The 288,358-nt window shown below is 34.6% G+C and overlaps 1 protein-coding gene and 1 pseudogene across 4 annotated transcripts; one reads left to right on the top strand and one right to left on the bottom strand.

Annotated features, from left to right (window-relative positions):
• The first annotated feature begins 50,565 nt into the window (after positions 1 to 50,565).
• On the top strand, positions 50,566 to 191,628 carry hec (calcitonin receptor hector). 4 transcript variants are annotated; one of them, XM_073972269.1, is made up of 11 exons: positions 50,566 to 51,179; positions 155,703 to 155,857; positions 165,356 to 165,767; positions 179,549 to 179,639; positions 179,742 to 179,833; positions 180,036 to 180,162; positions 180,369 to 180,470; positions 190,375 to 190,493; positions 190,573 to 190,646; positions 190,793 to 190,899; positions 190,985 to 191,628. In XM_073972269.1, exons 2-11 carry the CDS (start codon positions 155,719 to 155,721, stop codon positions 191,255 to 191,257), a joined length of 1,536 nt encoding a protein of 511 aa, XP_073828370.1. In that variant the 5' UTR covers positions 50,566 to 51,179; positions 155,703 to 155,718; the 3' UTR covers positions 191,258 to 191,628. The 4 variants fall into 4 exon arrangements, with proteins under 4 accessions (XP_073828370.1, XP_073828369.1, XP_073828371.1 ...); XM_073972268.1 differs by having other exon boundaries at positions 50,608 to 51,179; positions 190,351 to 190,493; XM_073972270.1 differs by lacking the exon at positions 50,566 to 51,179 and adding an exon at positions 86,650 to 86,966.
• A 51,231-nt stretch (positions 191,629 to 242,859) lies between these two features.
• On the bottom strand, positions 242,860 to 244,182 carry LOC141398182 (uncharacterized; annotated as a pseudogene).
• Between the last annotated feature and the right edge of the window lie 44,176 nt (positions 244,183 to 288,358).

The raw sequence follows: 288,358 nt of genomic DNA, 5'->3' as shown, positions 1-288,358 counted from the left end.
AAATAAATAAATAAATAAATAAATAAATAAATAAATAAATAAATAAATAAATAAATAAATAAATAAATAAATAAATAAATAAATAAATAAATAAATAAATAAATAAATAAATAAATAAATAAATAATAAATAAATATAAATAATAAATAAATAATAAATAATAAATAATAATAATAAATAAATAAATAAATAAATAAATAAATAAATAAATAAATAAATAAATAAATAAATAAATAAATAAATAAATAAATAAATAAATAAATAAATAAATAAATAAATAAATAAATAAATAAATAAATAAATAAATAAATAAATAAATAAATAAATAAATAAATAAATAAATAAATAAATAAATAAATAAATAAATAAATAAATAAATAAATAAATAAATAAATAATAAATAAATATAAATAATAAATAAATAATAAATAATAAATAATAATAATAAATAAATAAATAAATAAATAAATAAATAAATAAATAAATAAATAAATAAATAAATAAATAAATAAATAAATAAATAAATAAATAAATAAATAAATAAATAAATAAATAAATAAATAAATAAATAAATAAATAAATAAATAAATAAATAAATAAATAAATAAATAAATAAATAAATAAATAAATAAATAAATAAATAATAAATAAATATAAATAATAAATAAATAATAAATAATAAATAAATAAATAAATAAATAAATAAATAAATAAATAAATAAATAAATAAATAAATAAATAAATAAATAAATAAATAAATAAATAAATAAATAAATAAATAAATAAATAAATAAATAAATAAATAAATAAATAAATAAATAAATAAATAAATAAATAAATAAATAAATAAATAAATAAATAAATAAATAAATAAATAAATAAATAATAAATAAATAAATATAAATAATAAATAAATAATAAATAATAATAATAAATAAATAAATAAATAAATAAATAAATAAATAAATAAATAAATAAATAAATAATAAATAAATATAAATAATAAATAAATAATAAATAATAATAATAAATAAATAAATAAATAAATAAATAAATAAATAAATAAATAAATAAATAAATAAATAAATAAATAAATAAATAAATAAATAAATAAATAAATAAATAAATAAATAAATAAATAAATAAATAAATAAATAAATAAATAAATAAATAAATAAATAAATAAATAAATAAATAAATAAGTAAATAAATAAATAAATAAATAAATAAATAAATAAATAAATTTTTTTTTTTAATCTTTATCTTTATTAGGTATATATTATCATGTACAATTTATATATCCCGCGAAGCGATTAGCTTGTCTGCAGGAAAATTTTACAAGTAATTTTTATACATACTGTTTAATATAGTTCAGCTGTTGTAGTATGTTTTTTACTTAAGAATAATTAAATTAATTTTAAAATTAATATAATTTTTTATAAAGAAGGAATTAGGAATTTATTAAATATGCTTTTAATAGTTTCTTTCTTTTGATTTTATTTGTTGTGTTGAATATTTCCAAGGGCAGTTCATTTATTGTTGATGGAAGGCTTACATTTAAGGCTCTTTTACCATACTCATTTTTAAAGGCAGGAACCCTGTATCTTCCTTCGGCTCGTCTTCTTGTCATTTGGTTGTGGTCGATGGGCCTTAGTAGAGAGTTTTCACCATAAAATTCATTAATAATTGTTGCTTTGTAGAGGTTTTTGATGTTTAATACATGTAGATTCTCGTGTATATTTTTGTTTTGTCGCATTTCATTACGTTGGTTTGCATTTGTATTGTTTTGTTGTTGGTTGGTTGGTTTGTTTAAGCTGTTGTGTAGAGTTTTCAGTATATTGTCTTGAGATGATTGCAGAATAGAGCAATGTGTTGAGTTTCCCCAGGCTGTAATTCCATGCCTTAAGTAGGATTCAACTAGTGAAAAGTATGTTTGTCGTATGACATGGTATGGGGAACAATTGCTCAGGTGATAAATGGCGTATGATGATTTTCTGAGTTTCTTCCTTACGTTGTCGATGTGGGGTTTAAATTTGAAATGGCTGTCTAGAACTATTCCCAGGTATTTGTATGTGTCCACCACTTCTATTTTTGTTGTGCATGTTTCAATTTGAGGTTCGTTATATGTAGTAATTTTGTGTAAGCAATCGTAATTATGGAATGTTATGGATAAATTTGTGCTTGGCATGTGCTTTGTTCTGAAGTGCATTAATTTGGTTTTGCTAGCGTTAATGACAAGTCCATTGTCATGACACCATTTGGTTAATTTATCCATTTCATTTTGCATTCTCAACTCTGCTGATCTTATTGAACTATCTGATACTAGGACAGCTGTATCATCGGCGTATGAGTAAGTGTTGCTATCGTTTAGAATTTTGACCATTTCATTCGTATATATAATAAAGAGAATGGGTCCAAGTTTTGAACCTTGAGGGACTCCATACTCTATGTTATGTTCACTACTTGTACTGTTGTCTACTTTTACTTTAAAAGTACGTTGATGAAGGTAACTTTCGAACCACAGCAGACTACGACCCCTTATTCCGTTTTTTTCTAATATGCCAAGCATTTTATGATGAGACAGTGTGTCGAATGCTTTGCTGAAATCAATAAACATGACTAAGCAATGCTTCCGTTGTGATAAATTATTATTTATTTCATTAGAAAAGTGTCCCAGTAACTTATTGATGCTTTTACCTTTTTGAAAGCCATATTGGTTTTTGTTGATTATGTTGTATTTGTTTAAAAAGCTATTCAGTCTCCTTGTAACTATCTCTTCTAATACTTTTTCCACAACTGGGAGAATAGATATTGGCCTATAATTTTCGTACAACGACTTGGTTCCACTTTTGTATATTGGTCGAATTATGGATGTCTTTAGTTTGTCCGGTACCGTTGATTCAAGCAAACTCCTGTTTATTAACTCAGTTATCACTGGCGCTAATGTTTCTGCATTGGTTTTCAAATCTATGGGTCGAATGCCATCAAGTCCCGCACTTTTTCTTATATTGAGATTCTTCATGATATTTGTCACTTCCGTAACATTTGTGTTTTCCAAAAACATTGAATTTGGTATGCTGGTTTGAGTATGTGGTAATGTTTTTATTTCACATTTGTGTACAATGTTTTCAACGTTGCTTTTAAACTGTTTGGCGAAGTTCTCAGCGATTATGGCAGAGTCTTGATTCACAAAATTTAGTTTAAGCGTTTCGTCTACACTATTACTCTTTTTTCCAAGTACTTCATTTATGGTTTTCCAGGTCTCGCGAATATCATTTCTGTTTTGTGCAAATTTTTGGTAATAATATCCGTTTTTTGCGAATAGTATTTTTTTATTGAGCTGATTATTAAAGCTTTTATATACTCTTTCATTAACTGCAGTTTTAGATTTTCGGTATTTTTTGTATAGATCGTCTCTTATATTACAGCAATTTATTAGTTCTACCGTAAGCCAGGGATGTCCACTTCTGTTTTTTGTTTTGGTTTTCCTCGATTCTGTTGATTTTGCATATATGTCAGAGAATTTTTCAAATATTTTGTTAAAGAGATCGTTTGATCCATCAGAATCTCTTACGATACTGTTCCAATCAATTTCTTTTAGCAGATTATTAACTTTTTTATTATTGTGCTTAGAATATGATGTTTGATTGCAAGTATCACTTTTTGGGTTCTCAGTTTCGATGCTTCCAAATATTGTGTAGTGGTCAGATATTGTAGTGGTGATTATGGCAGAATTTACATTATGTGTTTCGTTGTGCCTGATAAACAGGTGATCAATGCAACTTTTACTTCCACTTCGATTATCTTCTCTAGTTACCCCGTTTATGAGACATTCGAGGCCATTTGTTGCGCACATATCAAGATACCTTTTTGCCGACATATTATTTGTGCTAATATCGAGGTTCATATCGCCGATTAATATCAATTCTTGTTTTTTGTTGATTTTACTTATGCTTTCGTTTAGCTCTTCAGTGAAATTTTTAATGTTGAGGCTCGGAGGTCGATAGCATGCAATTACGGTAATTATTTTATTGGAGTATGTTAGTTGTATTTGTAGGGATTCAGTATATCTAGTATTTGTTTCTATGGATTCAAACTGAATATTATCTTTTATATAGATTGCGATTCCACCACCTCTTTTTTCTCTATTCAGAAAGACAGAATTGTAGCCGTTTATATTATAAAATTGAGTTTCTTCATTGCTTATGTTGGTTTCAGTGAGAATTATTATTTCTATTTTGTTTATTATGTTTTTAATTCTAACTAAAAGTTCAGTAAAATTTTTCCGAAGCGACCGAATATTCATGCATATTAACGATATTGATTTGTTATTTATATACTTATCAAGTTCCCCGAAAGCATGTAGAATTGTATTATTAAAATTCATTTTTTATTAATTCTTTTTTGTAGAGTTTGTATGTTAATATCCAATGAAATTGTGTATTATTTAAAACTTTGTAAATTTTTTGATTTTGCAACAATTAAGTTGACTAACTGTATATCTTTTTTCATAAAAAAAGTTTAAAAAATAGGCAGTTCTTGATAATTTTATTTATTTAATTTATTAATATTTTCACATTAAATTTGGATTGGATTAAAATATCTGATTATTTATTGCTCCCCTATGATCATTTCAATATCTGACGATCTGACGGGTTGTTTATGGGTATTTGTGTGGTGCTATCATTTTTTCTCGCATATATGCGACCATCTTTCACCCAAACATATCGCCAACCATTCTCCTTTGCTTTTTGTTTTGCCATCCATAGGAGGCGCCTGTTGTCAGCAGTAAGCTCATCGTTTACGTAGATGAATCTGTTAGTTGGGGTGTTGTTGTTTTCATCCAGTACATTCTCGTCAACACGATGTCCCTTCATATTTTGCATAATTTCTTTTTTCTTATTTATGGACGAGAACTCAACTATTATTTTGTTTTTTGATTTTATGCTGTATGCATTATTAATGTGGGCGTCGTTAACTTCAACGCCAACAGCGGCTGCAATTTTTTTGACCACAGCACCTGCTTCCAATGTTGTTGCATTAGCATTATTTATTTCAATGTTTTTTTCTAATGCCTTTTGCTCAAGTTTTCTTATTTTTGAGTCCATGTCATTCATTTGTACACTCATTTCCTTGATTTGTTTACTCTTTTCAAGGTCTTTATTTTGTAGATCATTGACCTGATAAGAGATATTGCAGAGAGTCTCATTTATTTTGTTGAGACTTACATTAAGTTTCTCTGCCAAGTTGTTGTTTGATGCTGTCAATGCATTCATATTGTTTATCATTCCTTGTATGGCTGTTTTAATATCTCCCATATCTGTTTGGAGCTCTGCAAATTCTCTGTGGTACGGGTTATTGTTGTTATTGTAGCTGGTTGATGTACTTGCAGAGTTGTCTCTGAAACGTTTTCTATTTTCATTAAAAGCATCATCAACATCGTCGTTCACTTGGTCTCTTTGTTGCTGTTGTGCATTGACTTGTGATTGTTGTGATATTTCTTCACCACTCAATTGAGCAGGTTGATATATGATTGTGTGGTAGCTGTTGTTGGATTTATGCCTCGGTTTGCAAACTTCACATTTCCACTCTTGTTTTTTTGCATTACCCATTGCTTTGTAGCTTGCCTCTGAGAGCACAGAACACGGTTGGAAATGAAATTTCCTATCGCAGCTGCGACACCATACAAAAGATGAACTTGTTACTTGTAAATAAATAAATAAATAAATAAAAGTTGTTTTTATTCGTAATATCGAAATAAAAAAAACACTCCGTCAACAGACGGAAAATTAATTACACCGTTTTTGAGTTTCACAAGTTTATTTAAAATTACAAAAAAGATTTTTAATTTCGCAATCAGTATATGAATCACAATTATTTCACAATCAGTATATTAAGTATAAAATTAGAACTAAACACGCACGACTCCCGAACAACACTGCCGTTTCCAAATTCTCCTTCTTAGCTTTAAGTCTCCATATCTTGGCAGCGACGCCGTTATTACTCTACCAAATATGTTTCCCACAGGTGAATTATGTTGACAATGCAACTCGTGTTACAGTTGAGTGCCTGTGGGAACATATCATGTTGCATTTTCGCAATACTCCGTAATTGCTTACTCGGCAACACGTGTAGCAGAAAAGTATCGCAAGACAGTGGCTCGTGAAGACTGCAGTGTGTTAAATAAATAAATAAATAAATAAATAAATAAATAAATAAATAAATAAATAAATAAATAAATAAATAAATAAATAAATAAATAAATAAATAAATAAATAAATAAATAAATAAATAAATAAATAAATAAATAAATAAATAAATAAATAAATAAATAAATAAATAAATAAATAAATAAATAAATAAATAAATAAATAAATAAATAAATAAATAAATAAATAAATAAATAAATAAATAAATAAATAAATAAATAAATAAATAAATAAATAAATAAATAAATAAATAAATAAATAAATAAATAAATAAATAAATAAATAAATAAATAAATAAATAAATAAATAAATAAATAAATAAATAAATAAATAAATAAATAAATAAATAAATAAATAAATAAATAAATAAATAAATAAATAAATAAATAAATAAATAAATAAAATGGTAATGGCCAGAGCTGTTGTGATTGCAGCTTAGCGATGTCCAACTTCCGTTGTGTATCTGTTCTTACTTTTTTGCTAAGTTTAAGTTTCTAAACCGGGCTAAATCGACACTTTTTTGCATTTATCAGGCCTTTATCTCAGAAACGAATAGGAATTTGGCCTTGCTTTATTAAGCTATATTGTAGCCCTAAACTAGTAGAACTTATCTTTTGAAAAAACACATCAGAAAAACTCCATCTATGGCAACAAAATCTATAAAATATAGAAAATTTTACATAATTTCTGAAATTCTGGCCAGTATCGGCTAAACTATTGGGAGTTGAACCAAGAAACCTCTTGAAAAAATCTTCCAAATAAAGTACTCAACAATTCTTTGGAACATTCTGAAACGCTAAAATGATTACTTCATGTTGTTTCAGCGGTATTTTGCATCATATCATTTACAACACGTATTTCAAACACAGTTCACACCAACAGTTTATTCTCTAATTTCGGATTTCACTACATTATTGACATTTTTATTAAATCGTCGTTGAAAAATGTACTGAAAACAACGGGATAGAATCACTTTGCAACAATGTCATGTTCTGAAGAGTTGTGTATTACATTCCAGGGAACAAAAGAAAATATTCATAAAAAGTTAACGATTTTGTAGATACGGTGCGAAATGTATAAAAATTGTGGCATTTTTGAACATATTTTGAAATTTGAGGCAATAAATGTAGTTTTTCGAGTTAATTATTTTTCCAAATATTTTATTCCTGTCCTTACCTTCAAATTTGCTTCAGAGGTCAGAAGAAAATTCGCATTGGTTCCAGGATATAGCCCAGAATTTCTTTAAAAACTCAATATTTAACCATGTTTAGATGGGGCCATAAAATCCGAGCTGGATCTGACACAACAAAACCCAAATAGGGTTTCTTGTCGTTTCAAAAAATTCTCATTTCGAATTGTTTGCACAAGATCACCTTAAAAATGTTGCACAGTGTAATCGTACGTACCTTTGCTGCAATAAAGTGGCGGTCCGAGTTGTTTTGTTTTTATTGACTAACAAACCACCACACACCACCAACCAAACCAGAGATAAATTTTGCTGCTTTTTGAAGATGCGAACTATATCGTACAGTCAATCACTTTGTTTTATCGACACCAAACGCACTGTAGTTGTTAGGTTTGTCAGTTAACTACCCAGTTGGAAGTTGTCTGCTATGGTCTTTAAAATTGTCTCCAATCCATTGAAGACGGCTCGACGACAGCCCTTTGCGATCATCGACGACATTTTCACACAAATGTCGCAAAACTCGTGCACGATAAGTTGAGCGACAAGGTAAGTGAAGCTGTCTTCATGGACGATAGAATGAACTTTAAATTGTACCAAGGCACATTGCAAGACATTTTCGTTCAAAATGTCGCACATCGCACATGAAATGGTCATCGCAAATTCAATTTCCTACTGGGTAACAACTATTGTTGCGACTGTGGTAGTTTAGCGTAAAGCGTGTGTTTGTTGTGGTTTGTTGATACAGTTTCAATGTGATGGTGAGACGATGGTGGGGGTTGTGTTGCGGTTTGGTGGCCCACTGTCAATGTGATAGTGAGACGATGAGGACATTCAAAAGAAAACTTTGTTGAGAGCATTTACCAAACAAGAGAGGAAAAATGAGAGCAAATAATGGGAATGTAGAGAAAAAAGGAAAGTGATTTTGCATCTCATGAAAATCTTTCGGATGGATATAAGAAACCGCACATGTATCTTACGTGAGGTACCTGTACAGTATGAAAAAATTACATCACAAACGAAAATATGTAAAAATTCTAGAAATATTTTTTTCTGTATATCACAAAGTGATCAATTTGTTTTCTGGTCGTGGTTAAATCTGGTACTTCTAACTACCATGTTGTTTTGCCGCTGCGAAGTCTATCAGCCTCATTCCATTGTCAGTGGCGGCATGGACGCCACCGAATTGTAGCAAGACTTTCATCCACCGGGGTGAAACTGAAGACCAGATCTTTTAACCTCCCACAAACTACAAATCCGTAACCAAAATCATGCTTTTTGTCATGGCAGCTTTAATGCAGCAACATAAGATTTCAACGCACAAAAGCAAAATTGATCATGCTGTGGTAGATGAAGGAACTTATCAAGGCAAGCGTAAAATCGGACTAATACCTTACCGCGAATAAAGTGACTCAACACGTAAGCTGGATATCGAAAAGCTGAAATTGCAGCAGACAGAACAAACCAAGCTTTTGATAATTAAAAATGACTTATGATACTATTAAATTGCATTGGATTTAGTAAATCCAGTGGATTAATTTATCAATTCGATTGCATATCCATCAAATAATTCTATGACATATAGCAGAAGTAACTGCAGCAATAAAACAATATTTATTTACATCATATACATATGTACATCAACCATCACATAGCTAAAATCAATTGTCCTTGCAAATGAAGTTATTCACGGCAAAAGAATTAAATGCTCCTAACTCAATAGTGAACATCGCATACAGTGCCGATATAGGAGTTCAATATTCATATATTTAAACTTTTCACATCCACATGTTGCTTGCTTTTTAAACAAGCAGTAGAGCGTTTATAACGACACATTTTTAAACGATTTCTCGTCATAAAGATATTTACGTTTGAAAGTGCTTTTCGAATAACTTATGTTTATGACAAGGCCACAAATAAATGTTAGAAAACTCGTAAACCACTGAGGCATAAATTCAGTGAATGAATTTTCTAAAACTTATAACAGTTTTCTCCTTTATTACGCGTTACGTTATGTTGAAGAATTACAAAAAAAATCAAGAAAAAATCAAATCAACGGATGGTTGCACAGTGTCGTTTTTTATTTCAAAGAAACACACAAACGTACACACTTGTAGTGCTGTAGTAGATTTTTGAATTCAACTTGAAAATGAATGAGCATGGAATATTGATACGAAAAATTATAGAATTTAATTTTGTTCCCAACTTTATAATGATAAACATGGAGCGTATGATTTACATCACTTTACTTTTCAAGAATATGTTATGTTTTTTTCTGTTGTAGGTCATATTTTTTTTAATCTCGTTAATGTAGGTGGATATTTTATCTGATCTCATTGCTTGTAATTCACATTTGCGATTTGCTGTAATTTAAATTTTGATGTCTTCTAATGATAATCTGGGTCCGATCGTGAGTGGTAACTCGTATCTTAAAAGACTTTTTCTTCATTTGATAATTGCCCATTTAAATTGTAGACCAGCTACAAAACTGGATGAAATAAAATTCATTTTAGAAGACAATACATTTGATATTTTTGCTATTTAGGAGACTTGGTGATATACTTGATTCTACGGTTTCCATTCCTGGCTTCTGTCTTTGTCGCAATGATCGTCAGATACCTGGTAGAGGTTGTGGTGTCGTGAGTTACGTTTCTAGGGGAATCCGACACAAATGCATTTATAAAAGATCGATTGCTCATTGTGAATCCATGTTATTAGAACTACAGCTTGGTGGAATTTAACTGCTTTTTGGATCCGTATATCTGCCTTCGGAAAATATTGTTCTGTTTGAATGTCTTTTTCACGAACTTTTTGCCATAATGGTTACTGGTGATTTTAATTGTAATTTGTTCAATTATTCCAAAGAGAAATTGTTTCGATCACTATGTACTAGGTTGAACCTTAATATTGTGCATAATTGTATGCCTACATATTTTGATATAACTAATCATTCTACGTCTCTGATAGATTTCATGTTGATCAGTGACAACTCTTTATTCAGTCATTCTGATCATTTCAGATCATGCACTTATTCGTGCATCTCTATCTCTTAGCCATAGTATCTCTGTTCATTTTGTTGAATATCGGGATTACAATCAAATTGATTGGAATCCATTATTATCATTGGAATTCTTAAAGGATAAATGGAATGGATTCTGCTAGGCTTTGGAAGTTCCTAAAAAATTCTGGATGCTCGGGTAATGATCAGAATGTGATTGACATTGATATAAACTGCATTAATGATTACTTTGTCAATACTTCCTATAGAAATAATGCTTCTCGGATTAACATTAATAACTTCACTAATGTGGATTCAACTTTCTCTTTTTGCTGTGTTGATGTAGTCGAGTTTTTTGAAGCAATGTGTAAAGTGCATTCTAAATCTGCAGGTGTTGATGGTATCCCAATAACCTTTATCAAACTCGTTTTTCCATATATTTCTTCGGTTATAATGGACTTTGTAAATTGCATTTTAACTATGTCGACGTTCACCACTATTTGAAAGACTGCTCGCGTGATGCCTATTCCCAAGTTTCGCTCTGTCCGTGATTCAGATGATCTCAGGTCAATATCTATATTACAGGCTATATCTAAGATTTTAGAATACATAATTAAAGCTCAAATGCTTCATACTTGTGAGCGCATAATCAATGAGTCGCAATATGTTTTTCGGAAAGGGTTTAATACTACCCATTTGCTTTTAAAACTGACAGACTCCATTCGTGAAAACATCAATGAAAAGGCTTTTAACAGTATTGACCATTCGTTACCGATTTTCAAGCTGAGGAATGATTTTCATTTCTTAAAATCTGCGTGTAATTTGATTTTTTCTTATTTATGTGACAGAAATTAATTTGCCGAGTTAAATGGTCCTATGTCAAATTGTCTGAAATTATTGTCTGGGGTACCACAAGGATCAAGGACAGATCCTCTCTTATTCATTCTATATTTGAATGATCTTCCGCGTCTCTTAAATTCTACGACTTGCTCCACTTATTTATTCGCAGATGACATATTTTTGCTTTTTAATGGCAATCGTCATATTCCGAATTTACTTGAAAATGAAATTAACTCTCATTTAAATACGTTTGTTCAATTTGCAACAGAAAACTCATTAAAAGTCAATCCATCGAAAACTAAAGCGTTGACCTTTGGCATGACTAACCGTGTGTTTAGGGTGACGTAGGGGATGGAAGATACCAAGGAACGGTCCTGACCGGTTTTAACATGGCAAATCCCAGGATTTATCTTGGTCCCTCTTTCATCTCAAGTGGACACTGACCTCCCCGTGGTGTCACCTGGGGAACTGCCTTTAACACCCGTTAAAGGTAGTGAGCTAACATGTGCCGCGCGTTCACCCATAAGAACGTTAAAAACTTGGGTTTGGGCGTCGGGTTAGTAACCCTCCCCTAGATAAAAACAGCCTACTATGAAAAAACGAAAGAAAAGAAAAACAAACCCCTCTAAAGTTGACGAACCCCGCAAACGTTTTAAGGACCATGATCTGCGAATCTGCACCTGGAATGTTCGCACTCTTTATAGAGAAGGTGCAGTCTTCGCATTGGCAGACGTACTTGGAAAGTACAAAGCCGATATTACTGCCATACAGGAAATACGATGGACTGGGAAAGATGTCACAACAACACCTAAAGGTGACGCACTGTATTATAGCTGCCATGACACAAAGCATGAGTTTGGTTGCGGTTTTGTAGTTGGTCGAAGGTTAAAACATCTGGTCTCCAGCTTCACCCCAGTGAATGAAAGACTTGCTACTATTCGATTTAAAGCAAAATTCTTCAACATCAGCTTTATCTGCGCTCATGCCCCAACCGAAGACAAGGACGAACAGACCAAAGATATATTCTACGAGAGCTTAGAAGAAACATATGACCGTTGTCCTGCCCATGACATTAAAATTGTTCTAGGTGATTTTAATGCCAAAATTGGAAAGGAGAATATCTTTGGACAAACAGTTGGGAAATTCAGTCTACATAGTGAAACATCAGACAATGGAATGAGGCTGATAGACTTCGCAGCGGCAAAAAACATGGTAGTTAGCAGTACCAGATTTAAGCATCTCGATATTCATAAGGGCACTTGGCTGTCTCCAGACTAAAGAACAATAAATCAAATTGATCACGTTGTGATAGATGGAAGGCATTCATCGAGCGTGTTGGATGTACGATCGTTCCGAGGAGCAAACATAGATTCGGACCATTACCTCGTTGCAGCAAAGGTACGTACCCGTCTAAACGTTGCAAATAAAGCACGGACAGACACAACACGAAAGTTGGACATCGCCAAGCTGCAAACACAACAGATAGCCACAGCATATTCCACTCAACTGACCCAATTGCTTAATGATAGCGCTTCTCGTCCCGATAACATATCAGCACAATGGCAAAATATTGCCCACTCCATGCAAACAGCCGCAAAATCAGTACTTGGATACCAGAGACCTCCACCAAAGAATCCATGGTATGACCAGGAGTGCCGTGCTGCTACCGAAGAAAAAAATGCGGCATATAGGGCTACTTTACAATCAGTAGCAACGCGTAGCGCACGAGAGAGGTATCGGGAGAAAAGGAGAGAGGAGAAACGTCTTTTCCGCAGGAAAAAGAGAGAAATGGAAAAGAGGGAGTGTGAACAAATGGAGATGTACAGGAGACAGAACGAAGTCCGAAAATTCTACCAAAGAGTGAAGCATCAAACTGATGGCTTTGGTACAGGAATATCCTCCTGTAGAGATCAACAAGGTAATTTGGTAACTGATACAGATAGTGTGCTCAGGATATGGAAAGAACATTTTTCCAAACTGTTGGTATCCGATAGCAGTGAAGACGGCGAAGATACCACAGATCCAATCCCAGATGATGGTATTGAATGTATACCGCCCAGCCAAGATGAGGTAAGGACAGCAATAAACCGGCTGAAGAATAATAAGGCGGCAGGAGCAGATGGCCTACCAGCCGAGCTGTTCAAAACCGGAGGCGACACGCTGATAAGGTGTATGCATCAGCTAGTTAGCACCATCTGGCAGGAAGAACGCGTACCCGACGATTGGAACGTGAGCATCCTATGTCCAGTCCACAAGAAGGGTGATAAGACTGTGTGCTCCAATTATAGGGGCATAAGTCTGCTCCCTATTGCATATAAGATAGTATCTGGCATATTGTGTGAGAGACTAAAGCCTATGGTCAATGAAATTATTGGACCCTATCAGTGCGGCTTTAGACCTGGCAAATCCACCATTGACCAGATATTTACCTTGAGACAAATCCTGGAAAAGACCCAAGAAATCCAGATCGACACCTTCCATCTTTTCGTCGATTATAAAGCAGCATTCGACAGCCCTATACGTTCAAAGGTGTTCCAAGCCATGTCTGATTTTGGTATTCCTGCAAAGCTCATTCGACTTTGTAGAATGACATTAACTGAGACGAGATCCTCAATTAAAATTGGAAAGAACCTCTCCGAAGAGTTTACTACCAAAAGAGGTTTCAGACAAGGAGACGGCCTGTCGTGTGATCTATTCAACATCCTGCTGGAAAAGGTCATACGAGACGCGAAGGTCAAAAGAAATGGAACGATATACACGAACAGCCACATGTTACTGGCTTATGCCGACGACATTGACATCATGGGTCGATCGGTAAAGGAAGTAACTGACACCTTTGCAAAAGTCGAAAGAGAATCTGCTAAAGTTGGTCTGGCAGTAAACGGCGTAAAAACCAAGTTGATGGTATCGACGCGTAATATGTCCATAAACACCGCACCATCTGTGAATGTTGGTACCTATAATTTTGAGGTAGTAAAGGACTTCGTCTACCTCGGCACCGCCATAAACACAACAAATAACATCAGTTGTGAAATACGAAGAAGAATAGTGTTGGCTAACAGATGCTACTTTGGGCTGAGTAAGCAGTTTAGGAATAAAGCCACCTCTCGTCAAACAAAAATAACACTGTACAAAACACTGATACTACCCGTGCTAATGTATGGTTCCGAAGCATGGGTACTTGCTCAAGCAGATAAGGCAGTGCTTTGTGTGTTTGAGAGAAAAATTCTTCGAAAGATCTACGGGCCAATCTGTGTTGACGGCGAATATCGGCGTCGTATGAACATCGAGCTGTATCAACTATACAATGACATCAATATAGTTGAACAAATCGAGATACAACGATTGCGATGGCTAGGCCATGTTATAAGAATGAGTGATGATGAACCCGCTAAAAAGGCGTATAAATACGGGCCGCATGGAGGTTCTCGCAGATCTGGAAGGCCAAAGCTTCGTTGGAGCGAACAAGTGAAACGAGATATCACAAAGCTACATATCCCAGATTGGGAAAATACAGCAGCAAACAGAGAGGATTGGAGATTTTTTCTTAGTTCGGCTTATGGAACAAATGTTCTGTAAAAGGCCAGCTAAGTAAGTAACCGTGTTTTATCTTCATTTGATCTCTTCATAGGTAATGATAGAATAGAAATTGTGCAACAACATAGATGCTTAGAAATTATTGCCAATTGATGGTGCCAATTTATATTTACCTCATCGAATTAAGATAACACTGACAAATTCTCATTTGTTTTCACAAACATTGTATGGTGTCGAAGTTTACTCGGGGTCTACTGCCATGAATATTATCAGATTGAAACAAATCTCCACTGACGATACAAATTTTTTTGTTGAAGAAGTTATTGAAAAATAATTTCGGTAAGGAATATCCACAAACAAGAAACCAGGGAACTGATGAGATCCTGTGGCGAGGATCGATACTAGTCTTCCCTGGCTTACCCCTTGGCGAATAATGCGAAACTTAAAATATTAAAACAACAACAATTTAGATGATATTAAAATTTAGTGAAATATATGAAGAATTATTAAAGTTGGTAGACTAATGTGACTCTATGTAATATTTAATAAATTTTTATGGATATTTTTTGAAATATGTTAATTTTTGTAATTTTATTCTGAAAATCATTCTTAGGTCTTGAAAACAGGGTCAATTTCAATATTGAATTTTGACTTCCCAACAAAAAATAAAATAACCACTTGGACAATCTTTCGCAAAGAGCTAGCAAGATATTAGTGCTAAATTTCTGTACGAAATTTGAAACGTTTTAGTGCTTAATAAACTCAAAAAACTTTTTTGTTGTTTTATGTATGCCAAACTCCTAGTAAATGTTTTAGAGATATCAACATGAAAATTTGACACGAGATAAAGTAGAAGTCGTAGAAAAAATTGCTAACACAAAAAACGCTTTTCTGATTTATGCCGATCTTTGTCGTTTCGCTCCGATGGAGGATTAGCTGGATGACCTCAATCATAGGTCCTCCAGTAAGTGGTCTACTTGGGAGTCACTGATGGTTTCGGCTCCCTGTTTTGTGTCCCTTGAAGGTTTGACCTGCTGGCTGCTTTTCTTGGCATCTCCTAGTTCTATAGGAAGCTCTGTTTCTTTTACAAGGTATAGCGTTATTTTGTTCATCAGGAGATCTTATCCTCTACGCCGCTTCCGAGAAAGTGGATCATTTCAATGTTGTTTATTTAATAGAGACTAGTTCTTTTTAAACTTTCGTCGTTGAGCACCTGGCCGCTGCGCCCTTTTCAGTTATTAATCACTCGGCAAAAATCGGAAGACGGAAGCATCTTTTTGAAATCTTTGAACTTTTTGCTGAAGAAAAATAAAATACAAGGACCTGATAGTTTCTCAGCTATGTTGTTTAAAATTGGAGGCGACACGATGTCTTGATGCATTCATCTGCAGCATGATTGAAAGGAGAGGATTCTATACCACGTCCCTAAATACGAAAAGTGTGTCAATTACACCGCCATACTTAAATAAATGCGTGTGCGTAACACAACACAAAAGTTAAAAACATGTATTTCAATGAATGTTGCCTGAATACGGTTTGTTTATAAAACAAACAAGAACGGCATGAAGTTGTGCCGGGTTGTACTTTTTATACCCTCCATCACGAACTGTATTGAAGTAAATAAGAACAATTGATTTCCCTCCTTTATGAAAGTACTAAGCTCTTCCTCTAAGTTGAAGCTTAGCAGAATATCTCAACTGATGATAATCACTTTATATTGATAATTTTCTGCGTGGAGATGTTGTATCCATTTAGATTCCAAAACGCCAAGTGACATCCACGTCAGAAAGAAAACATAGACCAATATTTGCACTTTTTCGAATTGAGCTTTTGTTTTCTCTGACAACACACAATAACGAATTAAAGAAATATTGTTTAGAAAATTTGACTAAAAACCCTCCAAATACATTAAATTGGGCAATGCCGATTCATGGGGCCAGACTAAAAGATTTTAAATCCCCCTTATATGGGGAGCTATACCAAAACTTGAACTTATACGGTCTGATTTTTTGCATGAAATGTTTTGTACCTTTTACCATATTTTGTATCCATCCCTAGCGAAGACTAAATACCAAAACTTTCAAAATACAGAACATCGGGGGTACCGTTCTATGGGGACTACCTGAAGACGTGGACCAATACCGACAAATTCTTGGTGGAAAGTTTATACCCCAACGAAGACTGAATATTAAATTTCAGCCGTTTCGGTAGGATATTGAGGCCACATCCTACAAAATACCGAAAATCGGGAGATACCCTTCTATGTGAAGGCTTAGACCTCTATACCGACAAATTTCAGGTGGAAAGTGTTTTACCCCCCACGAAGACTATATGCCAAATTTCAGACATTTCGGTTGGATATCCAAGCCGCAACCTACACAATACCAAAAATCGGTAGATACCGTTCTATGGGGGCTATACGAAAACGCAAAGTCTTACGACAGCATCCAAAAATGGTCAAAACAAAGTATCTCGAAGAACAAACATATTGATGGGAGTCGAAAACATTCCAATCAGAAGGATTTTGAATTTTGACATTGATACGTCAAGTAGTTTTGTCTATATGAGAGTTCAAATCCGATAATTGTTGGCAATATGCATTTTTCTCCATATTTTCTCAAAATTAGCAACATTTTATTTTATTATCTTTATTTGAATATTTAAAGTAACGGTCGTTAGAAAACTGATTTTTAGGTCGCTTTGGATGTAATTAGGCTTTTGGGTAGGGAAATCCCGCACCGGGAATTCCCGGGTATTCTCGTTTTTTTGGCTACGGGATTTTTCCGGGAAGCAAAATCATATTTCCCGGGAAATCGGGAAATATATTTTTACATATATCACAATTAATATTGAATGAATGAATAAACGATGCCCGTCACTTTTAACAATAGAATTAATATTCGATTAGATTTTACAGAATCAGGAAATTACAAAAGATTTGAAAATAACGTTAATCTACAAAAGTGTTTTCAAGGAAAAAGTTATAAGAGCCGCGCCAAAAACATGGTTGGTTGCATTCGAGATTTTTTTCAAACTTAGTTTAAGTTCGCAGATGGAGCATATCGATGGTCCTCTACTTCCGGTACCTCCCTCACAAAAGTTCAACAATTATCTCGTTTCCATAGATTAGGATTAAGCCTGACTATTTTGAAAAAGAAAATAGAAGTCGTCACCAAAAAACGCCAACCCTCATAATTCAACAATTATCGCTAAAATGGTGCGCATGACAACTCTCAACGGGAGTAACCGAATCGGTCATAATTTTGCATATGGTAATATTAGTTTCAGGCATAGAACTGGTTCTAATACGGGCTATATCGAGTCCACTACTGCATGTAGACCAAAATCTCAATGAAGCCTGCCGGTACCAACCACAAGGGAGAAATCTCCCACACTATCCCTTTTAAATGTTTGGCAACATGTTTTGTATGCAGCTCATACTGCCTAAGAAATTGGCTCAAAAACTCAAAAAGCCTGTAGAATCGTCAGAAGTATTGTGTTTGCTTCTTTTCTTTAGGTCCGAGGCTGAGGGTATATCTCTGTCGGCACAGCTGACTGACACTTTCTTACTTGTTTCAAGCAATCTTAAGCATAAGAATACAACACTCGGCTTTCGAGGTCCATAAAATTAATCAGTTATTGGTTATTCATTGTTTGAGCCAAATCACTTTCCATCGAGCGATTTCCTTCGCTTTGAATAATGGAAATAATCAGTGTGGGCAAAATCCGGGCAACATGGTGGTTGAGGCGCAAATTCGAAATCTAATCCAGTCTATGAATTTTTGCATATTTTTTTTTCGTTTTTAATCGATAGAGAGCGAAACCGTGTCATTCATTTTTGGGCCCGTAACTCTTTGAAAATATTGTATTTCATATAAGTTACTATGGAAAGTGAAAAAACAACGGAAATATTGATCCACTCTCGTATTTTAAAATTTCCCGGGAAATCCCGGATTCCCGGGAATGGCGATTTTGTGATTCCCGTTTCCCGGGAATAATAAAAACCGGGAAAACCCAAAACCCTAGATGTAATAAACTTGACTTTACATTTGTTTGGAATTAAATATGGTGTTTACAGTTATCCAGGCCTGTAGTTCTTAGTCCATCAATTTTGTGAAGCAAATTTTAAAATTAGTGGAGTTGGAAAAAATTGTATAAAAGTGTACAGCAATATTATTTGCTGTTTGAGAAGTGAAAAGTGTGTACTTCAAACGTAAAAAGGTGCCAGCTGCAGAGGGTTGCAAACGAAGATGTTATGTATCTTTTTCAGTGACCACCTCATTAAGGGGTTATCCCCTTTTTTACAAAGAGTTTTACGGTGCTGGCTAAAGCTTGAAAACGAATAAACCGATCATCATATATTTTTGTGGACTTATTAAGCACATAATAATTTTGTCTTTAAACGAGGGAATTTTAAAAATATCCGTTTAAAAAAATGTGAACTGTCAAAGTCAAAATTCCAATTAGACCATTAATCGGTCAAAAAACTTTTTAAGGAAAATTCTCATATTAAAAGGCAAAAGTGAGATGCAATAAGCCCAAAAATATATGAAGACTGAACACCAAATTTCAGACATTTCGGGTGGATAATGTGGCTAAAACTTCAAAATAGCGAAAATCGGGCGGTACTGCTCTATGGGGGCTATATCAATACGTGAACCAATGCCCATAATTTTTATCAGAAAAGCTTTTTGTCCACTGGTAAATCTCAATGCAAAAATTCATACAATTTGGTCGAGAAACTTGGGTAAAGTCTTCAGAATACCGAAAATCGGGAGGTACCGTTATATGGGGTCTATATCAACACTTAAGTCTACCAAGTAAATTCATATTCATATTCATTCATTCCAGAGCTCGTGGTTTTACGTCGTTTAAAGTATATCTCATGAGTGCTCCATACAAAATCCTAGTAATTGGAGTCCAAAGATAAAATTTGATGCCTAAATCTTCTTAAAAAAAACTATTTTTTGCGTGTAAGATTTACAAATGTTATTCAATTTCCTTGAAACGCGCGTGAATTTAGTTCTTTTACGCGACGGGTCTAATGAGCCCTTCCTTCGAATCCATCTACTAAAACACTGGATATGGATACATTGAAAATAGGAAAATACGCGATAGTTGGAGAACTCCAAAAATATTTTTTCTTTAATCAATCAAACCAACAAATATATTTTCAACAATGTTCCAACAATAAGTTTTCCCCTTTCATTGTTGCTGTAATATGCATATTATAAACCCAATCCTTATAATTTCGATCTCAGATTTTTTACGTATTGCCTAGATTCTGTAGATATTTTTAATTTATTTTTTTAAGGTTTGTACGGACTCTGGGTCAGGATAATCTTATTATATAAAAGAGCTTAGTGATAAGTGAATGAGTGAGGGACAGATAATCCCCCAGACGAAACGGCGGAAGCTAGAAGCTTGAAATTTTGAGTGTGGGTTGTTGTTGGTGTGTAGGGGTGAGATAAGGCTGGGTTTTTGGAAATTCGAACTGGAAGGGAACGAAAAGTACTAAAAGGTACTAATTATAGTAGCCTTTGTATTAGGCGAACGGGAATAACTAGAATTCTGAAATTTGGAATCAGGGTCACTGATGGAGAGTTAGAAGGATATACCAAAGGGTTTTTGGAAATTCAAACTATAAGTGTACGATAAGTGCTAAAAGTTACTAAATTTGGTACGAATTGTGTATTTTCTACGGATACAGCTAAAATCTTGAAATTTGGCATGATAATCAATCTTGGGAACTGGTGTTGATGTAAGGAAAGTTTGTACTTATGTGTACGAAAAGTACTAAATGGTACTAAATTTGGTACAATTTGGCTTTGGGTGAACGGATAGACCTGGAAACCTGAAATTTTGAATTAAAGTTACTGTTGGAGTGCAGGATTGAGATATGTGGTTATTTTTGAAAATTCGTACTTATGGGTACGAAAAGTACCACATGGTACTAAATTTGGTACAATTTTGGTATTGGTAAACGAATAGAGCTGGAATCAAAAACTTTGGATTACTGTCGAAGTGTGGAATTCAGGTAATTTTGGAAAATCGTATTTATGGGTACGATACGTATTAAAAGGTACTTAATTTGGTACAATTTGGATTTAGGTGATCGGATAGCGCTTGAATCCTGAAATTTGGAATTAAGGTTACTTTTGGAGAGTAGGATTGAGGCAGTTTTGAAAGTCGTACTTATGGGTACGGGAAGTTCTAATTGGTACTAAGTTTGATACAATTTGTATTTGGATGAACGAATAGAGTTGGAATCCTGAAATTTGGAATTAAGATTACTACTGGAATGTAGAATGGAAGTAGTTTTGAAAATTCGTACTTATGGGTACGAAAAGTACTAAGTGGTTCGAAATTTGGTACAATTTGGATTTGGCTGAACGAATAGAACTTGAATACTTATATTTGGAATTATTATTGCTGTTGGAGTTTAGGATTGAGGCAGTTTTGCAAATTCGTATGGGTACGAAAATTAGTAAATTTGGTACAATTTGGATTTGGGTGAACGGATATAGCTGGAAACCTGAAATTTGAAATTGAAGTTACTGTTGGAGTGCAATATTGAGGTAGTTTTGGAGATTCGTACTTATGGGTATGAAGAGTACTTAATGGTACTAAGTTTGATACTAGAATACTGAAAATTGGAATTAAGATTAAAGTGTAGGATTAAAGTATGGAGGTAGTTTTAGAAATTCGTACTTATGTGTTCGAGAAGTGTTAAGTGAAACTAAATTTTGAACCTTTTGGTATTTGCTAAAAAAATATCTGAAATTCTGTCGTTCTAAATTGGCATTTGGTGTAGGTGATAACCTCGAAATCTGAAATTAGAGTCACTGTTGATGTGTGGGGTTGATATATGGTGGGGGAACCGAAAGAGTTGGCAATGGTAAATAGGGTTGATACAAGAAGAAATTTTTGAAGTTTCTTTGGTGCCATTGGTATATGCGTACAAATTCTGAAATTTTGTATGAAGGCCGCTGTGGACTGAGCTGTGGAGGTGGTATGGGAAATACCCCTATAAGGCTACGAGAAATACTAAATTTGATCTAAGGTGTAGGATTAAAGCCGATATTATATAATTTGAAATAATACTATTAGTGTACACAAAGTTATCACAAGTATTATAGAAGTATTGAATTGGAATACACATTGAAGCACTGAGAGCTATGCAATTTGTTATGAGAGTCACAATGGTTATGAAAATTCGTACTTAAAATGTATGGCATTTTTCTACATGTAATGTCATAGGCATTGGGAGAACAAATAGGGATAAATCTGTAAAATTTGAGATAAGGTCCTGGGTTTGTAAACTTGTATTGAATATTGTATCATAAATTTTATGTGAACGCGAAGGGGGTTTTATTTTTCCACAAAATTGTGTATTTGTTCTGAACGCTTTAGTAAGTCCATTTGGAAACGTAGGCAATTTTTTACCAGATTTTTTTCACACCAAGGACAGAAAGCTGTAAATTAAAATACCTTGCTGTTGATTTCCAGGTGTGTGATACGGCCGGTTTATGGAAAATCTAACTAAAGTGTTACGAATAGTACTTAAATGAAATTACATATCAATGAAAATTGGTAGTAGTTGGTAGTACTAAATTTGGTACAATTTGGATTTGTGTGAACGGATAGCGCTTTAATCCTGAAATTTGGAATTAAGATTGCTGTCAAAGCGTACTTATGGGTAGGAAAATTACTAAATGGTACTAAATTTGGTATACTTTGGATTTGGGGGAACGGATAGCGCTGGAATCCTGAAATTTGGAATTAAGATTACTGCTGAAGTGAAGGATTGAGGTAGTTTTGAAAAATTGTACTTATGGGTACCAAGAGTGCTAAATGGTACTAGGTTTGGTACAATTTGTTATTGGACGAACGGATATAGCTATAATCCTGAGATTTGGAATTAAGATTACTGTTATTATTTGGTATTATTGTCAGAGTAGGGTTGATATAAGTGGTTGTCGAAATACGTATCATAAGTATACGAAAATTACTCAATTTGTTATTGGGTGTAGGGACAGAGCTGGTGAGTAACGTTGGTAAGTACCATAAATTTACGAAAAGTACCAAATTTGGTATTGGGTGTAGGAACAGAGTTGGAATTCTAAAATTTGTTCTTAAAGTGAATTTTACGTAAATTTTATATATCATATATTTTTTTTAAATAAAAATATTGGTGTGAATTTTGTATGAAAACAACAAATTTTGTGACCACATAAAGAAAACAAATAAGTTGAGAGTGCGCTGAGAAATGTTTTGACGTTTAATAAACATTTATTGTAAAAGAAATAACAAAAGTGCTAAAAAGAGAATTTTTTCGAAATTAAATAAAAAGCTTTTTAATAATCAATGCCTAAAAGTATGCTTTAAATTTACGATTAGTAAGTGTCAGAAGCGACCTTGACTTATACATGCGCCGGGAGCAAGCGTTTTCTCTTTTATTTGTAAACATATATAATGATTGTTTAACTGCTGATTTTAATAACATGGGTTATATTCTTTTCATCAGTCATTAAAATAATACATTCCAGTTTTAAGTACCTCCTTTATAACGTTTCAAATACCTTGATTTTGTTAAAAAGTCTCAATAAAAATAAACTAAACTAAAACAATGCATGCGCCTTAAAGTATGGTAATATCTCATTCCTAAAAAAATAAAAACATTGAAAACTAGGATCCCACTGGTATTAGTGCTTTTTTAAAAAAAAATAACTAATTTAAATTAGTGCAGTTCGTCCACATAAAGTAAAATGCCGTCTACCACAGGCCGAAGAAGTATTAATCCAAAAAAAGTGTATTGTGGACAGTGTAAATTGGAAGTTAATGCAGAAAAACACGACTTCATAGAATGTGATAAATGTTCTGAAATATACCACGTGAAATGTACTAAATTGGACAAAAAAACAATTTGATTATTTAGTAAAAAACAAAGATGAAGAATATATATGCCACTTGTGCAACACTAATAGTGAACCACTGATTCAACAACAATTAAAAAGAATGGAAGAAAAACTAGATAAAATTGACCGTCTGGCAGGTTCTGTTGAATTTATGTCGTCTAAGTTTGATGAATTATTGAGAAATATAAACGCTAATTCAAAACGTGTTGAATGTATTGAAACTGAAAATATGAAGCTGAAATCTGAAGTTAAGACACTAAAAGAGTCCGTGAAAATGTTGAATGACCAAAGAGTTAAGAACAATTGCGTTATAAAGGGGTTAAATTTGGTCGAAAACAAAAATGATGTAGAAACTGTAATTTAACTTTCTCAAACAGTTGGTGTGAAAATTGCTGAAGAAAATATAGAAGAGGCATATTTTTTGAAAAAGAACAACTCAAAAAACACAAGTCAATCCTTAATTGTAAAATTTAATTCAAAAATGGCAAAAACCAGGCTCATGGAAGCGAAAAATAAACTAAAGGAGAGTGAAAATACAAAATCAATATATATTAATGATTTCTTATCCAAAGAATCGTTAGAACTATTTAATTATACAAAATCCTTAAAATCTATCTGGTATAACCACATATATACAAGTGGAAACAAAATTTATGCTAAAAAAAGCGTAATTAACAAACCAAGAGTTATTCGTCGAAAGGAGGATATAGATGAGATTTTTCTTGAGGCGACAACCCAAACCTTTCATGGAAGGAGATCTATGCGAATAATAACTCCAGTACTGGATGATGATGAAGACCAGAGGAATGAAAATGATGATCAATCTGCCTTTTTATCACCAGCCAATTAGAATGTTTTTTATATTTTTTATGAATATTTTCGAATTTATTTTTATATAATGTTAAATAACAACAAATATTTTGAAAACTTAAATTCATTTATTGAAAATTTTTCTGATATTAATGAATATAATTTTAATATTATGTCAATTAACGTCAGAAGCATTTCATCCATTAAAAAGTTTAATTATTTCGAATCAATAATTGCACAGTTTCCATTTCTGCCGAACATAATTGCGGTTCCAGGTCTCTCGTTTCAAGAGGATATGACACAAATATATAGTATCAGTGGGTATAATGCTGTACATTGTTGCCGCAAAGACGGTTATGGAGGTACCTCTATTTATGTTCGGGAAAACCTTTCGTATACGATTGAACTATGTGAAAGCAAACACTTTATTGAAGCAATCCGAATTTCATTACATGGATTCTTAATCGCTGGGATACCTCTGAAAATAACGTCATTTTACCGATCTCCGAAATGTAATTTGAATTCTTTTGTTATGTACTTAGAAAATGAGCTCTGCGGTCCTTGCCCCTCGTCGTCTATAATTGTTGGGGACGCAAATGTTGACCAATTAATCCCATATAATTCTGAACTTTTTTCCACTCTTTCTTGTGTCGACTATCAATCATGCCATACACTTATTTCACGGCCGTGTAGCAACACATCTATTGATCACGTATACAGCAATGTTGCGAACAGACTACATATAGCATCCGTGGAATGCAGCATATCAGACCACAATATTATATGGTGTTGTTTAAAAAGCACACAAAAAATTGCCAAGAAAGTAGGAAAACCTGGAGACACTGCAATTATAGCAACATAGCCGCAAATATTCAAACTTTCCTTACTAACTACACACATTCTGGGAATCCTTCTACTGACCTTCAGCACATGACCTATAATTTAAAGGAAATAGTAAATAATAATACAATAGTTAAGGAAGCAATAGTAGAATCAAAAGCATTATTAATGCCATGGGCAAATGATCATCTCTTATCACATATAAGAACAGAATATTGAAGAGGAGAAGGAATCATCCTGGAGATGCGAAAACCGAGTATATACTAAAGAATATAAGTCGTATTATCAAGATTGCCAATAAAATATGTATGAACTCCTATATTAACTCTAACTTGGAGCAATTTAATGATAACCCACGAAAATGTTGGAGCTTTTTAAACGACTGTTTGGGGAGAAACGTTAAAAAACCAATACAACTGAAAAATGATGCAGAAGAAATAATTCATGATGAAAAAATAGCTTGCAATATGTTCAATGAATACTTCTTACAAACCCCCAAAACGTTAAAAACACAGATAATGGAGAACGAGGGAGAAAATTTCAATTCTTTGAATAGTCTAACACAATGTACTTCAACATTTCACTTTGATGCAGTTACCAAAGATGATATTGCGAATCTCATATTAAGCAATGACGTTGGAAAAAGTCCTGGCCACGATGGGATTTCTGATAAAGTATTACTTCGTTCTAAAGAATGCATAAGCAAGCACCTTGCATTAATATTTAATAATATGATAGATACTTCTATATATCCGGATATGTTAAAAGTTGCAAAGATAGTTCCAATACCCAAAAAGCCAAATTCCAGCAAAGCGTGTGATTTAGGCCCATAGCTGTCTTGACAGGGATTGACAAATTATTTGAAAAGGTAATACATAAACAATTTGCAACATTTCTTAAGGGAACTGGACAAATGTACCCAATGCAATTCGGATTCAGAAAAGGCTGCGGTACTCAGGATGCCGTTGTAAATATTATCAACCTTATCTGTGAGGGTTTTGATTCGAACTTTGGCGGTGTGTGGGCAGCCTTCTATGACTTGTCAAAAGTTTCGACCTCGTTGATCATCAAATTCTGCTTGGGAAACTGAAATACTATGGAGTGCGAGGAAATTAATTAATACTTTTTGAGAGTTATATCAGCTGAAGAAAGCAGTATGTAGAGATCAATGGAGTGAAAGGAGATATAGGGACTGTAGAGCACGGTGTCCCACAAGGAAGTGTATTGGGGCCCTTATTATTTACGTTATACCTAAATGACATGTGCAATATAAGCCTGTACGGAAAATTGGTGATGTATGCCGATGATATTGCGCTTGTTTACCCATATAATCACGAGGTGGTTTTGAAATGCCAAAAGGATCATGATGCGGAGATAATAATGGAATATTGTCGACTAAATAAACTAGAGATAAATTCTAAGAAGACGAAAATAATCCGATTCCGACCTAGAGTTCCACAAAATGATTCAAATTTTAATATTACAATCGGTGATCACGGTGCTTTTGAAACAAATTTAAATGGAAGGTGCTTACACCTGGGAAGTTTATGCGGATTCTGAAACTACAATGTTCATAGGTGAGAAAAATCAAAAAACTAAAAAAATCGCCGGAGCGCTTTTTGAAAAAATCGCGATTTAAATTGACATTTTTAGGGTTTGTTTAGGTTTTTGCGATTTTGCTTGGAAACCGCAAGTCGTATTAAAATGGGAATAAAGGAAATGTTGTAGCTATGAAAATTCTCTACAAGATTGGCCTTTAAGGTATTTTCGTAGGTTTTACCATTTTTGAGATATTGGAGTTCAAATTGGGACAATGCACTGACTGTATCGCCCCCTTATAAGAAAATGTCATGAAGGGTACGCCTTAACTAACTTTTAATGAAAACCGCTTACACAGGGGACATTTTTGTGAATTCTGCAACTGCAATGTTCACAGATGAGAAAAATCCAAAAACAAGAAAAAAACGCTGTAGGGATTTTTAAATAAATCGCGGTCAAAATTCACATTTTTAGGTGTTTTTTAGGTTTTCGCGATTTTGCTTGGAAACCGCAAGTCCAATCGAAATGGAGCTAAAGAAAATGTTGTAGCTGTGAAAATTCTCTGCAGGATTGACGTTTATGATTTGTTCTCAGGCTGTACCATTTTTTAGATAAAGAAGCTTAGTTTACAATTTTAGGTTTTTTGGTTAGGGTTTCGCGATTTTGCTTGAATAGGGCAAGTCTTATCGGCATGGGACCTGAGAAAATCTTATAGCTGTGAAAATTCTCTACAAGACTGGCTTATCTAATTTTTCCTAGGTTGTACCATTTTTTTAGATATATAAGTTTAAGTTGGGAAATTACAGTCATGACATTGTTTTATAAGGAGACGATACAGAATTGTATTGAATTTGAATTGTCCCAATTTCAACTTCTATATCTCAAAAGTTGTAAAACCTATGAAAATATCATTAAGGTCAATCTTGTAGAGAATTTTGATAGCTACAACATTTCCTTTATTCCCGTTTTGATACGACTTGCGGTTTCTAAGCAAAATCGCAAAAACCTAAACAAACCCTAAAAATGTGGACTTGAATCGCGATTTATTTAAAAAGCGCTCCGGCGATTTTTTTAGTTTTTTGATTTTTCAAATCCATGAACATTGTAGTTTCAGAATCCGCAAAAACTTCCCAGGTGTAAGCACCTTCCATTTAAATTTGATTCAAGAGCACCGTGTGATACAAGCATTGTGGAATGTCAATCGTTAACATACTTGGGAATCAATTTGCAAAATAACTTATCATGGAGGCTTCATATAGAGGATTTGAAAAGGAAGGTTGCGCCTGCAATAGGAATTTTGTACAAATTCAAAAATATATTTAATGAAAAAACGAAATTGCTGCTGTATAACGCATTAGTTCATAGCCATTTTACTTATATGGCAATGATTTACGCGTACAAAAAAGCGTTTGCTTAAAATCACTACAGAGTATTCAAAACAAGGCACTAAAGGTGGTGTATAATTTGCCAAGATCATTCCCAACAAATCAACTTTATAATATGAATACAAATAAAATCTCACCGTTACATGGTATATACAAATTACAAATTCTAACGTACATGTACATGCAAAGTCTTACATAACACCGGACCTCGAACAATACAATTTAATATAAATCAAACAACAATTAATACAAGAAGTAGCCCAAATTTAAGAGTTAAGAGATGTCGACTGGATATTTCAAAGCAACGAATTGAGCACAACGGATGCCTCGAGTTCAATCATATACCCAACAATATCAAAAACTTTACAAAAATATTATTATTTAAAAGAAAGTTAAAGTCGCATTTATTAAACAATACGGAAATGCCTCTGATGTAGAATGGAATAAATAATATTTTAATTTGTCAATGTAAATAAATACTTACACGTCTTTGAGATCATTTAAAAAAAATATCCATAAAAAGCCTTCTAGGCGCTGGGGTAACATTTAATAAAAAAAAGGCGAAGGATTTGAAGCCAAAATTTCTATACCAAAAATCGTAGAAAAATGCTTGTATTGATTTTAGTTTGGCTCAAGGAATTTCAATGGAATTGCAAAAGAAATTTAGTTTTTACCATATTGACTTAGAATTTTATCTAGAATATATGTAATCTTCGACGAATATTTGTATGTGTTACAAACAAACAATTACCAAAGCGTATACATTGCTGTATATAGGCTACTTTTCGTTAGATCTATACGACCAAAAGTCATCTATGCCAAATCTGAATTTGGAATACTGCAAAGCTCATACGTCTTTGTAAGATGAAACTTAAATGAAATAAAATCTCATTGATAGAGAATTCCTTGTTGTAAGATAAGGACTGTTCCTTTTGGATTTACTCAAAAACTTGAGGTTCAGTCATATAATCTAAAATTTTCATTTGGTTATTGCGATGGGTCTGTTAAAATACCTAAGCCGTATCCATATACCTAAAGTGGTGTACTGCCCACACCCGGCTTCCGGATCATTTCCTTATAGTATGGTATCTATTTATCCTGTTTTTTGTGACTGTGGCTTAGTATGCAAATTAAAATTCGTAATCCTTTTTGTCCATACCGCCTGAAAGTATGCTTTAAATTTATTCATTATTACATCATGTTTTTGTGCGAATTACTAAAACTCAAGCATGCCTTAAATGTGATTAACACCTCCATAAACGGACGCCTTTTATTTGTTAACACACATAACTCAACTGGAAATGCTATGTTTGCTTGTGTACGTGTGTATTTGTGTCAATGTGTACGTACGTGAGAATATTAATTTGGTCATTCACATTTTTTGCTGGCACATTTTATATTAAACCATTAAAATTTAAAGCAAGTAGGTGTTGCAAATAAAAATAAACAATTTTAATTATCCGCATTTTTATGTCGAGAGAGAAAAATCCCTGTTAAATAGGCGAACCGGGTTGAATGATTTAAGCAAAATTTATATTTGAAAGAAATAAGGTTAGTGATAATTTGTGGAAAATGTTTTTGTTATCAAAAAAAAAAAAAAAAAAGGAATAAAAAAAAAAAAAGGAATAATCAAAAAAAGGAATAAAATTTAATATTGAATTTGAAGCGTTTTCGGTACGATACAAAACAATCAAAAGGCAATAAATTAAAGTAATTCATTTTACTTAAAAAACAATCCCTTTATTTTGTGGTAAATTTAACCGACCTTTTTTTTGTTGGAGAACAAGACATACATAGAGGATAAAGGCAACATTGAGACTTTAATTAAATATTTAGAAAAAAGTTACGCCTTGAAAAGGTCAAATTCAATAAACAATAAGAAAGCAATGGATGTGGAAACAATAAATTTCGATTGTAAATTTAAATATTTAAGCACAGACCCTAAAAAGATAAAGCCAATTACCAAAGGGCATTGAAGTTCTCCCAAGTTTTATTTCTGGTGGGAATATGAAAAAGGGCAGAATTTGAGAGAAAATTAACTCCAAAGGAAAGTCCTTAAGTGTAAGGATTAAAGATTATTACATGTTTCAAAAGTTATGGGTTTCCTTGAAGAAATTCCTGACTTGTCAAACAGGGCAAGATGAAACTTGATGAAAATATCCCCATAATTAAACTTGTGTGCGTTTCTGAGCTTTTTCTGACTTCAGAATTCACAAAAAGGTCACAACACCGGAATATTGTAGCTACAGTTGTAGCATATACAGACTACCATTTCGTCTGGGTTTCACGATCCACTGTGTACGGTGGATTTGTCACTAAAAGTACCATAATAGTCTTTAAAACTAGTTAATATTGTCTCCTGAGGATCTTAAATATCACATTTATTAATATTTTGTTCAAAAATATCACGATTTTTATACATAGTTCCACAAGGGTTCTTCGGAAAATACGAACTTTTGCGTTGGAAATGTTGGGCCTGTTGCAACCGTAACGACTTTTCCTATGTTCTTATGTGTGCAAGTATTATACACGTTTAATTGTTATCTCCGATGACTACCCTCGTGTCTATCGAATAAAAATATTTGTTTGTTGTTTTCAGTAAGTTATAGTGCTTGTGGTACGTTGCCAAAGGGGCAGACGAAATTTGCCTTTTGGGCTTTGCCGACAGAGATATACCCTCAGCCTATGTGAATTGAAACTTCCAGCTACGGATATGTCGAATGTATTTAGGGCATTTTCAGAATATTATCGCCCTTTTTAAACTTTTGAACTTTCCGACAAAAATGTGAATTAGGATTTAAGTTCAAAAGTGTTGCGGAGGAGGTACTTAAAGAAATGGATCGACATAGTCCATTATGGAAGTGGATCTTATTTAGTGGGTCATATCTTTTTGACAGATATCGCGCCCACTAATCATTTCAGTGGGTTATCGTATAACGTTGGGACCTCTATGCCAGGAAGCATGGACTTGTTCACGGAAAACATAATATCGCTGTAAACAGGATCACAACGAACGTCATCGGTATACATATCCAAAGGATCTTAGAACAGACCCTAAACTTCACTTAGACACAAATGATGAACTTTGTCTTCGAACTGAAACTAAGTTTGGACAAAATATGACCAAATTTTGAACCAAATCGGTTGATAAGTGCGAGAGCTATCGTGGTCTCCAGCACCTACATATGGTGCCATGGGGGTTTTTTACACCTTAACTGAACTTTTACCGATTTAGTCCATATTGGAATCTCATCTAACTCTGGTTGAAATTTCACGACGTACAAAGTATGGACCAAATCGGTTACTCCATTCTAGAGTTGTCGTGCGCACAAATTTTTCGAACATTTTCGAACTTTTGTGGGGGAAGTACCGAAAAGAGTGGACCGATTCGAACTTAAACTATGTTTGGGCAAAATATTACGAAAGCCAAATTTTGAACCAAATCGGTTGATCCGTTCGGGAATTACCGTGCGCACCAGCAGGCAGACAGACATTGCTAAATTGGTTCAAAATTATCTAAAACGGATTTCGTACAAACATACTTGGGGTATAAAATCATTATTTCGTTAGCATAAATGCTGAGGGTATAAAAAACAAATGTCGTTCGTTGGTAATGGCAGTTGAGAACGGCTGGACCAATTTGGATAATTCCTTTTTTGAAGTGTTCGTCATAACCCAACTTATGCAAAGAAAATTTGACCACGCCCAATTTTAAGCCCACTTTTTCAATTTTCAATTCCAGGGAATGTACACGGATGGCCCCATACCCTATTTCTTTAAAAATGCTATATTTACAATAATTTGAGGGAGACAATTACCTATTTTTTATGACCCAAAGATGTTACATCTACAAAACTACTGAATCGATTTTCCTAAAAATGTCAGGGAATGCACAGGTATGACCCCCGGTGAAAATAGGATGCATCTGTTCTTGAAGGGGGCGGGGTAATTTCCTTTGCCATATTTAAAAAAACTTAGGTTTTTATGGAAAGAAAATTTTACCACGCCCACTTTTTTCGATTTTTAATTTATTTTTTTTTCTGCAAAAACTACTGAGCTGATTTTCCTGAAATTGTCAGGTAATGTACAGGGATGGCTCCGAAAACACGTTACATATATAATTGTTCCACAAACATCCCAGGCAGGACAGGAGAGACTTCTCTCATATCAATGAGTGCACCCCGATTCATATTAAGCTCAATGATTTGGGACCTACTGTTTATCGCCGAGTCCGAACGGCGTGTCTAAGACACCACTTTGCCACCGTTGAAAAGAGTTTGATGTTGACTGGCCGGGGAATCGAAGCCACGACCTTCAGCGTGCAAGGCGGGTGTGCATACCATTGCACCACGATGGCACCCATTTTGAAAACACGTTACATATTTGATTGAATTCCAGAGGGGGCGGGGTACCTAACCTGTGCGATATTTTTAAATAACGCTGTATTTGCAAAAATTACGCATGGATCGGGTTAAACATTTACGGACTAATCCACAATCTAGGTACATCTTTGGGGCCTCAAAACCTGACAACGCACAGTGGATCCACCCATTGGTCAAAAATAAAAAAATTTATGTCAAAATTTTGGTACAACATCTGGCAACTTGGACAGCTATGACATGGACGTTTTTAAAGATATATTAGTTTTTAATATATTCAAAATATCACGAAACTAATAAGTATAGCAAAATATTATAGTGGATTTGGAAGGAGGAGGTAATAGCTTAATTTTCATTAAAAAAATATTTTTTAAGTATGTTGTGGAATTCTAGTTAGCTGCATATTTTCTTAGTGTATTTTGTAATGCCAATTCTATCATATACTTAAATTGTACCTAAGGTTTTAGTCATGATGCCCACCAGTGCCCACCTCGGGAATAATTTTCCAAAGTAGGTCATGGTTTTAATATTATTCAGTATTAAAATCAGCTGCCATCTAGTGCCAGACTATAAATGGTGGGTCGCTGACTAAAACTGCCCTAGAATAGGGTTTCTATGGATATATTTGCGTATAATTCTGTTATCTGACCACGTACATTAACATAATTGGCATCAGTGGCAAGATGAAGAAATCTTCTTCCAAATTTGTCGTACGGTGGCGGTACCTGCCTTCCAGGCAGAACGCTATAATATCTATATTAACAATTTTACAAATTATCAGATAAAAATATTGTTTTTTTTAATCCGCTAAATTGGTTGGATTTTATGTCGTTTTGGAGATTGATAAGATAATCGGGACCTTTGTTCATGTCATTTTGTATTAGCAGCATAAAACAATTCTTACCGTATACCCCCTCCAGAGGGGAAAGGGGGAGAATGTCACGCTCGTGGTTTCTTAGATCACTCTTCGCAGCAGCACAAAGCTGTAACCGGCGTATTGGCTTGATTTTTACACTGTACATATTTTTGGCCACTTTCTCCATACTGTGCAACGTCTGCTTTTTATACCCTCAGCATTTATGCTAAGGAGGGTATATGGTAATATTCAAAAATGTTTTACAATCGTTGAAGTTGAGGTTCACCATTTAATAAGTCGCGAACTGTCAATATATTTTATACAATATGAATATATTTATATTAATTGAAGTGTTTTAGCCACGATCTCATAATATGGACCATAACAAATAATTTTCGTGGAAGCTGCGTTGGTGGTAATATTAAAAAATGGGTAAAAATGTGTTGAAGTTTACAAGTTTTTTTGTGTTCTTTCTTGATTTCTGGTCAAACCACGGAAAATTCAGACATAAGCTAAAAGAAAGAATTGAGGAATACCCCTCGGGCAACATGGTTCTAATGTATGACTTTTCGATATATACACTGCATCCCCCTAAAATCGATGCTGACATTTTGAAGTTTTGAAATCTGGGTTTTTTGAATTTTTCTTACAATTGGATGGCGCAACCAGATAATTACCCAAACTATTTACTGGATTGTAGAACTCGTGATTCCACGTCGTTTGATGTATATCTCATGAATGTGCTTCATACAGCTTCCTAGTAATAGAAGTCCAAAGTCGAGATTTTGGTGTGTAAATTTTCTTTAAAAACCTATTTTTTGGTTTCAAAATTTACAACTGTGACTTAGGTACCCTTGAACCCCGCGTGATTTTAGTTTTTTTACGCGCCGGATCTAATGAACCCTTCCGCTTTCAAATCCATCCACTAAAACGGCGGTTATAGATACCTTGAAAGTAGGAAATTCTGCAAAATTATATTTTGATGATTCCGCGCATTGAACCGCGATTTTCTTTGGTTATTTTTACATAAATGGAACCTTTTATTCGCGATGATATTATTTTCCAAAACCGTGGGGCATAAATTACCGAGATTCTGGAGTAATATTCGTATTTCATATAAAATAGAATTTGGTAGCACATCCGCGGTTCTTGAAGAATTTGTTTAAAATTTGTTATAATGACGTATTTTTTATAGGCGGTCACTGAAATCAGATGCGCCTTATAATCTTATGTAGATCGCGCAATTTTTACCCACATTAAGGTTTTTTGAACAGTAAGATGCAGCTGACAGCACACTTTGGCCGCTGAATGAAAAGTGGAAAAATCGCTACATATTGACAGAGATGCACTAGCTGTATCTGAAAAGCGCATGCGCCTTAACTGATTTTAACGAATTCGCGAATTATACGTTTTTTAACTTTTATATTTTTTCTTTGGATGTAATTTCAATATCACTTACTATTTCATAATCCTATTGTTTATCAAAGTAAGCAAATACACTTTCGGGTTTATCATCGCATTTTCCCTGAAGAAGTTTCAGCAAAGTCCGTCAGTCCTTGCATCGAAATTTAGCGAAGTAGTAGAATAACTCCCAAAAATGTTTTTTCTATTTTTCGTATTGAACAAAAAATATATTTTTGAAATAATATTCCAACAATAAGTTTTCGTCTTTTGTTGTTGCTGTAATATGGCAGTTATAAATCCTATCTTTAAAATTTTGGTCTCATATTTTTCTACGCGTTGTCCAGAATCTGTACGTATTTTTAATTTATTTTTTCGAGTTTTATTTGGACTCTAAATTAGAATAAATTAAATTTACTCCAAGATTTTTTCAGTATTTCTTGATTTTCCGCGAAAATAGAAATATATTTAGTAAATATTTAGGCATCTACGGATAGATATTAAATGCTGTTAACGCTTTATATATAAATTTTCTTATTACAACACAAAGGGAATTTTTAAAAATTTTTTCTTTATAAGGGAATAAAATCCCCCCTAACTTTTGGGCGCAGCATCCGATTTTGTGAACGCGAACAGATTTGAAACCACGATTTTTTTCTTAACCCATGTACCAAAAATCGTGAATGTGCTTGTACAAAATTTTTTTAATTTTTTTTTCGATGGAATTGTAAAGGAAATTTGAAATTTACCATATACACTTTCATACGGGCCAAATGTGCCACATCGAAATAACGGTTTTATACCCCAAGTATGTTTGGACGAAATCCGTTTCAGACAATTTGGGGTTGATGTAGCCATGTCCGTCCGTCTGTCTGTCTGGCTGAAGCGCACGATAACTCTCGAACGGATCAATCGATTCGGTCCAAAATTTGGCTTTCGTAATATTTTGTCCAAACTTAGTTTAAGTTCGAAGATGGGTTATATCGGTCCACACATTCCGGTACCTCCCCCACAAAAGTTCGAAAATGTTCGGAAAATTTGTGCGCACGATAACTTTTAAAGGGAGCAACCGATTTGGTCCACACTTTGCACATCGTGAAATGTCTACCAGACTTAGATGAGGTTTTAATATGGACTCAATCGGTCAACACCTTCGGGTACCTCCCACAAAGAATTTGGGAAAAGTTCAGTTTAGAGCCTGCTCTCGAATCGTTTTGATTTTTGTTGTACCAACTTGTATTCACTGTCTCCCATATGACGATACAAGTTTCATCAGGGGCAAGTACATACTTCCTGAGAAAATAGCCTGAAAGATGCAAAAAAACAACTCCTATGACACCGGGGGTAGTGTTTGGAACGCAAGATAAATATCGAACGGATTTGCTGATTCGGTCCAAAATTTGGTCTTCGTAATATTTTGTCCAAACTTGGTTTAAGTTCGAAGATGGGCAATACCTGTCCACAACTTCCGGTACTTTTCCCAATATTTAAAAAATGTCACTAAAATTGTATGCTCGATACCTCTTGAACGGATATTTCTTGGATCTCCTAATATTTTGTCCAAATTTAGTTTAACCATATCGGTCCTATCCTTAGGGCACTTCCACCACAAAAGTTCAACATTTGTGTCTATGAGCTGTTTAGGGTCTGTTCGGAGATCCATTCCAAATGTATACCGATGCTGTTCGTTGTGTTCCTGTTTACAACGATATTATGTTTTCCGTGGACAAATCTATGCTTCCTGGCATAATGGTTCAAAAGTAATACGATGACCCACTCAAATGACTAGTGGACGCGATATCGAGGCAAGGGTGGTTGCGCCCCCGATCAAGAAAAACGTTATATTGACAAATTTCCTTAAATTTTCCGTAATTAGATCGCTTTAGGATAAAGACAGGGGACATGGACGCATCAATAAGCGAACAAGACAAAATCTGTTGATAAATTTAAAATCATCCTCGGCTTGACAATGGACCGAAGAAGTGAGTTAAAAAGTTGTCATTAAAACTCATTACAACGGGCCAGCAACGCAGACCGGGGTCTGCTAGTAAATAAAATATAAAATATATTATTTTTGTATCACGAGCTTGCTTCAAAATTTGTGGAATCTGTAGCTACCGTAATGTGGGGATATATCAAATCATTGATATACGCCAACAATTTTTAGTAAACAAACTTCAGATTAATACAGAGCTCGAAATATTAAATTACGTTAAAATATGTTTGGAAACATTTTTGAGAGTTAGCCATTTTAGTATGTGCCGGCAGGGTTTTTGAAGCCTTTGAGCCATTATCTCAGGAAGTTCGGACTTACTCCGAAAAATATTGCACTGTTGTAATAGGGATTGTTTGTTCAGGGACCTTCTGCAAAAAAAAAAAAAAAAAAAAAAAAAAATCAAACAGATCCGAGACGAGTCCTCAAACTTCACTTTTCCCCATATATTCCATATCCCAACCTGATACATGACTGCATGAAATAATACGATGTGTAATCTTTGGACCAATCATAAATTCCTTCTAGAGTAATCATGCGGATTTGCCATTTTAGTTGGCGCCGTCATTGTTTTTGGAGCTTTTAAACCATTACCTCTGGAAGAACGGACTTGCTCACGAAATTGTACCGTCGTAAAGGGAACCGTAAGGACAACCTGCTGAAAAATGTTTAAAACTATCCGAGAGGAACTATTAAGCTTCACTTTTTGCTAATTTTGTGTGGGAGGTTCCTTCGGTGTGCCGATATAGTCCATATTCGAACCCGATCTATATCGGGAAGGTATAATACGATGTGTAAAGTTTGGACCAAATCGATTGCTCCCTTAGATTGCTCCCATTTTACAGACAAATTTTGAACTCTTGTAGGGGAGGTACCCTTAGTGTGGACTGGACCATCTTTGAACTTAAATTAAGTTTGGACAAAATATTACAAATGCTAAATTTTGGAATGAATCGGTTGATCCGTTCGACAGACAGATGAGATGATGTTTGCATTTAGGGATTGAAATCAACAAAAATGTTTTATAGGGGAAGTAGAGAAAAGTTTATTCTTTAGCGAATATCTGCACATCTATTAGGGGTATACCAAAACAAAAGTCATTAAATAAAAGTAGACCTCTCATCTCTTCTAGATTGGTTTAGGTAGTTAAATGTCGGAGATATCTCAAAAGGTGTTAACTAATCCCAGTTTTGGTTTGATGCAATATATTACTATTTTGAGCTGCAACTCTTTATTAAGTGTGTCAATAATTAATTTATTTTAGTAAGCCTTGGTATTACCACTTCCACGGCGAAAGTGTACATATATAGACTGATGTCGCAAGCAAATTACAAGGATATCATTTCTCGTGTTTATTATTCTATCAAATAAAAGGTAATATGATATACAATAAAAACATGGAAACCTAGGGCAATTATGATATTGCGTAAGTTTAATTATCGTGACAACGGGGTTAATTAAATCACTAATTACTACATGTACATGGAGCACAGTTTTACATAGATACAAACCGATTGACATCTTTGTTAGCAAACACATACATACACTACCGCTCACTTGAATAGAACCCCCCTGCAAAATTTTTTTCAACCTCCATTTTTTCCGAATTATACAAGATATGAAATTTTTAAGTTTTATTATATTTTGCTTCATGTGTTTGGAGTAAACATAGTCATTAATTTGCATTCAAATCCAATTTTTATAAGAATTATGCAAGGAAAACAAAATAAAGTCAAAAATTGAAATAAAAAAAATTGGCTCATTTGAATAGATCCCCCCTTTAAAACTTGGGAATACAGAAAGATTGTAGTAGAATATCGATGCATATTTACTCTATATTGAAAACGAAGTACTTTCAGTAATATTCAGTAAAAGTATATCCCTCCTGATTAAGGATACACCCGTATATCCTGCTTTGGCAAGGATTCTTTAAATAATCGGGTGTAATGCCCAACAAAGCTTGCTTTTTTCATTCAACAAGTTTCTTTTTGGAAGATTGCTGTCTCCTTTAGTCGTACATTTTATGCATAAATCATTACCATACATTTTACAGAATATTTTCCACTCTAGAATATGGCGGTCCCGCAAGGACATCTGCATTTCTTTTCAAAAGTTTAAGTTTTTATGACTCGAAGTGTACAAACGATTATAAAATCGTGATGAAATTTCCACACGGGATATCCAAAAATGTTACTCACTACTGGATATGTCTGTTTCAGAACTCCTTTGTAAATTTTCGTGCGCATTTAGGGCGAAAGAAATTGACGCCCAAGTCCTTCATAATTAGTAAGGACTATCCTTATTAAGTAAACAATTGCATAACTATAGAACTATTTTTTCACGTCTATTGAATGGAAGACCATTTTCTAAATTGTTTCTGTAGCGATGAATGTGCTTTTATGGTGCTGGAAGGCATTACTAATTATTAAGGACATGAGCGTCAATTTACTTCACCTTAATGCGTACGGCAATTTATAAAGGAGTTCTGAAACAGACAAATTCAGTAGTGAGTAACATTTTTGGATATCCCGTGTGGAAATTTCATCACGATTTTATAAACTTTTGTACACTTCGAGTCATAACAACTTAAAATTTTGAAAACAAATGCGAAAATCCTTGCGGGTCCGCCATATTCTACAGTGGTAAATATTCTCTAAAATGTATGGGAATGATTTATGCGTAAAATATACGACTAAAGGAGACAGCACGCTTCCAAAAATAAACTTGTTGAATGAAAAAAGCAAGCTTTGTTGGGCATTACACCCGATTATTTAAAGAATCCTTGCCAAAGCAGGATATACGGGTGTATCCTTAATCGGGAGGGATATACTTTTACTGAATATTACTGAAAGTACTTCGTTTTCAATATAGAGTAAATATGCATCGATATTCTACTACAATCTTTCTGTATTCCCAAGTTTTAAAGGGGGGTTCTATTCAAATGAGCCAATTTTTTTATTTCAATTTTTGACTTTATTTTGTTTTCCTTGCATAATTCTTATAAAAATTGGATTTGAATGCAAATTAATGACTATGTTTACTCCAAACACATGAAGCAAAATATAATAAAACTTAAAAATTTCATTTCTTGTATAATTCGGAAAAAATGGAGGTTGAAAAAAATTTTACAGGGGGGTTCTATTCAAGTGAGCGGTAGTGTACTTACGATAGGTTGAAAGGAAGGACGATATATGTACGTCGCTGCATTGGGCATACACTAGACCTGCTGTGAGCTTTAAACTAAATATGTGAGATCTGAACTGACGGGTATAGGCAAACTATTAGTTGTAACAATTTTAGATTGGACTGCTTCCTACAGCACTTGTTAAGTATGTATCAATTTCGGAACCAATGAGAAACTTTTCAATTTTTCAGCTATTTACCGATCCAAAAACTCTGAAAATCCATGTAAATATGGGATTGCTACGATCTGATCCTTTAATTTGTTGTATTCCTCACATATGACATTGGTTGTTATTTTGTTCACTCATACATAAGCACAAGTTTTAGTATTTCGGCATACACAAAAAAATACAACACCCATGTAGACAAGAAAGAACGGCGCATAGTAGTTCAGAAATCGATTTCCTGGCCAAAACCCCCATTTTTGTTGTAACCGATTGTTAATTTTTATATTGGATTCGATAGTAAGCCCATTGAAACTAAGGAAACCAAAAAATTAGGTAAAAATATTGGAATGTATGAGAGTGGAGTGCTCCCAAAGACGACAATTGTTTTCCAAATTTCGGAAAAAAACGTATTTTTTGAAAATTTTCTGGAGAAAGAAATGGCTATTTCTCTGAAACTATAACAGATATTGTGTTCGTTGTTTGTTTTTTGTTGGGTATGTAGGATTGTTGCCTTTAAAAATCATTTCATCAGAAACTTTGGAGAGTCCGTCTGTCTGGCTGGCGCACGATAACTCTCGAGCGGATTTACCGATTCGGTTCAAAATTTGGCTTTCGTAATATTTTCTCCAAATTTAGTTTAAGTTCGAAGATTGGTTATATCGGTCCACTCCTTCCGGTACCTCCCCCACAAATGTTCGAAAATGTCTGGAAAATTTGTGCGCATAATAAATCTAAAGGGAGTAACTGATTTGGTCCAAACTTTGCGCATCGTGAAATTTTCACCAGACTTAGATGAGGTTTCAATATGGACTCAATCGGTCCACTCCTTCGGGTACAACACACACAAACTTTCGGAAGAGTTCAGTTTGGGAGCTGTTCTCGAATCACATGAATGTTTTAACAACTTGTATTCACTGTCCCCTATAAGACGATACAAGTTTCATCTGGGACAAATCCATACTTCCTGAGAATATAGTCTGAAAGGTGCAAATATACCCTATGAAACGATGTGCAGTAGATGGAGCGCAAGATACTTCTCGAACGGATCTACCTATTCGGTCCAAAATTTGGTTTTCGTTATATTTTGTCCCAACTTAGTTAAAGTTCGAAGATGAGCCACATCGGCCCACTTCTTTAGGTACCTCCTTCACAAAAGTTCTATCATGTTCGGAAAAATTGTGCGCGGGATAACTCTTGAAGGGAGTGACCTATTTGATCCATACTTTACACATCCTAATATATACAGGAGATGTAGATCAAGTTCGAATATTGACTATGTTTGTCCACTCCTTCGGTAACCTCCCACACAAAATTTCGGCTAAGTTCACTAAAGACCTGTTCTCGAATCAGTTTTTTTTTTTGTTAAAGCAACTTGCATTGGCTGCCTCAATTTCAACGATATAAGTTTTTTCAGGGACAAATCCATACTTCTTGAGAAAATATCCCGAAAGGTGTAAAAAAACACATATGGCACCATATGTAGTGGCTGGAGAGCACGATAACCCTCGAACCGAGTCTAAAATTTGACCAAACATATTTTGTCCAAACATAGTTTCAGTTCGAAGATGGTCAATACCGATCCTGAACATCCGGTACTTCCCTCCAATATTTAAAAAATGTCACTAAAATGGTATGCACAATATTTCTTGAACCGGACAACCAATTTGGATCTCCTAATATATTCTAAAATGGCCCCGTATTGGTCTTCTCCTTAAGGTGCCTCCTCCACAAAAGTTCAATATTTGTGTCTAAAGTGCAGTTTGGGGTTTGTTCAAAGATCCTTTGGAAATGTAAACCGATGCAGTTCGTTGTGGTCCTGTTTACAGCGATATTATGTTTTCGGTGGACAAGTCCATGCTTCCTGGTATACTGGTCCAAAGATTATACGATGACCCACTGAAATGACTAGTGGGCGCGATATCTATCGAAACGATGTGACTCCCAAAATAAGATCCACTTCCATAATGGACTATGTCGGTCCATTCCTTTAAGTACCTCCTCCGCAACACTTTTGAACTGTAATCCACATTTTTGTCGGCAATTTCAAATGTCCAAAAAGAGCTACATACAAAATTCTGAAAAGACCCTAAATACATTCGATCTGTCCGTAGATGAAAGTTTCAATTCACATAGGCTGAGGGTATATCTCTGTCGGCACAGCCGACTGATACTTTTTTATTTGTTTTCTCTTCGTTTTCCCTTAGGAGTTATAGCCATTTTAAATAAATAAACATTTTTTGACAGTCTTTATGTGAGTTTTATGAAAACCCAAGGAAACAAATTTTGAAACAACATTTACAAAAATTCTATTTATACCCTACACCACTATGTGGAAAGGGTATTATAAGTTTGTTTTGGGAAAAATTCATGTTACACCGCGAAATATTCATCGGAGATCCCCAATGTGGTATACCAATCTTCATATCTCGGCGAGATAAAGCGATTTTGAGATGTGTGTCCGTCCGTCCGTCCGTCCGTCTGTCCATTATAAATTGTAATCAAACTCCAGGCCGCAATTATGGACCGATCGTTACGAAATTTGGTATGGAGGTCGGTTTCACATCAGAATAGATCGCTATTTTAATTGGTGATGATCGTGAAATATTTAGCGGGTGAAATGGACCAAAAGCATAATTATTATCCGATTTTGTAGCTGCTCTGTAGGTCGCAATAATATTCCGATTGCCTCTAAATTTTAAATAAGGTAAGAGTATATGACAAAGAAGAAGCTTGCAATTTGGGATGGCGATCAGATAATATTTAGAGGGTTAAATGGACCACAACTTTTGTGTGAAAATTGTGAAAATTTTTAATAAACAGCTTATATCTTTGTTCCTGAAAGACACATTCCCCACTAGTGAGTAATACTTGGAAGACGATCTCTTGATCATTCAATTGATGTTAATTATGTTGATGTACGTGATCAGATAACAGAGTTACAGCCTAATATATCCAGTTTTTTGTTTGTAGTGTAATCATAAACCCGCTAGAGGTCGCAATTATAGCTCAATAGTCACGAAATTTTGCACGAGGTAAGAGTTTAGGTTGAAGAAAATGCCTATAATTTTGCATGATGATCTGATATTATTTGGCGGTTGACATAGACCATTACCTTTGGATGAAAAATATACAAATTTTTTTGTTGGTCCATATTTTCATTTCTGGAGGCATATACTGGCAAAGTAGCCTACATATGGAAAAATAACTACTGGTCTATCGCCTGATGCAAATTGCAATGTGCCTGCTAGATAACGCACCTACTGCCTGATATATAATGTGTTTTGTGTAGAGAACCACAATTTCCTCCCATGCTACAAATTGTCTCTATCATATTCAAAATCAAATATTGCAACATGAGGTCGTCTCGCCACCTATTTTATACCTCAGGATTTAGGGTAAAGGAGATACAAACAAAATACGACCAAAGATGAGTCTCATCGAAATATTGGTTTTAGACCCCAAGTATATTTGGACGAAATTAGTTTCAGACAATTTGGAGTCTATTTACTCGTAGCGCTGTCCGTTCATCTGTCTCTCTTAATGTCTAGCTGGCTGGTGCGCACGATAACTCTCGAACGGATCTACCGAAAAAAAACAAATTTTATACTTCGTAATATTTTGCCCAAACTTTGCTCGAATGTAGGCTATGTCGGTCCACACCTCTCCCAAAAAAGTTAAAAATTGTTTTCGAATACTGGCGAAGTGAGCACTCGATTTGCTCCAAACTTTCCGTAAATTATTATTCCTTTCAGATATAGATCGGATAAGACTATATCGGTCCTTAGAGTACCTCCCACACAAAATTCGGAAAAGGGAAATTTAAGAGTCCTCTCGAATCTTTTTGCATTTTTTCAGCAGATTATACTTGCGCCGCAAATCCTTAACTCTCAAGGGGATTTTCTGTTTGGTCGAAACTTTACACATCGTATTATTTCATCCAGTCATTTGTCCGGTCGGAATATGGACAATATCGGTCCGTCCTTCGAGTACCTCCCACGCCAAATTTGGAAAAGTGCAGTTTGAGGACCCGTATCGGATCTATTTGATAATTATTTTTTTTTTTTTGAAGAAGGTTCTTTTTACGGTCCGTATTCCGGTGCCTTTCCCGGGGTGAGTCATACTTCCTGAGATAATAGTCCAGAAGTTCCAAAAACCCCCGCCGGCTCCAACTAAATTTACAAATCTGAATAAATAATTCTCAAATATTTCCAAAACTTAGAATTTAGCTTACTAAAATTGATTTAATATAGCCCCATATTCCGATACCTACATATTCCACGTAGTTTGAAGCAAACTCGTGTTACTAAATAAATATATTTTAAAGGCTGAAGGTATATCACCTTTAGCGCAGCTGACTTATACTATCTTCTTTGCTGTATAATTGAATATGAATAATTTTGGGATTTATAAATTTGTTTGCATGTAAAATTTTTGAATTTATACTCATTGTTAGGTATTTCTACCGGTATAAAATATATTTTTGATATCACCATATATGCCCACAATGAACTATTTTCGAAGCATATGTGAGGTACAAGTGCACAATTTTGGACGATAAATCTTCAATAAAATCCCAATTTTCCCAATTATCAAATATACCAAATTGCGTGGTATATATGTATTTTTTTTTTAGGTGTATTCCAAAGAGGAACCTGATATTCAAAGACAATTTGAAGATGTAGCAGTAGGGTCTAATCAATGTGAACTTTCTAATTTTTGAATATTATTTAGAAATGTATAATTTATATAGCTTTCCACAAACATCCCAGTAAAACAAGGGAGGCTTCTCTTATATCAATGGATTCATATTAAGTTATTGATATGTGATCTAGTTTTTATCGCCGAGTCTAAACGGCGTGTCCTAAGTTGCCACTTGTAGAGACGTTTTTCATGGCTGAAATACTCAGGAAATATCGGTGTATTTTGATGGGAATCGAACCCGGACATTCAGCGTGCAAGGCGGTTGTACATAGCTAATTCCTACAGGTTGTGGTGTAGGGTATCACATGATCGGCCCCGTCCGACTATTGCCTTTGCTTACTTGTTTTTTTTTTTTTAATTTTTATGGTTCGGTTATTGGCTCGGTGCTCTTGACCCAACATTAAATAAAAGGAGCTTACAACTGGGAAGTTTATGCGGATTCTGAAACTACAATGTACATATAGCCCAATACCAAACATCTTAGGAGTAATACAAACTTCTATACCTAATTTTAAAGCTATCTTAAAAATTGCGTGCGGTATCTTGATTTCAACAGACAGACGGATGGACGGACATGCTTACGTCAATTAGAATTTTATGCTGATCAAGTATATACATATATACTTTATAGGGTCTGCGACGAATATTTCGATGTGCTACAAACGGAATGACAAAGTTTATTATACCCTCCATATTACGGTGGAGGGTAATAATTGTACGAAAACTACAGTTTGGCTACTTTTCGGTTTTATATTCTTGTTTTAAAAGGGGAATTTTTTAACCCATTAATGTAGCTCGATCGTGACTTACTGTGCAGATCGTGCTAAATCGGATAATGCGTGATTCAATTTCAAGATTTTCTCAGCGTCAATTTGTTACGTAGGATTAGTCGCCAACATGTTGCTGTTGTATATGTGCTTGTGAGTTTTGATAGGACCAACTGGTAATAGAGTTGTATATTTCATCAACTAACTAGTTCAATTGAACGATTCATTGAAAAGAGCGTATGAACTAGATCATTCGATATAGTTCATTATAGTTCTATAGTTCACTGAACTAGAATCAGTCGTTGACCGAACGATCAACAAACGAACGATTCACAATTTAGTTCAACATTTCGTTGACAAATGCATAAAGTGATGCCGTCGTCTTTGTTTATGTTTTGGATCAAGGTACACGGATGTTCGAAAATGAAGATTTCTTTAAAAACCTAACATATTCCAATATATCAAATCTATTACTTATTTAATGTGCCTTGTTTTGGATAGAAAAATAAGAAAAAAAATAAAAGAAACACATACACGCAAAGCTTTTTCTCAATAACAATTTCTACACACAACATACGATTTTTTTGCCAGCCAGCTAAATGAAGGACGTTTTTTCTTAACCCAGATATCCCCATTGCTTTATCATGATCATTTTAAAAGTATTTTTATATTATTTTGGAAGCAAATATGAAATAATAGCAGTATGTTATAGGTTTTGTATAATTTTGTTAAATGTGATTTTTTATTCCACTTTTGGACACATGGTTTTATTATGCAACTGGGTGTTATGGGAGACAAAACATTTGACATATAGTCCACCCAGCAAACAAGTCAAGTAATAACTTTATTCAGTACATTTTGGCAGTAGTAACTACTTACAAATTGATCGTAAAAGTAATTATTTTTACATGGAGATGTTACTTCCTTAAATATATTTTTAAGTACATACGAGTATTTAACCACATACACGGAGGAAAAAAAGGCCTCTCTAACATATGCCCCAAACATACTTTGCAGCAAACATATATTTGTTTGCAACCACTCCCATACATAACATATGTCTGGGTTCTGCAAACAAATATATGTTTGGGTGCAAACAAATATTTGTTTGGATGTTTTTCTTTTATTAAAAGGCATAGAAATACAAAAATATATACACAAATTTCCACATCACACAAGAAATACATAACAAACTTTAATGAAAGAAAAACGGAATTAAATAATTTGTAAACAGTAAATAACAATGTAGTGTCACACTTTTAAAATGAAGAAAAAAAATATAGAAACATCGTTGTACACTTCTCTACAATAGATACATCCATATATCAAATACATATGGTAAAAACCAAATTTCTTTTGAAATTCCATTTGAAACAATTAAAAAAAAAATATTTTATACATATGAGAAAAAACTAATTGTTGGAATATTGTTCCAAATATATTTTTGGTTTGATTAGACAACATAGAAAAACATATTTGGAAGTTCTCTAAATATTTCGCTAAAACATCAGCAAGAAATGTGGTTTACAATCACGAAAGCTTAGTTGCTTACTTATAACGATAGGAAATTAAGAGTAATATTGGAATTACAATCATTCAAAATATATGAACATCAAAAAGCCTGTTATTCGCGAATTAGTTAAAATCAGTTGATGCACATCCGATTTTGGATACAGGCAACCAATATCTTTCAATGTCTATGCATATTTACAGGTTTCATTCAGCGGCCAAAGCATACGATTTTGATGCGATGGATTCGCGGAAGGGCTCCTTACGTCCGTCGCGTAAAAAACCTAAATTCACACTGGGTTCAAACGAAATTCAATGGCGCTTGTAAATTTTACACGCAAAAAATAAGTTTTTTAAGTAAATTCACGCATCAAATTTTGGCCTTTAGACTCCAATCATGCTGTGTATTAAACGACGCAAAATCTCGAGTTCACAAGTTCTATAATCATATTATGAGTTTTGAATGTTATCTTGTTGCGCGTTCGAATTATAAAAAAATCAACAAGTAAGAAAAGCGTTAAGTTCTGCCGAGCCGAACTTTTTATACCCTCCACCACAAACTGTATTGAAGTGAATTCCAAAAATTCCGAAAATTGGGAGATATCGTCCTATGGGGGCTTTATGAGGGCGTTGACCTATACCGACAAATTTCAGGTGGAAAATTGTATACACTTAACGAAGACTAACTACCAAATTTCAATCATTTCGGTGGGATATTGATGTCACATTCTTCAAAATACCGAAAATCAGGAGGTACCGTTCTATGGGGGCTATATGAGGGCGTGGACCTATACCTACAAATTCATGGGGGAAAGTTTTGTACCCCCAACGAAGACTAAGTACCAAATTGCAGCCATTTCGGTGTGATAATGAGGCTAAAACCTTCAAAATACCGAAAATCAGGAGGTATCGTCGTATGGGGACTATATCAAAACGTGGACCTATGTAAACATTTTATGGTAGAAATAAATGTTCCTTAGCCTCGGGAAACACAAAATACAAAGTTACAACCGATTCTGTGGTCAAATGGGACTAATACATTCAAAATATCGTAAAGCGACGCGTACTATATACGGGGTGTTGTATGAGGGCTATACAAAAAACGTGGACCTATATAAACAAACTTTGGTAGAAATATTTTTTAGCCTCTGGAAACACATAATACCAAATTACAACCGATTCGGTGGACAAATGGGACAAATGTCTTAAAAATTCCTTAAAACTACCACGCGTTACTTTGTATGGGGGCTATACGAAAACGTGGACCTCCTACATAGCCCGCTTTCAACCAATTACATACCAAAAATCCTACGTACATATAATAGATTTTACCAAAATTTCATCCACCTACTTCAATCCGTTTGGACGCTAGAGTGATTTCCACAGACGGACAGACAGACGGAAAGTCTGACGGACATGGCTATATCGATGTAGAATTGCACGCTGATCAGGAATATATACAGTTTGAGGGGTCTACAATGATTATTTCGAGTAGTTACAAACGGAATGACAAACTTAATATGCCCCCCATCTTATGGTGGAGGGTATAAAAAAAACCGAAATTCCGGCTTCAAAATGTCAGCATAATTTTTAGGTGAACTCAGTGATATATCGAAAAATCATACACCAGTATCATTTTGTCCATGAAGTATTTTTTGAGTCTTTCTATACCAAAACATGGACCTATGTTGACGATTTTTTGTGGAGAAGCTTTGTGACCAATGGAAACCTCAAATGTAAAATTACAGCTAGTTCGGTTAAAAATTATAGCTAAAATTCTCAAAATACCGAAACTCGTGAGGTAGCGTGATATGGGGGCTGTACCAAAACGTAAACCTATGTTGACAATTTTTTGAGGAGATGTTTTGTGACCACTGGGAACCTCAACTGTCAAATTACAGATAGTTCGATTAAAAATTGTATTTAAAATCCTCACACAACCGAAAAGCGGGAAATATGGTGGAGATGTTTTGTGACTATTATGAACCTTAAACATTAAATTACAGGTAGTTTGGCCAAAAAGTTTAGCTTAAATCCTCAAAATACCGAAAACCGGGAGCTATATATGGGGCTATACCAAAACCTTGACGCTAGAGTGATAGCAACAGACGGACATGGTTATATCAACTCAGAATTTTATCCTGATCTAGAATATATATACTTTATAGGGTCGGAAATGTATATTCCAGTGCGTTACAAACAGAAAAACAAACTTAATTACCCTCCATACTATGGTGGAGGGTATAAAAACTTGTTGGCTTCAACTCATTCGGTTCTGATCCGAATGATTGAACTGAATAATGAACTATAAACTAGATTACCACAACTCTAACTGGTAATAATAGACGCAGCTTGACAAAGTGTTTATCATTTATTTCATATCACTTCATTTCATAAATATTCCTTATGGTGGACGTTAAAAATGTTCGTTCCGTTCGCCTTTTTGTGAAAAGATTTTATTTCATAAAAGATACCTAGTAATTATAACAGAGCAGGGGTCATTATCATTATAAAAATGCGTGTTTTAATTACACTAAACACAACATTCATTACATCACACTCAAAGAAATATGATCTCTTCTTTGTTAAAAACTACTTCCCTCAACATTACTTTAATGAACTAATTGAAACTCAAACAATTTCATTTTAAAAAATGTATCAAGGTGTGCTATTTTAAACAGTCTAATTGACGTCCTGCTATGGCATACTTGGCTTGGCTGCTGTTTGTTGTTTAAATTTGAAAATAGATGAACTAAAAATTAGGTTTAATTAATCAGAAATAGAACAAACAAATTAGCAATGAAGAAGATATCGATAAATTGAAGAAAACATAGATTAAAATAATAAAGTATGCAATGTTTACAAAGTAATTAGGGGAAAGATGGTGTGGAGATTGGAAATTAGAACAGAAAATAAAGAGCAAGTGTTGAAAAAAGAATAATTAAAGTTGGAAGCAAAATGAAAGGGAATATAAAATATTTCCAGATGAGACAATATACATAATTGTTAGAGAAGCGTAAGACATAAATTTTAGTATGTAGTTCAATAAATGTCCACAGCTCACAATAAATGTTTACAGCATAAATTCCTTAGCAAATTTCCAATGTTGTAAGTAAACCCATTATTAGTTCATCTGGTAATAATTAAAATCCCTAACAGTTTTGTTATCATAAATATGCAATCATTTTGTGAACATCTGCTAAAATAACGCTTAGTGAAATGTTGCTATGATACGAATTTCTGACTCTACTGCTAATCAACATTTGTATCCCAAAGCCGCCAGGAAACATGACTACAAATTCTTTTGTAAATGTTTAGGTACAATAATATTGCGCTTGTGTGTATGTTTTGAATGGATGCTGATACTTGTGCCAAGCTAAATAATAAAATTCAGTTGTGTTCTGGACATCTTACAATGCGGTCGGTTTGCGGATAAACTTTTTCAAATAACAAAATTAACAGTCTCATATTGAAAAGAAGTATACGCACAAAAGAAATAACCGTTGAAAATACCTTCATTGTAAATGAAGAGTTTTCTGTGAAAAGGATTTAATAAAAAGAAAGTGTTACACCAACACTCAAACAATGGATACGGCAATATTTTATTATTCAATGTGTAACACATACAACTAAAATGTTATTTAAAATGATTCACATAAATAAAATAAATTACTATTGTGAAGAAAAAGAATTCAAATGTTATTAGGGAGTTTTTCGTTGAAAAGTAACTGTTTTATGAAACTTCAAATGCTTCGTGAATAGAAAGTGGATGTGCATAGTAATAACAAAACAAAACCAAACAATGGTAGTAATAACATTCATGGTTTGAATGAATAAATTGTTGTTTGCTGTTCAAAGTTTAGGACAAGCAGAGGAATCATAATGTTGTGTTAAAAATATATAGCTTAAAAAGCAAAAAGTGTTTCTAATCAAAGAAATTGGACCGTTAATATGGTCATATGAGGTAATTTGAATCAAAACAGTAAAGCGGTCGTAGGACAAAACTTTTTAGAAATTCTACAATGTAGAGAACAACAAAAAACGTTTAAACAAAAGAAAAAAATGTTAATAATTGGTCTCAAATTGGCTTCAACCCCCTTAGAATATAGGAAGCCAAACAATCAATATCAAGTGAAATTATGGATAAACTCTAAAACAATTATAAAACCCTGCAGAACATGTCCAGCATGATGTAAATATTAGGTGACTCTTTAACCCAGCTGATGTCTTCATTTGTTGTCAAAATAAATATTTTTTACTTTAATATATACTTGTACAATCTTAATAGGAATTTTACCAATAAAATTTCGTTGTTTTATTATTTTTGTTGTATTCATTGTTACAAAAACTTTTGACATTAAGAGAAGACTATGGTCTGAATTCGTCTCCAGTGTAACCTTACTAAATAAATCTTGATGTCAAGTTTATTACCCATTTAAAAACAAAAATTGGAGTGGAAATGGTAAAAGTTTTATATATTAGCTTCTGTACACAGCCGAACTTTTTATATCTATCCTTCACCATAAAATATTCTGAACTTATGATGAAGAGTTAGTTTCCTCTTTATTACGATAGTAAGAATGTTTAAAATTTGTTTTCTGATCACTGGCAATCCTAATTACCAAATACAGCAACTATGGGCCAAAATGGGCCCTATACCATAACGTGGACCTTTGTCAATAATCTATATATATAAAAGGAAATGATGTTAGTTACTACGCTTATAACTCAAGAACCGCTTAACTGATTTTGACAATTCGCACCAATTCGGAATGGTCTCATGGCAGAAAAGGATAAAACCTAAAAATATCGCGAAAATCTGCGAAAATTTTGCAAAAATATTTTTGACATTTTTTAACACATTTCTATGTAGCTTCGTGTTAGGAGTATACTGTGACACTTTTTTGACAGTTTTTGGCAAAAATTGTATATGTACCAACTGTCAGGGTCCATTGTACTACTCTGTTTTGTTAATTTGAAAGTTGTATACACATTTTTTTATTCACAATCAAATCGATTTTCATCTATTTTTAAGTGTCTTTTTAGAAAATTAACAGCGAAAATTTTGTTAAAAAGAGAGAGTTTAGTAAAGAGTTTGTAAAGATTAGTAGTGGTTTCGGTCAGATTCCGATTAAAAAGATGAAGATGATAACGCAGGAAATGGTTTCCACAGTTTTGAGGAAAAAGGTACAAAATCCTCAAAATTGGTGGGTTATTTGAAAAATCTAGAGCTCGGAGGTAATTTCATTGGAAATGAGGTTGTGGCATATACATACATACCCAGCAAAAATTTGTTAAGCACATGTCATTACTGCTTGCATTACCGAGTGCTCATTACACTACGCATTATCAGGCAGTATATATATAACTGTTTACACATATCTAGTTACTTCCTTACTTACTACTTACTTACTAAGTAATGAGTATGATGGCACAGAGCTAGTGTGTCCGACTACAAATTCTAGAATTGTGTGTTCAAAGCTCAGCTTCGGCATGGGTGTTTTTTGTTTACAAAATTACAAAAACATGTTGATGTACATGGATGAGTTAAAGCAACCCTTGTTGTTCGTGCGAGTGGCCTAGTGTGTAGTGTGTTTGGCTACAAATCAGAAGTTCGTGTGTTCAAAACTGGTACGTATCGATTGAAAAGGAAAAAACAAAGCATGTGTAGTGTTGAATTTGAATATAATTTCACCTTAATTTTTTCTAAAAATAGAACTATGCTTTTTAGCTTCTTTTCGACTGCCGGTATGTGGTTAAGTATGTACTTAAAAAACATATTTAAGGAAGTACTTCCTTCCTATGACATCCCCATGTAAAAATAATGACTTTTACGGTATATTTGTAAGTAGTTACTACTGCCAAATTTTACTGAATAAAGTCATTACTTAGTAATGACTTTTTTTCTGGGTATGTATACTTTTAAACCGTAAGTAAAAACATCTTCGAAAGATCAACTTACGATTTATGTCGTATAAAATTTGAGCAGTACCAGATATAAATTGATACTGTCTAGGTCCTGTCATGTTACTAAAAAATGATATCCCCACTGAATCAGTTTAGTTCCCGCAGAGCTAGAACTCAATTGCAAATGGTCAAATACAAACATATGCACATATGTACATCGAAAAAGTATGATGTTCAAAATTGGAAAGAAACAAGTAAGGGGTAGTTTACACTATATGTAAATGTCATATGACATGAAATTTTCCATCGTTATATATTCGCTAATATGTGCAATATAGGAGATTTTCCTTACGCCATTGACTCTGTGGGCCCACACCAGCAAAAATGTAAAAAAACTACGTCTCCACATTGTCTCCGTGGGTAGATATGGAATGTTTTTATTTCGCGTCATATGACATTTACATATAGTGTAAACTACCCCTAAGAAAGTATCAGTCAGCTGTACCCTCAATCTTTGGCCAAAAACAAAAAAGAAGCAAACACACGTTTAAACAGTTATCCTTCATACTAGCAGTTTAAGTATGTGCCGGCAGAGTGTCATGGACTTACTCCGGAAAAAAAAAATTGTACCGTTGTAATAGGAATCGTGAAAACAAACTTCTGCAAAAAATTCAAATATATCCGGGACGAGTCCTCAAAGTCCACTTTTCCCAAATTTTGTGTGGGAGGTACCCGAAGGACTGGACCGACTGGATGAAATATTACGGTGTGCAAAGTTTGGACCAATCAGAAACTCCCTGCGAGAGTTATCTTCAGGATTTGGCATTTTAGATGGTGCCATCAGGGTTTTAGATGGGCCAGTATATCAGGAAGTATGGACTTGCCCCCGAAAAAATTGTATCTTGGTAAAGTGGCCGCAAGGACAGTCTGCTGAAAAAATTTCAAAACCATCCGAGAGAAGCTCCTAAACTTCATTTATTCCGAATTTTGTGTGGTAGGTACACGAAGGAGTTGATTGATATGGTCCATATTCAAACCCGATCTACGATTTGCAAAGTTTGGACCAAATCGATTGCGCCCTCCGATAGTTATCGTTCACACCATTTTACAGAAAAATTTCGAACTTTTGTGGGGGAGGTACCCAAAGGAGTGGACCGATATGGGTCAACTAAGTTTGGACAAGGTATTACAAGTTCAAAATTTGGTTCGGTTGACCACCAGCCAGACAGACAGCCAGACGCGCGGACAGGGCTCTTGGGGTCTAAAACTATTATTTCGATGAGGCACATTTAGTCTAAAGGCTGAGGGTATAAAAAGCAAGAAATAGGAGGTACTGAAATGTTTTGATTTAAATATTCAGTATTGAATAAAACATCTTCTTTCGACACAAAAAAATTATAAATTTTTTCCTAAAAATGTTCTTAACCTCAACGTGGTTCTGAACATAACAGATACTTACAATAGCTACGATTACTCGAGGAAAAGATGAAGATTCTTAAATATATGAGGACAAGACAATATTAAATTGAATTTATAATGCACAATTTACAAATTACTCGAAACACCTGTCATTACTTCAAACATTCTACATTGTCATCAGATCAAAGAATTGCAATGTGCATTTGATCGCTGCAACGTGATAGTGAGATTACTATCAGAATGAATATTTGAACTCAAATAATTAATTACCGCGAGACGAAGTTCGCCGGGTCCACCAGTTTTTGATGAAGTAGTTTTTAACCTCCGGAAACAATAAATGCCCAATTGCATCCAAATACTTTAAATCGGGCATTTTATTGGACTATTCCAAAACGTGGACCTATATATCCGCAATTTTAGTAGATACACTTTTTATGACCTTATAGCTAATTCTAAAAAAAATGTAATAAAAACGCCAAAATACCTGAAATCGGGCGGTACCGTTATATTTGGAACTATACCAACGCATGGAAAGCCCGTCTTCGATTTTAATCTGCCTGCTAACAAAAAATTTCAGTGTCCAATCTCAATTTTTGTGGATACTTGATTGATTATCACAGATGGACGGACGTGTATAGATCGACTCAGATTTTACCCTGATAATGAATGTATATACTTAATGTCTTACAAATGAAAAAAGGAAATTAATATACCAATGCGCTGTACCTGAACTATCATTAAAAGAAACCACAATGTTCATAGAGGCGAAAAAACGCCTGTGCGCTTTTTAAATGAATTTTTAGGGTTTTTAGGATTTGGCTTGGAAACCGCAAGTCCTATCGAAATGGGACTAATGGGTACTTTACACGGTATGTTTTTTACATATGAGTTGTCACTTCTCCAATACAAAATGTATATGCAAAGTGACAACTCATATGTAATAAACATATCGTGTAAAGTACCCATAAAGAAAATGTGTTAACATTGAAATTTTATTCGAACAAGTAATAATAATACGCACCCGTGTTTGAACGTTGAACAAACAAGCAAAAGCAAGAACGGCATATGTTTGGCTGGGCCGAACTTTTTATACCCTCCACCACGAAATGTATTGAAGTAAAAATGAACAATTAGTTTCCTTTCGGTTATGAAAGTACTAAGCTCTTCCTTTTATTCGTTGCAGTAGCAAAATATTTTAACTGATATTACTCCCATTAAAAATCTCATATGTCTCATCATCGTTGTTCTTTCCAAAACATGGGCATGTTTCGTCACACACAATTTTAAATTACAGCAACCTCGAAATACGCAAAATTGGGCTATACTGCCCAGACTTAAACCTGTATATATACAGACAATTTTTTTGCGAGTAAGTTTTCTATCCTCTTGGAACACGAAATTCCCACTAACAACCATTTCGGTAGAAAAATGTGGCTAAAATCTCCAATAGGGCTACCCTATATATAGCAATGGATGTTTTGTACCTTTAACGAAGGCAAAATACAACATTTCAGTTATTCCGGTTGAATAATGTGAATAAAATAACGAATATTGGGGAATGGCGTTCTACGGGGGCTATATGAAGGCGTGGATCTGTACCGACAAATTTCAGGTGGAATGTTTTATACGAAGAGTAAATGTCAAACTTCAAATTTCATACCGAAATTCCGAAAATCGGAAGGTACGCTTCTATGGGGGCTATATGAAGAAGTGTACCAAGATTGATAATTCTCTTTTGCAATACTTTATACAACTATGGAAGACCAAATACCAAATGTCAGTCATTTGTTATTTTACCAAAAAATACAATATTACATGTTTTAACATTTGTTTTGTTGGTGTAATTAGGAATTTATCTAAATCATCTTAAAAAGTGTACCAGCAGTAGTGGGTGTTACAAAATGATTTTTTTGTGAGCGCGATAGGTTATGCATTGGTTAAAGCTATCGCGGGCAAAATAACATTTTTAAATATTTGTTTTGTTGTTGTAATTAGGAATTTATGTGAAACATATTAATCTTCATCATTTTGCGTTTTTAAAAATGGTTTAGCCATTTGTGTACCGGCATTAGTGGGTATTACTAAATTAAGTTTTTTTTTGTGCCCGCGATAGGTTTAACCATTGCATATTTCAAACTCAAATGCTTTTTCGTATCACTTTAATAGTAGGTAGATTATTTGGCTGGGATACCCATTCATAAAACTTCCGAGCTGTAGTTATTTGATCATCAGTTTAGTTAGTTATTTGTTCGACTGGTACAATAATTGCTATCTATTTTCAAAAAAGAAACATTACTCAGTTTTTTAAGGTGTTTAAGATAAATTCATAAATAAAACAACAAAACAAATGAAGGAACAATTGTATTGACAAATTAAAAAATAAGAAAAAATAGCAATCATTCGAATCCCACTACCAAATATGACTTAAAATATTTGTAATTAATCGTAGTTTAATACAAAAAAATTAAAGAGGATCGAACGGTACAGTCATTGTTAAAAATTGATTTTAAGTATTAAGGGGTTATGGCCACTTACAAACTTATTGGCTCTTTTTAAAGTACATGTACAATAGAATATGTTGCAAAAATTTCGAGACGATCGGACAAAAATTAGCTGAGATATGAGCGTTAGAAATAGAATTTTCATTGTGATTTGTATGCAACATCGAAGTTTGAAACGCGGTTTTCTCAAAATGCCATTTTGGAATACGGTGCCCACTGTAGCTCGAAAATGGACGATCCGATCTTCGTATGTTTCTGTGAGATTTTACGCTATCACAAAATACATAGCCTGTTTGGCGTATCAAAAACATGAAATAGGACGAATATATATATGGGAGCTATATTTAATGGAGTTGTATAGTTCATGAACGAACTAGTTGAATTGAACGATTCATTGAAAAGAGCGTATGAACTAGATCAGTCGATATAGTTCATTATAGTTCAATAGTTCACTGAACTATAATCAGTCGGTGACCGTACGTTCAACGAACGATTCACAATCTAGTTCAACATGTCGTTCATAAATACATAAAGTGACGACGTCGTCTATGTTAAGGGATGTGATCAGTTTGTTTATGTTTTGGATCAAGGTAAATGGAATAGCTGTCCGAAAATGAAGATTTCTACAAAAACATAGAGACTTAACATATTACAATATGTCGAATGGATTACCTAATGAATCTGGCTTTTTGGATAGAAAAAAAGGAAGGGAAGCTTGCAAATATTTTGTTTTGTTTTTTTTTTTGGGAAAGCCGTAAACTGAGCATCATTCTCATTAACATGAGAATACTCGATGCTTAAAGAGTTCAGGTTTTCACTAAAAAAAATCATCATTTCAAAAACTGAAAAGCCAATTGATAATTCCCTTCACTGGGAGAAATCATGATATTGGTAGCGATCAGTAAAAGCTCTGTTCCTTTACGTTCAAGAATCTTCCAGTTTTACCACTTTTTACTCGAAAAGCGTTCCTTTACTTCAGACACCACACAATTCATATGGGAGCAGTTTACAACTTTTACCACTTTTGCCGGTTTTACCATTTTCAAAAGTAAAGGAACAGACCAAAAATTTTGCAAGCTGTCAGTGCGTTTTGTAAACATTTTGCTCTGCAAAGAGGAAAGTGATGAAGTTAAGCCAATGGGGGAAACTCCAGACTTAAACAAAAAGGGAAAACATAAAAAGAAACACACACGCACGAAGCTTTTTCGCAATGACAATTTCTACACACACAACATAAGATTTTTTGCCAGCCACCTAAATGAAGGATATTTTTTTACTAAAATTAATTAATCTTTTTTTAAGAATGCAATAAAACTATGTAAATGTAATTTTTTTTGTGGAGTAGTTAAATCATGGTACAATAATTTGGAAGGTAGGTCAGGTTCGAACAAATTGTGAAAAACAAGGCCTGGGTGTATTTGCTTATTCTGTCAGAATTACCATGACTGAATATGCAACAGGTTGTACTGTTTATTTGATATTTTGGATCATTAACTAAAAACGCGAAAAATGAATGGGAGGCTAAGTTTTCTTCACAGAGTCAGCTTCTGTATATGTTCAAAAGTTTCTGTCATCACAATGTTGTCATAAATATAAGTTATAAATAAGTCTGTCTGGTTACTTTCCCAGCAAGAATTGTCCAGCAAGAACTTTCTCAGAGAGTAAGGGGTTTTTATTCTCTTTTGCTAGAAAATTGTAAAAAGTAAACAGACACCTTCCCAGCAAAAATCAGCAAGCAATCAGCCGACTTGCCAAAACAGAACAATTTGTCCGCCAACAAAGGAAGCAAACACGTTGTATTTTATTAGAAATAAAAAAGAAAATGAAACAAAAAAGTATTTTTCCACTTTACAAATTTGCTCTCCATAAAACAATACAATTAGACTATGTTATTTTCACAAAAAAATTGTTTTTAATGTTCACAAACATAAATCAACAAAAAACCAAAAACGGCTGATTGATTGTTTTCAGGAAGAAGAAGAGCTTGCAAGTGCTTGCTAGAAGAAATTTGTCCAGCAAGAATTTGCAAGCTCTCAGTGAAAGAACTGTCAAAATGTCTCTCTCGAATCGCTTTCTTTTGCTGGTTTTTTGTGTTAACAGACGACTTCCAGCAACAACTGGTACAAATTGTTACAAATTTTAGGGTAACCAGACACAGCTAATGTTGTAATAACAACTTTCATTTCGACTGAATTTTAATATGTATAAAATATTTTGTCATATTTTTCAAAACCATACACATACATACACAATTTGTGTATACTGATTTGATAGAATAAGCAAACCAATAGAAAACAAGTGAGCCAAGGCTATAGTCAGGTCGGAGCCGACTATGTGATACCCTACACCACTAACCCTGTTGATAAGCTTTTGACTAATAAAATTCAAAATATTATAATTGGGATAGCTTAGCGACTTTGCTCTGAATGTCATTATTAACACAGGTCAATTTTTTTGAAACGCATTTAAGTGCATCGACATTACAACCCAAATAAAAAATGGAAAAGTGGGATGTATGCCAACCATCAATAGGCTTCTTTCTGTGTTAGACCCCCATCAACCCCAAAATTTCGTGAGGATCCGATCAAAATTTCGTAGTGTGATTGCACAAAAATGGAAAAAGGGATGCATTACCGACTATTGCGATATCTCTGTTGTTTGACCACCTATGACAACCTACTTCTCATCGTTGTAAAGGTGATATTTTCTACTTTCCTTGCCAGGTTTTGCTTTCGATATACCTCCTACAGAAGAGAGATATTAACTTTGAAATAAAACGTTGGTCTTTTTTCCAAATATTTTTTTGTCACATTCCGACCCCTGAATAATATCCGACCATTATCAAAAATCAAAAAGTTTTTTCCTCTGTGGGACCCCCAATAACACCCAAAATTTCGTGACGATCCGATTAAAATTGCGACATGTAGCGTGATTACAAAAAAATGAAAAAATGGGATGTATTGCTGACTATTGTGATATCTCCGTTATGTGGCCACCTACGCCAACCTACTTTGCATCACTGTAAAGATGGGATTTTCTACTTTCATAGTCAGACTTTGTTTTTGGAAGATCCCCAACCGAAGCTGTGATATTCGTCATTATTATTAAAATCGCAAAAATATAAAGTTGGGCTCTATTAGCGGCTATTGCGATATATTCGTTGTTTAATCACCTACGAGAACTTACTTTACATCATTAGAAAGGCGATATTTTCTACTTTCATGGCCAGGTTCTGCTTTTGGTATACCCCATATTGAAGATGAGATATTCGCTTTGGAAAAAACGTTGTCTTTTGCTCCAAATAAGTTTTTTGCCCATTACGACCCCTAAATATTATCCGACCATCACCAAAATCAATAGGCTTCTTAATCTGTGTAACCCCCATTAACCCTCAAAATTTTGTGACGATCCGATCAAAATTGAGACCTGCAGCGTGATTTCCAAAAAAGTGGAAAAATGGGATGTATTACCTACTATTGCGATATCTCCGTTATTTGGTCACCTACGCCAACCTACTTTGCATCACTGTAAAGATGGGATTTTCTACTTTCATAGCCAGACTTTGTTTTTGGAAAGCCCCCACCCAAGGCTGTGATATTCGTCATTATAATTAAGATTGTAAAAATGAAAATTTGGGTTTTATTTGCGACTATTGTGATATCTTCGTTGTTTTATCACCTACGACAACCTACTTTACATCATTAGAAAGGCGATATTTTATACTTCTATTGTCAGGTTTTGCTTTTGGTATACCCCGTATAGAAGCTGAGATATTCGCTTTGGAAAAAAACGTTGTCTTTTTATCCACATAAGTTTTTTGCCCATTCCGACCCCTAAATATTATCCGACCATCACCAAAATCAATAGGCTTCTTCCCCTCCGGGACCCCCATCAACATCCAAAATTTCGTGACGATCCGATCAAAATTGCGACCTGTAGCGTGATTACAAGGTTTAGATGGACAGACGGACGGACGGACGGACTGACGGACGGACACACATAGCCAGATCGACTCAGCTCGTCGAGACATTCATTTTGGTATATATAAGTATGGGTCTACGACCATTATTTCGATGCGTTACAAACTTTTTGGCCAAAACCAACTTATAATACCCTCCCCACATAGTGGTGTAGGGTATAAAAATTGTAATCAGCTGTTTGCTATGCCCTACCTTGTAATGATTCTACCATGAGCTAAATTATATTAGTCTTTTGTTTGTTTGTATTTGGTGTATGTATGCGTTTTCATCAAACGACCGATTAAGAGCCGGTGAACGATTTTTATCCGAATGATTGAACTGGACAGAGAACTATGAACTAGATTACTGACCTAGTTCAGTTTAAAGATCTGAGCTATTGAACTAGATCTTTCAAATGAACTAGATTGTACAACTCTAATATTTAACTCCGAACAGTTCTGATTCACATTTTTTTCAACTGAACCTTTTTACAGAGTTTTATTTAACTTGCTTTGGTGTCCGTTTAGTTCAAATCTGGTAACTCATTTTTGACCCAGTTGCAGTTGAACAATCGAACTAAAACTTTGCACACTTTTCAGATTTGGATGACAATACATACATGAATATGAAATCAAAACCAATATTGGTTCATTTTTACAGTGTTTTTACAGTGTTTGATTTAACTTGTTACATTGTTTCATTTATCTTGCTTTTCAAATTTGGTAACTCAATTTTGACACAGTTGCAGTTGAGCAATCGAACTAAAACTTTGCCCACTTTTCAGATTTGGATGACAATACATGAATATGAAATCAAAATCAATATTGGTTCATTTTAACAGTGTTTTATTTAACTTGTTACATTGTTTCATTTATCTTGCTTTTCAAATCTGGTAACTCATTTTTACAGTTGACCAATCGAACTAAAACTTTGCCCACTTTTCAGATTTGGGTGACAATACATGAATTTGAAACCAAAACCAATATGGATCCATTTTTACCTACAGCCCCCCCCATATAACGGTACCACCCGATTTCAGGTATTTTGAAGATTTAGTCTCCATTTTTAGACCGAATTGGCTGTAACTTGCCATTTGGGGCTCCCAATGGTCCAGGAATTTCTCCACTAAAAATTTTAGACATAGGTCAAGGTTTGGTATAACCCCAATATAGCGGTACCACCTGATTTAATTCAAATTTAGTAACTCATTTTTAACACACTTGTTTTGAGGATTTTATCTTCATTTTTAGTCCGAATTAGCAGTAACTAGAGTTGTACAATCTAGTTTATTTGAAAGATCTAGTTCAATTGCTCAGCTCTTTAAACTGAACTAGATCAGTAATCTAGTTCATAGTTCACTATCCAGTTCAATCATTCGGATACAAATCGTTCTCCGGCTCTTAATCGGTCGTTTGATGAAAACACATACATACATACACCAAATACAAACAAACAAAAGACTAATATAATTTAACTTCAGGGGTGAGCACGCCTGTGTGCTAGCACACATGCAAATTGAGAAAACGTACTCTTAGTTTTTTTGTGAACCATAAAGGATTAAAAGTTTATGCAATTTTTTATTTATATTTTTTTAATAATTTGCATTGTGGACGATTTTAGACAACATTAACGTTTAAAAAATGTTGAAATAAGTAATGAACATCAAAAAAATTAAATATTAATTCTCCCTTAAATTTGTCTCCCTCTCGATTTAGCTCAGCTCTGATTTAACTACTCCATAACAAAAATATTACATTTACATAGTTTTATTGCATTCTTAAAGAAAGATTAATTAATTGTAGAAAAAAACATCCTTCATTTAGGTGTCTGGCAAAAAATCTTATGTTGTGTGTGTGTGTGTAGAAATTGTCATTGCGAAAAAGCTTTGTGCGTGTGTGTTTCTTTTTATACCCTCCACCATAGGATGGGGGTATATTAAGTTTGTCACTACGTTTGTAACTACTCGAAATAATCATTGTAGACCCCACAAAGTATATATATTCTTGATCAGCGTGCAATTCTACATCGATATAGCCATGTCCGTCCGTCTGTCTGTCTGTCCGTCTGTCCGTCTGTGGAAATCACTCTAGCGTCCGAACGGATTGACGTAGGTTGATGAAATTTTGGGAAAATATGTTATATTTACGTAGGACTTTTGGTATTGAAAGCGGGCTATGTAGGTCCACGCTTTCGTATAGCCCCCATACAAAATGACGCGTGACGCGTCGTCGTTTTAAGGAATTTTTAAGATATTTGGCCCATTTTACCACCGAATTGGTTGTAATTTGGTTCTTTGTGTCTCCAGAGGCCAAACAATATTCCTACCAAAGTTGGGTTATATAGGTCCACGTTTTGATATAGCCCCCATATAAGGCCCCATATAAAGTACGCGTCGTTTTAAGGAATTTTTAAGATATTTGGCCCATTTTACCACCGAATTGGTTGTAATTTGGTACTTTGTGTCTCCAGAGGCCAAAAAATATTTCTACCAAAGTTGGGTTATATAGGTCCACGTTTTGGTATAGCCCCCATATAAGGCCCCATATAAAGTACGCGTCATTTTAACATCTTTTGAATGTATTAGACCCATTTGACCACAGAATTGGTTGTAATTTGGTATTTTGTGTCTTCAGAGGCCAGAAAACTTTCTTACCAAAGTTGGGTTATATAGGTCCACGTTTTGGTATAGTCCCCACATAAGACCCCTTATAAAGTACGCGTCATTTTAATATATTTTGAATGTATTAGACCCATTTGACCAAAGAATCGGTTGCAACTTTGTATTTTGTGTTTCCAGAGGCTAAGAAACATTTCTACCATCAAATGTTTATATAGGTCCACGTGTTGATATAGCCCCCATAATACAAATCTCCCGATTTTCGATATTTTGAACGTTTTAGCCTCATTATCACACCGATATGGCTGAAATTTGGTATTTAGTCTTCTTTAGGCGTATAAAACTTTACCCCAGAAATTTGTAGGTATAGGTCCACGCCATCATATAGCCCCCATAGAACGGTACCTTCCGAATTTCGGTATTTTGAAGTTAGTGGCCACATTAATCCACCGAAACTGCTGAAATTTGTGGTGGAGGGTATAAAAAGTTCGGCCCGACGGAACTTAACGCTTTTCTTACTTGTTATGTTTTCCCTTTTTTTATCCAAAAATGCAGATTCATTAGGTAATGGATTCGACATATTGTAATATGTTATATCTCTATGTTTTTGTAGAAATCTTCATTTTCGGACAGCTATTCCATGTACCTTGATCCAAATCATAAACAAACTGATCACATTACGAAGGCATCCCTTAACATAGACGACGCCGTCACTTTATGTATTTGTGAACGACATGTTGAACTAGATTGTGAATCATTCGTTGATCGTACAGTCACCGACTGATTATAGTTCAGTGAACTATTGAACTATAATGAACTATATCGACTGATCTAGTTCATACGTTCTTTTCAATGAATCGTTCAATTGAACTAGTTCTTTCATGAACTATACAACTCTAGCAGTAACTTGGCATTTCGAGTTCCCAATTGTACAGAAACTTCCCCACCAAAAATTGTGTACATGGGTCAGATTTTGGTGTAGCCCCCATACAACGATACAACCCGATTTCAGCCAATTTAAATTTTTTATCTAAATTTTCGACCTAAATTGACTGTAATTTGGTTATGGACTTCTCAGTGGGCAAAAAGTTTATTAACTAAAAAGTTAGAAATAAAAGATAATTAAAAAAATTAAGTTCAGTGTTTTATTTATAAATGCTCTTAAAACTAGAAAACTAATTTGTCGGGTAACCTCAATAAGCATATTCTTCCACATGATGGAATCTCTCAAATAAAACGCTTGCATTTAAATTAAAAATGGTGGCAGAATGAAACTGCAAGCGTTTTATTTGAAAGATTCCATCATGTGGAAGAATATACTTATTGAGGCTAAGCGACAAATTATTTTCTAGTTTTAAGAGCATTTATAAATAAAACACTGAAACTTAATTTTTTAATCATTTTTTATTCAATATAATTTTTAAAATTTGGTTTTAGGCCAATAACTTTAAAATGTTCAAATTTCATCAATATAGGATAGTTTTAGCGTTTTTGGTGCATTGAATACAAAAATCCGAAGAAAATATGTGGGGAGGGGAATCCATAGATATGTCTTTCATCGATAGCTCAGTTACCGTTTGTTGAGCAGTGCACTACGCAGAAAAAAATAATTACTGCATTTCAGGAATAGTGTTCATAAAGTCTTGCCAAGGTTCAAATTACTGCATTCATGAACGACTTTCATAAAGCAAATAAAAATACTGGTTTTTCTGAGAGATTGAAAAAAAAATTTTGACGAGTTGTTGTTTTTGTTATTATTGGACTAACAACCACCACACACCACCAACCAAACCAGAGACAAATTTTGCTAATTTTATTAATTCTCTTATTTTGTATTATTGTAACTTACCATTTCTTCTAATGATTTTCACTGTAGTTGTTATCGTCTTGTGAACATAGCAGAACAATACGAACCATATGTATGCGTTGTATGCCTTTATATTAAAGAAATTAAAAATTTATAGTTGCGAACTATACAGCCAAACACTTTGTTTTTTCGACACCAAACGCACCGTAGTTGTTTGGTTTGTCAGTTAACTAACAACAAAATTGTTGCGACCTACAGGTATGTTGTTGTGGTGTGTATGTGTGTCGTGTGGTTTGTTGATATAGTCTCAATGTGATGGTGAGACGATGGTGGGGGTTGTGTTGTGGTTTGTTGATACATTGCCGAACCGATGGTGAGACGACGAGACCATTCAAAAGAAAAAGAGAACAAAGTTAAGAGCATTTACCAACCAAAAGAGGAAATGTGAGAGAAAATAGTAGAATATAGGGAAAAATAGGAAAATGATTTTGTATCTCAGGAAAATCTTACATATTAAAAAAAAAAAAAAATAGTGGCTTTCGGATGGAAATAAGAAACTGCACATGTATCTTATGTGAGGTACCTGCACAGTATGAAACAAGTGAGCAAAGGCTATAGTCGGGATGGGGTCGACCATGTGATACCCTACACCACTACCCCTGTGCATAAGCTTTTCACTGGTAAACATTTCTTTTAGGGAATATAATCCGACTACCACCAAAAATAATATGCCTCTTTGTCTCTGGGACCCCCATAAGCAACCAAAATTTCGTGACCATCCGATCTAAATTACGACCTGTAGCTTGATTGCAAAAAATGGAAGAATTGGGTGAATTACCGACTATTGTGGTTTACACCAATGAAAATGTAATATTTTCTTCTTCCATTGACAGGTTTTGCCGTTGGAATACCACTACTAGAAGCCGATATATTCACAAAGAATAAAACTTTGAATTTGTCTCCAAATGAGTTTTTCCCCATTCCGACTATAACCAAAATCAATAGGCTTCTTCCTCTGTGGGGCCCCCATCTACCCCCAAAATTTTGTCACTATCCGATCAAAATTCCAACTTGTAGCGTGATTACAAAAAAATGGAAAAATTGGGTTTATTACTGATTTTTGCAATATCTCGGTTTGTCACTTACGCCAACATACTTTGCATCAATATAAACGAGATCTTTTCTTCTTCTATTGACGGGTATTCCTTTAGGAATACTCCAACCAGAAGCGGAGATATTCGCATAAGAAAAAAACGTTGACTTTCCTCCACATAAGCTTTTCGCTTATTCCGACTCCTGAATATTATCCGGCCATCACCAAACTAAATTGGCTTCTTCCTCTGTGGGACCCGCATCCACTCCCAAAAAATTCGTGGCGATCCGATCAAAATTGCGACCTGTAGCGTGATTACAAACAAATCGGAAAATGGGATGCATTACCGACTATTGCGATATCTCTGTTGTTTGAGCAGCTACGACAACCTTTTTTACATCATTGTAAAGGTGATATTTTCTACTTTCCTCGACAGGTTTTGCTTTTGATACGCCTCTTAAAGAAACGGAGATATTGGCTTTGAAATAAAACGTTGACCTTTCTCCAAATAAGTGTTTGCCCATTCCGACCCCTGAACATTATCCGACCATCATCAAAATCAATAGGCTTCTTTCTCTTTGGGACCCCCATTAACCCCCAAAACTTCGTGACGATCCGATCAAAATTGCGACCTGTAGCGTGATTTCCAAAAAATGAATAAATGGGATGTATTACCGACTATTGCGATATCTCCGTTATTTGGTTACCTACGCCGACCTAGTTTCCGTCATTGTAAAGACGGGATCTTCTACTTTCATAGTCAGGCTTTGCTTTTGGAATGTTTCCAACCAAAGCTGTGATATTCGTCAATATAATTAAAATCGCAAAAATGAAAATTGGGGTTTTATTTGCTACTAATGTGATATCTTCGTTGTTTGATCACCTACGAGCACCTACTTTACATCAGTAGAAAGGTGATATTTTCTACTTTCATTGTCAGGTTTTGCTTTTGGTATACCCCATGTAGAAGCTGAGACATTCGCTTTGGAAAAAAAAGTTGTCTTTTTATCCACCTAAGTTTTTTGCCCTTTCCGACCCCTAAATATTATCCGACCATCACCAAAATCAGTAGGCTTCTTCCCCTTCGGGACCCCCATCAACATCCAAAATTTCGTGACGATCCGATCAAAATTGCGACCTGTAGCGTGATTACAAGGTTTAGATGGACTGACGGACGGACACACATAGCCAGATCGACTCAGCTCGTCGAGACATTCATTTTGGTATATATAAGTATGGGTCTACGATCATTATTTCGATGCGTTACAAACTTTTTGGCCAAAACCGACTTATAATACCCTCCCCACATAGTGGTGTAGGGTATAAAAACTACATCACAAACGAAAATATGTAAAAATTCTTGAAATATATTTTTCTGTGTATAGGCCCAATGGCAGGTTTCTGAGGCAAAAAATTTATTTTTGAAGTCATATATTTGGATAAAATAGTAACGGGATTATATTCTTAACACTTTGAGCCACTTAGAAACAAAATCATTTCAACCTTGCAACGCTTCATGACCACATACCCCGCTCTTAAAGCTATTGCATCTTACATTGTAAAATTTTATAAAAATCTATCAAACGAAGAACAAATTTGTTTCGCTCGACAATTAAAAGCCGCTAACATATTAAACAGATTTTTTTATGGATAACACGTGTAAAGATATGTAAATTAATATTCTGATTAAGAATTAGAAAAAGTTAGATTTGGTAAGGAATATTTGATGTAGACTTTTGGTGTATTTTTTGTGTAGTTTATATTGTAGTTTATATGGTTTTTGGAATAGAACTCTCCGTATTGCGACATATTTGCGAAACTATATATATGTAGTAGAAGGTAATAGTGAGTACTATATTTGTAGAAAATTTTATGGATCCGTAAACTTATAGAAAAATACTTACAGATAGCGTGACACTTAAAAATTTGGAAATTTTTAAGCATTGGGCTGGGCTCGGATGTGGGACTTGTAAATATGACACAAGTCGCGAAATTTGATAGTTATCTTAATCGAGTTATATCAAGCATTGAAATTTTTTGTGTTCAAGATCTCTTAATTTAGTAATTGGGACTACAAAAACCTACTAAATTTAAAAATCTTGACTTGTAATTATAAAGTATTCAAAAATTGAACGAGATAACGGTTTTCTACTTCCAAATCATCAATTAATGATGGAGGTCACAATTACTATTGTATTGTATCTCAATACGTCAAATGATCTCTGAGATTTCGCGTTTGGCCAAAACCCGTTGTGGGGGAGGTCCCCCGCCCCTTCCATTTTTCGGTATAAAAACTACCTTACGATCTATTCTAAGACCTAAAGAATCTACAGTCAAAATTTTATCAAATTCGGTATATCTATTTCGAAGGATTTATACTTCGAACATCATGGCAGACCTGAATAATTTTCTAATCAGAACAAAATTTTCTGGACGTGATTCTTAATTTATCAGGATGTACCATATCAAATTTTGAAGTCATCGGATGCAAATTGTGACCTTAGTGCGGCTTAAATATAAAATCGGGTAAAATCAGTTGAAACAAATATTCCAAATTTTGCAGATATATTCTTATGCTCACTATAAACATCAGGACGAAATTTTAAAGGTCCAGCTGCTTCCAGTGACTTGTTGCCTCAAAAACCTGTCATTGGGCCCATAGTGCAGTGAAGGGAGAAAATAACAAGCAAATAAAAACAACCTGTATTAATTCTTTATTTAAATATGATTGCTGCTTATTGGTGAGTCAATTATTTTGTTGTCTTACGACAACAAAGATTATCTTTTGTAATCTGGTGATAATGGCTACAGAGGCCTTTTAGTTGTAACGCGTAGACTTTATTTCACGACAAACGACTAATGATCGCAGATGATCCCATATCATATACTAATACAATTATAATTATTCCAGTGAGAGTAAGAGTGTAAAAAAGTAAGCAAACCGACAACAACCGAAGCCCAGCGGTGATCCGCACACTAAGGTATCCACGGAGAGAGTTGTAGAGGAGATGACAGTGCGCCAATCAGCATCCGTGATTGATCGAGCAGGGGAAGTTGAGGAACAAAGTATCTAACTTATACAAATATAATTGTGTTAAATTTTGTTTATTCAAAATTCAGGGCGTTTTTGTTGAATTACTACCTTCCAACAAAATTTAAAAATGTCATCAAAATTGGTAAGCCTATTTTTAGTTGAAATTCCGCCATAGCGTGATTGGTGCGAAGATATATAACCAAATCAGAACCGATTCTTACTAAAATAAAAAATTATCTTCCCCAATTTTTATTTGAATCGGACAATAAATGCGATTTAAAATTTGATTACAAAAAATGCATGGACTGGCGGACGGACATGCAAAAATCAACTCAGAATGTGATACTTTGTAGATCGTCAAAAGTAACTATGAGTCCATTATCTCTTTTCATATTGCATGTTACATAAAAATGCACACTTACATAATATCCCTTACCACAGAAACAATACCCCTTCCGTTGTGAAACAAAGAAGTTATGCCTTTTTAAAATTGAAAATCTAAGAAACCCAGTTTTTCTCTACATTTGCCGTTATAAAATCAAAAATGAAGCGACCCAAAGAAACCAAAGGCATTTTCATCCCCCATGGACTCCAACTCGAATTGGAACACCAGAGCTCCCGAAAATGGAAATTTGCGAGAGATTGACACCTTTTGCTATATCTATACCCTACACCACAATGTGGAAAAAGTATTATAAGTTTGTTTTGCCACAATATCAATATAACATTACTTAATATTCGTCGCTGGCCTCCTTGCCAGCCTGTCATTGTTCATATACCGACGAGATAAAGCGGTTTACCGATGTGTGTCCGCCCGTCCGTCCATTAAAATATGTAATCAAATTTCAGTAGTGGAATTCTGCAACTCATTTCTTGAGTTACCGATAAAAATCTGTAACATTAAAAGCAAAATTAGGAATGAAAAGTATTAATTAAAGATGATAAAATCTTTATGTCGGTAGGATTTAACGACTACTATATTTTAGTCGCTATCTTACCAAAAATGTCGTTAATTACCAAAAGCATTTTAGGTGTACCGATTTTTTGTCGGTAACTCGATAAATGACTTTAATAATTCCACTACAGGACGCAATTATGGACCGATCGTCACGAAATTTTGTATGGAGGCCAGGTTCCGATTAAAAAAGTCACCGAGAGTTATTAGTGATGAATATTTAAAATATTTTGTGTGTAAAATGGATCAAAACGTAATTTTTATCCGAGTTGGTAGCAATAATTGTCCGATCGGTTTAATGTTTGAGTTTATTACAGAGAAGAAACTTGCGAAAATATGCGTAATAGGCAGCGAAGTAGCTACAGGATTAATTTTAAGTCAGTAAGTAAGTCATTCTGTTAGCATGTAAGGCTTTATCCAAATAAACAGCGTCATTGTTAAAATTGAATTGAATTGAAAAGAAAACTTACAAATTAATGAATGGACTAAACCTTGGAAGAAGGTTAGATAACATACAGTCGAACTTATCTATAACGTAGCAGTTGGGGACCGACGAATTGCTACGCTATAGAGAAAATTCGTTATAGAGAAACCGGAGCAAAATGACAAACCAGTCATTTTAAAGCAATGAAATTTTGAATATTTTGAATGAAATTTTATTCTAAAGCGGAAAGCACATCCAACGTTTGAGTTAAGTTTTGTGATGGGCGTTAGGAAAAAACAACAACAACAGGGCGACGCCGACACCAAAGTCCAGCGTTGATATGTTTGCCGGCATATATTTCTAATGAATTTGAATTTTTCGGCATCATGCCGAACAGTGTAAAAACGGCCAAAACGGCACAAAACTTTATCCAAACGTTGGATGTGTTTTCAGCTTAAGAGCGTTGATAAATGAGTTTTGCTCATAATAAAGAGCGTTGATGAATGTGTTATATTTCACATTTGTTGTGTAAACTAAAACCAGTAAGTTTTTAATTAATTGAATTAATCGAGCTAACATGAATTCTAGCAAAGTCCCACACATCCAACCAATATGCTACAATCGTTTCGCTGAGGGTTAGTCAGATCACCAGGCATATTAGATGTGAATAATGGCTAGAAGACAAAGGTAGAGTTTTGATAACTTCTATTCATACAGGCATTATTGCAAATTTGCAGATATGAAGCCTTTTTTCTATCAAAGTCTGCCTAGTGCCATGTCTAGAATCAGTTTTAAATACATACACATATACAATCGAAGGGGTTTTCCTTCATGAATTGTAATGCCTTCCAGTTTGGAAGTTTGATAGATTGGCAGTGACTCAGAGTAAGGTTTTTACCCAATTCATTATAGAGGGATTATTTTGTTTGAGAATTTCCATTTGTGCATTGTAAAAACTTCGTTAGAGAGAAGTATTCGTTATATGGAAGTTCGCGATAGAGAGGTTTAAAAAGGTAAAATGTGTGGGAAAAAGTTGTGATTTCAATTTTTTTTTTCGTTATAGAGAAAAAATCGTTAGAGAAGTTCGTTATAGAGAAGTTCGACTGTAGTTGTAGTCTAATATATACAGAGATCTGCAGTGGGATTCTCTAACGCATTTTTTGGTTACCGATAAAAATCGGAAAAATTGAAATGTTTATAATTTCGGTTATTAACGAGATTTGTTGGTAATTTAGCAACCAAAATAAAAGTTGTCGCTAATCCCTATCGATAGAAACAGTGTTGTCAACTTTTATTCATACTTTTCATTCATAATTTTGCTTTTTAATTTTACCGATTTTCATCGGTAACCAAAAAATCCGTTAGAGAATCCCTCTGCTGTGCATATACTTGTTTTAGGCTATAAATATAATGATGATCGGATAGTACTTGGCTGGTGAAATTGACCACATTTTTTGTGTGAAAAATGGACAAATTTAATTATACCATCCACCATAATATGGAGGGTATAATTATATTTGTCATTCCGTTTGTAACACATCGAAATATTCGTTGGAGACCCTATAAAGTATATATTCTTGATCAGTATAAAATTCTATGTCGAAATAACCCTGTCCGTCTGTCCGTCCGTCTGGCAATTTTTAACATGGATCTTTAAGAATTGTTATAGAAGTTTCTACTACTCCTAGGATGATTGGTACTGCAAAAAGCTATATTGGCCCACGTTTTGATGTAGCGCCCATAAAATGGTACCACCCAATTTTCGGTATTTTGAAGGTTGTGGCCTCAATATACCACTGAAATGGATGAAATTTGGTATTTAGTCTTCGTTGAGGGTACTAAACCTTCCACCTGAAATTTGGTATAGGTCCTAGTCTTCATATAGCACCTATAGAACGGTATCTCCCGGTTTTCGGTATTTTTTTTTTCAAGTATTTAACCTCAATATCCCCCCGAAATGCCTGAAATGCTGTATTTAGTCTACGTTGGAGGTATAAATCTTTCCATCCGAAATGTGTCGATATAGGTCCTTGTCTTCATATAGCCCCCACAGAACTGGACCTCCCAATTTTCCGTATTTTGAAGGTTGTGGCCTCAATATACCACTGATATGGCTGGAATTTGGTATTTAGTCTTCGTTGGGGCCACAAAACTTTCCACATGAAATTTGTCCGTATAGGTCAATGTCTTGATATAGGCCCCATAGAATGGGTTTTAGTTTTTGTCAAATTTTCGAACCGAGATTGCTTCGAAGCTTTTTTTACCAAACTTTCTTTAAGTTCCAAGATGGCTACCTCCCACACAAAAGTTTAAAATATTTTTATAAAATGGTGTGAACGGTAACTCTCGAAGCGAGCAATCGATTTGGTCTAAGCTTTGCACATAGTGTTATTCCTTCCAGATATAGATAAGTTTCCAATATGGACTATATCGGTCCAATCCTTCGGGTACCTCCCATACAAAATTCTGAAAAAAGTGAAGATTAAGAGCTCCTCTCGGATTGTTTTAATTTTTTCAGCACGTTGTTTTTGCCTTCCTCTTTACAACGGTACAATTTTTTCGCTGGCAAGTTCATACTTCCTGAAATAGTGGCCAAACGTTTCAAAAAGCCTTGACAGCACCAACTAAAATGGCACCAACTTAGATAACTCCCGCAGGCAGTTTCGGATTGTTCCAAACTTTGCACATCGTATTATTTTATTTAGTCACTAGAGGACCCAGCGAACTTCGTCTCGCAGTCTGTTAGGTATTGAACTTGAGGACTTTTGTTCATACATATAATACAATTATTGCTATCACGTTGCAGATTATCCGAGACCAAGTGCAAATAATTTTTTGCTTTGAACAATTTAGGGCGATTTAGAATCTTCACATTGAGCAATTTTACTTGTGTGAATTGTCAGTCTGTCGGAGAGAAAGGGTATTAAGATCGACTCTCTCCTGTAAACTGACAATTACCGCTACGGAATTGTGAATTGTAAATTAAGGTTAAGATAGATTTTTTTAGTAAATAATGCATTTGCAGATGTAAATTAAATATGTTGAAGCAAAGTTATATCTTCACGGCCATGTTCGTTTCACATTCGATGGTTTTCAAAAAGGTTCGGAAGATGGGATCCTTTTACGTTGAGGTAAAATTGTGACAACTTTTAGCGTTTTCAATGCTATAATATAATAAATAACTAAATTTCAACGCGGTATGAGCGATTGTTGAATCTTATCAATAATCGTAGTCGCTATCTTGGATTTTTTCATTAAACATTTTTGATGAATCGATTAGAAAGTTAGAATCAAAGATATTTTATAATCGAAAGAAATGCAGGTAATGCCGTGATTCAAGTGCTCAGTTTAGAACTTTTTCAGAAAAGTTAGTCCGATTTGAAAAGATAGGTCCGATCGTTTTGTGGTGACCACCTTCATTATTCGTCTAAATTTCTTCCTGACTTTGTGGTGTACAAAAATGACACTCTTCTCGTTCAAATTCCCTGTTATATGCGATCGATATAAAATCAAACATTATTATGATTACTATCACGCTGTGTTGAAAGATTTAGAATCTTTGATGTAGCAAGAGATATTTTCCAAGTAAATGGAAAACTGAACTCGTATTTAATTTTTGCTCAATTATGGGAAGTTATTATTTATCAGATTTTAATTATGTACTTAATTGAGCCATATGAACTAAATAGTTTTTATTAAATGCTCATTCTCCAAGAGATGTGTATCACACATCAACCTCTAAGAGACGATCGTTTTGGTAACTGGTTAGGTTTATCGCATCAGACATATTAGATGTAGTTAGACTATCTTCTATATTCGGAAACTCATATTTATACGGACAGTCTTGCTATTTATTTGCATGTACGATTTAAATTTGTTAAAATTAGTTGAACAGTTGATGCAAATTAATATCACCGTTCGATAGAGTTCATTCATCCGCTTAAAGCAAACCCGAGCAATTGTTGCTTATATGGGCATCTATAGGGTCCGGGATTTAATAAAAGGGGCGGGTCCCTTCGTTGAGATTAAATTATGAATATTTTTCGGAAGCTTAATGTATCCATTTGCAATATCGAAATGAATAAACGCTGAGATTTTCAATGGTTTAATTTTATATCGAACATGTGTTTTAATTTTAATAACGCTTTAGTGAATTGGTAAAATTCAAGATGGGTGGTCGCTATTTTAGATGAAGCAACTTCTACGGTCATTTCTGTTTTGGGTCCATGTGCCGTTTAGAATCTTTAGAATCAAAGATTTTGTATAATGAAACATGAGAATTAAAAGTCAAACTTATGTCTGTAGTGCGATTCTCTAACTGATTTTTTGAGTTAACGACAAATGTCGGTAAAATTAAAACGCAAAATTATGAATGTAAAGTTCAAATAAAAGTTGACAACACTGTTGTTATCGATAGAACTTTACGACTACCTTCTCTTGATCGCTAACTTAGGCAATTGTCATAATTAAATTGTCCACTGAAGCTGTATAATCCAGTAGTTGTCCAATAAACTGGCAGAATTCAAAGAGAAGAGTGTGAAAAGTAAGTAGTCAGTTGTGCAAACGTAATAAAGCTCCATTCAAACCGCCATTTGGAGCATTTCATCCAGAGCTGTGGTGTAGATTTGAACGTTGAATGTTCTGACTCCCGGCATTGTGATTGCATTCGGGAAGTTAACGACATATGTAAATTATAGTTAAATATTTATGTGAATAGAAATCTTCGTGGTTACTTACTTGTGGTCCGATACAAAACATTTCGCATAAGCCGCACTAAGAATAGAATTCCAACCCCTGTTGTTTCTTGGTTTCATTCATTCCAATTTTAAATATTACGCTTTTCGATATCGTTGATGACTTACTCATTCTAATGGAGTCTTGGCCTTCCCGCTCTGCGTTCTGCCAAGATATTCATTTTACAAACACATGAGATTCTGCCTAATTTTCATTACGTACGATTAAAAACTATTTCAGCGAAATGTCTTTGCTTTTTGAAATCGACTAAATAATGTTTACACCTCTGATACCGCTAATATCCTTTTGGACTAAAGTCGCCTTTAATTTTCGCTGTTAATTTGCATAAAGAATAGTTTGGAAACAGCAGAAAGCAAATTGTTTTTTAATTCATTTATTCCACCAAATAATAGAAGCACAAAAATGTCATTAGCTGTTTGTGCGTGTACAATTTTCGCCAAGATCTGTCCAACAATGTGTCACGGTATACTCCAAACGCAAAAGCTCGATAAAAATATGTAGAAAATTTGACATTTTTCAAAAAATATTTTTCCAAATTTTTCGCAGATTTTCGCGGTGTTTTTAGGTTTTATCCTTTTCTGCCATTAGACGATTCCGAGTTGGTGCAAATTGTCAAAATTTGTTCAGCCGTTCTTGAGTTATAAGCGTAGTAACTAACATCATCCTTTTTAAATGGTTTTATTTAGCTCAACCCGTTTGTTTTATTTATTATTCTTGGGTCAAATTTAGTAATTCAAATTTCACCCTCTTCCTGTCAACCGGTTAATCTGAAATTTTGTATACACTTTGGATTTTGGTGACAATACAATTATGTTTATTTATTATCATTATAAATTCAAGATGGCCGCCGCTACAAAATGGCGGATAATTTATGTTTTATTAATCCCATAAATATGGGTATCAAATGAAAGGGCTCAACAAGCAGAATACAATATACTATAAAAAATTGAAATCCAAGATGGCGGCCGCTACAAAATGGCGGCTAACGTAGGTTTTATCAATCCCATCAATATGGGTATCAAATGAAAGGTCTCAACAAGTAGAATACAATTTACTATGCAAAATTGAAAATTTGATGTTGCCTGGCCTGGGAATCGAACTCACGATCTTTAGCGTGCAAGGCGGTTGTGCATACCATTGCACCACGGTGACACCCAATTATATATACACCAATATACTATAAAAAATTGAAATCCAAGATGGCGGCCGCTACAAAATGGCGGATAACGTAGGTTTTATCAATCCCATCAATATGGGTATCAAATGAAAGGTCTCAACAAGTAGAATACAATTTACTATGCAAAATTGAAATCTAAGAGGGCCGCCGCTACCAAATGGCTGATAACAATTTTTTTTATCAATCCCACCAATATGGGTATCAAATAAAAGGGCTTGACAAGAAGAATACAGTGCACTATACAGTACATCTTATACACCCGAAAGCCATACAGTTTCCAGCAAAGTACAATTACGGGACGGCTGAAAGAAGAATGTTGGCTTTAATACTATCATGGGCTTCTACAATACATAAAATGCAGGGCAGCACTGTGGATCACGCAGTCGTATACTTAGGTGCGAAACTGTTTGAAGAAGGTCAAGCCTACGTGGATCTTAGTAGAGTAAGATCTTTGCAGGGACTACGTATAGAGGAGTTGGACTGCAATAAACTAACGGGCAAGAAACCTTGCAATAATGAAGCACTAAATGAATTAAACAGAATGCGAAATAAAAACTAAAAACTAGAAAATAAAAATAGGTAAAAAAACTTTTGAAGTTAAACGGTTTTATGTTAAACATACATTGCAATGTTTAAGATAAATGTACTAAAAACCAACAAATAATAAAATAGATACAGTCGTGGGAATTATAAACATATGCATAGACTAGACTAAAATAAAACCGTGGGACACGTCAATTGTCTACAAATGATCGACTTAATGTGCGATAGAAGAATCGTTTAATTCGTCGTTAGGCAGTTGGCCCGCAGACGGTAAGGAAATTACTTACTATTTTCTTGCTCATGGAAATTCCAATAGTTATACACTCCATGTAAATAAAAGAGATGTTTCAACTAGTTTATCGTTGGACATTCACACTGCTGGCTGGCGAGCAATCGTTTCACTGCTCGTAGTTTGTCTTTAGTCGACAAAGTACTACTCGCTCACCACTATGAAACCCTACAACTCGCTTATAATCGAGCTTGCTAGCTTGTTTGCACATTCTAGCCCTACTTATCACACGTCCATCGCTGTCGGTTGAACAACTGTCTAATTATAGTGTAAGACGTGCCCCACGGTTTTATTTTAGTCTAGTCTATGCATATGTTTATAATTCCCACGACTGTATCTATTTTATTATTTGTTGGTTTTTAGTACATTTATCTTAAACATTGCAATGTATGTTTAACATTAAACCGTTTAACTTAAAAAGTTTTTTTACCTATTTTTATTTATATATATAGATGTATCCCACACAAAATTTGGGAAAAGTGCAGTTTAATAGCTTACATATCTCGGATCGTTTTGATTTTTTTCAAAAAGTTGTTCTTGCGAGCCCTGTTACAACGGCGCATTTTTTGGGGGCAACTCCATATATCTAGAGATAGTGACCCAAAACCTCCAAAAACGCCTGCGATACCAATTAAATTCTGTAGTAGGTAAGATAACCCTCGAAGGGAGAAAACCAATTTGGTCCAAACGTTGTACATCATATTATTTCTTACAACCTCGAATTATGTCAGATTATCGACCCACGCTTTCGGGTACTTCCCCCCACACATAGTTTGGAAAGAGTACTGTTTAAAAACTCGTCTGGGATATTTTAAAATTTTTGGCAATATCCCAGCAAAAATTTGGTAGGCACATGTCATTACTTTCTGCATTACCAGGTAATGAGTACTCATTACCCTCCGCATTATCAGACAGTACATATATAACAGTTAACATGTAACTAGTTACATCCTTACTTACTACTTACTTACAAAGGAGTAAGTATGGTGGCACAGGGCTAGTGTGTCTGAATACAAATCCTAGGTTTGTGTGTTCAAAGCTCACCGTCAGCATGGGAGTTTTTTGTTGACAAAATTACGAAGAAATGTTGATGTACATGGATGTTTTTAAACAACCCTTACTATTCGTACGAGTGGCCTAGTGTGTAGTGTGTTTGGCTACAAATCAGAAGTTCATGTGTTCGAAACTAGAAGGAACCGAAATAAAAGAAAAAGAAAAAAAACAGAAAGTGTGCAGTGTTGAATTTGAATATATTTTCACCTCAATTGATCTAAAAATAGAACATATGCTTTTAGCATCCTTTTCGACTACCGGTAAGTGGTTAAATATGTACTTTGTGTACACATTTATGGAAGTACTTCCCTCCTATGACATCCCCATGTAAAAATAATGACTTTTACGGTCATTTAGTAAGTAGTTACAACTGCCAAAATTTACTGAATAAAGTCATTATTTGGTAATGACTTTTTTTGCTGGGATGTTGTGTTTGCGGCCCTACACAGAAAAAAAAACACCCTGAAAATTTTGATTAAAAGCTTTATCACCATATTTTTGTCGAATGGCGATAAAATATTATGAATATATAGGGAAAATGTTTATCAAACATGAAAATGTAACTAGAAAGCGATCAATAAACGATTTCAAGAGCGAGAGAAACAACAGTATTAGGGCATAAAGAGAGCGCTATAACAATGTGCTGTGTTTTTTTCTTGAGATGTGAGTATCGTTGCTATGTATATTTCAAAGCATGGTCATGGAATTTTTGCGGCATGAAGGGATGGAGCGTTTGTGTGGCATTTGGCTTGTTTATTTATTTGTGCTCGGGTGAAGGCTTGTATGTAAGTTTGTTACTGTTTCTTGTTGCTGATTTTTATGAACCTAACAAACGAAGAGGGAAAGAAAAAAAAGACGGTACGAGTTCTCATGTTTTGTTCTGTTTGTGGTTAAGAAAGGCAGATAACATGTTTTAACCGTCAGTTTGGTATTTTTGGCAGTCTCTTTAAAGCAGTCGTTCTGTGTGGATCGGTAGTGCAGAAATAAATCAATGTTTGTGTGTTTTCTTAAAGTAAAGGTGCCTTTCAAGTAAATTATATGCCCAATACATTTTATAATTGAATTCACGAATATGAAAAAGGATAATAAGAATATTTTAATGGACAAAGAAGCAACCGCATGTGATATTGGTAATAACATCAAAACATTTTATATATTTGAAATATATATGGATGTACTATTTCTCACATTACAGATACCCATTTTCCGCTGATGATTTTCCATGTGGCAGAAGAATGTGTTTTATTTCACAACGTTCAATGATGTTCCCTCTATTTTATATCACTATGCAACACTGAAAATGCAAACAACTTTTAGTATGCATTTTTTGAAAGTACATATTTAGACTACAAAAACCCTAGTAGGGTTTTGTCCTGTCAGATCCAGTTCGGATTTTATGGTCTCATCTAAACCGGGCTAAATCTACACTTTTTTGCATTTATCAGGCCTTTATCTCAGAAACGAACAGGAATTTGGCCTTGCTGTCTTTAGCAATATTGTTGCCCTAAACTAGTAGAACTTATCTTTTGAAAAAAAGACATACGAAAAACCCCATCTAGGCCATCAAAATCTATATAATATAGAAAATTTTACATAATTTCTGAAATTCTGGCCAGTATCGGCTAAACTATTGCGAGTTGAACCAAGTAACCTTTTGCAAAAATCTTCCAAATAGAGTTCTCAACAATTGTTTAGAACATTCTGAAACTCTAAAATGCTTACTTCATGTTTTCAGCGGTATTTTGCATCATATCTTTTACAACACGTATTTCACATACAGTTCACACCAAGAGTTTATTCTCGCATTTCGGATTTCACTACATTATTGACATTTTTATTAAATCGTCGTTGAAAAATGTACTGAAAACAACGGCATAGAGGCATTTTACAACAACGACATGTTCTGAAGAGTTGTGTATTACATTCCAGAGAATATTTTTCCAAAAGAAAATGTTCATAAAAAATTAACGGTTTTGGAAATACGGTGCGAAATGTATAAAAATTGTGGAATTTTTGCATATATTTTGAAATTTGAGGCAATAAATGTAGTTTTTCGAGTTCATTATTTCTCCAAATATTTTATTCCTGTCCTTATCTACAAATTTGCTTCAGAGGTCAGAAGAAGATTCGCATTGGTTTCAGAGATATAGCCCCAAATTTCTTCAAAAACTCAATATTTACCCATGTTTAGATGGGGCCATAAAATCCGAGCTGGATCTGACACAACAAAACCCAACTAGGGTTTCTTGTCGTTTGGGTCTGTACTTTCAAAAAATCCTCAGCTCAAATTGTTTGCACAAGATCACCTTAAAAATGTTGCACAGTGTATTTAAAAGTGATTTATTCGTTTTCTTATATTAAAATTAATGTGTGGCACTAAATAATTATGTACTTCTGTTATTAATTATTCCATTCCGTTTTTCTTTCTTTCATCTGTTATTTTTTATGTACTTATGCGTCTGGTGTTGCTTTTTGTACTTGGCATTTCAATTAAATAAATAACCATGACCATTTATAAATGTGTGTATGTATCTTTTTTTGTGGCTTTTGGGTTTGTATTTAACAAAAAAAAAACAACAAAATAATTGTAAATATGAATATTTTTTAATCAAGAAAATATTTTATTTTTTATCAAGCAAAATGAGGAATATTTTGATAAATATTTTTGTCAATATGTGAAATATTTTATCAGTTCAAAATAAAAAAATCGATAAATATTTTAATCAATATTACAATTTTATTTTATCAACATGTATTTTTTCTGTGTGATCAAAAAATTTTATCGAATTTTGTCAATATGACAATTTTTTTTATTGCCGGAAAATCGATAAATTTTTGGTTGAATCTTCGAATTTCTTTATCAAATGGCTACAATTTTTTTCTGTGTAGTTAAAACAAAAACTGATTTTCGGGGCAAATCCATACTTCCTGAGAAAATGGCCCAAAAACTCAAAAAAAAAAAAACCCTAGATGTCAGAAGTATTGTGTTTGCTAATTTTCTTTAGGTCCGAGTCAGCACAGCTGACTGATACTTTCTTACTTGTTCAAATATTATTTTTCCTCCTTCCACCGGCCTGTATTCCTTCCGCTACTGCTCGTTTTGTATACATTTTAAGCTGGAATATCGTCATTCATTCACAATGTATGGTCTAGGCAGCGTAACCGTTGTAATTCGAAAAGTATAATAACTTCGATGAAGGTGCGGTTACGGTTACGTACACCATAAATTTGAATTTCTTCGATGACCTTGTATTACGCATTGATACCACGTATACACGTACATTACAGAAAAATGTCACCAACTCATTTAAGGATTCAACAGAAAGTTGAGGTTGGTTAGGGTCCATAACAACTTGTTGGAGTTCAACATATTGACATACAATATTAAATAATCCCACCAAACAAAAAATTAAGAAGGTTCATATTTACCGCTCCGACAAAACAATTCGACGAGCATATCTTGTTGTTAGATTTATGTCATAGTTTCTAAACGAACCATTAAATTACAACATAAGCTGTTGTCAAGTGTCATGACAATATACCACCCTTTGACAGAAGTTTTGGTTCTTAAACTTTATATTAGCCTTAAAGAAACTAACTCAATTGCTTGTTTACATGGAGACAAACTTTCTTTTTCTTTTGAGACAATTTTTCAAAGTTAAGACGAATAAAATGTGTAACCCCAACTATTCCACAGCAATGTCAATAAGCAATTGAAATGATATCACTAAGTTTGAGTATTGCATGAATCCTAAAAGTTTAAGTGTCTGCAACAATTGGTTGTGTGAAATAATTGAATCACGAAATTTGATCTTCATCATCAGAAAACATATTTGAAGTTAATCCAGGTGAAATGGAAGATAAGTTATTTTGTCGGCATGGAGATTAAAAAGTTTATCAAAGTAAATGGGTTTTTGTCATTTTTTTAACATGTTAGTAAAAATTAAATAAATGAAATTTCGAAAAGTAAATGGGTTTTATTTTTCTTAAGGATGTTATAACAAAACAAAAAAATAACATTTTAATCTAAAACCACTACCTTGCTATTAGACAAGAGACCCACTTACACAAATCCGCAAGTCAAGATTTATGTATGTTTCTCGCGACATTTGCTAGTAATGTCGTCAAAGTTTCCAATGGATTGCGAGCTAGCATCATTCAAAAGATTTATTGTAGATTTCTTCGAATTCAATTATTACGCGCTTTTCAATGTTGGAAACCATCCTTAGAATATGCAATTTTTTAAGACTATTTGAAGCGCCTAAACATATGCTTATACATGAACTTGTAATATGGGCAAACTTCTTAATAATGGTTATTAACATGTTATATAGACCCACGCTTGTGAACTACTGTCTAGAAATGTTTACAATGTAGATGAGCTTACAGCATACGTGCAACATTATACCGACCATGAAGACTGATGCTGTCATAGAGAAAAATAAATTTCAATGGTGCTAATAATATAAATTAAGCAACAATTGGCTTGAGTAATTCTGTTGCAATGTTCATGGCACATAGAAGCTGAAACTTACAAATCATACAATGAAATGTACATACATACATAGGGACATATGCAAACAATACATAAGAACATATAATAAAAAAATGAGTAACTCATAGAACGCGACATAATAGAAAGAAAAAAATAAATGTAACATTGAAAAACTTTAGATGAAAGTAAGTTTCTAAGGGTAATTCATAATTACATGCTAAATTTAATTTGCTGTCAAGGCGGCAAAACTAGCTCTTTTTTTCTTTTCTTAAACCATTCGTGAAGTTAATAAAAATGTTAATGTGACAAAAGGGATTTAATTTTTTATATTGTACAAACAACTCTCTGCTTTGCATATTATACAAATAAAAACAGTTAAAAAAAGAGAATTTTAAAAACGTCTCGAAATAGAAAGTGGAAAAATAGGAAATCTTGTAAGTTAATTCCCAGAAGCACTTTGGTACAGATGTGCCAAGAGAATTGTTGATGCTAATTCACACTATTGTGCATGGCATAGTGTAGGAAATAAAACACGTTAAGGTAACGTCAAGAACAACAACGAATATAAAATTCCTTGGCAGCGGGTTCTCTCGTACCGGATTAACCCGAAACCACACAACATCCGTGTTCCGACTAGCGGCTGCCACCTCAGTGTATATATGTTTGTATTTGTATCGTTTTTCTGGGTTGGGAGCAGCATAACCCGGAATGCCTGCTTCGAATTCTTTTGGTCCGTGCCGCGAACTTTATTCCTTACTTGTCTTAAAGTAAGGGATAACAAAAATGGTCTATAAATATACGATATAAATGTCCTAAATGCATTATCCGTAGAAATTCTCACAAAACTTTTCTACGGAAAGTTATGACAGTCTAATGTAGATAGGATGGCATTGCAAATATTTTCACTTGATAAGAAAAAAAGAGTCTTGAGTTTAGCCGTTATGCGGATTAAACTGTATGACTACCATTACCAAACATTTTCGTTCATTCCTACAGATGCAAATAACAGAACAATAAACAACCTAATAGGAAAACGTCATGTTACATCAACTCCCTAATTCAATATCGTGTAGTTGTACGATTTGTCTACTGCTCTTAGTGATTGATTTTAGAAGAGAGTTTTCATTACAATGTATTTAATTTAAAAGTAGTGGCACAAGCAAGGTATGGAAAAGTGGCACAAAATTTAAAAAAGTGGCACATTTGGTATCAAAATAAAAAATTGTCACAGAAGTATCAACGCCGAAAAAAAGTGTCAATAGTGTCCAGGCTGCAATTATGGGCCGATCATCACGAAATTTTGTTTGGAGGTCAGCTTCAGACCAGAATAGACGCCTATTGTTATTGGTGATGATCGTGAAATATTTAGAGGGTGAAATGGGCCAAAACAAAATTTTTCCGATCAACGCGAAAATTTAAATAACCCCCTGTTTTTGTAACTATTTTTTGTTCGTTCGTCTATATTCGTAATAATTTGGGCATCCATAGCTCAGCCCCTAGATGACATACAGACCTAATTATTCGTAGACACTTTCTACATATAGTTAAGAATTTTTTATTAAAAAATCAGCGTTCCACATTTGCGCTAAGGCAAGTAAATCGATCTACAAAATTTATCAATTCGTGTGAGAACAATAAATTATTTTACAAAAACAGGGGGTAAGTATTGAGTTTATGAGATAAGAAGCTTGCAATTTAACACGATGATCAGACAGTATTTAGCGGGTAAAATGGACCAGTATATACTGGGATCCCACAGTTTTAATTGTGTGTAGTGTAACCATAACCCCGCTAGTGCTCGCAGTTATAAATTAATGCTAACACATTTTAGCAAGAGATAAGATTTTTGGTCAAAGAAAGCGGTTGAAATTGACCATAATTTTTGTGGAAAAAATATCCAAATTCAATGATTGCTCCATATTTAAATTTCTGGATGACATGTTAGTACAAATTATGAAAACGACACTTAAAAAACCAACTTTTGACCTCTCACTTTATCCAAATTATATCAATGTAGCAATAAGATAACGGAAATACTGTCTAAGTTGTGTAGGGTATCACAAGGTCGGTCCCGTCCGCCCATAGCCATCTTTTACTTGTTTTAATCAATATTTTGTATTATTTAATATTGGATTAAATAATCATACACACTGGCTTTTTACTGTAAAAATACAAACTATTGCTGAAAAAAACAAAAAGTCGAAACACAAAAAATGTTTCTATTTACGATTTTATTTACGAAAGCTTACTTAATTTTCTTTTTATACCCTCCACCATAGGATGGGGGTATATTAAGTTTGTAACTACGTTTGTAACTACTCGAAATAATCATTGTAGACCCCACAAACTATATATATGCGTGCAATTCTACATATAATCATGTCCGCCCGTCTGTCCGTCTATCCGTCTGTGGAAATCGCTCTAGCGTCCGAACGGATTGACGTAGGTGGATGAAATTTTGGGAAAATCTATTGTTTGTACGTAGGACTTTTGGTATTGAAAGCGGGCTATGTAGGTCCACGCTTTCGTATAGCCCCCATACAAAATGACGCGTGACGCGTCGTCGTTTTAAGGAATTTTACCACCGAATTGCTTATAATTTGGTATTTTGTGTCTCCAGATCCCAAAAAACATTCCTACCAAAGTTAGTTTATATAGGTCCACGTTTTGGTATAACCCCCCATATAAAGTACGCGTAATTTTAATATATTTTGATTTTTGATGTATTAGTCCCATTTGACAACAGAATCGGTTGCAACTTTGTATTTTGCGTTTCCAGAGGCTAAGAAACAAGGACGATATCTCCCGATTTTCGGTATTTTGAAGTTTTTGGCCTCATTATCACACCGAGATGGCTGAAAATTGGTATTTAGTCTTCGTTCTCCTTCCAATTCTACTTTCTGCGTGAAATTATCAATTTAGTGGGATGATATGGAAACATATAAACTGAAAATGCAACGAATTTTCATTAATGTCTTTCAAAATATTTAATCAAATGTGAAAAAATATTATTATTCTTTGTTTTGTTTACATTTACCGATGACAGTAACATTACAAACAAAACAAATTTCTTTATGGTTGTTGTTGAGTTGTATTTGTTGTAGTATTTACTTTACCTGGTTTTTCTACCATGGGTAAAAGGCATAATTTGACGATTGGTAATTGTGCCGTTTTGTGTTAAGAAATTTGTAAGGATATCACATCATGAGGGATGTTGGAAAATAAACATGTTGCTATATACACTGTGTTATCGACTGCATGTATAGAGATATTTGAAATTATGTTTGTAAACATTACCATTTCAACATGTGTCTAAACATCTTGTTGATTGTTTTGTATAAACATAACGGTAAACAACAACATGCTACAATTGCTGGATGCTGTCAACAATTGATTTGGGAAAATCAGTTGCCGGTCGGAAGGCATAGGTTGCGGACAAAATAAGCGGTCGACAAGGAGTGGTTCAACAAATATTGGGTGTTTAGAATAACAGGCTAATACTAAAAGGCGGTAAACGCAGTGTTTTTGTTTAAAAAATATGTAAATATTTACTTTAATAGCACAAACGCAATGTTCTACATTTAAATATATTCATACCCAACATCGAGGGGAAACGGAAATAAGTTTAAAAAAGTTTCACTGCACGGAAGCAATTAAGTGTTAAACAACTTTTTTGTTTTGCATTGTTTTGAGGCGGAAAATAAAATAAATATGATAACTAGTGTAAGTGTCCTGCCAAAGTTTTTAATGGCTATAAAAATGTTATGTTATAAAACAAAACAAATATTGATGAGTGTGTGTGGATCAAAATGATAACTGCATATAATAAAGTTTTAAATTTTTAAAATTTTTATAGCCTAACATAATGCATATAAAATAACAAATGGGAAACCAACAGGTTGTCGTTAATTTCATATGGCATGCAGTTTAAAGTTGTGTTGCTGGAGTATATTATATATACAGCTTTTAGGGGGAAATATAATTAGAATTTATAAGCAATAAAAATTTAGAATATTTTCGTAATATTTCTGAACAAAAAAATCATATGCAAAAGTGTGCTCGGCATACTTCAAAGAACTTAAATACAATATGTAGGGTGCATACTTGCCGCCCTATAAGGTGTAGTTAAATGTAAATAGAGAAGTTTAATACAAACTTATCATAGTGTACCGAGATAGTGCGTATATATTTAAAGTATTACAAACTTGGTGATATGAATTAGACATTGTAGTTTTTACATATTGTCACAAAAACTTGAAAATTCTTCGAATTTATAAAGGTAAACGAGTCAAAAATTTCAGTTTTTGCAGTTTTTGGAAATGCAACCGAGAACATTGTTTAACTTAGACGTTTGAGCACCATTTTTATTTATTTTTTTAATTTAACACAATGTTGATATAAAAACTCACGCCAACATTTTTCTAGTGAAGTAACAAGTAAGAACGGAGTTATGTTCGGCCAGGCCGAACTTTTTATACCCTTCCCCACGAACTGCATTGAAGTAAATTTGAACAGTTAGTTTCTTTTCGTTTATGAACGTACTAACATCTTCCTCTACGTTGAGGCTTATTCCTTGGAGTAGCAGAATATCTTAACTGGCCATAACTACTTTATATTGAAAAATTTCTGCGTTAAGATTTTCTGCCCATTGAGATTCCGAAATGACAAGTGATGTCCACTTCAGAAGAAGACTGTAACTAAACCCTTTAAAAGAGCTCGCATTGGGCGTCATCGTTGTTCTTTCCAAATCATGGACCAATATTCTCAATTTTCCGAATTGAGCTTTTGTATGCTCTGACAACGCCCAATAGCAAATTACAGCAATCTCTGTTCGAAATTTAGAAAACAAAATAATCGAAATATCAAATTGCGCAATACCTGTTTTTGGCAGCTAAACTAAAACCTGGATATATAAAAACCAAAAATGTTTTACAATCGATGAATCCGAGTTTCACCCTTTCAGAATTCGCGAAATGTTAACCTATTTCATGTAGTATGACTGAAATTCTCTAAAATGAATGTCGACCATTAAAATAATTTTCGTGGAAGCTGTTTTGGCATCAATGTAGAAAAATGGGTAAAAATGGGTTGAAGCCAATAAGTTTTTTTATATTCCCTTCAGATTTCTGGCTTAACCTTGCATTGCATAGACCTATACGCAAAGAAAAACTCAAAGAATACTCCATAGGCAACATGACACTAGTAAATGATTTTTTGATATATCCACTGCATCCACCTAAATTTGATGCTGACATTTTGAAGCATTTTTTAAATTTTTTAATAATCGGGACGCGCAACATTATAATATTCAAAACTCATAATAGGATTATAGTACTCTTGATTTAATGTATATCTCATGAGTGTGCTCCATACATCATCCTAGTAATTGGAGTCTAAATGCCAAAATTTGATGGGTGAATTTTCTTAAAAAACCTATTTTTTGGGTGTAAATTGTACAAGTGAATTTAGTTCGTTTACGCGACGGATCTAATGAGTCCTTCCGCGTTCGAATCCATCCACTAAAACGCATGATATTGATAGCTTGAAAATAGAAAAATCGGCAAAAATATATTTTGACAAATCCGCGTACTAAACCGCGATTTTCTTTAAAAATGTTTACATAAATGACATTGTGTGATGCAACTGACGGCTCACTTTGACCGCTGAGTGAAACAATAAATGAATAAATATTGAAAGAGATTGATTCGCTGTATCCAAAAGCGGATGCGCATCAACTGATTTTAACTAATTCGCGAATAACAGGCTTTTTAATTTTCATATTTTTTGAATGATTATTAGTTAAATATTACTCATAATTTCCTATCCTTATAAGTTATCACAGTAAGCAACTTGGCTTTCGCGATGGTATGCCATATTTCTTAGTGAAGTTTTAGCAGTATACATTTATTATTGTATGGGATTTTAGCGAAATAGTTGGAGACCTCCAAAATATTTATACCCTACACACTATGTGGAAAGGGTAATTATTATAAGTTTGTTTTTCGGAAAATTCATGTAACACCGCGAAATATTCGCTGTAGACCCTCCATGTGGTATACCAAAATTCATATCTCGACGAGATAAAGCGATTTTGAGATGTGTGTCCGTACGTTCGTCCGTCTATTAAAATTGTACGCACGCTACAGGCCGTAATTATTGACCAATCTTCACAAAATTTTGTATTGAGGTCGGGTTCAGACCAAAATAGACCCCTATAGTTTTTGGTGATGATCGCAAAATATTAAGGGGATGAAATGGACCAAAAACAAAATTTTTACCCGATTTTGTAGCGGATCTATAGGCCACAATAAAAGTCCAACAGGCTCGAAATTTTGGATAGTTTGGATTTACAATAAGGAATAAGCTTGCAATTTAACATGATGATCAGATAATATTTAGGGGGTTAAATAAACCGAAACTTTTGTGTGAAAATTGGTAAAATAAAAGAGTTACAGCATAGTATATGAAGCGACTCCACAGTTTTAGTTGTGTATAGTGTAACCATAACCACGCTAGTTCTTCGTTCTTAGTTGATACGTGCTAATAGTTGTTTGCAAATATTTTTCTTCTGATGTTTTTTGGAAAAGCCGAAAAGTGAGTGTGATTCTCATTTTTTGATACTAGACACTTAAAGAGTTCGGTTTTTCGCTAAAAAAGGCATCATTTCAAAAACCTGAAAAGCCAATGATAATTCCCTTCGCCGGGATGAAATCATGATAGTGGTAGCGATCAGTAAAATTTTGTAAACTGTCAGTTCGTTTTGAAAAACATTACTCTCTGTAATAGAGGGTAATAAAATGAAGTTAAGCCATTGGGGGAATACTCCAGCTTAAGCAATCAAATGAGATTGAATCTTCAACAATAAACAAAACAAACAGTAGCAATTGTAGTTCAAAACTGACAAAATGTTGCACAAGGTAAGAATATTAGTTGATGAAGATGAGATAATTTTGGATAATGATCTGATAGTATTTTGCGTGTGAAATTTACCATAAGTTTTGTGGGAAAATTATCCTAATTTTTGGAACATATTTTAATTTCTGTAATTTTACATATTCCGGCAAATGACGAATACGAAACTTGAAAACCAATCCTTGACCTCTACTTTGATGCAAATTACATTAGATAACTAAACTACTCTCTATGTAAATGGGTTCCTTTATTGTTTTGTATTGTTTGTAAGAAAATACATTTACCTTGCATGCTACAAAATGTTGCAATCATGATAGACCATTTTTTAGCGGATGAAAGAGAAATTACCAGTTTTTAAATTGAGGTAAATTACAATTTTGTATGAGGTCTTGAAGTTTTTGGGCGGTTTTATTCCCTTATAAAGAAAAAATATTTAAAAATTCCCTTTGTGTTGTAATACCAATATGTATATATAAATCGGTAACAATATTTAATATCTATCCGTAGACGCCTAAATATTTGCTAAATTTATTTTCATTTTCGCGGAAAATCAAAAAATAATGAAGGAATCTTGGAGTAAATTTTATTTATTCTAACTCAGAGTCCATAAAAATCTCTAAAAAATAAATTAAAAATACGTACAGAATCTAGACAATGTCCAGAAAAATGTGAGACCAAAATTTTATAGATTAGGATTATAAATTGCATATTGCGGCTACAACAAAATACAAAAGTTTATTGCTGGAACATTATTTCAAAAATAAATTTTTTGGTTTAATACGAAAAATTTGAGAACATTTTTTGGGAGTTATTCTACTATTTCGCTAAATTTCCAAACAAAACCTGAATTATTTTGCTAAAACCTCTTCAAGGAAAATAGTTTATCATCGTGAAAGTATATTTGCTTAGTGTGCTAAGTAATAGAATTAGGAAATAAAGAGTGATATTGATATTACAATCAAAGAAAAAACATAAAAGTTAAAAACCGTATAACGCGCGAAATAGTTAAAATCAATTGAGGCGCATGTGCTTTTCGCATAGAGCGAGTGCATCATTGTCAATATGTTTGCATTTTTCCATGTTTCATTCAGCGACCAAAGTGTGCCATCAGTTGCATCTTACTACACCAAAATGCTTCATGTGGGTAAAAATAACGCGATGTTCATATGATTATAAGGCGCATCCGATTTCAGTGACCCCCTGTTAAAAATACGTCAATAAGAAAATTTTTATACAGATTCGTCAAGAACCGCGGATGTGCTACCTGATTCTATTTTTGGTTAAATACGAATACTACTCCCGAATCTCTGTAATTTATGACACACCTTTTTGACAAATATTATAATCACGTATAAAGGATTCAATTTATGTAAACAATTTTAAAGGAAATCGCGGTTTAGTATGCGGATTAGTCAAAATAAAATTTTGCTTATTTTCCTATTTTCAGGGTACCTATATCAGCGGTTTTAGTGGATGGATTCGATCGCGGTAGGGCTCATTAAATCCGGCGCGGAAAAAAACTAAAATCACGCGGGGTTCAAGGGTACCTGAGTCACAGTTGTAAATTTTGTAGCCAAAAAATAGGTTTTTAAAGAGAATTTACGCACCAAAAATTCGAATTTGGACTCCTATTACTAGGGAGCTGTACGGAGCACACTCATGAGATATACATCAAACGACGTGGAATCACGAGTTCTACAATCCAATAAATAGTTGAGGTCATTATCTGGTTGCGCCCTTAAATTATAAGAAAAATTCAAAAAACCCGGATTTCAAAACTTCAAAATGTCAGCATCGATTTAAGGGGGATGCTGTGTATATATCGAAAAGTCATACATTAGAACCATGTTGCCCAAGGGGTATTCTTCAATTCTTTCTTTGAGCTCAGGTTTGAATTTTCCCCGGTTTGACTAGAAATCAAGAAAAAACACAAAAAAACTTGCTAACTTCAACACATTTTTACCCATTTTTTTATATTACCACCAACACAGCTTCCACGTAATTTATTTATTATGGTCTATATTACGATACCACGGCTAAAACACTTCAATTAATATAAATATATTCATATTATATAAAATATATTGACAGTCCGCGACTTATTAAATGGTGAACCTCAACTTCAACGATTGTAAAACATTTTTGAATATTACCATATATTATTTCTTAATACAAATTTTGTTTTTTTTTTACGAAACAATTTGTCTAACCACTGTAAAATAAGGAAAATGTCATCTAACGTTTTCAGTAATGGGCCTATGTCTCTGGTATTTTATTTTTATTTTTTATTTATTTAAGTATTTATTACAATTAAAAATAATAATAAACATATAGCTAAATGCACTAGCGACTACGGCTATCGGCTCATTAGAGTGGTATTAAAAAATCGATGTTGGATTTTTTTTAGCGGCACGCCCCTAAAATGGTTATTTTTGTTGGATTTTCGATTGCCAAAGTTTGGAAGATGTTAACAATTGCCACTGGGGCCTCCAAATTTCCATAGTAATTTGTATGGGACCAACGGTAAATTTACACGAAATTGCTCTAAAAGCCACATTTATTGTCCAATCGATGAAAATTTTTTACCAATTCATTGCAAGAAAGCGAACCCTACAAAGATTTTGATATTGCTCCAATAGTATATTTGACCAATTTCAAGTAATTTGGGCCCTATTATATGGTTGGGTGGTTGGATTACTTCTCATCGATTGGACGGCAATTTAAGCAATTTCATGACAATTCACCGTTGCCCCATACATATTACTGTTGAAACTTTGCTACTGGGGCACGTGTTAACATATTCCATTTGTGCTCAAACTTTGATAATCTTAAAATCCAACAAAACTAAAAATTGTATATTGGTGCCGCCTAAAAAATCCGAAACCGATTTTTGCCTTTGAGTTAAAACCAGCCTAGTTATCATGTATGTATGTCATATGTCGCAGTCACATAAAAAATCCGTGGAAAACCAGTACCCATGGTTAGTGGTGTGGAGTAGCACATGGTCGGCCCCGTCCGACTATAGTCCTCTCTTACTTGTTCTTTCTAATTTTTCTAATCAAAAGTAAAAAATACATATATGTATTTGAAATAATATTTCAACAATAAGTTTTTCTCTTTTATGGTTGCTATAATATGCAATTTATATCCTCAATATCTATAGATTAGTTTTCATATTTTTCTACGCATTGTCTAGATTCTGTAGATATTTTTAATTTATTTTTTTAAAGTTTGTATGGACTCTGGGGCAGGATAATTTAGCTTTACTTCAAGATTTTTTATTATTTGTTGATTTTCCGCAAAAATAAAAATAAATTTAGTAAATATTTAAACATCTACGCATAGATATGGAATGTTGTTAACGATTTATGCATACATCTATATATATAAATGAGCTTGGTGATAAGTGATTGACTGACTGACTGACTCATCATCAACGCCCAGCCAAAACGGCTAAAGCTAGGAGCTTGAAATTTTACCAGTGGGTCACTGTTGATGCAAATGTGCGAGATAAGGCCGGGTTTTAGAAAATTCGTCCTGGAACCACAAAAAATAACAACAACAAAAATCCTTATTTTTCATTACTATTACGTACTTATTCACTTAGTTGGCCCTCTGCAAGACATGTGTAAAATTAACAATGCCATAACTTCTTGATATCGTAAGAGATCACACATAATTTCAAATTTTGTAGTTTACTTCTAGGCGCACTTAGTTTATCGTAAACCACTAAATAATAGAAAGACAAGACATTTGTTATCTTCCATTGCAACAGATGTCGCAGTTGGTGATAATGGTGTATAAACATCAATTACGCAAATGAACAAATGAGTTGCTGTTGAAGACAACATTAGGGGAATAAATTCAGAAATCGGCCAGAAATAACAACAACTAAAAACTGTATGGACCTGACTTTTTGGTAATAACTAAATGTTTGCAAATCAATGAAAGTGCAATAGAATTGTGTATATTACCACGATTTATTTGCAATTAAGAATTTTATCGTATATGGAAATGTACAGTCATAACTATTCAATTTTCAATTTCAAAATCTGTAATTCAGGAATATAGGAATTTGGTATGGAAATCAAGGTTGGGAAGTGGTGCTTCTAAAAGGAAATGGTTTGGAAAATTAACAATCATGTGTACGAAAGTACTAAATTTAGTACAATTTAGATTTGGGTGAACGTAAAGAGCTGGAAACCTGAAATTTGGAATTAAGGTTACTGTTGTAGTGTAGGATTGAGATATGAGGGTAGTTTTGGAAATTCGTGCGTATGTGTACGAAAAGTACTAAATAGTACTAAATTTGGTACAATAGGGATTTGGGTGAACGGATAGAGCTGGAATCCTGATATTTGGAATTGAGATTACTGTTGGAGTGTAGGATTGAAGAACTTTTGGAAATTCGTACTTATGTGTATGAAAAGTACTAAATGGTACTAAATTTGATACAATGGGGATTTGGGTGAACGGATAATAGCTGGAATCTCGAAATTTGGAATTGAGATTACTGGTGGGGTGTAGGATTGAGGTAGTTTTGAAAATTCGTACTTATGGGTACGAAAAGTACTAAATGGTGCTAAATTTAGTACAATTTGGATTTGAATGAACGGATAGAGCTGGAAACCTGAAATTTGGAATTAATATTACTGTTGAAGTGTAGGATTGAGATATGAAGGTGTTTTTGGAAATTAGTACTTATGTGTACGGAAAGTACTAAATGGAACTAAATTTTGTATAATGGGGATTTGGGTGAACGGATAGCGCTGGAATCTCTAAATTTGGAACTGAGATTACTGGTGGAGTTTAATATTGTGGAAGTTTTGGAAATTCGTACATAGGGTACGAAAAATACTAAATAGCAGTAAATTTGGTACAGTTTCGATTTGGGTGAACGGATAGGGCTTGATTCCTCAAATTTGGACTGAGGATCACTGATGAAGAGTAAGAAAGATGCACCAAAGGGTTTTTGGAAACTTGAGTGTACGAAAAGTAATAATTGGTACTAAATTTAGTACAATTTGGATTTGAGTGAACGGATAGAGCTGGATTCCTGAAATTTGGAATTGATATTACTGTTGGAGTGTAGGACTGGGGAAGTTTTGGAAATTCTTACTTATGTGAATGAAAAGTACTAAATGGTACTAAATTTGGGACAATGGGGATTTGGGTGAACGGATATAGTTGGAATCTCGAAATTTGGAATTGAGATTACTGGTGGGGTGTAGAATTGAGGTAGTTTTGAAAATTCGTACTTATGGGTACCAAAAGTACTAAATGGTACTAAATTTAGTACAATTTGGATTTGGGTGAACGTATGTATGTAGCTGGAAACCTGAAATTTGGAATTAAGATTACTGTGAAGTGTAGGACTGAGATATGAGGGTGGTTTTGGAAATTCGTACTTATGTGTTCGAAAAGTACTAAATTTGGTACAATAGGGATTCGAGTGAACGGACAGAGCTGGAATCCTGAAATTTGAAATTGAGATTACTGTTGGATCATAGGATTGGGGAAATTTTGGAAATTCGTATTTATGTGTACGAAAAGTACTAAATGGTACTAAATTTATTACAATTTGGATTTGGGTGAACGGATAGAACTGGAATCCTGAATTTTAAGTATCAAGGTTGGGAAATGGCGTTGAAATAAGGAAATGGTTTTGGAAGTTCGTATTTATGATTACGAGCAGTACTAAATTTGGATTTGGGTGAACGGATAGAGCTGGAATCCTAAAGTTTTGAATTAAGATTACTGTAGGGGTGTAGGATTGAGATAGGTTTAGAAATTCGTACCTTTGAGTACGAAAAGTACTAAATGGTACTAAATTTGGTACAATTTGGATTTGGATGAACGGATAAAGCTGGAATTCTGAAATTTGGAACTAAGATTACTGTCGGACAGTAGAATTGAGGTAGTTTTGAAAATTCGTACTTATGGGTACAGAAAGCACTAAATTCGGTACAATTTGAATTTTAGTAAACGGATAGTGTTGGAATTAGGAATTAAGATTACTGTAGGAGTGTAGTATTGAGGAAATTTTGAAAAGTCGTACGTGTGCGTACGAGAAGTACTAAATGGTACTAAATATGGTACAATGTGGATTTGGGTGAACGGGTAGAGCTGGAATCCTGAAATTTTTGTTTGGGAAAGAAATGGTACTAAATTTGATACAATTTGGATTCGGGTGAATTAATAGAGCTAGAATCCTGAAATTTGGAATTACGATTACAGTCGAAGAGTAGGATTCAGGTTGTTTTGAAAAAGCAAACTTATGGTTACGAAAAGCACTAAATGGTACTAAATTTAGTACAATTTGTATGTAGGTGAACGGATAGCGGTGGAATCCTGCAAATTGAAAGTATGATTATTGTAGCCCTGTTGCGTTGAGGAAGTTTTGAAAATTGGTACGAAAATTCTAAATTGTTCTAAATTTAGTACTATTTTAATTAATCCTGAAATTTGGAAGTAAGATTACTACTAAAGTGAAGGATTGAGGTAGTTTTGGAAAATCTTTCTTATGGGTACGAAGAGTTCGACTTGATACTAAGTTTGGTACAATTTGGAATTGGACGAACGGATACAGCTGGAATCTTGAGATTTGGAATTACTGTAATTATTATGGAATTTACTGTAATTATTTTGTATTAATGGCCGTGTATGGCTGAGATATGTCGTCGAAATACGTACCATAAGTATACGAAAATTACTTAATGGTACTCAATTTGTTTTTGGGTGTAGGGACAGTGCTGGAATTTTTATTTTTTGGAGTTAGGGTGTGTATTGGTGTGCAACGTTGATCTCGCTGTTAATGTGTAAGGGTGAGATACGGCTGATCTTTTTTAAAAACGAACTTAAGGGGTACGTACAGTACTAAGATAAAAATAAATATTGATTAAAATTGGTATTAGTGCGACCAAATTTTCAGTGTTTGTCATTTCCATATTATATATTGTTTATTTGTTTTTTTATATCCTTTCCGCATACGAAGTAGCGGGCATTTTGCTAGTTTTCTCATAAAAACAAATAAGACATTTCTAAATACCTTTTCTTTATATGAGAATAAAAACCGCTATAACTTGTGCTCGCATCGGCCAATTTTGTGAACGCGAATTTTTTTCCTTAACCCCTATAGCAAAAATCGCAGATGTGCTCGCAAAAAAATTTTTAGTTTTTTTCAAATTGCAAAATAAATTTTATTTTTACCATATATGTATGTATAGTTTTTTTATGTTTTCTATCTTCTGGGAACACCAATTTCCAATTAACAACCTATTCGGTTCAAAAATGTAATTAAAATCTTGAAAAAAAACTTAAATCGGGGACTATGCCAAAATGCGGACCTATACTGTCTAATTCTGTGCAAAGGATGCTTTTTACCCATAGAGAAGACTAAGTACCAAATTTCAGTTATTCCGGTTGAATAATATTGCTAATACAAAATAACAAAAATCGGGAGTACCGTTCTGTGGTGGCTGTGTAAAAATGTCGACATGTACCGGAAATTTCTATAGGAAAGTTTTGTAACTCCATCTCCAACTAGTTACAACAATTCAGCCATTTCGGTTCTCTAATGACGCTAAAACCATCAAAATACCAACAAATGGGGCTACCGTTCTATGGGGGCTATATGAAGACGTGAGCCTATTCCGACGGGTAGAAAGTTTTATACCTCAACGAAGACTAAATACAAAATTTCAGCCATTTCGGTGGAAGATGAGACCACAACCTTCAAAATACCGAAAATCGGGAGGTGCCGTTCTATGGGGGTTATATGAAGACGTCGGCCTACTTATGGTTGAATGTTCCCTACAGGCAAACTTATGGTTGAATGTTCCCTACCCCAAACGAATACTAAATACTAATTTTCTGTCATTCGGTTAGATAGTACCGTTCGTTGGGTCTATATCAAAACGTGGACCGATATAGCATATTTAAAAAAAAAACAAGTGAGCCAAGGCTATAGTCGGGTCGGGGCCGACTATGTGATACCCTACACCACTTCCCCTGTGCATAAGCTTTTGACTGGTAAAATTCAAAATATTAAAATTGGGATAGCTTAGCGCCTTTGTTCTGAATGTCTTCAATAGTACAGGTCAATTTTATTGAAACGCATTTAAGTGCATCGTTAGAATAACTCAAATAAAAAAATGGAAAAGTGGGATGTACGCCAACCATCACATTCCTACCCCTGAATAATATCCGACCATCACCAAAATCAATAGGTTTTTTACTCTGTGGGACCCCCATTAACACCCAAAATTTCGTGACGATCCAATCAAAATTACGACGTGTAGCGTGATTACAAAAAATTAAAAAATAGGATGTATTGCGATATCTCCGATATCTCCGTTATTTTGCCACATACGCCAACATGCTTTACATCATTGTAAAGATGGGATTTTCTACTTCTATAGTCGGACTTTGCTTTTGGAAGGCCCACAAGCAATGCTGTGCTATTCGTCATTATTATTAAAATCGCAAAAATGAAATGTTGTGTTTTATTAGCGGCTATTGCGATATCATCATTGTTTGACCACTTACGACAAACTGCGTTACATCGTTGCAAAGGTGATATTTTCTACTTTCATTAGCAGGTTTTGTTTTTGATATTCCCTTATAAAGAAGCGGAGATTAGCTTTGAAATAAAACGTTGACTTTTTCTCCAAATAAGTTTTTTGCCCATTCCGACCCCTGAATACTATCCGACCATCAACATAATCAATAGGTTTCTTCCTCTGTAGGACTCCCATTAACCCCCCAAAGTTTCGTGACGATCCGATCAAAATTGCGACCTGTAGCGTGATTACAAAAAAATGGAAAAAGGGATGTATTAACGACTATTGCGATATCTCCGTTATTTGGCCACCTACGCCAACCTAATTTGCATCATTATAAAGATGGGGTCTTCTACTTTCATCGTCAGACTTTGCTTTTGGAAGGTCCCCAACCAAAGCTGTCATATTCGTCATTATAATTAGAATCGCAAAAATTAAAAGTTGTGTTCTATTAGCGGCTATTGCGATATCTTCGTTGTTTGACCACCTACGACAACCTACTATACATCGTTGTAAAGGTGATATTTTCTGCTTTTACTAGCCTTTTGCCTTTGATATACCCATTATAGATACGGAGATATTCGCTTTGAAATAAAACGTTGACTTTTTCCCCAAATAAGTTTTTTGCCCATTCCGACCCCTGAATATTATCCGACCATCACCAAAATCAATAGGCTTCTTCCCCTCCGGGACCCTCATCAACACCCAAAATTTGGTGACAATCCGACCAAAATTGCGACCTGTAGCGTGATTACAAGGTTTAGATGGACAGACGGACGGACTGACGAACGGTCACACATAGCCAGATCGACTCAGCTCGTCGAGACGTTAATTTTGGTATATATAAGTATGGGTCTACGACTATTATTTCAATTCGTTACAAACTTTTTGGCCAAAACCAACTTATAATACCCTCCCCACATAGTGGTGTAGGGTATAATTGTACCCTTCATATTATATGGTTGTAGCTGTAACAGCTTATGATTTGTTTGTAAGTAATTTTTTCTGTTAAATCTGGCTCTGGGTCAATCTCCGGTTCTAGGAATGAGGCTGATTCGATGTGTTGTGACTACTAAGCTACTAGAGTTAACTGAGGAGGTTTGACAGGGCAGTTTAAAAGGCACAGTGCGTCGCGAGGCCTGTGCAGATGTTTTGCATGGTGTCATCAATCCTTGCCCTATAGTAATTTAGACGGCTGCACCGTGCCGAGCGTAGTTGAGCCAAAACAACTCTATTGGAGCGAACGCTGCTCAGCTGCGAAAGATGGGGGACGTTCTCCGATGACGTCATTCACACGATAGTTATTCATGACATATGTGAGTGTATCTTTGTAAATGCTATTCAAACCTGCTTGATAGGTTTTCTGATCTAGAGGTTTTCTCTTGTAACGTGGGACCTCGCTTTCTAGATAATGAAGATCCCTTTTGATATGACTGGTTGGAGGTCCCATCCAGATTTAGTGGCGGATACTTGCATATTCTTCGAGTGAAAAAAAGTGATAAGATCAATTAAATAGGAGTTCAGCCTTTCACAAATGACATCAGGGAAGGTACCTGATGCCAAGAACCAATCATCCGCATACGTTACGATCTCAATGCGGCCTGGAGGCGTTGGAATTCGGAAGAGGTTATACAGTTCCGAAGATATCACTCCCCCTTGGGAATTTCCCTGTTTCACTTTGCGGGGCTTAGACTTCTTGTTTCTGAATTCCAAGTACGACTGGTGTCCAGACATGCAGTTCTGCTCAAAGTCCTCAAACAGCGAGTGCTTGACATTATTAATGGTTTTTGATAAGTCAAGCGCCACGAACACTGTTCTATCGCACGGATTGTTCTGGTTTAGTCCTGGGCTCGTCCTCATGCTGTGCTTCTTACGGAACCGAAAAACAAATGTTGATAAATTCAATTTTATATTTTTTTTTGGTAAAATAACACATTTTGCATAGTTTAGAAAGTTTAGAAAAAATAGTAATCATTTGAATCCCACTGCCAAATAGGACTTAAAAATTTTGTAATTGATCACAGTTTAATACAAAAAAATTCAAGAAAATCGGAGAGTACAATCATTGTTGAAATTTTGTTTTTAAATATTAAAACACGAAAATTGCATCCAATACCACAGTGTAATTTTTTTTTTACTTTTTTTTTGATAGCTGATAAAATAACAAAAAATACAAAATTTTTTTTCTATTTGGACCAATATCAAAGAAGTTAAGAGTATTTCTTTGCACATAGTTTTAACAGATTTAACTTTTTCTAGGCGCGAAACCGTTCGTCAAAAAAAATCTGAAAATATACAGGAACGATTTGCTGATGAGCAGCATCAACACACCAAAAAATAATGGAGCTCTAAAACCGCTTTTTGAAAAAGTGTCCGACTTCACTTAGAAATACCCATTCACATTCATTTGTAATAATGTTTTGTTTGCAAGTGTTTCAACTGAAAACTGTCTCTACCATCCTTTTTAACATTGGATATTAAAAAACAAAAATCGGTTAATATCATCAACTGTTTTGCTTTATTTACAAAACAAAAAAATATTTCTTTTCATAAACCACAAACAACGAAATAAAAGCTAAAGAGCCGTAAAAATGGCAAATTGTTCGGTTTACCGCATCACCGTTAACTTATAACCCCCCAAAGTAGTAGTTCAGCCATAAAACACACGAAAACAACCGCATAACTCATTAATTTACCAAAATCTAAACGCCACGCAGAAAATATTGCCATCAACAAAGAACTGTCAGGATCATAGCAAAAATCAACCTGCCAGCACGTAGACAAACAATTTTGATGGGATGGTACGGAGGGGAGGATAAGACATAACCCTTGGGGGAGGGGAAAATGGAAACAGTTTCTGCCAAAACAAAACAAATAAGAAACGCTATTATGTAAGGATATGTGTTGCTTCAATAGCGAGGAGTAGGAAAAAGAGGAAGTTTCATCGTCAATTGATATATGTAGCTGTGTATTGCTACAATCGTTCGCAGTAGCAAAAGGTCAACTAAACATGACTATTAGAGGATGACATTTTGTTGGCATTTGCTGGTGGTGTAGTATTAAGCACAAATTGGGAAACAACTTTAATAAACAAAACCCCTATATGCTTACATTTTGATGCAATACGTTGCTATACATCAGAACTATCTTTATCAGTTTTAGATTTTCGCAATTTTTAATGTGTACATTGTTCTTTATTATTAGTTGTGTCTTTTTCCTTTTTTATAGCAATTATACGAAAAAAGAGAAAAAGTAAAAAATATAGCATTTAGTAAACTTTAGCAAAATAACACCTGAATACCAAAACAAAGACATTGGTGCCAATATATGAAAGAAAACCTAAATTGAAAGCAGTGGAAAGGTTCCACAATTTTAAATAAAATAAATAGAAAGATAAATAAAATAATTAATAAATGGCGAAATCGCAATATTTGTAGTGTTTTTTGCCAAAAATCAAACAAACATTGACCAACTTGCTAAATGTTGCTGGGAAAAATTATTCTAGCAACCTTTAGCAAGTTCTCAGAAAACAACTGTCAAAATTGTTCTCCCATTTCGCTCTCGTTTACTGTACTTTTGTGTAAAAACACAACATCGTAATAATTATTATAAATTTTCACGTAAAAAGACACACCTAATATCGTCAACTTTTTAACAGTGTAATTTCCCATTCGAATTGGTTTTGTTCGAAAGCTGGTCGGTTGTAGAGATTTTTCTCTGTGATGTTGCCTGCATAATTTGCAGTCTCTACATTCTGGACCACCTAGATATGTTGTATGTATGTATGTGTATCCGTTCGCCTAGAATGACAGGAGAATAAAACACAACAGAAATTTAAGATATATCTGTTAAATTTGCTCCAGTTCTGACAACAAGTCAACAGGAAGAGATTGTAAAAGAAAGAAATGGTAATTTCTAGGAATGTGTCAAAGATTTCGGATTCATTTCATCTCCGTTGCCAAGGCAATATAGTTGTTATTAAGAAACAGTATGACTTATTGTTTCTGTTTACACATAATACTATGTTTTGGTAAAATTAAAAATTTTGTAGACTAAAACCACTGAAAATACCAAATTAAAGCTAACTCAGTCAGAAAATGTAGGTTAACACTTTAAATTACCTAAAACAGAGCGGCATCGTTTTATGAAGTTTTTTCGATTGTAAATATGAAATTTTAGTTTTCTTTCGTTTATTGAAGCACTAACTTCTTCCTCCATGGACTATCCATTGATAGTTCAAAATACCAACTTAAGCCAATGGGGGAATACTCCAGACTTAAGTAATCATATGATTGAATCTTCAGCTAAAACAAAACAAACGTGCAAATAATATTTAACAAAAATAAAATAAAAACAAGTAAAAAAGTATCATTCGGCTTTGCCGACAGAGATATACCCTCAGCCTATGTTAATTGAAACTTTTATCTTCGGACAGATCGAATGTATTTAGGGTCTTTTCAGAATATTGGGGCCCTTTTTGGACATTTGAACTTCCCAACAAAAATGTGGATTAGGATTATAGTGGACCGACATAGTCCATTATGGAAGTGGATCTTATTTTGGTAGTCATATCTTTTTGCTAGATATCGCGCCCAGCAGTCATTTCAGTGGGACATCGTATAACTTTTGGATCAGTATACCAGGATACATAATATCGCTGTAAACAGGACAACAACTAACAGCATCGGTATACATTTCCAAAGGATCTACGAACAGACTGCACTTAGACACAAATGTGGAACTTTTGTGGGGAAGGTACCCTAAAGAGAGGACCATTACGGGTCATTTTAGAAGTTAAGCTAAACTTGGACAAAATATTAGGAGATCCAAAGTTTGGACCAAATTGGTTGCCCCGTTCAAGACATATGGACGCCTCCAAATAATAGTATGCTAAGTCGACTTAGCATGTTTTTAAGTTCTTTACATTTTTATATTTAACGTCCTTTAACTTAAATTCTGTCAAATTTTGGTAATAATCGGACAATCCGAACAGAAGTTATAAACAAATATTTACTTAGCATGGTACTGAAGGTCAAAGAAATTTCCAAACTTTTAGAGCTTGTCCTGCAAAACTCACTGTTCAGAATTAGCCAACTATTATTTGGAGGTGTCGAACGTCCTTTAACTTAAATTCTGTCAAATTTTGGTAATGATCGGTCAATCCGAACAGAAATTATAAACAAATATTGACTTAGCATAGTACTGAAGTTCAAAAAAATGGCCACACTTTGAGAGCTTCTCCTGCAAAACTCACTTTTTAGACTTTGCATACAATTATTTGGAGGTGTCGATATCTTACATACCATTTTAGTGACACTTTTTTAAATATTGGGGGGAAGTACCGGAAGTTGTGGGCCGGCGTTGTCCATCTTCGAACTGAAACTATGTTTGGACAAAATATGACGATGGCCAAATTTTGAACCAAATAGGTTGATTAGTTCGACAATTATCGTGCTCTCCAGCCACTACATATGGTGCTATAGGGGTTTTTTTTTACACTTTTCGGGCTGTTTTCTCAAGAAGTATGGACTTGCCTCTGAAAACAACTTTTACCGTCGTAATTGAGGCAGTGAATGCAACTTGCTTCAACAAAAATCAAAGTGATTCGAGAGCAGGTCTTATAGTCAACTTAACCGAAACTTTGTGTGGGAGGTAGCCGAAAGAGTGGACAAATATAATCCATATTCGAACCTGACCTATTTCTTGTAGATATATTAGGGTGTGTCAAAATACCGCAAATACGGAGGTCCCTTCTATGCGGGCTCTATGAAAACGTGGAGCCACACTGATAACCCTCTTCTGGAATTTTTTATACCACGATCAAAGACTAAGTACAAAATTTCAGCCGTTTCGTTTGGTAAAGACGCTGAAGCCTTCAAAATACCGAAAATTGGGAGGTACCGTTCTCTGGACCGATATAAAAAACAAAATTCCAATAGCGATATCAATAAAAATGACACCAATTCTGGTTATAAAATTATTTTAAATGCATTCTTTCATTTGGTTTATATTAAAAATATCATTATTACAATTGCATGCTAGTACTGACATTTTCATTACGGTCCATTAGCTGCAGTGCTGTAAATTAGAAAAGAAAAGGCAACAGCATGTCATTTTGTGTAAGTTCACGGAAGAGGCTCTTACGAGTACCTGTGGCTATGATTGTCATATGAAAAGCTAATTAACATTCATTAAATAAATAATTGAAGCATCTGCAAATGCATGACAGGCAAATCAGTTGAGGAAATGTGAAAGGGTCGTCATCAGTGTGTATGTTCATAAGCAAAGGTGGTATAAAATGTCTAAGAGTATTTTTTAAAAATGAGTGGAATAACAAAACCAATAACTTTTATTAGATTCTGTCGAGTGAAATGTGATGTGTGAACAAGTTATAAAAAGTATACAAGCACCATAGTCGGCTGGGCAAAGCATAAGAGATTGGTGTTTAGTAACGCTAGAATAGAACTTTCGCCAAAGCAAAATCTTTTTCAATTTAAATTTGTTAATGCACAGCTGAGCATTTTCCTTAAAGCCTACCTTTCTCCTTATTTCTCTAAATAGGAATGCAGGTTCTCCCTTACTAAGTGAGCTCTATTTCATTCATTCTCATTCTAGCATGCCTATCGGAATAATGAAAGGTTCTAAACTCCACAACAAAATATACTTATTGATCATTTCGCACAACAAACGCTGCAAGGCAAAGCATACATAGAAAAGTGCATTTCAACAATCGTACCGATTTTGTTCGTCTTTAATTAACAGTGGTTCAGAAATCGATTTTCCTGGCCACAACCACCATTTTTTGTTGCCACCGATTGTTAATTTCTATATGGGATCCGATAGTCAACATATTGAAACTAAGGAAAGCAAAAAATTAGATCAAAATATTGGAAGGTGTAGGCGTGGCGTTCTCCTAAATACGAAAAATGTTCCCAATTTTGGAAAATACGTAATTTTTTGCATATTTCTATTTCTCAGAAATGATAACCGATATTGTGTTCATTGTTTTTTTGATAGGTAGGATTGTTGCCTATAAGAGTCGTTTTAATAAATTACCGTAGCGTTTAATCGAAATAAGCGTTTTTTATTCTCTTGTAAAGAAAAATATTTAAAAATTTCTTATTTGTTGTATTGAGAAAATGTATGCATATATCAGTAGCAGTATTTGGCATCCGTCCGTAGATGCACCATCATTTCTAAAATTTGTTTTTATTTTCGCGGAAAATCGAAAAAATTAAAAAAAATCTGTGAGCAAATCTAAATTATATTACATCAGAGTCCGTATAAACCTCTAAAAAATATATTAAAAATACGTACAGAATCTGGACAACGCGGAAAAAAATATGAAACCAAAATTATAAACATTGGCTTTATAAATTTCATATTATAGTAACAACAAAAGGGAAAAAACGTATACTGCTAAAACTTCATCAAGAAATATGGTTTACATTGCAAGAGGTTAACTACTTACTGTGATAACTTATATGGATAGAAAATTAAGAGTAATATTGAAATTACAATCATTCATAAAATATGAAAATTAAAAACGCCCATCAAAAATACGTCGATATACACCTATTTCAAATAGATTCTTCAAGAACCGCGGATGTGCCTCCACATTATATTTAGAGTAAAAGATCCATACTATTCGCGTATCTCTGTAATTTATGACACGCGTTTTCTCAAATATTATAATCGCGTATAAAGGATAAAGCATTCCATTTATGTAAAAAATTTTAAAGAAAATCGCAGTTTAGATTTGTCAAACTATATTTTTGCTGGTTTTCATATTTCCAAGGTGTCTGCATCCGCGGTTTTAGTGAATGGATTCGATCGCGGAAGGGCTCATTAGATCCGTCGCGTAAAAAACTAAAGTCACGCGGTGTTCAAAGGAAATTGAATCACACTTGTAAAAAAATGTCAGCATAACTTTTAGGTGGATGCAGTGGATATATCGAAAAATCAAACACTAATATCATGTTGCCGATGGAGTATTCTGTGATTCTTTCTTTGTTCATAGGTCTATAAAATGTAAGGTAAGGCCAGAAATCGGAATGGAACATAAAAAATGTGTTGGCTTCAACCCATTTTTACCCATTGTTCTACATTGATTTTAATGGTCGACATTAAGGGATCCCTCCTAAAACACTTCATTTCAGTCATTCTATATAGAATATGTTAACAGTTCGCGAATTCTGAATGGGTCAAACACGGATTCATCGATTGTAAAACATTTTTGGTTTTTACCATATAGTTTTGTACCAGTTCCGTCCGTTTAACAATTTTTTTAAATTTTTATACCCTACACCACTATGTGGGGAGGGTATTATAAGTTGGTTTTGGCCAAAAAGTTTGTAACGCATCGAAATAATGGTCGTAGACCCATACTTATATATACCAAAATGAATGTCTCGACGAGCTGAGTCGATCTGGCTATGTGTGTCCGTCCGTCCGTCCGTCTGTCCGTCTGTCCATCTAAACCTTGTAATCACGCTACAGGTCGCAATTTTGATCGGATCGTCACGAAATTTTGGACGCTGATGGGGGTCCCGGAGGGGAAGAAGCCTATTGATTTTGGTGATGGTCGGATAATATTTAGGGGTCGGAAAGGGCAAAAAACTTAGGTGGATAAAAAGACAACGTTTTTTTCCAAAGCGAATATCTCAGCTTCTATATGGGGTATGCCAAAAGAAAAACCTGGCAATGATAGTAGAAAATATCACCTTTCTAATGATGTAAAGTAGGTGCTCGTAGGTGCTCAAACAACGAAGATATCACAAAAGTAGCAAATAAAACCCCAATTTTCATTTTTGCGATTTTAATTATTTTGTCGAATATCACAGCTTTGGTTGAAAACTTTCCAAAAGCAGAGCCTGACTATGAAAGTAGAAGATCCCGTCTTTACAATAATGCAAACTAGGTCGGCGTAGGTAGCCAAATAACGGAGATATCGCAATAGTCGGTAATACATCCCATTTTTCTATTTTTTTTTGGAAATCACGCTACAGGTCGCAATTTTGATCGGATCGTCACGAAAATTTGAGGGTTAATGGGGGTCTCACAGACGAAGAAGCCTATTGATTTTGGTGATGGTCGGATAATATTTAGGGTCGGAATGGGCAAACACTTATTTGGAGAAAAGTCAACATTTTACTTCAAAGCCAATATCTCTGTTTCTTTAAGAGGTATATCAAAAGCAAAACCTGGCAAGGAAAGTAGAAAATATCACCTTTACAACAATGTAAAGTGGGTTGTCGTAGGTGGTCAAATAGCATAGATATGGCAATAGTCGATAATGTATCCCATTTTCCGATTTTTTGTAATCACGCTACAGGTCGCAATTTTGATCGGATCGTCACGAAAATTTGAGGGTTAATGGGGGTCCCACAGACGAAGAAGCCTACTGATTTTAATGATGGTCGGATAATATTCAGGGGTCGGAATGGGCAAAAACTTATTTGGAGAAAAGGTCTACGTTTTATTTCAAAGCCAATATCTTTGTTTCTTTAAAAGGCAAGGAAAGTAGAAAATATCACCTTTACAACGATGTAAAGTAGGTTGTCGTAGCTGCTCAAACAACAGAGATATCGCAATACTCGGTAATGCATCCCATTTTCCGATATTTTTGTAATCACGCTACAGATTGCAATTTTGATCGGATCGTCACGATTTTTTTGGAAGTTGATGCGGGTCCCACAGAGGAAGAAACCTATTTAGTTTGGTGATGGTCGGATAATATTCAGGAATCGGAATAAGCGAAAAGCTTATGTGGAGAAAAGTCAACGTTTTTTTTTCTTATGCGAATATCTCCGCTTCTGGTTGGAGTATTCCAAAAGGAATACCCGTCAATGGAAGAAGAAAATATCTCGTTTATAATAATGCAAAGTATGTTGGCGTAAGTGAGCAAACCGAGATATTGCAAAATTCAGTAATATACCCAATTTTTCCATTTTTTGTAATCACGCTAGAAGTTGGAATTTTGATCGGATGGTGACGAAATTTTTGGGGGTAGATGGGGGCCCCACATATGGAGAAGCCTATTGATTTAGGCGATAGTCTGATAATTTTTAGGGGTCGGAACGGGGAAAAACTCATTTGGAGACAAATTCAAAGTTTTATTCTTTGTGAATATATCGGCTTCTAGTAGGGGTATACCAACGGCAAAGCCTGTCAATGGAAGAAGAAAATATTACCTTTACATTGGTGTAAAGCAGATTGGCGAAGGTGGTCAAACAAGGGAGATACCACAATAGTCGGTAATGCATCCAATTCTTCCATTTGTTGCAATCAAGCTACAGGTCGTAATTTTGATCGGATGGTCACGAAATTTTGGTTGCTTATGGGGGGTCCCAGAGAGAAAGAGGCATATTATGTTTGGTGGTAGTCGGATTATATTCCCTAAAAGAAATGTACAGGGGTAGTGGTGTAGGGTATCACATGGTCGGCCCCGGCCCGACTATAGCCTTTGCTCACTTGTTAATTTTGAAATTTGGTACAGAGTAATATATATTGTGCATTACTTCTTTGATATTTTGAATTGAAAATGAACCTAAATGAATCTTGGTTTGTAATCTTATGAAGTATCTTTAAACAAAAAGTTTGGATTCAATAACGTACCGTTATAATTTTTTTTTAATTTTCTTTCAAAAATTCCAAAATTTGTACGGTTTAAAGTGTTTCATCGGAATAGCACATTCTTTAATAACTTGAGTAAAAATGCAAATTTTGAACACTTCTGTTACGATTCTTTAAAATTGGAATAAATAAAAGCCATTTAAAGTTTAAAACGCTAAAATTGGTCTAACTATGACTTTAATACCGGGGAAATAAGACCTTATGAAAGCTGTGGACTTTAATTGTCTATAATACGTTAAAAATTTGGCATAATTTGGCAGTTTCTTGTCAGATTTATAAAGATTTAATGAAAAATGAATGATAGAAGACAAATGGTGCAAAATAAACTTGCGCTTCTACTGAAATTTGGGTACATTTCCAACTGAAACTTCAAATTCCTATGAGTCCTATTGCATAATAGGGTTCAATGTTGGCCTTAAGATAATTTAACCGTTAAAATATTGGGCGATTTTTATTGCTCTAGGTCTGAGCCAATATACTATAAAGAAAAAACCACATCCTTCCTATACACAGAAAGAATATAGTTTGAATTTATGGAGCAGACATAAACTGGAAATATTCGTAAATTTAGTACAGCAATATTTTGTACCTTTCAATTCCATGAGGCGATCAACTCCGCAGTATTGATGGTTTATTTAGTTCTTCTCTTTCCGGAGATGCAAGAAGTAATAGGTTTTGCCATCGGAAACCTGCAAATAATGATTATTTGCTTCGGGAAACGACTACTTGATTTTCCTTATAATATTCATTATAATTACCTCAGAAAATCCAACCTAGTTTCTTTCTGTGCATAGGAAGGATGTGGTTTTTTCTTTATAGTATATTGGCTCAGACCTAGAGCAATAAAAATAGCCCAATATTTTAACGGTTAAATTATCTTAAGGCCAACATTGAACCCTATTATGCAATAGGACTCATAGGAATTTGAAGTTTCAGATGGAAATGTACCCAAATTTCAGTAGAAGCGCAAGTTTATTTTGCACCATTTGTCTTCTATCATTCATTTTTCATTAAATCTTTATAAATCTGACAAGAAACTGCCAACTTATGCCAATTTGTTAACGTATTATATACAATTAAAGTCCACAGCTTTCATAAGGTCTTATTTCTTCGGGATTAAGTCATAGTTCGACCAATTTTAGCGGTTTTAAACTTAAAATAGCTTTTATTGGTTCCAATTTTAAAAAATCGTAACAGAAGCGTTCAAAATTTGCATTTTTACTCAAGTTATTAAAGAATGTGCTATTCCGATGAAACACTTTAAACCGTACAAATTTTGGGCTTTTTGAAAGAAAATTAAAAAGAAATTATAACGGTACGTTATCGAATCCGAACTTTGTGTTGCAAGATACTTCATAAGATTATAAACCTAGATATATAAACATTCCCGAGGTCATTCCACGGATATCGATTAAAATGAAGTAACAACAAGCAATTTGAAATGTGCCACATTATGGTACATCCACATTCGCTCTTAATTAGCATTTTGGTTTCTAATTTCCGCTGAGAATTGCCACTGTTTCGCAAAATTTTCAGTAACCGAAGATCTTACCTTAATTTCTAAGAATATCGGCTGTTATACGGATTTGGGACTCCTTTGGTTGGAGAACCTTCATGCTGAAAGTGACAATATCGCCCTTTAATTTCAGTCCCATGTTTCAACCTTTTGGTTGGATAAATCTTTGACCCCCATAAATTACATCTTATAAACCTTTTAATTGGAATTTGGTATGCTGTAATATGTCAAGGTATTTTATTATCTCGCATCGGCGAGTGCATATTGGATTTGCATCGAATAATACTATGCAACACTGAAAATGCAAACAACTTCTAGTATGCATTTTTTGAAAGTACATATTTAGACTACAAAAACCCTAGTAGGGTTTTCTCCTGTCAGATCCAGTTCGGATTTTATGGCCTCATCTAAACCGGGCTAAATCTAAACTTTTTTGCATTTATCAGGCCTTTATCTCAGAAACGAATAGGAATTTGGCCTTGCTGTCCTTAGCAATATTTTTGCCCTAAACTAGTAGAACTTATCTTTTGAAAAAAAAAGACATAAGAAAAACTCCATCTAGGGCATCAGAATCTATAAAATATAGAAAATTTTACATAATTGCTGAAATTCTGGTCCGTATCGGCTAAACTATTGGGAGTTGAACCAAATAACATTTTCCAAATAAAGTTCTCAACAATTCTTTAGAACATTCTGAAACTCTAAAATGCTTACTTTATGTTGTTTCAGCGGTATTTTGCATAATATCTTTTACAACACGTATTTCAAACACAGTTCACACCAACACACTAAGGTTCCAAATTCGAATTCTTTGGCCAAAAGTCAAATTTTTGACATTTCGTTTTATTGTTTTTTTCGTTGTCATATGCAAGTAGACACTCTAAAACAATGACAACAATGTTTGTTTTTAGAAATTTTTATTTACCGTTACAAATAAATGCTTTCAAAATTAACATTTGTTTACTCGGTTGATATCAAAGTCACGTGCGCAGTTTTTTTCACAGTTTCTGTTTAAAAATATCGCGAAAACAAAAATAAAATTTTTTAAAGTAAAATATGGAAAAGAAAGGTGTTAGTGTGAGGTTTTAATTTAAAAAAAAAATTTGAACAAAAATTATTTACAAATGGTATTTTATAAATGCTTTTTGACACCTTATTAAGTTTTAATTATTTTTTTAATTCAAATTTTGCTCTAGTCCTAAATAATTTTGTTAACTAGTGACACCTCTATAAAAAAAAATCGAAATTACTTTGAAGTCTGTAGTTAATAAATTTAAAAGGACAGGTTGCTCTTTGGCGCTCTTTACGAGATATAAATTTTTATAGGATACAGTGTACTAAATTCACATTTTTTTTATTTTTGGCTGGAACAATTAACAGAATATCAAATAAGGAAATTTTTCTGAAGATAAAATACAATCTAACGATTTCTTAACAGATACTTGCCTAAGTAGTATAAGACTAAGATGTCGCGTAGTTTATGGAAAGTTGTGTCAAAATTGGAAAAATTTCACAGAAAGTTGACTATTATCGAAGAAAATCGAGAATCGACAGAACCCCAAATCTCTCACTCTAGACAAGTAAATAAAATAAATAACAAGTAAATAAATAACAAGCAGCAAAAGAAGACAAACACAAATTTAGGTATGTCCCAACAAAGTGACTCAAATTTATTAGTTCGTACGGTATCGACGTCAGCTAGTTTATGTTGATTTGTCAGTAGTGATTAAGGAAGCAATCTCAAGCCTTTAAGGGGCTACAGCAGTATAAAAGGTGTGTTAAATTTGAAAAACAATTTTCATCGAAGAAGTGTTTTTCCAGACAAATTTTCGAGCACTTATGATACATGTGGTAAACTATGGTGGAGTTACGAAAATGATTACAATATACATTTTTTAAATTTTCTTTGATTAAAACTCATTCTGATGACCCACAAAAAGAGCCCGTTTTTGTTGCTATATTATAGGAGTCTCAAAAACGAAATAGTATGGACCTGTAATCCAAATACAACTGAAGCACATATAAAATGAAAAAATGTCCGTCCTATTCAGATATATATAAATATAATTTTACATTGCTAATATATGAAAACAATTAAAATATATATTTTTTAATTCTCTAATATATAAATAAAACACAAAAACAAATATATTTGCATACAAAAATATTATTTTTTTCCATAAGAAATACTTTTGGCCACGAAAAATCGATATGAAACAATTGTGCAACAGTTTATTCTCGCATTTCGGATTTCACTACATTATTGACATTTTTATTAAATCGTCGTTGAAAAATGTACTGGAAACAACGGGATAGAGGCATTTTACTACAATGACATGTTCTGAAGAGTTGTGTATTACATTCCAGGGAATATTTTTCCAAAAGAAAATATTCAGAAAAAATTAACGGTTTTGGAGATATGGTGCGAAATGTATGCATGTTATGTACATTTTCGATATTTTATAAAATTTGAGGCAGTAAATGTAGTTTTTCGAGCTCATTATTTCTCCTAATATTTTATTCTTATCCTTATCTACAAATTTGCTTCAGAGGTCAGAAGAAGATTCGTATTGGTTTCAGAGATATAGCCCCCAATTTCATTAAAAACTCAATATTTAATGGGGCCATAAAATCCGAGCTGGATTTGACACAACAAAACCCAATTAGGGTTTCTTGTCGTTTGGGTCTGTACTTTCAAAAAATCCTGAGTTCGAATTGTGTGCACAAGATCAACTTAAAAATATGTAGTATATAAATTATGGAAATCCGAGTTCGTTTATTTTTTGATACTGGAACGATATGGCATAAAGAAAAATTTGAAAATTTCAAACAAAAAATTTGAAAATATTTCTTACAAAACTTGTAAATGAAGTACGTTTTTAGTACATAAACTTCAAAACTACATTTCATTTAAAATCTCAAAAAAATATTTATATTTACAAAAATGTAATAATTTGGTATAGTAGCCCAGCAAATTTTGTTCGACCAAACCATTGAAAACCATGAAATGTTTCATTCCTATGCCATCATAAGTACTTGTGCAAAAATTCATCAACCTAGGTCAACTCCTTCTTTTTTTGTACACTTTTGTTTGGAAGCGGCAACACTGTGCGTTGTACGATTTTCGATGTTGCGTTGTTTTAAGTTTACACATACAGTGACAGTCACTGAAAATTATGCAACCTGAAATAAAAAAGTAAACGTTGATAACTTGGAAACGAGCTGAGATTTTTTAACAATCCAAAAAATTTTGTAAGTTGTAAGTTGTCTTTAAAATGGCATACAAAATTTTACCGGAAAACAAAAAATGGGATTTTTTAAATTGAGCATTGAAAATGATGCACCACAATAATCGTTTAATAATTCCGAAAATTTTCGCTTTTTATGCCATTTTAGTAATCAGAATGGTGGAATAATTGGTTCCCTATCGTTTTCAGCAGTTTTGTCGTCGATTCCGAAAGAAAAAATGATGTTCCTGACTTAATTTTGGCATGAATTTGGCTAGAATTTTCTAGTTTTTGAAGTTATTTTCCAAAAAATGACTATGAAAAATCATTAAGGATTACACGTACAAACAATCTAATGATATATGGAAAGTCCTGTATTAGACAGTCTTGCTCAATATTATACTAGTCTTTAACGGCGTTGCCCTGTCGGAATCGATGACAAAACTACTGAAAACGATAGTGAACCAATTATTCCACCATTCTGACTACTAAAATGACATAAAAAGCTAAAAAAATGGGAATTATTTATCGATTATTGTGGTGCATCATTTTCAATGCTCATTTTAAAAATGCCCATTTTTTGTTTTCCGGTAAAATTTCAGTGTAACGGTGCTGTAAACGGGATATTTTGTATGCCATCTTAAAGACAACCTTACAGCCTACAAAACTGTTTTTGATTTTTTAAAAAATCTCAACTCGTTTCTAAGTTATCAACGTTTACGTTTTTATTTCAGGTTGCATCATATTCAGTGACAGTCACTGTGTGTATTTGGTCTGAACTTAGATGGGCTACATCGGTCGAGCCCGATTTCAGGTATTTTGCAATATTTTTACCAATATTTTCAGACCGAATTAGCTATAATTTGACATTTAGTGTTCCCAGTGATGCAGAAATGTATCCACCAAAAATGATGAACATAGGACTACGTTTTGTTATAGGTATTTTGACTGTTTTAGCGACATTTTCTGGCCAAAATAACTACAATTTGGCATTTAGGGTTCCTAGTTGTTCAAATAATTTATCCACCTAATATTATGGGTATAAGAAAAAATAGTGTTTTTTTACCCTGGAACCTCACGGTGTGCCTTAACCAAATTTAATGGAAGGTGCTTACTAGTATTGAAATATGTGCCAAATTTATTTTATAATTCTAAACCAAGTTTATGATTTTCTGATTATTGAATTAATTACCACTCTTGAACATTGTAGCCTCCAAACAATTATACATACATACATGCGTCTGAATTATGTTTGTCTATAAATGTTGTGCTGTCTATTAACACTGAGTTTAAATATTCCATCAATCAACATTTATCCCAGAGATCTTTTAAAATACATTTAGCCTGGAGTGATTATCCAGAAAAATGCTTGTGATAATTGAAAAGGCAAACCAACAAAGCTGTGTGTGTGTTGTTGTTGTTATAGAATGTCATTGCCATCAGCAACATTGATGATGGCAGAAACATAAAATAAATTGTTTTCTTTGTTGCTCTTGAACGTTTCGATTGAAATCTGGCTGTAAATTATTAAGTTTCTTATTTCTGAATTTAAAAGTCCATATTAGAACATAGTGTAGTAGTTTCTTTAATAAAAACCCAAGTCATGGCAGCATTAACATTCAATAGTATGTGGGTTAACTTAAAAATGCAGAACATACATTTGCCTGATTAGATAAACCACAAATGCTTTCCCCAAAAATCATATAACCAGTAATGAATATTTGATGTCAACATTTCATTGCCGTCAGTAAATTGTGTGCGAACTGAGACAAAAATTTGTTATCCTTTCCATCCACTGCATAGCGTTCCTCAACGTTCCTAACCATGTTAATCATGAATTCAGACTGCAAGTAGAATGTTGAATATTTAATAATCCATCAATCAATTATTAGCCTCCCCTCAAATAAGGCAACATGACCTAGAGTTAGTGTCCATAATAAGTGCGTGTTGAGTGGTGATAAAAACCAACAAAGTCATGTTCGTCATCGCCATCAGCAAAATTGATTTTTAAGACGAGGATATTATAATTTGTTTTTGTTTAAAGTTTTGTGAAGTCTGTGAAAACATGCTTAAAACTGTTACATAGAAAATTTGAATTCCTAAAGTTAGACTAGCAGATAGTAGTCGGTAGTTTCAGCATAGTTTTAGTATAGTAGGTAGTTTTTAGTATATCACACACATGCATATGTATACAAACATATATAGATATTTCATTGCCTCTTATTCCTAAGCTCATACACAATGTCTATGCTTTAAAAACTTAAGTAAGGAAGGTAATGTTAGAGCCAAACCATCATGGCCATCATTTCATTGGCCAAAAAACCACAAAACCAAACACGAATATTTGATTTCAAAATTTCACTGCAGTTAGTTATTTTTAAACTGAACATCGGATTTTATGAAGAAACCTCATGAAGCATTTGATTGTGGCATTTTATAGTAGATACATTCTACTCTAGTACAGTAAATTGTGTGTTTTATACTATTCCATTCGATATAAACATTCAAATAGCAAAATTTGCCACAGAGCTGAATTTTGGTGCAGAGCAAAGTTTTGCTTTTAGAAGTAACAATGTGTTCGGCTACAAATCAGAAGTTCGCATGATCAACTCCAGCAGAGAGCAAAATAAAATAAAACAAGTCAGAACGGCGTTAAGTTCGGCAGGGCCAAACTTGTTATACCCTCCACCACGAGTTGTATTGAAGTAAAATGGAACAATTAGTTCCCTCTCGTTTATAAAGAAGACAAAATACCAAATTTCTGTTATTTCGGTAAAACAATATGCCTAACCTTCAAAATACTGAAATTCGGAAGGTACCGTTCTATGGGGGCTATATCAAAATGTCGCTTTATCTATACTTATAAAAGTGTTCAGTAATGATGAGTGACTGACTGATAATCAACACCCAGGCTAAACGGCTAAAGCTATAATCTTGAAATTTTGGGTGAGGCTCATCCTTGGTGCGAAGGTATCAGATAAGGCTTGGTTTTTGGAAATTCGAACTAGAACGGTACGAAAAGTACTAAGAGGTTGTGACGATCCACCCTTCTGGTTCCATCACCTCCATTGTTCGCTACCTTCTGGCCCCGGCCGTGCTCAGTCTGTGGCAGTCCTTTTCCTTCAGAGACGGATTCGGGAGCGTTCACATAAAAGTAAAAGTTTTAAGGTAGCTTTGGTTGAATGTGTGTGTGTGGGTGAAAGTGTATATATGTGCGTATGAAATGGTGTAACTGAATGTGAGCAACATTAGATATAAGTGAGTTGCTCTAAGTTCTCTACCCACCCTACCTGCTGACAATTCATTTTGTATCAGCCCTACACGCAGAGAAAAAAATATGATTGATCCAACAATATTCGAAGAGCAAAATATGTATTGTAAAGATATTGTTAAATTCCAAATGTAGTATTGTGATTCCAACAATTGGGATTTGTTAAATCCAGAAATAGTTTTTGTCAACTGGACAATAGTTCTCTCTTGTTTCTTCTACAATTTTTTCTCTGCTCTCGCTATTCGATGCCGTGTTGAAAAAAACAATTATGGTGAGTTTTGTTTGTATGACATGATGCCTTTATCTTTGTTTTTGTGTGTATGTATACCAACAAGGAGACTCTTGTTTTTATTTGTTTCTGTTTTGTTTCATTCTTCTATCTTCATTGTGCTTTGAGGTTTGGTGTTATACCGGAGTTTGTTATGGTGTTTAATTATTCCTTATGTTGTGGTGGGTGCTTGTGGCTTTTAGTTTGACTTTGTTGTCAGCCAATGCAGCAAACCATGTATTGTGTTCATCAATGATTGCAATATTATACGCAACATTTATATCCAAGTTATGTGAAAAGTGTATGTGAGAAGTATATACACTGAAATCAAACATTTCTGGGCTGGTTTTCTGGGTTGACAATACTTTTTGTAAACAAAATTAGATTATGATCGTTCCTATAATCGGTATTGTTAACGATTTTTACAATATTGCGGAAATTCGAAAGTTGCTTTTGTTTTCTATGTTTGGAACAAAAGATGGTATTTTCGGATTTGGATTACAATGTTTGAACAATACAAATACATTTTTGGAACCAAAACAGATATTTTTGTTCCAACAAAAGTGAAAAATATTTTTTCTCTGCGTGTAGGACTCCCTGAAAGAACTCCTTCCCCTTTCGTGGCATAATGAAACCCTTTACTGGTTCATATTTGATAGAATAACGGGTATATTTAACAACATAAATTAGTAGCACTGAGTATCATTAATATAGATTTTATAATGTATATAATAAATAATTGAGATAATTAACAATTAAAGATGCTTAGTTAATAAGATGAAACTACTTTTTTGTTCTTCTTTTTTTGTAATGTAAATTATAGTTAAGAAATCTCAGAGTTTATAATAGCAAATGAAAGGTGTGATAACGATTCGTGGATATATATAAAATGAAAACAGATATTCTTGCCGACTTACCCAAATAAATCCTATGTAGTCCTCAGGCCTGTTGACGTTGGATTTCGATGCCGACTTACTGTAGTGGGTTAAATTAGAATTTCATTTCACAAATGTGAATCCTTATCAGATTAAGATATAAATGGATATTGATCCTCAAAGTTTTCCCTTGACAGCAAAAATTATCCTCAATATCGAAATGTTGTTCGTTAATTCATGTTGAGATTCCGTTTATAATTCAGGCAACATACAATTTATCATCCAGCAGAAAATTCTTTTATTGTTTTAAGATTTGAAATGACTGTTCCGAAAGCGATTTGGGCTTAGATATTCAACATCCAAATATGGCAATTGAATCGACCCTTTTTTCCATCAACAAAAATTAGTTTTAGGTGTTTGGGTGAAATGCAAATCAACCAGTTCAAAATTAGGATTGGCTCCAATAAAGTGTCTACGTATCTTCTTATTATCCAAAACGCACAAACGGCCAAAAATAAAGTTTTTACGGAATAATCAGGACTTTTTCTCCAAAAACAAATTTTCCAAAATTTTCTATTTTATATCGTCTTGCTTCTTAGGTGACTACTCAATGTACAATGTAATGTATGTATATCAAAAAATGAAAAATTTTCTTTTTATATATTTTTGTTTTTCACAAAAATTGTTTCCGTTTAGCCTACTTTTAATTCAAAAGTTGCTATCCCTCCTTATAAATATAAGTGTAGAGTAAAACTATATATGCAAGACTTGGACTTGTCCAATGTCACAAGGTACTAAATATGGTACCATTCGTATTTGGCGAATCGGTAGGGCTAGAATCCTGAAATTTGGAGTGAGGGTCACTGATGGAGTGTAGGAAAGATGTGCTAAAGGGTTTTTAGAAATTCGAACTATAACGGTACGAACAGTACTAAAATGTACCTAATTTGGTATCAATTCGTATTATGTGAACGGATGAAGCTTATAGGTTGAAATTTGGAGTTAGAATCAAGTTTAAAAAGTACAGTTTACAAAAGGAGGTGGTTTTGGAAAGATGTACACATGTGTACGAAAAGTACTAAATGGTACTAAATTTGGTACAATTAGGATTAGGGCGAACGGAAAAAACCAGAATCCTGAAATTTCGCATTAGGAAGTAGTTTTGAAAATTCGTACTTATGGGTACAAAAAGTACGAACTGGTACTAAATTTGGGTGAACGGCTAGAGCTGAAATCCCGAATTTTGAATTTATGATTGCTGTTGGAGTGTAAGATTGAGGTAGTTTTGAAAATTCGTACTTATGGGTACTAAAAGTACTTAGTGGTACTAAATTTTGTACAATTTGGATTTGGATGAACGGATGCAAAAAGTACTAAACGGTACTAAGTTTTGGACAATTTGGATTTTGGTGAACGAACAGAGCTGGAATCCTGAAATTTGGAATTAAGATTGCTGTTGGAATGTAGAATTGAAGTAGTTTTGGAAATTCGTCCTTACGGGTACGAAAAGCACTAAATTGTACCAAATTGTGTACAATTTGAATTTGGGTGAGTGGATAGAGCTAGAATCCTGAAATTTTGAATTAAGATTACTGTTGAAGTGTAGGATTGATGGAGTTTTGGAAATTCGTATTTTGGGTACAAAAAGTACTAAATCGTTTTAAATTTGGTACAATTTGGATTTGATGAACAAACAGATCTGGAATCCTGAAATTTGGAATTTAGATTACTGCTTTGGTGTAAGATTGAAGTTGTTTTGGAAATTCGTACTTATGTGTACGAAAAGTACTAAGTGGTACTAAATTTTGTATAATTTGGATTTGGGCGAACGGATAGAGCTGGAGCTGAATTAAGATTACTTTAGGAGTGAACGATTGAGGGAGTTTTGGTACTAAGTTTGGTATAATTTGGTATTGGACGAACGAATAAAGCTGGAATCCTGAGATTTGGAATAAACATCACTGGTTATTTTGTGCTAATATCAGTGTAGGGTTGAAATATGCTGCCGAACTACGTACTATAAGTATACGAAAATTACTAAATGGTACTCAATTCGTTATTGGGTGTAGGAACAGAGCTGGAATCTGTTTTTTAGTCGGGGTGAGTGTTGGTGGCTAATTGGTTTATACCCTAGACAGACGGCAGCGTTAATTTGCATTAACTCCCTTAATGCACATTAATTCGAGCATTATCCACATTCTTAATGCAGAAGATAGAACAGTATTTAATCTGCATTTACTAAATTTTAATATGGCAATACTGTAGGAAATTCTATTGATTTGCACAGAGAACAAAGGCCGATATTGCAGTGCAAAAACAGATAATGCAGTGCAACCAAAATTTTGCAGTTCAAACAACAACAAAATACATGTTAACCAGCAATCAGCTGTTTCGTAAATGCAGAATTTGTAGTGTGTCAGGGTAAAAATAAATGCAGTTCCTAATTCAAATTAACGCTGCCGTCTGTCTAGGGTATTAGGAAATACGTACTAAGTAGTAATATGATTGGTTTTAGAGGAACAGATAGAGCTGGAATCCAGTAAGGAAATGATCAAAGTCGGGCGGGCCGACTATATAATACCCTACACCACTATGAATATGTAAAATATATATGGGAGGTAAATCCAAATCAGAACAGATTTTGATATAATTTTTCACATTTATTTGTAGACCAAATCAAAATTGGGCATATATAGCGCGTTTCGTGCATCAAGTACCTCAAATCGGTCGAAAATATATATGGGAGCTATATCCAAATCTGAACCGATTTCAATATGATTTGCCACAGTTATTTCTAGACTAACCACCGTCACACATTACAAATTTCATTGAAATCGGACAAATACAAATATAATACAAATATAAAATATATACGAGAGCTATATCCAAATCCGATTTCGATATAATTTGGCACACTTATTTCTAGGCCAAATTCCGGCAAACATGCTAAATTTTATTGCAATCGTACATATATAGCGCGTTTCGTGCATCAAATACCTAAAATCGGCCGAGAATATATATAGGAGCTATAGCCAAAGTTAAACCGATTTCTATATAATTTGGCACACTTATTTCTAGACTAAATACCGTCGCACATTCCAAATTTAATTGAAATCGGACATATATAGAATGTTTCTCGTGCACCAAATTCCTTTAATCGGGCGAAAATATATATGGGGGCTATACCTAAAACTGAACCGATTTCTATATAATTTGGCGCACTTATTTCTAGACTAAATTCCGTCGCACATTTTAAATTTCATTGAAATCGCTATATCCAAATCTGTACCGATTTTTACCAAAATAAATAGCGTTCGTCCTTTGGCCAAAAAAACTATCTTCCCCAATTTTCATGCGAATCGGACAATAAATGCGACCTGTACTTTGTTTACAAAAATAGATGGACGGACGAACATGCGTAAATCGACTCAGAAAGTGATTCTATGTATATCCCTAAAAGGAACTATGGGTCTATCTCGTTTCCTTTTGCATGTTACAAACTAATGCACAAAGACATAATACCCCTTACCACAAGGTGGTGTGGGGTATAAAAAGAATGGTTGGTATATTAGGTTGATATAAGGAGGTAATTTTTGAAGCTTTTACTCAAGTATACGAAAAGTACTAAATTTTGAACCATTTTGGTTTTGCATAATCGACAACATACTGAGTTTTTTTGGAAGTGTTTAGATGTACTAAATAGTACCAGACATTAAAGCACTGATGTCTGAAATTTGTTGTGAAGATCACTGTTGAGATAGATGCGTGTACGAAAGATTTGGAGAGTTACTATCTTAATTTGTTGACATCGATTTTTTTTTTACTTTTGTCGCGGGCTGGGACCACAGTGCATTGGTTTTATATGAACGCGAAGACGCTTTATATCTTTTCAACAAAATTCTTCATTCTAAGTTTATTTGGAAAGGTAGACCTAGGAGACCATTTTTTTCAAGAATACATTTACTTCCTGAGGACAGAAAACCCTTAATTAAAATACCTCAAAAATATGACTCGTTGTTGATGTGCAGGGGTGAGCTACGGCTGAAATCGAACTAAAGTGGTACTGGCAGTACTTACATAAATATAAATATCAACTAAAATAGATATTAGTGCAACAAAATTTTCAGTGTTCACCATTTCCATATTAAAAAATTTTTATTTGCTTTTTTATATCCTTTCCGCATACGAAGTAGCGGGCACTTTGCTAGCACCAATATATACCAATTTCTGGCGGAAAGTTTCCGATATTTCGATAAGATAATGTGGCTAAAACCTTTAAAATACCGAAAATCAAGAGTTACGCTTCTATGGTGGGCATAGGAAAACGTGGGAAAATCGGGAGGTACTGTTCTTTGGGGGCTATATGAAGGCGTGGACCTATACCGACTAAATTAGGATGGAAAGTTGAATACCCCCAACGAAGACTCAAAAGCAAATTTCTGCAATTTCGGTGGAATATTGAAGCCACAACCTTCAAAATACCGAAAATCGGGAGGTACCGTTCTATGAGCGCTATATGAAGGTTTGGTTGGACCTATACCAACAAATTTCTGAGGGAAGTTTTATATACTCAAGGAAGACTAAAAAACACCGTTGAACATTTGATTTTGCCTGGCCGGGGAATGGTGGACCTATCTATATCTATATTCTATATTTTCTTAAATCTGGTACTGCGGCTAACTATCCTATTTTTACACTGCGTGGTCTATCTGTCTCATTATATGACAGTCTCATTATATGACAGATCGTCCCTGAATAATGGTCCAAATTTTCCGGAAACCAACCTAGATATAGTTTTTGTCAAGTTTGTCGTAACTAATTTCCAACATTTTGGACGGGTAGTACTAGCTTCGAAATAAAATCCTCGCTACGTCAACGCTCCACCTTTGTGTACAAACATTTGGGCAGTATTTCTGATTCCAATTTGAGGTCTTTCAATACTTGTGAATGTCGAAATGTATTTCATCCGAGAGATATCATATAAAGCTGTTGTTTCCACGCCTCTCTATCTGCACACAATGAATCTGAAATGAAAATAAATATATGAATGAGTGAATAAATAAATAAATAAATAAATAAATAAATAAATAAATAAATAAATAAATAAATAAATAAATAAATAAATAAATAAATAAATAAATAAATAAATAAATAAATAAATAAATAAATAAATAAATAAATAAATAAATAAATAAATAAATAAATAAATAAATAAATAAATAAATAAATAAATAAATAAATAAATAAATAAATAAATAAATAAATAAATAAATAAATAAATAAATAAATAAATAAATAAATAAATAAATAAATAAATAAATAAATAAATAAATAAATAAATAAATAAATAAATAAATAAATAAATAAATAAATAAATAAATAAATAAATAAATAAATAAATAAATAAATAAATAAATAAATAAATAAATAAATAAATAAATAAATAAATAAATAAATAAATAAATAAATAAATATAATAAATAAATAAATAAATAAATAAATAAATAAATAAATAAATAAATAAATAAATAAAAAAATAAATAAAATACAAAGCACGAAACATATATTAAAAATGCGAAAGAATCTTGTATTTCCTCTAATAAAAATTTTACAATTTTCCATTATGCTGTTTTCTGGGAAAATCACGTCATTACAGAAAACATGCATTGCGAACTTTGTAAAATTTGTCAATCATTCAACTAAGAGATCTTAAAATTTTTTCGATGTGGTATTTAACAAATCACTAAAAATCTCATACATAATTTTTGGTCACATATAAGTGATAGAAACATTTTTATCGAATTAAAATGAACTAAAAATAAATTTAGTTGAAGTATATATAAAATTTTCTTAATTGATCGATGAAATATTTCATCTTGTAAACACATCTCCTAACACAATCAGTGATTTTGAAGTGTATATTTTTTGTTTGTCTGCTGAGTGTTGTTGCTTCCATCATTTATCACCTGCTGAAAATAATTGAGCGTAATTCAGTTGTTGGCGCTTTCTTAATCATAGATTTTATTCGATCAATGCAATTGGATTTTCATGGCACTATTGTGTATTTGTTCTAAAATTGATGTTGATGATTATTATTTTTACCCCTTTGGGTGTTTCATTTTCCTAATAAGCATAAAGTACTCATATGAGTGCACTTTGTACTGGTGCCAGTGCACAGTGGACCCTCTAGCGATAAACATCGAACAAATTGATGCTCATAAATTACATTGTTATAAAATTTGAATTTACTACCGCAATTGAAATGAAGATAATAATAATAATAAATTTCAAATTTTGAAATTTGATTTTGGTTTGGCGAAAGTTCGTCTATAGTGTTTTCTTACTTTTTATAACTACACCATTTTCAACTGTTATTCAGAAAATACCAGTTGTAATTCAGACATTTTATTTGAAATTCAGATGTTTTATTTGTAATTCAGACATTATATTTGTAATTCAGATATTCCGTTTCAAATTCAGAATACTTCATTTGAATTTCAGATTTTCGATTTGAAATTCAGAAATTCCATTCGAAATTCAGAATATTGCAATTGAAATTCAGATATTCCATTTGAAATTCGGAATTTCCATTTGATATTCAGAATGTTTCTATTTAAATTCCGAATTTCCATTTGAAATTCAGTAATTCCATTTAAAATTCAGATATTCCATTTTAAATTCAGAACACGTCAATTGAAATTAAGATTTTTCATTTGAAATTCAGAATATCCATTTGAAATTCAGAATACATCAATTGAAATTCAGAAATTTTGAATTGAAATTCAGAAATATTCAATTGAAATTCAGAAAATAATCTATTAAACATATTTATACCCTATACCACAATGTGGAAAAGGGTATTATAAGTTTGTTTTGGTAAAAATTCATGTAACAGCGCGAAATATTCGTCGGAGACCCCCAATGTGGTATACCAATCTTCATATCTCGACGAGATAAAGCGATTTTGAGATGTGTGTCCGTCCGTCAGTCCGTCCGTCCGTCCGTCTGTCCATTATAAATTGTAAACACGCTCCAGGCCGCAATTATGGTCCGATCGTCACGAAATTTTGTATGGAGGTCGGGTTCAGATCAGAATAGATCCCTATTCTTATTGGTGATGATCGCGAAATATTTAGCGGGTGAAATGGACCAAAAACATAATATTTATCCAATTTTCTAGCGGCTCTGTAGGTCTCAATAATAGTCCGATCAACGCGTAATTTTAAGTAAGGTAAGAGTATATCACAAAGGAGAAGCTTGCAATTTGAGATGGCGATCGGATAATATTTAGAGGGTTAAATGGACCAAAACTTTTGTGTGAAAATTTTTAATATACAGCTTATATCTGTATTCCTGGAAGTGACATTCCGGACAAGTGAGATATACTTGAAAGTGGAACGCTTGACCTTTCAATTGATGCCAATTATGTTGGTGTGCATGATCAGATAACAGAGTTACAGCCTAATATATTCCGTTATTTGTTTGTAGTGTAATAATAAACTCGCTAGAAGTCGCAATTATACATCAATAGTCACGAAATTTTGCACCGGGTAAGAGTATAGGTCGAAAAAGATGCCTACAATTTTGAATGATGATCTGATATTCTTTAGCGGGTGAAATGGACCATTACTTTTGTATGAAAAATATAAAAATTTTATTTTTGGTCGATATTTAAATTCCTTGAGGACATATATATTTCGCAAAGTATCCTACATATGGAAAAAACTGCTGACCTTACCTCTGATGTAAATTGCAATAAAGTGTTTGCTAGATAACGGGCCTACTGCCTAATATATAATGGGTTCCGTGTAGAGAACCACATTTTTATCCCATGCTACATATTGTCTCTCCAAAAGTTTGTGTAACACCACGAAATATTTGTCCTAGACCTCTTATTTGGTATGCCAAAATTCATATCTCGACGAGATAAAGCGATTTAGCGATGTGTGTCCGTCCATTAAAAATTGTAAACAAGCTTAAGGCCGCAATTATGGACCGATTGTAACGAATTTTTTAAGGAGGTTGGGTTCGGACCAGTATAGAAATGATTAGTTTTGCTGATGATCGTGAAATGTTCAGGGAATGAAATGGACCAAAAACAAACTTTTAACCAATTTTGTAGCGGCTCTCTAGGTCAAAATAATAACCCGCAAAATGTTAAACAAAGTTTGAGTTTATGATGAAGAAGAAGCGTACAAACCAACGTGAAGATCAGATAATACTGGACTGAACCTTTTTTGTGAAATTGGTAAAAATTTCAATAACGTAGCGGTTAAACAACGGAAGTAGTAGTACTACATAAGTGGGTTTCATTGCATTTTAGTTTGTGTGAACTAAATTTTCCTTTCCTGCTACAAAAATGTCTTTGTCATGCTATGTAGATAACTTTTTGGTTTTGGTCATAAGTATTATACAATTCATCTCTGATATTTGATAATTGAATTTTCACAATCATTGAAAAGAAGTTCCGTGGAGAGCGATTGTCCAGGGATAGTGGTATAGGGTATCCCATGGTCGGCTCCGTCCGACTATAGACTTTTCTTACTTGTTTTAATAATGTATTGAGTTTTATTTACATTAACAAGAAAAACAGCGAACTACTAAAGTGATGATAGGATTGTAAATAAAATGGCGGAAAATTAAGGACGCATAGTAATGACAATACAACGCATATAATCAATATTCTATGTAAATACATAGTGTTAACAGCTAAAAACAAATGTAAAATAATCTATCGTCCCACCGGTATATCTTCCAGAGATAGGGCTTCTTCGTGGAGTGTTGAAGAGTGTTGAATGGCTCGACTGCAGTCGCCGACACTAATAGTTAACAAAGCTTCGTCTATTACAGATTCCAAATATTGCAACCTCTTCTGACCGATGTTTGGCGGTGTCACGGTTGGAATGGTCAAATTCCCTTTAACATAAGTTTTTATTTTACCCCATACAATTTTGATTGGGTTTAATTGAGGAGGATAAGGCGCTAATCATAAAAGAGACGCGGGGGATTGCAAAAATATTTCCTCCAATCTATTGTGACATGGAGCGTTATTCACAACAAGAACGAGTTCCGACAATTGGTTCCTCATTTCTACCCATTTGGACAAAAGCGACTGGACCCACTCTTTTGCATCATTTCCTCTGAAGGCTCCACGGCGTCGATACGTTTTTATTATACTGCACGCGCCTATCGCTCCAATGAGATGAACATTTGGACCTCTGGACGTTGGGAGAATTTGCACTGTCCTAGTAGTACCAGGTTAATTTTTGAGGTTAATTTTAATTTGTTATTAGTATTCTGAATTATAAATGAAATTTTCTGAATTTCAATTGAAATATTCTGAATTTCAAATGGAATATCTGAATTTCAAATGAAAATTCTGAATTTCAATTGACGTGTTCTGAATTTAAAATGGATATTCTGAATTTCAACTGATATTTTCTGAATTTAAAGTGGAAACTCCGAATTTCAATTGAAATATTCTGAATTTCAAATGGAATATCTGAATTTCAAATGGAATATATGAATTTCAATTGAAATTTTCTGAAATTTAAATGAATTATCTGAATTTAAAATGGAATTTCTGAATTTAAATTGACGACTTCCGAATTTCAAATACAATTTCTGAATTTCAAATGGAATATCTGAATTCCAAATACAATGTCTGAATTACAAATAAAACATCTGAATTTCAAATAAAATGTCTGAATTACAACTGGTATTTTCTGAATTACAGTTGAAAATGGTGTAGTTCACACATCACATTTCAATTGGCTTTCTATAATTAAAGTTAATGATTTTATTATTCTATTAATTTAAAAAAAAATGCTCTTTGCAAACTTGCATTTGCTTAATATTAAAACATACACTGATGGACGACGATCCTTCTCACAGTTCAACCGATGTGCCTGCCATGCATTTGCAGATGCTTCAATTATTCATTTAATGAATGTTAATTAGCTCTTGATATGACAATCATTGCCGCAGGTAGGAGCCTATTCTGTGCTCTTACATAAAATGACATGCCGTTGCTTTTCTAATTTACAGCATTGCAGCTAATGGACCGTAATGGAAATGTCAATACTAGCATGAAATAGAAATAATGATATTTTTAATATAAATCAAATGAAAGAAAGCATTTAAAAAAAAATTATAACTGTTTGAGAAATGAAAAAAAAAGAACTATGGAAATACTTGGTACCTAGCGCTCATTTATTCCATTGATATAATCAAAACATGGGCATGTCAATGTATTATTCGTTTCATATAAATAATTGCAATTACTTTACTTTTTCCATGGAAGATAAATAACATTTGAAAAAATATTTCAGCAATAAATCAATCAATCAATTAATTAATCAGTGTGGTGCGACGGTACGGTACTGAGCAACACCAGATTCCCACACCTCGACATACACAAGGCCACGTGGATATCCCAAGATGGGAAAATAAGAAACCAGATTGATCATGTTGTGATAGACGGAAGACTCGTCCAGTGTCTTAGATGTCCGATAGATTCGAGGAGCGAACATCAATTTGGATTATTTGTATTTATTTTTATTTGGTTGTCTATGCATTCAATTTTTAAAATGGCAATAACTATACATATTTAAACTATTTATTCTGGTAGACAAACACATTATAATTTCTCCGTCTATACATTTATTAGTCTATTTTGCGATCTAACTGAGGACGGAAGCTGCAAACACAACAGATAGCACAAGCCTACTCCACTCAACTGACTATGAGGGAAGACGGCACTCCTTGTTCTCATAATGTGGAAGAGCAGTGACAAAGAATAGTCTACTCTTCAAATTGTCGCAAAATCTATACTTGGGTACCAAAAACCATCAACTAAAAATCCATGGTATCCATGGTAAATTATCGGGAGAAGAGGAGAAGCGTATTTTCGGGAGAAAAAAGAAAGAACAAGAAAGTCCGAAATTTTGCCAGAGTGTAAAACACCAGGCACATTCTCCTGCAAAGATGATGAAGGGAATCTGGTAACTGATACAGATATCGTACTGGGAATCTGGAAGGAACATTTCATGAAGCTCTTAGTTTCGAATTTGGGCCGCGATGAAGGTACCCCAGAACTCGCAAACGACGACGTTGAATGTCTATGTCTACCACCTAGCCAAAGCTAGGTTATGACAGCAATCAATCGACTGACGAATAATAAAGCAGCAGGAACTGATGGACTGTCCGCCGAACTGTTCAAGACCGGTGGTGAAATGCTGATAAGGAGTATGCATCAGTTAATAAAACAAATTTTGGAGGAAGAAGTCATACCCAACAATTGGAACCTCAGCGTACTATGTCCCGTACACAAGAAAGGAGACCAGACGGTTCGAGCAAATTACAGAGGCATAATGGCCAATAAAATAGTCAGGTCATACCAATGGGGTTTTACACCTGGTAAATCGACAATTGACCAAATCTTTACACTGCGCGCAATACTCAAAAAGACAGATCGACACATACCACCTGTTCGTCGCATTCGACAGCCTATTTAGATCAAATGTGTTTCAAGCCATGTCTGATTTTGGCATCACTGCAAAACTAAATAGGAAAGAACCTCTTCCAGCCTTTTAACACAAAACGAGGTATCAGACAAGGTGACAGTCTTTCGTGTGACCCATTAAACATGCTCTTGGAAAAGGTCATACGAGATGCGAACATATACGGCCAGAGATAAAAATAGCACTATATGCAATAAAGGTATAATGTTAATGGCCAACGCAGGTGACATAGATATAATAAGTCGATCAACGCGAGTTTAACAGCCACCTTTGCAAAAATTGAAAAAGAGTCTGTCAAAGTGGGCCTGGCAGTCAACGGCTATAAGACGAAGTTTAGAAGAAGAAGAAGATCGGCGCGTTTCAAAATCTATTCTTAGTTCGGCTTATGGAACAAGACGTTCTGTTTAGTATAGAAGCCATCAATGAAAAAGAAGAATATCTCTTAAGCTATTTATTTTTATTTCTACGTTTTCTCTATACATACACGGAGGAAAAAGGTCTCTATAACATATGTCCCAAACATATTTTGCAGCAAACACATATATTTTTTTGCAATCAGTCCCAAACATAACATATGTTTGGGTCCTGCAAACAAGTTTATGTTTGGGTGCAAACAAATTTATGTTTCGGTGTAAGCCAGTGCTCACCAGCAACAACAAATTCAACCGCTGCGTTTGTGTTGGGCACATACACGGGATTATCTATCCCTCTGTAGATAAACATCGTGTGCGTTAATTCATTGCTAAAACAAAGAAGATGATCGGTGGTGAGAGTAACGTTCAAACTCACCTTAATTAAGATTGTGTGTGTTCACACAGACACGGCTTGCGAGTCCAGTGGTGATTAACACTGGTGTAAACAAATATATTCCTTAGATATAATATAAATACAAACACATGCACCAGTGGGCGCTTACTGTCAGCGTAAATTTCAATGTTAAAAACATTGAAATGTATGCTCCAGTGGGAGTAAAAGGAATAAAATAATAAGGCGAAGGTCATTTATAGTGATTTTACTTAATTAATTAACTTTTTTTTTTTTTTTTCGATTGTTTGAGTGGAGTATTCCCCCATTGGCTCAACTTCATTTATTACCCTCTATTACAGAGAGTAATGTTTTTCAAAACGAACTGACAGTGTTGCAAAATTTTACTGATCGCTACCAATATCATGATTTCATCCCGGCGAAGGGAATTATCAATTGGCTTCTCAGTTTTTGAAATGATGCCTTTTTTAGCGAAAAACCGAACTCTTTAAGTGTCTAGTATTCCCATATGAATGAGAATCACACTCACTTTTCGGCTTTTCCAAAGAAACACCAAAATCAAAATATTTTGCAACATGTCAGCACGTATCAACTAAGAATTCTTCGAATTCTGTGAGTTGAAAAGAACACCAACACAGTTGCCTGTGAGGTTGTTTATTAGAATTTTGTTTTTTTTTTTGTTTTTAACAAAGCTCCAATTCGCCCGTGCCTCGGCTGTTTTTTGTTTGTTTTGTTTTTTGTTGAAGTTCAATCTCATTTTCGATTGTTTGAGTGGAGTATTCCCCCATTGGCTCAACTTCATTTATTACCCTCTATTACAGAGAGTAATGTTTTTCAAAACGAACTGACAGTGTTGCAAAATTTTACTGATCGCTACCAATATCATGATTTCATCCCGGCGAAGGGAATTATCAATTGGCTTCTCAGTTTTTGAAATGATGCCTTTTTTAGCGAAAAACCGAACTCTTTAAGTGTCTAGTATTCCCATATGAATGAGAATCACACTCACTTTTCGGCTTTTCCAAAGAAACACCAAAATCAAAATATTTTGCAACATGTCAGCACGTATCAACTAAGAATTCTTCGAATTCTGTGAGTTGAAAAGAACACCAACACAGTTGCCTGTGAGGTTGTTTATTAGAATTTTGTTTTTTTTTTTGTTTTTAACAAAGCTCCAATTCGCCCGTGCCTCGGCTGTTTTTTGTTTGTTTTGTTTTTTGTTGAAGTTCAATCTCATTTTCGATTGTTTGAGTGGAGTATTCCCCCATTGGCTCAACTTCATTTATTACCCTCTATTACAGCCGAAGCACGGGCGAATTGGAGCTTTGTTAAAAACAAAAAAAAAAAAAACAAAATTCTAATAAACAACCTCACAGGTAACTGTGTTGGTGTTCTTTTCAACTCACAGAATTCGAAGAATTCTTAGTTGATACGTGCTGACATGTTGCAAAATATTTTGATTTTGGTGTTTCTTTGGAAAAGCCGAAAAGTGAGTGTGATTCTCATTCATATGGGAATACTAGACACTTAAAGAGTTCGGTTTTTCGCTAAAAAAGGCATCATTTCAAAAACTGAGAAGCCAATTGATAATTCCCTTCGCCGGGATGAAATCATGATATTGGTAGCGATCAGTAAAATTTTGCAACACTGTCAGTTCGTTTTGAAAAACATTACTCTCTGTAATAGAGGGTAATAAATGAAGTTGAGCCAATGGGGGAATACTCCACTCAAACAATCGAAAATGAGATTGAACTTCAACAAAAAACAAAACAAACATAATTAATTAACTTTCTTTCAACTTGAGCTGTTATGACCTACATAAGTGGTACATTGAACAATTAGGAGTCTACCGAGGTCCCACACATCATACCAACCATTATTATGCTACGTTTCGCGGTTGGTTAAGTCCGATCATCAAGCATATTAGGATTTTGTTTTTGTGGCAGACGAAGGCTAAGGTTGGTAACTAGTATATATGCAATTAATTTTGATAAATGCAAATTTGAAATTATATTAGTTAATTGAAAATCCAAACTTCTCCTATAGTCCAACTTGGTAATCCCATTTTCAATATTTACAAATACTATGGTAAGTTTTATTCCCACGTTATTTGCATTTGCTCTTCTATATCAGAAGATTTTTTTATCACCAATTTTTGTCTACTAAGGTTTTGACAAGTAGATGGTGGTGAAAAATTAGGAGTCTACCGAAGTCCCATACATCATCCAACCATTTTGCTATATATCTTTCTATATATATATATTTTTTTTTTTTTTTTTTTTTGAATACTTTAGAAGCACGCATAAAGCGAGGCATATGTTTTAACAAAAACCAAAATTATTAGGATGTTAACCTAATATACATAAAGTTTCACTTTATAACATAGAGATGCTTTATGTTGTTTATATTTCCCAAATTTATTTAATGCCTTAAGCAATCTCATTACTAAAGAAATTAATTAATTAAATACACTTAATAAATTATAACAGCCCAAGTAGTTATATTTCATTATATCTTCTTGTCTAATATGCTGTTTATATTAGAGCTTTTTGCAAGGTTAACCTTCTTTATAAGGATTTGTATGAAATATAAGCAATGGAATTGACATTTAAAACCCAGTCGGTTTGTTAAATCCGGTTATATATAAACGGGGTATTATATTGGATTAGCACCAAAATATGTACATAAGTGTGTACAAACATATGTACCTATGCAAGTATGGTTCTGTGAACATTTTCATTTGGCCGAACAAAAAACACATACATATGTACTACAATAAATATATATGTAGGATTTTATTAAAACACATGTAATAATTTTAGTGAATTATTTAAACATTGCTTTATTAATTATAAAATCCTAACAATTAGTTTTTCGGAATTTATGTTCCTTGCTTTGCTTGTTCAACAATGGAAACCATTGTAGCTGCCAAAAATGTATTTTACAAGAATGGACGAGACTACAAGTGGCTCGACTGCCGATTGCAAAGTGATTAAATTTGAGATTCACTCTATTTAAGTACAACTCATGAGAATCCTCTAGAACCATATGTTTTAATTAGTAATTTACAGTTGCTTAAACTAGTAGTATTAAATATATTTTACAGTGTTGCATTTCGTCAGTTAAAGTTTAAATTTTAAGATCAATCACAATATTAATTCACAATGACAAATAAAAATACAAAAGCTTCCAAATTGTTAATATTAAAATATAGAGGGCGGGCTTACATTTTATATTTTACATGTAGAGTTGTATTTTAATGTTATACCACTATGTGTAATAATATTATACTGTAATTGTAATTATATTATACCCAGTTCCCATATATATATATATATATATATTTTAGGGTTATAACTTCTTTATAACCTCGTATTCTTGTATCATATTTTGATGAGCTTTTACCTAAAATTAGATAAAATAAAAAACCACGCACAAAGTCATTTGAAAAATTTTCTGCCCCACCAATGGGGCGGGCAGCTTCGCCATCGATATGGGATATTTACAACGGACTCTAAAACTGTAATTTACCATCCTTCTGCCTTAAATATCAACATTATACCATAAAGGAAGATGCTTTCTACTGAATAATCAAAAATGATTCTAAAATACACAAAAGGAAACATATTCTAGCAGTTAATTGAAGTGGGTACCTTAAATTTTAGGTACATATTATAGATTTCGTTGGTTCTAACAAGAATGTTTTATATATGAATATATATTTAATGACAAGAAAAACAGAGAGAAGACTGAATACATATTTCATTAAACATTAGTATATATAATAATAAAATTCATAGGCTGCTATGGTTATTATTAACATGGCCAACTAAATAATAACTACTATGATTGCTTTTCTACAACACCCCTTCTCAATCATATAAGCCAATGCATTTTTATAGTTTTTAAATCTATTATTATCCAGGGATTTCGTGAAGATATCGGCCAATTGATCACATGTTCCGATAGGTTCTATCTTGACAATTCCTTTATCGATGTAGTCTCTTATAAAATGATGCTTTATGTCTATGTGCTTTGATTTCTTAGTCTCAACATTTGACGCCATGAATATACATCCCCGATTATCTTCATAAATTGTCACAGGTTCATTTTGAATGACATTCAAATCTTGAAGTAAGCCACGTAACCAAATTGCTTCTGAAACAGCAGAACTCAATGCGACATATTCAGATTCACTCGATGAGGTAGCCACCGTCTGCTGCTTTCTACTTGACCAGGATACGGTACATCCGAATACTTTAAATAGGTAACCACTTAAATAGGTAACCACTGACTTTCGGTCAACTTCGTCTCCGGCCCAATCTGCATCGGCAAATCCTACCAAGGGAGGTTCATCCTTTTCTTTTTGATAATTCAATTTTGTTTGCAATGTCCCTTTTATATATCTCAACACCCTTTTAGCTGCTTGCCAATGTGCTTCTGAGGGGTTTTGTTGGAAACGTCCCAAGTAACCGACATGGTAGCATATATCTGGCCTTACACAAAGCATAACGTACATCATACTTCCAAGTAATTCTCTGTATGGTTTATTACATGCCGTTTCGCTTGTGCAAACTTGTAATTTCAAACCTTTTTCCATTGGCGTCTTTACGGGATTACAATCTTGCATAGAGAATTTTTCCAATATTCGGGATAGGTTTGCTTCTTGAGATAACATTATTTTTTGATGCGGTCTTTTCTACCTTTATTCCCAAAAAGTACTTCAGTTCTCCAAATTGTGACAACTGAAATTTTCTCTCTAATTGCGCTTTGAACTCTGCAATAAGTTCCATATTACTGGCAGCAATAAGTAGATCGTCCACATATAGTATGACATAAATAACTTCATCGGTCATAAGTTTGGTGTATAGACAATAGTCATGACTTGATCTATTGAATCCCAATGTGATAAGGTATTTATTAAGAGTCTCGTTCCAACACTTTGGCGCCTGTTTTAAACCGTAGATAGATTTTAAAAGTCGACATGCCATATCTTTGCTTGCTGAAACCCCCTCTGGTACATGCATAAAAATTTCTTCTTTCAGGTCACCATTCAAGAAGGCAGTCTTTACATCCATTTGATATAAAAATAAATCTTTGTTTGCAGCGATGGCTAATAAAACACGGACAGTAGAAAGCTTAGTCACAGGTGCATAAACCTCATTGTAATCCACACCTTTCCTCTGTAGAAACCCTTTTACAACTAACCGCGCTTTGTACCTTAATGGCTTCCCATCTCCATCGTACTTGATTTTGAAAATCCACTTTGATTTCAATAATTTTGCTGTTTTGGGAGGTCGTTCAATTTTCCAAACTTTGTTTGATTCCAATGACTGCAGTTCGTCATTTATTGCTTGAATCCACAAATTTTCATCAGATCTATATTGGCTATATTGGAAAATTTTTCTGGAATGTCCATAGGTGTTTGCTCTTTAATGTATGCCGAAAATCCTAATTTAAATCCCATGAATCTGTTGGGAACGTGCTTAGTACGTTGACTTCTTCTGGGCGTATCCTCTACACTGTCACTTGATTCAGTAGTATTTCCATTTGATGTGGTAACTTGTTGTGGTAAATCTACATTATCTTCATCAATAATCTCCACGTCAGGTGTGCTCTCTGTAATGTCGATAGGTGTCGGAGTAACAGGCACGCTATTCTCATCATCCCCTTCTTGCATGTTACTTCTTATAATTTGTGTTTTCAAAGGATTCACTGTGTTGATATCTTCCTTATATGGAAAGCACGTTTCATCAAATTTGACATCTCTGGAAGTGATTATCTTCCTTTCCTGCATATTCCATAACTTGTATCCATTTGGAACATAGCCCAACATAACTAACCTTTGACTTTTCGAATCTAGTTTCTTTCGCTTTTGTTTCGGTACCCAAGCATAAGCTTTGCAACCAAACACCTTGAATTTCCCAACATCTGGCTTGGTGCCGTACCACATTTCTGCTGGAGTTGTATTTATTAAGGATTTTGTTGGACTTCTATTGATTAAGTAAACAGCTGTCAAAGCAGCTTCGTTCCACATATTCTTTGGCACATTTGATTCTAGAAGCATACTTCTTACTTTTTCCATTAGCGACCTATTGAATCTTTCGGCCACCCCGTTCTGCTGAGGGGTGTAGGCAATTGTTTCCTCTACTTGAATTCCCTTTATGGCATACCACTTCCTTTGCTCATGTGAACAATATTCTCGGCCTTGGTCTACTGTTAGTTTTGAAATTGGCACACCAAATTGTGCGACAGCCATGGCTTCATACTCAACAAATTTTTGAAATACTTCAGACTTTTTGGCGATGGGATATAATACTGTAAAATGGGTATAGTCATCGACGAATGATACAACATACTTGGAACCATTCCAAGCTACAGGTTCAATTGGTCCGCATACATCAGAGTGAATTCTTTGTAGTGGACGAGTGGTCTTTTCGCGGGTTTTATTAAAGGGTTCACGACATTGTTTGCCCTCGACACAAACATCACAGAACACGATTTTTTCGGGTTTTACATCAATGCCCAGTACCATCTTTTTATTTACCAGTTCAATAAAGGAGCTTGATCCAATATGACCATATCTTTTATGCCACAACTGATTCTTTTCGACGTTTGAGTAATTCACCACACGATCGTTAATGTTAAATCTGATCTCATATAAACTTCCACGTAAGTATGCAGTTCCTATGTGGTATTTTCCCTTCATTATATATGCCTTGTCTTTAACAAATCGCACTTCAATGCCGGCAGATGTCATCTTTTTTCAGATAGTAAGTTGTCTCTGAGATCGGGTACATATAATACATCCTTTAGTTCTACATCAAAATCTCGGTTACTCATTCCTTTGATTACGCCTTTATGGTTGGCAATCAGATATTGATCATCTTTAGCGACTTTTATTTCCACGGGAGTTGCCAACATTGACATTGAATCGAAATACCATTTCTCATTCACCAAATGATCGCTTGCACCAGAATCTAGCTTAAATGTTACACAAGACTTACCAACGTTTGAAAAATTTGCATCTGCCATAAAACAAACTGATTTGTTATTCTCCTTTTGTGTAAATTTGCTTCCTTTAGAGGCACTTCTCGCTTCACTTTGGCGACAATCAATTGCTTTATGACCGAATTTGTGGCACTTGTGACATCGACCTTGAAATTTCCTTTTAAAATTCTTTTTACCTTCAAATGTGGTTTTTGCTGGAATTTCGTCTCCTTCTGAACGATGGGTCATTTTTGTTTCTTCCAAGAGTAGTCGCTCTTTTACCATATTGTAGGATAACTGAGATTCGTCCAAATTTTGTAAAGCTGTTATTAATGGATCGAACTTCTCTGGCAATGTCATAAAAAGTTGCGTAATAACGTCACTGACTCCAACTTCAGCCCCAGCCATCTTAAGATTCCTGATTAAATTTTCAAATTTCATTAGGTGTTCCGTTACAGACTCTCCTTCTTTCAAACGTAGGTTCAGAATCTGCTTTCTGGTCAAGACTTGATTTGTTATAGATTTCTTAGCAAATACGTTCTTCAGACTCTCCCACATCTCTTTGGCTGTCTTCTTTTCTCGAACGTATCCCAGGCAATCATTGCTAATAAAGGATACCAATTTGTCTCTTGCTTTCTTATCCTTCTTTAAAAATTCTTGCTTTGCAGCATTTTCTGCGGGAGGATTATCCGTTAAAACATCCTCCAGGTTTAAATTCTCAAAATGAATTTGAACTCGAAACTGCCATTCATCATATCCGCATCCATTAAATTGGGGTATACCAACGCTATCCTTTTGTTCGCCCATAACCTATTATAGATTTCGTTGGTTCTAACAAGAATGTTTTATATATGAATATATATTTAATGACAAGAAAAACAGAGAGAAGACTGAATACATATTTCATTAAACATTAGTATATATAATAATAAAATTCATAGGCTGCTATGGTTATTATTAACATGGCCAACTAAATAATAACTACTATGATTGCTTTTCTACAACAGTACAATATCGTAAAATATAATTTAAAAAAAAAATAAGTTTCAGTGTTTTATTTAGAAATGCACTTAAAACTAGATATATTGAATCTAAATATATTTTTTCTCATGATGGAATCTCTCAAATAAAACGCTTGCCGTTTAATTTTGCCACTATTTATAATTTAAATGCAAGCGTTTTATTTGAGAGATTCCATCATGAGAAAGAATATATTTATGGAGGCTAAGGCGGCCATCAGACCATCTGCTTTTTCACATGTATGTTGTCACTTTGGGTATACTAATATACAAAACAGCTGATGTCATACTTGTAAAAAAGCAGATGGTCTGATGGCGGCCTAAGCGACAAATTATTTCCTAGTTTTAAGTGCATTTCTAAACAAAACACTGAAGCTTAATTTTTTTAAATTATATTTTATTTTTAACTTTTTAGTAAATACATTTTTTGACCACTGAGAACAAAACTATAGTCAATTTAGGCCGAAAATTTAAATAAAAACTTTAAAGTGCCTGAAATCGAGTAGTGCCGTTATACATATAAAGGCTATATCAAAACCTGGACTTATGTCCATCATTTTTGGTGGGGAAGTTTCTGTACCATTGGGAACCCCAAATGTCAAATTACAGCCTATTCGGTTTAAAAATGAAGATAAAATCCTTAAAACACTTGAAATCATATTGTAACGCTATAAAAATGGTTTTATTTTAGTCTAGTCTATGCATATGTTTATAATTCCCACGACTTTATCTATTTTATTATTTTTTGGTTTTTAGTACATTTATCTTAAACATTGCAATGTATGTTTAACATAAAACCGTTTAACTTAAAAAGTTTTTTACCTATTTTTTTTTCTAGTTTTTAGTTTTTATTTCGCATTATGTTTAATTCATTTAGGGCTTCATTATTGCAAGGTTTCTTGCCCGTTAGTTTATTGCAGTCCAACGGTTTTATGTTATACATACATTGCAATGTTTAAGATAAATGTACTAAAACCCCTTTTATTTTGATGGGATTGATAAAACCTACGTTATCCGCCATTTTGTAGCGACCGCCATCTTGGATTTTAGTTTTATATAGTACTATAAAACTACTGGTTGAGCACTTTCATTTGATACCCATATTGATGGGATTGATAAAACCTACGTTATCCGCCATTTTGTAGTGGCCGCCATCTTGGATTTCAATTTTTTATAGTATATTGTATTCTGCTAGTTTAGCCCTTTCATTTGATACCCATATTGATGAGATTGATAAAACCTACGTTATCAGTCATTTTGTAGCGGCCGCCATCTTGGATTTTAATTTTATATAGTACATTGTATTCTACTGGTTGAGCACTTTCATTTGATACCCATATTGATGGGATTGATAAAACCTACGTTATCCGCCATTTTGTAGCGGCCGCCATCTTGGATTTTAATTTTATATAGTACATTGAATTCTGCTTGTTGAGCCCTTTCATTTGATACCCATATTGATGGGATTGATAAAACCTACGTTATCCGCCATTTTGTAGCGGGCGCCATCTTGGATTTCAATTTTTATACCCTCAGCCTTTAGGCTATGAAGGGTATATACACTTTCATACGGGCAAAATGTGCCTCATCGAAATAATGGTTTTAGACCCCAAGTATGTTTGGACGAAATGTGTTTCAGACAATTTGGAGTCGATTGAGCAATGTCCGTCCGTCTGTCTGTCTGTCTGTCTGTCTGGCTGGCTGGAGCGCACGATAACTCTCGAAGGGATGAACCGATTCGGTTCAAATTTTGGCTTTCGTAATATTTTGTCCAAACTTAGTTTAAGTTCGAAGATGAGCTATATCGGTCCACTCCTTCCGGTACCTCCCCCACAAAAGTTCGAAAATGTTCGGAAAGTTTGTACGCACGATAACTATTGAAGGGTGTAACCGATTTGGTCCATACTTTGCCCATCGTGGAGCGTGTACCAGACTTAGATCAGGTTTTAATATGGACTCAATCGGTCCACTCCGTCGGGTACCTCCCACACAAAATTTTGGAAAAGTTCAGTTTAGGAACATCTCTCGAATCGCTTTGATTTTTGCTTTAGCAACTTGTATTTACTGCCCTCCATAAGACGGTATAAGTTTCATCAGGGGCAAGTCCATACTTCCTGATAAAATAGCCTGAAAGTTGCAAAAAACCCCTATGACACCGTGTGAGGAGGTTGGAGGGCAAAATAACTCTCGAACAGGTCTGCCGATTCGGTCCAAAGTTTGGCCTTAGTAATATTTTGTCCAAACATAGTTTAAGTTCGAAGATAAGCCATATCGGTCCACTCCTTCAGGTACCTCCCCCACAAAAGTTCAAAAATGTTCGGAAAAATTGTGCGTACGATAACTCTTGAAGAGAGTGGCCGAATTGGTCCATACTTTACACATCCTAATATATCTACCAGATATAGATCAGGTTCAAATATGGACTATATTTGTCCACTCCATCCGGTACCTCCCACTCAAAATTTCGGATACATGTTCACTTTAAGACCTGCTTTCGAATCACTTTGATTTTTGTTGAAGCAACTTGCATTGCTGCCTCAATTGCGATGGTAAAAGTTGTTTCAGGGGCAAGTTCATACTTCTTGAGCAAACATCCCTGAAGTTCTAAAAAACCCCTATGGTACCATATGTAGTGGCTGGAGATCCATTCTTTTTAGTATCTCCTCCGCAAAACTTTTGATATTAAATCCTAATCAACATTTTTGTCAGTTCAAACGCCCAAAATTTTTAAAACTCCCTAAATACATCCGTTTTTTGGGAAAAATTGTTTCAATATACACAGGCTGAGGCTATATCTCTGTCGGCAAAGCCGACTGATACTTTTTTACTTGTTTATGGTATATTGTATTCTGCTTGTTGAGCCCTTTCATTTGATACCCATATTTATGGGATTAATAAAACATAAATTATCCGCCATTTTGTAGCGGCGGCCATCTTGAATTTATAATGATAATGAATAAACATAATTGTATTGTCACCAAAATCCAAAGTGTATACAAAATTTCAGATTAATCGGTTGACAGGAAGAGGGTGAAATTTGAATTACTAAATTTGACCCAAGAATAAATAATAAAACAAACGGGGTGAGCTAAATAAAACCCTTTATAAAAAGGTAAAATGTGTGGGAAAAAGTTATGTTTTCAATTTTTATTCGTTATAGAGAAAAATTCGTTATAGAGAAGAACTTTATAGAGAGGTTCGACTGTAGTTGTAGTCTAATATATACAGGGATCTGTGCATATACTTGTTTTGGGCTATAACTAAATTTTGAATGATGATTGGATAGTACTTGGCTGGTGAAATTGACCACATTTTTTGTGTGAAAAATGGACAAATTTAATTATACCCTCCACCATTATAGGAGGGTATAATTATATTCATTCCGTTTGTAACACATCGAAATATTTATCGGAGACCCTATAAAGTGTATATCGTCACCGTAAATGCCGGAAGACGTAACCGACATGAAAATCGAAATTCGTGTTTTGGTGGAATCTGATACATAAAGCTAAAATACATTCTCTGGCAAAATTTCAAGCTTCTACGTTCAAAAACAACGATGCTATTCAAGAAATGGCATTTCGGAAAATGGGATAATATTGCCGATTTTGTTGTAATGGAGTATCTCAAAACTAAGCACTTCAGCGGTTTTGGTGTCACTACTAATTCCCCTTCGTATATGATCGATAATATCCCATATACTCGCCTTCATAAGAGTAATATTCTATAAAACAGTTTTTAATTTTATAACGTTTTTTGTTTCTCCTGTAAAGTTTTATTTTTGTGGGTTACGTCTTCCGGCATTTATTGTGACGATATATTCTTGATCAGGGTAAAATTTTTAGTCGATATAACGATGACCGTATGTCGGTTTGTTGAAATCAAGATACAGCTCGCAATTTTAAAGATAGAGTTTTGCAATTTGGTACTGAAATTTCTATAACTCCTAGGATGTTTGGACTATATCGGTCCACATTTTGATATAGCGCCCATAGAACGGTACCATTCGATTTTCAGTATTTTGAAGGTTTTAGCGTCATTTTTACACCGAAATTGCTGAAATTTGGTATTTAGTCTTCGTTGGTGGTACACAACTTTCCCCCAGAATTTTGTTGGTGTTGTTCCACACCTTCATATAGACCCTTAAGAACGGTACCTCCCAATATTCGCTATTTTGAAGGTTGTGGCCTTATTGTCCCACCGAAATGGCTAAAATTTCGTGTGCTGTCTTCTTTGGGGATGCTAAACTTTCTACCTGAATTTTGTCGGTATAGGTCCACGCCTTCATATAGCCCGCATAGAACGATACCTCCCGATTTTCGTAATTCTGATGGTTGTGACGTCAATATCCCGCCAAAATTAATGAAATTTGTTATTTTGTTTTCCATGGGGTTATAAAATAGTTCAGAAGAGAACTATCAGTATAGGTCCACGTCTTCATAGAAGCGTACCTCTTGATTTTCGGTATTTTGAATGTTTTAGCCACAATATCTTACCGAAATATCGGAAATTTTGTATTTAGACTTTTCGGAGTCTAAAAACCTTCCACCACAAATTTGTCGGTGCAGATCGACATTTTGGTATAGCCCCCATAGAACGGTACCTCCGAATTTCGCTATTTTGAAGTTTAGCCACTTTGTTTTACCGAAATTACTGAAATTTGGTGTTTAGTCTTCTTCATAAACGAAAGGAAACTAATTGTTCCATTTTACTTTTATACAACTCGTGGTGGAGGGTATAACAACCGGGCCGAACTTAACACCTTTCTTACTTGTTAAAGATTTAAAGATGATTATTGGGCTGTTAACGCTTATGTTACAAAAATGTGCGAAATAACGAAAGAACACATATTTTAGCCTGCTCATAACATATACAATGTGGTTCAAATATCTATCACTTTACTTTTGACGAGTGTTTTGTATTAAATGACATACGATTGTTTTTAATCAAAAGTGAATGTGTTTTTATGGGCAGAAATTGAGGAAGCATGAAGTAGAGATATTTATTAGATTTAAGAACTAACCGGTCATAGAACATGTCGAAATCCCACCATATACACACACCAGTATTACCGTATAATAGGGTATTTTGGCATGATACCGCCACTAAAAGTATATATAGCCACACATAACTAGTAATTTATGTTAAATATTTTTCTGTTTTTATCTGATAAAGTGATATAATTTTTTAGTAGGTTCCGGGACTCTAAAATTAACTTTAGACTATTATATATCGAATAAAATCTGGCCTCTAACTGTTATCCTTAGAGCACATGCTGGGACTCACGTGGGATATATTAATTTATTAAGTTCACTGGTTTCTTTAATAATGTGTCCAAATGTGAGTCCAAGCATGGTTTTTTTATAGTTTTGTTAAATAAGTGCAATAATTACAAATAATTTTTTAAATCTTTAAATAATAATCAACATACAAAAATTTGTGCATTTCCATCCATAAATATCCTCAGAAATATAAAAATATTGATATAGTAATCTCAGTGTTTTGAGCCGCACTGTATATAATTTTATATCATATATAATTTTACTTCATAACTCATACCAATTTAAAGTGGTTTGTGTGGGATCTTTTAATTAAATTTAAAATTTAAATTAATTTAAATGGAATAATAATCATTATAGTCAATAATAGGTAAAAGGGCCTCAATTCGTGCAACAGGAAATAATTTTTTGACAATTTTTTTCATTTCATAGTATTTTTCAAAAATTTTTTTCAAAGTGGTTTGTGCGTGACCTTCTGTTAATACTTAAATAGAATATTTAAAATTTATATTAGTCATTAATATGCAAAAGTTCATTCACTCTTGCTAAAGGAAATAAAGTTTGACAATAAAGTTCAAAAAATCATAAACCTAAAGTACATATGTTGCTTTAAGTTGTATCAACATTAACTTGTTTTTTTTTTTGTTTTTTTTCTCCAGCATTAAGCATACAATCCTATAATTTATGTTGGCCTTTGGCCTTTTTTGTTTTGCCACAAATTGATAAATGCTCTATCTATATAGCGTCACCATAAATGCCCAAAGACGTAACCCACAAAATCAAAACTTTACAGGAGAAGCAAAAAACGGTATAAAATTAAAAACTGTTTTATTGAATACTAATCTTATTAAGGCGAGTACATGGGATATTATCGATCATATACGAAGGGGAATTAGTAGTGAAACCAAAACCGCTGAATTGCTTAGTTTTGAGATCCTCCATTACAACAAAATCTGCAATATTATCCCATTTTCAGAAATGCCATTTCTTGAATAGAATCGTTGTTTTTGAACGTAGAAACTATAAATTTTGCCAGAGCATGTATTTTAGGTTTATTTATCAGATTACGTCAAAAAACGAATTTCGATTTTCATGTCGGTTACGCCTTCGGGCATTTATGGTGACGATATATAAAAAAGGATGATGTTAGTTACTACGCTTATAACTCAAGAACGGCTGAACAGATTTTGACAATTCGCACCAATTCGGAATGGTCTCATGGCAGAAAAGGATAAATCCTAAAAAAATCGCGAAAATTTGCCAAAATATTTTTTCAATTAAGTCAATTTTTCCACAAATTTCTATCGAGCTTCGCGTTTGGAGTAAATCTTGGCACTTATTTGGACAGTTTTTGGCGAAAATTGTATTTGCACCTACTGCGAGGGTCCATTGTACGCCTCTGTTTTGTCAATTTTTTAAGTTGTATAGAATGTTTTATTCACAATCAAATCGATTTTCATTTATTTTCAAGCGTCTTTTTAGGAAATTAACAGCGAAAAATGGTTAATGGGGCTTAGCTTAGAGTTTGTAAAGATTAGTGGTGGTTTCGGTCAGATACCGATTGAAAAGACTAAGATGATAATGCCAAAAGTGGTTTCCACAGTTTTGAGAAAAAAGGTACAAATCCAAAATTGGTGGGTTAATTGAAATTGAAGCTCCGAGGTAATTTCTTTGGAAGTGAAGTTTTGGCATATATGTATACTTTTAAACCGTAGGTAAAAACATCTTCGAAAGATAAACTTCCGATGTATGCCGTATAATATTTAAGCTGTACCAGATATATTTTGATACTGTTTAGATTCTGTCATGATACGAAAAAACTGTAAAAGGAGTATGAAATCAATCAATTTAGTTCCCGCAGAGCTGGAAGGCAATTACAAACGGCCAAATACATACATATGTACATTGGTACGTTAATTAGTTTGTGATATTAATTTGACTATGTTATTTACGTCGAAATTAAATATAGGGTGACCCAGTAATCGACAACAGTCACGTGTTAGTGTGACAAGACTTCAAGCATCCGAAACACACAAAGAACGGCAACTAATAGAATAGCTCTGTCCATGTTACCAGAGCCATTGCATCTAATACCGAATTTGCAGTGCAAGTAGAATTCGGGAGATCACATTAAATAGAGAAGTCAGAAAAAATAAGTAAAAAAGCGTTAAGTTCGGCCGGGCCGAACTTTTTATACCCTCCAACATAAAATATTCTGAACTAAAACGGAATAATTATATTCTTTCCTGTCCACAATTTTAGACGAAGATATTTTGTGACCTCTGATACCTAAACAAGGTAAAAAACATAAAAAATGTATTCAATCGGTAAGGAACTATATATCAAAGTGAAAATCGGGAGGTACAGTTATATACGGGGCTATACCTAAACATGGACCTATGTTGACAGTTTTTGGTGGCGATATTTTGTGATTACTAGAAACCTCAACGGTCAAATTACAGGTAGTTCGATCAAAAATTTTAGCTAAAATACCAAAAATCGGGAGGTACCGCTATTTGAGGGGTATACCACAACATGGACCTTGACTGTTTTTAGTGGATATACTTTGGAAACCACTGGGAACCCCAAACCTGAAATTACAGATAGTTCGGTCAAGAAATGTAATTAAAATCCACAAAATACAGAAAATCGGAAGGTACCGTTATATAGGGGCTCTACCAAAACATGGACCTATGTTGACAGTTTTAGGTGGAGATGTTTTGTGATTACTAGGAACCTCAACTGTCAAATTACAGGTAGTTCGGTTCAAAATTTTAGCTAATATCCTCAAAATACCGATAATTGGGAGGTACCGTTATATGGAGGCTATACCAAAACATGGACCCCTGTTGACGGTTTTTGGTGAAAATGTTTTGTGACCACTGGGAACCCCAAACGTGAAATTACAGGTAGTTCGGTCAAAAAATGTAGTTAAAATCCCCAAAAATACCGAAAATCGGGAGGTAGCGTTATATGGGGGCTATACCAAAAAGTGTTCCGATATAACCCATCTTCGAACTTGACCTGCCTATGGAAAAAAAGACGCTCGGGTACAAAAATATAGCGCTCTAGCTTAATTATTGCGAACGCTAGAGTGATTACAACAGACGGACAGACAGACGGTCATGGCTAGATCGTCTTAGAATTTTGTCCTGATCAAGAATATATGTGCAAATGATTAGTTCGATGTGTTACAAACAGAAAAACAAACTAAATATACCCTCCATACTATGGTGGAGGGTATAAAAACAGACGAAGGTGGTTACCTGATAACGATCGGTTCAAAATGGGTAAACAGGATAAAATGGGTTAATTGATTAAAACGCAAATTGAAATAAGCAATATATTCAGCATTAAATTCAAATTCATATTCAATTGCTTTAGTGAAATATCGTGTTCACTGGTGGAAACAAGAATTGCAGAAAACCATCGATTATGAAACGAGTAGGGCGTTATGATATTATTTTGCTTCAACTGCGCTACCAAATATTTTTATTTACATCGCAAAACGTGTTATTTACTTAAAAAATATATCTTAGTCCCGATTTAGAGTAGCCTAATTTTTTTCGCGGCTATTGTCAGTTTATAGAAGAGAGAGTCGAGGAAAATAGAAACACTTTGCCTCTCAGTACCTTCTCTCTTCGTTACACTGACAATTGTCGAAAGTACAATTGTCTAATGTGCATCTGCTTCAAAGATCGTCCTAAACAGTTAAAAACAAAGAAATATTTGCCATTGAACAAGGTGATAGCAATAATAGTATTATAGGTTTGAACCAAAGCCATAAACTTCTGTACCTAACAAACTGCGAGACGAAGTTCGCCGGGTCCCCTAGTATTAAATAATAAAATTATGTTCATTTATTTTTTCACACAAATTTTATTTAAAAAAATAAAATAAATAAATTAAAATACCGCAACCTTAAAAAATAAATTTTATACATTTGCTCGCTGCTCATCTTTTTAAAGGCTTCTATTAACGCTAATTCATGAAGTCTACGTCATGTTTTGGTCTGTGTAAAGTGTGCCAATTTCTCTTCACACTCGCTTTACGTGTACTCCTTTCCATTGGGAAGTAGATATGATCACAAGGTAGACTTTTGACGTGCTCTCATCCCATTTAATACAGATGAAATATATCTTCTAAAAATGTTTGATTGAATTCTTGTAAAAAAATCATAAAATTGGTTTTTTTGGCGCTCAATAAGTGGCTATAACCCCTTAAGAACCACGAAAAATAGCAAAAAATGAGTTTCCAAACATTTGAATATGTGGTCAACAAGGTTTCTTTATCTGCACCTCAAGTGCTGCCGCCTAGAGACTTGAGGACCTTGTTCCAACATCTCAGCAGATAGCTGTGACATACGCGTGTTTGTTTTTGGTCGGAATTCTGCTACCATTACATTCAACTATGCTCTCGCCTGTGCGTCCATGTGGTGAAGAGAGCGCCGAGGTCGTGAATTTAGTGTCAATTAAAATAACTTTCGTTCGAAAGTGACTTAACCGTTGGCCAAAATTCATTTACACAGGCTCCAATGTTGCAATTCTTCAGATGATTTAACATCTTCTTCCGCTTAGTGTCAGGTCCCTGACTCTGGGGTCACGGGGGTTGGCACGACGAACTCATCACGCTCGTTTGCAAATCCCGTCGCCTCTGCTGGGAAGTTGGTCTCACTTTGATTATTCGATCAGTAGGTAGGCGATCGGCCACAGCAGCGTTAATGTCTCGGCACGTCATTTCTGCTAGCAAACATCAGCAGGGACAGATCTCTGAAGCGGAGATTAGTGAACGCTCTGAAACTCGGTCAATTAGCTTTCCCATGATAGATGAAAGTGCGGCGTTCAGTGATGAAATCGGGCGGCCTGCTGGTGGAAACAATTATAGGTAGATGGTCTGGTGATGTCATTTGTCAGACCAGGTGACACGATGGTTATGTCTGGCGAACTGTGACACTCTCCGCTAATTCTGGTAGGGGCATCGTCATTGACCGTGCAAAACGTAAAACTATTAATCTGGTCAGCCATTCTCAGCAATTCTATAACATTGTGGTCGTTTCCGAGGACCAAATGCCACAACTCATGATGGGCATTAAAGTCCCCCACGACCAGACCGTTATAACCTTCCAAAAGCGGGCTAATGGTGGGCCTATAACCAGGAGTATAGCTTTTTATAGGCGGGATATATTCATTCAGCCTATACTTTCCAGGCCAGGCTCAAGCGAGATGGGTCTGTATTGAACAGATTGGTCCAATAGAGAAGCTAATCCCCCACCTCCACTTCCCGTGCGATCCTTTCTTAGTACGTAGTAACCATCACAACGCTGTAAGCTCCAGTTATTGTTGAACTTGGTTTCCAGAACCGCCGCGACCATGATATTTCTTCTAGATGTTTTTTTTTTGTCGGTACGTGCTGAACGTTTCAGTTGTTTTACTACGTCTTGATATCTATGTAGGTAGTATATTGGGATTGTTGAGTGGTTATATTTTTAAGCGATTTCTTTCTTGTCACACATCTTCTGTTGGGGCATAGCATTGTACAATCACTGCAGTATTAAGGCGTGTCGTCATGATCCAATCTCTGATCGCTATCCCAAGTTTTAATGCGCTTTTATTTCCTTTTGAGTATATAACGCCGACTATATTTCCCCGTCTTTCATCTTTGTCTAGACTTCCGTTTGGTGTTATGAACTCCCAATTTTTGGTCCATCGCATTTCACTTATGCCTAGAACTCCGATGTCAAAGATTTCCATTTGGGTTGCAACCTGTGCAAGCCTTGTAGAATCGCTTAGTGTTCTATCGTCCTAAGTTGATATTCGTGTCCTCTTACGTACGCCAAAGTTCGTCAATATAAGGCGTGTTGTTATTGCAATTATTGTAGACATTTGGAAAATCGATAAAATTTCAGGTGATTGGTCCCTGAGACTCTCGCTGAGCTGTCTGCGCAGCTATCCAGTGTATCCGCAACCCGTGGACGCGTCCGTTAGCATTCAGCCATGCTTTCCTATAGCGCGGAACCTACTGTGTTTCCATATTATAAAGACAGGGGATTTTTTGTGAGCTCCTCATCAAACATTTAGGTGTTAATTAATAGGCTACGTACTGAGCACTTCTTTTATGAAAACCGTCTCTACCCAGCAAAAATTTGGTAGGCACATGTCATTACTTTCTGCATTACCAGGTAATGAGTACTCATTACCCTCCGCATTATCACACAGTACATATATAACAGTTAACACATAACTAGTTACATCCTTACTACTTACTTACTAAGTAATGAGTATGGTGGCACAGAGCTAGTGTGTCCGACTACAAATTCTAGAGTTGTGTGTTCAAAGCTCAGCGTCGGCATGTGTGTTTTTTGTTTACAAAATTACAAAAACATGTTGATGTACATGGATGAGTTAAACCAACCCTTGCTGTTCGAGCGAGTGGCCTAGTGTGTAGTGTGTTTGACTACAAATCAGAAGTTCGTGTGTTCGAAACTAGCATGTATCGAATGAAAGAGAAAAAAAACAAAAAATGTGTATTGTTGAATTTGTATATAATTTCACCTCAATTTTTTCTAAAAATAGAACTATGCTTTTTAGCTTCTTTTCGACTGCCGGTATGTGGTTAAGTATGTACTTAAAAAACATATTTAAGGAAGTACTTCCGCCCTATGACATCCCCATGTAAAAATAATGACTTTTACGGTATATTTGTTAGTAGTTACTACTGGGAAATTTTACTGAATAAAGTCATTACTTAGTAATGACTTTTGTGCTGGGTATTAACACAATGCACGAAATACCGTTTGAACTAGGCGTTCAAAAGTATGTTTGTTATCTTCTTAGTATATAAAAGAGCTTATAGTCCGGTCAAAATAGACATGCGTATAAGGGGGAAATAGCAAAAATTCCCACAAAGCTGAATTTTTGTGGAGAGCTAGGGCTGGCCATTAAAAGCAACGTCCTAAAAGTCCCCATCGATCCCATGTGTGCAAAACAAGTTATTCGGGGTCAAAGGTCATTTTTGGAGGCATTATTCAGTTTTTTTAATTTTTATCAAAAACGGTAATATTTAGCAAAAGCCCGCTAAAGTAAAAGGTGTAGATTCAATAATTGTCTACAAGATTGGTCTTTATGATTCTTAAAAAAGACTTACCATTTTCGAGATATCTCGATCTAAAGGTCAAATAAAAAATTAGCCGCGTAAGTACATTATGAGGCGAACCGGTTAAAGTAACGACACTATGTGTTAGATACTTCCGTAAGCTTTAAAACGATATCCACTTTACAGTAATCGGTTTAGTAGAACCGGGTCTAACCCGGTTTTTAAATTTGGCCTTTCTGGTCGAATAACCGGCGAACCGGATCCGCAACCGTTGAAAATTATACATTTCCGTCATCAGCGCAACAAACCCTACCTTCGGACAAAACTTGAAAAAAATCGGAGAGTTTTCGTTGGGGTCGTTCCCGTTGGGCTTTCGATTATACATGTGGGTTAAATGGGCTATTTTTGCATAAAATGACTCTAACATTGAATAACTCTACTAAACACACTCCAATTTTGTTGGAATTTTTTTTTAGAAAATAGCTATAATTTCGCTCTTCAAGAAAATATATATTTTTTGGGGGACAGACCCGATTACTTCGCTTATTTTAGCCGGTTCGTCTGAATATGTGCATATTTCCCTTATAGGTGCATAAAAATCATGTGTTTTTTAGAACAGCTATATCTCAAGAATGGTTCCTTCTAAGAAAAAAATTGTAAGGGTCAAACTTGTAGATAATTTTTCTGTCTACAATATTTACTTTAATCACTTTTTGATTCGATCAACCGTTTTCAAAAAATAAGTCCGAAAACCTAAAAACCCTTAAATTTTGACCTTTGACCCCGAATAAGTTTTTTTGCACACATGGGATCGATGGGGACTTTTAGGACGTTGCTTCTAATGGCAAACCCTAGCTCTCCACCAAAATTCAGCTTTGTGGGAATTTTTGCTATTTCAATGTCTATTTTGACCGGAATATTAGTGATTACTGTGTGAGTGACTGACAGAACTCGCCCAGACGAAACGGTTGAAGCTAGAAGCTTGAAATTTTGAGTGTAGGTTGCTGTTGGTGTCTAGGGGTGAGAGATAAGGCTGGTTTTTTGAAATTCGAACTGGAAGGGTACGAAAAGTACTAAAATGGTTAGAGCTGGAATCCTGAAATTTGGAATTAAGATTACTTTTGGAGTGAATGATTGAGGTAGTTTTGGAAATTCGTACTTATGGGTACGGAAAGTATTAAATTTGGCGCAATTTTGATTTTGGTGAACGGATAGAGCTGGAACTCGGAAATTTGGAATTAAGATAACTGTTGGAGTGTATGATTGTGGAAATTCGTACTTATTGATACGAAAAGTACTAAATTTGGTACAGTATAATTTGGGAGAATGAATAGGGTGAAATTTGGAATTAAGATTACTTTTGGAGTGTAGGATTGAGGCAGTTTTGGAAAATTCGTACTTATGGGTACGAAAGGTACTAAATGATACTAAATATGGTACAATTTGAATTTGGGTGAACGGATAGAGTTGCAATTCTAAAAATTTTGAATTAATATTACTGTTGGAGTGTAGGATTGAGGACATTTTTGAAAATTCGTACATATGGGTACGAAAAGTGCAAAATGGTACCTAATATGGTACAATTTGGATTTGGGTGCACCAATATGGCTGCAATCCTGAAATTTGGAATAAAGATTACCGTTGGAGTGAGGTATTGAGGTAGTTTTGGAAATTCGTATTAATGGATACGAAAAGTACTAAATTTTGTAGTACTAATTTTTGGATCTGAGCGAACAGATAGAGCAGGAATCCTGAAATTTGGAATTAAGATTACTGTTAAAGTGATAGATTGACGTAGTTTTTAAAAATCGTACTTATGGCTACGAAGAGTACTAAATGGTACTAAGTTTGGTGCAATTTGGTGTTAGATAGACGCATATAGCTGAAATCCTGAGAGTTGGAATTAAGATTACTGTTATTATTTTGTAGTAATATCAGTGTAGGATTGAGATATTTGGTTGTCGAAATACGTACCATAAATATACGAAACTTACTAAATGGTAGTCAATTTGCTGTTGGGTGTAGGGACAGAGCTGGAATCTTTATTTTTTGGAGTTAGAGTGAGTGTTAGTGTGTAAGGTTGGTATATGGACGTGTTTTAAGAAATATGTACCATAAAGTACACCCGATACAACATTTAGACCGCTTACTAAATGTTGTATCGGGTGTAGGAACAGAGCTGGAATTCTAAAATTTGTTCTTAGAGCCACTGTTGGTATGTGAAGTTAAGATATGGAGATGGTTTTGCGAATGCATACTATGAAATGTACTAAATGGTACAGAATTTGATATAATTTGGTTTAGCAGGAATTTTTGAAATTTTAGGAGGAGTTTCGGAAATTTCTGCTTATGTATTTATATGTAAATTACTATCATTTGGTTTGGGAGAACTTGTAGTTCCAGCTCTACAAGTTGAGATTCGCGGTTGATATAAATGGTAGATATAAAAAGGTAATTTTTTAAGGTTATACCCAGGTGTACGAAAAGTACCAAATTTGGTACCATGGTACTAAACTTAGTCTTGGGTTTATTTGGTTACAAGAATGTTTTACCTTCTGAGGACAGAAAGTCCTTAATTAAAATATCTCAAAAATGTGGCACGCTGTTGATGTGTAAGGGTGAAAATCGAACTAAATTGATACGAACAGTACTTAAATAAAATTTGATGTACGATGTAGAAGTTGACAACGGTTCAATAATTTGGTTTAACCATATCTTATATTTGAAGATAGGTGACATATTCTTCTACAGTTGGAAAACAGATGTTTTTTTCTGTGTATTCATTTTATTATAGTGCTGCCTCTGAACTTAAACAAATCGGCTTGTACTCCAATTGGCTCCTGCTACCTCATTATTTTGGCTTATGCCGAGTTTCACTGGAACTATATTGCAGTGTATCAACATCTCATTGTATATACAACCAATTAAAAGAACCTTTATGCAATGAATTTGTTTGTCTTTGTTGGTACTCAAAAAAAAAAAACAAAAAAAAGAACATAAAGCGAAATGAAAATAACAAAAAATCTTTAACAAAGGTAAATTTTTAAATGAAGAATTACTGGTTTATTGTTAGTATTTCAATGATTGTTTTCGTTTTTTTTTTAATTTTCTTTGGTTTGTGGATTACCCAAGTTTCATTAATTTGGTTGTTCTTTGAAGTGGAATTCAAATATTTAATATTAAAGTTCCAATTCCAATTGCACAAGTCTGTTAAATTAATAATTTTGGAAGTGCTAATGAGAAATTTTTATATAAAAATACTTTTCATTTCCCTAATGAATGCCTCTACATTTGTTTGAATTTTTGTTAATTCCAACTAAAATTCTTAAAGTCCTTAAGTTTTTTCCTCAGGGGCAATTTTATTTAACAACAAACAAATAATCCCTTTCGCGCTTAATTCAACTAATATATTCTGCAAAATGTAATACCTAAGCTGGTGAAATTAAATTTGCATATTTAAGAGGAACTTCTGTGACAACCATTTATGAGAAATATTATGCAAATTATCAGGATATTTTTGTATTTTCTCTTTTAACTTTGTTAAGCAAAAATATCTACAAAAGTATGACAGTAGCTAAAGAATGACAAAGTTTTGTCATGCCTGAAAGTATGCTACTGTTTATTGCTATACAAAATGTTTTTTTTTTGTATAGGAGCTGTTTGTTCATCGTGTTGCTTGTTAAACTCTCTGAATGCAAGAAGTTTATTACAATCTGAAAATAATTATGTGATGATGTAAAATTTGGCCGGTTTATATAAAAATTCATAAATACTTGCGAATTTTGTTTTAATTGGAATACCTAACGGCGTTTTAATCATGGAAAACTGGAAGTTGGGTGGGGAATTTATTTATGAATAATTGCGTGAACAAGCGTTAGACGGTTTATGTCGCATAATATTAAGAAGCAACTTGAGTAAATTTCAAAACACTTTATTTCAGGAATGTTGTCCCTATTAATCCTTATTACGAACTTCAGGAAAAAATTATACTTTTAACGTTGGAACTAATGTTGCGTATGATGCATATTATGGTTTTTCCATTTAACATGTATCATACGCAATGTTGGTTTCATCATACAAATATCGTCTTTTAACCAATAAGTTAAAACACAACAAAAAAAAAAAAATAATTAGTTTGTCTTCTAAGCAACCTAGAGCCCGATCAAAACCATTTTTTGTTTTTAATGCGTTTTCAACCTTAAAACATTGCCATTTTTAACCGATTTAAAAAATTAATTGCTTGTTCTCCCCTTAAATAAAAGAATAATACATTTGCCGTTATAAAATCAAAAGACTAAGTGACCCAAATAAACCAAAGGTTTTTGTCTTCAAAGAACAGTGTATTTAAATATCTTTCTTTCACGATTTCCAAAATATTGTCAATGCTGCTTCATTTTATGGCCTGCTATCTATAAATCTAATCTCAATAGGCAAAGAATTTAGTAAATCTATGTGTCTATTCTCGCCGAACAAAATTAGCTTTTATTTCATATTCATTTAATATCTATTTTTTTTGTTTATTTTCAGATATTAAATTAACAAAATGGATTTTATCTTAAGTCATTTACACCGGCCGAGGCGCGAGGCCAATTTGAAGGAATTCTTGTCTCATCTGTTTGTGGATTGCATGGTGAAGTACAAAAATCAGTCGCAACAGATTAATGAGACATACATCAGTACAGGTAATTATTAATGCACAAATAACGCTTTCTTATATTAACTACATAGTTTTAAAATTTAGTACATATAAATTTAAAAAGTGCTTAATTTCCCAAAATAAATATAGAGTTTTATATGTGGAAGAGAGAATGTCGAAGCGGTAGAGACTAATCACTATGTATCAGAGGCCTGCATATTTAGTAGTACATGCGGCTATTAACAATGTGCGACAAAAAAATACTAGGAAAACTGAGTAGATTATGAAAGTAGAGCTAAAAATATGAGACACGTGTATCGGCGTTTTTAAAGTTTACATTGGAAAGTAACCAATGTAGGCGGGGCAAATTTTGCCCATTTCCAGTTTTTTTTTTCGAAATTTTCGAGTTAAGATATCTTGGAAACTTGCATTTTAGGTATATAGTGTCTTTGGCAACTTTACAGAGATGGATGTGGGGAATATTTTTGTTGAAAATTTTAGCTTGGTCCTTTTTTACAAATCTTTCAAAAACTCCTTTAAAATGTGATCATATCAAATCCAAATATTCTACAAAATTGTTCATCATAAAATTTTACTATAGGTCTCAGAATACACTAAATCTGTAAATCTTACCTAATCGCCAGTAATCTTTAAAATGAAAAACGCGATTTAGGGTTAAAGTCGGACTTCATCTGAGTTTATTAAAAATTGTCCAACAAAACATAATTTTAGAGGGAATGACATCAAAGACAAAAATATTCTTCGTCAAATTTCACCATAGGTCACCAAAGAAATTATTGACATTTATAGTGTCCAATCACAACGACAATCTTGAATTTCGTTGCACAGTGTAATTAAAATCTGTTTATTAGGTATGATATTCTTGTTCTGTTTCTCGATGAAATAAACGTATTACGAAAGAGGCATTTTTATTGATGCTACTTAGTATAAAACCTATAAATACGTAGATGAGACTGATTTGCATCTAGACCTAGCATTCCAATGAGCAAACTATTGATATAGTAATATTGCTAAATACTGCAATGCTTTTTGGAATTTCAGCTTGTTTCTAGAACAATACATTGGATTCAAATCACTGTCCAATGGATATAAAAAATCCTCCTTTTGTAGAATTCAAATGTTTCAAATTTAAACCAACAACAGTAGCTTGTTCCATTGAAGGTTTGTCAACTAAGGATAATAAGTTACTCAAACGGGTGACGCAGGGGATGAAAGATACCGAACAACTGCCCTGACCGGATTTAACATGGCAAAACCTGCCCTTATCATATGTTTAAGGTAGTGAGCTAACATGTGCCACGCATTCACCCATAAGGATGATAAAAACTAGGGTTGGGCGTTGAGGTGGAGATACGACTGTATGCTCTAACTACAGGGGCATAAGCAGAGATGGCCTGTCGGAAACTGTGACGTATATGACATACATTTCCGACGTATAATACATACGTCGAAAACGTCGTAAACCTACCCAAAAACATAGGTTTACGACGGAATTAAAACATTTATAATTTCAACAATATTTGTATTTAATCCAATTCAATAACATTTTAGATTTTCTTAAGATCTTATTATATTTCAACAAAAAGAACAACAAATTTAAAAGTTATTAATTTAATTGATTTTGCTTCCATTGAAAGTGTCATTTATTCCTTGAAATAGAAAAAATATTAACATTTCATATTTCTGTAATATAATGTTCACATGATATGACAGATGGATATTAGTGTTGGGCAATCTCGTTCATTGAGCGGATCGATCTTTTTCATTCCGTTCACCAAAAAGATCCGGGTTATTCACCTCGTTCGTTGGCTCTTTATCGTTCAACAATACATTTGACTGTATTATTTTCTTTTGAAGTCTTTCGTTCTCTGCTGCATATGACTCCGTGGTTCTTTTCACCGAATCGTTCTTTTGAAAATGTTCGTTCACGAACATTTGTGTTACTTGCTTGTTTGTGTGCTAATGGGTACGTTCCCAGCAAACACAATGTCGGACGTCCGACGCGTCTGCTCAAAGTTGGAAGTTTTTTCCGAGGCGTCTGACCGACTTCGGTCCGAACTCTGTCCGACTAGTCTGACGAACTTTTTCCTGTCCTCTCTCTCCCTCTCTGAAGGAAATTTTTCTATTTTTTCTTGTGCTGCTTTGGCAAAATTAAGTGTAAATAAGCAGAGAGAAAAGAATTGTACATGTTTCGCTCGCACATTGTAAATGTGTAATTGTTGATGTGCCGACATTGATGCAGTACGAACGAAAAATTGAGTGCTCGGGTTTTAATTTCTTCATCGGAGAACAAATTTGGTTTATTTTTGTTATGCGTGTTGATGCATGATAGTGTTTAAATGTTATTCATAGTGATCGGTTGCATACATATTTCTTTATTTTTGTGAAGTTAATGAAAGTAAAGATTTTTTCATCAAACTTCAACACTATGTTTTATATTTGTATATGGCCAAAGTTAAGTTTCTTAACACTTTTATGTGTATGAACATTTTTTGCATGTGAAGACATGTATTTCCACAGATCGTGTTGACGAATTTGTTGTTCTCCACAGTTTTTTTCAGCATTTAACACAGCATAAGATGATATTAAAACCTTTAATATGTTTATAGTAGATAAACTTTTATAGGATTTGGATATTTCTTAACTAAAACACTTTCGAATTTCATAAGATTTTACTTCCGAATTCGGACCGATAGCTGTCCGAAAGTCGGTAAATAAATCAGAAATTTATACGATAGTTCATCAGAGTTCGGACCGAATTCGGTCCGAAAGTCGGCTAAAACATCCGATTTTCATCCGAATTTCGGTCAGAGAACACGTCAACCACGCTATATGACTTTCGGTCTCTGATGTTTTTGCCGATTTTGGTTTGCTGGGTTGTTGTTAATGAACGTGGTGGTGTGGTTTTGATATGAACGAAAGAAACAAAAAGAACCAAATGAACGAATGAATCAAAAGAACGATATGTACATTGATTGTTTTGTGTGCAAATTTGTGTTGCTTGGGCTAACGCAGCGTGTGTGTAGATTTTGTGTGCAAAACCAATGCTGCTAATTTTGTAAGCAGCAACAATGTCTTGGCCATCATGGATCTAAATGAACGATATAAAAGAATGAGCTGGGTACGGATCCGTTCGTTCTTTTCACGGAATCGTTCCTTTGAGCCGGTTCGTTCATGAACGACACAACTCTAATGGATATACCCTGCAAGCAAAAACTATCGCGGAAGTGACTTAGGCGTGTCGCCCAGGGCGATGAAAACAGTCGCGGCGATAGTCGCGGAAGGCACCCTGGAGTGCCCTCCGTTGTGAAGAAATGAACCACGCCGGCGTGTCGTCTTGGAGGTCACTCCAGGGACACTTCTGGAAGATCGTTTCCGCGATAGTTCTTGGAATTAAAAGAAAAATATTTTTTTTTATTTTTTTCGATTTATTTATATTTAAATTTTTTTATTCTTTTAATTTTACTTATTTTTTAATTTTTTTATTTCTATTTTTAAGTGCGCTCTGGTAGAGAAATTATTCTTTGGAAATTACGCCTACATTAATTTTGTCATTTTAAAAATGTGAAGTTTTGTTGCCTGACTTGGGAAGCGAACCCGGACCTTCAGAGTGCAAAGCGAGTACGCTTACCACTGCACCACCGTCTCATATAATAATCACTTAGAAAATATTCTATATTTGTTCAATGTGTTGAATCATTTAATAAATGTAAACAATCGCCTTGGAAGTCACTCGGAAGTCGCTCCGAAGTGTCGCCACACGCGGTAAAAGGTAATCACAAGAAGGCAATAGAAATTGTTTGTGTAATTCACCAACGATCTTCCTTAGCGTGTCTCCGGAGTGACTTCCTAGGCGAGGGAGTGAGTGAGTCACTTCCAAATGCTGGCAGGGTATGTATATATTTGTTAATTTTAATTTTACGATTTTTGATTATTTACTTCGACCTTTATTTTAAATATTCTAATTATATTAATTAAAACGAGCTCGAGGTCTTGATGTTGTTGTTTTTATTTATTTATTATTTTATTCAATATTTCGTCTTTCTTCGAAAGACATCATCAGGATAAATAATATTTAAAGCTATTACAACAATAACAATATTTTTGCAAAGCGTCGATCTAGTGCCGCTGCCATCTGTTTCGTCACGAAACAGATGGCAGCGGCACTAGATCGACGCTTTGCAAAAATATTGTTATTGTTGTAATAGCTTTAAATATTATTTATCCTGATGATGTCTTTCGAAGAAAGACGAAATATTGAATAAAATAATAAATAAATAAAAACAACAACATCAAGACCTCGAGCTCGTTTTAATTAATATAATTAGAATATGTTAATTTTAATATTCATATGTATAGGACACAATACATTTATAACAACGGGTGGGAATTATTTTACAAATTTAATTTCATATTAAATAAATGTCCAATTTTTTGCACAACCACTACAATAAATTGCAACTGACAAATGCTAAACAATCTTGAATTGCAAAATATTTGCTAACAAGTGAAAAAGTAACAGTCGGCTTTGCCGACAGAAATATACACTCAACTTGTGCGAGTTCAAACCTTCAACTAAAATCCTTTTCCCCAATAATTAAGTATTAGGGAGATTTCAGATATTGTGGCGCTTTTGGGCGTATGAACTAAAGCTCGCTAATAGTGCGGAGAAGGTACCTGAAGGAATGGATCGACGTACTCCATTTTGGAAGTAGATCTTAGGTGTCATTTCAGTTGGTCACCGTATAACTTAGAGGTTTTGGGCCAGTATGTCAGGAAGCGTGGACTTACCCAGGAAAAACATAATACCGCTACAAAAAGGAGCAAAAAGAGTAGCATCGGTATAAATGTCCAAATTATCTTCGAACAGATCCTGAACTGTACTTAAAAAAAAGTTGAACTTTTGTGGGGGAGGAACCATAAGGAGAGGGCCTATATGGACCATTTTCAAAGTTAAATTACAATTGGACAAAATATTAGGAGATCCAAAGTTTGGTTATATCAGTTCGAAAATGATCGTGCTCTCCAGCCACTACATATGGTGCCAAAGGTGTTTTTACGCCCTTCGGGCTGTTTTCTCAAGAAGTATGGACTTGCTTCTGAAAAACTTTTACTTTTGTAATTGGGACAGCGAATGCAAGTTGCTTCAACAATAATCAAAGTGATTCGAGAGCAGGTCTTAAAGTGAACTTATCCGAATTTTTGTATGGGAGATAACCGAAGGAGTGGACAAATATAATCCATATTCGATCTTGATCTATGTATATCTGGAAGATATATTATATATTAGGATGAGTAAACTATGGACCAAATTGTACACACCCTTCAAGAGTTATCGTGAACACAATTTTTCCGAACATTTTTTAACCTTGGTGGGGGAGGTACCTGAAGGAGTGGACCGACTTGGCTTATCTTCGAACTTAAACTAAGTTTGTACAAAATATTACGAAGACCAAATTATGGACCGAATCGGCAGATCCGTTCGACACACGGTGTCAGAGGGTTTTTTTTTGCATCTTTCATGCTATTTTCGCAGGAAGTATGGACTTGCCCCTGATGAAACTTGTACCATCGTATAGGGGGCAGTGAATACAGTTTGTTACAACAAAAATCAAAGCGATTCGAGAGTGGTCCAACACTGAACATTTTCAAAATTTTGTGTAATAATAATTTAAACTAGAAATTATATAGAGAACATAGACAGTTTTAGGTTTTTGACGTAAGCGACTTTTTATACGATTCATACAGGTATGTGACGTTTCCGACGTTTACAACTTTACGACCGTAGAAAACCCAAAAAATCGTCAAACAGACCATCTCTGGGCATAAGTCTTCTCCCTATTGCCTACAAGATAGTGTCAGGGATATTATGCGAACGACTAAAGCCTATGGTCAATGAAATAATTGGACCATACCAATGCGGCTTTAGTCCTGGCAAGTCCACCATTAACCAATATTTACCCTGCGGCAAATCCTGGAGAAGACCCAAGAGATGCAGGTCGGCACCTACCACCTTTTAGTCGATTATAAGGCAGCCTTCGACAGCCCCCTACGCCCAAAGGTATTCCAAGCCATGTCTGAATTTGGTATCCCCGCAAAGTTCATTCGGCTTTGTAAGATGACTTTAACTGATACTAGGTCCTCAGTTAAAATAGGAAAGAACCTCTCCGAAGTACCGAACGAGGTTCAGACAAGCATACACCCTGCGACGGAAAGACAAAGTTGACGGAAAGACCAACAGTGGAAGTTGGTTCCTATAATTTTGTAGTAAAGACTTCGTCAACCTCGGCACCGCCTTCAACATAACAAACAACATCAGTTATGAAATAAGAAAACTAATTGTATTGGTCAACAGATGCTACTTTGGCTTAAGTAAACAGTTTAAAAACAAAGCCACACCTCGTCAAACAAAAACAACGCTTTAGAAAACACTGATACTACCCGTGCTAATGTATGGTTCCGAAGCCTGGGTACATGCGCAAGCAGATAAGGCAGTGCTTGGTGTTTTTTAAGAAAAAAATTTCTTCAAAAGATCTACGTGTCAATCTGCGTTGACGGTGAATATCGACGTCGTATCTCCTATACAACGACATCAGTATAGATAAACGTATCGTGATGCAACGACTGCGTTGGCTAGGCCATATCATAAGAATGAGCGATGATGAACCCGCAAAAAGTCGTTTAAATAAGGGCCACATGGCGGTACACGCAGAACTGGCAGGCCAAAGCTTCGATGGAGCGAACAGGTGGAAAAAGATATGGAAAGACGCGGTATTCCAAAAGGCGACGCAACAAACAGAGAGAATTTTAGATAGTTTCTTAGTTCGGCTTTTGAACAAATGTTTTGTAAAGGGCCAGCTAAGTTATTGTGTGAGCACATTGTTTGGATGTGGTCCACTCGTCCATCGCCTTGAGACTTATAACAAATAACTCGTTAATAGGACTTTCTGTAATATTTTAATATTATATTTCTTATCCAAACAATGAACTGTGGGTTCGATGGTAGGTTTCTGAGGGAAAATGTCAATTTAAATTTTTCAAGTCATACATTTGAATAAAATAGAAACGGTATTATATTCATAACACTTTGGACAACTTAAAACGAATAACTTTTCAACCTGGCTACGCTTCGTGATAGCACATTGGGCTGTCAAAGATAATACATACATCTTATATTGTAAAAATTTATAAACCGCAATCACATGAAGAACAAAATTGGTAACAGTGGTAACAGTGAGTACTAATTATGTAGAAAAATGTATCCCCGTATGATCACGGAAACTTGTAGAAGCCTACTAATAGATAGCGTTACACTTGAAAATTTGGATATTTTCTTAAGTCAATTATATTTTTCTTGCATCGCTAATTAGTCGGGATCTGCAAGTGACTATAAATATAAAATCTTCATGTTGGTGTCGATATGCAATTTTAACGTACTGCCAAAGAACTGATGACTTGAGACATGCATTTATTTCATCTGCTGGAATAATATATCTGGTAATGTTTGTCTGAAATCTTAACGTGAATTGCTTCTTAAATCCTTCGAGAATCGGTCTAAAGCTTCTAGGGAATTTGCATGTGCCATCGTACATTCGTTTTTGTGTCCCTTCATTCAAATGAATGTCCAGTAACAACTAAAGAGCAGACTGTGTCGTCCTTCCACCTTCTTACTATGCATCTTATATACCTGATGAAGCTATAACTATCGATTTGTTGACTTGTGATCTATATAAGTTCGACACAAATAGAGTTTTTAAAAAATAGGTCCAAGGGGAGGTACCCCGCCTCCTCCGAAACTAAAAAAAAATACGTAGCCTATTTTCACCACGGGTGTTCCCTGTACATTCCTCGAAAATTTCAGGAAAATGAGTTTAGTGTTTTTTTTGTATATGTTACATATTTTAAAAAAGTGGGCGTGGTCAAGTCTTTGGGTCCCAAAAAAGCAAGTAAGGTCGGAGACACAACCACAATGGTTTCGCAAAGTAATTTTCAAACCGATACATTCGTTGTTATTGTAAATATGGCATTTTTAAAACATAGGGTTGAGGGAAAGTTCCCCGCCCCTTCCGAAAGTCAACAAAATATGTAGGCTATTTTCAGCGGGGGCAATCCCTGTGCATTCCCTGACTTTTTCAGAAAAATCGTTTCAGTAGTTTTTGTAGAAAAGATTAAAATTGAAAATTAAAAAAAGTTGGCATTTTTGCATAAAAACTTAAGTTGGGTTATGACAAACATGTCAAAAAAAATATCCAAATCTGTCCAGCCGTTCTCAACTTATGCAATTACCAACGAACGACATTTGATTTTTTTATAAAGATATGTCGTTTTTTAAATATGGCATAGGGGAGATTTACTGCCCCTTCGAAATTCAACAAAATATGAATCCTATTTCCAACGGGGTCCATCCCTGTAGATTCCTTGAAAATTTCTGTGAAATCGGTTCAGTAGTTTTGTAGATGTAACATATTTTAAAAAGTGGTCAAGCCATTCTATCCCAAATAAATAGGTAAGGTCGGAGACACAACCATAATTGCCTTGCAAATTAATTTCCCGATGGATACATTCGTAATTTTTGTATATATAGCATTTTTGAAACATAGGGTTTAGGGGAAGTACCCCGCCCCTTCCGAAATTCTACAAAATATGTTGTCTATTTTCATCGGGGGCAATCGCTGTATATTCCCAGACAATTTCAGGAAAATCAGTTCAGTAGTTTTTGTAGAAAAGATTAAAACTGAAAAAAGTGGGCGAGGTCAAATTTTCTTTGCATAAAAACCTAACTTGGGTTACGACGAACATTTCAAAAAAAAAAAAGAATTATCCAAATCAGTCTAGCAGTTCTCAAATGATGTCATTACCAACGAAAGACATTTGATTTTTATTTATATAGATGTAGATATATGTATCAGAACCGATCAAAACCAACATTTTCCGGACGTGATTCTAAATTGAACAGGATTTACCATATCATATTTTAAAGTGATCGGATACAATTGAAATGAAATATACATATAAAAGCTATATCTATATCTGAACCGATTCCTACCAAATTTTGCTGATGTGTTTTTATGCTTATTATAAACATCGGAACGAAATTTATAAGGTCCAGCTTGTCCCAGTGATTTGTTGCCTCAATTGCCTTTGGGCCCATAGTACAATGTACTTATTGAATGCGGATACCATAATATAATTTTTGTCTCAATGACTCTAATACAAATAAAAGTTCTCTCAAGGTAATGCCAATCAATGTCCGAAAATGTATTCAAATCAAATGACCCTAAATATAAATCATTAATTTTCACACTAAAAACAAAAAAGCTTCCCAGCACTCTAAAAAAGCAGTTTTAAATGTCAAAGTTCACATTACTTGGAAGATTTATTTTCACGATAAAAGAATTCAAAATAAAATGTCAAATGAAATGAAGCAATCAAATTAGCGTCACTCATTGCTGACAATTGTTATCACGTGTGAGACAAATAATTGTATTAATTTTCTTGTTGCTCTTTTTTACTTTCATTGCAGAATATCCAACCGTCATACCGCCATACGTTGAAGATGCCATATTAAAGGAAGGATCCATCGATATTGAAAATGTCGATGTAACCAAAGCAGAACGTAATGAACTGTATGCCACAATAAGTGCAGCAACGCTTGGACCAAATCCAATTACCCCACAAACTGATGTACCACCTGATGCCATTGCTACTACATCATCAACCCTGGAATATGCCACAACTTTGTTGCTAAATGACACTGGAAAGGGTTCGACGACAACGGCACCAACAACACAGTCTACACCCACTGGACAATTGTTTTGTCCAATACGTTTCGACGGTTATCTCTGTTGGCCACGTACGCCAGCTGGCACAGTGTTAAGTCAGTATTGTCCGGACTTTGTTGAGGGCTTCAATAGTAAATTTCTAGCCCATAAAACGTAAGTATCCTGTCGGACATGTAGGAAACATCCAACTACATACGTAACAAAGCATCTCAAACAATAACAATGTGAACAACAATAATGTGGTTGCTCTTTCTTTTTTGTTTCATCGTCGTGGTAGACATCTTTGTGTTGTTAAAAGCTATTTGATAGCGCTGTGGTTCATTGCAATGAGAACACATTTGAGTGGCTTACCTTTCGGCTTACTTGCTTTTAAAAGATTACCAATGATTGAGTAAATTGGTTGGGTGGCAGTGTTAGAAATTGGTGCAAGGTTATGCTACTTTTTCTTTAATATGACCCTTGGGTAATTCCAAAAAAATAATCTGTCTGGTTTTTGTTCTTTGCTTTGATGATACTTTAGGCATACTTTTTACCCAGAGAAAGTTTTTCCCACATTTGTTATAATTGTTTAATTTACTTTGTGAATATGAAAAGTTGTATTCCATAAATAAGTGTTTTTATAATCTCATTATATTAAAGAGATTTGCAAAGGTGTGTATATGAAAAAAGGTGTTTAAGCGTTTGGGAAAACAAAATATGCAGGAGGTGACTTTTTGAGAACTTTTTTTAATTCAGAATTTTCCCCTTCTTTTGGATAATGAGGTATTTATATATTAAAAAAGTTAAATTGAAGGGATTTTTTTAACATTTAATAATTAAATTAAAATTTAATACTTTAAATAACATAATCATTTAATAAGGTGATAAACTCTTAAAACCAGTAACTATACGAAGAACATGAATGGAGAAATATTGTGTTGGTTAAGGTATTTACAAAATATATAAAAAGGAAGGGGCATTTTAAGAGGAACAAATATTTACAATGTGAGATGTGTATTTGTTGCTCTGATGAAGTGATGACGTTCGAGATGTTACCAGATCTTCTAGAAACATCTCTGACGACAGGGAATTTAAGATAAATGCGGGAGAATAGCGAGGTTGTAATTCAGACCAAGATAAGATTTAATCGAAAGCTGTGAGCTTTAAAGGTCTTTTACAAATAGCTAATGCAAATTCAATAAAGCATTGTAGAATCTTAATATAAACGAACCCTAGGTTTTTTGTACAAATGGTATCTGGAAATAAAACAACGTTTACACGGCTTTATGTTTAACCTAATTCCGTAACTGTATATACATTCTTCATCACCTTTTCATTTTACATCGATATAGTCATGTCCGTCCATTTGTCCGATTGTGGAAATCACTTTAGCGTCCGAACGGATTGGAGTAGATGGATAACAAATATGTAGGTCCACTTTCGACATCGCTCCACACAAAGAAATGCGTCTACGCTTCAAGAAATTTTGAAAGTATTAGTCTCACTTGACCGTCGAATTAGTTGTAATTTGGTATTTTGTGTTTTTAGAGGCTAAAAACATTTCTACCAAAAATTGTTATATAGGTTCACATTTTAATATAAACCTTATGTTACGCCCACTTAACGCCACGCAGAACTTTAAGAAAATCTGAAGAAATTAGTTTCGTTTGATCTTTTTCACAATAGATTGGCTATATGGGTCCAAGTTTGGGTATAGCCCCATATAACGGTACCAACCGACTTGAAGTATTTTCGTGTTTTTCTCTAAATTTCGCCTTAAATTGAATTTATGGTTCTCAGTGCTTAAAACTTATGTGAACATAGGTATAGTCCCAATAAAACAGTACCTCCGGATTTTCGGTTTTTTTAAGGTTTTACTGACTACCCCATTAAAATTGCAGAAATTTTGCATTTACGATTTACTTGGGCTTCAAAACTCCAGAAATTTGTCGCAGCATGTCAATATTTTGATACAGATTTTGGAAAATTTTTAACGTTAAGGTTTTAATGCATTACCCAACCGAAATAGCTGAAATTTGGTATAAAGGTACGGTACGACAATACCCATTGTGACCATTAACAGATTCTTTATTACTTGAAAGTATTTTTATTATCTGCAGTAACAGATTTATTGGTAGCAAGAGGAGGTTTATTTACAAAAGCAGAAGGATTGTTATTATCTGCGGCAACACACCTTTCCTTCGCTGTTATAATAGGAGATGTTGTTTTATGATTATTCAGATCGGTATATTTATGGGCCATAGCTGAAGTAGTTACGGTACTCGCAAATATATGTTTGCAACCAGTACCATATTATGTTTGGATCTAAACGTATTATGTGTGGGTGCAATTTCATTTTTTTGGATACCAATATATTTTTATGTTAGAACATATTTTTTATGGGTGGAGAGAGGATTTTTGTCAAAGAGCGTAACAACAGGGCTCTCGTATATTTCATAATAAAGAGCTGTCTGTATAATGCAATAGAAGACGTAGAAGCGACGGCGGGAGGGTGGTGTGTATGCGATATGCTGCCACACACGTGTGTTCTGTTCCTTGTTTTGTTGTTGCGAGTTATTCATTCGCAAGCAGTAATATTTTTTGTAACAGTTAACCAACCTAGCAAGCGAAGAGGAAAATAAAAAGTGGTATGAATTATTTTTGTTCTTTTTGTGAGAAAGACAGACGGCATTTTTTCTTCAGTTTCCCCAAGGCAGTCGTTGATTTAAGCCCGTAAAGTGAGTGAATAAATCACACGGTGCTCTTGAATCAATTTTTAATGGAAGGTGCTTACACCTTGGAAGTTTTTCGGATTCTGAAACTGCAATGTTCAGAGATGAGAAAAATCAAAAAACAAAAAATCGCCGGACCGCTTTTTAAATAAATGGCGATTCAAGTTGATATTTTTAGAGGTTTTTTAGGTTATTTTTTGTGTTTTTTAGGTTTTCACGATTTTGCTAGGAAACCACAAATCCTATCGAAGTGGGACTAAAGAAAATATTATGACTATGAAAATTTTCTACAATATTGGCCTTTATGATATTTTCGTAGGTCTTACCGTTATTGAGATTTTGAAGTTCAAATTGGGACAATATATTGACACATTTGTAGGTTTTTTTCTTAGGTCTTTACGATTTTGCTTTGAAACCGCCAGTTCTATCAAAATGGGGCTAGAGAAAATATTATAGCTGTGACGATACAGTTAATGCATTGTCCCAATTTGAACTTCTGTATGTATGTCAATGACGGTAAAACATACGGAAATATCGTGAAGGTCAACCTTGTAGAGAATTTTCATAGCTACAATATTTTTGTTAGTCCCATTTCTATAGGTTTTGTGGTTTCCAAGCAAAATTGTGAAAATATAAAAAACCTCTAACAATGTCAACTTGAATCGCGGTTTGTTTAAAAAGCGCTCCGGCGATTTTTTTTGTTTTTTGATTTTTCTCATCTATAAACATTGTAGTTTCAGAATCCGCAAAAACTTCCCAGGTGTAAGCACCTTCCATTTAAAATTGATTCAAGAGCACCGTGATCAGTGTTTTGTGCTTGCTTAAAGAAATGGTCCTTTTTAGTAAATTAAATGCCCAATACATTTTATAATTGAATCCAAAAGGTGAATGGAAATATATTATTGGACAGAGAAGACATCGCATTTAATATTGGTAATAACATTAATACATTTTTCATATGTATGTATATGTACATACATACATACATTTGAAATATGGATGCAACTGTTTATTACATTATACAATATTTGATTTCAGATGCCGATTTCCCGTTGATTTCAATTTTGAGGATAATGTGTTTTATTTTACAATTAACGAGAAGCGTTCAACGATGTTTCTATATTTTTATTACAGTGTTTTATTTAACTTGCTGTGGTGTGTGCTTAGTTCAAATCTGGTAACTCATTTTTAACACAGTTGCTGTTTACCAATCGAACTAAAACTTTGCACACTTTTCAGATGTGAATGACAATACATGAATATGAAATCAAAACCAATATTGGTCCATTTTTACACTGTTTTACAGTGTTTTATCTAATTTGCTTTTCAAATCTGGTAACTCATTTTTCACATAGTTGCGGTTGACCAATCGAACTTCAAATTTGCACACTTTTTAGATTTGGATGACAATACATGAATATGAAATCAAAACTAATATTGGTCCATTCTTACAGTGTTTTTACGGTGTCTAACTTGACCCCCTTTTCAAATCTGGTAACTGATTTTTAACACGGTTGCAGTTGACTTCGAACTAAAGCTTTGCACACTTTTCAGATTTAGATGACAATACATGAATATGAAACCAAAACCAATATGGGTCCATTGTTTCCTATAGCCCCCATATAACGATACCAACCGATTTCCGTTATTTTGCTTTTCAAATCTTGTAACTCATTTTTCACATAGTTGCGGTTGACCAATCGTACTTAAACTTTGCACACTTTTCAGATTTGGATGACAATACATGAATATAAAATCAAAACTAATATTGATCCATAATCAGTGTTTTTAAGGTGTCTAACTTGACCACCTTTTAAAATCTGGTAACTGATTTTTAGCACGGTTGCAGTTGACCAATCGAACTAAGACTTTGCACATTTTTCAGATTTAGATGACAATACATGAATATGAAACCAAAACCAATATGGGTCCATTTTTTCATATAGCCCCCATATAACGGTACCACCCGACTTCTGGTATTTTGAGGATTTTGTCTTCATTTTTAGCCCGAATTTGCTGTAACTTGGCATTTGGAGTTCTCAAAAGTCCAGGAACTTCCCCACTAAAAATTGTGGACGTAGGTCAAGGTTTAATATAGCATCCATATAACTGTACCACCCAATTTCAAGCATTTTAATCTGCATTTTCTGCTCAAATGGACTTAATTCGGCATTTGGGGATCTCAGTGGTCAAAAAATGTATTTACTAAAAAGTTAAAAATAAACAAGTAAGAACAGACTATAGTCGGACGGGGCCGACCATGTGATACCCTATACCACTATCCCTGTGCACTAGCTTTCCGGGCTAGCTTTTGATAAATGATAACTTTTATTTAAATGTATACACAAAAGTTTTGATCAATTTAACCCGCTAAATATTATCCGATCATACCGTTGACTTGCACGCTACTTCTTCATCTCAAACCAAAACTACGTTTAAAATTTCGCGCCGATCGGACTATTATTGCGACCTACAGAGCGGCTACAAAATCGAGCAAAAATGTTGTTTTTGGTCCATTTCATCCCTTTAACATTTCACGATCATCGCCAAAAACTAATCAGTTCTATTCTGGTCCAAACCCGACCTCCATACTAAATTTCGTGACAATCGGTCCATAATTGCGGCCTCTAGCTTGATTACAATTTTTAATGGACGGACAGACGGACGGACGGACGGACACACATCGCTAAATCGCTTTATCTCGTCGAGATATGAAGTTTGGTATACCACATGAGGGGTCTACGACGAATATTTCGCGGCGTTACATGAATTTTTGGGAAAACAAACTTATTATACCCTTTTCCACATTGTGGTATAGGGTATAAAAATAATTTAAAAAAACTAAGTTTCAATGTTTTATTTAGAAATGCACTTAAAACTAAAAAATAATTTGTCGCTTAGCCTCAATAAATATAATCTTTCTCATGATAGAATCTCTCAAATAAAACACTTGCCGTTTAATTTTGCCACCATTCATAATTTAAATGCAAGCGTTTTATTTGAGAGATTCTATCATGAGAAAGATTATATATATTATTTTTTATTTATGTTGGAACATATTTTTTATGGGTGGAGAGAGGATTTTTGTCAAAGAGCGTAGCAACAGGGCTCTCGTATATTTTATAATAAAGAGCTGTCTGTATGGTGCAATAGAAGACGTAGACGCGACGGCGGGAGGGTGAAAAGGATTGTTTTTGCTTTGGTGGTGTGTATGCGATATGCTGCCAAACACGTGTGTTCCGTTCTTTGTTTTGTTGTTGCGAGTTATTCATCCGCAAGCAGTAATATTTTTTGTAACAGTTAACCAACCTAGCAAGCGAAGAGGAAAATAAAAAAATGGTATGAATTATTTTTGTTCTTTTTGTGAGAAAGACAGACGTCATTTTCTTCAATTTCCCCAAGGCAGTCGTTGATTTAAGCCCGTAAAGTGAATGAATAAATCACACGGTGCTCTTGAATCAATTTTTAATGGAAGGTGCTTACACCTTGGAAGTTTTTCGGATTCTGAAACTGCAATGTTCAGAGATGAGAAGAATCAAAAAACAAAAAATCGCCGGAGCGCTTTTTAAATAAATGGCGATTCAAGTTGATATTTTTAGAGGTTTTTTAGGTTATTTTTTGTGTTTTTTAGGTTTTCTCGATTTTGCTTGGAAACCACAAATCCTATCGAAATGGGACTAAAGAAACTATTATGACTATAAAAATTCTCTACAAGATGGGCCTTTATGATATTTTCGTAGGTCTTACCGTTATTGATATATTGAAGTTCAAATTGGGACAATACATTGAAACATTTGTAGGTTTTTTTGTTAGGCCTTCACGATTTTGCTTTCAAACCGCAAGTTCAATCGAAATGGGACTAGAGTAAACCTTATAGCTGTGACGATACAGTCAATGCATTGTCCCAATTTGAACTTCTATATGTCAGTAACGGTAATACATACGGAAATATCATGAAGGCCAATCGTGTAGAGAATTTTCATAGCTACAATACTTTCTTTAGTTCCACTTCTATAGGTTTTGTGGTTTCCAAGCACAATTGTGAAAACCTAAAAAACCTCTATAAATGTCAACTTGAATCGCGATTTGTTTAAAAAGCGCTCCGGTGATTTTTTTTGTTTTTTGATTTTTCTCATCTATAAACATTGTAGTTTCAGAATCCGCAAAAACTTCCCAGGTGTAAGCACCTTCCATTTAAAATTGATTCAAGAGCACGGTGATCAGTGTTTTGTGCTTGCTTAAAGAAATGGTCCTTTTTAGTAAATTAAATGCCCAATACATTTTATAATTGAATCCAAAAGGTGAATGGAAATATATTATTGGACAGAGAAGACATCGCATTTAATATTGGTAATAACATTAATATATTTTTCATATGTATGTACATATATGTACATACATACATTTGAAATATGGATGCAACTGTTTATTACATTATACAATATTTGATTTCAGATGCCGATTTCCCGTTGATTTCAATTTTGAGGAGAATGTGTTTTATTTTACAATTAACGAGAAGCGTTCAACGATGTTTCTATATTTTATAATTAATAGGTTTTATTTGTTTTCTTTCAAAAATTCCGACACTATTTCTTGTATTTGAAATTTTGTATGTATCTATGAGTCTATTGTTGCTTTTGTTTTTGTTATTTCTATGCACTCCTATAAAAGAAAAACCACCACCATTTAAAAATGAAAGTATGTGTATGTTTTTGGGTGTTTTTGGTTTGTATCTATATTTCATCTGAAAAACATTTTTTGCAAGACCCAAATATATGTTATGTTTGGGACTGTTGTCGGGTGTCACCGTGATGCAAAGGTATGCACACCCGCCTAGCATGCTGAAGGTCGTGGGTTCGATTCCCCGGCCAGTCAACATCAAAATTTTCAACGGTGGCAAAATACCCCTCAGTAATGTTGGCGACATTTCCTAAGTATTTCAGGCATGTAAAACTTCTCTACAAAGTGGTGTTTTAAGACACGCCTTTGGGGCTCGGCGATAAACAGTAGGTTCCATATCAGTGAGCTAATATGAACCGGGGTGCACTCATTAATATGAGAGAAGTCTCCCTTGTCCCGTATGGGATGTTTGTGGAGCAATTATATATATAGTGGGACTGTTGTTACATGTTTGGGACATATGTTAGAGAGGCCTTATTTTTCCTTGGTGTAAACGGAGAATTTAAACTAATCAAATTATCCAAACTTAGACCGGATTTATCAACAAAAATGGCCTACAACTTCTTCCTCTTTGGAGAATCATTAGAGAATTAAAATTTGTTTTTACCAGTTTTTCAATTTTATAAAAATTTTTAAGCAGGCGATAAACATTTATTTCATGTTCTCTACATTCCGGATAAGACCAACGAAGACCTATAGATCTATCCGTATTTACCATTAAAACCGGCACATTTATAGTGCGCATGGTTATCGTTAATCGTTTAATCGTTCATTAAAGTTTCGAACATTACGCTCTTTATACAAGCATACCATTTTAATAATTAATAGATATAATAAAACAGTCTGAAATTTTTAAATAATATTAAATAAATGTTTTTCAAAACGAACTGACAGTGTTGCAAAATTTTACTGATCGCTACCAATATCATGATTTCATCCCGGCGAAGGGAATTATCAATTGGCTTCTCAGTTTTTGAAATGATGCCTTTTTAGCGAAAAAACGAACTCTTTAAGTGTCTAGTATTCTCATATGAATGAGAATCACACTCACTTTTCGGCTTTTCCAAAGAAACACCAAAATCAAAATATTTTGCAACATGTCAGCACGTATCAACTAAGAATTCTTCGAATTCTGTGAGTTGAAAAGAACACAGTTGCCTGTGAGGTTGTTATTGGAATTTTGTTTTTTTGTTTTTAACAAAGCTCCATTCGCCCGTGCCTCGGCTGTTTTTTGTTTGTTTTGTTTATTGTTGAATCTCATTTCCGATTGCTTGAGTGGAGTATTTCCCCATTGGCTCAACTTCATTTATTACCCTCTATTACAGAGAGTAATGTTTCTCAAAACGAAGTGACAGTGTTGCAAAATTTTACTGATCGCTACCAATATCATGATTTCATCTTCAACAATAAACAAAACAAACAAAAAAACAGCCGAGGCACGGCGAATGGAGCTTTGTTAAAAACAAAAAAACAAAATTCCAATAACAACCTCACAGGCAACTGTGCTGGTGTTCTTTTCAACTCACAGAATTCGAAGAATTCTTAGTTGATACGTGCTGACATGTTGCAAAATATTTTGATTTCGGTGTTTCTTTGGAAAAGCCGAAAAGTGAGTGTGATTCTCATTCATATGAGAATACTAGACACTTAAAGAGTTCGTTTTTTCGCTAAAAAGGCATTTCAAAAGGCATTTCAAAAACTGAGAAGCCAATTGATAATTCCCTTCGCCGGGATGAAATCATGATATTGGTAGCGATCAGTAAAATTTTGCAACACTGTCAGTTCGTTTTGAAAAACATTACTCTCTGTAATAGAGGGTTATAAATGAAGTTGAGCCAATGGGGGAATCGAAAATGAGATTGAATCTTCAACAATAAACAAAACAAACAATATTAAATAAAGAAAGTGGCGACTTTAAAATTACTGTCTAAAAGTTTGCTCTAAATTTTATAAAGAACAAGTTTTTAAAAATAAAAATCAAAAACAAACATTTGTAGATGGAAAAATGCGAATTCTTTCACTGAATTCACAATTATACACAACTTTACACCAGTTTCACCCTATAACCCGTGAAAATTGGTAATAAATTTTATACTTGGAGAGCGAAAAATTAAAACACCACTAAACAATCAGAGTTGCCATACAGATGAAAAATCTTATAAACATTGCCAATTATAGAAACTTGACAATGTATAGCATGTATCGGCACCACTACACATGAATTGTGGTCTCACGCATACAAGGGCCCCTTGCATCTTTTTGCCTGATGATCCATAACCGTTGTTAAGTCAGTAGACACACGCGCAAAATTCGCGGTAATGACAATTGAACTTGACGTCGTAACGTAAAGCTTGACCTAGAGAACCTGAATAGACATCTCTTTACAAAGAGTAAAGTACACGTTACCTTGTAATGTACCACCAATCTTTGGTGGAATTTTCAGACTTCATGAAATCTCCTTTACATTAACAATTTTTCTCTCTCACCCTTCTTATTTCTCGTTTTCCTGAAAAATTGCCTTCTATCTACACAACATGATCGGTCAATTTGGTTCACAAGTAGTTCGTAGATGTAAGCCATATACAGTCGAAATCGCTTATAAAGTCATCCTTTATAACGTCATATCGGTTATAACGACGAAATCCAAAAGTCCCGTATTTGTGTCCTTTATATCCCACACAAATATCACAAATATCGCTTGTACCGACATCGTTTATAACGAAATATACGGAGAAGAGAAGTTTTGCTCTACTTTTTGTTGCATTTTTTTAAAGTGCTTCATAAACTCAAAAAAAGTTTTTTGTAGAATTTTACCAAACTTGCAATAAATGAGCTATAACTCGTTGAGTTTTGCCGATATATGCATGAAAAGTTGAAACAAGATAAAGTAGAAGTCGTAGAAAAAACTAGAAACTGCTAACTAAGCATACGCATTTTTAAGTTATGCTAATCTTTTGAGTAAATAAGCGATATGTACTTACACATACTTTGCATGCTTTTCATTTGACTTCCTCGACATATTTAGGTGTTTTTTCGTTTGCATAAATTAAATTGATCTGTATTTGACTATATGCGGTGTAACTGCACTGTCCAAATGGGCAGTAATATTAGCTGTATCTGGTTACCCTAAAATTTGTAACAATTTGTACCAATTGTTGCTGGAAGTCGTCTGTTAAGTTAAGTTAACAGTGTTAACACAAAAAACCAGCAAAAGAGAGCGATTCGAGAGAGACATTTTGACAGTTCTTTCACTGAGAGCTTGCAAAATCTTGCTGGACAAATTTCTTCTAGCAAGCACTTGCAAGCTCTTCTTCTTCCTGAAAACAATCAATCAGCTGTTGTTAGTTTTTTGTTGATTTATGTTTGTGAACATTAAAAACAATTTTATTGTGGAAATAACATAGTCTAGTTGTATTGTTTTATGGAGAACAAATTTGTAAAGTGGAAAAATACATTTTTGTTTCATTTTCTTTTTTATTTTTAATAAAATACAACGTGTTTGCTTGCTTTGTTGGCGGACAAATTGTTCTGTTTTGGCAAGTCAGCTGATTGCTTGCTGGTTTTTGCTGGGAAGGTGTCTGTTTACTTTTTAAAATTGTCTAGCAAAAGAGAATGAAAACCCCTTACTCTCTGAGAAAGTTCTTGCTGGACAATTCTTGCTGGGAAAGTAACCAGACAGACTTATTGCTATCAAGTCGTACTGTCCATTAGGACATTCAAAGTAGTTAGTCTCTTTTTAATAAAAAGTCCCAGACCCATTGTTCTCCTTAGCTTAGCAAAATTTATTTGTGCTGCTATGTTACGTGGTCTGTTTCGTCCCACTCGTCCATCATTGAGTCTTTTTTTTTCGATTATTGAGGAATGAGCTTTTTCCCTCTTCTTCCATAAAAATTTACACTACTGCTCACATACTTATTAACGACGTTTTCTGATTGGAAGCCAAATTGAGGTCTGTTTCCAATAAATGATTATATGCTTCCGGTAATTTTTGATGATCTGTGGGAATACGACAATAACTGTCTTGAACAAATTTATTTACATAACTTTTCCTCTTTAATATTGAAAACAGGTGTTTAAAGATACTTGAGCATATGGGCAGCTCCATGTTTTGCACGGAGAATGTTGACACACTTATGCTTGGTTTACATTTACGAAATCCACTCGATTTCAATTGTCAATTCCTTTGGCGTATACGTCAAATGAAAACTCATCTGAAATCCATTGGATTTCACTTGACATTTAAGCATGGAATTGACAGTTGAAATCGAGTGGATTTCGTAAATGTAAACCAACCATTAATCGCTTTAGAGTTTTACCCCGATCAAGAATATATATACTTAATAGGGTGGAGGGTATAAAACCATGAACTCACAAAATGGTCGATCCTTGAGGTATGACACAGTACAGAATGGTGCATACTTTTGTACTAGGGTCTCGATTCTTGATCGGGGTAAATTTCTAAGTCGATATAACCATGTCCGTCTGTTGAAACCAAAATACAGCTCGCAATTTTTAAGATAGAGCTTTGTAATTTAATACTGTAATTTGGTATAAAAGTTTCTATTTCTCCAAGAATGTTTTGTATTGCAAATGGGCTATATAGGACCATGTTTTGATAGAACGGTACCACCCGATTGTCGGTATTTTGAAGGTTTTAGCTTCATTATCACACCGAAATGACTGACATTTGGTACTAAGTCTTCGTTGGGGGCATACAACTTTCCCCCACAGTTTTGTCGGTAAAGGTCAACGCCTTCATATAGCCCCCATAGAACGGTAACTCCCGATTTTCGGTATTTTGAAGGTTGTGGCCTCAATATTCTCCGAAATGGTTAAAATTTGGTATTTAGTCTTCGCTGGGGGAATAAAACTTTCCCCCGTGAATTTTGTCCATATAGGTTCACGTCTTCACATAGCCCCCATAGAACGGTACCTCACGATTTTCGGTATTTTGAAGGTTGTGGCCTCAATATTTCTCCGAAATGGCTGGGGGTATAAAACTTTAACTCGGAATATTTTAGGTATAGGTTTACGCCTTCATATAGCCCCCATAGAACGGTACCTCCCGATTTTCGGTATTTTGCAGGTTGTTGCCTCAATATTCCTCCGAAATGACTAAAATTTGGTATTTAGCATTCGCTGGGGGTATAAAACTATTCCTCCGAATTGGCTTAAATTTGGCGTTTGATCATCATTTTGGAAATAAAACTTTCCATATGAAATTCGTTGGTATAGGTCCACGTCTTTCTATAGCCCCCATAGAACGGTACCTCCCGAATTTCGGGATTTTGAATGTTATGGCCACAATAATACATTGAAGTGGCTGAAATTTGGTGTTTAGTGTTCGTTGGGGGTATGCAACCTTGCCCTCTAATTTTGTCGGTATAGGTCGACGTCTTCATATAGTCACCATAGAAGGTTGTACCCACAGCAACCTACAGAAATTACTGAAATTATGTTGGAGCTTAAAAACCTTTCGACGGAAAATCGTTAGTATAGGCCCACATTTCGATATAGGCCCCATAGAACGGTACCTACCGATTTACCTAGCTCTGAAGGTTGTGCCGAAATGACTGAAATTTGTTACATAGTCTTCCATGGAATTATAAATTATTCCAGAAGAGAATTATCTGTATAGGTCCACCCCTTTCTTTATCCCCCATAGAAGCATACCTCTTAATGTTTGGTATTTTTTTAGGTTTTAGCCACATTATCTTACCGAAATATCGGAAATTGGGTAGTTAGTCTTCTTTGAGTCTTAAAACTTTCCGAAGGAATTTGTCGGTATAGATCGAAATTTGGTAATTAGTCTTCTTCATAAACGAAAGGAAACTAATTGTTCCATTTTACTTCAATATAAATCGTGGTGGAGGGTATAACAAGTTCGGCCCGGCCGAACTTAACGCAGTTCTTACGTAGTTTAATTATGGGAGTTCGAATTTTGTACACACACAATTACAAATGGTAGCCCCATCACCTACCACTGCCCTAGTTCATTACACATCATCACATATCTCAGATCATATCATTATAACCGCAATTCTAACCGACGTACTTTTCTCAAACATCTTTTGGAAACTAATTTTTGGGACATTTTTATGGTGAAACAACTCGCTTTGACCAGCAGGTTGAAAACCCAAAGTGGAACAAAAGTTACCAACAGAGACTGTGGATATGCATAATGCACATAAAGAAACACCAAACACAAAGTCAAATCACGACTTTTCACCGAATACCTTTCTTTTATCGGAATCACTTTCTTTTATCAACAAAATCCACTTATGAAGGCTATATTTCCTATTTCTACTCCTATTATATTTCTATATAACCAATGCTCATAATATTTCGTATTTACAATGGTAACATAGGATGGAAAAATAGTAGGCTATACACTTCGATATGTTGCTTTTATTGGGAGACACTAATGTCTATTAAGATTGAATGAAAAGTTACGTTTCATTTAATTACATGTTTTTAATTTGATTTTTTCAATTTCAAAGATTATCAATAATTGGATATCTTTAAAATATAATTTAATTTCAGTTGCTTAGAAAACGGCACTTGGTATCATCATCCGGATAGTCAACAAGAATGGTCCAATTACACAAATTGTATAGATTACGAGGATCTAGAGGTAAGATAAAAACATGCCGAATTTTAAATTGAATTTAAACCACACCCTCGCTCTTTCTTTCACAAACAACGCATCAATTTTTTTTTTGAATGAACATTACAGTTTCGCACATTTGTCAATGAGCTGTACGTAAAAGGCTATAGTGTATCCTGCGTGGCATTATTTTTGTCACTGATAATATTTTTGGGATTCAAGTGAGTAAACAAACGAACAAGTGAACAAAATTGAATGGATTTGCACACACGCACACACACAAATCTATTTGTTCTGGGCATTTTGTCATCAATCTGTCAATGTAAACATTATTTTGTGTATTTCAATTTGCGTATCTCAGAAGTTGCAAAGGATATTGTTCTTGTTGGTGTTATATTTTATTACTTCCTTTTCTTATTTTAGATCTCTACGCTGCACTCGAATACGTATTCATGTTCATTTGTTTGCTTCGTTGGCATTCACCTGTATCACTTGGATTATGTGGTATAAACTTATTGTTGAAGATCCAAAGATAATACGTGATAATCCGGTAAGAAGACAAACTGTTTGTTTATATGCTTGTGGGTGTGTGAATGTTGGGATTTTTAATGTAAAACTTTAAAGTGCTTTTGCTTTATGGACATTTTCATGTACATACATACATACATATTTATATACGAAGAATCATTGATATTGTGCAAGCATTAAATATTTTCTTTATGTTTCTTTTTCCAAATTAAAAATTACAACCTCAAGTACTGGTGCATAATCTTGCATTTGGTCATCCACTACTTCATGCTGGTCAATTACTTTTGGATGTTCTGTGAAGGATTACATCTTCATTTGGTGTTAGTTGTGGTAAGTACAATGTTAGCATGTATGAACATTTTAATTTATCACATGTCATTTTGTGTGTATTGTTTGTGTGCATGTGTAATTGTTATATTACAATTGAAGACATGTATGTTTATCTCAATTCGGAAAGTGTTTTATTGTTTAAATAGGTCAACCTTGTTATTTAAGGGCAAAAATAGAATGAATAATCCTTTTGCATAACATTTCTTCCTTATATGTTAGTTAATTACATGTACGTTAAATTGCAATTATAGCTATAAAGCAACGCTTAATGACAAGTAAGAAAGGCTTTAAGTTTGGCCAGGCCGAACTTGTTATACCCTCCACCACGATTTGTATTGCAGTAAAATGGAACAATTTGTTTCCTTTCCTTTATGCAGAAGACTAAATAGCAAATTTCAGCAAGTTTGGTAAAACAATGTGGATAACCTTCAAAATACCTAAATTCGGGAGGTACCGTTCCATGGGGGCTATATCAAAACGTCGATCTATACCTACAAATTTTTGGCGGAAAATTTTTAGACTCAAAGAAGACTAAATACCAAATTTCCGATATTTCGGTAAAATCTTCAAAATACCGAAAATCAAGAGGTACGCTTCTATGGGGGATATAGGAACCCTCGGTCCTATACTAATAATTCTCTTCGGGAATATTTTATAACCCCATGTGAGACAAAATAAAAAATTTCAGTCTTTCGGTGGGATATTGACGTCACAACCTTCAGAATTACGAAAATTGGGAGGTACCGATCTATGGGGAAACGTGGGCATATAGTCGTGAATTTCAGCCAGAAAGGCTTTTACCTCCAAAAAAGACTTAATACCAAATTTCACCCATGGGTTGCTGTGGCCACAACCTTCAAAATATCGAATACCGGGAGGTACCGTTCTATGGGAGCTATATGAAGGCGTGGACCTATACCGACAAATTTCATATGGAACGTTAAATACCCCAAATAAAAATCAAATACAAAATTTCATCCATTTCGGTGGAATAGTGAGGCCACAACCTTCAAAACACTGAAAATCTGGAGGTACGTTCTATGGAAGCTATACTAAGGCGTGGACCTATACCGACAAATTTCATATGGAACGTTCAATACCCCAAATGAAGACCAAATATCAAATTTCAGCCATTTCGGTGGAATATTGAGGCCACAATCTTCCAAATACCGAAAAGAGGGGGTACCGTTCTGTGAGGGCTATACTAAGGCGTGGACCTGTAACGACAAGTGTACCGAACGAAGACTAAGTACCAAATTTTAGCCATTTCGGTGTGATAATGAGGTTAAAACCTTTAATATATCAAAAATCCGGTGGTACCGTTCTATGGGGGCTATATCAAAACGTGGACTGATATAGCCCATTTGCAATTCCAAACATCCTAGGAGTAGTAGAAACTTTTATACCAAATTACAAAGCTCTATCTTAACAATTGCGAGCTGTATCTTGATTTGAACGGACAGACGGACACGGTTATATCGACTTAGAATTTTACCCTGATCAAGAATATATATACTTTATAGGGTCTCCGATGAACATTTCGATGTGTTACAAAGGGAATGACAAATTTAATTATGCCTTCCATATTATTGTGGAGGGTATAAGAAATTGGCCTAAAAATCAAAGCCATTTTGGGGGTTTGCTCTTCTGGGGGTTCAAGGCTTGCTCTAAGCCATATCCCGAAACGAACAATGCCGAATTATAGCCTAATTAATTGGAAAACAAGTGAGCCAAGGCTATAGTCGGGTCGGGGCTGACTATGTGATACCCTACACCACTACCCCTGTTCATAAGCTTTTGGCTAATAAAATTCAAAATATTAAAAATTAGCGCCTTTGCCCTGAATGTCTTCATTAACTCAGGTCAATTTTTTGAAACGCATTTAAGTGCATCGACAGTACAACCCAAATAAAAAATGGAAAAGTGGGATGTATGCCAACCATCAATAGGCTTCTTTCTCTGTTAGGCCCCCATCAACCCCCAAAATTTCGTGAGGTTCTGATCAAAATTCCGACCTGTAGTGTGATTGCACAAAAATGGAAAAAGGGATGCATTACCGACTATTGCGATATCTCTGTTGTTTGACCACCTGTGACAACCTATTTCACATCGATGTAAAGGTAATGTTTTCTACTTTCCTTGCCAGGTTTTGCTTTCGATATACCTCCTACAGAAGAGAGATATTAACTTTGAAATAAAACGTTGGTCTTTTTTCCAAATATTTTTTTCACATTCCGACCCCTGAATAATATGCGACCATTATCAAAAATCAAAAGGTTTTTTCCTCTGTGGGACCCCCAATAACACCCAAAATTTCGTGACGATCCAATTAAAATTGCGACCTGTAGCGTGATTTCCTAAAAAGTGGAAAAGTGTGATGTATTACCGACTATTGCGATATCTCCGTTATTTGGATACCTACGCCAACCTGCTTTACATCATTGTAATGACGGGATTGTTTACTTTCATTGTCAGACTTTGCTTTTGGAAGGTCCCGAACCAAAGCTGTGATATTCGTCATTATTATTAAAATCGCAAAAATGAAAAGTTGTGTTCTATTAGCGGCTGTTGCGATATCTTCGTTGTTTCATCACCTACGACAACCTACGTAATATTTTTTTCTTTCATTAGCAGGTTTTGCTGTCGATATACCCCTTTTACAAGCGGAGATATTAGCTTTGAAATAAAACGTTGACTTTTTCTCCAAATACGTTTTTTGCTCATTCCGACCCCTGAATATTATCCGACCATCACCAAAATCAATAGGCTTTTTTCTCTGTAGGATCCCCATTAGCCCCCAAAATTTCGTAACGATCCGATCAAAATTGCGACCTGTAGCGTGATTACAAAAAAATAAAAAAATGGGATGTATTGCCGACTATTGTGATATCTACGTTATGTGGCCACCTACGCCAACCTACTTTGCATCACTGTAAAGATGGGATTTTCTACTTTCATAGTCAGACTTTGTTTTTGGAAGATCCCCAACCGAAGCTGTGATATTCGTCATTGTTTTTAAAATCGCAAAAATAAAAAGGTGGGTTCTATTAGCGGCTATTGCGATATATTCGTTGTTTGATCACCTTCGAGATCCTACTTTACATCATTAGAAAGGCGATATTTTCTACTTTCATGGCCAGGTTCTGCTTTTGGTATAGATCGTATTGAAGCTAAGATATTTCCTTAGGAAAAAACGTTGTCTTTTTCTCCAAATAAGTTTTTTGTGCATTACGACCCCTAAATATTATCCGACCATCACCAAAATCAATAGGCTTCTTCACCTGTGTGACCCCCATTAACCCTCAAAATTTCGTGACGATCCGATCTAAATTGCGACCTTTAGCGTGATTTCCAAAAAAGTGGAAAAATGGGATGTATTACCGACTATTACGATATCTCCGTTAGTTGGTCACCTACGCCGATCTAGTTTACATCATGTAAAGATGGGATCTTCTACTTTCATAGCCAGGCTTTGCTTTTGGAAAGTCCCCAACCAAAGCTGTGATATTCGTCATTATAATTAAAATCGCAAAAATGAAAATTTGGGTTTTATTTGCGACTATTGTGATATCTTCGTTGTTTGATCACCTACGAGAACCTACTTTACATCATTAGAAAGGCGATATTTTCTACTTTTATTGTCAGGTTTTGCTTTTGGTATACCCCGTATAGAAGCTGAGATATTCGCTTTGGAAAAAAACGTTGTCTTTTTTTTCCATATAAGTTTTTTGACCATTCCGACCCCTAAATATTATCCGACCATCACCAAAATCAATAGGCTTCTTCCCCACCGGGACCCCCATCAACATCCAAAATTTCGTGACGATCCGATCAAAATTGCGACCTGTAGCGTGATTACAAGGTTTAGATGGACAGACGGACAGACCGACGGACGGACGGACGGACGGACTGACGGACGGAAACACAATTCCTTTCATGTCCTTTTCGTCCTTTATTTTTTGAACCGTAGTAAAAGTACCACAAGGCGAGATTTTACAGCATCCAAATATTCTACAAAAAATGTTGTTCAGAAGATTTTAGGTACGGTTCTCATTGATGACCAATCGATATTTCCCCGTTTTCATGGTCCTTTTTAACATTTTACCGGTTTTTGTTCAGAAAACTATGTTTTGTTTTTATGTATATTCGTTATTGGTCTGTGGTGCTTCTGAAATACTTACCATAAATAGCTCTTGTAATGACGAACACGTTAATAACAAATTTTATTGGAAGAAAGATCCGGTTATCTAAATTTTTGAACAGGATATTCTTATATTAAAACCGATTTTGGAACCGGTTTTAAGTAACCGATTAACCGTATATGTATATCATTAGAAAGCTAATAAAATGGTCAATGAAATGACAGCACGTAGCTGATAATAACTTTGTTGGTTACGAAGCTTGAACAAAAAAAACGCGTTCTTAAACCGATTTGGATGTAAAATATCACTGGGTTCTTTTTGGCGATGAAAGTCGATTAAGATAATATTATAAATCTTTAAAGGCAGTTATGTCATAGGCCAAATTTCTGAGTTATGGCGAGATGAATTTGTGTTATGTTGTTTTTTTTATCATGCACTTAAAGTTATTCAAGAATGAATTAATTTATATAACTCAGAAGTTTGAACCACGTCAATAACTGGCCTTATAATTTTCATTTTTCCATAGCGCAAAATTATTATAAATTTCTTATTTTTTTCCTAAATTTTATCCAAAACTATAATATTTTTTGTTTTGCTCAATATTTATTTTGAAAAGCTTCGTAACGTGTTCGTCATTACAAGAGCTATTTATGGTAAGTATTTCAGAAGCACCACAGACCAATAACGAATATACATAAAAACAAAACATAGTTTTCTGAACAAAAACCGGTAAAATGTTAAAAAGGACCATGAAAACGGGGAAATATCGATTGGTCATCAATGAGAACCGTACCTAAAATCTTCTGAACAACATTTTTGTAGAATATTTGGATGCAGTAAAATCTCGCCTTGTGGTACTTTTACTACGGTTCAAAAAATAAAGGACGAAAAGGACATGAAAGGAATTGAGTTAGAGGGATGAAATATTCTACAAAAAGATTTACCATTCGATTTGACTGCAGACATGTAATGTCAAAATGAAGCTACAATAACGCTTTAGAGAGATATAAAGCTATTTGATCACAAATTAAGGGGCCAATCAGTACACTCACCAAGGGCTTTCATCTCCAAAAGAAATTTTCTACCCACTTACTTTGAGTTCCATTTTGTAGCACAGTGTCGTTTATCAATATTTTCCGAAAAATGTGCACTTTCTCGAGGACATAACTACCTGAAGGAGCGTTCCAATGCTTTTGCGATGTACTAGAGAGTTCTTTGTGTTGGATCGAAAATCTCAGTGGTTTGGTTGTTATATGCTAAAATATCCAAAAATCCTTGAAAAAAAACTTCAAGTCAAAATCTAGTTGACTTTTTTGCTCAGTACAGTCCCAAGAATCAGAAACTCCAGGCGCCCGTGATGGTGTTCAAATCGCCCCACTCTAATGGGGGTATATTAAGTTTGTCACTACGTTTGTAACTACTCGAAATAATCATTGAAGACCCCACAAACTATATATATTCTTGATCAGCGTGCAATTCTACATCGACATAGCCATGTCCGTCCGTCTGTGTGTCTGTCTGTCTGTCTGTCCGTCTGTGGAAATCACTCTAGCGTCCGAACGGATTGACGTAGGTTGATGAAATTTTGGGAAAATATGTTATATTTATGAAGGACTTTTGGTATTGAAAGCGGGCTATGTAGGTCCACGCTTTCGTATAGCCCCCATACAAAATGACGCGTGACGCGTCGTCGTTTTAAAGAATTTTTAAGATATTTGGCCCATTTTACCACCGAATTGGTTGTAATTCGGTACTTTGTGTCTCCAGAGGCCAAAAAATATTCCTACCAAAGTTGGGTTATATAGGTCCACGTTTTGGTATAGCCCCCATATAAGGCCCCATGTAAAGTACGCGTCATTTTAATATATTTTGAATGTATTAGACCCATTTGACCACAGAATTGGTTGTAATTTGGTATTTTGTGTCTTCAGAGGCCAGAAAACATTCATACCAAAGTTGGGTTATATAGGTCCACGTTTTGGTATAGCCCCCACATAAGGCCCCTTATAAAGTACGCGTCATTTTAATATATTTTGAATGTATTAGACCCATTTGACCAAAGAATCGGTTGTAACTTTGTATTTTGTGTTTCCAGAGGCTAAGAAACATTTCTACCATAAAATGTTTATATAGGCCCACTGGTTGATATAGCACCCATAATACAATATCTCCCGATTTTCGATATTTTGAACGTTTTAGCCTCATTATCACACCGAGATGGCTGAAATTTGGTATTTAGTCTTCTTTATGCGTATAAAACTTTCCCCCAGAAATGTGTAGGTATAGGTCCACGCCATCATATAGCCCCCATAGAACGGTACCTTACGAATTTCGGTATTTTTAAGGTTGTGGCCACATTAATCCGAAATGGCTGAAATTTGCGGTGGAGGGTATAAAAAGTTCGGCCCGACCGAACTTAACGCTTTTCTTACTTGTTTGTCAGCAGTTTGTCACTTCTGCTTGTACCATGGTCTGGTGAAGGTCGCTGGTACCCAAGTCAATTATGTTCATCCTAATAGATTGATGAAATAAAGAAGTTAAAGAAAATATATATTGTGGACACAGGCAAGCTACAACACAATTTTAAGAAAGATATTGAAGAGTGTATATGTAAATGAGATAGAGTTTGTCATATATTATGCTACGGTAGTACTTTCTCTCTGCAGCCACTTTAGACCCTTGGAAGGAGAAGCAGATTAAAATTAATGTCTCTATTTGGACGTTGTTTAACTTATGAAGACACGATGACTTGCCCAAAACATTCCACAATACTAGAAAATCATAAGTAAGAATTGGCCGTATGATGGTCGTGAAATAGATGACCTGCGGTCTCTATTCCCTGCTCTTGCTGATGGAATTCTTCCATGAATATAGAGCTATTAGACCTCCATTGGCGATTTCTTCGATATTCGTTTTCAACGTCAATCAGTGGTCCTGAATAATTCCGTCTATAGTCTTTTAGGAAGTGTGTGACTTGACTTACCCGCTTTGGGAAGGTATGTCACAGTGACTTACCTCCATAAAGACGAAATGAACGATAAACACAGAATAGTTCTGGTACACATTGTTTCCAGACGTGAGATCAATACTTCCGATGCATTATGTAGCAGTGCAGTCATGATATCATCTTAGCCGGATGTTTTAAAGGGTTTGAAGGAGTTTATTGCCCATTCTGTTTTTGGGCGACTTATGATTTCCTGAATGATACTGCCGATGGATTTGGGATCCGTAGAAAATACCCTACGGAATGTGGCTAAGTCCTTTACTCCATCTATCGACTATCCAAAGTAGATCCAAGATTTGCGTTTTCTGTTGTACTTTCACTGTTGTACTTATTGAAAGACAACTTGTAGTTCTCCCAATCGGTGGACAAGTTCGTTTTGTTGACTTTGTGGCTGTACTGCTGACCAAACCTGTTAACAACTCCTTCCTGTATGAGTGAGTGGGCAGGCGACTTCATGGCTATCCTCAAGATAGGTTTATGACATGCTTTACAGCGCTATAAACTTCGAATACGTACTCACCTCTGGTATTTGTATCGCTGCTACACTAGTGGAAATAGTGAGTATTGACAGATGATCCTAGAATTATGAGGCAGTATTCCTCATTGCTTTAACGAGTCTCCTCACATCTCGAGAATCAGGTCTTTCAAAAGGACCTTCTGTGTAAAGAAAGGCTACAATAGTCTTGTTTGAGTCTTTCATATTTCTATCGTAAAAAGTACGACTTCATTCTTCTCTGTTTCAAGCGATTTGCTTTTGCCCAAAATATGTAAGTAAAAACGTCAAAATATTTCAAATCGGGCGGTACCGTTATATGGGGGCTATACCAGGGACGTACACAGGGGTGCCCAGGGGGCACACTTCTTTTTCAAAAAAGTATGTGTTTAGACGGTTTTTTAGAATTTTTACCTAACGGAATGGACTGACATAGTCCATTTTGGGTCTTATTTTTGGAGACATTCCTCTCTATAAATATCGCGCCTACCAGTCATTTCAGTTGGTCTCCATATAATTTAGACCCACGAAAAACATTTTATCGCTGTTAACAGGAACACTAGGAGTACCTTCGGTCAAAATTTCCAAAGGATCCTCGAACAGACCCTTAAACAAAAATGTTGAACATTTCTGTGGGCGGTACCCCAAGAAGTGGACCGATAGATCCCACTTTTGAACATAAACTAAGTTTGACACAATATTTCGAGATCCAAAGTTTGGACGCGCCAATACACTTTCTGGCCGTAGGGCTTTCGGGTAATTTTCTCAAGAAGTGTCGACTTGCCACCCAAAAACCTGGAACCATCGTTATAGGGATATTTTGTGCAACCTGTTGCACGAAAAATCAGAGGAGGTCCTAAACGGCACTTTTCCGAAATTTTGTGTGGGAGGTACCCGAACAAGTTGACATATATAGTCCATATTCTAATTGGATTTATGTCTTGTAGAAATACTACGATGTGCAAAGTATAAACCAAATCGGTTACTCAGTTCGAGAGTTATCGTGGGCACCATTTAGCGAAAATCTTGAACTGTTGTGGGGGAGGTACCCAAAGGAGTGGATCGATATGGCCCATTATAGAACACGATTTAAGTCTGCACAAAATATTACGTTTGCCAAATTTTGGATTGAATTGGTTTATTCGTTGGAGAGTTATCGTGCGCTGCATACACTATTCATGGTGTCTTATCGGGTTTATACAGCTTTAGGACCATTTTCTCAGGAAGTATGGACTTGTCCCTAAAAAAACATGTACCGTCGTGATGGGGGCAGCAAATACAACTTGTTACAACAAAAATCAAAGCTATTCGAGAGCAAGTCCTAAACTGAACTTTTCCGAAATTTTGTGTGCGAGGTACCCGCAGGAATGGACCTCATATATGTCTGGTAGAAATTTCACGATGTGTAAGGTTTGGACAAGGTCGGTAACTACCTTTAAGCGTTATCGTTCACACAATTTTTCCGAACATTTTCGAACCTTTGTGGGGGATGTACCTGAAGGAGTGGACCGATATTTCTAATCTTCGAACTTACACTAAGCTTGGACAAACTAGTACGAAGGCCAAATTTTCTGTTATTTGTAGAACACCCCCTTAATTTTTTTCCTTATCATCAACTAAGTATAATTGTTGTATAATTTATATACTTTGTACCAATATTTCATATAAAATCGACTAACAACCTTTAAAGTAGCGTAACGCTACACAACATTTTAAATTTTCTTGATTTTGGTCATTGAAATGGAAAATTTCAATGGTTTAGCTGTTATATGCCAAAATATCCAAAAAAAAAAAAAGAAAAAAAAAACCTTGGTAAAAACATCGCATCGCAGTTAGCAAATTCGCTATATAACCAGTGACTCCAATGTTTATGGACTCATCCCATATTACTGAGCTGAAAACAGAACCGTATTCTGATATGAAGAGATGTGTCCTCTTGTCTCTTTCGGATGTTCCTGGAAAATTTTATTCTATTGAGTTTTAATATCCGAGCATTGCCTAAAAAAGATGTTCTTTTATATCCCCGGCTATTCACAATATTACAATTACATCTTATGAGAGCCTAATTCCAATATTTTTTTTTTTTGCTTTTATACTTACAAATTTACAACGCCATGTGTGTGTGTGTTTAGTTACAACTATAAAATATAAAGCGTTGAATTATTTGCCTTTTGAAAAAATGAAAAATATGTTGCATGCTTCCCCCACCCACAAATTAAAAATTAATTTTGAATTCTTCAGTATCCATTATGTTTTCCACCAAAGGTTTTTGTCAAGGACACCATTGTTATGCGTTGGTTTAAAATCTTCTCTTGGCTATCACCGTTGATCTTTGTGACCGCCTATGGAGTGGCCAGGTATTTCCACAGCGAGGATAATAAACAGTAAGTAATTATAAATTCATGATTACATAAACAACAACAACTTATCTCATTTGTATTTTCAAATTTGTCATCAAAACAGTTGCTGGATGAATGACAGTTTTTTGCTTTGGATATTTTCGGTACCGGTGTGCATTTCATTGGTATCCAGTTTCTGTGAGTTGTCTTTTATGTAACTGAAATGAGTTTTGTTTTGTATTTATATTCATAATTATTTCCCGTATACTCATAAATCAAAGGATAACTACAACAATGAATGACATGTGTATGTAAATATGTATGTATTTTGTTTTCCATTACAGTTTTTCTCATCAATGTCCTGCGTGTTATTGTACGGAAATTACATCCACAATCAGCACAACCGGCACCCTTGGCCATACGTAAAGCTGTACGGGCCACCATAATTTTGGTAATTTATCCATCCACCTGTAATCGATTTATGTTCATTGGACTATAAAATTAATTTCCTCCATTATTGTAACTATGATTGACAGGTTCCCTTGTTTGGCCTGCAACATTTTCTGTTGCCATATCGTCCAGATTCAGGCACACCATTGGAACGTTTCTATCAACTGTTGTCTGTCATTTTGGTAAGCCTGCAGGGCTTTGTGGTATCGTTTCTATTCTGTTTTGCAAATCATGATGTGACATTTGCTGTGCGTAGTCTGCTGAATCGTTTGATGCCAAGCATTGTGTCCCCACCACCACCAACAAGCAGTACAGGTCAAGTGGCAACAACAACTCCTAGCCGAGAATTAGGTGTTTAAGTGGAACAACTCTTAAAAATTAAATGTCAAAATGTAACCCTCCATGTTAAGTGTACAATCTACGTCGTCCTGTTTGATGTAAAGAAAAACAAGCTATTCCCATATAACGGAAATTGATTTTTTAAAGATCCCACATTCTCTAGCGGAGAAGAAAAAAATGTATTTATATCTTTGCATTTATTTTTAAGAATTTCCCCCTATTGTGATTATACGAAGAATTATACGCTAACAATTATATAATATTTAATTTGTAGATGTTTAACACGTCAAGATGTGTATGTGTGATGTACTTATATTGTAGATGAATACATCATTTCTCGTTATTCATACCTGTAAAATGTAACAATAAACTATTTAATTGAAGTCTATGATAATATTCGAGTTTTATTTATGAAGAAAGGCTTTTAAGGTAGGTTGTCTAAATGTCACGAAATAATTTTTATAACTTCAGGTCATTTTTCAAACAGCTATGAATTAATTTCTACACTTCGTTATGATGTTGCCTGTGGGCAATTTTGCATGTTTGTGTATGCGTATTTCCCACACCGTTTGAGATATTTATAAATACAAAGTGGGTGTCGGTAGATTGATTTCAGAAGAATAAAAAAATGGAAATTACTTTTAAATAAATAGCTAGATTGGCTATAAGTAGTCGAGTACAAATTTGGACATGAAATATTTTAAGGATTTTATAAAATGCCGTTAAATGTCAAACGAATTGAATAATTGCAGCCAACCTTTTTTTCAAAAATCTTACTGAGAAGTTTTTCTAACAAAAAAAAAAAAAAACACAATTTACAGTTCCAATTAGTAATTAAAAATTTTTGAAATTTGGAAGTTGCCTGTGGGCAACGTTGGGCCATTGCACGGTGGTGGCACTTACAAGGGAAGGTGTGACAAAAATACTTCTAAATGCTATATCGAACTGAAATTGTTATCAATGGGTCATAATGGCCTAAAAACACTCTTCGTAAAATATTAGGGTCCTCGGTCCAAAATTCCGTAGTCGAGTACAAATTTGGACATGAAATATTTTAAGGATTTTATAAAATGCCGTTAAATGTCAAACGAATTGAATAATTGCAGCCAACCTTTTTTTCAAAAATCTTACTGAGAAGTTTTTCTAACAAAAAAAAAAAAAAAAACACAATTTACAGTTCCAATTAGTAATTAAAAATTTTTGAAATTTGGAAGTTGCCTGTGGGCAACGTTGGGCCATTGCACGGTGGTGGCACTTACAAGGGAAGGTGTGACAAAAATACTTCTAAATGCTATATCGAACTGAAATTGTTATCAATGGGTCATAATGGCCTAAAAACACTCTTCGTAAAATATTAGGGTCCTCGGTCCAAAATTCCGCGTGGTTCCCATGAAACGAATCATCTTGAATTTAAGTACTTTACTGTTACCAAGACATTGTTCAACCAAATTTGCTGTAATCCGGTATCAGGAGTTATTATTGCATTGTAAGCACCCCCACGAAAAATTGTCAGTATTGGTCCATGATTTGGTTTACTCTCCTGTATATCGATTTATTTGGGCAGATGTCAACCAAATATTCTAAGCGACTCTGTTCTTATAATGATCTTAGACTTCAGAACACCATCTTATAATGAAATGTCTTATCGGTCCACTTTTGACCACAGCCTCCATATAGGGTTACCATCCTTTTCCTGGTACGTTATAAGATTTAACCACATTTGTCTGCAGAATTACTTGTAAAAGCGTATTTTTGGTTCTCAATGCGGGAAAAAAATCTCCACTTTTTAGCGTGGTCCAACATTAGGGTGTCCCAAAAATAAAATAATTTATTTGTTAAAGTGAAATCCTTTATTCGCGAGTTTTCATTACAGTTCTAAGTTACCGTGACCATAGAAATCGCTAAAAGTACAAAAAACATTATATTGAAACGAAATTTAAGAAAGGATAACAAAATTACTTAAAAATATTCCAAAAAATATAAATTTAGCAACTAAAAAAGGGTGTTAAACTTTTGGTCATAACTGTCAAAACCGCAAATTTCCGCAAAAAGTCTATACAGTTTTGAAATCTACAGGCGCTAGGCTTCAATTTGGTCCCTCTTTCATCCCAAGTGGACACTGACCTCCCCGTGGTGTCACCTGGGGAACTGCCTTTAACACCCGTTAAAGGTAGTGAGCTAACATGTGCCGCGCGTTCACCCATCAGAACGTTAAAAACTTGGGTTTGGGCGTCGGGCGTGTTGGATGTACGATCGTTCCGAGGAGCAAACGTACCCGTCTTAACGTTGCAAATAAAGCACGGATAGACACAACACGAAAGTTGGACATCGCTAAGCTGCAAACACAACAGATAGCCACAGCATATTCCACTCAACTGACCCAATTGCTTAATGAAAGCGCTTCTGGTCCCGATAACATATCAGCACAATGGCAAAATATTGCCCACTCCATGCAAACTGCCGCAAAATCAGTACCTGGATACCAGAGACCTCCACCAAAGAATCCATGGTATGACCAGGAGTGCCGTGCTGCTACCGAAGAAAAAAATGCGGCATGTAGGGCTACTTTACAATCAGTAGCAACGCGTAGCGCACGAGATAGGTATCGGGAAAAAAGGAGAGTGGAGAAACGTCTTTTCCGCAAGAAAAAGAGAGATATGGAAAAGAGGGAGTGTGAACAAAAAGAGATGTACAGGAGACAGAACGAAGTCCGAAAATTCTACCAAAGAATGAAGCATCAAACTGATGGGTTTAGTACAGGCATATCCTCCGGTAGAGACCAACAAGGTAATTTGGTAACTGATACAGATAGTGTGCTCAGGATATGGAAAGAACATTTTTCCAAACTGTTGGTATCCGATAGCAGTGAAGACGGCGAAGATACCACAGATCCCATCACAGAAGATGGTATTGAATGTATACCGCCCAGCCAAGATGAGGTAAGGACAGCAATAAACCGGCTAAAGAATAATAAGGCGGCAGGAGCAGATGGCCTACCAGCCGAGCTGTTCAAAACCGGTGGCGACACGCTGATATGGTGTATGCATCAGCTAGTTAGCACCATCTGGCAGGAAGAACGCGTACCCGACGATTGGAACGTGAGCATCCTATGTCCAGTCCACAAGAAGGGTGATAAGACTGTGTGCTCCAATTACAGGGGCATAAGTCTGCTCCCTATTGCATATAAGATAGTATCTGGCATATTGTGTGAGAGACTAAAGCCTATGGTCAATGAAATTATTGGACCCTATCAGTGCGGCTTTAGACCTGGCAAATCCATCATTGATCAGATATTTACCTTGAGACAAATCCTGGAAAAGACCCAAGAAATGCAGATCGACACCTTCCATATTTTCGTCGATTATAAAGCAGCATTCGACAGCCCTATACGTTCAAAGGTGTTCCAAGCCATGTCTGATTTTGGTATTCCTGCAAAGCTCATTCGGCTTTGTAGAATGACATTAACTGAGACGAGATCCTCAGTTAAAATAGGAAAGAACCTCTCCGAAGAGTTTATTACCAAAAGAGGTTTCAGACAAGAAGACGGCCTGTCGTGTGATCTATTCAACATCCTGCTGGAAAAGGTCATACGAGACGCGAAGGTCAAAAGAAATGGAGCGATATACACGAACAGCCATATGTTACTGGCTTATGCCGACGACATTGACATCATGGGTCGATCGGTAAAGGAAGTAACTGACACCTTTACAAAAGTCGAAAGAGAATCTGCTAAAGTTGGTCTGGCAGTAAACGGCGAAAAAACCAAGTTGATGGTATCGACGCGTAATGTTACCACAAACCCCGCACCATTTGTGAATGTTGGTACCTACAATTTTGAGGTAGTAAAGGACTTCGTCTACCTCGGCACCGCCATAAATACAACAAATAACATCAGTTGTGAAATACGAAGAAGAATAGTGTTGGCAAACAGATGCTACTTTGGGCTGAGTAAGCAGTTTAGGAATAAAGCCACCTCTCGTCAAACAAAAGTTACACTTTACAAAACACTGATACTACCCGTGCTAATGTATGGTTCCGAAGCATGGGTACTTGCTCAAGCAGATAAGGCAGTGCTTGGTGTGTTCGAGAGAAAAATTCTTCGAGAGATCTACGGGCCAATCTGTGTTGACGGCGAATATCGGCGTCGTATGAACAACGAGCTGTACCTACTATACAATGACATCAATGTAGTTGAACAAATCGAGATACAACGATTGCGATGGCTAGGCCATGTTATAAGAATGAATGATGATGAACCCGCTAAAAAGGCGTATAAATACGGCTCGCATGGAGGTTCTCGCAAATCTGCAAGGCCAAAGCTTCGTTGGAGCGAACAAGTGAAACGAGATATCTCAAAGCTACATATCCCAGATTGCGAAAATACAGCAGCAAACAGAGAGGATTGGAGATTTTTTCTTAGTTCGGCTTATGGAACAAATGTTCTGTAAAAGGCCAGCTAAGTAAGTAAGTAAGTACATCTATATTAAATTTTTTCATTTTGACCGATATTATAACCAATATATATATTGCAACCCTTGCAATTTAGTGGAATTTTCATTACTAGAAAAATTAAGCTAAGGCAATTTACTAAATGATTCAACTTAAGTTAAGGCATTAAAAAAAGTCCTTTGTTTCACAAATTCGCTTAAAATATAACCATTTTTCTCATTATACCCTACACCACTATGTGGGGAGGGTATTATAAGTTTGTTTTGGTCAAAAAGTTTGTAACGCATCGAAATAATGGTCGTAGACCCATACTTATATATACCAAACTGAATGTCTCGACGAGCTGAGTCGATCTGGCTATGTGTGTCCGTCCGGCAGTCCGTGCGTGCGTCCGTCTGTCCATCTAAACTTTGTAATCACGCTACAGGTCGCAATTTTGATCGGATCGTCACGAAATTGTGGATGTTGATGGGGGTCCCGGAGGGGAAGAAGCCTATTGATTTTCGTGATGGTCGGATAATATTTAGGGGTCGGAATGGGCAAAAAACTTATGTAGATAAAAAGACAATGTTTTCTTCCAAAGCGAATATCTCAGCTTCTATACAAGGTATACCAAAAGCAAAAGCTGACGATAAAAGTAGAAAATATCACCTTTCTAATGATGTAAAGTAGGTTATCGTAGGTGATCAATCAACGATGATATCACAATTGTCGCAAATAAAACCCAACTTTTCATTTTTGCGATTTTAATTATAATGACGATTATCACAGCTTTGGTTGGGGACTTTCCAAAAGCAAAGCCTGGCTATGAAAGTAGAAGATCCCATCTTTACAACGATGTAAACTAGGTCGGCGTAGGTGACCAAACAACGGAGATTTCGCAATAGTCGGTAATATATCCCATTTTTCCACTTTTTTGGAAACTACGCTACAGGTCGCAATTTTGATCGGATCGTCACGAAATTGTGAGGGTTAATGGGGGTCACACAGATGAAGAAGCCTATTGATTTTGGTGATGGTCGGATACTATTTAGGGGTGGTAATGGGCAAAAAACTTATTTGGAGAAAAAGACAACGTTTTTTCCTAAGCGAATATCTCAGCTTCAATATGGGGTATACCAAAAGCAGAACCTGGGGCCTAATTATGTGATTCGATATCGAGTTGTTTCGACCTGAGTACTCAAAGTTGGGATGACAACATTCGTTATCGAGTAAAATTATCGAGAAATTGAGCATAAATTTGCGAGTAATTTCTCGAGGCCAAATTACCTATCGTAAACAAATATAATGAAAGATTTCCTTATTGTCTTTTTGTTTAAAATGTAAAAATTGTTGTTTGTTGTCGTTTTATAGAAGAAAAACGATGTTAGTAAATAATTGGCAGCATTTTTTAGACAATATAACAAGAGAAATTGGGAGAAGTCCTTTGCAGTCGTTTTGAGAAATTGTGATAAATTTAGAATTAAAATGCATGCAATCATTAACCAAAAATTACTTTTGCAGTCGTTAAAAAATAAGCATTTCTGGAAAAAAGAAAAAAATATTTAATATTAATAGCCTTTATTGTATAAGGGAAGTACATTTTAAACATTTCATCCCCCGTTGTTTACCAAAGGAAATATTCTCTCAGAGAGGCTAATGCAAAACATCCACCAAACTCTCTCTCATTTATTTTGAGAGAGGATTATTAAGGTAGATGTATCAGCAATCCGTTACAACAATGTCAATAAGATTTTGCAAGAATTAATAATTTTCTTATTTCCATAGCACAACTTCATTCCGAAATTATTATTGAATGTATTGTTCAACAAATTCCACAAATATTTACATTTTTATACCCTATACCACAATGTGGAAAAGGGTATAATAAGTTTGTTTTCCCAAAAATTCATGTAACGCCGCGAAATATTCGTCGTAGACCCCTCATGTGGTATACCAAACTTCATATCTCGACGAGATAAAGCGATTTAGCGATGTGTGTCCGTCCGTCCGTCCGTCTGTCCGTCCATTAAAAATTGTAATCAAGCTAGAGGCCGCAATTATGGACCGATTGTCACGAAATTTAGTATGGAGGTCGGGTTTGGACCAGAATAGAACTGATTAGTTTTTGGCGATGATCGTGAAATGTTAAAGGGATGAAATGGACCAAAAACAAAATTTTTGCTCGATTTTGTAGCCGCTCTGTAGGTCGCAATAATAGTCCGATCGGCGCGAAATTTTAAACGTAGTTTTGGTTTGAGATGAAGAAGTAGCGTGCAAGTCAACGGTATGATCGGATAATATTTAGCGGGTTAAATTGATCAAAACTTTTGTGTGAAAATTGGTAAAATTTCTAATGCACATCTTATAACTTTATCCCAAGAAGACGCGTTTAGTGGTATAGGGTATCACATGGTCGGCCCCGTCCGACTATAGTCTGTTCTTACTTGTTCATTCATAATTTAGTTTTTTTTTGGTTCTTGCTTTCAAAAAACACCTTTTTTACATCTACCTTCATCATATTCCCTATAGTACACATAGGTTTTCATAGTTCGATTACCGGTTACTCTCGAAACATTCGATCAACGATTTCGATCGAATCTCGTCATGCCGCTTTTTTATCGTGTCGAAATCTTTTTCACGAGCAAATACTCGATCGAATCGAATCACGTAATTAGGCCCCTGGCCATGAAAGTAGAAAATATCGCCTTTCTAATGATGTAAAGTAGGTGATCAAACAACGAATATATCGCAATAGCCGCTAATAGAACCCAACTTTTTATTTTTGAGATTTTAATAAGATCCCCAGCTTCGGTTGGGGATCTTCCAAAAACAAAGTCCAACTATAAAAGTAGAAAATCCCATCTTTACAGTGATGCAAAGTAGGTTGGCGTAAGTGGCCACATAACGGAGATATCACAATAGTCGGCAATACATCCCATTTTTTCATTTTTTTTTTTTTTGTAATCACGCTACAGGTCGCAATTTTGATCGGATCGTCACAAAATTTTGGGGGTTAATGGGGATCCTACAGAGTAAGAAGCCTATTGATTTTGGTGATGGTCGGATAATATTCAGGGGTCGGAATGGGAAAAAAACTTATTTGGAGAAAAAGTCAACGTTTTATTTCAAAGCGAATAGCTCCGCTTTTAAAAGGGGTATATCAAAAGCAAAACCTGCTAATGAAAGTAGAAAATATCACTTTTGCAACGTAGGTTGTCGTAGGTGGTCAAACAACGAAGATATCGCAATAACCGCTAATAGAACACAACTTTTCAACTTTTTTGCGATTTTAATAATAATAACGAATATCACAGCTTTGGTTCGGGACCTTTCAAAAGCAAAGTCTGACAAGGAAAGTAAAAAATCCCATCATTACAATGATGTAAAGCAGGTTGGCGTAGGTATCCAAATAACGGAGATATCGCAATAGTCGGTAATACATCCATTTTTCCACTTTTTTTGGAAATCACGCTACAGGTCGCAATTTTAATTGTATCGTCACGAAATTTTGGGTGTTATTGAAGGTGCCACAGAGGAAGAAACCCTTTGTATTTTGATAATGGGCGGATATTATTCAGGGGTCGGAATGTGAAAAAAAATATTTGGAAAAAAAGACCAACGTTTTATTTCAAAATTAATATCTCCCTTCTGTAGGAGGTATATCAAAAGGAAAACCTGGCAAGGAAAGTAGAAAATATCACCTTTACAACGATGTGAAGTAGGTTGTCATAGGTGGTCAAACAACAGAGATATTGCAATAGTCGGTAATGCATCTCTTTTTCCATTTTTGTGCAATCACACTACGAAATTTTGATCGGATCCTCACGAAATTGTGATGGATGGTTGGCATACATCCCACTTTTCCATTTTTTATTTGGGTTGTACCGTCGTTTGCGTTTCAAAAAAATTGACCTGTGTTAATGAAGACATTCAGAGCAAAGGCGCTAAACTATCCCAATTTTAATATTTTGAATTTTATTAGTCAAAAGCTTATGAACGGGGGTAGTGGTGTAGGGTATTACATAGTCGGCCCCGACCCGACTATAGTCTTGGCTCACTTGTTTTTAAATACAATTTTATCTTCCAAATTAGTCATGCTTGTGCGGCTTTTTCTAATTAAAAACCGCGAAAAATGGAAAATTAAGTTGAGTTTCATCTCAACAGCAGAGAAAAATGGTTATATTTTAAGCGAATTTATGAAACAAATGACTATTTTTAATGCCTTAACTTAAGTTGAATCATTTAGTAAATTGCCTTAGCTTAATTTTTCTAGTTATGAAAATTCATCTAAATTGCAAGGGTTGCCATATATGTTGGTTATAATATCGGTCAAAATGAAAAAATTTAATTGGTGAAAAATGTTGTATTTATATTGTTATTCGAAGATTGGACTTGAATCAAAAAGAGATAGACACAGTTTTTGGTGAATGTACATATTACATGTTAGGAATTTGTATGATATCAAACAAATATCTGTTTAAATGTCGATGATGATAATTTTATGTATTGGATGAAGGTCAATATTATCAGGTTTAGAGTCTGCATACAAAAAGAAAATATTTTTATCTCTACCGAAACAAATCGGGGTTCAAAGGGTTTATTTGAGAGATATTAATGAACCTTCATTTGCGGAACCTAGAGAAGAAGAATCCTATTGATGGGAATGGTTAATAAACTTATATGGACCAAACGTCAACTTTTCATACGTATGCAAATACCTCCGCTTCTAGTATTAGTATATCAATGTCAAACAAAACCTGACAATGGCAGAAAATCTCACCTTTACAATTTCGGTGATGGTCAAACGACGGAAATATCGCAATAGTCGATATTACATAATAATTTTCCATTTTTATACCATAATATGTAGGCTATAATTAACCGTTCCGTTTGTATCACACCGAAATATTTGTCGGAGACCCTATAAAGTATGTACATATATTTTTGATCAGCATAAAATTATATGTCGATATAAACTTGTCTGTCTTTCCGTCTGTTGCGATTGATTTATAATTTGGTACAGAAGTTTATATTTTGGATGTCTGATATTAAATACGGGCTACATCAGTCTACGTTTTGATATAGCCCTTATAAAACGATACCTTCCGAATTTCGGCATTTTGAAGTCTTCCTTGGGCCTACAAAACTTTCCCGCAAAATTTATCACTATAGGTCCACGTGTTGATACAGGGCCTATAGAATGGTACCTCCCGATTTCCGGTATGTTGAGGGTTGTGGTCTCATTATCCCACAGAAATGGCAGAAATTTAGTATTCAGTCTTCGATGGGGGTACAAAACTTTCCACCAGAAATTTGTATTTTGAAGATATTTAGAAGGTTTCAGCATCATTATCAAAACGGAATGGATGAAATTTGCTTTTAGTCTTCGATGCGGGTATACAACATTCCAGAAGAAAATTATCTGTGTAGGTCCACGTTTTCATATAGCACCAACAGAAGTGTAAATCCTGATTTTCGGTATTTTGAAGGCATCCATACCAACCGAAATTGCTGAAATTGGGTATTTTATCTCGTAATGAGCAGTAAAGGTTCATAATTTGGTATATTGATAGTATAAAGGTACCTCCAGATATTACATATTTTGAAGGTTTTACACGATCGTCCAAATAGAATTGGATGGTAACATGGTATTTCGTATTCTGAATGGGTAGAAAACATCGATGTCTAATTGGTATTGAAACTTGTTTAAAACAAGGAAGAAAGTATCAGTCAGCAGTGCTGACGAAGGAACATACATATATCGACGCCTCCAAACAATAGTATGCTAAGTCGACTTAGCATGTTTTCAAGTTCTTTACATTCTTATATTTAACGTCCTTTAAATTAAATTCTGTCAAATTTTGGTAATAATCGGACAATCCGAACAGAAGTTATAAACAAATATTTACTTAGCATAGTACTGAAGGTCAAAGAAATTTCCGAACTTTTAGAGCTTGTCCTGCAAAACTCACTGTTCAGAATTAGCAAACTATTATCTGGAGGTGTTGAACGTCCTTTAACTTAAATTCTGTCAAATTTTGGTAATGATCGGTCAATCCGAACAGAAGTTATAAACAAATATTGACTTCGCATAGTACTGAAGTTCAAAAAATTTCCACACTTTGAGAGCTTCTCCTGCAAAACTCACTTTTTAGACTTAGCATACTATTATTTGGAGGTGTCGATATCTTCAGCCTCCGACCAAAAAAGATGCGAACACAATAATTATGCCATATATAAAATATATTTATGAAGCAAACTCGTGATTGCTTCAAAATACTTAGAATCTATAGGTACCGTAATGTGAGGCTATACCAATTTTGAGTAAGCAAAAAAATTCAAAACGATCCGAGGAGATCTCTCGAAGAAGTGGAGCGATATAGTTCCTATATGAATCCATTATATATCTGAAAGGAATAATACGATGTGCAAAGTTTGGATCAAATCGATTGCTCCCTCCGAGAGTTATTGTTAACATCATTTTACAGAAAATTTTTGAACCTTTGATATGGCACATCTTCGAACTTAAACTAGTTTTGGGAAAAATATTACGAAGAGCAAAATTTGGTTCGAATCGGTTGATCCGTTCGAGAGTTATCGTGCGCACCAGCCAGCCAGACGGAAGGACGGACATGGCTAAATCGACTGCTTGGGTTCTAAGACCATTATTTCGATGAGGCACATTTTTGGTCCTTTCGAAGTGTATTTCGTCACCATAAACGCCAAATGTCGTAACTAACAAAATAATATTTTTACAAGAGAAGCAAAAAACTTTGTAAAATTAAAAAATGAATTATAGAATGTAAATCTTGTGAGGACGAGTGTTTGGGATATTATCAATCATATACGAATGGGAGTAAGTAATGAAACCAAAATGGCGGAAACGCTTGGTTTTGGGATCCGTCATTACAGCAAAATCTGCAATGTTATCCCATTTTCCGAAATGCCTTTTCTTAAGGGGCACTAGAAAACATTCTGGCCTAGGTAACACGCACGTCATTTGACATTTTTTTCTCGAAAGTTTGACAGTTTTTGCCCAAGTGTACTCTAGACAGTTTGACATGCGAACATGTGTTGTGTTGTTTTCAGTGGCTTGATTGAGACACCTACAAGACATGGTTTTAAACGCTTTTACAGTGTCTTCTGGGCGCTGCACGGTGGTCGAAAGCACTGATCTAGCGGCGCGAAATTAATAACTTGCAAACGAATTGAGATGAGTCACTGAAATTTTGCACAAACTTAGCTTGTACCTGAGGGTAATAATGGGCCAAATATGAACAATATCGGCTAATGTTTTGGTATAGCCCCCATATAACGGTACCTTCCGATTTTCAGTATTTTAAAGATTTAAGCCGCAATTTCGTAGCAAATAAGCTGTAATTTGGAACTTAGGGTTCCTAGTGGTCACAAAATATTTCCACCAAAAATTATGGACATAGGTGCACGTTTTGATATAGCCCCCATGTAACCGAAGATAGGTACATATTTTAATTTAGCTCCCATACAAATGCACAGCTAAATTTGTATGAATTTCATGCAAAATCCATTTTTTAAAAGTGCAGTCATCAAAAGATTTTCAGATATTTGCAGCCCTAATGTGGTTATTCCGTATCCAGAGAGTCCAATTACATTACCCCAAAAAATAATCGAACCCAAGTTCGGCCAAGTTTACAAGATGCTCTCTATAGAACAAGCGCGTACAACACATAAAAACACTAAAAAATTGAATTTTTTGAAAATTTATTGCTATATAACTAAGTACCTCCAGACCCCAAACTAATTTTTATAGTTTAAATCACACCCTCTGCTGTTAATAAAAATAAGTCTTGTCCAGTTTCATTACGAATTTATTTAACATTTAAACAAATATAAAGTTAATTTTTTGCAACAATTTTTTAAAATCTGATGCAACAAAAACTCGTGTATTTGATAGTGAATAACTGAGTGAATATTTACAACAACAAAAATTAAAAAATAAAATCTTTGTCTGCAAAGTGTCTGTAATATAGTTCAATTTTTTGACTTTCGCGCCGATAGATAAGTGGTTTCGACCAGTGTGCGCTGGTTTGAATCGATGTGGTAGAGCTAGCATTGTCATGATCCAAAACGATTCGTCTTCTCTTGTTCGTTTTTTCGGATCCCTCAGAAGACTTCAGGCAAACAAATTGTAGTGCTACACTCGGAATTAACCGTCCTATATTTCTCAAGCCGTATAGTCGCCACACGGTCAGTTTTGCCGAAAAAACAGGCGACCATTTGCTTTGAAGGTCTTCTTCCATGAATAATTTTCATTGGATTTGACTCTCTTTAGAAGACGTAAACGGTCGATTCCGGTTTTGTTTCGGGCTCCTAAGCAAAGATCCAAGATTTGTCGTCTGTGGTGATCTTATAAATGTCGTTTGAAGCATCGCAATAGTTTTTATTCACAATTTCTTTGCACAAATCAACAAGAGGCTTTTTTGAACGATTGGCCAATTTTGCTGGATTCAGCGAGAAAAATCTATTTTTGCGGCCGGGTGTTTATGCAATATCAAATCTTAGTTGGTGGAAGAAATATCCACGGATGCCTCTATCTCACGGTATATGGCATGGCGATCTTGCATTATCTGTTCACACATGACTTAATTTTTTTCTGGCGCAACGGCCGGTTTCATGCGACCCTCACGACGTTGGTTTTTTTGCGAGTATCGGCCACGATTGAGTTCATTAAACCAGTATTTTATAGTGACATAGAATGGCCGTTTATCGACATACAAAGATTTAATTTGATCGATGCACTCTTGCCGTGATTATCTGTGTCGAAAGTTGTGAAAAAATATAGGACGAAAATGTTAACAAATAAATTTAATTTTTTTGAGTACGCTTTGGCTAAAAACTGTCAAACTTTCCAAACAAAATGTCAAATTTCACCTGGCAACGCTGCGTGTTGCCTAGGTCAGAAGGTTTTCGAGTGCCCCTCGTAGGCCCATGCTTTGGTAGAGCCCATATCTAACGGTACCTCCCGATTTTCGGTATTTTGAGGGACTTAGCATTTGAAGTTCCCTGCAATAACAAAACTTGTTCAAAAAAAAAAAAAAAAAATGGTCAAGATAGGTCCACCCTTTGATATTAGATAGCTTAGGCATTTGCGGCTTTCCCGATTAGATAATTTGGGGATTTGGGGTTTTATATTTGGTCTGTTCAAGAACTGCAAGGATCTACTAATTTGTTACTATTTGTTCAATATTATAAAGAAAAAGTGTTATCGTGGTAAATATTTGTATATTCAGGAACATACCAAATGCAAAATAAAAGTATATGTCTGCTTAGCCGTGTGAATTCAGACTTTAATTGATTTTGATAAGAACTCTGCATATCCTAACTCCTATTCGTTTCTTAGATAAAGCTCCGATCGTAACAAAAAATATAGTATCACCCCTGTTAAAATGAAGTCATAAAATCCTAATGGGATGTGAAAGTCAAAACTCAACTAGGGTTTTTGTAATTTGTATGAGGACAAAGGTGCACTTTCACGAACAATTTCTAAAAGTCACATTTATGGTCCAATCATTGTTGTGGCTAAAAGCGAATCCTACAAACATTTTGAAAATCGGATCAGATTTAGACATAGCTATATAGGATCCAAAATACCCTACATCGGACTGCCGGATCTTCCAAAATCCGATCCGATTTTCACAATTTTTCGTAGGATTCGTTTTTAGCCACAGCCATGAACTGGTAAAAATGCGGTTTTTAGAGAATTTTCGTGGAAATGCGACTTTGACCCCTACAAATTATTATTGTTATAAGGTTTTTGGGTCAACTGGATAATATTTAGGGGGTAGTTCCAATCAAGAAAATTTTTGAGTTTTTGGGTCGGGCTTCAAAATGACTACTATAAGTTTTTAGCATTTTCCGTGTTACACGGTGATAGGCTCTGATGGATTGAGCAAGTGGTCAAAGATCCGAAGCAGATTCCACTCCTTAGATTTGCTTATGGGACAAATGTTAGCCGTCGGGCTAGCAAAGGGTACGTAACGCCCAAAATCATTTCGGGATTATGTCCGTGGGGGTTATGTCCGGGCATCTCAAATTTCAACGGTTGCCACATATTTTGGTTATAATATAGGGCAAAAAGAAAATATTTAATATAGATGTATGGACTTCCTTAAAGTTTTAGTTACATTCCAAGCCTATGCAAAAATCGCCCCTTAAAGACAAGGGTCTGTAGATTTCAAAACTGTTTAGACTTTTTGTGGACATTTGCGGTTTTGGCAGTTATGGCCAAAAATTTTAATCTGATTTTGGGTGATGAATTTTTTATTTTTGGAATATTTTTAAGTAATTTGATTATTCTTTCTTACAGTTATGTTCAATATAATGTTTTTTGTACTATTAATAATTGGAACCGCAATGAAAACTCCCGAAAGTAAATAAATTTTTTCTTGTTTGGGACACCCTAATGTTGCATTACGCCAAAACGTGAAAATTTTCCCCGCATTGAGAACAAAAAATACGTTATTACAAGTAATTCTGCAAAAAAGGTGATTAAATCTTATAAAGTACCGAAAAATGTATGGTAACCCTATGGAGGCTGTGGTCAAAAGTGGACCGATATCACACATTTATTTTTAAGGGGGTTTTCTGAACTCGGAGTTAATTTTTAAAACATATTGGGTTTGAATATTTGCTTAACACCTTCCGAAATAAATCGAGATATAAATCATGTGGGAGTATACCAAATCATGGACCAATACTGAAAATATTTCGCGGGGTGGTTTACTATCCAATAGGAATTCCTGACACTGGATTACAGCAAATTCGATTAAACAATGTGTTGATAGTTGTAAAATACTTCAATTCATGACTATTCGATACATGGGAACCACGCGAAAACTTGGACCTAGGACTACAATATTTTTGTTTGTATATTTTTAGGCCACTAGGATCCATTTCAGTTCGATATATTGTATAGAAGTATTTTTGTCACATCTTCCAATAATGTGCCACCACAATGGATTGCGGCAATAAAAACAAAAAACAAGTAAGAGAGTATAAGTGGGATTTGCGGCCATCCCTCACAAAACTATACAATATTTTTTAACAAAATGTCCAGATAAAAAATATCTACAAAGTAAGTTTAATAGTTTTCGTGAAAAAAATATGAAGAAATTGTTTTGGCCTCTATTGCTGGTGCTAACCCTTTAAGATTTTCTCCGGAATGCCACAATTTTCCTATCGCCGGGTGAATCTGGGCTTCTAACACAGTTCTATTGCTTCCATATTTTCTGTACATACATACCTAACACTTGCCATGGTGATTTATTAGTCTTCATTTCCATTTTTAAAATAAAATTATTTTGCATGGGAGTACACCACTCCATTTTATTCCCAAGTTTTTGTCGTTCGTATGGTTGAACGAGTGGCGCGCACATGTTAGCGATTTACTCTTTATAACATATTTAACGATAAATGTACTGGCATACATCTCTTTTATTATGTCAAGAAATTTGATGAATGTTTTATAGATGTTGATAGAAGTTTGATAAAAGTTTTTCTTTTTTACTTTCTAGACAGAGGAAAACGTACGTGTCCATACATACAGATGTACGAGTATGTAGGTGATAACCGGTAGATTAGCTGTAGTAAAGACAATAAAGAAACTTTTTTGTATACCTGATATACTTATAAACATTCACTTCTTACATACATAGTGAGGGCGTGTGGAAAGAAAATAATTTGATATTTCATTAGTGAATTACAGAGTCTATAATAAAATGATATGTCCTCGTCTATATGATGGACATGAAAAGGGCGAAAAATAACAAAAGGACAAGTTAATAACAAATTCTGCACTTCTTTTTAAGCAAAGTCGTAGATGTAATCTAGAAGATATATGAGAAAAATATACAATACAAACATTTCAGTAGTGTACAGGCAACTTTATTAACAAACTTTTCTCTCAACATATTTGTCTGAGTTGCACACTGCGTATGAGTTTTGTTGCTTAATGAATTATTTAGTAGCACTCATACGCACTGTGTTACCTGAAACCATGTCACATAAAAAGGAAGTTAGTTGTTCGTTTGCGTATGAGTGATTTCATAACAACTAACGTATGAAATTATCCATACGCAATTTTTTCATACAAACTATCCGGTCCTTTGACCTAGATAGTAAACTACATAAGTCGTTCAGATGAACTAGATGTTAACAACGCTATTGTTAATTGTATTGTTCAATGTAAAATGCCTCACAACGGTTTAAAGTCATGGAAGCAACAGGCAAGCAAAGGCTATAGTCGGGATCGGCCCGATTATTAGATACCCTACACCACACACACCCGAGCATAAACCATTCACGGATCAACATGTAGTTTAAGGACAAGCTAATGTTATTCCCCAAACCACAGTGAATGTGCCCAATGACAAAACACCATTTCTTCATTTTTAGAATTTAAAGATGTAATTCGCTTCCAAAATTCCTGAAGTTTGTTTATACAATTTTCGCGGATTTTAAGGAGAAAAAGCCTTACAAACATGACTAATATTGAAAACAAGATGTATTTAAAATGAGAAAATATGGTTATAACACATACAACCTGGTTTCTGAAATAAAGGCAAAATATTCACCCCGTAACTTAATTTGAATGATTTAGGGCCATTAGTATATGTGTTCTTTTACTATTTGATGGATTTGAAAAAGGTAAATAAACCAATTTGGAGACATTAAAAATATAATTTGCATTAAATAAGTTAATGCCAAGAAGATCTTTCTTGAAATTCAATCATCAGTTTTAACTTTAAGTTAACCGGAACGCTATAAATCTGTTAGGTAAATCCAAACTACAGGGTGTTTTTTTAAGCCCGATAGAACTTGAAATTGTAAAAAATAACACAAAAAATTAAATTGTAATCAAAGATTTGTATTTATTCGAAAGATCAATACGTGCCATTAACATTTCAAAATGATTTCGGGCATATGGGCACCGCGGCTGTTCTTGACGAAGTGCATTTTTGGAGGCCAATTGACAGGTCCACTTCTCGAAATCAACTTATCGCCAAATTTTGATTTCAATAAGTCGATGGTTGCGTTCGCCGTATGGCACGTAGCGCCATCCTGTTGAAACCACATCTCCTCCGGATCAATGTCATCCATATTTTCAAACAAAAAATCATTGATTTTTGAAGAAATAAGGTCCGATTATGCCACCAGCGTGAAATGGAGTCTGTAGGGTCTCTTGTGGATTGGTTTCACTCCATATGCGGCAATTTTGCTTATTAACAAACCCGTTAAGACAAAAATGCGCTTGTTCAGATGGACGATTATGTACGCCATACAAATGACGAAGTCGTCTATAAGTTGTACGAATCGACGACTGATTTTCAAAGTAAATTTGGATAATTTCGTAGCGTTGTTCAAGCGTGAGTCTATTCATGATGATTTGTCAGAGTATACTGAAACAAATAAAAAAAAAAGTTTCATCAAAATTTAATTTTTTGTTACTTTTTACAATTTAAAGTTCTATCTAGCTTAAAAAACACCCTATATAACAAAAGAAGACTTATAATAATGGGGGTTAGTAAATTACATAAGCTACGTTTTCCTACGTATTAAAATTCCTCTTAATTGCATACATTTTAGTTATAATATTGGTCAAAATGAAACTCTTTAAAACATATGTATGCTTTTTCTTAAAGTTTTAGTTACTTTTTGCAATAATCGCAAATTGAAGGCAAGGGTCTGTAGATTTGACAACTGTTTAGAGTTTTTGCGGACATCTGCGGATTGGGCAGTTATGACCAAAAGTTTAACTTAAATTATAAGAAAAATGAAATTTAAAAAGTAATCATAGGGGATTATTTCCTATATATGTATTCGTTTCACAAAATATAAAGGAGATGATTTACATGCGCAAGCGCGGCATTACATACATATGTGCAAAGTTGACTGTTCGAGATTTCGAATACTGGTACTTGTCTTATATGTCTGTGGCTAAATCAAAACATGGAAATGTACTGACAAATTAGGGGGAAAGTATTATAGCCCCATAGCAGACTAAATACTAAATTTCAGCCATTTCTGCAGCATAGTACGGCTAAAAACCTAAAATCGGGCATATACTGAGGTTATATAAAACATGGACCAGTGCTGACAAATTTCTGGAGGAAAGTTTAGTAGCTCCAAAGAAGACTAAATATGTATTAAATTACTACCATTTCAGTAGGATAATGCAGCTAAGTCCGTGAAAACCCCCGAAAATCTGGCGGTACCGTTCTATGGGGGGTATTCCAAAACGTGGACCAGTACTGACACATTTCCTGGAATAGTTTTGTAGGCCCAAAGAAGACTCAATACCACTCTTCAACTACTTTTTTAATTTAAAAATTATGAAATAAATCAATAAAACAGCAAATGAATAAAAAATTTTTACTTTTACCCAGCTAGCATTTGGAAGATTGTTTTTTTTTAAATCACATTTTGATCTATATGAAGATTGAAAAATGCTTAATCAAAAAAGGGTCATGCAGGTGTTTGAAAAGTGATTAAAATTATGTATCTTCTGATCATATTTTGAACAAATAGGTGATTAAAACTGATTGTTTTGTTTTATTTTTGTATGGTTGTAAATAATTCTCATATACACTTTCTATAAAACTTTTATATATATGTAACGTATGATATTAAGTGTATAGAGAAACACAAAACATGTTCAGGTTTTGCCAAGTGAAATGAAGAAGCAGTCTACTAACCACCGAGCAACATAAAGGATAATGAAAAGACATAACAAAGCAGAAAAGACTATAAAACAAAGGAAAGAAAAAAGAAGAATAAAAAAAATTCTTTTAATTTATTTCGTCTAATAAATGACTCCCTAAAGACTCATAAGCGATTATAAACATGACTCGAAAAAGAGTCCCAAATAAGTCAACAAATCACCAATAAATGATTGAAATACGACTCTAAAAAGACTTTATATACCATCGGAAAATGGGCAAAAATGACTCGAAACTAATGCAGAGGAAGACTCATTTGTGATTTGTTTAGAAGAGTCGCCTCAGGTTATGTTTGCCTCCCGACAAAGGAGTCATTTATGATCAGGAAAGGACTCATATTCCAGCTTTTTAATCATGCAGTCGGATCAAAAAAAGACTCGAATTTGATTAAAATTTTCAAAAAATGATGGCTGGGTACACCTATAGTCGAAATATCGAACACCATTTTCTGGGAAAACGGAAAATCGGATTTTTTTGAGTAGATTTTTGACATCTGTGGGTCCTAATTACCCAAAAAAGTAGTTTTCTTTCTTAAAAAATTAATAAAAAATTTGTCTCGGTACGAAATGGGTTAAAAAAGGACCGAAACTATACGGTTTAGGGCCATTATTATATGTGTTCTTTTACTATCTGATGGATTTTAAAACGCAAAACAAACCAATTTGGAGGCATTAAAAATATAATTTTTACATTGAAAGTTAATGTTAAGAACCTCCTCTTTGAAATGCAATCATCACTTTTAACTTTAAGTTAACCGGAACGCTATAAATCTGTTCGGTAAATCCAAACTATAACAAAAGAAGACTTATAATAATGGGGGTTAGAGGAAAAAAATATTTATTAAAAAATGCTTAAGAAGTATTATTTTAGTTTAAAATTTACCAAATTCCAAATCAAGTTCCAATAACAACGCCTGGTACCGGATTACAACAATTTCGGTTGAACAATGTGTTGATAACAGTAAAATTCAGGATGATTCGTTACATGGGAACCTCGCGAAAACTTGAACCTAGGACAGCAATATTTTTGTTAGAGTGTTTTAAGGCCACTAGAACCCATTGATACAAATTTCAGTTCGATATATTATTTATCTAGAAGTATTTTTTGATAACTTTCTCATGTAAGTGACTTAAGGCTAGCTGAACCTGCAAAATTAGAGGCGCACTATCGAAATCAAGACAGATCGACTAGTTCAAAGCATGTCCTATAAAAAAATAACTAATTGTTTTTATGTTATTAAGTATTTTATTTCAGGGTTTAAAATCCAGCAACTAAAAACATTAGCATTAGCTGTACACTTCAACTGCTACACAATATTCACACACACGGCTAAATAAGCAACCGAATGCATATTTATTTTTGTACATTTTTGCTTATTTCGTTTTTTACGCCTAATCTTTTTTTCGTTAGGCATAATCGACAACCACGCTACATATTTAGCATTCGGCTGACCATTCGTTGCAGCGAATTAGCCAGAGAGGGTGTTTTTTGTCATTAGAGTTGCCAACGCAGTAATAAAAAAGATGCAATTTAATGTCAAAATGTTCCCACCATATGGTAGAACTTAAAGAATACTAATTATTGTTTAAAAATAACAAGTAAAAAAGCATTAAGTTCGGCCGGGCCGAACTTTTCATACCTTCCACCATAAAATATTCATTCCTGTCCCCAACTTTAAGTGAGTACGTTAAAATGTCAGATAATGTACATAAAATGCTTCATTCGGGAGGCCCTTTTTATGGTGCCTATATCTAACTGTTGACAATTTTTGGTGGGCTAGAAATTGGGAGGTACTGTTATATAGGGGTTATAATAAAACATGGGCCTATGTTGACAGTTTTTGATGGGAGCCTTTAATGTCAAATAACTCCTAATTCGGTTAAAAAATTTAGCTAGAATCCTCAAAATATCGAAAATATCGAAAAATATCGAAAATCGGTACATAACGTGGGAACTTCAAATGTCATTAACAGCTAGTTCGGAGGTATCTGGGCTATACGAAAATATGAACTTAAATGAACAATTTTTGTTGCAGAATTTTTGTTGACTTTTAAATTTCAAATTACAGAAAGTTCGTCCAAAAAATAAAGCTAAGGTACGGAAAATCGGAAGGTTTGTTTTGGGGCTATACAAAAACATGGACCTACGCTCGGTTAAACATTTTAAGTAAAATCCTCAAAGTGCCGAAAATCGGGAAGTATCGTTATATTGGGGCTATGTTGAAAATTGTTGATGCAGATGTGTGGTGACCACTACAACCTTCAAATGTTAAATTACAGTTAGTTCTGTTAAAAATTTTAGCTAAAATTGCCAAATTACTGAAAATTGGGAGGTACCGTTACATGTGAGCTATATCCGAACATGGACCTATGTTGACAATTTTTGATGGAGAGGTGTTGACCAGGGATGTACGCAGGATTTCATTTCGGGGGGGGCCCAACTTGACCAAAAATTATGAAATTAAAAAATGTTGTGTAGCATTACGTAAAGCTATTTTAAAGGGGTTTTAGTTGACTTTATATGAAATATTGATACAAAGTATATAATTTCAATTGAGAGAGTTTACAATATTTTAGATATAACTTTGAAATTTGCAACAGAGTATAATAAATTAGTCTTTGGATGTTTAGAATTGAAATTAACCATATCAGAACATGTTCAGTATAGTCCCCATACACAAATTCCGCCTGGTATTTTAAAGATTTTAACCAAATTTTCCAACGCAATTGACGCAAAAACTAAAAAATCTTTCAAATGAACATTACCCATATAGGTTTACGTTTTAATGTATCTCAGATTTTTTAACCACAGTAGCTCTTATTTGGCATTTTCGATTCTATTTCAAAGGTTTTCAAGGACTGATTCTGACAAGAATATCTATCTAACAAGTGAGCAAAGGCTATAGTCGGGACGGGGCCGACCATGTGATACCCTACACCACTACCTCTGTACATAAGCTTTTCACTGGTAAACATTTATTCTAGGGAACATAATCCGACTACCATCAAATATATTTTGGTTTTTAATCAAAAAAATATGCCTCTTTCTCTCTGGGACCCCCATCAGCAAACAAAATTTTGTGACCATCCGATCTAAATTTCGACCTGTAGAATGAAAGAATTGGATGCATTACCGACTATTGTGGTATATCCCTTGTTGCATTACCGACTATTGCGATATCTCTGTTGTTTGAGCAGCTACGACAACCTACTTTACATAATTGTAAAGGTGATATTTTCTACTTTCCTTGCCAGGTTCTGCTTTTGATACACCTCTTAAAGAAACAGAGATATTGGCTTCGAAATAAAACGTTGACCATTCTCCAAATAATTTTTGCCCATTCCGACTCATGAATATTATCCGACCATCATTAAAATCAGTAGGCTTCTTCCTCTGTGGGACCCCCATTAACCCCCAAAATTTCGTGACGATCCGATCAAAATTGCGACCTGTAGCGTGATTACAAAAAAGTCGGAAAATGGGATGCATTATCGGCTATTGCCATATCTCTGCTATTTGACCACCTACGACAACCTACTTTACATGGTTGTAAAGGTGATATTTTCTACTTTCCTTGCCAAGTTTTGCTTTTGATATACCTCCTAAAGAAACAGAGATGTTAGCTTTGAAATAAAATGTTGACTTTTCTCCAAATAAGTTTTTTGCCCATTCCGACCTCTAAATATTATCCGACCATCACCAAAATAAATAGGCTTCTTCGTCTGTGGTACCCGCATAAAATTCCAAAAACTTCGTGACGATCCGACTAAATTTGCGACCTGTAGCGTGATTACACAAAAATCGGAAAATGGGATGAATTACCGACTATTGCGATATTGCTGTTGTTTGAGCAGCTACGACAACCTACTTTACATCATTGTAAAGGTGATATTTTCTACTTTCCTTGCCAGGTTCTGCTTTTGATACACCTCTTAAAGAAACAGAGATATTGGCTTCGAAATAAAACGTTGACCATTCTCCAAATAATTTTTGCCCATTCCGACTCATGAATATTATCCGACCATCATTAAAATCAGTAGGCTTCTTCCTCTGTGGGACCCCCATTAACCCCCAAAATTTCGTGACGATCCGATCAAAATTGCGACCTGTAGCGTGATTACAAAAAAATCGGAAAATGGGATGCATTATCGGCTATTGCCATATCTCTGCTATTTGACCACCTACGACAACCTACTTTACATGGTTGTAAAGGTGATATTTTCTACTTTCCTTGCCAAGTTTTGCTTTTGATATACCTCCTAAAGAAACAGAGATGTTGGCTTTGAAATAAAATGTTGACTTTTCTCCAAATAAGTTTTTTGCCCATTACGACCCCTAAATATTATCCGACCATCACCAAAATCAATAAGCTTCTTAATCTGTGAGACCCCCATTAACTCTCAAATTTTCGTGACGATCCGATCAAAATTGCGACCTGTAGCGTGATTTCCAAAAAAATAGAAAAATGGGATGTATTACCGACTATTGCGATATCTCCGTTATTTGGTTACCTACGCCGACCTAGTTTGCATCATTGTAAAGATGGGATCTTCTACTTTCATAGTCAGGCTTTGTTTTTGGAAAGTTTTCAACCAAAGCTGTGATATTCGTCATTATAATTAAAATCGCAAAAATGAAAATTTGAGTTTTATTTGCTACTATTGCAATATCTTCTTTGTTTGATCACCTACCAGAACCTACTTTACATCATTAGAAAGGTGATATTTTTTACTTTCATAGTCAGGTTTTGCTTTTAGTATACCCCATATAGAACCTGAGATGTTCGCTTTGGAAAAAAACGTTGTCTTTTTAGCCACATAAGTTTTTTGCGCAATCCGACCCCTAAATATTATCCGACCATCACCAAAATCAATAGGCTTCTTCCTCTCCGGGACCCCCATCAACATACAAAATTTCGTGACGATCCGATCAAAATTGCGACCTGTAGCGTGATTACAAGGTTTAGATGGACAGACGGACAGACGGACAGACGGACGGACGGACGGACTGACGGACGGACACACATAGCCAGATCGACTCAGCTCGTCGAGACATTCATTTTGGTATATATAAGTATGGGTCTACGACCATTATTTCGATGCGTTACAAACTTTTTGGCCAAAACCAACTTATAATACCCTCCCCACATAGTGGTGTAGGGTATAAAAACCTATTAATGTTATTTGTATACCATTAATTAATTGAAATCAATAACTCCAAAAAAGAATAAATCGAATCCGCGAGTGCAGATTGGGCTTGTACCGAACTATTGTTAGAAAATAATATTCTTTTATGTCATAAAAACACCAAAACTTTACTATTTTACCAGAAGTGATAGAGTCCATGCAAGCCAACTAAAAAAATTCAGAAAATTACATTTATGGTCTGTTCCAGTACTGCAAGAATCTACTCATTTCTAGTAGCAAAAATGTGTAGATTCCTGCAGGTTCTGGAACAGGCATTTAGAAACAAGAGAAAACATTTATATCAGGAGTCGGGCGATACCAACTACTACTCATAGACTCCGAATTCTACTCGCAGTATTGTTTGAGACTACGAAATCCACATTCTGTCTCGGCAAAATTTTAGCTAAGGCCTGACAAAATAGGTTAAGTCGAAAAACTCCATCATCACATTTTTTGAGTTACCGACAAAAATCGGTAAAATTTAAACCCAAAATTATATAAGAAAAGTTCAATAAAAATTGACAACAGTCTTACTATCGGTATAACTTTATACTGCTCTTTATTCGTCGCTAACTTACCGAAAAAATCGGTAATTACCGAAATTATAAGTATTTTAATTTTACCGACAATTGTCGGTAACTCAAAAATTGAGTTAGAGAATCGCTCTACTGATATCCCAATGTTTCTATTTCTATCTTAATTGTACGATTAGATGTTTGTGAACTCGGTGACATCTAAAACCTTCCAAGGACTATGACTTCTGTCGGCACAGCGGGGGTAAACTTATGAAAATTCATAACTTTTGTTTTCTCGAAAACAAGTAAAAAAATCAGTCGGGTTTGCCGACAGCCTGTGTAAGCTGCGACTTTTATCTATAATCAGATCGAATACGGGCTTCATAACCAAAATCTTTGTCCTATAAATTGTGTAGTCAGGGAGTTGCAGAATTTCGTGGCTTTTTTTGGACGTATAAACTTTCCGACAAAAATATCGAAACATTTGGGTATAAAACTTCAAGATTGTGGGTGTTGCGACTAAATGCTTATGCTGAGCTCATAAGTTTGACTTCGATAAGAGCGCAAAAGTTTTGCACTTTTGTGGAGAAGATACCTGAAAGAATGGTCCATTTGCGAAGTGGACCTAATTTTGGAAGTCATTCTTTTGATAGTTATGGTGTCAAGCCGTTATTTTAGTTGATCATGGTAAGATTTAGAGCTTTTGAACCGTTATGTCAGGAAGCATGGACTTACCACGAAAAATAGAATATCGCTGTTACCAAGACCACAAGCAGTAGCATTGGTCAAAATGTCCAAAGGATTCTCGAACAGCCCATAAATTGCACTTATGTTGAAATTTTGTGAGGGAGGTATTCGAAGATGTTGTTGCATATAGACCCTCTTGGTACTTGATATACATATCGCTCATTTACTCAAAGAGTGGCATAACTCAAAAAATTCACTTTCTGAGTTAGCAATTTCAATTTTTTCTACGACTTCTACTTTATCTTGTGTCAAATTTTCATGCTGATATCTCTAAAACTCGACGAGTTACAGCTGAAGTTTTTGGAGTTTATGAAGCAATAAAACACTTCAAATCATGCTTGATCTTGAACAGAAATTTAACACTGATATCTGGCTAGGTGTTTGAAAAATATGGTCCACGTAGTTATTATGTTTTTTATGTAATATTCTTTTTAAGTTGGGAAGTCAAATTTCAATCGCCAACTTAACACGCATTTTTCTCGAAACTCAATTTTTTGAAATGTGTCACTCTTTGAGTAAATGAGCGATATGTACGTCCGGAAGTAATTTTAGGATGTTCAAAGTTTCGGTGAAATCGGATATTGAAATTTTGTGTGCGAGGTACCTGAAGGAGTGAACCGATATAATCCATATTCGAACCTAATCTATGTCTCGAAGAAATCGATTTTGACCTTCGAGAGTTATTGTGCGCACCATTTTCGCGAAATATTTTGTAGTCTTGTGGGAAAAAGGAATGGGCCAATATGACTTAAAGTTCGATTGATCCGTTCGAGAGTTCTCATGCGCTCGAGCCAGACAGAAGAACGAACTGGGCTAAAACGACGCCAAATTATTTGAAGCGGCTTTTGTCGAAAGATATGAGAAGTCAAAGGTCATTATTTCGATAAGGTACATTTTTATCGTTAGCCTAAAGGCCGAAATTACAGCAGATTTTAATACCATTTAACCAATGTTTGAGCATTAATTTCGTTTACGGTTGTTTTCAGCTACAACTTTGTTAATGGTAGGAAAAAAAATCTGGTGGGGTATGCTGCTTATAGCAGATATTAGCACTTTATGACGCACAACAATAAATTTTTCTCCATTAAATAAATAATAAAAAATTAAGGTAGTAAAACAATTTTCTAATTGGTTTTAGAGATATACTCCACGGAAAACACTTGATAAACAATAATAAACTCGTCATTTATTGAATACAGAATGAGTTTAAAGCCTCAAGACCTTTATATTCATTATAGAATTCCTCGACCCTTTATTATTTGATAATAAAATTACATGAGATAAAGAAGTAATTCTGATTTTACTGGAAGTTTTTCTCAAAAAGAGTATTCAAACAAAAATTTTTAAATATTTCTTAGACAACTTGTTCATACAGTACATTTTTAGTACATAACCTTCAGAACAATCTACCTTTTCTTTTCAAAATTCCAAAAATAAAAATTATTTTAGAGAAAAAACGTAATAATTTGTTAAAGTAGCTCAAAAAATTGTAGTCGACCAAATCATTTCGGGGGGGCCCGGGCCCCCGGTGCCCCCCCCCCCCCTGCGTACGTCCCTGGTGTTGACCACTAAGAACTTCAAATGTCAAATTACTGCTAGTTCGGTTTAATATTGTAGCTAAAATCATCAAATTACTGAAAATCGGGAGGTACCGCTATATGGGGGCTTTCTTGACATATTTTGGTGGAGAGGTGTGGTGACCACTAAGAATTTCAAATGTCAAATATTCAAATTACAGATAATTCGGTTAAAACTTGTTGGTAAAATTCTCAAAATACCTGAAATCGGGCGGTAACGTTATATGGGGGCTATTCCAAAACATGGACCTATGTCCACTAGTTATATAAGTTTATTGACACTTAAGAACCCTAAATGTCAAATTATAGCTATATCGGTCTGAAAATGTAGCTAAAAACGTCAAAATACCGTAAATCGGGGGTACCGTTATATGGGGGCTATACCAAAACGTAGACCTATGTCCACAACTTTTGTTATATAAGTTTATTGACATCTAAGAACCCTAAATGTCAAATTATAGCTACATCGGTCTAAAAATGTAGCTAAAACCGTCAAAATACCGTAAATCGGGGGGTACCGTTATATGGGGGCTATACCAAAACGTGGACCTATGTCCACAACTTTTGTTATATAAGTTTATTGACATTTAAGAACCCTAAATGTTAAATTATAGCTACATCGGTCTGAAAATGTAGCTAAAAACGTCAAAATACCGCAAATCGGGGGGTACCGTTATATGGGGGCTATACCAAAACGTGCACCTATGTCCATAACTTCTAATATATAAGTTTATTAACACTTAAGAACCCTAAATGTCAAATTATAGCTACATCGGTCTGATAATGTAGCTAAAAACGTCAAAATACCGTATATCGGGGGTACCGTTATATGGGGGCTATACCAAAACGTGGACCTATGTCCACAACTTTTGTTATATAAGTTTATTGATACCTAAGAACACTAAATGTCAAATTATAGCTAAATCGGTCTAAAAATGTAGCTAAAAACGTCAAAATACCGCAAATCGGGGGGTACCGTTATATGGGGGCTATACCAAAACGTGGACCTATGTCCACAAGTTTTGTTACATATGTTTATTGACACTTAAGAACCCTAAATGTCAAATTATAGCCAAATCGATCTGAAAATGTAGCTAAAAACGTCAAAATACCGTAAATCGGGGGGTACCGTTATATGGGGGCTATACCAAAACGTGGACCGATATAGCCCATCAACGAACTTGACCTGCCTGCAAACAAAAGACGCATTTTCCCAAAATTTCAGCGTCCTATCTCCATTTTTGTGGATGCTAGAGTGATTACCACAGACGGACGGACGGACGGACGGACGGACGGACGTGCTCAGATCGACTTAGAATTTTACCCCGATCAAGAATATATATACTTTATAGGGTCGCAAATGAGTATTTCAATGCGTTACAAACGGAAAAACAAACTTAATATACCCTCCATACTATGGTGGAGGGTATAAAAATAAAAACTATTCACCAAAAATGCACATGTCCTTTGAACGAAAAAGTGGAATTATATCGTGATTTTGAATGCATTACACTGGTAACCCTGATCTCAAAAACAATTGTTTGCTGAAAACATGGCTAAGCCGTTGAAACTTTGTTGCTTATTCTCTTTTCTGATATGTGTTGATCATGTGTGCTGCAAAATATGAGTATGCGTGTCCGATGCTTTTTTATTAAAGCGAAAATATCAAATAGCATCAGCATCGCTAGCAATATTTTTGTGAAATTTATTGCTACATGTTGCCGTTGTTCATTGTTGCTAAACATATTTCGAAGAAATTTTAGCAGGCAAAGCTGCTTTTGCTTTTGCTAATATGTCGTTAGAATTTTAAACCCTGTTTTATTTACAAAAAGTTATTATAAATGTAAACATTGAAATTTTTATGAAATGAATTCAAACCGTACATTGTCAAAATGTTAAGAACGGAATGCATTTTTTATGACTCTGCGTGGACTGCTTCAAAAAAGGCTATGCAACCACTTCTTCACATAGAACAACTTCAAAAAAATGTATAGATGGTCCAATCGAGACAAATCTTATAAAAAGACCATGTTATGCAGGGGTTAACCCACTTAGCGCAGGAGTTTTTTGGGATAAATCATACAATTTTATTTGAAAATGACATTTTTGAGACTTTTTCCTTTAAAAATGCCGAAAACAATGGAGGATAATATAAATAAAGGTGTACTTACATTGCAATCCCTCGGTTGTTGATTGAGAAAATACTCTTACTACATACCCAATAAATCTCCGAATTTATATTGTTACGAATGTAACATGTAGATTTAAGTTAATTTAGACTAATTTCTGTTAATTTAAGAATTTGAATTGTAACGTAAATTTCATTAAGCCTTTAGTTCATTTAAATCGAATTTACAACTACAATTACTCTATATTATAGAGCAGCCAAGATCACCCATATACGTTAACGTGACTGCAACAACAATATATGTTCTCTTTATTCTCATCTGCCGTGGTTTAGCAAAGGAAAGACTCGCTCAGAGAGACTAATGCACAAAATATTTTGATCATCATTATAGAGTCTATAAGAATTCCAATCACTACTTCTCTTTGTGGATTTGATATTTTATTGTTGTACGCATTCAGTTCTCTCTCTCTTTCTCATTTATTTCTGCAACAACAAATATTACTGCAATTATGAAATGATCGTTTTGTCTTGATTTACATTGTTTACTTAGTTATTGTTGTCGTACCCTTTCTTTCTATTTACTTTAACTATTCGATTATGCTTTTGCATTGTAACCCCTTCTCCTCTCCCTTATTTACATGAACCGCCCCATTACTAGTTGTTAACACTCACCGGTCTGTTTGTATGTGCGTACATGTGTGTATTTGTCAATTTGTTTGCATTTCGCCTGATCATTGTACAGTATTTTTTGCTTACCTGCACAATCAAAAATTGCACGACTTCTTGTGCAGCACTCCCCAAAATGCAGATAGCTTAAATTCGTTTACCTGCCCAACAAGGCCGATATCTTCAATATTACTTACGTGCATATGATGTGCAGCTTTAAGCAATATTGAAATAATAAAGTGAGAGACATTTCAAGTTCGGGAGAGAAAACATTAAAATTTTTTACAATTCATTTTCTTTTCTTGTATTGTATTTGTTTTGCACACTTCTTATCAGTACAAAATCAGAGTGGTTGAATTTTGCCCTTGTTTTGAGTTCGCAAAAAAAATTAAATTTTTTCTTGTGCAGATATATGTAAATTTTACAACCAAATTGAAGTAAAATCACCAAAATTTTGATGCAGCTATGCCGAAAATGCAGCTATTGAATGTGCACTAAAACATAATATATTGAACGGAATCTAGAGAATAGTTGCCTATTAACAGATTTTTGGTCAGGTAACGCCAAAATGCAGCTATGAATAATGCAGGTAACCAGAAATTACTGTAGAAGATCCTAGATGAAGGAGACTAGAACAGTCTATGTAGCAGCGGGCACATATAAATACGGAAGAGGAAAAGCTGGGAGTTGGTTATGATCTGAACACGATATTTAAACCGTAAGTGTAAGAAGTAAAGTGGAAACCAACTAAAGTGAAGTCTTGTGTGAATAGCTGAAGTGAATAAAGTCAATAAAGCATTGTAAAATCGTAATCTAAAACGAACACTGTTTTACTTAGTACAAATCGTATCGGGGAATAAAACAACGTCTACACGGGATTAAGTTCAAACCCTAATTCCGTAACAATATTGACGTAACTTATTACATTTTTATCTCAAATTCAAGTTTTTTTTCAGCCAAAATCGAAAATTAAACAAATATTTTTTATCTTTTAGAAATATACTTCTTCTTCTTTATTTACTCATCCGTTATCCGGATATAAGTGATCGTACAATTCATCTTTTTCAATATTTATCGCATTTTAATTATTATCTTATTGTTTAATGGTTTTCAGCTCTCTGTGTCTTGCAGCATTCAGCAGATCAGTTTCGTTGGTATAACCTGTCCAGTCCATTATGTTTTTGAGCCAGGATGTTTCCTTCCTTCCTCTAGCTGGCCTTCCTTCAATTTTTCCCTTCAGAATTGTTTGTAAAATTATGTATTTGTTGTTCCTTAATATATGTCCCAGATATGCTATTTTGCGCCTTTTTGTATTTGTTATTAATTGCCGGCTTATATTCATCCTTCTTAGTACTTCGTCATTAGAAATTTTCGCAGTCCATGGTATTTTCAGTACGCCGGTAAATCCATATTTCAAAGGATTCCAATTTTCTTTCATTAGAGGATTTGAGCGTCCAAACTTCTGTTCCATATAACAGCACCGACCAACCATAACATTTTATAAAACGTATTTTTTTTTTTTTTTTTGTTGTTATGTTTATGTCATGACTTTTTAGGGTTTTACTATATTTACAGAAAGCATCTCGCGCCATCTCTATTCGACTTCTTATTTCTTTCGAGGGATCCCATTTGTCGTTTATTAACATCCCAAGATATTTAAAGGTTCTCACTATTTCTATTTCTGTACCTTGTACTTTTAAGTTCACCTCAGCATGGGGATTTTTTCTGCTAATGATCATGTACTTCGTCTTCTTCATGTTGATTTTAAGACCATATTTCTCACTTACACGTGCCAGTTTCTCTACTAGTTTTTGTAGACCAGATATGCTCCCTGCCAGTAACGTAGCATCGTCCGCATACCTTATATTGTTGATTAGTTTCCTATGAATTCTGATTCCGATGTTTTCTCCTTCGAGTGTTTCTTGGAATATTTTCTCTGAATACACGTTGAGATAAAAGGCATCCCTGTCTAACACCCCTTGATATGGTAATTTCTTTTGTGAGTTCTCCACTTACGTCAATTCGTGCCGACTGATTCCAATAAAGACTTTTAATGCACTGGAGTTCGTTTTCTGGTATTCCAATAGTATTCAAGATTTCTTTTAATTTGTCATGTCTGACGGTGTCGAATGCCTTTTCATAGTCAATAAAACACATGAACACATCCTTCTGGACATCACTACATTTCTGTGTTACAACTTGAACGCAGTATAATGCTTCTCTTGTGCCCATTCCTTCTTTAAACCCAAATTGGGTATTTCCCATGTGAAGTATATATTTTGCTATGAATTATTTTTTAGAAATATCTTCAAAGCATGACTCATTAAGCTAAAGAGTCTGAAGTCGCTGCATTTCTTTGCATTATTTATCTTGGGAATTGCGACGAAGGTGGATTTGAGCCATTCTTCTGGATAGTTTCCAGTGTTATATATGTGGTTAAAAAGGTTGATTAATAGTTGTACGTTATTGGAATCAATAAGCTTTAGCAATTCTGATGGGATTTCGTCCGGTCCTGTAGCCTTTTTATCTTTCAAGGATTTTATCTCGTTCCGTGTTATAGGTGTTCCCCTTCTTGAAAGGCTAACGACGTGATACCCACACCACCACCCCTGTGCATCTACCCCGACATCTACTTGGTACTGATTGAAAGTTTTGCTGGGCTTCTTGATTTGCATTTTACATGTCTTTAATACACCAAATAGAAGCAGAGATTTTCATTACAGTAAAAACTTCAAAATATTAAAATTGTGGTAGCTTAGCGCCTTTTGCAATAACCCTGATATTTTACCATAAATTCCACATTTTGAATTAATTTAAAGCTCAGATGGTTTAGTTTCATTATCAAGCTCTCTCTTTGGATATCTCCAACAAAAGCAGAAATACCTGACATGGTTCAACAAAGTGGAAATTAGCGTCTTTTTCAACATTACAAACATTTCACAAATTTTGGTAACGCAATTGGGAACATTTTAAAGCTCCCGAGTATCTCCAACAAAGCCCATTCCGACTTTTGAGTATTATCCGACCATCGCCAAACTCAATATGCTTCTTTCTCTCTGTGAGCCATATTAATCACAATAATTTCGTGACGATCCTATCAAAATTGCGACATGTAGCGTGATTACAAAAAAATGGAAAAAATAGAATGCATTACCGTTTTTTGCGATATCTCCGTTGTTTGACCGCCAAGCTACTTTGCAACAATGTAAAGGAAACCTTATCTTCTTAAATTGATGGGCTTTCCTTTTGGAATACGCGTACTAGAAGCGGAGATATCGCATACGAATAAAACGGTGAATGTTCTCCACATAATTTTTTGCCCATTCTAACCCCAGAATAAAAATTGCGACCTATAGCGTGATTACAAGGTTTAGATGGAGAGAGGGATAGACGGACACACATATCCAGATCGACTCAGCTCGTCGAGATATTCATTTTCGTATATGGTAATATTCAAACAAGTTTTACGATCGTTGAAGTTGAGCATTACAATTTAATAAATCGCGAACTTGAAATATATTTTATAAAATATGAATATATTTTAGTTTATTGAAGTGCTTTAGCCACGATCTCATAATATGGACCATAAAATATAACTTACGTGGAAGCTGTGTTGGTGGTAATACAAAAAAATTGGTAAAAATGTGTTGAAGTAAACAAGTTTTTTGTGTTCTTTCTTGATTTCTGGCCAAACCATGAATACCCCTTGGGAAACATGGTTCTAATGTATGATTTTTCGATATAAACACTGCATGCCACAAAAATCTAAACTGACATTTTGACGTTTTGATTTCCGCGTTCTTTTGAATTTTCCTTATAATTAGAGGGCGCAACCAGATAATGACATAAACAATTCATACGATTGTAGAACTCATAATTCCACATCGTTTGATGTATATCTCATGAGTGTGCTCTGTACAGCTTCCTAGTAATAGGAGTCCAAAGACGAAAATTTAGTGCGTACATTTTCTTAAAAAACAATTTTTTGGCTTTAAAATTTACAACTGTCATACAGTTAGCCTTGAACCCCGCGTGTATTTAGTTCTTTAACACGAAGGATCTAATGAGTGCTTCCGCGTTCGAATCCATTCGCTAAAACGGCGGATATAGATACCTTGAGTATAGGAAAATATGCAAAAAATATTTTGACAATTCCGCGCATTAAACCGCGATTTTCTTTGAAATTTTTTACATAAATGGGATCCTTTAGACACGATTAGAATATTTGCGAAAAGAGTTTGTCATAAATTACTGAGGTTCGAGAGTAATATTTGCATTTAACCCAAAAAAGAATGTTGTGGCACATCCGCGGTTCATGACGAATCTGTTTAAAATTTGTTATATTGATGCATTTTTAATAGGCGGTCATTGAAATCGGATGCGGCTTACAAGCATATGTAAATCGTGAAATTTTTTATCCATTTTAAGGTTTTTTAGGTTATTTTTTTAATTGATAAAGTTGCACTCGCTGTACCCGAAAAGCGCATGCACCTTAACTGATTTTAAAGGATTCGCGAATTATACGCTTTTAAACTTTTGTGTTTTTTCATTGGTTGTAATTTCAATATTGGTTGTAATTTCAATATTACAATCTTGTAGAGAATTTTCACTGCTACAACATTTTCTTTAATACCATTTCGATAGGTCTGGCGGTTTCCAAGGAAAATCGTGAAAACCTAAAAAAGCCCTAAAAAGCTCATCTAGGATGCGATTTTCGAACGTAACGACCTTAGAATCAAATTTTTTCATAATACGGTCGCTTAATTTTTTCAATGGAATTGTAAAGGAAATTTGAATCTTACCATCTATATATATAAAAGAGCTTAGTGATAAGTGAGTGAGTGAGTGAGTGACTGACAGATCATCGCCCAGACGAAACGGCTGAAGCTAGAAGCTTGAAATTTTGAGTGTTGGTTGGTTTTTGGAAATTCGAACTGGAAGGGTACGAAAGGTACTAAAAGGTACTAAATATGGTACCCTTTGTATATGGCAAACGGGTAGAGCTAGAATTCTGAAATTTGGAATGAGGGTCACTGGTGGAGAGTTAGAAAGATGTACCAAAGAGTTTTTGGAATTTCGACCTATAAGTGTACGAAAAGTACTAAAAGTTATAAAATTTAGTACCAGTTGTATATTTTGAACGGCTATAGCTAGAATCATAAAATTTGCTATGGAAATAAAGGTTGGGAAGTGGTGTTTATGAAAGGAAATTCGTACTCATGTGTACGAAAAGTACTAAAGTGTACTAAATTTAGTACAATTTTGATTTGGGTGAACGGATAAAGCTGGAAACTTGAATTTTGGAATTAAGACTACTATTGAAGAGTAGGATTGAGATATGAGGGTTATTTTTGGAAATTCGTACTTATGTGTACGAAAAGTACTAAATTTGGTACAATTTGGATTTGGGTGAATGGATAGAGGTGGAATCCTGAAATTTTGAATTATTATTACTTTTAGAGTATAGGATTGAGGTAGTTTTGGAAATTTGTACTTATTCGTACGAAAAGTACTAAATGGTCGTGAATTTGGTACAATTTGGATTTGGGTGAATGAGTATAGGTGGAATCCTGAAATTTGGAATTAAGATTACTGTTGGAATCGAGGATTGGGATATGGAGGTGGTTTTGGAATTTTGTACTTATGTGTACGAAAAGTACTAAATGGTACTAAATTTGGTACAATTTGGATTTGGATGAATGGACGGAGGTGGAATCCTTTAATTTGGAATAATGATTATTGTTGGAGATACGATTGAGTTGATTTGGTAATTCGTACTTATGTGTACGAAAAATACTAAACGGTACTAAATTTGGTACAATTTAGATTTGGGTGAACGGATAGAGGGGAAATCCTTAATTTTGGAATTAGGATTACTGTTGAAGTGTAGGATTGAGATATGGAGGTAGCTTTGGAAATTCGTATATCAAGCTTTTTGTAGAAAATTAACTTATGTTGAAACTGAGGTATGGGGTATTGTAACTCGCGATCAGTTTTACTATACCATAACTTTTGACCGCATTTCGGCAAAATGAACTGTTTTAGCCCGATTCACCGAGGGGTTTCTTAAAATAATAATTTGAGCGGAAGGTGTGATCGTACTAATGTAAAAAAATCGGAAAAAATTGTTGAAATAAAGGAGTTTCATTATGTTATTTTCCAATTAGTGGTTTTACAACACAATGTAGAGCTTAATGCTAAAAGAAGAAGTTAAAGAGCACACTTCAGAGTTGAAGTTTCTGATGTATGATTTTTTAATATATCCACTGTATCTACCTCAAACGCATGCTGACATTTTGAAACCTGAAAAATGGGGTTTTTTGAATTTTTACTCTAATCGGGACGCGCAGCAGGATTTTCCTAAAAGCTTATTATTGGATTGTAGTACTCGCGATTTCGCATTTTTTAATGTATAACATGAGGGTGTAGCCCTCACAGGATCACAGTAATCTGCTCCTAAACACGAAATTTGTGTGCGTAAATTTTTCTCAAAAACCTATTTTTTTGGTTTAAAATTTACAAACGTCATTCGATTTCCATGGAAACCCGCGTAAATTTAGTTTTTTTACGTTCTGAATCTAACAAGCCACGACACGTAAAAATCCACCCACTAGATCGGCGGATATGATACCCCTCAAATTTCGAAAATTTGCAAAAAATTATTTTGAAGATATCGCATATTAAAACGCGTTTTGGATGTGTCAGTTCTACTTAAATAAATAGATCTATACGCGTGTTTAAACTGCGCGAAAACAGATATTTAAAAACTCGAACTCGTAAATCAGGAGATATAATAGATTTTTTCTAAAAATTGAGTGCGATGCTACATCCACGGTTCTTGATGGATCGCATTGAAACGGCATAGAATGATGTATTTTTTAATGGTGATTATTGAAATCTGATGCGCATAAAATGTAAATGAACTTCGCGGAAATTGTGACCATTTTACTGTATTTTGCACCCTAATATGCAGCAGATGCTACATCGTGGCCGCCGAATAGAATTTGACAAACTGTACATCAAATGAAAGGGATTGATTCGCTGTGTTGGAAAATCGGATGCGCATCGTGTCACTTTTATAATTACGCGGTTTATGTGCGTCTCAAATGTTGTAATATTCAATATAACATTATTTTAACGTTATGCCACAATTGGAACTCCTTGTGATTTAATATAAGGTTCTAATAATATTATCCAATAGGAAAACTATAAGCGAAAAATTTGTTACAACGGAATATCATCATTATTGCGTGAAATTTTGACGAAAATGCCGAAGAACTCAAACATTTTTTCTGCAACTTTTCCTATAAAACCTTAAAAAAATAAAATTAGAATAATATGATTTTAATTTTTTCGTAATATTTTCTTCGTATTTTTGCAAATAACATGAATACTATAGCTCCAACCTTCACAACTTAGGTTTCATTTTATTCCTCAAAATGTCTGGATGCTGTTATAATTTTTTTTATATATTTTTCGTAAGTATGAGCGCTATTGTTTCTAAAATATGTTTGTAAATACGTGAAATTATTTAACAAATTTGATTTTTCGCGAATCCATTGAGAATTCGCGATTATTTTTTGCATCATCGCAAAGGTTACGAATTCAGTTAACGATAATAGGATACAACAGCTAACTATATTAAGCAGCGATTTTTTAGAATTTTTTTCTAATTATCATAATTAAAACGGTCATATCTTTTGCGCGCAACGATCAAAGTTAGTAACGAAAACAGATTTGGAATGCTGATTTTTTTCTTAATCTATGTACCAAAAATCATTGATGTAGTATCAACAAATTTTTTTGATTTTTTTGAAATGGAAAAGACAATTTTATACATTTTTCCTGATATATGTGTACGAAAAGTGCTAAATGGTACTAAATCTGGTACAATTTGAATTTGGGTGAATGGATGGAGGTGGAATTCTGAATTTTGGAATTAAGATTACTGCTGGAATGGAGGATGGAGGTATGGAAGTGGTTTTGGATTATCGTACCTATGTGTACGAAAAGTACTAATGGTAATAAATTTGGTACAATTTTGATTTGGATGAACGGATAGAGCTAGAAACCTGAAATTTGGAATAATGATTACTGGTGAAGTTTAGGATTGAGATATGAAGGTGGTTTTGGAAATTCGAACGAAAAATACTAAATGGTACTAAATTTGGTACAATTTGGATTCTTGTGAACGGAAAAAGCTAGAAAAGTGAAATTTGGAATAGTGATTATTGTTGGAGTATGAGAAATTCGAGTATTGGAAATTCGTACTAATGTACACTAAGAGTTTTAAATGGTACTAAATTTGGTACAATTTGGATTTTAGAGAACGGATATAGCTAGAATTCTGGCATTTGTATTTAAGATTATTGTTGGAGTATAGAATTGAGGTAGTTTTGGAAATTCGTACTTAAGTGTACGAAAAGGAAAAAAATAGTAATAAACTTGGTCAAATTTATTGGATTAGGGTGAACGGATAGGGCTAGAATCCTGAAATTTGGCATATGATTACTGTTGGAGTATGGGAAAACTCGAGCATTCAAAATTCGTACTTAAGTGTACGAAAAGTTCTAAATGGTACTAAATTTGGTACAATTTAGATTTGAGTGAAGGGTAGAGCTGGAGACCTGAAATTTGGAATTATGATTACTGTTGAAGTCTATGATTGAGATATAATAATGGTTTTGGAAATTCGTACTTATGTGTACCAAAAGTACTAAATTTTGTAGAACGTATGGAGTTGAAATCCTCACAATTTGGAATATAGATTACTGTCGGAGTGTGGGATTGAGATATGGAAGTATTTTTCTAAATTCTTATTTAAAAACTAAATTTGGTACTACTTGGTTTTTATTGAAGGGATGGAGATGTGAATGTGGTTGTGGATAGACGTACCATAAGTGTACGAAATTTACTAAATGGCACAGAATTTTGTTCAAATTGTTATTGTGTAAAGGTAAAGATGAAAGGTAGAGCTGAAATTGTGAAATTCGGTATAAGGATATCGGTTGACGTTTAGAGTGGAGATAAGAATGCGGTTTTGGAAATTTGTACTTATGTATACGAAAAGTACTAAATACTACTATAATTGGTTTTGGGAGAACGAATAGAGCTGTAAATAAGTATCGCGGTTGGGATATAGTTTTGGATATAGGGGTGTAATTTTTGAAACTTATACCTATTATAAGTACTGAAATTGGTAACGTTTTGGTGTTGCATGAAGGGACCAGCTATGTCTCTGAATTTCGATTTTTTATATTAGGATTAATTTTGGTGTTTAGATAAGGAGTTTCCCAAATATCAATACAAATTCTGAAAAAAGCTATGGAGTTCACTGAGCGCTGGGTTATTCAGGTCGTGTTAGAATACGAGAAGTACAAAATGGTACTAAATTCGGTGTTGGGTGTAGCAATGAAGCTGGAGTTATGTTTATAATTAGTGTGCGAAAAGTTCTATAGTGCAATAAATTTGGTATTGGGCTAAGGAATAGAAGTGGAATTCTGATTTCTTATTTATTTGTCAGGTTCACTGTTAGTGGTGGTCGTACAAAAAAATTCTAGAAGTATTAAATTATACTAAATATTAAAGAACTGGTATTGAGTGAACCGACAAATGAAATTTGTTATGGTTTTATGCTAACGAGAAGGCGGTTTCTAAATAATGCACTGAATTCAAAAAGTCAAACGTATCTCCTAAAAAATAATTTTTTATTCTGGACGCTTTATTAAATTAATTTGAAATCATAGGTCAATGCGACCTAGAACAAGAAGAGAACATAAAGGCCTACATTAAAATCTCAAAAATTAACTGTAACATAGGGGCCATGTCAAAGCGTGCGCGTTAAGTAACATTTTTTGAATAAAGATTTTCTACATGTTGATATCACAAATTCCGAAATTAGAGCAACTTCGGTTGCAAAATGTGGATAAAATGTTCAAAATACCCGTACCGTGGACTGAAATTAAGAATGAGTGTCGATGTTGATGTGATACGATAAGTTTTTTTGTGGAAATTCGAACCAAAGGTGTTTCGTAAACCTTTACTTACTTTACAGTACTTAAATGAATTTATAATATAAAATTGTTCCACAAACATCCCAGAGACTTCTCTCATATCAATGAGTGCACTCCGATTCATATTATCTCAGTGATATGGGACCTACTGTTTATCGCCGTGTCCGAACTTGTAGAGAAGTTTTACATGGCTGAAATACTCAGATAATGTTGCCAACATTACTGGGGGGTATTTCCCACCGTTGAAATTTTGATTTTGGGAATTGAATCGCAGACCTTCTGGGTGCAAGGCGGGTGTGCATACCATCAATTAAAATGGATGTGTTTAGTGTTCCTATTCCGCAAACGAAGTAGCGGGCATTTTGCTAGTATACATATAAGTATGGGTCTACGACCATTATTTCGATGCGTTACAAACCCTCCCCACATAGTGTCGTAGTCAATATTTGCGTTTCGTTCCTTTAGACAAGTTGTACATAACAGTTGATGCATCATTCACTAGTTGTTCATGATCTCATGCAGCTTCATTATTTTTCAACATTTTAATGGCCAAGCGGTATGCAGTCTACAATATCAAATTTTTTATGATTTGGGTATTTTTATCACCGTCACTACATATTTGATGCGATCCTATCGGCACACTATATAAGTACTCTATTGTCATCTGTAGAATTATAACGTTAGATATAAAGAAATTTTAGATGCAGTGGTAGTTGGGGCTGAAAAGTAATTCCTTTCGCTGAAGTAGTTGAAAGTCCAAACTAAAACAGCCAAAAAATACACCACCTATTTCATACAAATTTGATGTTGTTTTAAACGCATACATACAACACGGTCATAGCATTATATACTTAAAATTCTTAAACTTTTAAAACTCTTTTTGTGTCCTGTAGCAAAAAGTATTCAAACATTTCCTGATATTTTCAAGAGTTTTAAGTTCAACGGACCAAACATATAAATAAAAATATGTGTAAAGTTCGACAAAGACATTGGCACTTTAAAACGTGACTGAAAATATCATTAATATGTTAATTAAAAAATATACATACAACGTACATATGCGAATTAAATTGAGGAAATACCAAATACAAAAATGAATCGTCGTTACAAGATACCATATTAATTTGTTGATACGCATAACGTGACTTCATTAAAATTTCAATCATATGTATGTATTTGTATACGAGTTTGTGGTAATGCTTCAATCTCTCTGGGTTATGTTTTTTATGATGAGTTGGAATTCTAATTTATATTTCAATTCAATTATTCACTTAAGGATAAATTAACGTTAATATATTTTGGTCATTATTAAATAATATTCAAATTGCTATACTTAAGTGATATTTTTCCCTCACTTATATTTGTATTGTTCTTATTGTTTTCCTAATTCATGTAAATGTAAATTTGTTTCCCATATAACAAGCTTAGCTGTTAACACCGCATTTTTGGAGTATAAAATTGATGATACTTTTATATCCCATAGTAGGCTCTTAAAACAAAATATACAATTGCAGGTTAATGCCACAAATATTGCAAATATTTATGTATATTGCCGATTAATTGTATAGTACCGTTTTGTATTATATGAAGCTTGCTTTCGCATTTAAGATCTCTGTAATATTAATTCGCCCTTAAAAACATTTAGTGTGTGTTTAGTAACATAAGGGGATTATTTCTTTAATTTTTTTTTTTGTGTTTGGTCTAGGGAAGTATACAAACAATTTGGCAATTCCGTTTAACATGACCCGTAGTTATCTTGGATGTCTTGCTTAGTGTAATCGCAACATTGTGGCCGAAATACCTTTTATACAGGGAAACAAGTCATATGCATACAAATGTAAAATTGGACAGTTAAGGCCAAAAATAAAAGGAAAAACTAATATAATTTAAAGCATGTTACCGGCCACTAGAACAAATACTTTTTGTACTTTTTTCTATAGGCAGGTCAAGCTTGAAGATGGGCTATATTGGTCCATATTTTGGTATAGCCCGATATAATGGTACCTCCCTATTTACGGTCTTTTGAGGATTTTAGCTACAATTTTTAATCGAACTAGTTGTAATTTGACAGTTGGGGTTTTTGTTGGTCACAACACTTCTTCACCAAAAATTGTCTACATAGGTCCTTGTTTAGGTATAGCCCAGTACCTCCCAATTTCCGGTATTTTAAAGATTTTAGCTACATTTTTTACCGAACTATCTGTTATTTGGCACTTGAGTTTTTGACTGCTATACTCGTAATTTGAGTTTCCCTACAGTCACGAAACTTCTCACTTTTCTACCATGGTCAACAAAGGTCCATGTTTTGGTATAGCTCCTATATAAGGGTACCTCCTGATTTTGGGTATTTTGAGCATTTTAAATAAATTTTTGAAAGAAATACATGTTTCTTGACATTTCAGGTTCGTCACAAAACTTTTCCACCAAAATATGTCAATATGTCCTTTTTTAGGTATAACCCCATTTAACGGTACCTCGCAATTTTAGGTATTTTAAGGTATTAGGTATTTTTGACCGAAAACCACAAAACTTCTGCAAAAAAATTTTAAAAAAGATCCATGTTTTGGTATATCTAAACCAGGGCCGATCAGGCAGTATACACAGCGATCCCACTGAGTTGTATTTGCATTTGTTTTTCTTCCTCACGTACACTATGCGTGAACAAAAACATAAAGGATGGGAAGTGGTGCTAATATAAGGAAATGGTTTTGGAAATTATGTGTACGAAATGAACTAAATGGTACTACATTTTGCACAACTTTGATTTGGGTAAACGGATAGAATTGAAATCCTGAAATTTGGATTTAAGATTACTGGAGTTCGAATCCTCTCATTTGGAATTAAGGGTACTGTTGGAGTGGAGGATTGAGCTATGAAGGTAGTTTTGGAAATTCATACTTATGTGTACGAAAAGTAATAAATGGTACTAAGTTTGGTACATTTTGGAATTGGGTGAATGGATAGAGTTAGAATTCTGAGATGTGGAATTAAAATTACTGTTGAAGTCTAGGATTGAGATATTGAGGTAGTTTTGGAAATTCGTACATTTGGTACAATTTGGATTTAGGTGAACGAACAGAGCTAGAATGGGTACTATGTGTACTAAATGGTACCAAATTTAGCACAATTTTAGGTGATCGGATACATTTAGATTATTAGATTATAAATTAAGATAGTTTGGAAATGTTACGTTTAACTATATTGACTTATGCCCCTATAGTTGGAGCATTCCGTCTTATCCCCTTTCTTGTGGACAGGACACAGGATGCTCAGGTTCCAATCGTCGGGTACGCGTTCTTCCTGCCAGATGGAGCTAACTAGCTGATGCATACACCTTAGCACCGTGTCGCCTCCGGTTTTAAACAGCTTGGCTGGTAGGCTATCAGGTGCCTTATTATTCTTCAGCCGGTTTATTGCTGTATTTACCTCATCTTGGCCTGGTGGTTCCAAAGCCATCATTCTGTCTCCTGTACATCTCGATTTGTTCACACTCCCGCTTTTCCATCTCTCTCTTTTTCCTGCGGAAAAGACGTTTCTCCTCTCTCCTTTTCTCCCGATATCTCTCCCGTGCGCTAGCGTGTTTTAACCTCCGACCAACTACAAATCCGCAACCAAACTCATGCTTTGTGTCATGGCAACTATAATACAGTGCGTAACCTTTAGGTGTTGTTGTGACGCCTTACCCAATCCATCGTATTTCCTGTATGGCAGTAATATCGGCCTTGTACTTTTCAAGTACATCTGCCAATGCGTAAGCTGCACCCTCTCTATAAAGAGTGCGAACATTCCAGGTGCAGATTCGCAGATCATCGTCCTTAAAACTTTTGTGGGGTTCGTCAAATTTGGAGGGGTTTCTTTTTCTTTTTTTTTTCGTTTTTTCATAGTAGGCTGTTTTTTTCTAGGGGATGGTTACAAACCCGACACCCAAATCCAAGTTTTTAATGTTCTTATGGGTGAACGCGCGGCACATGTTAGTTCACTACCTTTAACGGGTGTTAAAGGCAGTACCCCAGGTAACACCACGGGGAGGTCAGTGTCTACTTGAGTTGAAAGAGGGACCAAGATAAATCAAAAATTACTAAAAGGTATTAAATTTGATATTAAGTGTAGGAATAAAGGTGATATTCGGAATTTTGCTATGATAGACACTGTTCATATGTAGGGTTGAGATGTATATAGTTGTGGAAATACGTACGTTAAGAATGCGAAAAGTACTAAATGATACAGAATTATGGAAGAGCTTTTAAAAGTACTAAATAGTACTATTATTGGTTTTGGGGAAATATGTTGAGCTGGAAATGAGAATCGCGGTTGGGATATAAGGAGATAATTTTATAAACGTATACCAATGTGTACGAATGTTATAAAATTTGGTACCATTTTGGTATTTCATAAACGGATGGAGCTGGATTCCTTAATCTTGTATTGGGGTCAGTGTTGTTGTTTAGATTAGGCATTTTATTAAATGCGTACAAATTCTGAAATTTGTTACAGAGGTGGATGTGTGCTGAGTTACGCAGGTTGTGTTGGAAAATACAAAATGGTACTAAATTTGGCGTTGGTGGAAGTAATAAAGCGGGAATTAAATTACTAGAGTATGAAAAGTACTAAGGAGTATCAAATTTGGTATTGGACTACGTAATAGAGCTGGAATTCTGAAATGTATTGTTAGGTTCACTGTTAGATGTTATCACTGTTAGAGTGAAAATTGTACTAAATGTTGTTCTATTGGTTTTATGTGAACGCGAAAGCGGTTTCTAAACAAATACCTCAAAAATGTAACGTTATGTAGCACCTACGTCAAAGAGTGCACATTAAGTAAAGTTGTTTGAATAAAGGTTTCGGAATCTCTCAAATAAACTCTTGCCGTTTAATTTTGCCACCAATTATAATTTAAATGCAAGCGTTTTCTTTGAGAGATTCCATCATGAGAAAGAATATATTTATTAAGTCTAAGCGACAAATTATTTTCTTGTTTTAAGTGCATTTCTATATAAAACACTGAAACTTAATTTTTTTAAATTATTGTTGTTTTTAACTTTTTGACCACTGAGAACAAAATTATAGTAAATTTAGGCCGAAAATTTAGATAAAAACTTTAAAATGTCTGAAAGCGTGTAATACCGTTATATCAAGGCTATTCCAAAACCAGGACTTATGTCCATAATTGGGAACTCCAAATGCCAATTTACAGCCTATTCTAGCTAACAATGAAGATAAAATCCTTAAAACACTTGAAATCGGGTGGTATCACTATATGGGGGCTATACCAAAACCTGGACCTACATCAGCAGTTTTTGGTGGAGAAGTTTCTGCACCATTGGGGACACCAAATGCCAAGTGAAGATCAAATCCTTAAAACACTTGAAATCAGGTGGTACCGCTATATGGGGGGCTATACCAAAACCTGTACCTATGTCCATCATTTTTAGTGAGGAAGTTTCTGTACCAATTGGACCCATTGCCAAGTTACAGCCAATTCGGCCTAAAATTAAGATAAAATCTTCATATTACTTGAAATCGGGTGGTACCGCTCGTGTAGTACTTTTATATCAAGGCTATACCAAAACCAGGACTTATGACCATAATTTTTGGTGGGGAAGTTTTTGTACCATTGGGAACTCCAAATACCAAGTTACAACCAATTTTAGCTAAAAATGAAGATAAAATCCTTAAAACACTTGAAATCGGGCCGTACCGCTATATGAGGGCTATACCAAAACCTGGACGTATGTCCACAATTTTTGGTGGGGAAGTTTTAGTACCATTGAGAACCCCAAATGCCAAATTACAGCCTATTCGGGTTAAAATAGAAGATAAAATCCTTAAAACACTTGAAATCAGGTGGTACTGCTATATGGGGGCTATACCAAAACCTGTTTTTTAGGTTTTCACGATTTTGCTTGGAAACTCCAAATCCTTTCGAAATGGGACTGAATAATATGTTGTAGCTGTGAAAATTCTCTACAAGATTGGCTTTCGTAATTTTTTGCTAGGTTGTAAAATTTTTGAGATATATAAGTTTAATTTGGGAAATTGCAGTCATGACATTGTTTTATAACATTGTTTGAACTTCTATATCTCAATAACGGTAAAAACTATGAAGATATCATAAAAGTCAATCTTGAGAATTTTCATAGCTACAATATTTTCTTTAGCCCCATTTCGATAGGACTTGCGGTGTAAGCACCTTCCATTTAAAATTGGTTCAAGAGCACCGTGATAGTATACAAGGGGGGGAATTACATAACCTTTTTGTATATTTCAAACATAATTTTCGTGAAATCTTGTTACAATAACTTTTCCATGTTGTTATTCCCAATAAGATATGCAAATATTGTAGAAAGGAAGTCCGCTCGTATGCCAAATCATTACCGGGGTGCTAGGTAATGATTTGGCATACGGACTTAGTTACTTAAAATCATATTATTGACTAGTAACTGTTTAAAATATGTCATATTCACTGGTGGGAGATTATAGGGAATAAACCTACATGACGAATAAGTCCAAGGAAAAAACGTGGTTGAGGCAATAGAGAAATATTTTAAAATCATCAATTAGAATTTTAAATTTAAAACAAAATAAAATTAAAAACACACTCGTTCTAATCGAATTCTTAAGGCCTTGTCACATAAGAGGATTTCTGGCTTAATTCATTAGAGTTGCCGCATCTCTACGCGGCTGAATTTGATTTTCGTATGCTTTGACTTTTGACTTAAAGCCGGAAGAACATGCAACTTAATGAATTAAGCCAGAAATCCTCTTATGTGACGAGGCCTTTAGAATATTACATTCAATTCCGTACTTAAGGGGTTACATAATCCCTTTACAGTTCATTCATTTATGGGCCAGTTTCTTTTATTATAGGGATGCGCTCCTTCTTATTTCAGCACCACTTTGGCTACGTACATATGTATGTATGTACATTTAAATCCCAAATTTGATAGAACTTATTTATCAACAAAAAAACAAAAGTGGACATTATATCTTGCCAACTCATTTCCTTTTTACTGATTGATTGCTGAAAGTTAAAGAGAAATATCAACAAGAACAACGAGACTACATTAAATAAGAAGGCTTTGGATTTTATTGTTATTTTGCTATGCCATGTCCTCGTAATGGCGTCGAAGTAAGTAATCCCCTAAATCTAGATGACGTGGCAAAAACTCATCATTGATTTAATTAAAGTCTAAATACAAATAGAATTGACACGTAGCCCACTAGGGACTGTGACGAACAGTTAAATATTTGATGTAAGCAATTCTTTTGGACGATGATACTTCAAAACAATTGAATACATGTCTATGTTGATGTAACTATTTTGTTTATATGAGCAATGTGTGCGATGAATTTTCCCAAATTGTAAATTGAAATACGTTTTATTCGAAGTTTTTTAGTATACTACGAATGAAATAAGTCAAATCGAATGAACAAGATACATATGTATCTTGAAATTGACATACGTGAAATCGCACCCGACTTTCTTACAAATGAATACATTTTTTTTTTTTTTTTTTTTTTTCGGGTGACGTAGGGGATGGAAGATACCAAGGAACGGTCCTGACCGGTTTTAACATGGCAAAGCCCAGGATTTATCTTGGTCCCTCTTTCATCCCAAGTGGACACTGACCTCCCCGTGGTGTCACCTGGGGAACTGCCTTTAACACCCGTTAAAGGTAGTGAGCTAACATGTGCCGCGCGTTCACCCATAAGAACGTTAAAAACTTGGGTTTGGGCGTCGGGTTAGTAACCCTCCCCTAGAAAAAACAGCCTACTATGAAAAAACGAAAGAAAAGAAAAACAAACCCCTCTAAAGTTGACGAACCCCGCAAACGTTTTAAGGACCATGATCTGCGAATCTGCACCTGGAATGTTCGCACTCTTTATAGAGAAGGTGCAGTCTTCGCATTGGCAGACGTACTTGAAAAGTACAAGACCGATATTACTGCCATACAGGAAATACGATGGATTGGGAAAGGCGTCACAACAACACCTAAAGGTGACGCACTGTATTATAGCTGCCATGACGTAAAGCATGAGTTTGGTTGTGGATTCGTAGTTAGTCGGAGACTAAAACATCTTGTATCCAGCTTCACTCCAGTGAATGAAAGACTTGCTGCAATTCGAATAAAAGCTAAATTCTTCAACATCAGCTTTATTTGCGCTCATGCTCCCACTGAAGAAAAGGATGAACAGACCAAAGATATATTTTACGAGCGCTTAGAAGAAACATATGACAGTTGCCCTGCCCATGACATTAAAATCATTCTAGGCGATTTTAATGCCAAAATTGGAAAGGAGAATATCTTTGGCCCAACAGTCGGGAAATTCAGTCTCCACAGTGAAACATCTGACAATGGTATGAGACTGATAGACTTTGCAGCTGCAAAAAACATGGTAGTTAGCAGTACCAGATTTAATCATCTCGATATTCATAAGGGCACCTGGCTGTCTCCAGATCAGAAAACAAGAAACCAAATTGATCATGTTGTGGTAGATGGAAGACATTCATCGAGCGTGTTGGATGTACGATCGTTCCGAGGCGCAAACATTGATTCGGACCACTACCTTGTTGCAGCAAAGGTACGCACCCGCTTAAACGTAGCAAACAAAGTACGAACAGACACAACACGAAAGTTAGACATCGGTAAGCTGCAATCACAACAGATAGCCACAGCATATTCCACTCAACTAGCCCAATTGCTTAATCAAAGCCCTCCTCATCCCGATAACATATCAGCGCAATGGCAAAGCATTGCCCACTCCATGCAAACAGCCGCAAAATCCATACTTGGATACCAGAGACCTCCACCAAGGAATCCATGGTATGATGAGGAGTGTCGTGCTGCCACCGAAGAGAAAAATGCGGCATATAAGGCTACTTTACAATCCGTAGCAACGCGTAGCGCACGAGAGAGATACAGGGAGAAAAGGAGAGAGGAGAAACGTCTTTTCCGCAGGAAAAAGAGAGAGATGGAAAAGCGGGAGTGTGAAAAAATCGAGATGTACAGGAGCCAGAATGAAGTCCGAAAATTCTACCAAAGAGTCAAGCATCAAACTGATGGCTTTGGTACAGGCACATCCTCCTGTAGAGACCAGCAAGGTAATTTGGTAACTGATACAGATAGTGTACTCAGGATATGGAAAGAACATTTTTCAAATCTGTTGGTATCCAATAGCAGCGAAGACGACGAAGATACCACAGTCCCAATCCCAGAAGATGGTATTGAATGTATACCGCCCAGCCAAGATGAGGTACAGACAGCAATAAATCGGCTGAAGAATAATAAGGCAGCAGGGGCCGATGGCTTACCAGCCGAGCTGTTCAAAACCGGAGGCGACACGCTGATAAGGTGTATTCATCAGCTAGTTAGCACCATCTGGCAGGAAGAACGAGTACCCGACGATTGGAACCTGAGTATCCTGTGCCCCGTCCACAAGAAGGGAGATAAGACTGTATGCTCTAACTATAGGGGCATAAGTCTACTCCCTATTGCCTACAAGATCGTGTCAGGGATATTGTGCGAACGACTAAAGCCAATGGTCAACGAGATTATTGGACCATACCAATGCGGCTTTAGACCTGGCAAGTCCACCATTGACCAGATATTTACCCTGCGGCAAATCCTGGAGAAGACCCAAGAGATGCAGATCGACACCTACCACCTTTTTGTCGATTATAAAGCAGCCTTCGACAGTCCGCTGCGCTCAAAGGTATTCCAAGCCATGTCTGAATTTGGTATTCCCGCAAAGCTCATCCGGCTTTGTAAAATGACTTTAACTGACACGAGGTCCTCAGTTAAAATAGGAAAGAACCTCTCCGAAGAGTTTGGTACCAAAAGAGGTTTCAGACAAGGAGACAGCCTTTCGTGTGACCTCTTCAACATCCTGCTAGAAAAGGTTATACGAGAGGCAAACGTCAAAAGAAGTGGCACAATCTACACCAATAGTCACATGTTACTTGCTTATGCTGATGATATAGACATCATGGGTCGATCAGTAAAAGAAGTAACTGATACCTTTATAAAAGTCGAAGGAGAATCTGCTAAAGTGGGTCTGGCGGTAAACGGTGAGAAGACCAAGTTGATGGTGTCGACGCGCAATGCGTCCATTGAGCTCGGACCGACTGTGGAAGTTGGTTCCTATAATATTGAGGTAGTAAAAGACTTCGTCTACCTCGGCACCTCCGTCAACACAACAAACGACATCAGTTGTGAAATAAAAAGAAGAATTGTATTGGCCAACAGATGCTACTTTGGATTAAGTAAGCAGTTTAAAAACAAAGCCACATCTCGTCAAACAAAAATAACGCTCTACAAAACACTGATACTACCCGTGCTGATGTATGGCTCCGAAGCCTGGGTACTTGCGCAAGCAGACATGGCAGTGCTTGGTGTGTTTGAGAGAAAAATTCTTCGAAAGATCTATGGACCAATCTGCGTTGACGGTGAATATCGACGTCGCATGAACCACGAGCTGTATCTGCTATACAACGACATGAATATTGTTAAACGTATCGAGATGCAGCGATTGCGTTGGCTAGGCCATATCAAAAGAATGAGCGATGATGAACCCGCTAAAAAGGCGTATGAATACATGCCACATGGCGGTGCACGCAGAATTGGCAGGCCAAGGAATAGATGGCGCAAACAAGTGGATGATGAGATGACAAGGCGCGGTATTCCAGTGTGCAAAGCAACAAATAGAGAGGAATGGAGATCTCTTCTTAGTTCGGCCTATAGAACAAATGTTCTGTAATGGGCCAGCTAAGTAAGTAAGTAAGAATACATTTTTTCATTTTACTCTGTAACAGATGTACAAAAGAGCAAATAAAATTACAATTTATCAAATTGAATGTTGCCCTAATGAGAAATTAATTAATGCCGATACTTGAGATATTTATTTTGAATGAAAATGGTATTAATGTTGGTTTCACAAAACCGTTACTTGTCAAAAGGCAAATTAATATATAATAATGTTAGAATTGCGTGGAAGAACAATAAAAGAGAAATACATAAACAATGAAGAAATCCTGGATGTGTGGTAACAAATGAAAATAATGAAATGGCTGTAGGGAATACATATTATAATTATTATTATTTTGTAATTCATAAGGAGGAGAAGCAAATAACGTTATAAAATGAAAACGGTTTTATAAAATATCGCAAATTGTTGGCATCATATTTTAAGACAGATAAGGAATATATTTCTGGAAAAAATTAAAGTTTTTTTTTAGAATTTCAGACGTTGTGTGAGTTACGTCTTTTGGAATTATATTTTTCGTAAATGCCAAAAGGCGTAACTTACAGTTTGTTTAGTATACATTTAGAGAAACTAATGTAAATGAAAAAATAAAATCAATTTACAGTTAACTTATTGGCCTACGCAGTTAGGCGAACTTTAGACTAGCTTCTGAATGTGTTGGGCTCAATTCTTAAGGGTGATATTTCAATGGACCTCAATGAGGTGAAATGTCTATTCCAACTACCACTCTAAACTTATAATTTTAATTGTATTAGAAGTATTTGACTTGAATGTCATATTTATTGCTATATTTAACTTAATTTATTCACAAAATACCGAGAACATTTTAAATTTATCTTTTAATTTTCATAAGGAATGTTGTCATAAAAGTAGTGACAATCACTTGGAATTAAGCGTTTTAAGTCTAGCAGGTATTGGAACTTTTTTTTTTTTTTTGAAACTTTAAGCCTTTGTGCGTACATCTGAGGGGGATCAACTGCTTCAAAATTTCCAGAAATTCACTGTGGTAGACTCTAGTATGTAGTCGTCTTTGATGACCGTTTTGAAATAGATTATACCGCTAGGAACATACGCCAATGCTCGCAGTTTATTGACTGTAGGGCCTCCTACGTTTTTGCCTAAGTAAACCAAGACAAAATCATTAAAAAAGTACAGTAGTTTTGACTTAGCTGTCAAAACAAGTTTTGCACGCATTTTGTAGCAGCAAAGCGAATTTCGCATTTATATTCAGTGTTTTTAGCTGTCAAAGAGTGGCAGTTATCCGACTCACCTGCCAAAGAATTGACTTTGATAATCAGCTTTACCTTTCCTGAAATCCGAGAACTATTTTGGAAATGAATTTTGAAATACATTAAAACATATCATCAAAAAGTCCTTATTTTGCATCAGTTCATAAAAACAAAAATTTAATTAATTTACAATTATCAACATTTGCTTCCACATCTTTTATTCAAGTATTGTTAACTTTTCTTTGTGTTGTTGCAAACAGTCCTTCTAACCCAACTCACTTCTAATAATTCTCACCAAATTGTTCAGATTTTGTTATTGTTCTAATTAGGTATCTACTCAAGAAATTCAAGTACTTAAGTCCGTAGAAAGAGCTAGTTAAGTTTTCTTCTGTTTCGTAAAAAAATCCTATGTAAGTGTTTGGCAACTATCGCATTACGTGCTTTTGTTTTTGGCCGGTAAATACATTGGGTTATTCTTTCCAAATGTTATTGGTAGTTAAATACAATTTACAGTTATATGATTGGCAGTTAAAAGTGTAATTTGCATTGAAAATTTGACAAAAATGCAAATATTGTAGTTTTTTTTTTGCAGAAAAATCAAATTCGCACTAAAACGATTGGCAGCAAAATCAAAACTACTGTATTAAGAAAATATTTATCTCACCTGGACGAATAGAAGAATACAGCTTGGAATAGAAATATAGTCAATGAAAAATTTATGATCCAGATGATGAACTTTTAGTGGTGCTGGATTTGTTCGTGCTGTTTTTATTAAATCGAAAAGCTGTGATGACAAATTAATTAGCTTTTTATTTATTTTCTTTGAATAAGTGAATGTGTTGAATCACATTCCATTTGCTTGTGACAAATTACTAAATACTTGCGATCTATTGTTATATTTTTCTCAACACATGAGGAAAGTAAAGCGTTAGATAGGACTTCATTCAGAATTTGATTGTGGAATCAGCTTTACGGCTTGCATATCCATGCCCAGCAATAAACAAAGACCTGCTTTTGCGTTTTCTGTATCATTCAACTTCACTTCCCTCATGTTTTGTATGTCTTTTCTGTGGAGTGCATACAGTTGTATGTTATTTCCTTCATGCGAAGTGCAAATATGACACATATCATTCCTCGGCTTAAAAATTGATATTTTTCTGCTCCAAAATTTCCCAAAAAGTTTGGTAAAGATACAGGCAATATGCCATTTTTTTATTTAATTCACATTCACTACAATAAACATCATACATTTGTTTATAACTTTTAAAGTCAATCTGCAAATACAATCTGGTAGTGTACTGTCGTCGAAAGTGCGATTCCAATTTTGATACATCATCTAGCCATTTATTTAAAAATTGTAAGCGTTGTTCATACTGCCTTCCACTCTTTGTTGTACGTAATTTTTGAAGTGTTAAAGTTGCATTTTTCTATGGACCTATTTGAGTACCATTTAAATCGTCAGAATTTGTTCAGCCTATAGCCATTCTCTCTGTTATTCCAATGGTTGGTAAGAACATATTTTGGCAAACTTGCAGCCTAACCGTCAACATCTCAATAAAACTATGTACGTAATCTTTTTTGTTTCCAAGACATTTGTTAGAAACTTTCAAACATTTCCGTTCGCTCTTTCTCTTGGAACAGGGATCAATGTCGAGTCGAGCTGCGTTCACAAAATGATGATGTACATCCCGGCTTCAATTGTCTTGCATTGTCTTCCGAATAACAATTTCCTTTTATACGTTTGTCATATTGTTTACCAAACATGCGTTTTATTTTGTTTTCATTTCTTTTGTTGCTCTTTGGCGGTTTATAAAAATCAGGGCTTATGTTTTCAGGCGTCATCTTCAATAAGGCACTGTAATCACGTTCTTATTAAAACTTTAGAAATTTCACCAAACGTGGATATGTTGACCGAATGAAAACACAATTAAAACTAATAAATATAAATACGAATGAAACAATGGTGTTATAATTGCTGTAAAAATTAAAGCTACATTGATCATAACTGCTTCTTAATTTTTTTTTTCAAATATCATCTTCAATTATACACTTTAATCACTTTTTTATTAAAACTTTGGAGATTTTGCCAAACTTGGATCTTGGCCATGAGGGGAAATAGCAAAAATTCGCACAAAGTTGAATTTTGGTGGAGAGCGAGAGTTTGGCATCAGAGTAATGCCCATCGATCCAATGTGTGGAAAAGAGTTATTCAGGTTAAAGCACATGTTTTGTTTTTATCTTGTAAGACTTAACAAAAACCGCCTAAAATCAAAGTTGTAAATTTAAAAATTAACTACAGGAAAGGTCTTTACGATTTTAAGAAAGGATTCACCATTAATGAGATATCGTCATCTATGAGTCATATTACTTTTGTGGGGAAATAAGCCGCAAAAGAGGCCAACAGTTTAAAATAACCACGCCATGTTATATGTACTGTATGATGGCTTCTCTGTCCTAGAACTTTTTGGTTTTTTAAATGAAAATGTGTTTTTATACATTAACCGATGCATTTGAAAAACCAAAAAGTTCGAGGACAGAGAAGCCATCCCACAGTCGACACGTCTGAAGAGCTACTCAACTAATAGCGAAACCAGGTCACGTAATTTGGTGACTGTGTGGGTTCGAGTCCATGGCTTTCCCTTTTCACTTGCAAAAAATTGTCGATCATCAAGCTTAACTCTAAACGAGAAAATTAATAAAAAATCATTAAAAACGATCTTCGCCATTACAGGCAAAATTTCAAAAATAAAAAAACAGGCTGAGCACGGCTGGGATTTGAACCCGCGTCCTTGAAAACATATGAAAAAAATGTTGTCACGGCGTGTTAGCGTTCATAGCCAAAACTCATAACTTCAAAGACAGCGCAAAAAAGCGTTTGTCATGAAGAAATACATTTCAACCGCCAAACACCGGTTAATGTATAAAAACACATTTGGATTTGAAAAACCAAAAAGTTCTAGGACAGAGAAGCCATCCCACAGTTGATACGTTTGAAGAGCTACTCAACTAATAGCGTAATTTGGTGACTATGTGGGTTCGAGTCCTTGGCTTTCCTTTTTCACTTGCAAAAAAATTTCGATCATCAAGCTTAACTCTAAACGAGAAAATTAATAAAAACTCATTAAAAATTATCTTCGCCTTTACAGGCAAAATTTCAAAAATAAAATATACATTGAACCTCGATTATCCGTGAATCGATCATCCGGGAATCTTCATTATCCGTGATAGAAAATAAATGTTGGGCTTTCTTCAATTCTTCTATTTTTCGTTAACAACTTCATTGCCCGGAAGTAGAAACACACTTTCCAATTAATCTGATTAAGCAAACAGAAGGTAAACAAACGAAAACTGGAAATTCTCCCGTATTACACAATTTGTGTATTTATGGTATCACAAAAACCATGGGACAAAGTCCATTCAGGTGAATCTGATGATGATGAAATTATGTATCCTTCTAAAATTTGGTGGATTACCGTAACGAATTTAATAAAAATTGCAGATTTTCATATTATTGTACAATATTATGTCATTTTTACTTAAAAAATATGTTCAAAAACTGCGTGAAAGCATTGCCTCCATTATCCGGGAAAATCGATTATTCGTAATGCCTCCGGTCCCGACCATCACGGATAATCGAGGTCCGACTGTACTAATTTTTGTAGGATTCGTTTTTAAGCCATTATTAATGTATAATAACTAGGCCGGGGATATTTGTATGGAAGAAAAAACCTTAATGGGCGCGTCGCATTTCTGATTCTTGGTATTGCACTGAGCAAAAAAGTCCACTTGAGGATATGTCTACGGTAAAACTCGAGCCTCCCGATTTTGACTTGAAGTTTTTTATCCACGTTTTTTTGGACATTTTGGCATATAACAGCCAAACCATTGAGACAATAAGCAAGAACTCTCTAGTACATCGCAAAAGCATTAGAACGCTCCAGCGTTTTTTCACACTTCAACCATTATAACTTAGCCCTTTATTAACCGCTTTAAAAAAATAGCTTGTTCAAATGATATTATTCACACATTTAAAAGGAAAAGGGATCAATAGAAATTCGTTGTGAAAAAAAGTTATGGCCGTTTAAACTTGAAAATCTTAGAAACAATAAGCAAGAACTCTCTAGTACATCGCAAAAGCATTAGAACGCTCCAGCGTTTTTTCACACTTCAACCATTATAACTTAGCCCTTTATTAACCGCTTTAAAAAAATAGCTTGTTCAAATGATATTATTCACACATTTAAAAGGAAAAAGGATCAATAGAAATTCGTTGTGAAAAAAAGTTATGGCCGTTTAAACTTGAAAATCTTAGAAACCCCGTTTTTCACTAAATTTAGCGTTATAAAACAAAAAACGAAGTGACCCAAAGGAACCAATGGTATTTTCGTTGTCCATGAACCAAAACGCTGTAGAATTTTTGCTTCAGAACGCTTGAATATTTTTCTTGTCAACTTTTGTAGCACAGTGTCATTTATCGACATTTTCCGAAAAATTTGCACAAGGCCAAAAATGCCTGAATGAGCGTTCCAATGCTTTTGGCATGTACTAGAGTGTTCTTAATTATTGTTTTAGCAAAAATTTTTGGATTAGTGTTGGATAGAAAATCGCAATGGTTTTACTGCTATATGCCAAAATATCCGAAAGACGTGGATAAAAAACTTCATAATCGGGAGGCTCCATTTTCACCGTAGACATGTGGACTAGGGGACTTTTTTGTTTAGTACAAGCAAATAAGTAAGAACAGTGGTAATTTCGGCCGATCCGAATAATTTTTTCATATTTCTGGAGTTTGGATAAAATATAGAGTTTTGATGTATTCTAGAACCAGTAGTAAAATTTTATTGGGAACAAATTTGTTTAGTTTAAGTTTGAAAATAGGCCGTATCGGTCTACCCAAATAACTCTCGAAGGGAGTAACCGAATTGGTCATAATTTTGCACATGGTAATTTTACTTCCATCCATAGATCAGGTTTGAATATGGTCTCGGTCTCATTAAGGTTTTCAAATCGCCCGACCTAATAATAACCCATTATTTCTATACTCTAATAATTTCTATTGTGTCACACAATAACTGTGCCCACTCCAAATCCTTCAACTTCACTTCATTAAGGAAACTGTAGTTAATTAGTTGCAATTGCTAACTTTTTCATTAGTCCATTGCTTGTAAATGTTATAATACTATTTACTTTCATATTTAATTAAAATTATTTTTAATTTTCCCGAACAATTGAAAAGCCCTGGAGTAATGGATGTCTGTGTTGAACATGTCTTCATGCGTGAGTGATAAAATAAATACGTTACATACATATTCACCTGTTAAAATGCTCGACGTTGATTTGTTGAATGACACGTAACCGCAGGCAAGGTATAAACAGTGATTTGTTACAATCAATAAAATGACTGTTTTATTTAACAGGAGATGCCTTCGTATTTGCTACTTGATGTTTTTATGGGGGCGTTTTCCTCATTCCTTTTGTATGTATTGAAACAGCAATACTTATAACTATGTATGTATATGTACGTTTATTAAAGAATGTAAACCTGAATATATGATACGTATGAATGACAGAAGACGTTTTAGGTTGATGTCATGGCAGAAGCAGATAACAGAATAGTTTTCTTTAAGTAATGTTTGAGGTTTCAGAGAAATATGTTTCTCTAGAAGCCAAAAATTAAATATACATATAGGTATGAAAAGAAATTTAAAAATAGAAATAGAAAATAATACAACACAGCTTTGTCTGACTGGGATTCGATTTGACGTTCCTTAGCAGCAGAATGATATGTTACCGAGAAGTGCTAAAGTTCAAGCCAAAAACAACTTTCGAAAGTGACGGTAAAAATCTTTCAAAGAGCAATTGTGAATTGAATTGGATACCGCCATATCGTCACAAAATCAAGCAAATAAGTAAGAACAGCGTTAATTTCGGCCGGTCCGAATAATTTTTTCATATTTCTGGAGTTTAGATAAAATATAGAGTTTCGATGTATTCTAAAACCAATAGTAAAATTTTATGGGGAACAAAGTTGTAAAATATTCTGATCTGATACAATCACATTTTATGGGAGAAGGCACCAAAAAGACCCCTTTAATGACCGCATGAAAAATTAAACCAGCGACTCAAAAACAGAAGTATCCAAAGTTAGGTCAAAATCCATTCAGTCTTAGATTTTGTCCTGTTTTTTCGGAAAATTGCGTATCGTAATATTTTGTTCAAACTTAGTTTAAGTTTGAAAATACGAAAATACCGTATCGGTCGAAGGGAATAACCGAATTGGTCATAATTTTGCACATGGTTATTTTACTTCCATCCATAGATCAGGTTTGAATATGGTCCCGGATCGGTCTGGGATCTTTTTGAAATTTTTCCAACAACTTCTTTTTGTGGAATCTGTCGATATCTTCATACTTCCTGAGATAATGGCCCAAAAGTTCAAAAAAGCCTGCCGGCACAAGCTAAAGTGGATAGTACGTAAGACAACCTTCGATGGGAGAAAATTATTTGGTCCGACCGTTGTACATCGTATTATTTCTTACAATCTCGGATTATATCCGAATATTGACTACGACGCACCACTCTATCGGGTTCAAGGACATGTCGTTTTACAATTTTTGGCTACATGTTGTGTATGTGGCCCTAGTTACGACGGTACAATTTTTTGTGGGGCTTGTACATACTTCCTGAGAAATTGGACCAAAACTCACAAAACCCTTATAGATGTCAGAAGTACTGAGTTTACTTCTTCTTCTTTAGGTCCGAGACTGAGGATATATGTATCTCTCTCGGCACAGCTGTCTGCTACTTTCTTGTTTGTATGAAAAATAAGCAAAAATCCTCAAAATAGCAAAAATCGGGATGTACCGTAATGTGGTGGCTATACCAAAATGTGGACCTATGTCAAAAATTCATCGTGAAGTTTTCTGACCACTGGGAACCTTAAATGTGACATTAATGTTATTTTAGTTTGAAAATGTGGTTAAAACCTTAAAAATACTGAATGCAGGCGGTACCGTTCTAAGGGGTATATCAACAAATCAAAACTTCTGGGCAAGAACGTGGACCTGTACTGAAAAAATAGTTTTGTAATCCCAAAGAAGACTAAATACCAAATTTCAGGCATTTTGGAAAGATAGGATAATAAGGTATCGTTTTATAGATACTACACCAAAACGTGGACCGATATAGCCCATTTTCAGTACCAACCTAGTGGTAATAGAAACTTCTGTAATAAATTATAACGCTCTAGCCTAAATATTGTATCTTGTTTTCAACAGACGAACAGACGTACTTGCTTATATCGAATTTGGATTTTAAGCTGATCAAAAATATATACAGTATAGTCTCGATAATCCGGACACTCGTTAATCCGGACAACGCGGTAATCCGGACACCTGAATTTTTTACATTGTAGACTCGGTAATCCGGACATCTCATATTTTTCGTACCTCGATAATCCGGACATCAATATTTTTTCCTATCTTGAGCATTAGATTCTTATTTATTTCATTGACGTTTTCGTTCTTAGCAATAGCAATTGGTGTATAAATAAGAAAAATTAAGTTTTTCAAAGTTTTCGGTCCACATCTCGTCCTTTTGGCTAGCCACTTTTGACACAGTTATACAGTAAATATCGAATTAAATATTTGAATCTGTCGAATGATTTTTCTATCCTTCAACCATCGATGTCTAACTATGTATTTTCAACCTAGTGTTGGATAGCCTAGTTATTCGGTAACGAAAAAAAATGAGTTGGAGAATCGCACTTCTTGTATGGAAATTGCAATAAATTATTTAAAAAGGCATGACTCCTTTTATTTTCTTATTCCAACATTTGTATAAAACAATACCTTTTCTGGTTTCGACTACAAGGTAAAGCCAGTTGCTGATGTTCATAAAAATGATTAAAATATATTCACCATAATGAGATGAGTGCATTTGAATTATGAAGTCATATCTCAAGTCGTAAGAGACTCATGTCCCATGGACACTGAAAATCAATATGCGCACATGGGCTACGAAGTTTATATCTTTGAATAAAACTATGAATAAATATACACCAATTGTAAAGAAGTTTTAGACCACAGAAATACACAGGGAAAGTAACCTAAATTACGTTGGAGGAGTAAAATTAAGAAATAAATTTGGTAGCTAGGAAAGCTGCTTCAAATGGTCGCAAATCGTGATATTTGCTTAATATGAATTCGGTTACCTTAGATGTCAGGTTATCCTTTAGTAAACCTCCGATATTAATGATTTTAACTTAAAAAATTATGTGTTTTTGTGCTACTCGGTAATCCGGACAATTCGATAATCCGGACATCGCCGAAACATGTGGTGTCCGGATTATCGAGACTATACTGTATTTATTATTATTATTAATATAAATAATAAATAAAAATAGAATATATAATGAATATAAAGAAGGGTCTCCAACGAATATTTCAATGTGTTACAAACGGGATGACAAAAAGAATCATAGGACATGTTTTGAGAACGGCCGAAAGTACTAAGACCTTCCTTTACGTTAAATCTAACTCCTTGGAGGAGAATAATATCCTAACTGATGACACTTACTTACGGATAATTTTCTCTGTGGAGGTTTTCTAACCATTGAGATTCCAAAATTCCACGCAAATCCGCTTCAGAAGAAAACATTTAGCAACACTCTTTAAAAGAGCTTACATGGGGCGTCATGGTGCCCGCTACTTCGTATGCGGAAAGGATATAAAAAACAAATAAAAGAATATAAATAAACAATATTTAATATGGAAATGGCGAATACTGAAAATTTTGTTTCACTAATATCAATTTTAATCAGTATTAAATTTTATTTCAGTACTGTTCGTGCCACTTTTGTTCGATTTTCAAACAAATCTGCCGTATCTCACCCTTTCACATCAACAGCGAGCCACATTTTTTGAGGCTTGTTAATTAAGTGCTTTGTGTCCGCAGAAGGAAAAACAATCTTGTAAACATATAAACCCAAGACCAATTTTAGTACTTTTTGTAGCCATATAGTAGGTATTTCCAGTACCATTTTCCGCCATCAGCGACCCGCTCACCAAATTTCAGAAATTGTAAGCATTAAAAAATGTATTATCGTTAATGCAATAACAGAATGGTACTAAACTGTAGTACTTTTCGTACACCTGGGTATAACCCTAAAAAACTAACTTCTTACATTAACCAACCGCGAATTTCATTTCCAGCTCTATCAGTTCCAAAACCTCCTCCTACAATTTCAAAAATTCCTGCCAACCCCTTTAAACAATAACAAATTATTTCAAATTCTGAACCATTTAGTACTTTTCATAGTATGCATTTCCAAAATAATCCCCATATCTTACCCTCATACAAACAGTGACTCTAATAACAAATTTTAGAATACCAGCTCTGTTCCTACACCCGATACAACATTTAGACCGCTTAGTTACTTTTCGCCAATTTATGGTACGTATATATTAAAGCACCCTAACTTCAAAAAATAAAGATTGCAGCTCTGTTTCTACACCCATTTAGTAATTTTCGTATACTAATGGTATGTAAACCGACAACCACATATAAAGGGTGCTTTTTAAACCCGATAGAACTTGAAATTGTAAAAAATAACACAAAAAATTAAATTGTAATCTAATTTTTTTTTTATTCGAAAGATCAATACGTGACATTAACATTTGAAAATGATTTCGGGCATATGGGCACCGCGGCTGTTCTTGACGAAGTGCATTCTGGACGTCCAATTTTCGGCCACTTTTTCGAGCACTGCTGGCCGTATGTCACGAATAACACAAACAATGCTGGCCTCCAAGGCATCAGTTGTTGCTGGTTTACCAGCATAAACCAGTGACTTCACGTAGCCCCACAGGAAATAATCGAGAGGTGTCAAATCGCACGACCTTGGAGGCCAATTGACAGGTCCACTTCTCGAAATCAATTTATCGCCAAATTTTGATTTCAATAAGTCGATGGTTGCGTTCGCCGTATGGCACGTAGCGCCATCCTGTTGAAACCACATCTCCTCCGGATCAATGTCATCCATATTTTCAAACAAAAAATCATTGATCATGGTGCGGTAACGATCTTCATTGACCGTAACGCGAGCTCCGGCCTCATTTTTGAAGAAATAAGGTCCGATGATGCCACCAGCGTGAAAACCGCACCATATGTTGCATGTAATGGAGTCTGTAGGGTCTCTTGTGGATTGGTCTCACTCCATATGCGGCAATTTTGCTTATTAACAAACCCGTTAAGCCAAAAATGCGCCTCATCGCTGAACGCCATACAAATGACGAAGTCGTCTATAAGTTGCGCGAATCGGCGACTGATTTTCAAAGTAAATTTGGATAATTTCGTAGCGTTGTTCAAGCGTGAGTCTATTCATGATGATTTATCAGAGTATACTGAAACAAATAAAAAAAGTTTCCTCAAAATTTAATTTTTTGTGTTACTTTTTATAATTTAAAGTTCTATCTAGCTTAAAAAATAATAACAGTAATCTTAATTTCAAATCTCAGGATTTAAGCTGTATGCGTTCATCCAATACCAAATTGTACCAAACTTAGCACTATATAGTACTCTTCGTACCCATAAATACTATTTCCCAAAACTACTTTAATCCTTTATTATAACAGTAACGTTAATTCTAAATTTCAGGATTCCAGCTCTATCCGTTCGCTCAGATCCAAATTGTACCAAATTAAGTACTTTCCGTATCCATAAGTACGAACGGTAATCTTTGTACCAAATTTCAATATTCCAGCTCTATTGATTCACCCAAATCCAAAATGTACAATGTTTAGTAAAATTTACTACTTTTCGCAATCCATATGTACGAATTTTTAAGACGCCCTCAGAGCTGCACACCTGTAATAATCTTAATTCCAAAGTTCAGGATTGCAGCTCTATCCGTTCACCCAAATCTAAATTGTACCAAATTTAGTTCCATTTAGTTATCTTCGTACCCGTAAATACGAATTTCCACAACTCTTTTATCCAGTTATATTAATTCTATACTCCAGGATTGCAGCTCTATCCGTTCACTCAAATCTAAATTGTACCATATTTAGTACCTTTCGTACACATTAGTGAGAATGTTCAAAACTTTCTTAATCCTATACTCCAAAAGTAATCTTAATTCCAAATTTCAAGATTCCAGCTCAATCCGTTCACACAAATTTTTCTGTGCCAAATTTAGTACCATTCAGTAGTTTTTGTACCCATAAATACGAATTTCCAAAACTTGGTCAATCCTACACTCCAACAGTAATTTTAATTCCAAATTTCAGGGTTCCAAATTCACCCGTTCAACCAAATCCAAATTGTACCAAATTTAGTACCATTCAATACGTTTCGTGCCCATGAGTAATAATTTTCAAAACTTCTTAAATCGTACAGTCCAACTGTAATTTTAATTCCAAATTTCAGGATTCCAGCTCTATCCGTTCGCTCAAATCCAAGTTGTATCAAATTTGGTACCATTTAGTACGCTTTGTACCCATTAGTACGAATTTCCAAAACATCCTCAATCCTACACTCCCGCAGTAATCTTAAATCCCAATTTCAGGATTCGGACTCTATCCGTACCTTTTAGTACTTTTCGTACCCTTAAGTTCGAATTTCTAAAACTACCTCAATCTTACACCCCAATAGCAATTTTAAACCCAAATTTCAGGATTCCAGCTTAATACGTTCACCCAAATCCAAAGTGTACCAAATTTAGTACCATTTAGTACGCTTCGTACATAAAAGCACGAATTTTCAAAACATCCTCAGTCCTACACTCCCGCAATAATCTTAATTCCAAATATCCAAAGTACCTTTCGTCGCCATAAGTACGAATTTCCAAAACTACCTCAATCCTATCCGTACCCATAAGTACGAATTTCCAAAACTACCTCATCCTACAGTCCAACAGCAATCTTAATTCCAAATTTCAGGATTCTAGCTCGATCCGTTCACCCAAATCCAACTTGTACTAAATTTAGTACCATTTAGTACTTTTCGTACAGATAAGTACGAATTTCCTAAACTATTTCCTTATATCAGTACCACTTCCCAACCTTGATGCACATACCAAATATCCAGTCTCTAGCTATATATATATATACTAGCAAAATGCCCGCTACTTCGTATGCGGAAAGGATATAAAAAAAAACAAATAAACAATATATAATATGGAAATGACAAACACTGAAAATTTGGTCGCACTAATACCAATTTTAATCAATATTTATTTTTATCTTAGTACTGTACGTACCCCTTAAGTTCGTTTTTAAAAAAGATCAGCCGTATCTCACCCTTACACATTAACAGCGAGATCAACGTTGCACACCAATACACACCCTAACTCCAAAAAATAAAAATTCCAGCACTGTCCCTACACCCAAAAACAAATTGAGTACCATTAAGTCATTTTCGTATACTTATGGTACGTATTTCGACGACATATCTCAGTCATACACGGACATTAATACAAAATTTTTACAGTAAATTCCATAATAATTACAGTAATTCCAAATCTCAAGATTCCAACTGTATCCGTTCGTCCAATTCCAAATTGTACCAAACTTAGTATCAAGTCGAACTCTTCGTACCCATAAGAAATATTTTCCAAAACTACCTCAATCCTTCACTTTAGTAGTAATCTTCCTTCCAAATTTCAGGATTCAAACTCTATCCGTTAAACCAAATTAAAATTGTACTAAATTTAGAACAATTTAGAATTTTCGTACCAATTTTCAAAACTTCCTCAACGCAACAGGGCTACAATAATCATACTTTCAAATTGCAGGATTCCACCGCTATCCGTTCACCTACATACAAATTGTACTAAATTTAGTACCATTTAGTGCTTTTCGTAACCATAAGTTTGCTTTTTCAAAACAACCTGAATCCTACTCTTCGACTGTAATCGTAATTCCAAATTTCAGGATTCCAAATTGTATCAAATTTAGTACCATTTCTTTCCCAAACAAAAATTTCAGGATTCCAGCTCTACCCGTTCACCCAAATCCACATTGTACCATATTTAGTACCATTTAGTACTTCTCGTACGCACACGTACGACTTTTCAAAATTTCCTCAATACTACACTCCTACAGTAATCTTAATTCCTAATTCCAACACTATCCGTTTACTAAAATTCAAATTGTACCGAATTTAGTGCTTTCTGTACCCATAAGTACGAATTTCCAAAACTACCTCAATTCTACTGTCCGACAGTAATCTTAGTTCCAAATTTCAGAATTCCAGCTTTATCCGTTCATCCAAATCCAAATTGTACCAAATTTAGTACCATTTAGTACTTTTCGTACCCAAAGGTACGAATTTCTAAAACTATCTCAATCCTACACCCCTACAGTAATCTTAATTCAAAACTTTAGGATTCCAGCTCTATCCGTTCACCCAAATCCAAATTTAGTACTGCTCGTAATCATACATACGAACTTCCAAAATCATTTCCTTATTTCAACGCCATTTCCCAACCTTGATACTTAAAATTAAGGATTCCAATTCTACCCGTTCACCCAAATCCAAATTGTAATAAATTTAGTACCATTTAGTACTTTTCGTACACATAAATACGAATTTCCAAAATTTCCCCAATCATATGATCCAACAGTAATCTCAATTTCAAATTTCAGGATTCCAGCTCTGTCTGTTCACTCGAATCCCTATTGTACCAAATTTAGTACTTTTCGAACACATAAGTACGAATTTCCAAAACCACCCTCATATCTCAGTCCTACACTTCACAGTAATCTTAATTCCAAATTTCAGGTTTCCAGCTACATACATACGTTCACCCAAATCCAAATTGTACTAAATTTAGTACCATTTAGTGCTTTTCGTACCCATAAGTACGAATTTTCAAAACTACCTCAATTCTACACCCCACCAGTAATCTCAATTCCAAATTTCGAGATTCCAACTATATCCGTTCACCCAAATCCCCATTGTCCCAAATTTAGTACCATTTAGTACTTTCCGTACACATAAGTACTAATTTCCAAAACCACCCTCATATCTCAATCCTACACTTCAACAGTAATATTAATTCCAAATTTCAGGTTTCCAGCTCTATCCGTTCATTCAAATCCAAATTGTACTAAATTTAGCACCATTTAGTACTTTTCGTACCCATAAGTACGAATTTTCAAAACTACCTCAATCCTACACCCCACCAGTAATCTCAATTCCAAATTTCGAGATTCCAGCTATTATCCGTTCACCCAAATCCCCATTGTATCAAATTTAGTACCATTTAGAACTTTTCATACACATATGTACGAATTTCCAAAATTTCTTCAATCCTACACTCCAACAGTAATCTCAATTCCAAATATCAGGATTCCAGCTCTATCCGTTCACCCAAATCCCTATTGTACCAAATTTAGTACTATTTAGTACTTTTCGTACACATAAGCACGAATTTCCAAAACTACCCTCATATCTCAATCCTACACTACAACAGTAACCTTAATTCCAAATTTCAGGTTTCCAGCTCTTTACGTTCACCCAAATCTAAATTGTACTAAATTTAGTACTTTTCGTACACATGATTGGTAATTTTCCAAACCATTTCCTTTTAGAAGCACCACTTCCCAACCTTGATTTCCATACCAAATTCCTATATTCCTATATTCCTGGGGCCTATTATTGATTTCATTAATTATTTAGCGATTTCATCAAATTACAGATTTTGAAATTGAAAATTGAATAGTTATGACTGTACATCTCCATATACGATAAAATTCTTAATTGCAAATAAATCGTGGTAATATGCACAATTCTATTGCACTTTCAGTGATTTGCAAACATTTAGTTATTACCAAAAGGTCAGGTCCATACAGTTTTTAGTTGTTGTTATTTCTGGCCGATTTCTGAATTTATTCCCCTAATGTTGTCTTCAACAGCAACTCATTTGTTCATTTGCGTAATTGATGTTTATACACCATTATCACCAACTGCGACATCTGTTGCAATGGAAGATAACAAATGTCTTGTCTTTCTATTATTTAGTGGTTTACGATAAAATAAGTGCGCCTAGAAGTAAACTACAAAATTTGAAATTATGTGTGATCTCTTACGATATCAAGAAGTTATGGCATTGTTAATTTTACACATGTCTTGCAGAGGGCCAACTAAGTGAATAAGTACGTAATAGTAATGAAAAATAAGGATTTTTGTTGTTGTTATTTTTTGTGGTTCCAGGACGAATTTTCTAAAACCCGGCCTTATCTCGCACATTTGCATCAACAGTAACCCACTGGAAAAATTTCAAGCTCCTAGCTTTAGCCTTTTTGGCTGGGCGTTGATGATGAGTCAGTCAGTCAACCACTTATCACCAAGCTCATTTATATATATAGATATATATATATCTATATATATATATATATATATATATATATATATATATATATATATCTATATATATAAAAAAGGATGATGTTAGTTACTACGCTTATAACTCAAGAACGGCTGAACAGATTTTGACAATTCGCACCAATTCGAAATGATCTCATGGCAGAAAAGGATTAAACCTAAAAAAATCGCGAAAATTTGCGAAAAATTTGCAAAAATATTTTTTCAATAAAGTCAATTTTTCCACAAATTTCTATCGAGTTTCGCGTTTGGGGTAAATCTTGACACTTATTTGGACAGTTTTTGGCGAAAATTGTATTTGCACCTACTGTGAGGGTCCATTGTACGCCTCTGTTTTGTCAATTTCTGAAAGTTGTATAGAATTTTTTTTTTCACAATCAAATCGATTTTCATTTATTTTCAAGTGTCTTTTTAGGAAATTAACATCGAAAAATGGTTAAAAGGGCTTAGTTTAGAGTTTGTAAAGATTAGTGGTGGTTTCGGTCAGATACCGATTGAAAAGACTAAGATGATAATGCCCAAAGTGGTTTCCACAGTTTTGAGGAAAAAGGTACAAATCCACAAAATTGGTGGGTTAATTGAAACATCAAGAGCTCCGAGGTAATTTCATTTAAACCATAGGTAAAAACATCTTCGAAAGATAAACATCCGATGTATGCGGTATAATATTTAAGCTGTACCAGATATATTTTGATACTGTTTAGATTCTGTCATGATACAAAAAAAAATGATGTAAAAGGAGTATAAATTCAATCAATTTAGTTCCCGCAGAGCTGGAAGGCAATTACAAACGGCCAAATACATACATACAAACATACATATCGTCACCATAAATGCCCGAAGACGTAACCGACATGAAGATCGAAATTGGTTTTTTGACGTAATCTGATACATAGAGCTAAAATACATGCTCTGGCAAAATTTCAAGCTTCTACGTTCAAAAACAACGATCCTATTCAAGAAATGGCATTTCGGAAAATGGGATAATATTGGAGATTTTGTGCATGGAACTTGACTGTTTTTAGTGGATATACTTTGGGAACCACTGGTGGAGATGTTTTGTGATTACTAGGAACCTCACCTGTCAAATTACAGGTAGGTCGGTTAAAAATTTTAGCTAATATCTTCAAAATACCGATAATCGAGAGGTACTGTTATATGGAGGCTATACCAAAACATGGACCTATGTTGACGGTTTTTCGTGGAGATGTTTTGTGACCACTGTGAACCCCAAACGTGAAATTACAGGTAGTTCGGTCAAAAAATGTAGTTAAAATCCCCAAAATACGGAAAATCGGAAGGTAGCGTTATATGGGGCTATACCAAAAAGTGTTCCGATATAACCCATCTTGGAACTTGACCTGCCTATGGAAAAAAATACGCTCGGGTGCAAAAATATAGCGCTCTAGCTCAATTATTGCGAACGCTAGAGTGATTACAACAGACGGACAGACGGTCATGGCTAGATCGTCTTAGAATTTTATCCCGATCAAGAATATATGTGCAAATCATTAGTTCGATGTGTTACAAACAGAAAAACAAACTAAATATACCCTCCATACTATGGTGGAGGGTATAAAAACAGACGAAGGTGGTTACCTGATAACGATCGGATCAAAATGGGTAAGTAGGTTAAAATGGGTTAATTGATTAAAACGCAAATTTAAATAAGCACTTCAATTGCTTGAGTGAAATATCGTGTTCAGTGGTGGAAACAAGAATTGCAGAAACCATCGGTTATAAAACGAGGAGGGCGTTATAATATTATTTTGCATCAACTGCGCTACCAAAAAATATTTGGTATATTTACATCGCAAAACGTGTTATTTGCTTAAAAAAAAATATACCTTAGTCCCGATTTAGAGTTACCTAATTTTTTTCGCGGCTATTGTCAGTTTATAGAAGAGAGAGTCGAGGAAAATAGCAACACTTTGCCTCTCAGTATCTTCTCTCTTCGTCAAACTGACAATTGTCGAAAGTACAATTGTCTAATGTGAATCTGTTTCAAAGATCGTCCTAAACAGTTCAAAACAAAGAAATATTTGCCATTGAACAAGGTGATAGCAATAATAGTATTATAGGTTTGAACCAAAGCCATAAAGTTCTGTACCTAACAAACTGCGAGACGAAGTTCGCCGGGTCCCCTAGTATGTATATATATATTAAAATACACAATTGATAAAAAATTTAGTAACTTAAGTAATTTTCGTACACTTGCACTTCGAATTTCCAAAAACCCTTATTTAGTACCTTTTAGTACTAATCGTACCCTTCTAGTTCGAATTTTCAAAAACCCAGCCTTATCTCACCCCTACACACCAACAGCAACCCACACTCAAAATTTCAAGCTTTTAGCTTCAGTCCTTTCGTTTCAACTCCAAAAACACCTGAATTTTACCGTTTTTCATTCACCGGAATTTTTATCCGTTCAAAAGTTACAGAAAACAAGTAAGAAAGTATCAGTCAGCTGAGCCGACAGAGATATACCCTCAGCCACGTACCCGAAGAAAAAAAGTTAACACAATACTTCTGTAGTTTTTTTAGCGGTTGGGAAAATTTTCCAGGATGGAAAGGGTCGCAAAAAACTACATGTTGCAACAAAATTCAGAATGATCCAAGACGAGTGCATTTTTTCCAAACTTTGGGTAGGGTATACCCATAGGAGTGATCCGATTTAGTACATATTCGGACCTAATACAAATCTGTAGGAAATTTTTTTTTATTAGTCTATGGATATTTTCCTTACAGACTATATAATTAAATATGATGTACTTAATTTTCTGAATTTAAATATATTACAATTTTACTTTTCAATTTACAAAGTTTGAGCTAAATCGATTTCTCTCTTAAAGGGTTATTTTACACATTAGCCAGTTTAGGTGGTGCCGGTAGGATTTTCTGGACCTTTTTGGGTCATTATCTCAGGAAGTATAGACTTTCCCACGAAAAAAAATTACAACGTCGTAACAGGGGCCGCAAGTGCAACCTGCGTCACAAATTAATAAGATCAGAGAGGAGTTGTTAAACTATACTTTTTCCAAATTTTGTGTGGGAGGTACTCAAATGAGTGGACCGATATAGTTCATATTAGAACTCGATCTATGCCCGAAAGTAATATTACCAATAGCAAAGTTTGGCTCAATTCGGTTATTCCCTCCTACAGTTATCATGCCCACAATCTTGGCGAAAAATTTTGAACCTTTGTGGGGGAGGTATCGGAAGGAGTGGACCGATATGGTCTATCTCCGAATTTAAACTAAGTTTGGACAAAATATTGAAAGACCCAAAATTTTAACCAAATTTGTTGATCCGTTCGAGAGTTATCGTGCGCTTCAACTACAACACATTGTATTATATGGGTTGTTTGCAGTTTTTGTGCTGATTTCTGAGGATATATGGACTTGCTCCTGAAAAAAATAATATCGTCGTAATGGGGTTGGTGAATACAAGTGGCTGCAACAAAAATCAAAGCGATTCGAGAGCAGGCCTTAAACTGCACTTAAACAAAATTTTGTGTGGGATGTACCCGAAAGAGTGAACCAATAGGGTCCATATTGAAACCTCATCTATATCTGGTAGAAATGTCACGATGTGCAAAGTATGGACTAATTCGGTTACTCCCTTCAAGAGTTATCGTGCGGACAATTTTTCCGAACATTTTTGAACTTTAGTGGGGGAGGTACCTGAAGGAGTGGACCGATATGGCCCATCTTCGAACTTAAATCAAATCAGACAGACAGACGGACGGACATTGCTAGATCGACTCAAAATTGTTTGAAACGGATATCGTACAAACATACTTGGGGTCTAAAACCATTATTTCGATGAGGCACATTTGAGCCGTATCAAAGTGTAAATACCCTCTTTAGCCTAAAGGCTGAAGGTATAAAAAGTAGAACCACATGTCTACTTTCGCTGAAAAAGTCCACTCTGAAATTGGCAGTATGTGATTATGCAATTGCAATAATACTGCTATAAATCCTTCTTCTTCTTTAATTACTCATCCGTTATCTGGATATACATAAGTGATTGTACAATAAATTTTGTTTTTTAATATTTATCGCATTATATTTATGTTATTGTATAGTGGTTGGCAGCTCTCTGTGTCTTGCAGCATTCAGCAGATCAGTTTCATCGGTATAACCTGTCCAGTCCATGATGTTTTTGAGCCAGGATGTTTTTTTTTTTCCTCTAGCATGCCTTCCATTAATTTTTCCTTTTAAAATTGCTTGTAAAGTGTTGTATTTGTTGTTCCTTAATACGTGTCCAAGATACGCTATTTTGCGCCTTTTTATTGTTGTTATTAATTGCCGGCTTACATTCATCCTTCTTAGTACTTCGTCATTAGAAATTTTCGTAGTCCATGGTATTTTCAGTACTCGCCGGTAAATGCACACTTCGACGGCTTCCAATTTTCTTTCTTCAGAGGATTTGAGCGTCCAAACTTCTTTTCCATATAGCAGCACCGACCAAACATAGCATTTTATAAAACGTGCTTTCCTTGTTACGTTTATGTCATGGCTTTTCATAAGTTTTTTGTATTTACAAAAAGCATCTCGCGCCATCTCTATACGACTTTTAATCTCTTTTGAGGGATCCCTTTGGTCGTTTATTAGTATCCCTAGATATTTAAAAGATCGCACTCTTTCTATTGCTGTACCTTGTACTTTTAAGGTGACATCTGCATGGGGATTTTTTCTGCTTATGACCATATATTTCGTCTTCTTCATGTTGATTTTAAGGCCATATTTCTCACTTACACGTGCAAGTTTCTCTACAAGTTTCTGGAGACCGGATATGCTTCCAGCCAGTAACGTGGCATCGTCCACGTACCTTATGTTATTGACTATTTCCCATGTATTTTTATTCCGACGTTTTCTCCTTCTAGCGTTTCTTGGAATATTTTCTCTGAATATACATTGAATAATAAGGGAGATAGAAGACAGCCCTGTCTAACACCCCTTGAGATGCAAATTTATTTTGTTGGTTCTCCACTTACTTCAATTCTTGCCGACTGATTCCAATAGAGACTTTTTATGCACATAAGTTCATTGTCTTGCATTCCTATATCATGTAATATTTCCATTAATTTATCGTGTTTGACTGTATCGAATGCTTTTTCGTAGTCAATAAAACACATGAATACATCTTTCTGGGCATCCCTACATTTTTGTGTTATAATTTGGATGCAGTATAATGCTTCTCTTGTACCCATTCCTTTTTTAAACCCAAATTGGGTATTTCCCATGTGTGCTTCACATATTTTGTATATTCTACTATGAATAATCTTTAGAAATATCTTCAAGGCATGACTTATTAAGCTAATGAGTCTGAAGTCACTGCATTGTTTTGCATTATTTTTCTTGGGTATTGCGATGAAGGTTGATTTTAGCCATTCTTCTGGATAGTTTCCAGTGTTGTATATGTAGTTAAAAAGGTTGACTAGTAGGTGTATATTGTTGGAATCAATAAGTTTCAGTAATTCTGATGGGATTTCGTCCGGTCCTGTAGCCTTTTTGTCTTTCAATGATTTTATAGCGCGTTCTACTTCGCTCTGCGTTATAGGCGTCCCTCATCTTGGAATTTCCGAAACATCCTCATAAGGTGATCGTTCGCTATCAGTAAAATGATTGGTAATATATTCGTCCTATATCTGCTTCCTTCCCTCCAAGTCAAAGACAGCTTCATTGTTTTTGTTAATTAGAACTGGATTGGTTATTTTATTTCCATATACTCCGGCGGCTTCCTTAAGCTTCTTGTGGAGGTTAAAATAAATATAAATCCTTAAAGTAATTCAATTATCTGCATCAGGCGAATGCTTATAAGGTGACTGACCCCACGGGCTAAAATATTTTACATAAATATGCCACTATAAAGAAACACCATTAAAGTTTTCTGCTCACGAGTGGTTTTTCGGGTGCAAAATAATAGCAGTGCAAGTAAGCCAAGTAAAATGAACATGTTAAAAGCTATTCATTTATAACCTTTTAGAGTTAAAAAATATTTTGGAATGAAAATAAGACCAAATACAGATAATATGTGAACAAATGTGGATCTTCACTGCATTTAGTGCATCACTGCAGCACAGATGGTCATAAACATAAATAAAAATAGGTAAAAAAAACTTTTTAAGTTAAACGGTTTTATGTTAAACATACATTGCAATGTTTAAGATAAATGTACTAAAAACCAAAAAATAATAAAATAGATACAGTCGTGGGAATTATAAACATATGCATAGACTAGACTAAAATAAAACCGTGGGGCACGTCAATTGTCTACAAATTATCGACTTAGAGCCACGTAGGCTTGACCTTCTTCAAACAGTTTCGCACCTAAGTATACGACTGCGTGATCCACAGTGCTGCCCTGCATTTTATGTATTGTAGAAGCCCATGATAGTATTAAAGGCAACATTCTTCTTTCAGCCGTCCTGTAATTGTACTTAGCTGGAAACTGTATGGCTTTCGGGTGTATAAGATGTACTGTATAGTGCACTGTATTCTTCTTGTCAATCCCTTTTATTTGATATCTATATTGGTGGGATTGATAAAAAAAATTGTTATCAGCCATTTGGTAGCGGCGGCCATCTTAGATTTCAATTTTGCATAGTAAATTGTATTCTACTTGTTGAGACCTTTCATTTGATACCCATGTTGATGGGATTGATAAAACCTAAGTTATCCGCCATTTTGTAGAGGCCGCCATCTTGGATTTTAATTTTATATAGTACATTGTATTCTACTGGTTGAGCACTTTCATTTGATACCCATATTGATGGGATTGATAAAACTTACGTTATCCGCCATTTTGTAGCGGCCGCCATCTTGGATTTCAATTTTTTATTCTGCTTGTTGAGCCCTTTCATTTGATACCCATATTGATGGGATTGATAAAACCTACGTTATCCGCCATTTTGTAGCGGCCGCCATCTTGGATTTCAATTTTTTATGGTATATTGTATTCTGCATGTTGAGCCCTTTCATTTGATACCCATATTTATGGGATTAATAAAACATAAATTATCCGCCATTTTGTAGCGGCGGCCATCTTGAATGTATAATGATAATGAATAAACATAATTGTATTGTCACCAAAATCCAAAGTGTATACAAAATTTCAGATTAATCGGTTGACAGGAAGAGGGTGAAATTTGAATTACTAAATTTGACCCAAGAATAAATAAAACAAACGGGGTGAGCTAAATAAAACCACTTAAAAAATTAAAATTTCCAAGGAAAAACTTACCACATAGTGGAATATATCGGTGGTATTTTATCAAAAATTATTTGCTATGCTCGAAAATCGTCCTGCGTATCCTCAAAGCAACTAACCATCCATCCTACGGATAATATTTTTGGAATTTAATGTAAAACTAATCTGACAAAGTGAAGGAAATAAGACCAAATCTTTGGAAAACGTGCTAAATAACCACTTTTATGGATTGGTATGGGCTCAATTTTGTTATCCAGAAGTAGAGCTACAAGTTTGACAAAGATCCAAAAATGAAAATCCAATCGGTTTCCGAGATATGAAAGCAACAACTTATAAACATGAACTAAGATTAGCTGGTTAAGAACACAGATTACAATGTGCAACAGGAGTCATTGTTCTCGCCTGGTAAGTCAGTTGGTGATAGTAGGGGTCTTTAGAGTTTTCTTGCCATTAACTCAAGAAGTATGGACTTACAAAGCAAAAAGCTTTATCGAGACCACAAGAACTAGCTTCGGTAAAAACAATCAAAACGATCCTCAAACAAACTTAAACTGCACTTATTTGAACATTTTTGAAGTATAGTATTTGAACTTGATCAAATCAATTTGTTTACTCCCTTAGTTAGTTATCGTAAAAACGTAAAGACAGATGGACGGATGACCATTTGGATTATGACTTCTTGCCTTTTTCTCAAAAATGATTTCCTGTAGCGAGAATGAATGAACTTTTGCCTATTAGTGCCAAAAATAACTTTCATCCCAGTTAGTTATCATGCACAAACCACTTTTAATTTTTTTATACCCTCCTCCATAGAATGGGGGTATATTAAGTTTGTCACTACGTTTGTAACTACACGAAATAATCATTGTAGACCCTACAAAGTATATATATTCCGTCTGTGTCCGTCCGTCTGTGGAAATCACTCTAGCGTCCGAACAGATTGACGTAGGTTGATGAAATTTTGGGAAAATATGTTATATTTACGTAGGACTTTTGGTATTTAAAGCGGGCTATGTAGGTCCACGCTTTCGTATAGCCCCCATACAAAATGACGCGTGACGCGTCGTCGTTTTAAGGAATTTTTAAGATATTTGGCCCATTTTACCACCGAATTGGTTGTAATTTGGTACTTTGTGTCTACAGAGGCCAAAAAATATTCCTACCAAAGTTGGGTTATATAGGTCCACGTTTTGGTATAGCCCCCATATAAGGCCCCATATAAAGTACGCGTCATTTTAATATATTTTGAATGTATTAGACCCATTTGACCACAGAATTGGTTGTAATTTGGTATTTTGTATCTTCAGAGGCCAGAAAACATTCCTACCAAAGTTGGGTTATATAGGTCCACGTTTTGGTATAGCCCCCACATAAGGCCCCTTATAAAGTACGCGTCATTTTAATATATTTTGAATGTATTAGACCCATTTGACCAAAGAATCGGTTGTAACTTTGTATTTTGTGTTTCCAGAGGCTAGGAAACATTTCTACCATAAAATGTTTATATAGGTCCACGTGTTGATATAGCCCCCATAATACAATATCTCCCGATTTTCGATATTTTGAACGTTTTAGCCTCATTATCACACCGATATGGCTGAAATTTGGTATTTAGTCTTCTTTAGGCGTATAAAACTTTCCCCCAGAAATTTGTAGGTATAGGTCCACGCCATCATATAGCCCCCATAGAACGGTACCTTTCGAATTTCGGTATTTTGAAGGTTGTGGCCACATTAATCCACCGAAATGGCTGAAATTTGTGGTGGAGGGTATAAAAAGTTCTGTCCGACCGAACTTAACGCTTTTCTTACTTGTTTAAATACTATGAAATGAAAAAGTTTTAAATTATTTCCTGTTGCACAAATGAATGACCTTGTGCCTATTAATAACTAAAATAACTTTTATTCCATTTAAATATTAAAAATGTCACGCACAAACAGAGTTCCGATTTGCTCGTTTTTACTCGCGAATGAAAAGTATTCGCGAGAGGGAGTACTCGAAAAGTGCCAGCAAAAAGTACAAGTTGCTCGTTTTTACTCGCGAGTGAAAAGTATGAAAGAGTACGAGTTTTAAAAGAAGTTTACTCTCCTCTCTTTTGTTTTATTTGGGAGCACTCGCAAGTACTCCTGGTTTAAAAATAAGAGTGGGAGTGATAATGTTCGAAATAGAGTAAGAGTTTACTCGAAGAGTAAAATCGAATGAAAAAATTTATATATTTTTTTACAAGTTTTTTGTGTAGTTTTGGGGGAATTTGAGGAAGGTCATGTTGAGGTCATGTTCCAGGCGGAGAAGTAGAGGGGGGCATGTTGATGGCGGGGAAATTGAGGATGGCAAATGATATAAAATGATATATTTGTAGTGATATGGCGATAAAATTGCTGAGAAACAAAAGCTTATGTCATTTTGGTTATGTCGTGTGGTATTATAACTTGTTTTGAGTTATATATGTGCCTAAAGTGACTCCATAAAATTTTCAAATAAGCTCATATATAAAAATTTTTAAAGTTTTTGTGCGTGAGCTTTTTTATCAAATCACCTTATAATTTAGATTTTATCTAATCTTAGGTAAAAGCTCATCAAAATATTATACAGGGACATGAGGTTCTATAAAATGACCCTAATTACCATAACATCTTGTACCAACTTGTATTTGCCGCCCTATTTACGGCGGTTCAAGTTTTTTCAAGGGCAAGTCCATACTTCCTGAGAAAATTTCCTTAAATCTGTAAAATCATGGGCTATGGCACCATGTGTTGTGGATGGAGCACGCCGTAAGTCTCGAACGGATAAACCGATTCGATCCAAAATATGGCAATCGTAATTTTGCCCAAAGTTGAATCAAGTTCTAAGAAGGACCTTATCGGTCAACTCATTTGGGTACCTCACCCACAAAAGTTTAAAACTATCCGATAAAATGGTGTGCACGATAACACTCGATGGCAGTAACCGATTTGGTCAATACTTTGGACATCGTAATAGAATATGGACACCAATTTCGGAAAAATGCAGATTAGAACCTCTTCTCGAATTGTTTTGATTTTTCTCGCAACAGGTTGCACTCAAGGCCTCTATTACGATGTTACACGTTTTTTTTTCGGTGGCAAGCCCATACTTCTTGAGAAAATGAAACGAAAACTGTAAAAAACCTACGGCCAGCATACGTAGTGGCTGGTGAGCACGACAACTCCCGAACCGAATACTGCGTTGGTCTACACTTTGCATATCGTAATATTTCTTCGAATATTAGATGAAATTCGAAGATGGTGCTTATAGGTCCACTCCCCCACCCCCACAAAAGTTCGAAAATATTGGCTAAAATGGTAAGCGCAATATCTCATAAACGGAGCAACCGATTTGGTCCAAAATTGTGATATCGAAATATTGCTGAAATATATTTTTTAGCTTATTTTGTTTGTTTTCTTTTTCAGAATAGAACAAGTAAGAAAAGCGTTAAGTTCGGCCGGGCCGAGCTTTTTATACCCTCCACCACGAACTGTATTGAAGTGAATAAGAACAATAAGTTTTACTTCGTTTATGAAAGTATTAAACTCTTCATTCTATTGCAGGAGTATTACATATATCTCAACTGATTATACTCCCTTCAAAACAGTTAATATGGGGCGACAGTTTTGTTCTTTCCAAAACATGGACCAATATTTACAATTTTCCGAATTGAGCGAAAAAAATAAAATTGGGTAAAACCGACTTTACCTAAACCTGGATATTCATGATTTGGATAGCTAAAAACATCGTTAACCTGTGCCGATAAATTTCTGGAGGAAAGTTTCGTAACTCCAGTGAAGACTAAATAACAAATTTCAGTTATTCCCATTAAATATTGTGGCTAAAACGTTCAAGATACCGAAAATTGGGAGGGATCTTTCTATGAGGGGAATATAAAAACATGGAACAATACCGGAAATTTTCAGGTGGGAAATTTCATACCACCAACGGAGATTAAATATTAAATTTCATCCGTTTCTATGGCATATTCATGACACAAACCTAAAATACCGAAAATCGGGAAGTACGCTTATTTGAAGAAAAGGGCTTATACTGATAATTCTCTTCTGCAATATTTTATACACCCATGGCAATTTAAATACTAAATTTCAACTTTCAAAATACCGTAAATCGGAAGGTACGGTTCTATGGGGGTATTTGAGGACGTCGACTTATACCGGCACATTTCGGCTGGAATGTTTCATACCTGTATCAAAAACATAATACCAAATATCAGCTATTTTGGTGGAGAACGAGCTATATGTAGAAAATCGGGAGGTACCGTTCTATGGGGGCTATATGAAGACATGGACCTATACCGACAATTTTCAGGTGGAAAGTTTTATACCCTCAACGAAGACTAAGTACCATCTTGCAGCCATTTCCATGTTATAATGAAGCTAAAACCTTCAATATACCGAAAATTGGGATATACCGTTCTATGGGCGTACCCCCCAAAACATGCACGTATACCGACAAATTTCTGAGGGAAATTTTTGTAGCCCAGAAAATGACTAAATACCAAATTACAGCTACTTCGGTGAAATAATGAGGCTACAAAATTCAAAATACCGATAATCGGAAGGTACCGTTCTTTCAAAACGTTGACCTGTACCGACAAATTTCTGAGAGAAATTTTTGTAGCCCGGAAAAAGACTAAGGGCCTGTTTATGTATGTCGATAAGAAAACGAATGCGCAAGAAAAACTACCAAATTTGAGTGTGTTTTCAAATTTGTATTTTGTTTTGAAGCAAAAGCAAATGAAATACTATTTCAAAAACTAAAGTTTGGGTGTCTTTCATGCGCACACATTTTCGTTTCGAAATACATAAACTGGGGGTTAGGGCCTGTTCATGTATGTCGATAAGAAAATGAATGCGCAAGAAAAACTACCAAATTTGAATGTGTTTTTCAAATTTGTTTTTTGTTTTGAAGGAAAAGCAAAGGAAAAAATATTACCAAAACTAAAGTTTGGGTGTGTTTCATGCGCACACATTTTCGTTTCGAAATACATAAACTGGGGGTAACAGCCTGTTCATGTATGTCGACCGAAAGGTTTTTTGCGTTTCGGAAGTGGAAAAAAATCATTTTCTGTTCATGTAAACGCCTTCGAAACGAAAATCTATGCGACCGACAAGCCATACGAAATAACACGTAAACGTACATTTTTCCATTCAATTTGGGTTCATGTATTTCGAAAGGACTGTCTCTTATAGAAAGAGAATGTCAAAATCACTCACTTGCTTTGTAGCTGCCGAATAGAACGTAAACTCGCTAATAACACCGAAAATCTTAAAACAAATTTATGCAACACATTCTTGAAACAAAATAAAAATTTTATAGACACGTTTCACTGGCGGCTTCATTCATTATATTTGAATCAATAAAATAAAATAATTCAAAATACCGACACATTTTATTTTTCAAACAAAACAAATCACACAAATTCCAATGTTTGTATGTATGTGTGGATTTTGTTTTCATTTCTCATTTGGCTCTCATTTATGGAACATAGTTGTACAAATGTACATTCAAATTAGTAGTATTTCGCATAGGATACGTAACGGCAGTCGCACGACAGTTTGCGAAATTCATGAACGCATTTTTAGACGGAAGTGAGTGCCTGCTTTCCTTTCGTACAGGTTTCCGTGCGACATACATGAACAGGCGGTTAATACCAAATTTCAGCCACATCGGTGGAATAATGAGGCTAAAACCTTCAAAATGCCGAAAATTGGGATTAAAGCGTAGACTGCTACAGATAAATTTCTGGGAGAAAGTTTTGCGTCCCAAAAGAGGACGAAATATCAAATTTCAGGCATTTTGGTAGTATAGTATAGCTAAAACCTTCAAAAAAAACGGAAATTGGGAAATATCGTCCTATGGGAACTATATGAAGGCGTGACATTTTAAAACATTTTACGGTAGATATGTTTCTTAGCCTCTTGGAACGCAAAATGCAAAGTTACAACCGATTCTGTGGTCAAATGGGACTAATATATATTCAAAATATCTTAAAATGACGCATACTATATGGGGCCTTATATGGGGGCTATACCAGAACGATGTAGAATTGCACGCTGATAAAGAATATATAGTCTGTGGGGTCTACAATGGTTATTTCGAGTAGTTACAAACGGAATGACAAACTTAATATACCCCCATCCTATGGTGGAGGGTATAAAAACACATGCCTAGAAGTTTAACATCAAGTGATTTATTTCAAGTTTTGCAGTAACAAATAAAAACTTTTTCTTATTTTATATACATAAATGTGTGTGATAGTATGTGTCACTTTATTTCCTCTAAATAAACTTCAATAAAGCTTAAATAAATCATAAAGTATTTCGCTAAATACCAGCACACGCTTCAATTAAATTCAATTGATCTTCTTAATGTGTTCAGAACCTTTTATACGAGTGACACTATCTGGCGCATAAGCATTGTAGGTTTATGCGAAAGACTTTGTTTGTGTTGTTTATATAACAATACAATGATATTTATGTTTGTATGTGATTATGTTGCTATTGTATTGCATTATAAGGAATATATTGTGTTGTAATAGGCTTTATAAGCATATCTATTCCTACCAGAAACAGCCACTGCCATGTTATGTTAAAAATCTATTTTTATTTATATTTGGCCATTGAGCCCTGAACGTGCATAAATAAAGGAAGGATTTTTAAATGAAAGGCGTGTTTCGCACACTTTTACAGAAATTATTTTTATAAAAATGTGTTTACACTTAGTATAGTTGGTTTTAAGTGTACTTCTATGTTATTTAGATTAGGTTGGCTATGATGTGGTGCCTTTTAGGTTTGTGCACTGTCTTAAGGCTAAACAAATAATAACAACACTATTGCTCAAGGCTAGATTCCGTTCTGAATAGAATAGCTATGCCTTCATCAATCTAAATATGTTTAAGAAACAATATTTTCCTACTCCACTACAATATCACCAATTTTATTTCAATATATTTGGCAGTACCAAGAAAAAAAGTAATCGTGCAATCAAAACAAATACCTTCCATGTCTCTCACATTTTCAAAAAAAAAAAAAAAAACAATTTTAAGTAAATTAATGTAAACAAGTAAAAGGAAATTGATTTTACTCCACAAAAAATAAAAATTTCCTAATTCATTTTACTTTGATTGAAAATCCAGGTATTTAATATGGAATATTCGACAAGGATTTTTACAAGGAATATCCATTTAGATTCATTATTGTTACCACCTTTCAATCCATAATCTTTTGTTTCCTGCAAGAAAATGGATACATTTTGGTTTGATGTGGAATATTAAATTGCTTTACAATCAAAGACAATTTTCAACGTGAAGGAAATTCAGAAGACATAAAAAAGAACAAGCTAAATATGGCAGTAACAGCCGGAAGCTTCAAGCCTCACACTGAGAATTGCATTGTTTCTTTTGTTAAAAAGAATTATAGTATGCATATGCACTCGTAGAATTCCGATTTATGTATTATTATTATTTTTGTAACAAATTTCAAAGTACTCTCTTACAACCAATGATTTAATAAGATAAATAAATACCAGGTAAATAAACAGACTTCCCGCATATTTACAACCTTGATTGGTTAACTTGTAAAAATAACAGGTAAGGAAGTGTAAATCAGCTGTTCCGACAAAGATATGTATACCCTCAGCCTCGAACCTAAAGAAAAAAGTAAACACAATATTCTGACGACTACGAGTATAGGGGCTTTTGAGTTTTTGGGCCAATTCCTAAAGAAGTATGAACTTGCCTCAAAAAAAAAAAAAAAATTACCGTAGTAGATAGAGGATATTTGCGGAAGTTGAAATATAGCTCCACTCCACTATGGCTTAATATTAGAAACGAATGATTTCCTCTTTAAAATGCAGAAAATTTAAAATTTCCATGTTTTAACATGGTATGCCCATCCGCTTTGCTCACTGAATGACCGGGTTCGATTCCCAGGCCAGGCTACATCTTTAAATTTTCTTTGAATATCAGGTTCCTTTTTGGAATACACCTAATATAAATATATAACACCTACAAATATACCCAATGAAAATTGATTTCGACCGACGGAAACTGCTCCAATTTTATTGAACATTACAAATGCTATATAAAATTTTCAAAGGGAAAATTGTTAGTTTATTGACGATCTATCGTCCAAAAATTAGAGTTGGGCAATCTCGTTCAATTGAACAATCCGAATGAGTAACGTCATAAAAACCAACGTGTGAAATTAAGTATACGCAGTTTTGTCAAAGAAATTACCGGTGCCCATTGAACGAGATAGTGATCCGGATCGAGATTGCCTAACTCTACAAAAATTGTGCATTTGTACCATACGTATGCTTGATAATGCACGCGGTTTTGGCTTTTCAGGTATTTCGAAAATTGTTCATTGTGGGTATATATTGAGATATCAAAAATATATTTTATACCCTTAACAAACTATTAATGAATAGAAATCCCAAAATTAAGCATATGGGTGGGTGCTTCAAAAGGTAGCGAAACTAATCCACGCTGCAATGTATGTATAAACAAGTAAAAAAAGTATCAGTCGGCTTTGCCGACAGAGATATACCCTCAGCCTATGTATGTGAATTGAAACTTTGATCTACGGACAGATCGAATGTATTTAGAGTCTTTTCTGATTTTTGCCTATTTTGGAAGTGGACCACAAGTCATTTCAGTGGGTCATCGTATACCTTTTGGACCAGGAATCATGGACTTGTCCACGATAACATAATATCGCTGTAAACAGGGCCACAACAAACATCATAGGTATATATTTCCAAAGGATCTTCGAACAGACCCTAAACTGCACTTAGACACAAATGTTGAACTTTTGTGGGTGAGGTACCCTAAGGATAGGACCGATACGGCCGAAATAAACTAAATTTAGACAAAATATTAGGAAATCCAAAGTTTGGACCAAATTGGTTGCCCCGTTCAAGAGATATAGTGCATACCATTTTAGGAGATCCAAAGTTTGGACCAAATTGGTTGCCCCGTTCAAGAGATATCGTGCATACCATTTTAGTGACAATCTTTTAAATATTGGGGGGAAGTACCGAAAGTTGTGGACCGGTATTGCCCATCTTCGAACTGAAACTAAGTTTGGACAAAATATGACGAAGGACCAAATGGTTGATCAGTCCGAGAGTTATAGTGCTCTCCATCCACTACATATGGTGCTATACGGGGGTTTTACACCTTTCGGGAAAAACTTTTATCGTCGTAATTGAGGCATCGTATGCAAGTTGCTTCAATAAAAATCAAAGAGATTCGAGAGCAGGTCTTAAAGTGAACTTATCCGAAATTTTGTGTGGGGGTACATGAAGGAGTGGACAAATATAGACCATATTTGAACCTGATATCTGGTAGTTATATTAGGATGTGTAACGTATGGATCAAATCGGTCACTCCTTTTAAGAGTTATCGTTCGCACAATTTTTCTGAACATTTTTTAACTTTTGTGGGGGAGGTACCTGAAGGAGTAGGCGGAAAGGGCTTATCTTCGAACTGAAACTAAGATCCGTTCGAGAGACCAAATCGATTACTTCCTTCAAGAGTTATCGTACGCACAAATTTTCCGAAGATTTTCGAACTTTTATGGGGGAGGTACCGGAAGAAGTGGTCCGATATAACCCATCTTCAAACTTAAACTAAGTTTGGGCAAATTACACTGTGCAACAAAATGGAGCTCAAAGTCTGGGGGGTGGAAAATTCCTTTTGGGGATGAAAGCTCTTGGTGAGTATATACAGAACCCAGAAGGACAGATCCGCCGTGAGTCGAACTTTTGAGATATGGCGTGATGAATATTTTGCTGGAGACCCTATAAGCCCTTAGATATTAGCGTTATATCTTTGTCCGCTGTTGTTTTAGCTTATTTTTGAGATCACATTTCTTCAGTCATATCAAATGAGGATTATTTTCGTAGAGCATTTTGACCTTCTATCTCGCTTCCTTCAATCTCCTTTTCGTCCTTTATTTTAAGAGCCGCTATAAAAGTACCACACGATGACGTTTTTCAGCTTCGAAATGTTCTGCAAAAATGTCGGCCAGAAAATTTTAGGTACGGCTCTTATTGACAACAAATCGATTTTGTCGCGTTTTCGTGGTCGTTTTGTGCATTTACCCTGTTTTTGTTCAGAAAAATACTATATTTTGTTTTTTGTATATTCGTTACAGAACATACAAAAACACAAAACACAGTTTTTTTTTCTGAGCAAACAGGGGTAAATGTAAAAAATTACTATGAAAACGCGACAAAATCGATTAGTTTGCAATGAGAGCCGTACCTAAAATTTTCTGAGCGACATTTTTGCAGAACTTTTCGAAGCTGAAAAACGTCATCTTGTGGTACTTTTATAGCGGCTCTTAAAATAAAGGACGAAAAGGAGATTGAAGGAAGCGAGATAGAAGGTCAAAATGCTCTACGAAAATAATCCTCATTTGATATGGCTGAAGAAATGTGATCTCAAAAATAAGCTAAAACAACAGCGGACAAAGATATAACGCTAATATCTGAGGGCTTATAAGGTCTCCTGCAAAATATTCATCAGGCCATATCTCAAAAGTTCGACTCACGGCGGATCTGTCCTTCTGGGTTCTGTATATACTCACCAAGAGCTTTCATCCCCAAAAGGAATTTTCCACCCCCCAAAATTTCGGTTCACAGTGTTATTACGAAAACCAAATTTGGACCAAAACGGTTAATCCGTTCATCCGCCAGCCAGACGGACGGGCATGGCTAAATAAACTCCAAATTGTCTGAAACGGATTTCGTCCAAACATACTTGGGGTATAAAACCATTATTTCGATGAGGCACATTTTTCCCGTATGAAAGTGTATACACCCTCGTTAGCATAAACGCTGAGGGTATAAAAATCCTATTGGACAAAAACTGGGAATTGCTCTGTCATGATAGAGACAATTTGTAGCATAGGAGGAAAATTTTGTTTTCTACACAAAACCCATTATATATTAGGCAGATGGTCCGTTATCTAACGGACACGTTATTACAATTTGCATCAGGGGAAAGGTCAGTAGTTCTTGTTCCATATGTAGGCTACTTTTTCGGCATATCCATTTCACATCAGATCCTCATCCAAAAATGTAGGAATATTCTTCGACCCAAACTCTTACTTCGTGCAAAATTTCGTGACTATGGATCTCGAATTGCGACCTCTGGCATGGTTATGATTAAACAACAAACAAATAACTGGATATATTGGGCTATAACTCTGTTATCTGATCACGTAAATGAACATAATTGACATGAGTTGGCCTTCCAAATATTTTTACACGGGCGGAATGTGTCATCCGGGAATAAAGATACAATTTTCACACAAAAGTTGTGGCCCATTCAACCCTCTAAATATTATCTAATCATCATCTCAAAACGCAGCCTTCTTCTTTGTCATATAATCTTACCTTATTTAAAATTACGACTATTCTAAAAAGAGAACATATATTTTTAGCGTATTTTTCAAATTCTAGTGGCCATAGAATAACTAGTTACGATTACCAAAGAGTACTATAAAAACAAATTATTTGGTAATGATTTGTTGCTGCAATGTTTTTCCTTGATTTCATCAAACGAAATACGTTTATATTAAAGACCATGCAAAGAGCAACGCCTAATCTTCAAAAATTGTCAATAAAAATGGCGATTACAATAAATGTAAAAAAGGAATATTGGGATAGCTTGACACATTTTGCTATATGCTTTATATATGGCCACTGTCGACAATCTACTTGGTAAGACTTTGATTTAAAGTTTTGCTGGTCATCTTAATTAGCAGGTTATAATACACCAAACAGAAGCAGAGATATTTGACGTTAAAATAAAAGATTGAAATTATTAAAATTGTGATAGTTTACCGCCTGTTGCAATAACTCTGATATTTGACAATCCACACCAACACATTTGGTGTTGATTAAAAGCTTAGACGGTCTACTTTCTTTATAAGAAAAATGATATTTGCAATATATCCGTTGTTTGACCACCTACGCCATCCTACTTTACCTAATTGTAAAGTTTAGATTTTCTACTTTCATTGTCTGGCTTTGCTTTTGGGAGGTCCCAAACAAAGCAGTAATATTTATCATTACAATTTAAATCCCAAAAATGCAAAATTGGGTTGGATTAGCGACTATTGGAGTATATCCGTTGTTTGATCACCTACACCAAGCTACTTTGCAAGGTGGGATTTTCCAGATTTGATTTTTGAAGGCCTCCAACAAAAGCTGTGATATTCGTCATTACAATTAAAACCCCAAAAATTACAAATTGAGTTGGATTAACGACTAATGCGATGTATCTGTTGTTTGACCACCTGCGCCAAACCCAGTTTACATCTTTGTAAAGGTGATATTTTCTGCTTTCATTGTAAGGTTTTACTTTTGGCATATTCTTAATAGAGGCGGAGATATCGTGACGATCCGGTCAAAATTGGGACCAGTAGCTCTCTCGACAGAGTAATCTATTTGGTCTCAACTTTATACATATTGTACCAAACAAAGTTCACAGATGGACTATATCGGTTCACGTCTTAACAAAATGTTCCAATAAGTTTTTTAACGAATAATTTTTTTAACGAAGATAGTTCTTATAAAAATGGAATTTTGTTTCGTGGATACGTCCATACTAACGAAAACGTTAGTACAACTTGGCATTTAAATTGTTACTTAAATCAAATCTCGGATAGATTATACCACAAGTTTTTCTTGTGACCACTATTGCATACAAGCTTCCAAAATACCAACTGAAATTGTGTTGTTAGAACTTATTAAAGACTAATTAAGACCATTATTTCGCATGTCTCCCTCACAAACGCATAAACATTGAAGTTTGAATCCAGTTTGATCCTGGTCTTGGGCAAATTAAACCGCTTCCCAGAAAAATGTCATTACCAAATAACGGTTTTACTTGCTGGTAGTCGTAACTACTTAGAAATCATCCTACTAACCTATTATTTTAACAAGGGTCACAAGATGTTAATTAAAAAATGTCCAATTTTTAGAACAGTTTTCAACACACTCCAAATGTTTATTTTGCTCTCTGCTGGTTTTGAACATGCGAATTTCTGATTTGTCGCCAAATACACTACACACCATGCCACACTACACACTGTACCGATGACTTAGTTTTGAGTAAAGGAAGTAGTTTCGTCTTGAAAAATTTGTAAGAAATAACTCATTATTTTTCAGTGTTACCGGATCATGTGACTTCAAAAATTTTGCTCGGTTGGTAAGCACGCTCTGTCTATATAAGTGGAGCATGCACATTGACGACAAACCCCTGAAAGCTTTGAAAATCAGACGGTGGTCCTCAAGAATGGATGTATAGAAATTAAGTTGGCTGCGCTCATAATGAAATATGGGAAAACTCAAACCATCGCAGAAGGATTCCAGAATGAGTTACACGTGTTCAATCCTGAATAGCAGCTAAATGACAGGCGTTCCTGTTCGACTGCAGCAAATGTTCGAAGAGAAAGGTCACCCCACACCAAACTTCAACATAATGAGCTGGATCGCGTTCTCAACGTTGTCATGTATGTCTGTGTGCAGGATTGAGACACCTCTAAAACGTGGTTTTTGAACGCTTTTACATCATCTTCTGGCGTCGAAAATCGTCAACCACGCCTTTCAACAACGTCAAACAAGAGTTGGTTTGAATCGATGTGGGAGAGCTCACATTGTCATGATACAGAATGCTTCGTCTTCACTTGATCGTTTTTCGAATTTCCCAGGAGACTTCAGGCAAACAAATTGTAGTTTGCCACTCACAATTTACCGTCCCACATTTCTCAAGCCGTACGGTCAGTTTCGCTTTCGAAGACCTAAACGGTAAATTCCTGTTTTGTTTGGGGCTCCAAAGCATAGATCCAAGCTTCATCGTCTGTGACGACCTTATAAACGTCGTTTGAATCACCGCGATCGTTTTTATTCACAATTTCTTTGCACCAATCCACAAGAGCCTTTTTTAAGCGATTGTCCCTTTTTGCTGGATCTAACGAGAAAAACCCATTTTTGGGGACAGGTGTTCATGCAATATCAAATATTAGTTGGTGGAAGAAATGCCCAAGGGTGCCTCTATCTCACGGTATATAACATGGCGATATTGCTTTATCCGTTCAACCGGGGCTTTATTTGTTTTTTTGACTTTCCCGACCTCCGTTTTTTGCGAGTGTCGGCCACGATTGAATCCATTAAACCAATTTATCATAGTGCTATATGATGGTCCTTTATCGATATACAAATATTAAATTTGATCGATGCACTGTGGGTCACCAGTTCCGAATTATTTGGAGTTCAACTGGTAGTAGTTTTTATACTACGAAGCCTTACCGAAGGCTATATTCTGGAACCGCGAGTGTCAGGAGGTCTCAGAGATCTAGCTGGCAGTTTGGCGCAGGCCCCTGTTGGGAGCATCGCGGTGGCTGTGGTTTATTCCTAAATCGCGGGTAGAGCTTTGGCTCAAATGTGGAGTTGCATTATCAACCGGGTGCCTGATCCATAACAAGCAGGAGGGTTAGGCTGAAAGGCAGGTACCCACGTAAAACTCAGCATATCTGATCGATGCACTCTTGCCGAGATTATCCACGTCAAAAGTTGTGGAAAATTATCGGACTGAAGATAATACAACACATGCAACATGCAACGAAGCAACCAGAGCTGTGAGCGTGCGATCAAAGATAAGCAACATTTATACAACTCCTACCCTAACATTAACAATCTCTCACTAAGATTCATTCTCTCCGATGACAAAGTGAATATTTAATTTCCTTGCATATTTGATAATCCTTGTATTATATACCAGGTTCTAAAGCTTGTGCAATTATAAAAAATTGCCAAAAATGCTCATAAATTAAGTTTTTCAAATGATGTTGTGCAGGAGGTTTCTTAACGGATCACCATATGGTTAAGATTTTATCTCATCTTAGGTAAAAACTCATCAAAATATGTTACTGGATACGAGGTGGGGATGGTCATTTTTTGGCCGAAAGGACGAGTGCTAATGCTTTTGCTGAGAATACGTTGAGATTTGGATATAGCTCCCACATATATTTTCGGCCGATTTGATGTATTTGATGCACCAACATGCTGTATATAACCAATTCCAATTAAATTTGGAATGTGTGGAGGTATTTGGTCTAGAAATATATTGAAATGTATTCTAATTTGGATATAGCTCCCATATATAATTTCGTCCTATTTTATGCCACACATTGCCATGAAATAAATAATGCTTGTAGGCATAGATGGAGCAAGAACCCTATTGAACAAAAACCAATATAAATAAAGCACAAAAAATATTTCTACCATAAGTAGTTGGTTATGGATAATTATAAATTGTTTTATTTTTATATACTAGTATAGCTGTTTGAAACAAGTTTTTGGGCCCCTGAGTCTTTTCATGTCCTACACCTTATTGACCATTTAAAATTTTGGTTTTTCTTTTCACAATTATCTTAATATATACATAATTATTTTGCATTACAGACCATACTACCCACACTACACATCAAATGTGTCTTTGATGGAGACAAGATGACAAATTACTCTTTCATCCAATTAGAAAATTCAACAACAAGGGGTCAATCACAACAACAAAGTTTTTGCAAATAACTCAGAAAACAATGACCTCAGAAGCACATAATCTAATAAAGTTCAATTTAATATGTATTCATGATTTCTTTTTCCAATGAAAATCAAAATACAAATATTTGCTTATTCACTTCGAATCCTGAATTTTAATCAGTTATGGCGAGAGCCAATAGCAAATTGAGTGAAATGAAAAAAAAAAGAAAACATGCTATGTATTTTCATTTCTCTTCCAGAGAATATTGTCAATCATGGCCGAGCAGCAATATTGTCAATCATGGCCGAGCAGCAAGGACACACAGTCAGTTGGGTATTTAAGGACATTGATGATGCTTGCTGCTGATTTGATGTACGAGCTAGATAGTCTTAAAACATACTCATGCAAACAAGAATACATATGGTAATATTCAAAAATGTTTTACAATCGTTGAAGTTGAGGTTCACCATTTAATAAATCGCGAACTGTCAATATATTTTATATAATATGAATATATTTATAATTATTGAAGTGTTTTAGCCGGGGTCGCATAAAATGAACCATAACAAATAATTTATGTGGAAGCTGTGTTGGTGGTAATGTTAAAAAATGGCTAAAAATGTGTTGAAGTTTACAAGTTTTTTTGTGTTCTTTCTTGATTTCTGGTCAAACCGCGGAAAATTCAGACCTGAGCCCAAAGAAAAAAATGAAAAACACCCCTTGGGCAACATGGTTCTAATGTATGACTTTTCGATATATACACTGCATCCCCCTAAAATCGATGCTGACATTTTGAAGTTTTGAAATCTGGGTTTTTTGAATTTTTCTTATAATTGGAGGGCGCAACCAGATAATTTCCCAAACTATTTATTGGATTGTAGAACTCGTGATTCCACGTAGTTTGATGTATATCTCATGAGTGTGCTTCCTACAGCTCCCTAGTAATAAGAGTCCAAAGTCGAAATTTTGGTGCGTAAATTTTCTTTAAAAACCTATTTTTTGGCTTCAAAATTTAAAACTGTGACTCATGTACCCTTGAACCCCGCGTGATTTTAGTTTTTTTATGCGCCGGATCTAATAAACCCTTCCGAGTTCAAATCCATCCACTAAAACGGCGGTTATAGATAACTTGAAAGTAGGAAATTCTGAAAAATTATATTTTGATAATTCCGCGCATTGAACCGCGATTTTCTTTGGTTATTTTTACATAAATTGAATCATTCATACGCGATTATATTATTTTCCAAAACAGTGTGGCATAAATTACCGAGATTCTGGAGTAATATTCGTATTTCGTATAAAATAGAATTTGGTAGCACATCCGCGGTTCTTGACGAATTTGTTTAAAATTTGTTATAATGACGTATTTTTTATAGGCGGTCACTGAAATCGGATGCGCCTTATAATCTTATGTACATCGCGCAAATTTTACCCACATAACGGTTTTTTGAACAGTAAGATGCAGCTGACGGCACATTTTTGCCGCTGAATGAAATGTGGAAAAATCGCTACATATTGATAGAGATGCACTCGCTGTATCTGAAAAGCGCATGCGCCTTAACTGATTTTAACGAATTCGCGAATTATACGTTTTTTAACTTTTATGTTTTTTCTTTGGTTGTAATTTTAATATTACTTTCTATTTCATAATCCTATTGTTTATCAAAGTAAGCAAATACACTTTCGGGTTTGTCATCGCATTTTCCTTGAAGAAGTTTCAGAGAAGTCCGTCAGTCCTTGCATAGAAATTTAGCGAAATAGTAGAATAACTCCCAAAAATGTTTTTTCTATTTTTCGTATTAAACAAAAAAATATATTTTTGAAATAATATTCCAACAATAAGTTTTCGTCTTTTGTTGTTGCTGTATTATGACTGTTATAAATCCTATCGTTAAACATTTGGTCTCATATTTTTCTACGCGTTGTCTAGAATCTGTACGTATTTTTAATTTATTTTTTCGAGTTTTATTTGGACTCTAAATTAAAACAAATTAAATTTACTCCAAGATTTTTTCAGTATTTCTTGATTTTTCGCGAAAATAGAAATACATTTAGTGAATATTTAGGCATCTACGGATAGATATTAAATGCTGTTAACGCTTTATATATACATTTTCTTATTACAGCAAAAGTGGAATTTTTAAATATTTGTTCTTTATAAGGGAATAAAACCCTCCATAACTTTGGAGCGCAGCATCCAATTTTGTGAACGCGAAAAGATTTGAAACCACGACTTTTTTCTTAATCTATGTTCCAAAAATTGCGGATGTGCTCCAAAAAAATTTTTTAAAATTTCTTACAATGGAATTGCAAAAGAAATTTGAAATTTACCATATATATGTATACCAAAATACAATGAAATTATATTATGGATAGATAGAGTGTTAATTATCGGATTTATAATATCCTTCATCACAAGAAATGTGATGGTGTTCGTTCATCTAGCCAGCACAACACTGCACTCCATATGCACACAAACTTAAACAGAACAAGCTGTATCATAGAAAAATAATGCAATAACATTTGATACCGACTCCAAATTCCCAGTTTGGAGAAAGGTAAACCCGATATCTCCTTAACAGAGTAACCTATTTGGTCTAAACGATCGATTTCGTAATATTTTGTCCAAACTGAGTTTGAGTTCGAAAATTCGCCATATCGTTTTACACCTTAGAGTACCTGCCTCACAGAAGTTGAACATTTTTGTTTATGTGCAGTTCAAAGTCTATTCGAGGATCGCTTAAAAAAATTTTACCGAAGTTACTACTTGTGTGCGATTATGTTTCTCGTGGGCAAATCCATCTTTCCTGATATAATGGTCCAAAAACTCTATGACTGGTGGACGCTATACGACGGGAACTAGAAAATGTACGGCCTAGGCAACAGTTTTTAGCCTAAACTTACTCTGGACAGTTTGACATACGATCATGTGTTGTGTTGTTTACAGTGACTTGGAAAAATCACTTTGCAAAAAAAAATGAAATGGAAATACTTGTGAACATCTTCGTCCAATCTTTTTTCACAACTTTCAATATGGATAATTACGGCAAGGGTGCATCGATCAAATTAAATCTTTGTATATCGATAAAGGACCATCCTATATTTAATAAATTCAATCGTGGCCGACACTCGCTTAAAATCGAAGATGGTGATGGTCGTCCAAAAACGGCCGTTATGCCAGAAAAACATTAAGCTGTGCGTGAACAGGATAGAGGCATCCTTGGATATTTCTTGCACCAACTAACATATGATATTGCATGAATACCTGGCCGCAAAATTTTTCTCGTTAGGTCCAGCACAATTTGAAAATAGCTAAAAAATGCTCTTGTCGATTGGTGCAAAAATATTGTGATTAATCAAACCAGTGCCTTTTAGACCGGGCAAAAATTGATGGGTCATCCACTGTACAGCCCTGATTTGGCACATCGGGAAAAGAAGGCGTGGTCAACGATTTTCGTCGCCAGAAGATGCTGTAAAAGCTTTCAAAAACCATGTTTTGGAGGTGTCTCAATCGGAGTGGAAAAAGTGCTTCAGCAATTGGTTGCGCGCATGAAAAAGTGTATAAATTATGCTGGAGGCAACTTAAGAAAACAATAAAACTAAAACCCAAAAATTTGTCACAAAGTCCACTTTTTGATTAAGTTGGAAGATGGGCCATATCGGTCCAACCCTTGGGTACCTCGCCACACAAAAGTTCAAAATTTTTCACTAAAATGTTGCGCACGATAACTCCTGAAGGCAGTAACCGATTTGGTTTATATAGATCAGGTTCGAATATGGACTATATCGGACCACTCCTTTGGGTACCTCCATCACAAAATTTCGGCAATATGCAGTTTAAGGCCTGATCTCGAATCCTTTTGATTTTTGTTTTAACAATTTGTATTCGTTGACCCCATTACGACGGCACATGTTTTCAGGGCCTATGCCGTACTTCCTGAGAAAATGGTATCATATATGTAGTGGCTGCAGCGAATGATAACTCTCGAAGGTATCAGCCGATTCCTTCCAAAATTTGGTCTTCTGAAAAGTGCAAACATATTCACTAAAATGGTACGCACGATTATCTGGAACTGAGCAACCGATTTGGTCTTCGTAATATTTGTCCATACTTAGTTTAAGTTCAACAAGTAAAAAATCGTTAAGTTCGGCCGGGCCGAACTTTTTATACCCTCCACCATAAAATATTTTTAACTGAAATGGAATAATTTGCTTGTGGACAGGGAACCACAGTTTAGGGCGCAAAAGTTTACTACCATTTTTGGGTTGGAAAGTTTCGTGACTACAGAGAACCTCAAACTTCAAAAAATGTTGTCAAAACGCTGAAAACACAGAAAATCGGGTGATACCGTTAAATGGGGCCTATACCAAAACATGGACCTTTATTGACAACTTTTGTTGGAGAGGTGTTGTGCACAATATATGCTTAAAATGTCAAATTAAAGCAAGTTCGGTGACGAAATCAAACTAAAATTCTCAAAATACCGCAAATCGGGAGATATGCTTAAATTGGGCCTGTACCAGAAAGTGCAAATTTGTATTGAGAACGTTTTGTGACTATGGTGAATGTCAAACTACGGGTAGTTCCGTCAAACAATGTAGCTAAAATCCTCAAATTACCGAAAATCGGGAGGTACCGTAATATGGGGCTTAGCACAACGTGAGCCAATGTTCACATTTTTGATAGAGAAGTTTTTAACCACTTTTAATCAAATATGCAAAACGACATCCAATTTTAACCGAAAATCTAGATAAAAACTAAAAAAAAACTTAAAATTTGGGCTACCATTTTATAACTCCATAACAAACCGTTGAATAACGATGACAATTTTTGTTGGAGACGTTTTTTGGCAGCTGGTAAACTCAAATGTCACATAACAGGTAGTTCGGTTAAAAAATGTAAAATACTGAAATTCCTTAAGGGCCAAACCTATAGCTCTGCGTGTTGCGTGTGCGTTTAAAAATACAAAAACAAAATACATGTATTTCAAATTGGAAGGTACTGTTATATGGGTGCTATCAAGGCATATTTATATAAGGTAGAAGTGACAATAAACTGTATTCTTACCTTTTTTGGAAAATTTAGTTTTCAAAATGTAATAGGGTCTACTCATGAAATTTTAAACTTCGAAATCTGCTACCATAAAATACTGATTTTCATCCTAAACGTGTAATAAAATTTACCTACGAGAGTTCTGAATGCGTTATATTTACATTTTGATTCAAATTTGTTCTTTTTTAGAGGATTTTCAAAATGTATTTATGTTTTTCCTGAAAAAAAAATTATCTTTGACAATTAATAGCTTTGTTCCTTTACTTTTTTAATGGTAAGAGTGGTAAAAGAGAAAAGTGTCAAAATTGCTCGAAATTGCTCTCTCATGAACATTTTTACCAGAAAAGTAAAGGAACGGAAAAATGGTAGTTATGGCAGCAATGTCAAAAAGAAACATAAAAATATAAATTTTCGTCTTCTATTTCACAGTTTTTAATTTAGTTTTGTCAGCGTTCGACTTTTTCTTCTGTTTTTCGTCCATTTGCTCCTTCATTGTGAAATAATCGTCAAACTAAAGTCGAAACATCAGTTCTGCCATTTTTTACCTGCAAAAATTTTGCTGGTAGCCTGTGGTAGAAGAGAAATCTATTTTCGCTCTCTTTCCTCTCTCACTCTCTTAAAAATTGCTTGCCATTTTTCGGGGTTAAGGAACTCTTTGCAGGTTAAAAATGGTAACAAATGGTAACCTCAGTTAAGTAAAGGAACACAGCTAATTTCAATAACAACAATGTTGTTTTGTAGATCTGCCAAGAATGTAGTTTAAACCCTAAAATACCTCAAAACCTATGACGAGAATTTTTGGCGGAGAAGTGTCGCGACTCAAACTACGGAAAATCGCGAGTTAATGTAATATGGGGTCTGTACGTAAACATATTGAAAGTTTTTTTTTTACCGAAAATCGGGAATTACCGTTATATGGGTGCTACACCTAAACATGGACATATGTTGACAATTTTTGGTGAAAAAGTTCTGTGAAGTGCAGATTCCCTGCAGGCACGAAACTTCTCCACCAAAAATTGTCAACATGGGCCAATATTTTGGAATATACTTTCCTACTTTCGGTTAATTTGATGTTCACTGCAGTCACGAAACTTCTCCATAGAAAATTTTCAACATAGCTCAATGTTTAGGTATGGCCACCATATAACGGTAACGGTACTTCCGATAACTAGCTGTAATGTGATATGACATGGGGGCTATACTTAAAAATGGACCTATGTTGACAGTTATTGGTGGGGTAGTTTTATGACCCCTAAGAACCTTAAATGACAAATTACAGCTAGTTCGGTTTGAAAATGTAGCTTAAACCTTCAAAATACCGAAAATCGTGAGGTACCGTTGTATGGGGGCTATACCTAAATATGGACCTCTGTTGACAGTTTTTGGTGGAGTAGTGTTGTGACCTTTAAGAACCTTAAATGCGAAATTACAGCTAGTTATGTTAAACATTGTAGCTAAAACCCTCAAAATACCGAAAATCGGGAGGTACCGTTATATGGGGCTATACTTAAACATGGACCGATATAGCCCATATTCGAACTTGACCTGTCTATGAAAAAAGGATGTCCGGGTACAAAATTCCAGCTCACTAGCTCAATTTTTGCGGTCGATAGAGTGATTACAACAGACGGACAGGCAGACAGACATGTCTAGATCGACTCAGAATTTTATCCTGACCATGAATATATATACTTATAGGGTCGCAACTTATTACTTCAATGCGTTACAAACGGAAAAACAAACATAATATACCCTCCAAACTATGGTGGAGGGTATAAAAATGGTCCATATTGGTATTCTTCTTCTCTTTAGTGTACCTCCCTCACAGAAGTTAAACATTTTTGTTCATGTGTAGATTAAGGTCT

Source organism: Musca autumnalis, unplaced genomic scaffold, assembly GCF_047663935.1.
Source record: "Musca autumnalis isolate F117 unplaced genomic scaffold, ASM4766393v1 scaffold_3, whole genome shotgun sequence".
Taxonomy (NCBI): Eukaryota; Metazoa; Arthropoda; class Insecta; order Diptera; family Muscidae; genus Musca; species Musca autumnalis.
This window is presented reverse-complemented; position numbering and strand designations above follow the sequence as displayed.

Excerpts from the sequence above, each read along its gene's own strand:
- hec (XM_073972268.1), top strand. The coding sequence starts at position 155,719 with ATGGATTTTATCTTAAGTCATTTACACCGGCCGAGGCGCGAGGCCAAT. Across the intron at positions 165,768-179,548 it reads AAATTTCTAGCCCATAAAAC|TTGCTTAGAAAACGGCACTT; the intron begins GTAAGTATCCTG and ends ATTTAATTTCAG. Across the intron at positions 190,647-190,792 it reads TTCATTGGTATCCAGTTTCT|TTTTTCTCATCAATGTCCTG; the intron begins GTGAGTTGTCTT and ends TTTCCATTACAG.